Source organism: Protopterus annectens, chromosome 2.part1, assembly GCF_019279795.1.
Source record: "Protopterus annectens isolate FY-2018-M chromosome 2.part1, PAN1.0, whole genome shotgun sequence".
NCBI lineage: Eukaryota > Metazoa > Chordata > Ceratodontiformes > Protopteridae > Protopterus > Protopterus annectens.
The window spans coordinates 1,550,894,735-1,551,183,092 of NC_056729.1; the positions used below are offsets into that span (position 1 = coordinate 1,550,894,735).

The 288,358-nt window shown below is 39.7% G+C and overlaps 1 protein-coding gene across 1 annotated transcript; it reads left to right on the forward strand.

Moving 5' to 3' along the window:
* The first annotated feature begins 14,981 nt into the window (after positions 1-14,981).
* On the forward strand, positions 14,982-192,852 carry NT5C3A (5'-nucleotidase, cytosolic IIIA). The gene is made up of 8 exons (XM_044063001.1): positions 14,982-15,080; positions 44,887-44,956; positions 58,529-58,575; positions 73,729-73,814; positions 95,055-95,144; positions 132,465-132,627; positions 136,038-136,238; positions 192,512-192,852. The coding sequence occupies exons 1-8, from the start codon at positions 14,982-14,984 to the stop codon at positions 192,611-192,613; spliced, it is 858 nt and encodes a 285-aa protein (XP_043918936.1). The 3' UTR covers positions 192,614-192,852.
* The last annotated feature ends 95,506 nt before the right edge of the window (positions 192,853-288,358 follow it).

Here is a 288,358-nt window from a genome sequence, read left to right on the forward strand (position 1 = left end):
TTATTTTGTAATAAGGATTATCAATGTGTTTTATATGCTATGCATACCCATTATCTGCTATGGCACAGTATGGCTTAGGCATAATGCTTTGATTTTTTAGCCTTGCTGCTCGTGCATTTTTTGACTTGGCTAAAAGCGTTCATACAGTATTAAACATTGAACTAAGCCTCTATCTACACAGGTTCATTATCAAACTTCTCAAGTTCCAGCATGTGAAAACCTTTTTGAAAAGTAAGAAAGTGATTCTCATTCTAACCCCCAACTCTTAAATATGTCAACGCGAGGACATACTGATACAGAGAAATAAAAACACTTAATGACATTACAGTTTTGAGAAGTTGATATGTTGACCTTTCCTGACAAAAAATGCATACTGTAATATACTGCATACATAATGTAACAGAGAATACTACGTGCTGAGTACAGATTCACTTATTTTACAGGCAACAGCAGAAATGGCATTGTGGTCCAGTAAAATAAAATGATAAATATAAATGTATGCTTGTGTGTATTTATTCCATTGTGATAGTCAGGTAGGTAGGCTGCTTAACAGACCCTTTTCAGTGTGACTCAGACCCTTAACAAGCTAGAATACAAACAACCGAATAAAAGTGTGCATTAATGCAACATAATATAACAGAATGGCAACATAAATGTAGTAAATGTAAATTCCCTGTGGGAAGTGTAGAGAGAAATGAATTTAAGTGAAGGGAAGACAGTGCAGAGTTTGTCATTGTTGTGGAAGCATGTACAGGAGGAATCATTGTATAGACTCTCTTTTCATTTGTTATAGAAAAAGGGTAGTGTTTATTGGTTTCTGATGTCTAAAGGAAGATGGTTTCGTGTTGCAGTGTGTAATTTTGTAACTGGCGTTTCTCAAATAGATGTTGTGAAGTGGAGTCTGAACAGGGTTATTGTTTCAGGATTTTGTGTGTCAGTACTTTTGATCTCTGCAGTAGTTTACTTTTGAGATGTGTACAGTAGCCCACGGCAGATGGCTGAGCAAAAGTATTGCTCTGCAGTTTACTGGCAACCATTTGAATCCTTTTAGTAAGTTACAGGGGTGGGTTTGGGTATTAATACCCAAATTTGCAATTTTGTTTTCAGTTATTTATATTTTGTGAATGTTACAACATGAATGAAGTGTTAGGAGTGGAAGGTCATATCCAAGTTTGGGCATGAAAACTTTTCTTGAGATAGCATGATGAGCAGAAGTGAAAAGGAGTTGTGAGATGTACCATATTTTAACTGGTACATGGTTCTAGCTACTGCTGTGTGTGTGTGTTGATTAAAAAAAAAAAAACAGGCTAGTGGTCTAAAGTCCAGATGCCTCTCCTCAGTAACTTAAGGAATTACAGTTCCTGAATTCTTCAATCACCTGATCTTTCAGCACCAAAGGTAAGCATGCTACCAGCTGAGCTGCATAAGCACTGCCCTTTAATATTAACGGGGTGTGGAAGATTTTGGGTATGGACAAACACCATGACATTTGACTTTTTAGAGTTTATAAGGAGATTATTCTGTGTTCAGCTGCAAAGCTTAGGAAATGAGGTCTATAGTTTAGTTCAGCATTTGCTAGTAGTGGTATTTGAGTCTAATCGTCATCAGCATACGTAATGACATTGAGAACAGGCAGGTAATGTGGCAAGTCATTAATAAAAAGTGAAGAGAGTAGGGAGCCTAAAATGGATCCTTGTGAGATACCAGTGTTATGAATTCCATCATCTGAGAAGGAATTGTTGGAAATAACACAGCCTTCTGTTTTCAGGAACTGTTAAACCACTAAATGGTATTGTCACTACATTTCTCTTTCATATATCCTACAGCAACTGCTGACTTCAGATTGCTTTATTGCTCTCTCCTCCTCAAGTAAGACAAATATCCATGGATGTCACACTGCTAGCATATTTGCCCTTGATTTTTCTGAGTGTATTGTGAGCCTGAGCAAAAAGTGTACCTTGACCGTGGCCATGTATGTATACACACACACACACACACACACACACATAATCCGGAGCATTTGGCTGCTCAGATACAACATGTAAAAGACAGCAAAACTGGCTCTTTTGACACTTGCATGTTTTTTTTTTGTTTTTTTTTTTAATTTTTATTAATTCTGCAGTACTTTTCACAAATGTCATGGCAATACAGAAATTAATTTTCACATTAGAAACTTGTTGTGCTGGTGGAAGGGATTTGTAACAGAAGCAGAGTCAGTGTTGCAGGTAAAATAAAGGAAGTAGGCATTCCTTTCTTGTATAGCATAGTTCTCAATCAATGTAGTCACTAACTATGACATGCTTTCTTAAATAAATTGCCAGTAATAAAGGAGTTATAGCCATACATGGCTGTTGAGTAGACAGATGTAAAGAGGAGTGGTTTTATTTTGATGATCATCTCTGCTAGCACCTCGAGGTCTGTTACTTCAGCATTTAGGATTGCATTTTTCAACTTGACAGTATGACAAAAAATAACCGTTCTAGTTGTAGCTTTGCTGCTTTCATAAAGTCCAGTGTAACTGTGTTTTACTGCTTAGCTTACTGGATTCAGTTTTGTAATTCTTCCTTTAATGAATTTCTGGTTGATTAAACCCACTGTTCTGCTGTTCCGAATTGTGCAGCCATTGAAGTTGCCATTTTTTGGTTGTTAAGATGCAGTGTTCTAATTAAGCGGAGCAACGGTTGCAGAATTCGGAACAGTGGGTTTAATTGACAACGAATGTGGAGCATTTCGCACAATCTGGAGGACTTGGCTGCCCAGCTTACAGAAGCACCAGTCACAGGATGCGTCAGTCACAGGTAGAGAGTCAGAGTAACTTTGGGATTTGGATATGATAAATACTTAAACATATATGGTGAATTTGCTTCAACATGCTGAGTGCTGTGGTTCTTTTAAAAAGTGGCAACATAAAATTGGAACAAAGCCCCTTGGCAAGTAGGAGCATCCAGCATAAAATCTAGGTATCTAATGAACATAACATTTGAATACAAACTAGCACATAACGTTTCCTACTTCCAGTAGGAATGCAAGATATTTCTGAGAAATGCATTTAATAAACAGAGTGAAAAAATAAGTACATTATCAAAGGCGGTATAAGATCTTTGGATTTTAATGAACTGCATTGCAAAATTCAGCCACACAGTCATTTATGTTTGCTTCTGAAAAAGGGAGATCTAAGATGTGTCCTCTTGTTCTTTAAATTATTGGCGACACCAGTATGTTGGTGATACCATGGTGGTGGTGCTGCGGTAGCATTGTCGACTCTCAGTAAGACATGGTCCGGTTCGAGTCTCAGCTAGAGCATCTTCTGCGTGGAGACATTGTGAATGGGCGTACCTTCGTTGAAGGTTGTGCATCAGGGCTGGTAACTTGGCACATAAAAATTAACTACCAATCATTAGCGGACTGGAGTTCCGCTGTGGCGACCCCTAACCAGGAAAAGCTGAAAAGACACAACAACCAGTATGTTGGTGATGTAGTGTGATTTTCTGTGCATTGACATCTTCAAAAATGAAGTGTGATGTGCTTGGATTCAGAAAACTGTGCAAAGGGATAAATCAATCCTGAAAATCGGGACATACCCCCCAAAAGAGGAACATGTTCAGGCATAAATCGGACCTAAAAATAGAGGTGTTCCTCCAAAATAGGGACAGTTGAGAGGTCTGGGATAGTAATTTGACCTTAATGACCATACTGTGGGTTTCTTAGTTGAAATGATAAGGCCGTTAAGGCAAACTCAACACCTATTTGTCCAAGTGCGCTTTTTGGTTTGGTAGCAGTGACACTGGTGCAATATATACGTTCAAATCCCTAACGGGAGCTAATATTATCATTTAACTTCTATGATTCTGACAGTGCCTAAACAGGGGGATTATATGCGTGTGTTTGTATACGTGTGCGTGCGTGTGTAGTTTGACTGCGATCTTTCAGGGTTACTTTTAATGCTTTTATTAGTAATTCCCTCCTGCTTGTGTAGCCTGCCTCTGTACTGTATCATAAAGTTGCATTATCTCTGTGGACTCTGTTATAGCATGGACTCCACCTAAATTTAAAGAACAAGTTGCACATGGAAGGAATCCAGAACACTGTGGTACTTTATAATCATATTTACTCCATCATCACAGCCCTAACCATGAGAGTCAGCAGTATTTAATCTGTTTTATAATTTTTTTCCTTTTTCTGGTGCCAGAAAAGTTTTTATATATTTTTTTAACGCTGATGAACTTGAAAGAGTGTAGTCAGCAGTTGTAATTACTGCTTTCCTAATTTCATAGATCTACTCTCTGACACACCTGGCATTAAGTCAAACCAAACAGTTAAATGTGTTACATTTCTTGAGCAATTCAACTCCTTTCACTAGAACCAAATAAACTGAAGCTCATTTTGAGTGGTAGGGGAAAAATATGAAGTGGATCAGTTTTTATATGTACTGTTGTGTTTTGCAAGGTGTACATTGCAGTAATTAATTAGATCCATCAAACTGAAGAACAAGTTCTGTGTTTTGCTGCTAAGTCATGCTTAGACCTTCCAAGAGCCAGGATCTTTTTGTCAGAGAGCATTATTACACCTAGAGTAATTTTAAAAGTGTTGCACACTTCTACTTTAAGATGAATATGAAGTCTGACTGGATTGTCACAGTGCCCGTCTTAATGCACAGTTTCATATTTTACCTTGTGAGATAATGCTGTAAGTATTTGTGTGGATTCTCATGCTCTTTGTTCAGTGCTTCCAGTCACAGAATCCTTTCTGTGGCTGTGCCACACGTAAAGTGGTTGCAGACTTTTTCACAAGGACAAGCATGGCAAGCAATGTAGATTTCTTCCCTTTGTCCTGTACATGAGCCGGGTGCATTCCACTTATTCTGCATTAACAAGAGTTTTAGTAAACTGTTTCACAGAAAAATGTCTACCATCTGCAATTTTTTTGGACACATCATATTCCACCAAAATGACTAAAATTATCTTGTATAGGAAACCATGTCAGTGAATCATCGAAATCCATGTGTTGCATTTCTGAATGTGTCCTCCTTGACCAGCTGACTGTCTTCTGTAGTATCTGTGGACACCTATTGTCTCATTACCTCCTGCTGCAGACCCATTGCAGTGATTTCCTGTTCTGATTCCAAATGTTCTGTAGGAAGTAACTGTGAAGTTGCACTTGAAAAATACCAGCTGTTTCTTTGCCCTTTGCAAGTCAGTCCTGCTGGTGAATGTACACTTAACTAGTTACGTCTTGGTCTTATAAACCAAAAAAGAGCACTAGCATTGCGAGTCCTCAGTAGTTTGTTTATTACAGATAAACATTAAGCACTTTCGTCAATGCCAGTTGACGTCATCAGAATAAAAAAACGGTCATGAATACTGTGTTTAAATAGTACAACCTTAACATTGATTGGTTCATTCTTTCCCCAACAGTTTAACTAGAACGTATTAGATTCATTCATAAATATTGAACACATACAAGTTAAAAAAAATTATTAAAACATCACATTGATACTCATACATTGTTGTTCAACAACTGTCACAAAAAGATATATTAAATTTTACACATACACTTAAAAACAACCCCAGAAAAAGTTTTTATATAAGAACATGTAGTGAGACATTTAAACCTGTCCTGCTTTTTCTCTCAATATTGGCAGGATGGTTAAATAGTCATTTAAGTAGAATAACGTAGATAGCTGATAAAGTCCAAAGGAACACAACACACGTTGGATAAAAGACTTTATGTATGAATGCAAAGCTTTCAGGTAAAACCCTTTCTCAATACTGAATACATCAGATAAAAAAAGCATATGCTTATATACACGCCCAAAAGCACATGACCGCAGCCAAAGTCATGTGACAAAATTTTTAAAAAAACACAATTTTTAAAAAAACAAATTAAATAGTCATTTAACCCAGGAGGGGGAGTTAGCAGCTAATCTTAATTGCCATAATATATTTTTTTTTTGTTTAAAACATTTTGCTAGTCTCCACCCCTGGCTTCTATGTGCACAAGATCAAGAATACAACAAACGTCTACTAAAACATTGAGAAAAAGTAGTGTTTTCAATTCCCCCCACACCCCCTTATAACTATTTTTGAAAAGATTGTCAAGGAAGACCTCTATAAAAGTGGGGTAAACATAGAAAAATAGTTTCTAATCTTAATATAAAGGAGAGAAATGTATTAAAAAACTTGAGAAGATAGAAGTATACGTATCATGACACCTGACAAGGGTGGGGGCATTATACTATGTACTTCTGATAACTATACCAGTACCATGCAAACTATTTTGTTTAATGTTTAAAACTATTCTCCATGTTCCAGGAATGAAGTACATATTTCTTATCAAAGATTGGACAGTTTCTTATATGAATATGTTATGGACCACAGGGTTTCTAAAGAAGATTATGATTTTCTCCTGAATTTACATCCCAAGATTCCTGTGATTTTCGGTATACCGAAAGTACACAAACATGTTGAAACGCCACCTTTTAGGCCCATTGTGGCAGCTGCTGGTTCTAAAACACACAACCTTGCTGTGTATGTAGACAGAAAGGTAAAACATGTTGTACAATATTTTCCACATTTGGTAAAGGATTCTTGGGATTTTTTAGGACAATTAAAAAGTGACTTATGGTGTCCAGATTGTATCTTTTTGACTAGATGTACAAGATTTATTTTCCTGTATTCCCAAACAGGAAGGTTTAAATTTCTTTGAAGATATACTTTTCACCTGTTCCTTTTTGCCCCTTGATGAAATTAGTCTAATACGTGAACTGATGGGACTTATCTTGGAAAATAACTATATATATTTTGAGGGTGAATATTTTCAGTAGGTGAAAGGAGTGGCAATGGGAGCTGCCTGTGCCCCTACATATGCCAACCTGGTTTTGTTAGGTTGGGAAAGAGAACGTTTTCAAAAGTGAGTTTTTTTCTTCCAATGTTCTTTTTTATAGTAGGTTTTTGGATGATATTTTTATTTTATGGAAAGGAACTTCTGCATCCATTCCATTATTCATCCAGTACCTAAACGGAACTACAAATTTTCTAAAATTCACTTTTGATTTTCACGAACAAGAAATTAGCTATCTGGACACCAAAATAATTAAGGACCATGAAAAGTTTGTTTCTAAAATTCATCGTAAAAAAACTTTTTGTAACAGTTACTTGCATTTTGACAGTCATCACCCTATGTTCCAAAAGAAAAGTATTATCAAGGGCCAGGCAATCAGGGTTGCAAGAATGACATCCTTGAAACAGGGTGTAATTCAGGAATTTGTATATTTGAAGGAAATGTTCCTTGAAAGAGGCTACCCTGGTGAGCTTATTGACACAATTCTTAAAGGAATACTGGATGAGTGGGGTAAAACCCTATATTTTCAACTAAAATCGGACCTAACTTAAAGTCAGTTCTGGAAAGTAGAACAAAAAATCAAGGTGAACATGGGAATTTAAGTGGTAGTAGACCATGTGGCAGATGCCCCTATTGCTCATACATTTTTCAGGACAATTCTATTTCCAGTGACAACCAAAACAAGAATATAGTGTACTTGAGAAGGGGGAATTGTTATTCAAGCAAGTTGGTATACATTGCTAGATGCAACACCTGCTCATCTTTTTACATTGGAAAAACAGAAAGGCTATTTAAAACCAGAATATATGAGCATTTATATGACATAAAGAACAAAAAGTAAACCAATGCTTTGTATAAGCACAGTATACAATGTGCTGGTTTCTGTGGATTTAAATGTGCTATTCTTGATCTTGTGCACATAGTAGCCAGTGAGTGTGTGTGTGTGTGTGTGGGGGGGGGGGGGGGTGACTGGCAAAATGTTTTAAACAAAAAAAAAATATTATGCCAATTAAGATTAGCTGCTAACTCCCCTCCTGGGTTAAATGACTATTTAACCATCCTGCCAATATTGAGAGAAAAAGCAGGACAGGTTTAAATGTCTCACTACGTGTTCTTATATAAAAAAAGGTTTTAAGTGTATGTGTAAAATTGAATATATCTTTTTGTGACAGTTGTTGAACAACAATGTATGAGTATTAATGTGATGTTTTAATAATTTTTAACTAGTATGTGTTCAATATTTATGAATAAATCTAATATGTTCTAGTTAAACTATTGGGGAAAGAATGAACCAATCACTGTTAAGGTTGTACTATTTAAACACAGTATTCATGACTGTTTTTTTTATTCTGATGAAGTCAACTGGCATTGACGAAAGTGCTTAATGTTTATCTGTAATAAACGAACTTCTGAGGACTCACAACGCTAGTGCTCTTTTTTGGTTTATCTGTTCGTGTTTGAGCACTATTGCACCACCTTTTTGGTTTGATTACCTCTTGGTCTTACCTTGCCCTGTGCGTTTTTTTTCTGCACCTTGCTACCGGTGGCTTCTGTTCTACATTTGCTCTTTCCTGTTGCCAGTCAAAGATTCAAATGTATGACCTGTGGGTAAAAATAAATGCTAATATTGCTTTACATAATCTCTGCATCCTAGTATTACTATTGAAAGATGTACTGTTATGGACATCACATAACACTCATTGTATATAAAGAGAGATCATTCCTGTGGTAACCATTAAACTTATTTGAAGAAGAGTAGTGGATCCAAGCACTGTTGACAAGAAGCACTGAACAGGGGAATTGTGCTCTGATTGTTCCTGCAGCCAAATCTTTCAATTCTGAATCGGTGAGTACAGCTTCAACTGCAGAAAGCATCCTTCCCTCCACACTTGTACTTTGGGTTTATTTATGTATTGGTCCAAGACTAGAGTGACATTAGACTAGAGTATTTTGTGATTAGAGACTGTTTGCTAGCCTGGGAAAGTTGTGTGCTAAGCAGTGCTAACACTTCTGGCAACCATCATATCTGTTTCTGCAGATGGAGCTTTATTCACAGATCCAGATTTATACCCATGACTTTTGTGCAATTGTAAACTATTGTGCTATTGATGTAACAATTTACTATACCATGAGAATGGTGTCAGTAAGACAGAAATCTTGGAGTTACTGTATACGGAGTACCCTAGACAGTATTTCTTTGCTAAAATGTGTTCATTATTGCTAATTCAGGAATATAGTTCCTGTCTTTCCTGGCCCAAATCTGAAAGAACTGTACACTGCCTTCTGAGTACCCTGCTTACCTGTGCAGACCATGTGCTTGTCATTCCAGTGGCTGAACAGATATAACAGATTCAGTACAAGAGTCTGTGTCAGGGTGTGGCTATAGCTCACAAGAGTCCGTCAGAGTTTCTTGCACAACATAATTTCAGGAGAAGTAATTTGACTTACTTGATTTTGGAACAGTATTTCTGGGTATTGTGTTTGGTGCAGCCGAAACAGATTGAAAGCAGAGGCAAATGAACTTTTGTGTGGGACTTTTGCCAGAAGTTTGGAGCCAAATGTTATTGCCTTTATTTTACTTGACAGAAAGTTGTCTGAATTTTTTACTCAAAACTTTTCCAGTTGCTAATGGGTCATTCTTGAAGAATACACAGACTATAACTTCAGTTTACAAACACCATTCTTCAATCTTGAGGTGCATAAAATCGTGAATGCCAGAATATATATTTATAGTCTCAGTTGCCAGGCCATTTCTCTGCATTTTCTGGGGCAGAGTTTATTTTGGAAAGTTTTGGATATACACTGGTCTAGGATAAAACCAATATAGCTGTTCATAAGGTTGAGCCCAGTTCAATTAGTTCAAATGCAGGTATAAGAGAGAACCTCCCACTCTGTCTCCCTCTCCATGTTTAGGTAGTGGCAGTTTTTTCACTCCATTTTTCCTGTCTTCTAAAAGGACATGAGACAGTCAAAGAGGGCATGATTTATAGCCTAGCTTTTGACGACCTAAGGATAGCAAAGTACTTTGAAATGCTCTTGAGAATGCTGTCTATTGCTAAGCCTCAGTAGGTTGATGTCTTCTAAGATAATGTTAATGTCACTGGGTTGCACCGCATTCAGCACTTCAATAAAAGTCAAATGTTTACTACATGGAGGAAAGTTAAGGCACCATGTAACTGATTTTTTATCCTTACTTATATTTGCTTTGGTTGAAGCCGCGGTGGTGCAGCGTTAGCATTGTCGCCTCACAGCAAGAGGTTCTCCCGTTTGATTCTCGGCTGGAGCGCCTTCTGTGTGGAGTCTGCATGTCCTCCCTGTGGTCAAGTGGCGTTCAAAAGACATGCGTGAATGGGCATGCCTTCGTTGAAGGTTGGGCATCGAGCTGGCACCTTGGCACTGTAAAAATCTAATACCAATCATTAGCAGACCAGAGTTCCGCTGTGGCGACCCCTAACCAGGAAAAGCCGAAAGAAGAACAAAATATGTGCTTTGATTAGAAGCCATTTTGCCCCACATTCAGTTAAACCTATCTATTAGCAGGACAACACCTCCACCTCCATGTGCCTTGTGTGTTTTCTGTTTTTCAATTTATAGCTACATCAAGGGCTAACTGTTTGTTTTTTGCTCCCTTCTGACCTCGTATTTATCGACTCATCACCCAATACCATTGTCCAAACCGGCTGTACCAGTTGCTGTCCAGCTTCCTGGACTTGCTCTATTTTCAGTGGGGTCAGTCTTGGATCCTGAGGGTGTCCTGGTGGCTAGGCTCATCTGTGCTTCCATCTGGAGGTAAATTTTTCTTATGATCAACCCACTCCCTTTCCCCTGCCCTCCACACTCTTTAACCAAGGGCAACTCCCCTATCTGGAGCACGTCTCCCCTTAGCGAGTGTATCAGTGAGCACTCTCCCACCTTGGATGGACATGCCCATCCCTTTCCTGCCGCTTCATCAGTTGCTCAAGCCAGTAATAGAACATGGGTCAGCTTTATACCTGTATGCCACCAGAGAGGCCACACAGTCTGTTTTGTACATGTTTCTTACTTTCCAGTTAGGTATTCAGAGATCATTATTTAGGCGCCAATTACAAAAAGAATCATATTGCCTTGACTGGCACTTGAATGCATTATTGCTCCAAATCCAATTATTGCGGATTGCCTAGTGGTAGCCGGGAGGTAGTATGTATTCCTAGTAGCAGAAGGTAGTCATTTTCTTCAATTGCACCTTGTGTGTGTGTGTGTGTGTGTGTGTGTGTGTGTGTGTGTGTGTGTGTGTGTGTGTGTGTGTGTGTGTGTGTAAGTAAGCTAGCATACTAACACAATCAATGGACATCTTATGTGTAATGAGTGTACATGTATGCAGTACTTGGTACATTCTCATTCATTTTGGTCAGCAGCTACAACAGAGATGGAGGCCCATAACAGTGTCATCCCATTTTGCACATGCAAACATGTTTGTAGTGGGGGAGGGGAAATCATGATTTCATTTCTTGTGTATGGCCATAGCATAGAAAATTATACTATCAAGTATTTTAATGGGCAGCTTCAGGGACTCTTAGCTAGGAAGTTATGGGGTGTTTTGGGGTGATAAATGTTAAACTTTGCACGTGGATTAATTTTAGAGAGTGAGAAATAGCCTTTCCTGGAAAATATGCTAAGGTCTAATATCTTAATTATTTTACTGCCAAGTTTTATAGTATGACATTTTGTTTGGGTTTCATTTTTTTAAGAAACTTTTCCCATTTTGTGGTCCTTTTTGTTTCAGCCTGTATGATCATGTGTAGCACGATCATACATTTCTAAAAGGGGAAGCATTCAGTCTGTGACATGTAAACATGAAAAATGAGCTACAGAGCAGACTCTGAAAGTTGTGCCTGCTAATGTCAAAGTCCAGAGGAAATGCAAACAAAGTGGCTGATCTGATCAGGGTGCTCTGGTTACTAAATTCCATATCTAAAATGGCAGACATACACATGACAACCAGTCTGTAGTGATAATACTAATATACTACTCTGAAAGTGATGTGATTTTCTGCTTTTCCCGGTTAGGGGTCGCCACAGCGGAACTCCGGTCCGCTAATAATTGGCAGTTGATTTTCACGTACCGAGTTGCCAGCCCTGATGCACAACCTTCAGCGAAGGTATGCCCATTCACACATGTCTCCACGCAGGAGACGCTCTAATTGAGAGTCGAATCGGACAGCGTCTTACTGTGAGGCGACAACGCTACCGCAGCACCACCACCGCGGATGCTACTCATAGTAAGTTAAATTGCATTTTTCATTAGCATGAGAAAGCAAGAGTTGTATTTGAATTTGTTATTGTAGTATATGATTCCTATGAAATGATCCCTGTTTTTATTTTTTACCTTTTCATTACAAAAAAATGCAATATATTACCCTTTTTGAAAAGGAAGGCACCAGCAGATGAAATACAGTAATACTGTAACTTAAGACCCAGACAATTACTGTTTCACAAGACCTACTAAAATATTGTAAGTTGAAAATGTCAGTAATTGGATTGATACTTTATGTCCAGACTCAAAAAACAGACTAGGTAGATAAGCAGAAGATGGACAAGAAAGGCCCCACAGATGGGGAGAGTGCATTTGTTCAATACTCTGGACATCTCCAGATTAATTAAGACATATATGTCACCTTTCATTAATTGAGATATAGCTTTGGTGCATATGACTTTCCCATAAAATGAAGAGATGTTTGATCTTGATAAGAGAAATGCCTGCAAAGAGGAAGCTGATTTAGTTTCTGAGATTTAATAAGACAGCTGCTTTACTACCCTCAGTAAAAAATATTTTAAATAAAGAAGTAGATGTATGCGGTCATGGAAATGTACTTCAGACCTGATTATTAGTATGTGTTGTTGATGGAAATTAGTGTGCTGGTCATGCTTAAGGCACATTGTAGCACCTACTGGGTTAAGTGCCACAATGCATCTCTACCAATTCCCCTTCTCATTTGTTTGAACTGTTTTTCAACAAAAAACTTCATAAACCTTATGTCCATAGGCTTCACAGGACGTATTTCCATGCATGTGTGGCAATGTGCCCATTAAAGTCTGTGCACGGTTTCCCAACATTGATGTCACAAAAGTTAAAGTTTACCTTTTGTCCTGTTTGTCATGCTTGTAGGTGAAGAGGGATAAGCTTTCTTTCATGAAACCTGCAGCTGAAAATGTTTACAACATGGAGAAAATGTTTTTCAGGAATTCATTCACCATGTTGGAAAGGAAAGGTAAACAGCAAAACATAACCAATATGGTTTGAGTGAACAAACTATCCTTGTCCACGTCATCTGCAAGAGTGACGCAGACATGGATGTTAACAAAGATTTATATCTCTGTCACCTTTAATTAAAAGAGGGACTGGCAAATTGCTTTTTTATTACAGCACATGGTGTGCCTTGTGAGAATGCACTCTGAAAATGAAGTTCATCTTACTGCTTAGAAAACAGAAGCTGCAGTCGCAGAAGATGTTTTAACCACCACAGTTGTGTTAGATGCCATACTATTACCACATTGTGGTACTGCTGAAGTTATGCTAGGGTAGTTACCCTGGCCTGTTCTAAATGTCTCCTTTTTTCTGCTGTTACAATAACATGATTGGATTCCATCTTCCATTGTTCATGCCTCAGGTTAGCCTAGACCTAGGTCACTGAGTCAAATGGGAAAGGGAGGGTTAACTTGTCCTACTATCTGCTATCTGGTTGTGAATGGGTAATTAGGATAGCTGAACCATAATGACTTTAGTATACCTTCCATAAACAAGGCTAGTATAGCATTGTGTTCTCATCTTGCATCTCCCTTTCCAAATAAAGTGGAAAAACAACCTGTATTTGGGAAAAAGGGAAAAAAAGCCAGTGGTGCATTACAGTTGTGTGGCCCCATACACCAGGTCCAAGCTGTAATTTGCAATATGTGCTAATTTGCTTATAGTTAACCGAGAGACCACATTTAGTTAAAGGAGAAAACTCTTTCCTTGAAGCGAGTAGAATTTGTTGGGAAGATTGTGCTGAAATGGGACTGGTGGTAAATGGCAAGGGATAGTGGGTAGTATGGAGGGCCCGAAGCTTTGATTAAGGAAAGGGGGAATAATGAGGAGAAACGCATACTAAATAAAAAAGTATGTATTTTGACTTCCTCTTTCATAGCCTTAGAATGTTGTTAGACACAGACCAAATACATGTTAGACACAGACCAAAGACATGCATATTAAAAGTAAGGAATCCGCTGTGGTGGGAAGGAACAGTATAAGCTGCAAACATTGCAAAGGAAAATTCCAAAGTAGGTGCCATCTTTTGTTATTCCAGGCTAACTCAGTAAAGGTTTCTTTGACCAACCAAATGGAAAAAATTAATTGAGGATTTAAACTGGATTCTGCTGTTACTTTACTTGATTGTTTTGGGTGAAAGAGGTGACAGGATATTAAAGGGCATAGTATGCAAAAGAGGTGGCAAGAGAGATTAAGGTCATAGTATTCAAAAGAGGTGGCAAGATAGATTAAAGGGCAGAGGTAACTGATATAAGTTACACTATTTTGGAATGGCTTCCATTGTTTATTAAATTTATTCTGCATTAAGGATTTTAAAGCTTTTTAAATTTAGATTAAATGAGATTCCAAAGTTATTATAACCCATCACTGAAGCTTGGAATTATTTAGGTATCTGTTTGAAAATCGTTTATTACCTTTCACAAAAAATGTCATTGTACAGGTTTTGGTCATGGTTTCTATCATTTTCAAGTCAGGCAAAAGTTTTCAGAGGCGGGTAAAAGCTTAAGTTGCCTTCCTTCCCAAATAATGTCTTACCTAACAAGTGCACACACAAACATTTAAGTATAGAACTAAAATGATGACAGTGAACTCCATTTTTTATGTGCAGGTTACTTTCTGCTATATTCTATAAAGTTAAATTTTAAGGACACAATTAGGTTGGATTGCATGGATAGTCTTTTGTAGGCCCTGGTAGTCATTAGCCTACTATGTAACTATGAACCTCTTTACTATGTACTTACTGGTAAGTGGCATATAAATCTAAATATATGGTACCTTCTGAGTGCACATATTAAAATATGTTCTTGGGGTTGTGTTTTGCCTTTCATTGGCTAAAATGTGTGTTGCCTTGCTTACAGATGCCAGAAATGAAAAAGAAAACGGTCCATATAAAGGACCCAGAAAAAGTAGAGAAAATAATATGTGGACTTATCAGAGGTGGAGCGAGTAAACTTCAGGTAAAAGATGTTTTTATTTTCATGCACATTTTACTTTGCTTTAGTTCAGTTATACTGGGTTCTTTCATCTTCTGTATTTGGGGCTGAATGATTAACTTTCAAACATTTGTAGAAATATGACCAAGTTTTACCTGAGTGATTGTGTAATCTGTATTGTCTTTGTCTTACTTCACCTACAAAAGTGTATTCTTATGGGTTCTTGGTACAGTAGTTGCCAGTGCCCTACACACTGCCATAATGGACATACTTTTCTTCCAGTATCCCCAGAATGATATCCAGAAAAGCCATATTTCCTATTTGCAGAACAGCAACAGTTTTTGGTTTGGTGTTCACAGAGAACTAAGGGGGATTTAGAAGAGGGCTTTTGAAGGCTGAGTAGGTTAGATTTCCTACTTTTTGTTCTTTATATTCTCCAGTTTGCGTACAGCAAGAAAGCTGTTTCTTGAATAGTATAACCAGACAAAACCTGGCTAGCTTTTCAGAACTTACATTTATTTTTTTATTTGTACTCTGAGTTAGTCACACTAGGCCAATGGCCTCTATTTAGGGAAGACCAGAGGGGGTATTCATATGGACTAGTGGAAATTTGGCCAAGGCAATAAGGAACTTCCCTTCCCTTTTCAGCAAGTGCTGTGGGATATTTTTTATCCATCTGAGCTACCACCAACTCGGGCAGATGGGGCATCAGTTTAATGTCTGATCAGAAGGATGGGTTAGAACCTAAGTGAATCTGTCAAACTTGTTTTGTCAGAATACTTTCTGCATTTCTCTACAGCAGATAGTGGTTATACTTGTAGGTTCATAGGTAGGTACTAGGCTATTGGCCCTAGGGCCTGTACAAGCCTAGCCATAAAGATTCCCTGGCTTTTGCCACCCAGAAATTATTTTCCTGTGGCCCTGTCGAGCAGAGCCACAGAAGTGATCCCTGGGGTGGATTTCCTATTTCCCATCCCATCGTCAAGATTTTTCTTAGAGGGCTAATGAGGTGCTCTGCTTGACATGAATGGGCAGTGTGTTCCAAAGTATGGGGAGTCTCTGGGACAGGAACCTATCCCTCCAGCATGTTTTGTTTATTGTCTTGACCAGGTTTAGGACCCTGGAGCATGTGGCTCGGAGGGATCGGGATTTCTTTAAGTAAGTTTAGCATGTCCAACAGCTCTGGGTTTAACATGGCTTTGTATGTTAGGCAGAGATCGCCTCTGAGTAGGCAATATGTGATGGAGTAGAGCTGGAGTTTTCTGAGACGGTCTGCATAGGGCATCTGTTTGAGGCCGGTGATCCTCTTTGTAAGGTATCTCTGTGGCCTTTCCAGTTGTTGTAAATGTCTTGAGGTACATACCAAACTGGGCATTGTACTCTATAATAGGTATAACGAGGGATGAGTAGAGAGGAACAATGACCTCCTTTTTTCTGGATGAGATACCTTTTGTGATGTGTGCCACGTAGAAGAATTTCCTAACCACTGTGGCGATGTGGTTATCAAAGGAGAGACATGATGGATACATTCCATGGCTTTGTAGATCAGGCTCATTAGGCTAATGGGGCAGTAGTTCCCAGGGTCCGTGGTGGATCCCCCCTTGTGGAGTGGGATAACTGTAGCTGTGCGCCATTCAGTAGGCACAAAAGCCTGAAGTGAGGCTATGATTGAACATGGTACTTGGGTGGGGTGCCAATTCATTTTGTAGTTCATGCAGAACACAACCTGGGATGTTGTCTGGTCCCATGGATGCTGTAATTTTGGCTTTGGAGAGTGAGGTTTTACCTGTGTAGTCGTGATTACCAGGACTCGGTATTCTTCCGGTATTGAGATGGGCCCTTTAGGGGGTGAGAGGGGGGTGAAGTTAGCACTGAAACATATCTGCCAGGATGTTGGCAATATCAGTTGGTTCTGTATATTTAGTGCCATTGTGCTGCAACTCAGAACAGATCTGAGTGTTGTCATTGAGTTATTGACATAACTATAGAATGCCTTGTGGTTGTCTGTAGAATCTGTGGTGATTTTGTTTTCGTAACTAGCTTTGGAGGATCTTTTGAGGGATTTCAGCTTCTTACTGAGGCTGACAAGGGAGTTTTTCCAAACTTGGGATTTTACAGATTTTTGCAACAGTTTCTTCCTTTTGTTGTAGAGTTTGTTTATGGCAGGGGATCACTAGATTGACTTCCTTTTTTTTTTTTGGAGGAGAGCATCTTAGTTCTATTTGGAATGTCACGGTTCATGCACTCGTATGTGTTCATACAGTGCATTGGTGTAAGATTCAGCAGATGTACTTCTACTTTCCATTTGCATGGGTGTCTTAAAGTTTGCCACTTCTGTCTTGAGCAGCATGAAGTTGGCTTTGGAGAAGTTCTTTACAGTGGTTACCTTAATGGAGGGTGGGGGTGGGATGTGGATGTCTAGAGTGATTAGTTTATGGTCAGATCTGACCAAGGAGGAGCTAACTTCTGGTGTGGAGCATTGGTCGCCCATGTTGGTAATGACCAGGTCTAGGATATTGGTGCCCCTGTGGGGGTTATGGATAAATTGATCCAAAGCATTGGAATTTATAAATTCCAAAAATCGTTGAGCAAATATGTTGGTACACGAGTAGTTTCCCAGTTAATGGCGGGGTAGTTGAAGTTGCCCAGTATTAGGGTATTTGGTTGTACCTTAATACTTTCCAGTGTGTTAAAAGTGGAGTGAGAATCACGGGGCATGGTAGGGGATCTGTAGCAAGCTACTATTTGGATTGCAGTCTTGTCTAGTGTTAGTTGCACCTGGAAAATCTTGGATGCATTATGTTGGAGGTGTGGATATCCCTGGTGAATATGGACATGCCTCCGCCTTTAGTGTTTCAGTCCAGGTTAGGTGGCCGAAAGGTGTGGTATGAATTGTAGCCTGGTATTGCAGACGTGCTCTCTGGAGCCTTGAACCAGGTCTCTGTCACTGCACAGATGTTGATGTTCTCCATTTTGATGAGTGCCTTGAGTGAGTGCATTTTGAGGTTTAGACTTCTAGCATTGAGTAGCATTACCCTCAGATTTTGCTTGGTTGTACCTGTTACAGTGGTAATTTTGTCATTTGAACCTTGCCTAAAAAAGGCGCTATAGGGGTGGCAAGAGCCTTAGCCAGGATCCGGAATACCAGGGGTTACAGGTGCAGGCCATCTCTGACAAAGCATCGTGGTCTGTCAATCATGTCATCCTAGGCAACAGATACTGGATCCCCTTAAAATGACACCAGATACTGGATCCCCTTAGAATGACACCAGAAGCTTAGCCAATTGTTGAAGTCAATCATTTTGTCCTTCTGCTATGGTGTCATTCTGGGCGATGGCAGGATGCTGCTCATGGCTAGGGTCATACCTGCCTATGCTACAAGATCTGAGAGCTCCTCCATCTCTCTCTTCATGTAGCCCAGGGAGGTATGTCTCAGGTCATTCACTCCAGTATGGACAATGACAGAATCTTATTTGTACTTGTTGTGGAGTGACCTCAGTGTGTGCATTATGTGGTGGATCCTGGCACCTGACAGGCAGCTGACCATAATTTTCTTCTTGTTTAGCCTGGTGAGTGGGACATCAGTGTGCCTGACTGTAGTCACCTATGACTAGTGTGTTGGGTACATTGTTTTGCCTTAGGGGCTGAGGTTGATTGGCACACTAGTTTTGTGAGCTATGTGTCGCTTTGGTTGTGTTGGGGGATGGTGGTTGTTTCATTTCAGCTGTGGAGCTCTCTATTGCATGGGCAGATTTTTATTAAGAGCCTCTCCAAATGTAGGTGTGTGTTTTGTGTTACTATGTGGGTTTTGGTGGTGTAGGTTTTGAAAGACTATGTGTTGTGCAGGGTGTGGTGTGGGTGTTTACCTTCTCCTCTTGACTAACTAGTCCAGTCTTGGCTGGAGAGAGCCTGGCTTCCAGCTTGGCTGTATAAGTGCATCTCTCACAGGTTGTAGTGTTGGGTGGTAGGAGGAGAGGGTTGACTGTGTACATGAGGCAATTTCTACATTACCCTAAGATGCCCAGATTCACCAGATGGACAGGAGAAAACACAGGAGCTGACCCTTAGACATGCCTAGATAGGTGCTTGTTTATTTAAGTACTAGAACTGTTTTCCTCTTTACTTAGTAAGGAAAGTTGAGTGCTGTAGCAATTTATAGAATATGTAGTGCTTACAACGAGTTCTAAGCAAGTGCTGAGCTCAAAGAATCAGGTTTGAGTGCTAAAACTACAAAAATGGCTAGTTCTAAGGGAAAATGTGAATAGTAGACTTTCTGGCGCCAGTAATAGTTTAATCCTAGCTAAGCGGCGCTGTATGATGTGCAAACCTGCGCAAACAAGGGTTTTTAAGCCAGAAAGTTGAAAGGGATAGAAAGCAGCCCCAAACGGCCAGTGAGGTACAATTCCTGAGTTGGAAACCACTCCTTTAGAGACAGATGGGCAGTTCCATGCTTATCACTTCCCCTAATAAGCAGAAAGACTTCCCTCTAACATAGCAAGGTCTGGACAACTTAGAAACACAAAAATAAAGTCCTGAAACCAGCAAATCTGGGATGTGGACTACTGTAGTATAGAAAAAGTTGGGAAATGAGCAGATAGTATTTGTTTTTTGTTTTTTAAGGTTACATTAAGCAGAAAAATGCAATTAAACAGCAAATAAGCACAGAAAAGGCTATCACACTTGAGTGTGTTGCTTACAACAGTAAATGCAGTTTAAACTTTGAATTTAAGCAGAAATCAAATGCAAATACAGCAAAATGTATTAAAAATACAGTATAAATAGTAGCAAGACTACTTTAAAATGGCTTTTAAAAGTGCGGTTAGCAAAAAGTCAAAAAAGCCAAAAAGGTACTTTATTCAGCAAAAAGTCTCTCTTCCTCGTTTCTGGTGCTGTGTAGTCTGCAGGACACCCGAACAGGATCTGCTGAGCTAAACTTTTACATATAAAGTTAAATGACAAATTAACACTAAGGTTCAGACAGTAACAGGGTAGTATTGCTTTTGTTGTACAGTAGAGATGTTACCTGATGGATAGGTAAAGCATGCTTTAAGGTTAGATGGAAAAACTGAATAATAAAATCATTCATTTCTTTCCATGTGAACCATTCCTTAGCTAAGTCTGCAACCACAAAGGCAATACATAATTGTGTGCAGAGCTCATTGTTAATGGATCCACCTATACTATGCCAGAAGATATAGCAAACCTACTGGCTGACAAATTCAGCTCCAACTTTACCCCCCTTCCCCCTCAACCTTTCCTCATGAATTACTATCAAATACAACTCCCCTGTGGTTCCCACTAGGGAACAGGTTCTTAATGCTGTCTTTAAGGCCAAGCACACTGCATCAGTGGGCCCAGACAGTATCCCAGGATGCCTTTTAAATAGCATGAAACATGACTATCACACCCTCTGAAATTGCTATTTAACTGTAGCCTCCAAACAGGCCTCATGAATGGAGAACAGGAACAGTCCCTCTGGACGAAGGTGGGCCATCTACAGACCCTGGAAAATAGAGACCCAGAAGTCTTACTAGTCTCGTATGCAAAACCATGGAAAGAATTATCATGTAAATGATCAATAACGACATGGTAAATCTTCAGACACTGGACCCAACCCAGTTTGGTTTCATCAAGGGCAGGTCATACCTACTGATCCTGATGGACTTCTTTGAGAAGGTCACCAAAGCAGTGGATGAGGGCAAAATGGTTCACGCTGCCTACCTTAACCTGGCCAAGGCATTTGACACAATACCCCACTTGAGCATTGTTGACAAACTCAAGGGGTTGGGTACAAACCCTTATGTCACCTGATGGATATCCAACTGGCTCACATACAGGACCCAGGAAGATAGATTTGGTGAGTCCACCTCTGCAAAGAGGCTAGTCACAAGTGGAGTCCCTCAGAGATTGGTCCTGGGACCACTTCTTTTTTGCATTTAATTCACTGATATCAAGGCCAATGTCAATGGCCTCTGGCTGACTAAATTTGCAGATTGCAAATTAGGGGTTGTCTTTGAATCCCACATCGACACAAATGTACTACAGGAAGGGCTGACCCTGACAAACAAATTGCATCAGAGCCATAGACTAAAGCTGAATGTCAAGAAGTGCATAATAGTATCCTTCAAGGAAGTCACCCACCACTGGTAATTATCATATTGACAACACACCCCTAAGAGTTGACCTAGTAGTCAGGGACTTAGGGACACACATAGACAGTAATCTAGCCTTTGACCATCATGTATCCAAAGTAGTGAGGACATCATTCTATGTTACAGAATTTATAAACAAAGGTATGTCATCTAGGTCCAAGGAAGCCATCATTCAACTGTGTTCGGCATTCATCAGACCTGTCATTGAGTACAACACCCCCTTTGGTATGTACCTAACTGGGCATATCCAGCAGCTGGAACGTCCACAGAGGTTCCTGTCTGAAAGAATACAGGACATAAGTAACATGTCCTTTGCAGACTGCCTCATGGCCCTATCCCTGTATTCTATAGGCTGTTGAGGAGAGATCTATGCCTGGCATACAAGGCATTTCCAGACCCCTGTGGGATGGAACTCCTGCATATCCACAAAACACATGGCACCAGAGTGAACCATTTTAAAGACTTAAACCTTGCCTGTGATATAAATAAGACCTGCTGGAGAGACATGTATGTATCCCAGAGACTACCCTGTCTCTGGAACAGGCTCATCATCCATGTGAATCAGAGTTCCCCCTAAACCAATTCAAGTGCAACTTGGACAATTGGATGAGGAACACAAAATTCATCCCTGGTTTGGCACCTATGTCTCTAATGGACACAGGCAGCTTATAATTGTTTAATCTCCCAGGCCCCTGCTTGTAAATGTTTCATCTCCCAAGCTCCTGCTAACACTTTTCAAGGGTATCAAAACTTGTAAGACATTTGGGATGCATGGCTAGGCGTAAAATGGCCCTTGTGGTCATTAGCCTAGTAAACACCCGAGAACCTATGATAGCTCACAAAAGGTGCAGTACAGCAGAGGGTTGTGTTGGTAGGTACATTCTGTACTGATATACAAATTTTCCATGTTCTGTTATGTTTGCCTGATATTCTTTTTCAGGTTCCACTGCTTTTGTAATTACCTGGAGGATAAGCAGACAGTGCTAGATTAAAATAAGAAAGAAACAATATACTAATTAGGTTATTGGGCATTCTAGCACTGTACTAGCCTCACAGAGCAGTGAATTTGAAACTGACCCTTTCCTAAGAACTAATCTTGTGGGATGAATCAAGACTTTCTAAGGTCAGTAGTGCCCAAATTGTCATTGTGGCAAGCTTGATTTCAGATGCATTGAAATAGCACATTGCCATTTTGCTGTCATTTACTGTAGTGTATTAGGCTGTCCAATAGATCCTAGCAGAATAAAATGCTGAAGTCATGCTTGACCTTTCAGATGTAATGTTTCTAGTCCCTGCTTCAGGCTTATCCTTCGGACTGCAGGAAGTTTGCTTTGAACCAGTCCTGTACTTTTATTTATCCTACATTGTTGAATGCAATCAATGTATGTAATATAGTGTACATAAAATGTCAAGAATATAATTCATATTTTAGAGCCCTCAGGTCCTAGAGTGGAAATACATTACTTAGTTCTGCCACAGAATATCAGATGGATAGTCACTCTATTACTCAGAAGTTGGTCACTTTATGAACATCGAAAAAAGCCACCAGCAGTAAGAAAACCAAGAAACCAGAAATACTGCTGAAACGCCAATAACTAGTCCACAGGAAATAAGTAAAAAAGTTTTATTCAATCCACATAGATAAGCGCTTTCGTCATACAGACTTCAACAGATCTACAAATTTTATTTAAAATCCTTGCTTTTTATAGGAAATCCTAAAAACATGTGACAACACATCTCATAAATATTAATTAGATCAATCCATGTACCTTATATGTATTAAAATTCATGGGAAAAAGTGTATTATATACATATTCATTTAAATTATCCAAACTAGCCAGTATTCCTTGTTCCTTTATATAAAAAATATAAAAAATATAAAAATATAATCAAAGAACACTGGCCCTATGCTTGAGTTCCGGTTTGATGCTGATAGCCTCATTCAAACCTGGGAAAAATGTTGCATTTAATTTAAATTGCCATTTAGATTCTGCCTGAAGTAATTTATTTTTCCAGTCACCCCCTCTTGGATCCAACTTAACCATCTCCAGGATCCCAAAAATAAAGCTATGTGTGGGGTTAGCTATAATATGCTTACTTAAAGCATTTTTTTCCTCCTTTTTCAAAATACAGTAACAGTGCTCATAGATTCTACAGTTTAATTTCCTCTCTGTTTTTCCTACGTAGAAACATGTGCAACCTTTACACGTGGCCAAATATACTAATCCCTTAGATGTACAGGAACCATACATTAATTTAATGGGTATGTCATAGGGTGCCAATAAAAACTGTGCCTTTTCATTAATATATGAACATTGTTCACAGCATCCGCATTTGTGCGTCCCTAATTTAATGCCAGCCAAATGTGTTGTCTTATGATCTAACATAAATTTTAAATTATTATCTACTTTATAAGTGAACATAGGTTCAGAACCTATATATTTGTAAATATCCTGGTTACATTTGAACATGGACCAGTTTTTGGATATGATCTTCTTAACTTCCTTAGCCGTTTCCCCATAAGTAATGAACATGGATTGGGAAAAATCTTGAGTTCCCCTAGGTCTCATATTCTCTTCCTCGATCCCTGCACCTAATAATGCCATATATTTGACATTCCATAACGAAAAAACTTCATCCCGAATGTTATTTACAAAATCAAGAGGGTACCCCCTCTCCAAAAACATGTTAGTCACTTTTTTAATTTCTTTTTCCACTAAATCTATCCTTGAACACATTCTAACCACCCTCACCATCTGACCCTTAACAATATTTCTTTTCACATGTGGAGGGTGGTTACTAGAATATTCCAAATAATCATTGGAGAAGGTAGATTTTCTAAAAATACGAGAAGAAAAACTATTATTAACATAATCCTTTGCTATATTAACATCTAAATAGTTTATTCCATCCTGGTTACCATTCCCTGTAAACTTAAAATAAGAGCATATATTATTAATATGATTTAAAAAGGCGTCAAAAGATTTTTCATCTTTCCATAAAATAAATCATCTAAAAATCTAAAATATTTAACCCATTCACCATTGAATGGGGATGAAAAAATTAATTGTTTTTCCCATTCGTGCAGCATTAAATTGGCAAAAATAGGGGCGCAACTATTACCCATCGCCACCCCTTGTATCTGTTTATAATATTCACCTTCAAATGTAAAAAAAAATATTTTTTTAAATAATTTCTATTAAATCAGTAATAAAATTTATCATCTTACCCCCTAGATTACTACGTCTGATTAAAACATCACTAAAAAACTGCAGACCTATTGCATGGGGTATGGAAGTAAACAAATCTATTACATCAACAGTTGAAAAATAACAATCTTTCTCAAAGGAATAATTATTAAATTGTCTTAAAAAATCCCATGAATCTTTTAAAATATATTCAATAGGGGTTAGTGAGTTTTTTACTATTCGATCAATGAAAATCCCCAAAGAATTTGTTATACTATTCCTTCCAGAGATAATTAACCTATAAGGCGGATCCTTTATATTTTTGTGGGTTTTAGGTATCCCAAAACATACTGGTATTGTGGAATATTCCACATTTAAAAAATTAAACAGTTCCTCGTTGATAACACCTTGTAACAAAGCATCTTCTAAGAAATATTTAATCTTCCTATAACTAATATTAATCTCATTTTTAGAAATTGTATCATACTTGTCTGAATCCATGAGTATACCAGTAATTTTATTGTTATAATCCACTTTATTAACAATAGCCATACCTCCGCCTTTATCCGGTCTCATAAATCTCACTTCCTCATTGTTCCTAAGTTCTTGCAATAGTTCATTTTCATCCTTAGTTAAATTATGCTTTCTATAAGGGTAATCATGTAACTTTTTAAAAATCTCATGTTCAGTAACTTTCTCAAATGTATGTATTAAGGGTAGGAGAGGAGGGTTCCAACAGCTTTTTTTATAGATAATACAGTTAGAATTTTCAAACTCTTTCTGATTGTCCTTAAATATACATTTAAAATTAAATTTTCTATTAAATAGTCTAAAATCTGTTAAAATTCTACTAATATCCACTCTTCTTGATGGTACAAATTTAAGTCCTTTCATTAAAAGGTGAAACAAATTCTTAGTAATAGGAAATGCTGCATAATTAAATATTTTAAAACTTTTATACATAAAAATTATATCATCAGACACCTTTATATCATCCCTGTTCACATTCTGTGTATTTACCAGCAAGGGATAAAAACAGTATGGACTTTAGGTTAGTAGCACTTGAAAGTAAAATGAATAAAATAAGAGCATTACAGTGTGACAATTCGTATTTAAATGAATGTATAAATTGTAAAAGGGTCCCTAAGGGACTAAGAATGTTTAAATTCCCAAATGGTCTGAAAAAAACAGACCCTGAATGTAAAGATTTATTATTAATGTTTGACCGGCACGGATTTGAATTAATGGAGTTTATAATTAATATTAATAACAAAAAGATTGACATATTATTAAGTGAAGTGGATGTATTAAATAGTAATATTATGGATGATGCTTATTTTAACCAGCATGCATATAGATATAATATAATTTTTGATAAAGTGGAAAGTGAATTAAATAATAATATCAGAAAAAAGAAAAAGCTATCACGTGATGAATTTGAGTATAAAAATGATATAGCATATGTTTTTCCTAAAGCCTATTATGGGACCGATGGGAATGGGAATTCCAGCCCTATACAGGAAGATGGGGAAAATAGTAATTTTAGTAATAGGGGAAATAATTATGATTCTGAATTTCCACAATTAAGAAGATCGGAAAGACTAATGAATAGGAATGGAAGCAGACAAGAAAATGTTTTTTTAGGTCCAAGAGGGGATGGGGCGGTAAGGCCCAAATACACAAACACATCCTATCGGAGAAAGAACAGTTACCATTAACAAATGGGAATAGTGATGGTTATATGATGTATGATGAAATAATGAATGTGAACAGGGATGATATAAAGGTGTCTGATATAATTTTTATGTATAAAAGTTTTAAAATATTTAATTATGCAGCATTTCCTATTACTAAGAATTTGTTTCACCTTTTAATGAAAGGACTTAAATTTGTACCATCAAGAAGAGTGGATATTAGTAGAATTTTAACTGATTTTAGACTATTTAATAGAAAATTAAATTTTAAATGTATATTTAAGGACAATCAGAAAGAGTTTGAAAATTCTAACTCTATTATTTATAAAAAAAGCTGTTGGAACCCTCCTCTCCTACCCTTAATACATACATTTGAGAAAGTTACTGAACAAGAGATTTTTAAAAAGTTACATGATTACCCTTATAGAAAGCATAATTTAACTAAGGATGAAAATGAACTATTGCAAGAACTTAGGAACAATGAGGAAGTGAGATTTATGAGACCGGATAAAGGCGGAGGTATGGCTATTGTTAATAAAGTGGATTATAACAATAAAATTACTGGTATACTCATGGATTCAGACAAGTATGATACAATTTCTAAAAATGAGATTAATATTAGTTATAGGAAGATTAAATATTTCTTAGAAGATGCTTTGTTACAAGGTGTTATCAATGAGGAACTGTTTAATTTTTTAAATGTGGAATATCCCACAATACCAGTATGTTTTGGGATACCTAAAACCCACAAAAATATAAAGGATCCGCCTTATAGGTTAATTATATCTGGAAGGAATAGTATAACAAATTCTTTGGGGATTTTCATTGATCGAATAGTAAAAAACTCACTAACCCCTATTGAATATATTTTAAAAGATTCATGGGATTTTTTAAGACAATTTAATAATGATTCCTTTGAGAAAGATTGTTATTTTTCAACTGTTGATGTAATAGATTTGTTTACTTCCATACCCCATGCAATAGGTCTGCAGTTTTTTAGTGATGTTTTAATCAGACGTAGTAATCTAGGGGGTAAGATGATAAATTTTATTACTGATTTGATGGAAATTATTTTAAAAAATAATTTTTTTACATTTGAAGGTGAATATTATAAACAGATACAAGGGGTGGCGATGGGTAATAGTTGCGCCCCTATTTTTGCCAATTTAATGCTGCACGAATGGGAAAAACAATTCATTTTTTCGTCCCCATTCAATGGTGAATGGGTTAAATATTTTAGATTTTTAGATGATTTATTTATTTTATGGAAAGATGAAAAATCTTTTGACGCCTTTTTAAATCATATTAATAATATATGCTCTTATTTTAAGTTTACAGGGAATGGTAACCAGGATGGAATAAACTATTTAGATGTTAATATAGCAAAGGATTATGTTAATAATAGTTTTTCTTCTCGTATTTTTAGAAAATCTACCTTCTCCAATGATTATTTGGAATATTCTAGTAACCACCCTCCATATGTGAAAAGAAATATTGTTAAGGGTCAGATGGTGAGGGTGGTTAGAATGTGTTCAAGGATAGATTTAGTGGAAAAAGAAATTAAAAAAGTGACTAACATGTTTTTGGAGAGGGGGTACCCTCTTGATTTTGTAAATAAAATTTGGGATGAAGTTTTATCATTATGGAATGTCAAATATATGGCATTATTAGGTGCAGGGATCGAGGAAGAGAATATGAGACATAGGGGAACTCAAGATTTTTCCCAATCCATGTTCATTACTTATGGGGAAACGGCTAAGGAAGTTAAGAAGATTATATCCAAAAACTGGTCCATGTTTAAATGTAACCAGGATATTTACAAATATATAGGTTCTGAACCTATGTTTACTTACAAAGTAGATAATAATTTAAAATTTATGTTAGATCATAAGACAACACATTTGGCTGGCATTAAATTAGGGACGCATAAATGTGGATGCTGTGAACAGTGTTCATATATTAATGAAAAGGCACAGTTTTTATTGGCACCCTATGACATACCCATTAAATTAATGTATGGTTCCTGTACATCTAAGGGATTAGTATATTTGGCCACGTGTAAAGGTTGCACATGTTTCTACGTAGGAAAAACAGAGAGGAAATTCAACCGTAGAATCTATGAGCACTGTTACTGTATTTCAAAAAAGGAAGAAAAAAATGCTTTAAGTAAGCATATTATAGCTAACCCCACACATAGCTTTATTTTTGGGATCCTGGAGATGGTTAAGTTGGATCCAAGAGGGGGTGACTGGAAAAATAAATTACTTCAGGCAGAATCTAAATGGCAATTTAAATTAAATGCAACATTTTTCCCAGGTTTGAATGAGGCTATCAGCATCAAACCGGAACTCAAGCATAGGGCCAGTGTTCTTTGATTATATTTTTATATTTTTTATATTTTTTATAAAGGAACAAGGAATACTGTCTAGTTTGGATAATTTAAATGAATATGTATATAATAATACATTTTTTCCCATGAATTTTAATATATATAAGGTACATGGATTGATCTAATTAATATTTATGAGATGTGTTGTCACATGTTTTTAGGATTTCCTATAAAAAGCAAGGATTTTAAATAAAATTTGTAGATCTGTTGAGGTCTGTATGACGAATGCGCTTATCTATGTGGATTGAATAAAACTTTTTTACTTATTTCCTGTGGACTAGTTATTGGCGTTTCAGCAGTATATCTGGTTCTTGGTTCACTTTATGAACATCTCTTAGGTAATTACTGCCTGATTGAGACACTATAAAGTCTGTTCTGTATCTTAAAAGGCAGCTGCCAACATCCGTTTTTGTTTTGGTTCAAACTGAGCAACTGCAATGTAATTTCGCCAACTTCTGTGAGAGAAATAGTATAGTTTCTCTATAGTTATAGTATAGTAGACCAACACTGTCCAATTTCAAACAACTTTAAATCTAAAAATATCGGTGTGCTGCAACCACAGTGTCTTTAGATAAAAACTGTCTACAGACTAACGTATACATATATCCACAGTCCACGGAAAGGCAAGACAACACAGCAACAAAATAGCGTATACTCGTTTATTATCCGCTTTCGTAACAAACTTCCTCAGAATAAACACATGTAGCACAACCTCTTTCTTAAATACTAATACAAAGTCATGTGATTAATTAAACAATTAAATGTTCAAATATAAAATTCCTTTAAAATTTCTTTAAAAAACCTTCTTTTGTTTTAAAATACAAAAAACATCAATTAATTTTGTTATTTGTTTATTATCTCGGGGCAAAGTGTGAATAAATTAGCCCCCTGGCTTTGTTTACATTTAGTTTACATTGTTTTAAGAAACACTTAACATTAGTAGTCTCATTGAGGCCAGGGGCAGTGTCAGATTTTAATTTAATCTGCCAGTATGTTTCTCTTTGTAAAAGGTAATTTTTAAAGTCACCTTCCCTCATATCCTTCTGACCCACTTCTAATACAGAAAATAAAAATTTACTGAAGGATGAACAAACCAATGAGTGCTTAAAAAGGGCGTTCTTTTCATCTTTAGATTTTATGGAATATAAATGCTCCCTAATTCGGGTCTTTAGCTCCCTGGTGGTCATCCCTATGTAGAACGCCATGCAGGATGAACATAAAGCAATGTAAATAACCCCACTGGTAACAGTTCACATACCCCGGGACCTCCAGGGTCCTGTTGAAAGTACTAACAGAAATATAAGGACCCATGGAGATGAAACGACAAATGTTACATTGGTTACAGCTATACATACCTCTCTTATTCACATTTTCATTCACACTTTGCCCCGAGATAATAAACAAATAACAAAATTAATTGATGTTTTTTGTATTTTAAAACAAAAGAAGGTTTTTTAAAGAAATTTTAAAGGAATTTTATATTTGAACATTTAATTGTTTAATTAATCACATGACTTTGTATTAGTATTTAAGAAAGAGGTTGTGCTACATGTGTTTATTCTGAGGAAGTTTGTTACGAAAGCGGATAATAAACGAGTATACGCTATTTTGTTGCTGTGTTGTCTTGCCTTTCCGTGGACTGTGGATATTTTGGTCTTGGACTTAATTTTGGTTTAACGTATACATATACTGTAAATGGTATATTTGTTATAAATAATGCTGAAGGGATTAGTGAAGCTTGAAATGCCATGTGAATCGGAAAGTTGTTCCACATGAAAATGTATGTAATATGAATGTGATCTTTCATTAAATATTTGTCCATTCATGTTTAGGTGATGGGACAGAAGTGGCAAAAAATTACACCATTTAGCGTCTTGCCAAGCAAATGTGACTACTTTTAAAGCAAAGTAGAAGTGTAGATTCATATGAGAAGTAAGGGTGATGTTATTCGTGTTTCACTGTTGGAGTCATCACCTGCGGGTTATCCCTGCTGTGGTAGCCCTCGGTCGGCCCGAATACCAGAGTCAGTGTTTTTGTGTGCTGGCTGCCATCACCTGTAGTTTGACATCAGATTCTCAGTGCTATAAAGCAAGGCAGCTGATGTCATTACATCAGTCTTTCTTGCCGTGGAGCCCATAGCAGGACCAGTTCACACGAGTGCCGGTCGGTCAATACCAGAAGTTGAATTTCAGCAGAAAACATCTAAAGCTAAGTACCTCGTTGGGGACCCTTTTCTCTTGTTCTAACCAATGTCTGAAAAAGTTAAGAATTGTCTCGCCTGTGGAAAGCAGATTCCACACAGAGACTTTCATTCTTACTGCATCACTTGTTTAGCCCCGGGCCGGTTCTGTGCCCTCTTTGCAGCGAATGGTTTTCGCATGCTCTTTTTGTAGACAATTATTTTCGTATTCCATCTTCAAATTCTGATATGGCATCAGCCAACAATCTGTGGATATTCCAAAAAAACCTAGAGATAAAGATAAAGATAAAGACAGGCCACACAAGGCTAAGCCTTCCGACGACGCTACCACTAAGCAAGTCTTCAGTTCTCCCAAATTCAGTGAGGCGCTTTTGCATCCTCTGATGCCTGACTCGCTATCTATGCAGGCCTCTGCTGAGACCCTTTTCGAGTCTGGTATGCCACAGAAATCTACTTTGTCTTCCGAGCCTTTAGCTGCCTCTGCCTCAGTTGGATCCAGAGCTGCGACGCAGACACCAGCTTCTGAGGAGACCTTTCACACTACCGAATCTAGACAAAAACCAACATCTTCGCATCTGACTACCGCTTTTCAGAGACTGACAGATTCTCTCAGGCCTAGAAGCCAGGCCACTCCTAGGAAATCTGTTTCTAGCCACCATCTTACCCCAAGCTCAAATGCTTAAAATGGCAGAGAATCTCATCTCCCTTAGAGGTACTCAGGCCCCCACTCCTAAAAGGAAAAGGCATCCTTCTCCAGAGATTGACATACCAAAAGTCTGAGGAATCAGATTATTCTGCTTTTGAAGAGAAACAGCATTCCTTAACTAAGGATTCAGATGCAGAGGAGTCCATCCCTTCTGCCTCCCCTCCAGAGGACCTCTCATTTGGGGAAACCTTTCATTCCCTCAGGGAACATTTCCATTGGGAATCTCAAGACTTCCCACAGTCTAAGAAAAGACTTAGAGAGTTTCTGGACCTGCCCCAACACAGACCCCTGGCCATCCCACCTGTTTTAGAAGTGATAGATGATGTTTTCCATGAATTCAGCTTAGCACCTGATGCCCTGCCTCCTGCGCCAATTAAACCTGAAAGGTACTACAGAGTGCCAGATTCTCACAAATACCTGTGTATGAATCCTGCTGCAGACCCGAAGGTCATTACATAAGGATGCAAAGGAGCTAAGACTTCTGCTATGAATCCTCTTCCTTCTGACAAAGCCTCCAGAGCTCTGGACAGATGGGGTAAAAAAAGTATACACCTCTGCAACATTAGCTATCAGAGCACTCTTTTGTCAGTTCCATATGTTAAAATATCAACAACACACTTTGGAACAATTAAAACAGAAGATTGCTTCCTCCCCTGACTGTGCCAACTACAAGGAGCTGGCAGAATTACTACATTCCGCTTGTCAAGTGGCCAAGCACTCATTACAGTGTGGATATGATGCACTAGAAGCCTTAACAGGGCAGCAGTGACATAATCTGTTATTAGGAGACATGCATAGCTGAAGGTACAACCTCTCCCTGATTATGTCAAGTCTAAACTTATTGATTCACCCCTAGGCAAGGAGTGATTGTTTGGGGAAAAAGCAGAAGTGCTTAAAAAGATACAAGACAAAGCAAAATCTGTGCAAACAATAAAAGATTTCTTTCAAGTTCAACCTCCCAGATTCACCAGGAACTTTCCCTCTAAGCACTGGGCCTTCCCTGCACCCAGCAGACAGGGCCAAGGTAAGCCCCGCAGGGACAGGCCCCTATCCCAGGGCCAGCAAAGAAGCAAACAGTGGACCACGTCCATCTCTAAGGCAGGAAGTTCTAAGCCAAGCTTTTATGGCAAGCACTCACAATGACTCCCCCCACCCTCCTTTCACTCATCAAAGCCTAGGAGGAAGGCTCACCCTCTTCAAAGACAATTGGGTTTCTATAACCAAGGACCAATGGGTCTTAAAAATCATTTCTCAGGGATACAGATTATCTTTCAGTGAACTCCCATTTCCAAGAGGATACCCAGACCTCCCCCACAACCAGTGGGTAGAGGCATTTAAACAGGTCCAAACTCTAATATCCCAGGGGGCAGTAGAACCTGTCCCTCCAAATCAAACAGGAAAAGGTTTTTACTCCAGACTATTCCTTGTTCCCAGAAAAGAGGGCAGGTGGTGCCCCTTCCTGGATCTATCCAAACTGAACACCTCCTTGGTAGTCCCCAAATTCAAAATGCTAACTGCAGCACCTCCTGCCTATGCTAACAAAAAATGCCTGGCTTATCACACAAGACCTAAAGGATGCCTACCTCCACATACCCATCAGGGAGTCATGCAGAAAAATCCTGCGCTTCAGAGCAGGCTGTCAGCGCTTTCAGTTCTCTGCACTGCCATTCAGAAAAACAAACCAATTACTTGTAAGCTTTGCCCCAGGGGCAGAGGGGAAGCCCATCTCCAAACAAACCATTTCCAAATGGATTTCACACTGTATCCATGTCTGCTACAAACTACATGGGAAAACCATTCCTACATCCATCCGTACCCACTCCACTAGGGCAACCACCACTTCCACTGCCTTCCTCAGAGGAGTACCCACCAGGGACATCTTAGAAGCAGCTACCTGGACCTCTGTCCATACCTTTACAAAGCATTACCACCTACCCCTCTTTTCTAAGTCTAGGGCAGGCTCTGCAGTCCTGCAGTGCCTCTTGACCCATACCTAGGACACAACCTATCCTTCCACCCCTTTCCTTAGCTTTGGGAATCCTCCCACAGGTGATGACTGCAACAGTGAAACATGAAGAACATAGTACAGTTGTGTACACTTTCTAAAAATGTAGATGTTTGAGTGTATTCACTGTTGCAGTCTTGATTTTCCTCCCTCACTCCATCCCCCCATTTAACATCTTCCCTTAGGGGGGCATAAGCTTCCCTAGGTGGCTTTTAGCCACCAGGACCACTTCTCTCTTTTCCCTTGTGCTTCTGACTGATTAGGGCAAGAAAAACTGATGTAATGACGTCAGCTGCCTTGCTTTATAGCACTGACAACCTGATGTCAGACTGCAGGCAACTGCAGCCAGCGCACAAAAGCATTGATTCTGGTATTTGAGCTGACCGAGGACTACTACAGGAGGGATAACCCACAGGTGATAACTGCAACAGTGAGTACACTCTAACATCTACACTTATGGTAAGTGTACAAAACTGTACTTTCTTCATAACATTCTGAAAAATTAGTGGTATTTAATGTACACATGACCACTAGTAGTTTTGTAGATAAGCAAGATAGCTGTAGGTTGGTTCATGAAAATGAAATTCAGTAAATATAATTTCTGAGAACCCAACTTATCAAAACCATCTTTGAGTGCATTTCGTAAACTAATGGAAAATGTAGTTTGCTTTGATTGTGTGCGCATGTGTGCGCGTGTGCGTGTGTGTGTGCGTGTGTGTGGGCGTGTGTGTGTGTGGGCGTGTGTGTGTGTGGGCGTGTGTGTGTGGGCGTGTGTGTGTGTGGGCGTGTGTGTGTCTGTGTGCATGTGTCTGTGTGCATGTGTCTGTGTGCATGTGTGCTTGTGTGCATGTGTGCGTGTGTGCATGTGTGCTTGTGTGTGTGTGTGTGTGTGTGTGTAGGGGGGGGGTGCAGAACCAGAACCAGCACTAGATGACCTAGGAAGTTGCCTATGGGCCTGCTGTCTCTGTGTGGCCCACTGCCTGAGAATTTATTTTTTGATTAAACAATTTAAAAAATTAAAATGTGATGTCCATTTAATTTTATTAATCTGAGGGACTCTGTTCTGATGCTCAGAACTGACCAGCTGCTTTCTTACAGCTTGAGATTCCAAACTTGAGCTCCTCCTACCTACCCATAATGCCTCACTCCCCCCACATTACCTTAGATCTTGATTGCTGCACTTGGTGTTAGCAGCAAGTTCTGCTTGAGCTTCTCCATTTAGAATATTTTGGGTGAGTTTCCAGTTCTTTGATACCTCCTACCTATCTTCTTCTTTGCCTTCTATTTCTTTCTAGCTGTCGGGTTCTATCTGTTAGGCTTTAAAAAAAAGTTTTTTCTTCTTTCACACCCATTCTTATTTTCTTCTTATGGCTTGTGATGAAAGGAGATACTGCCAGCACAGCTAGCTGGAATTTTGTAAATAATTATATGCCATTTGTGAACATCAACATTTATATAAGGTGTTTGTGTTACAACTGTATTAGAACTGTATGTTGTGTATATCAAACTGATTTTTACAGATGTGTGTTGAAAAGGTATTTTGTAAAGTGCTTGTGCTTAAAATGATAGTGTGCCTTACTGGAAGAGAACAGAAATGTACATGTATTACTTTAACTGTTTAAATCTATATGTTAACAGAGTAAAACTGGACGGTTAACTTCAGTCTAACAAACTTTAGGAAAATATTGGAAATTAAACTACTTCGTAGGCTAGATCATAAAAATGGTATCTTTCAGTTTTCAGTGCAGCCAGTGGCAAAAATTGTCTTTAGGGTGATTTAATTACTAGTCTTGAAAGCACTGTTTTATGACTTCCAGCATCTGCCAAAGATCTGAACAAGCCCTTGTCTGTATATTTTTACAGGTAGATGCTACTTAATGTCAGCTCTAGCAGTGGGAGTTTCACCTGAGAACTAGGAGTCGGATTATAAGAAATTATGTAATTCTGCAAGCTATCCCAGCAGTAATGTTGTAGATATTAATTTGAGAAGTCTGTTAATAAGACAGAGCATTCTGCATTCTGTCCTGGATCTGACAACAACTAGAAGATCCATTCACCACATCTGCCTTACTCTCTTAATAAGTTCTTACATATAGTATAACTCTCTTAGATTCAGTCAGGAGTATTGTGAAGCTTAGTTTAGATATTTTTATTTATTTATTTGAGACTGTCCTGCACTGTTTTAAATATTTCATGTTTTGATCTCTGTCACTGTGAATATGTATTTAGTATTGTCTTGTTCTTTTATTTATTATTAAATATATTTAGACTTTCCATTGTGGCTGATCTGTGTAGAGATATTTAGGTTTTGAGAGTACTTGCATATTTAGCTTGTGACACAATAGCCTTGCTCTTGGTCAAACTACCATTTGTGTTAATATTAATATTACACAGTAAGACTGGACACCCTTTGTTAAGGGCCTTAAAGTAGCTGATAAGGGGTTTTGGTGGCAGTGATAACTACCTTATTGTCTAGGTAGACGGGGGCATAGCTAATAAACGTGTGACAGCATTGCCTAGGTGTGTGTGTGTGTACTTCTCGTCCTCCTAGTGTACGTCCCCCACTGGTGCCAGTGGTGAGGATCAAGGCTCCTTGATTATTGGTCGGGTGGAAGGTCATCACATGACTAATAAGATGCCTTTGGGTTTTAAAAAGTGCACTTCCTGTGGGTGCAAGATTCCCTTATATGACGCCCATAGGGAGTGCATCTGTTGTTTGGGGCCTCTCCATTTGGAAGCCCCTTGTGACATATGCAGGGCTTTTCACCTGGGCTCTGGCAAATAGGAGAAGTAAACTCATTTTAAAGGGCTTGCTTCCTCCACCTCAGGGGCTCCTCCCACATCAGGGGATCCTCCCACAACAGGTGCTCAACCCCTGCTAAGAAGCCCAAGGATTCCTGGGAGTCCAGAAGGCTGTCCTCCTCGGAACCTCCATGGAAGAACAAGTCTTTGGAACTGACACATTCAGCTGCAAGCTCTCTTACCTCAACCTCCCCTCCATCCCATTCCTCCTCTGTGGCTATGGGGCCACATGGCATTCCCTCGGCATCAGCTCCAGCTGTGTCAGTGACAGAGTCTTCTCTGCCGGTGCCTTCTGGAAGCTCTCTGACCTGTTCCCCACATAGATCTCCCCAACCTCCCTCTTCAGCTTTTTCTAAGCTTTCCCGAAACCTGTCCTTTAGGGATGTGGGTAAGCTCATGAGGCAGTTCCTTGAGACAGATCCAGGTGGGGCTTGTGTCTTTCCCGTCCACTTCTGGATCGTGAGGCTCTCCCCATTCCAGCCTGTAGCTCCTTCTCCAATTCGTCCCTCGGTTTTGGAGTTATTGGTTCCATTAGGTCCTGGTGCCAGGGTGTTTGAGCAGATTGAGATTTCTTCTTTGTCTCAGACATTCTCCCCAATTTGCTCAGCTCCAGCAGCTTTGGTTCCAAGTGTGTCTTGGAGCCAGAGTGTCGGTCAGTTCTGGGGGGGTTGACTTCGACTCTGAAGGTCTCGGAGCCTTCTCTTACCCTTGGGGCCTCGACCTTTGACAGCTGAGCTCTGACTTCCTCCTCAGAGTGGAAGGCCCATTCCCTCCAGGAGGTGTTTGTCCTGGTGGCTTCAGCTCGGGTGAGACAGCTCCAGGCAGTTCGGAGTCCTTCTGCATTTGAGGTTGTGGAGATGGTCCTCTCCTTTCTTAAAACACCCTTGACTCTTACTGCAATGGAATCCCTCCCCATCCCACTCTGGAACTGTGCCTGAGACCTCTGAGCTACCCCATGGACAGCCATTCCCAGGAAAACCTACACACCGTTCCCTCAGTGAATCCCCAAGCTTCTTCCGAAACCTGCCCAGAGTGTCCCGAGGAAGTCCCTTGGAAAAGACTTTGTAAAATTAGGCATGTGGATTCCCCTATGGACTCTCTTACCATGGATACCAATCTTGAAGAAGGTGAAGGGTCTCCAAATCCACCTGAAGAGTTCTCCTTCAGAGACATCCTTGAAATCCTTCACCAGAAGGGTGGATGGTCCTCCCAAACCTCTTCCCTGGAGAAGTCAGTTTTGTGGGAGGCTTTCGGGGCCGACCCATCTACCACTTGGGTGTCCCCCCCCTCCCTCCTGCCAACCCACTGTTCCAGTTGGTGTCGAGGGCTTGGAAGGAACTGGATACAGTAGAACCTATCCCCAAGAGTGCTAATAAAATTTTAAGATCCCCAGCCAACACAGTTTTGGACCAAATGAATCCCAGTAGATGCCTTTGTTGTGGTAGCAGCCACCAAGAAGGAGCTTGCTCAGGAAAGCTCCTCTATCCACCACCCAAATAGAGAATCCCAGGCTCTGGAGAGATTTGGTAAGAGGGTGTATGTCTCATCTACCTTTGCTGTTCGGGCATTGAACTATTTGTCTTATTTTACCCAGCTACAAAGAGACTTACTGAACTTTCTAGCTTGGTCCCAGGGTCTGTACCTACTGAGGAGTGGGAGTCTGTTTCCTCTAGGTTGACCATCCTACATTCCCTAGTTAATGCGTCCATGAGGCTCATCTCTCACACTGAGGAAGGGTACCTCAAGGGCAGCCAGTGCAGGCATTGCCATTAGGTGTCATTTCTGGATGAGGCTGTGCAGTTTTGTGAAGCTTTTCAAGCAGTCCTTCATTAATACTCCCATTGATGGCTCCACCTTTTTTGGACCCATGGTTCATGACAGTATGACCCAGAATGAGAAAGATGGTAATACCCTGCCTGCTCTCGGGATCTGTTTTTCTACTCCACAACAGACCTTCTCTAGGAACAAGCAGGGCAGTAAGAAAATGTGGTTTCAGAAGTCACAGGGCCCTTTCCAAGACACTCAGGGAGACTTCCCCTCTGAGGCAGACGGGGGGATATGGTCAGAATGGTAGACACCACCCACATGGCCAAGGGAGTCTACAGAATCAAAGATTGCAGAACCTGCCCCGGACAAGCCTTTTCAGCAGTCTTGAATGGTTGCCCGACTGCTCTCCTTACACCCAGAAGAATGGGAGGCCATCAGCCATGACAAATGGGTGCTAAGGATCGTATCCAGAGGATACTCCATTCCCTTTTCTGACATCCCCTAACAAATATTTTGCCTCCCCAATGTTCCACCCAGTCAGAGTGAGGATGCTGCCCAGGAAACAAAGTTGCTACAAAAAAGGGTCATCCAAGAGGTTGATCAGGCCAGATCAGGCGTTTACTCCAGATTCTTTTTAGCACCCAAAAGGACAGGGGACCTGTGGCCAATATTGGATCCCACCTACCTGAACAAGTCAGTGTAACAAAGTTCAGGATGGTCATGATTTAGTCCATCTTACCTCTCCTGATGATGGGCGAGTGGATGTGCTGTATAGACCTCAAGGATGAGTACTACCATATTAAGATGGACAGATGTCCCAGGTCCTTTCTATGTTTCAGGCTGGGAACCAGTTGCTACCAGTTTTGGGTGCTTCCATTTGGTATCACCACAGCCCCTAGGTGTTCACCAAATGTCTAGCAGTAGTTGCAGCTCATCTCCGACTGCAAGTGTATCAGATATTTCCATATCTGGATGACTGGCGCCTCGCATCCCCAACCAGGCATGTTCTCCTTCAGGCCTGGTATTACTTCCTCAACCTAGCTTCCACTCTGGGCATAACTATAAACTGGCAAAAGTCACACCTGGATCCAGTTCAACCATAGACATTATAGGGGCTTGGCTGGACATAGTGGTGGTTCAAGTTTATCTTACATTGGACAGGGTGTTAGATCTGAAATCCCATGTCAGCCAGGTCATGACTTTTCTAAAACCCATGGCTTTTGATTCTACAGGCTTTGGACTCCATGGCAGCAACCATAACTCTTCTCCCAATGGCACATTTTCACATGCTTATAATGCAGTGGACTCTACCAGTACAGAAGTCTCCTAGAAATTCCTTTACCTTTCTATCAAACTATCTCGTATGTGCAGGTATTCTCTCCTTTGATGGATCCAGTCCCCAGACATACACAAGGACAACCATTTGTTCTTCCCTCCCCAGCCTCCACTTTGACCACAGACACCTACCGGTTCGGGTGGGGGGTCATTGTCTGGGCTGGATGATCCAAGGCACGTAGATTCCCTGAGAGACCAAGTTGCATATCAGTGTTCTCAAGATGAGAGTGGTTCTTCTAGTGTTGCAAGAACTAGACAGCTTTCTTCCCCAGGGGACTATTACTATCCAAACAGAGAATGTCAGTGGTTTGGTACCTCAAGAAACAGGGAGGGACCAGGTTTTATCCCCTTTGTCGAGAAGTAATGAGGGTTTGGCAGTGGGCGATTTCTTCCAACTGCTTTCTAGTAGCACTGCACATTCTGGAGGAATCCAACATCCTAGCCAACAGACTCTGCAGAGTGCTGATGCCTCACAAGTGGTCCTTGGCATATGCAGTCTTTCAGCAACAAATGCAGCAAGTATTTTGCTTTGATCCCTCCTTAGGGACAGTCCCCCAGGGATGCTCTGGTTCATGTTTGGCCCTCCAGTCTACCGTACACCTTCCCCCCTCTTCCCTTGATTCCCAGGTTCTACAGAAAGCTCTCAAGTTGCGAAACAAATTGATCCTCATTGCTCCTTTTTGGCCTTGACAAACTTGCTTTATCTTTGTTTGGTTTCATCTGGTTTGCCACGGCCCCCACCGGTGAAGTTAGATCCAAGTCCAGATCTATTGTCTCATCCATCAGGGCATCCACATCCTAACATTCAGGCCCTGGAATTAACTGCATGGTTTCTTCAAGTCCATTGATGGCTAGAACTCCAAGGCTGTCTTCTCCAGTCTGAGACATTTTGATTTCCTCACATAGAGCGTCCACTTGCAAGAGTTACAAAAGTAAATGGAAAAGATTTTCTTTTTGGGCAGAGCAGAATCAGATAGAACCTATTACAGCACCAATTTCAGTAGTTCTAGACTTTCTGACTTTCCTTTTCAAGGAATGTGCTAGTTATTCTACAGTCAAGGTACAACTGGCTGCCGTTTTTAACTTCCATTTTGGTTTTGATTCAGCATCTTTGGCCTTCTAAGTTAGGTAAGATCTTTTCTTAGGGGCAATTTTAGGTATGACCTCCAGTCAAGGACCCTATGCCTCCCTGGGCTCTTACTATGATTTTACAAGCTGTGGTCCAGCCTCCTTTTGAACCTTCGACTCCTGTAGATCTCAAATTCCTTTCCTGGAAAACTTTTCCTATTGGCTATTACCTCAGCCAGGACAGTGTCTGAGCTGCAGGCTCTTTCCGCAATTTCCATTCATGGTATTTCATAAAGACAGAGTTACCCTACATATGAATCCTTTTTTACCCAATGTGGCTAAAGAAACAAACATTAACCAGTCAGTCTTCCAAGTTTTCTTTTTTCTTTCCTCGCTATCTGAACAAAGGAGAATACACCTTACACATGCTTTATGTGCATAGACAACTTCGTTTTTACACCCATAGGACTAAATCCTTCAGGATGTGTGATCAGTTGTTTGTTTCCTTTTGAAATGCCAAAAAAGGTAAGGCAGTCACCAAAGTTTCCTTTATCCAGAGGGTTGAAAGATTGTATTACATTTATCTGTTATTCTAATGATCTTCCCTTACCAAGTCCGATAAGGGCACATTCTCTAAGGTCCATGGCCATGTGTCAAGCTTTTTGGTCCAGAGTTTCTATTGAGAATATTTGTGTTGCTGCAACTTGGTCAAACCCCCATACCTTGGTCGATCATTACAAACTGGACTTTGTATCCAGGAGCAGAAGTGCTTTTGGTTCCTCTGTAGTACGGAATATCCTTCCTTAATGGCCATCATGAATTATGGTAGCTAGGGACTCAGGTTAATGGAATGAAGTGGACAACATAAGGTAAAGAAGTTATGTTCTTACCATAACATTCCATCAGTGTTGTCCAACTTCATTCCATTAAGCTTCCCCCTAGCCAAAGTTTATTTGGAATGCCTAGTAGAAGTTTCTAGGAATTCTATTCCTTGGTTGAGTTCCTGCTGTTCTGTTGGGAGATCTGTATATATCTTAATCTCCTTTATTTTTGTATTATAGTTAATGTTGGTTAGGAACACCATGTTCTTGTGGGAAAACATGATCTGAGGTAACGTGGGGGAGCAGAATATTATAGTTAGGTAGGAGGAGCTCAAGTTTGGAATCTGAAACTGTAAGAAGCCATCCGGTCAGTTTCAAGCATCAGAATAGAGTCCCTCAGGTTAATAGAATGAAGGTGGACAACACAGTATTATGGTAAGAACATAACTTCTTTTAAGGCATCTGTGTGTGTGTGATTTCTTCTTTAAGAAAATACTCAGCATCTGTGCATGTGCCTTTAGTACAACACACACACACAAACATCAATGCACATTTAAACATTCCTACTGCTCCTTCTTTTCACACTTGGAATTTTAAACTTGCTTGTTGTTGCCGTGAGAGAGACAGGCAGGCCATTTCATTCTGCAGTAAGTTGCAGAACTTGTCACAGGGAGTGTGTGTGTGTCTGTGTGTGTGTCTGTCTCTGTATGTCTGTGTGTGTGTCTGTATGTCTGTGTGTGTGTCTGTATGTCTGTATGTGTGTGTATGTGTGCGCGTGCATGTGCCCATGCATGTCTGTAATGCCCTGGTTAGGGATGGCAGGTTTCTTAATTTCCTCAGACTCAAACCCTGTACCTTGGTTACAGAGGACAAGAGCTTGACTCCTCTCCTTGAGCGGTCTGGCAGTTGGCGTAATGTGAGTTTCAGTACATTTTCAAGGACTTGAGTTGTAAGAGAGGAGAAGGTTACTAAGTCTTTTTTCAATGTGCAACTGTTTTGTTTAGCAAATGACCATCAGTGTTTGTGCTGTGAACTTGAAGGCAGGGTTAGTAGCACAACAGGTAGCATACTTGCCTTTGGTGCATGTAGTGTACCCCCAGTGTGCAGTCTCATAGGGATACTCCAATGTCATCTCATGTCATAGCTGGTTCCCTGATGCAAGTAACACTTAGGATCAGTCAACGTATATGCTGGAGTGTCATTAAGCACAGTCTGTTGCCGCCCAGTCCAAAATTAAGTTAGTTTCTTTGGTGCTCGGCATTCATTGTGCTTATGACAAGTACTGCCAACGACTCCGCGAGTACGTGAAGTTCAAGTTCACAGTCCTTATTGGTTTTATGGGGGATTCTAGTGCCACAGACACAGCATCCATCTCCACGTTTTTGGAAAGGATTTCCAGTGCCATCTTCATTGCCCACAATGGCAATGTCTGGGGTCAAGGTAGAGTAGATACCAAGGTTGGCCATGTAGGCAGACTATCTGAGAGGGCACACAGTTCACACCTATGCCTGGAAGTGTGTGATACTGAATCACCTCCACTTCATGGCCACCCATGACACTTGAGCTCCATTGGTTGTACATTTTATAAGCAGATTACATCCACACCATGGTTACAAAGGTGCACACAGTCCCTGCCAGGGTGGACCCTAAGTCCTAATACAACAAGCCAGCAGAGTGGCCACAGGCTACTGTCATGAAGTATACTGTCACTTAGGTGCTGGCCAGGACCTTTAGGTCTGGACTATATATCCTCATTCTGCTGTACTGCATCTGTTGCTCTCTGGGACTAGTTGTGTTTTTCTACCACTTTGTATCATTGACCGATGATGATGTTATGCCTTCCCTGGGGTGTGTGTGTGTGTGTGTGTGTGTGTGTGTGTGTGTGTGTGTGTGTGTGTGTGTGTGTGTGTGTGTGTGTGTAGTATGACTGTTCCAGTTTCCTGAGGCAGCTGAGTCTGTCGTTTTTCCATCATAGTGTGTAACTCCCCAAGCATGTTGAGACAGTAGAAGTGCGCACAACATGGGAATATGAATCATTGCTAGTGTATATACCAATCATTGGCTTTTTAGGTCACAGGCTGGGATTGGCCTGGGATACAAGAGGTATGCTGAGTTTGGATTTGTACATTAGCATGTTACCACCTTCTTACCCGAGACCAGGACTGGCATCAAATATGTGTTTGTTGCTAGGTAAGAAGTGCTTATTGGAGTGGTGATATTTGAACTAGGATTCTGTGTTGTCTACAATGTCTGGTGAATGGATGTTGAAGAAACCACTGATGTGGCCTAACTTGTTTCTTACACTTTTTGCAGTGAGTAAGATACATGAGGGTGTGCAGCACTTGGAGCACGAGTGGTGCTGCTAGGCATTGTATGATAGGATTAGAAGTAAGGAGATAGTAGGTGTGAGTTTGCTAGGCATTTTATTAGTTTTACTGGTATGAAGAAATTAGTGTTAACTGCATGATGTTAATTTACTTGGAAGATGGGTTGTTAATGTGTGGAGGGAGTCTCTGATTGTATGTGTTGCTTATATGGAGGAATGGGGCAGCTCGGGGAGAATTTGAGGTGATAAGTTTTAGTACCTGTTGTATGAACGTTTTAGGGTGAGAAAGTTTAGTTTGTTGAAAGATTTTGTGTAGCCGGTTCTTGTGCTTAGGCTTTTGATTGCTATATTGTTAATGTTAAATTTTTACGACAGAAGAATTCTCTTAGTAAATATGAGTATAAAATAAATGGTGTAAATTTGTTTTCCCATAGGGTGTATGGGGATTTGAGGGGGGAGTTGAGTGAAAAAAGTTACAAACCTCATCAGTCAGTCTGCATGTATAGTGAGAGGCAGAGGTTAGTCAGAGTAAAAGTGATCAACCAGCTGTTATTTTATTTATTTATTTATTTATTTACTTTTTAGTAAATTTAAGAGCAAAGCAGCTGTGATTTCTGGATATGTACATTTGTAAGAAGTATTCTTATAGGTAATGAGGATTGTACCCTAAGCACCTTTTTGTCAAAACATAAAAGTAATAGCGGTTAGACTGTATTTGTCCTGTAATATGTTCTTTTGCACTCAAGTTAGAAATGCAATAAATAACTCCCAAGTCACAATTTGCTATTTGGACTGTAAAGGATTTGAAAGTACATATAGCATAGCCCCAACATTTTAGTGGGAGTCGGACAGTCTGTACATGTGCAGCAAGACAGGCAAAGAGTTGGTCAGAAGACAAGTATAATGTTAACCGTTTCAGTAGCTTTGATTTATGAGTATGGGCAGTTGTAAGCATTGTCTCATTCCACATTCAAGTAAAGTTTCTGCCTAATACATTAGTGAGCATCACCAGTGTGGATCCCCACATTATTTCATGGAGGTGAGTCCAAGTCACCTTTTGGTACTGGCTGTAGGGCTTCACCAGACATGGGAATGGCATAATGCATTTGTTTGGCATGTTAATCCATGCCCGCATCCTTTGGAATCCAGTCCCAAGTAGATCACTGGTATAAATGGAATCCAGTCCCAAGTAGATCACTGGTATAAATGCAAGCATGCAAGTATCCAGTTACTTGCTACAAGGTTACACTGCTTTACCACTCGTTATGCTTGTCAGCTTCTGATGAAAATTTGTCACATTTCTGCTGATGCCACTAATGCTTACTGAAAGATTAAGTATGGGATCACTGGTGAAATAAATTCTTTCTTGCATTACAGATAATTACAGACTTTGATATGACACTGACTAAATTTTCTTACAACGGAAGAAGGTGTCCAACTTGCCACAGTAAGTACATGTCTGTAGAGTGGAGCAAATAAAGTGGTTGTGCAGTTTGTTTAAGTGATTGTACACATCCTGGGTGTTGCTTAGTCAAAAGTAAGATTTTGCTTACTCATTTATGTCTGATTTTGTTAATTTAGACATAAAATATATTATAGTTATGGCATTATTACTTTACAATACAAGTTGCAGATATAGTACATTTCAAATTACATAGGAACTAAGCTGAATATGGCTTTTTCATTCATAAGATTTCAGCAAATTACTTGTTTTGGGTTAAAGCAGCAGTTTAAAATTATCTGTTATAGATCCTCATAATTTAGAGTGGCTTTGGCATATTATTCCCGTAATCTGTCAACAGCTGTTACTGAGATTCTGAAGTTAGACTTACATTCTAAGTCCCCAATACTAATTAGCTTCAAGGCTTCATCTTGCTCCTGGAATTGCTTTTCAGGAAATTGGAGACATTTACATGGATTGTTTTTAATCTTCACAAAACTAACACAGATGGAAAGACAACATGGCTGTCTCAAGGAACTTGCAATACTTTGGATGCAAATACAGTTCATTGGAACAACCATTGCCAAAAGTACAAATGGATGAATTGGTTGTATAAACTTGCATCCGCCTCACCTTATCTAACACCACAGACTAATAATACATTATACAGGCTGTTTTGGAGAGCTTTGCCCCTCTGTGACCTCCTGTAATATATTTTCATTTCTAGATCTGGCATCTGATGTAAATTCAGGTGAGTGTAAGTCCATGATAATATTGACCTCTTTTATGCCTAAGAGGGATGGATATAAAACACAGCCCTGTAGGATGCAGCTGATGACCTAACATTTTGAGGAGCGTGTGCAGGCAACCCAGCTGCTGGCACAGAGGGATGAAGCCTAGACTGTGTTCTAGGTGATCTGAGTTCAGTTAATGGTTTGACAGCATTTTAGAAGATGAAGTACATTTATATTATTTCTAGATGTTGGGAGGGGAAGAATGTATTGCGTGGATCCTCTCATGGAGTCCTTTTGGAAGCTGGGGCTCAGTGAACATGTGCTGTGCTATGGTGTGTGGAGAAACTGTTGATGCATGCTCACTGCTGCCAGGCAGGTTATATCTAATGAACACCAACGGAGAAAGCAACAACGTAAACAATTCCTGATGTAGAGACCTGTCCAAAAGACCACAGCTCGAACAGTGGGATGGAGACAAATAATTTATTGAAAACAAGAATCAACAGAGCTCCGACGAGAAACACAAGTTAACTCAGGTTAAGCGCTTTCATCTGCAATTCAGAAGACTTCCTCAGAACCATGTATACATCTATAATTACCCTATTTAAAAACAATTTGGTGCCAAAATTCAGCTTTTCTCTTAAAGAGCTATGAACATAGCCTAAGTAAGCTTCATATATAATTATAATTAATTACAAAAAATGGTGAATGCGTAGATCACGTCGTGCACTGTATTGTAACATAATAAAAACATAATAAGTCAATAACAATGCAGTAGCCTAACATATATTGAAATACTTAATGATGAAATACATAAGGAACATGTGATACATGAATTACACACATAAAAATACATATATATATATATTTTTTCATAAGGCTCTATATTACATTCTTGTAGAGTAGGTTTTAAATTGTTCTACTTGCACTTTTTGCACTTTATGCACCTTATGCATTTTACGTATTTTTATGTGTGTAATTCATGTATCACATGTTCCTTATATATTTCATCATTAAGTATTTCAATATATGTTAGGCTACTGCATTGTTATTGACTTATATTTTTATTATGTTACAATACAGTGCACGACGTGATCTACGCATTCACCATTTTTTGTAATTATAATTATATATGAAGCTTACTTAGGCTATGTTCATAGCTCTTTAAGAGAAAAGCTGAATTTTGGCGCCCAATTGTTTTTAAATAGGGTAATTATAGATGTATACATGGTTCTGAGGAAGTCTGCTGAATTGCAGATGAAAGCGCTTAACCTGAGTTAACTTGTGTTTCTTGTCGGAGCTCTGTTGATTCTTGTTTTCAATAAATTGTCTCCATCCCACTGTTCGAGCTGTGGTCTTTTGGACAGGTCTCTACATCAGGAATTGTTTACGTTGTTGCTTTCTCCGTTGGTGTTCACTGTTGATCTATTCTGATGGCTGAGTCTACCGATACACCACTGGCTTCATGGGACAGGGAGGAGTTTGTTACACTTCGTGCGGAAGTTACCACTTTACAAGCAGATGTGAGCAAACTGCTTGATTTGGTCAGCAAGCTAGCAGATATTGTAAAACAAGGTACTGTCACGGAAAGCTCTCCAGTTGTAAACACTTTTCACCAGGTTCAAACTAACTCAAATAGTGTACCTGGTTCGAATATTTCAGAGGAAATACCGAATGGACAGCAACGACTAGTACCGGCGAGTACTGAGCAGATACAACGCACACAATTAGCTTCCAATGAGATTAATTTATCTCCGGAAGCTGAATTTACGTGTGATTTTAGTTTGTTCCATTCTGAAGACGAATCTAACAGAATGGGAACAAAACCTAAATACCGAGAAGGCATTAAGACTTATTCTTCCATCACTAAGAAGGCTGAATTAAATAAAGGTACTGTGTGTTTTGATAACATTATAAGCTCCAATGAGAATTCGAATATTCCTGGTAGTAAAGGATGTTCTTTACTGGACTCTAAGAAACACCATAAAGTAGATACCATTGATATGTTTCTTAAAGATGACATTGTTTTTAAAAAAGATGGTGTTAATTGTAATAATAATAGGACGCATGGTAGTATATCTGGTGACTCAATGAAAACGAGAATACTTGCATTAGGGAAGAAACTAGTGAACATAAAGAGTATTAAGATTGACAGTGCGTATTTAGAGCAATGCATAAGTTTACAGGTAGTGCCTAAGGGGTTGAGGTTTTTTAAACTTCCCCTAGGCTTAGAATGTAACAACACGACTATTTCAGATTTTAATAATATGTTTGATGAATTTGGTTTTACTTATATGAGAAAATTGATGAAATACAATGAGGAAAAAATTTCTATTTTAACTAAGGAAATTGAGAAATTAAATGAAGATATTATTTATGATGCGAGTTTTGAACATTGGAATGATTTGTATCACAAACAGTTCTCAACAGCAGAGAATAAGGTCACATTGATTCATAATAGGAAGCACAGAAAAACTGAAAGAGATATGGATTTATATAAGAATTACAGGGCGTATGTGTGGCCTAATGATAGGAAAAAATATGACCAAGATTATGAGGGCAATGACCGGGTGGGAAGGAATGAGATTGACACAAATTTTCAGGGGGGAAGATACTTTCCAGCCCCCAAACAATACAGAAGATACCACCATTAGAGGACAACAAACCTGTGGTCATGCCCCTTGTTATTAATACACCTGAGTTATTATTTTATGAGAACACTTGTAGCCCTCTGTCTGAGGAACCCCATCTACTTACACGATTAAATGACACGAATGCATCCAACAATATAATACATACTTATAAAGGATTCAATGTATTTAATTACACGGACATAGAGGTTAAACAGGAATTCTTCACCCTATTTAGTAAAGGTATAAAATTTATACCAACTGCCCGTTTTGACATAGAAGATATGGTCAAAGAAATCAAATTTTTCAGTCGTAGATTAAACCTGGCCATCCAGTTTAACGAGAATGAAAACACTAAAGGTAGGTTAGAACTAAACAATAAACTATCCAAGAAAAGTGTATATGTACCTGTATACCATCCCCAGGTAGCCCACTATGAGAAATTAGTTTGTAAGGATTTATATTACTTACATAAAAATATCAAAACTAACAAGGACTATGCGAGTCTATTTAAGGACAATTTAACTGTAGAAGAGAGGAAATGCTTGGATAACATTGTGATGAGTAAAAACGTCAGAATTATGAAACCAGACAAGGGAGGAGGTATTGTATTATTTAACACTTTGGACTATAATAGCGAAATACACAATATTTTACACTTGTCAGGTAACTATGAGGAAGTATCCATTAATCAAGTTAATATAGGCTATAAAAGGATTGACCTTGCTTTAGAGGAATATTTATTAGACAACCGTATTACAAACGAAATATATCAATTTTTAAGAGTTGAATTTCCCAGAATGGCAAACATTATAGGTATACCAAAAATACACAAATGTTTAGAAAAACCTCCTTTCAGACCTATAATATCTGGATCTAAGTCTAAGACCTTCAATATAGGGGTTACTATTGACCAATGGACTAAACACATATACCAAAACATAACACATTTAACTAAGGATTCATGGAATTTCCTGGGAAAATTAACCCCTGACTTATGGGATCGTGATCTCATTTTCCTTACAGTGGACGTGGTTGATCTCTCTTCGTGCATACCAAAAGTCGTAGGTTTAGAATACTTCCACAACAGTTTGTGTAAATTTTCTGCTTTAAGTTGGGACAAGATCAACTTAATAGTGGACATGATGGGATTGGTTCTAGACCATAACTACCTCCAATTCCAAGGGGAATTATTCAGGCAGACCAGAGGGGTAGCTATGGGTGCCTCTTGCACCCCTATCTATGCCAATCTCGTCATGTTAGAGTGGGAATCAGAATATATATTCAACAGTGAATTTTTTAAGAACATTGTGTTGTACACAAGATATCTAGATGATTTATTTATCTTATGGAAGGGAACAGCTGATGACATTAAAAAAATTCATCGATTATATAAACAACACAACTGAATTCCTAAAATTCACATTTAGAGTTGAGCATGAAGGGATATCTTATTTGGATACGTACATTAACAATAATGGTTCGAGTTTTGAATCAAAGATTTTTAGAAAGGAAACCTTTTCCAATGATTATTTGGATTTCGGAAGTAATCACCCCCCACACATTTTTAGGAATGTTTTCAAAGGTCAGTGTATACATGCTGCACGTATGTCTTCTAGTAGAGCCATTATGGAAACGGAATTTGATATTATTTATAAGATGTTCTTAAATAGAGGACACCCAAAATTTATGTTGGACAATGTTACAAAATATGTTAAACAAGAGTAGGGAATCAAATATCAACCTTTATTAGGCAAATCCTGTAATTTTTCCTAAAAAACCTGATACGCACATAGGAACACAAGTTTGTGTGATTAGATTCAACCCCTACACCAACATTGTTAAAGAAATTTTACATAGACATTGGGATATCCTCACTTTATCTGATAATGTAAGTAGTTTTGTAGGCAACTATCCTAAATGTGTATATAAGACATCTCCTAACTTAAAATATTTATTAGAACACGCAAAAGGAGACAAAAAATCAGGACAAACTATTAGAGGAACAACTAGATGTGGTTCATGCAATCAATGTAAGCACATAAACAGCAGCAAGGTTATTAGATTAAATAATGTAACCAAAACTTGTATACACAGTAAGTCCGGGAATTGCAGTACACAGAGAGTTGTCTATTTAGCTACTTGTTTATCCTGTTCGGCATACTACATAGGGAAGACCAAAAGGAAGTTTAAAACTAGGATATACGAACATTTTTATAAGATAAAAAGGAAAGACAACAGTAATGCCCTCAGCAAACACAATATTGAAAAAGGTCCCACACACACTTTTGTATTCACTATTATTGACCAAATTGATGTTTCTATCAGTGGAGGCAACTGGAAAGCACATTTAGCTATGTTAGAAAGTAGGTGGCAGATTCTATGTGACGCCACAACTAGCCCTGGACTTAATGATTATATAAGTATTAAACCTTTTTTGCTGTTGGAATGACTTATATCACACCTTATTCAATACTGACATCATGAAACACCCAAATATACTTATTCACACATAATTATTAATATTTTGAATTATTTATTCATATTTATATTTATATATATATATATATTCATCATTTTTAATAATCAATCATCAATATTTACTCTCCATCTTAATTATAATAAATATTATAAACACATTTAATCATTATTAATAAATAGAGTGACCTAAGGTAGTAGATTGAGATATATGACTACCCTTGCATTTAGTATGAATTTATTACATCTTTTATATATATATATATTCCTTACATTTATTATATATATATTTTTTATAAGACTCTATATTACATTCTTGTAGAGTAGGTTTTAAATTGTTCAACTTGCACTTTTTGCACTTTATGCACCTTATGTATTTTTATGTGTGTAATTCATGTATCACATGTTCCTTATGTATTTCATCATTAAGTATTTCAATATATGTTAGGCTACTGCATTGTTATTGACTTATTATGTTTTTATTATGTTACAATACAGTGCACGGTGTGATCTACGCATTCACCATTTTTTGTAATTAATTATAATTATATATGAAGCTTACTTAGGCTATGTTCATAGCTCTTTAAGAGAAAAGCTGAATTTTGGCGCCAAATTGTTTTTAAATAGGGTAATTTTAGATGTATACATGGTTCTGAGGAAGTCTGCTGAATTGCAGATGAAAGCACTTAACCTGAGTTAACTTGTGTTTCTTGTCGGAGCTCTGTTGATTCTTGTTTTCAATAAATTATTTGTCTCCATCCCACTGTTCGAGCTGTGGTCTTTTGGACAGGTCTCTACATCGGGTTATATCTAATGGGTTGGCCACAAGTGCAATCAATAGGGTTTAGCCCAGATAACATCCCTTACCAGCTGCAGTATGATGGCATCTCACTTGGCCTATCTTGCTTTGCAGGACTGGTAGGAGCAACCAGTGCTATAATATGCACAAGGCATTCAAAATGGCATACAAGCATGGTAATACCGGAAGTCATTTGTGGTTGGATGAAAAAAAATCAACTGATTGGGTCCAGTCTGAAAGCCATTTTGCTATCCAAGAAGTTATGTAAGGGTTAACATTTAATTAGTAGTTTCTTAGTAACGCTTGGTGTGGAATTGGGTTAAAGCCTTTATTAAATCCAAGTAGGCAGTGTACATTGACTTACCATCATGTGCTTCAGCGACTTTCGCAAAGAAAGTTGTTAGATTTAGTAGGCATGATGTACCTTCTACAAAGCTAAAATGGCTAAGATTGAGGGTTTTTAAGCTGCCAGTATTTGAGCTTCATAATGAGGCATTTCACTAGTTTACCAATGATGTCCTTAAAGCTAATTGGTCTGTAGTTGCCTGAGTCAAGGGTAGGGCTGTCTTTGTGGGTTGATATCGTAGAGACTAAGACTGATGGATTTAAAAGGGAATCCGTAAGGCAGTGTTTATTTCTTACAAGAAGAATGTATGATATGTTGTCTGGCTCCACGCTGATTATGGTTTTCATTTTGGAGATGACTGTTAATGACATGTTCTGGGGTAACTGCTGGCAGTGGTGTGGACTGCAAGGAATGAAGGGAAGAACAGAGAGGAGGCATGAAGGAGAAGTTTGAAATACATTCATCCTCTAACTAGTTAGAAATGTCTTCTGTGTCAGAGCAGGTTATACTGTTGGAATTCATCTTGGTGCATTGGTCAGTATTTTACTAATAGGAGTGTTAGAAATGTGTCTTTGGAGTTATCCTTAGGTGAGGTGGTACTTTTTAATTTCTACTTGTGGCTTTGCAGATGTTAGCTTTATGCCTGAGGTGTTTTGCTTGCATTTCTGGTATGGAGTGTTTTTCCTTTTATTGTAAAGTTTATTGGTACTGGCGTACCAACATAGAGGCTTGTTTCTAAATTTGGTGTTGTATATGTGGAAGATAAAAATGGATGCATTGATACTGGAGTTTAATTGGGAGTAGATATCCTTGGTATAAGGGCTGCATTTGTTGTGGGTTCCTAGAATATAGGCAAGCTTTTAAATCTCCTTGGTTTATTGAAGAGTGCTAGAAGATTGGCCCTGTAGAAATCCCTGAGGACTTTAGGATTGGAGGGCATCTTCGGACAGAACGTTACAGGAAAAAGTTAGCAAGTTGGTCTGATTTAGATCAGTGACAAGACAGAGGGTTGGAGCATATTTGTGCTATATTTGTAAAAACAAGGTTAAGCCAATTTGAGTCCTTGGTAAGGCAGGGTACTGTCTGGTCTAGAGAGTTAGCACCATGTGGAGAAAGCTCTGTCAATTTTTGTTTGCGGTGTATATTTGCAAATTTACAGATGGGTAGTAATTTAATAAAAAAAATAAAATACTAATTGTGAAGATAGAACTCCTGAGTGGACGTACAAAGACTATCATAAAAATTGTAGAACTTAAAGGAACTCTTAATGTAGGTCTTGGAATAACATGCTCATACTGAGGAAAGGTAACTGATTCCAAAGGACCAGAGAAACGGCAGCAAAGCAGAATCTGCAAATGTTTCAAAACAGGAGCTTGTAACATCATGTAACTCTTAAACTGAGGGAAATAGAGGTATCAGTACCACTTTTAAATAAGCAGTAGTCAAGTCATGTAGGACCCAGAAGGTAAGAATAAGAATTGTTAAAGTAGACCTCATAGTAACTGAAAGTCAGTACTAATCTCTCAGTAGAGGAGTTATAAAGCATTAACAACTTGCTCAAGCCAGGAGATTTGTTGTGGAGTCTTGCATCTGCTTCACCAAACTGACACATCATTAGCTTAAGGTAAAGGGCATTGCATAAGTAAGGTGACACAACTGCATGTATCAAGTCGGAAGGTAAAGAGATGGAGTAAGGTTCTGGATCTTGACAATATTCTTAATTAAAAAGTCAGTTGTCTTGATAATAGCTGATGCTTGGTGCTTAAGTGTGATTCTGGCATTGATTCACTCCAAGATCTTACACCCACATGACAAATTCCTGTCTATTCCCCCATATATAATAAAGAGGAAGTGGAGAAAAATATGTGACGGCTGGATGGTAAGATAGACTAGCACTGTTTCAGGTTTTATTGTGTTGATTTTAATTTACTTTTTGTTTTCCACTGAAAGGTAAAGGTCAGATACGCCAAGATTAGTAGTCTCTGGTTCATTCAGACTCTTGAATGAAAGAGATGAAACTATATTTCATTAGCATAATATTGATAACAAATACCAGTACCTTGTAGGACCTCCTAAAGTGATAGCATATGTACTATGGGCAGCAGAGGTGCCAACATGACATATTGTCAGCAGTGGTTACTTTAAGAATTAATCCCTGAAACCACCCACTGTGTGCAACCTGAAAAGTAAGAGGTAAACCACTCAAGATCAGTGCCAATAAAGTCAGTTTAATCTCAGGTGCTTGATAAGAACATTATGGTCCTTGGTGTCAGAAACCATTTAGAGGCCAAGGAAAATCAAAATGGGACATAGTCATTGATTGTAAGCCATATAGAGGTCACTTGCTTACTTTCTTAGTAGCGTGTACAATTAGTGTGCAGTTACAGTTGCCAAACATTTTAATATCAAAAACCTGTGAAGTATTGGAAGATGAAAAATGCTCACTTACAAACATATTTGCAGTTGCTACAATGTCCATAAGGTTGGTACCATTTATCAGATGCCCTCCTAGTGACAGTTGACCCATAATTGGACTTGTATCTATGTTCTGTATATAATGATTGAACCAACCCCTTAATGTTTTTCCCTGCCTAAATGTAAGCAAACAATTAGCTGGTAAAATGTTACATAAATCATCATCCAAAAATGGTATATGCCAGTATTCTCGCACTAAATTCATGAACAAGTTGGTGGTATTTCCAAAATTCGTAACAAATCTTGAAGGCTCTCTGCCACCTTTTTTGTTTTGTATCTTAATAACTACTTTCTATCTACATCCTGTGTGGAGCTAAATATTTTCCTGACGTCTGTATTATTGTATCTCTTTTCAACAAATCTCTGTACCAAATCCTCAGATTCCTGAACATATTCTAATTCACAAGAACAACTGCAGTGGTGGTGCTGCGGTAGCGTTGTCGCCTCATAGTAAGACTTTGTCCTGTTCGATTCTCAGCTAAAGCATCTTCAGTGTGGAGACATGCGTGAATGGGCATACCTTCGTTGAAGGTTGTGCGTTAGGGCTGGCAACTCGGCACGTAAAAATCTACTGCCAATCATTAGCGGACCGGAGTGCCGCTGTGGCGACCCCTAACCGGGAAAAGCCTAAAGATACAACATTTTAATTCACAAGAACAAATCCTTTTTAATCTAAGAAACTGAGCCCTCAGTATATTTTTAACTATGTGTGGGAGGTGACAGCTGTTGACCTGCAGTAAAGTATTTCCTTCCGGGAATTTCCTAAAGACACGACTCCTAATTGTCCCATCCAATTGAACCTATACCCATACATCTAAAAAAAGTCATTTTTCTAGGGTCATAATGCACCGTGAATTGTATTCCCCATTAGTTCTCATTCAAGTATTGTACAAATTCCAATAAATTGATGACATCTGACCTCCAGATCAACCAGCAGCAATCCATATAACTTTTCCAGATGTCCATTGATTCCAAGTAAGTTGTCATAATTTGCTTCTCCATGAGCCCCATAAAAAGGTCAGTGTAAATGGGTGCAAAAGATGCAGCCATAGCAGTACCATTAATCTGTAAATAGCATTCTTCCTTAAAATAAAATACATTTTTCATCAATACGTGTTCTGTTAAACGTAACAGAAAAGTATTGAAACCCAGACAGCATATAGAAGCCTTATTTAACCAATACTCTAGGGCCATTAATACTGCCCAATGTGGAATGCTGGTATACAATGTGTTCACATCCAAAGTGCAAAGAAGCCATCCTGACTCCAACTGCATGTCCCCAATAATAGACAGAAAGTCTGTTATATCCTGCATTCTAGATCTTATAAAACTCAACAATGGTTTCAGATAATATGACAATGGTTCCATAAGTGAACCATTCCTAGCTACAGTTGGTCTTCCTGGTTGGACTTGCATTTTTATGGATCTTGGGTAACATATAAAAGTACTGCCTAATGGGATCCGGCATTGTCAACCGATACAAAACATCCTTTGAAATAATACCTTCCTCATATGCACCTTTCAAACAGTTGTCAATCTCAACCTTAAACTTGGGGGATGGGTCCAAATGCATTCTTTGCTAAAAGCTCTGGTCAGACAATTGGGCATTAGCCTCCACAAAATACATAGCCTGAATACAACTGTTTATAATAGTCACCGTTGTCTCGTTCAGTGTTTTTGGATTCTAATGGAACATACCACTCACAATGGTAGCGACGGGTGAAGACCGGACCAGTTTATATTTCCAAAAACCAACACTCCTGATGAAAGTATTTTAACAAAATGATGTATAAACAGCCAGTTATGATTTATATCCACCGAACAGTCCAATATGAATTCCAGAAATTGTGGTTTTATTCTCGGGGCATCAAGTTCAACCAGCTCATATAACTTGAAGTGTTCCTGCTAGCACATACGGCACTCGTATTTGAAAATTAAGCAAAAACCACAAATTATATAATGCTTCAAAAAAAAACTCTGCACTCCAGTAAAAGTAGATATTGCTATATTCACTTACAAAACAGCAAACCACAATTGAAATTCAGTTGTTCAAATTTTTTAACAAAATAAGTGGACATCAATATTTACAGTCCTGTCACATTGTGAACTCTCTACCATCACGAGTTCACGTGTAACTAGCCGTATAGACAGCACAAAAAAAAAAAACAAATACAACCAGGTAACACCAAGGATCATGCAAATGTAGTCATTGGGTACTCAGTCCCATTGAAAAATCAACTAACAGCAAAACAAGACAGCACTCCTTCTTCCAGGGGATTCTTTTATTTAGTGTTCACATACTGGTTTCGGCTACATAAACTTTCATCAGTGTAAAGAACCACTGAAACATCCAACTATTAAATACTTCCTACTTGCATCCCATTGGTCAATTACAAACAATCATTCAACTGTGTCAGGAGAGCAGCATAGAATTAGCTGTATAACTAATAAGCTGAGGAGAGCTACATTATCTCCACACACTTCTGAGACAAGAGAATAGTGGACCTAACAGGGTCTTTTAGGGACTCTTGTCAGCAGGTGGAATGGTTTAGAGGGAAAGGCTCCTTTTGCCTATTTGAAAACATGTGAAGGTAGTCTTGAAGATATCCAAGATTGTCTGGTTCAAAACCTAAGCATGGTAACAATGAGAATAAGACAGGGGTGTTGATTGTGTTTAAAGCTGTAGTGATGTCTGGAAACATCACCGTCTCTTTATTAAGCTCATTCTTAATGTGTTCAGTGAGCTAGTTTAGGTCAGTCCCCATCACCTGTCCAACTCTGAAGACCTGCTGAATGAAGTAGTGTGGACAATAACATTCAAGAATGCTGGAGAGCTGCTTGTGCATGACTTTCACATAAGATTAAATTTATATAGACAGAAGATGATATTATAATTGTTGCCACTCTTAACAAGAGGAAGAATAGCAGCTGCTTTCTATAGCCTCAGAACAACCTTGCTCCCAAAGGCTTCTATTTTTTTAGTATCCAGAAAGTGTAGGCAAATGTATAATTTATTTATTTATTTTTATTTTACATTTGTTAACAATTCGACTGACCAGGTCCCATTTTCAGGAGGCCGTGGGAGAAAAAAAGACATCATCAATTATACAAATACAGTACATCCAGCATAATACACAAAACAGGTTACATCATGTATGCTGAGCATAGTAATATAACAAGACTTAATTAATAAAAAAAAACCAGGTAAAAAAGATATGAACATGGGTAAAAAGAACAATGTTCATCATACTTTGGAAAGAAAAATAAATAATAAGATTAAGTTCTTAAAAAAAAGTTTCAGACCAATGACAAAGGAGGGAGCAGATCAGAGCTGATCAGAGTGTGTGAGGGAGGAGGAGAGGTAGTGGTAAGGGTAGAAGAGAGTTCCAATTTCTGGCAACGGTGTGGGAGAGAGCGCTTTCCCCTGCATTATAGTAGCCTTGTGATGGAGTAGATAGTAAGTAGGTTGGATAATGAGGGTTTTTTCAGGATATTTGAGAATATTGTAGATGGGTTCTATAGGTTGAGTTAGTAGCAAACGGTCACATTGTCTGATTAGATTGGTGCCATGCTTATGAATTTGGAGGTATATTATCCTGTTCCAGTATAATGGAGAAGAATATTTCATCCATTTAAGCCTTTGTGGTTATTCTCAATCTGTTGGTAATACTTATTTAAATTATAATGTGTTGCCAGATTAAGTAGCTGGATGTAGTACCATGAAGGGATTTAAAGAAGGCATAATACAAATGAAAAACAATTGGGTGTGAATTAAGGAGGTCCACCTACAATGTTGCTAATTGTGACCATCAGTTCGATACGCAAGATGAGTCATCCACTAACAGTTGCACTGTATTTAGTATATATGTAAGTTCTATGTAAACATTGGTAGCATTCCTGCTTTATGTAAATATGTTGTAATTCTGTACGTTATTTTGCATTGCTGCTTTATGTAAAATTGCATAATTCTGAATGTTATTTTCTTCTGCCATGTGCATTTACTTTGTGCATCAAATGGAAAAGATTTAGAAGGCAGAAGTTTACCATCTCAATTTAGCATTTACTACAAATTGCAGTTTTGAACACTTTTAAATTACTTTAATTTTTTTCCAACAGATATTATTGACAACTGCAAGTTGATCACTGAAGAGTGCCGTGAAAAGGTACCGTAACATATACAGTGTCTCATCTATGTACCGTTTATGTGATATGATATGATAGTTACCTGCTGTGGCCAACAAAAGTGGTTATACTTTGTGACAAACATTTTGAGAAAACTGAACTACTTGGCAGTGCAGTTATTACTTTCTATCATATATAAAGAGGTGGTGTTTAGCTCCTTGTAATATAGAAATCTAGCAAGTAGACTGTGCATATGTTATGGCCATTTGCTCTCTGGGCGACACATGGTTAACTGGCTTAATGAGTCACACAGCAGGCAAACAGAGGCAGAGGAAATCGAACCCTGGACTACAGAAAGCAGCTCGTATCCTTAATGGTCTGCACTAACTCTCAGCCTTTATAGGTACTAATGAAAGCAGAAAGTTCAGAATATAAAAGAAAGAAGAGCCCTTCTCCATCCTCTGAGGGAGAGAAATATCTTCACTCTGCATGGGTAGTATCCCCCTTATTTCACTCAATCTGATCATTAGGATTCTCCCTCATATCACCTGGTTCCTTCCTTAGAGTATACGTTTTAATGAAACAATTAATGAAGTGCCTTACAGCAAAAATATATTCTCCTGAAATATATATGATATAATATGAGATTAAAGATGGTTACTTTTCCATTGTGTCTGTAAGCAAGATTCCACCTGTGCATATACCTTTGAAGATTCACAGCAGTGTAACAGAGAGCATCCACACATGCAAGCACAAACTCATACTTTTGCAATGGTCATATATGCACATGCTAAGGACAGCTTCATTTGAAATTATGACATGAAAACTGATCTTCACATTTTAGTATTACCTTCCCCTTCTACATCTTCTAACAATACATTACTATTATGACACTGATGCTTGAGAGGCAAGGAGGGTTGTTTGACAAATTTTATTAAAAAAAGTATATATCTCTAGTACCACAGGGAAGTAAATACTGTGGGAAGAAATAGCCAGGGAATTGTTATGGCTAGGCTTGTATAGCCTCTAGGGCTGATAACCTAGTACCAACCTATGAACCCTAGACAACAGGGTTACTGATTTCTAGTTGATATGATAAAGTATCAATATACAGTTCTGAAATTGAGAATATTTAATTGAAATGCCATTTACAAAATTAAAAGATGGGGACAACAGCTAACAAGAACTAGTTAAGAATAAGTCTTCAGGGATTTAAAGTTCCTGTGCTTTGTGCGATGCATTGTGCAGCACTTAATTAGATAACATGCCTGAGTTAGGACAGACAAACTACCACAAGTCAGATTTTGAATGAACCTGATAAAGGTAATTTTCTTTTAGGTAATCCAGCTACTGAAATACTTAAAAACATTTCCTTGAAAATGTTAGAAATTCATAATTCATACCTTGATTTGTGCTACCTACTGCTACTTTTCCAGAGCAAGTGTTCAGTTTGTAAAATTAATTTGTACAATGAACAAGTACTTTTATAGGAACTTCACTCCCCACAAAAAAACATAAACATGGTAAAATAGACCAAGCATTTGCTTGCTATTCATTCTGCAGGTAGCTAGTTAAATGCACTCATTTGAAGGATTGCAGTCTGTGTTCATTGTTATGATCACTGCTGAAGTAGCCGTAGAAATTTCTTCTGTGCAGACTAGCCATTGTACACTGATAGAGAGCTTTTCATCACAGTCTCACTCTACAGATATTTTATGTCAGACCAAAGTTATATGGCACACAAGCTGAACAGGACCAGGACAGACCCTTGTGAATGGAAATTGAATTAGGGAGTCTTTCAGGAACTGGTTTATCTGTGGGGAACACCTCAAATAGATCCTTTCAACTTCACTCACAACAATCAGTTTGCAAACTTCTGCCCCAGGACTCCATACAAGAAGACCAGTCTTTCTCTTTTCCTTGGACAGGAATATTCCTTTATGCTTTTCTACACTTTCCACTAATATTTAGGGTCATTCTGAAGATTCAGAAAGACTCTCTAAATATCAAGGTGGTGACTCCCTTCTAGCTCATGCAGCAGTGGTTCTCTCTTCTTTTGGAAATGGCCAGGGGCAATTCCCACAAGCTTCTTTACAGACTGGACCTACTCAAACAAGATAAATGCAATTAACTGTAGCCAGGTATTATGGACAAAGACTATACAGTGGAATAATGTGTGCATTATTTGTCCACAATACTTGACTACATTTTATTTATGTAACAGAAAGGAAGTATGCATTACAAAAGTCTATCAAAACCACCCAAGTATTCCATTTTCACAAAATCAGCTTGTGAAACCTATGGCACTCCTAACTATAATCCTGTATTCCAAAAGGATGTGTGTGTGTGTGTGTGTGTGTGTGTGTGTGTGTGTGTGTGTGTGTGTGTGTGTGTGTGTGTGTGTGTGTGTGTGTGTGTGTGTGTGTGTGTGTGTGTTTGTGTGTGTGTGTGTGTGTGTGTGTGTGTGTGTGTGTGTGTAGCAGTACTCTAAATTGAACATGTGCTTCGCAGTTTGTGTGTGTGTGTGTTTGTGTGTGTGTGTGTGTGTGTGTGTGTGTGTGTGTGTGTGTGTGTGTGTGTGTGTGTGTGTGTGTGTGTGTGTGTGTGTGTGTGTGTGTGTGTGTGTAGCAGTACTCTAAATTGAACATGTGCTTCGCAGTGTGTGTGTGTGTGTGTGTGTGTGTGTGTGTGTGTGTGTGTGTGTGTGTGTGTGTGTGTGTGTGTAGCAGTACTCTAAATTGAACATGTGCTTCGCACCTGAGATCTCTAGATAGGGCTCCACAAGTTCATATACAGAGTTTGTTAATGTGGGCTGGTGAAGTCCTGCATCTAATTACAAAAGTGGATTTGTACTTGACTCACTGAAATAATTCAGCATTGTACATTTACAAAGCTTACCAAAGTACAAAGTCAAATCACCTACTTTTTGTGAGGTGGGAAGCTCCACCTTTTTGTAGAACTAGGTACTTCAGGCAGTAGCTGTGGGAAGACAAATGTTACATTACCTGCTTCCGCATACAGGTGGAGCTGTATTGAAGAGTTCAATCTTTATGAGCAGCATGCCAGGGGATCATGTGCATGTGTGGATTTGCGTGGTGCAAGATGTCCTCCAAACATCTCAAGTGACTGTTCAGTTTAACATAGTGTTAAAAATGGATTGAATGCCCACATCCCTGATAATTTTTGTAGATGGAGTGAATGCAGGCATGATGGCAGTGGTGGCTGTCACATCTGTATTCACCAGACCATCCTATAGTTGAAGCTGTTGTGCTGGATGGCCTCATGGTCAAGAAGCTTCATCTGTATGTCAGACCTTATATTGCAGACAGTGTCCTTGTCTGTAATTCCATTTCCTACATACAGATGCAGCCATTGTACATGAGGCCTTGGCTGGACTTTGAGGCCCCACTGAGTCCTTATGCAATTTTTTTCACTATGCTTAGACCTAGGTAGTGAGGTTTATTAAAAGAATGTTAGTAAATTTCATTACTTTGCTTGGCCATGGCAGACCCCATTCACTTCAGTACCTTGACACTATAAGGCATTGAACTGGTAGAATCCTGCCTCCCAGAATAATGGGGCAGGCTGAGTTATATTGTTTGGTGTAGCAAAAGCAAGGATGGAAGAGACTGCTTGCTGCAACCATTAGCTCATCTTTTTTATTTTCTTACATTGTAGGAAAAAAAAAGAAAAAATAATTACTCATTTAGTTGTCAAAATATTAAAAAGTAAAACAAAAAAAAAATTTCTACTAGTATCACTGCTTTCTGGAGTTGGATGGGTACATAGTTTGGGAAAGAGACACCTAACAAAAGCTCAAAGCCATGAATGAAAAGAGCAAAAATGCCACATACAGGAAATGTAACAATGGACCGATACTGCTTCAAGTATTGCTACAGTATGTAATGCAGTTTTGATCACAAACTGTTCTTTAAGTAATTAAATAACTAATTGTGGAAAAGCTTCATGGGTCAAGTTAAGTGTCCCTAATCTCTATCTTACTCACAGGCCAGAAAACTGAGATCCTTGATCTAAACTAACTAAAAATAAACTAAAAAAAAAAACTAGGCCCCAATCCATATGTTACCAGATGGGTAGCAAACTGGGTCACTGATAAAACCCACCTAGTCAAAATAGAGGAAGCCGCCTCAAGTAGTAGACCCATAACAAGTGATGTACCCCAGGGGAATGGTCTTTGGGCCTCTGCTGTTTGGGATATACTTCTCAGAGGTGCAGGCCAAATCTAGTGGGCTATGGCTGACCATGTTTGCAGATGACTGCAAGCTAGGTGCTGTCATCAATTTCCCTAGTGATTTGGATATCCTCCAAGAGGATCTCACCCAAACAGATGACTGGTGCCAGAAACATGGCCTCAAAGTGAATACCAAAAAAATGAACCATCATCTCTTTTGGGTAGAATGATATCCACACAAATTATCACATTGATAATAAGGCACTAAGCATGCAATCAGTCATGAGGGACTTAGTAACCCAGGTTTATAGCAAACTGACGTTTGACCACCGTATTGCATCCATTGTACAGAAATCTTTCTACATCGCCCAGCTCATTAGTAAGGGTATCTCATCCAGGGGACAAGGTGGTCATAACATCCCTGTATTCTTCCCTTATAAGACTGATTATTGAATACAATGCCCCTTTTGTCATGTACCTCACAAAGCACATGCAGCAGCTGGAGAGACCACAGAGATTCCTCACCCAGAGAATCCAGGACTCAAACATCTACTCTACACAGATAGGCTAAAAGCCCTGTCCTGCTACCTAGTCTCCTACAGACTCCTCAGAGATGAACTCTGTCTGGTATACAAAGCAATCTCAGACCCCGCCCTGATGGGACTGCTGCATATCAGCAAGTCAAGCTCTACTCGAATAACCTGCACGTGAGACCTCAACCTGGTGTGTGACATCAATAAGACTTGTTGGCCGGACAGATTCATGTCCCAGAGACTCCCCTTTTGTGGAATAAACTCTCTCTGATGTAAAGCAGAGTACCTCATTAAACCTTTTTAAGCGCAACCTGGATAACTGGATGGGGAACAGAAAATACACCCTTGGAATTTCACCTATGTCCCTGCTGGACAGTGGCATAGGGTGCTGACTTGTTGAAACATGGCCTAAATTCTTGGCTAGGCTTGTAAGGGCCTGAGAGCCAATAGCCTAGTAACTTCCTATGATCCTGTAACTAAACTAAAAAAATTAACACATTTTAACAATTTTCATTAAACCATTGAAGTACATAAAGTGAATAAGCTGCTATTATTGTTGCTACAAAAAAGAAATTTGTCAGGGTTGGAACACATATCCACTTTTGAGTCCCTACATTTAAGAAGACCGATGCAAATTACCTAAAACACAAGTCGGTAAATCAGATAATTAACATTCCTCTTTAAAGTCAGTAGGAAACCCTACTCTTAATATAAAAAAGATGAAAACATGCTTAGTGGAATATGTGGTGGTCTGGTTTGTGTGAAACATGTAAGATGTTGCACTGTAGGATTAGGGAACTTGGTTTATGACTTCTGGCCTTGGCAATCATCATAAAACCTGTTCCCTAATTCATGAAATCTGTTATACAAGATATTCATTGCACACCAGCCTCCCGTGTATTTGTGTATATACTGACATGTGTGCATATATGTAATATACTCATGCCATACACAGTCAAAAGAATATATTCATAATATACAGCACATTTAATATGTATAGATCTGCAGAGTGATATCTATGCATATACCTAATTAAACATGTTATCAGCACACTGATGGTGAGTAGCATTGTTGCCTCACAGCAAGAGGTTCTATACTTTGGTTCTTGCCTGTGCAGAGTCTACATGTCCCTCCAGTGTTCATCTTTCTTTTCTCCAGGTAATCCAGGTTCTTCATACATCTCAAAGGCATGGAAGGCAGATTGGTGACTCTAAATTGTTGGTAGATGTGAGTTTGATATGGAAGGAAGGCCTGGCAATTTGAATTATTTCCCTACTTTTCTAGTAAATGGATGGTGGTAGCTCCTAGTTAACTTTGTAGTCTTATATGTGCATTTGTACATGTATAACACTGTGTGTGTCTGTGTGTGTCAGTGTCTGTCTGTCTGTGTCTGTCTGTGTGTGTGTCTGTGTGTGTCTGTATGTTTGTGTGTGTGTCTGTGTGTGCCTGTCCGTGTGTGTGCCTGTCTGTCCGTGTGTGTGCCTGTCTGTCCGTGTGTGTGCCTGTCTGTCTGTGTGTCTGTCTGTGTGTCTGTCTGTCTGTGTGTGGGTCTATATATATATATATATATATATATATATATATATATATATATATATATATATATATATATATATATATATATATATATATATATATATATATATATATATATATATATATATATATATATATATATATATATATATATATATATATATATATATATATATATATATATATATATATATATATATATATATATATATATATATATATATATATATATATATATATATATATATATATATATATATATATACACATATATATATATATATATATATATATATATATATATATATATATATATATATATATATATATATATATATATATATATATATATATATATATACATACATATATATATATATATATATATATATATACATACATATATATATATATAAATATATATATATATATATATATATATATATATATATAAATATATATATATATATATACACATATATATCTATATATATATATATATATATATATATATATATATATATATATATATAATACATGTGTGTGTGTGTATATATATATATATATATATATATATATATATATATATATATATATATATATATATATATATATATATGGTTTACTATCAAATTGTCGATCCCGTTTTGTGCGCGCGCATTGCCCGAACGCGAACTGCGAGCGCCACAACACCGGCGCCAGATGTGCGAACAGCTAAACCTCGCCCCCATCCGACCCATGGTAGCATGGGTGTGGAGGTGTTGCGCGGCCAGTAATGTCGATCGTCGGAGTTTCGCGGTTTCGGTTCGCTAGCGAAATGGTTTCAGTGTTTCGGTTCGCGCAAACGCGTCGATTGGGGTCGCCGTTCGCACGGAGTGCATTCGCACATTTTATAGTAAACCATATATATATATATATATATATATATATATATATATATATATATATATAGATATAGATATAGATATATATGTATATATATATGTGTGTGTATATATATATATATATATATATATATATATATATATATATATATAGATATATATATATATAGATATAGATATATATATAGATATATATAGATATAGATATATGTATATATGTATGTATATGTATATATATATATATATATATATATGCGCACATGCACATACATACATATATTGAATGCATGTGTGTGTGTGTGTATATACATTTTATATGTGTGTATGTATGTGTGTATACATATATATATATATATATATATATATATATATATATATATATATATATATATATATATATATATATATATATATATATATATATATATATATATATATATATATATATATATATATATATATATATATATATATATATATATATATATATATATATATATAAACACACACACACACACAGTGGATATAAAATTTGCATACACCCCTGTTTAAGTGCCAGGTTTTTGTGATATAAACAAATGAGACCACAACAAATCATTTCAAAACTTTTCCCATCTTTAATGTGACCTATAACCTGTACATTTCAATTAGAAACAAATCTGTTAGGGGAAAAAAATATAAAAAATAAAAAATGCACAATAAGCCGGTTGTGTAAGTGTGCACACCATTAAACTAATACTTTGTTCATAGGTAGGTACTAGGCTATCTGCCCGAGGGCATTTTTAAGCCTAGCTACAGTGTGTCGGCTTTCGCCGCCCCATTGATTAATTATCTGAGTCTTTGTCAAGCAGAGCCAATGAAGTGATACCAGGGGTGTATTTTCTTTTACCCATTCTCTCGTCAAGGCTTCTCTTGAAGAGTGATAGTGAGGGGCTGTGCCTAATGTAGTTAGGAATTTTCTTCCAAAGCATGGGGAGTCTCTGTGACAGGAATCTATCCCATCAGAATGTTCTATTTATTGTTGTGGCGAGGTTTAGCTCACTAGAGCACGTGGCTCACAGTGACTTGGATTTCTTTAGGTGGAGCATGTCCATCAATTCTAAGTTGGACATGGCTTTGTAAGTCGAGCAGAGATCACCTCTGAGTAAGCGATATGCCACTGAGTACAGCTGGAGTTTTTTCAGTCGGGCTGCATAGGACATATGTTTGAGGCCAGTAATCCTCTTGATGAGGTGCATTTGTGGTCTTTCCAGCAGTTGGAATTATCTTGTGAGGTGCATCCCAAATGGGGCATTGTACTCTTATGATGGGTCTAGTGACGAGTAGAGGGGCACTATAACCTCTTTATTTCTAGATGCAAACCTCTTAGTAATTAGATGAGCCACATAGAAGGATTTCCTAACTACTCTGGCGATATGATTGTCAAAGGAGAGATTACTATCTACCTGGGTCCCCGGATCTCTTATTACCTCTTCTGTATTAAGGGGGCTGCCACCTATGTGGTAATTCGTGGGTGTTTTGTTTTTCCCAAACGGGATGACTATGTATTTTTTGGCATTTAGCTTGAGGCCATCACTTTGACACCAGATGTCTCTCAGTAAGGCCTTTTTGAGCGATGTCCGTGTCAGCCAGAGAGTTAGTTATGGCTCCCAGTTTGCAGTCATCGTCGAACTTGGGTAGCCATAGTCCTCCTGTGTTTGCCTGTACTTATGAGAAATATATGCCAAACAGTAGGGGTCCCAGAACCAAGCCTTACGGGACACAACTTGTGACTGGTTTAGGGTCAGACCTGGAGCCTGCTATTCTTACCGTGTGAGTTCTATCTGTAAGCCAGTTGGCAACCCATTTTGTGACATAGAGGTTTATGTTCAGGCTGGTGAGTTTTTCTATAATACCCGAGTGAGGAATGGTGTCGAACACCTTGGCGAATTCAAAGTAGGCTGTGTGAACCACCTTTTCCTCGTCTGTGGCCTTGGTGACTGTCTCGTAGAAGTCAACCAGGTTTAGTAGGCATGATTTACCCTTAACAAAGCCGAACTGGGTCGGGTCAAGTGTTTGGAGGTTCCCAATGTCTTTGTTAATGAGTTCCATGATGATGCGCTCCATAGCCTTGCAGACCAGGCTAGTCAGGCTTATAGGACGATAGTTACCAGGGTCAGTTGTGGCCCCTCCTTTGTGTAGCGGAATGACCATTGCTGTGCACCATTCTGTGGGTACATAGCCTGTGGAGAGGCTGAGGTTGAACAGCATGTTTAGGTGGGGGTTTAGTTTGTTCTGTAGTTCGTGCAAGATGCAGCCTGGGACACCATCTGGCCCCATTGATGCTGTGTTTTTGGCTTTTGAAAGGGCTGTTTTCACCTGTGCTTCTGTGATTTCCAGGATGCTACACTTTTCTGGTATTGTTGTGGGCACTTTTGAAGGTGAGAGGGAGGTGAAGTTTGCACTGAATCTATCTGCCAGGATGTTGGCAATATCAGTAGGTTCAGTATATTTTTGTGCTATTTTGCACTAGCTCAGAGCCTATCTTGCAAGTTGCCACTTAGATTCTTGACATAGCTAATGAAGGTTTTGGGGTTATCTTTTGAATCCTTGGCTATTTTTCTTTCGAAATTAGCCTTGGATGATTTTATGAGGGATCTTAGTTTCTTACTGATACTGATCAGGGATGTCTGTCCTTGGGATTTGCTTTTTTTCTGAACTAGTTTCCTCCTTCTGTTGTATAACATGTTTATGGCAGGGGCCCACCAGACTGGTTTCCTTCTCTTAGGGAGTGAGTCTTGGGATGGCACGATCCATGCATCCTTGTGGGTACTCATAGAGTGCAATTGTAAAGGATTCTGCATCTTAGGCAGTGTTATCCTTTAGCGTGGGGGCTGTGAAACATACCACCTCTGCCTTAAGTAAGGTGAAGTTTGTTTTAGAAAAGTTTTTCACTGTGGTTTCCTTGGTTGGGTGTGGTTGTGGGGTGTGGACATCCAGGGTGATTAGTTTATGGTCTGATCTAACCAGTGACAGGTTGACCTCCAGTATGGAAAACCTGTCGTCCATGTTGGTGATGACCAGGTCCAATATGTTGTGGCCTCTGATAGGGGAGTTTACCAGATGATCCAGGGCATTTGAGTTAAATTCCAGGAAGCGCTGAGCCTGGGAGTTTGTACTCAAGTAGTTTTCCCAGTTAATGGTAGGGTAATTGAAATTGCCCAATATCAGGGCATTCGGTAGGACCTTCATGTTTTCCAGTGTCTCCAGAAAGGTGGAGTGGTGGTCCTGGGTCATGGAGGGTGATCTGTAGCAGGCCACAATTTGCATTGCAGATTTGCCCGATGTTAGTTGCACATGAATGATCTCAGAGGTATCATGCTGCGCCACTGACCTGGAGGTGTGAGTATCCTTTATGACTATGGATATACCCCTCCCCTTTTGTGTTTCGGTCCGTGTTCTGTGGCCAAAATGTGTGGTATGAGTTGTAGCCCAGTAGTGCTGGAGTGCTCTCTGGAGCCTTGAACCAGGCTTCAGTTACTGCACAGATGTCGACATCCTCCATACTTAGGAGTGCTTCGAGCGCATGCATTTTGAGATTTAAACTCCTGGCGTTGAGTAGCATAACCCTCATTTTTTTACTTGTGCTGTTTACGATGGTGGGTTTGAATTTTGAGTCTTGCCTAAAAAAGGCACTATGGGAGCAGCAAGAGCCTTGGCCAGTGTTCGAAAGCCAAGGGGTGACAGGTGCAAGCCATCTCTTGCGAAGCAACACGGCTTGTCGAGCATGTCATCCCAGGCTGACAGACAATGGATCCCTTTGAATGACACCAGAAGCTTAGCCAATTTTTAATTTGATCATTTTTTCTTTATACTGAGGTATCATTCTTGGTGAGGTCAGGATGCTACTCAGGGTCAGGGTCATACCCGCCTGGGCTACATGATCAGAGAGCTCTTCCATGTCTCTTTTCATGTAGTCCAGGGAGGTACATTTCAGGTCATTCACACCAACATGAACAATGACAGAGTCATATTTGTACTTGTTTTGGAGCGACCTGAGTGCTTGTGTTATGTGGCGGATTCTGGCTCCCAATAGGCAGCTAACAGTAACCTTCTCCAAGCACCTTTTGATTTAATTACAACATTTTGTCTTCTTGGGTACACACTTGCCATCAATTAGAGACTCTGATTAACCCCAAATAAAGTTCAGCTGTCCTAGTAGGATTTTCCTAATGTTTACCTTAGTTGCCTGCTACAGCAAAAGCCATGGTTTGGGGAGAGCTTACAAAGCATCAAAAGGATCTTGTTGTTGAAAAGTATCAGTCAGGAGAAGGGAGCAAACAAATTTCCACAGCATTGGATATACCATGGAACACAGTGAAAACAGTCATCAAAAAAGTGGAGAAAATATGAGACAACAGTGATGTTGCAAAGAACTGGACGTCCCTCCAAAATTGATTGAAAGACGAGACAAAAACTTGTTAGGGAGGCTGCCAAGAGCCTACAGCAACACTGAAGGAGCTGCATGAATTTCTGGCAAGTACATGCTGTGTACTACATGTGACAATAATCACCCATATTCTCCATATGTCTGTACTGTGGGATAGGGTTGCAAGACTGAAGCCTTTTCTTACACAGAAAAACATCCAGGCCTGGTTAATTTGCTAAACAATACACCAAGTCTCCCAGAAGCATGTGGAAAAATGTGTTATGGTGTAATGAGACCAAGGTTGAACTTTTTGGCCACAATTCCAAAAAGTACGTTTGGTGCAAAAACAACACTTTGTATCACCAAAAGAACACCATCCTCACAGTGAAGCATATTAATGGCAGTATCATGCTTTTGGGTTACTTTTCTTCAGCTGGAACAGGGGCTTTAGTCAAGGTGGAGGGAATTATGAGCAGTTCTAGATAACTTTTGGCCCAAAACCTTCAGGCATCTGCTAGAAAGATGAAGATGGTCACCTTTCAACATGACAATGACCCCAAGTATGCATCCAAATCTACAAAAGAATGGCTTCACCAGAAGAAAATTAAAGTTTTGGAATGGCCAGCCAGAGCTCAGACCTAAATCCAATAGAAAATCTGTGGGGTGACCTGAAGAGGGCTGTGCACAAGAGATGCCCTCACAATCTGACAGATTTGGAGCACTTTTGCAAGGAAGAGTTGGCAAATATTGCCAAGTCAAGATGTTCCGTGCTGATAGGCTGCAGTCCACTTGTATTCTTGGCCTCTTCTCATTCTATTACCTTTCCCTCTCTTAATTATTTGCTCCTTACCTTGATTCACTTGCCAGTTTTCTCCAATAAATTCCTGCCCCCTGCCTTTTATGAAGTGCTTATAGGTTCATAGGTCATTATTAAGCTAACCGCCCCGGAGACCTATTTAAACCTTATCCATACTCTTCAAATATAGCTGACAAATTTTGATACCTTAGGGTTATAGAAAGTGTAACCTGCAATACCCACATAAAAAAAGCTATCGAAAGACATAAAATCTTAGGTTTTGTGTTATGAAAATTAATGCAGTTAATTCATTTAAGAATTTGAAGAAAACATGTATGTGTTTGGGGTCTGAACATTGTAATGAAGTTAACTTTATCTCCCTGCCCAATCTAGCTCTGAATATGCAGATTGTGCATAGTTAAAATATCTTTCATAGAAAGTCTTTCTGGTTGCTGTTAATTCTGACAAGATTTTCACGGTTGCATGTCGTGTTGTATAAGCCACCTGTTTTGTATCCCTCAGTGATAGTGTCACTAAAAACAAATATAATTTCTGTAGTGTCTCAACGTTTTCAATTGCAAATATTCTTTGTAAACTATCAAAATGATGGAAAGCATCACCTGCATCTGTTAGATGTTTACAGACTACTTGGGTCCTAGTCAAGGATTAATGATTTCAGAAAATATGATCAGCTATTGCATCTTTAAAGAACAGGAAGTCAGGCCTATCATTCAGTAAACAGATTTTTTCGAAATGACCAGCAATACTGTATTGCCCTTTGATGTGACAAAATATAGTAAAACTATTTAAGGCATGAAAAATAATTTCACTAGGGTACTAGTCCCATCGGCAACATATTTTGTAAATGTTTCTGCATAAGATAACTGCCATACGGACTAATGCCTATACTTTCACAAAGTATTATAAACTAGATGTGAAGTCCAGAGATAGGGCAGGTTTTGGCACATCTGTGTGTCAGGAGATTTCTAACTGTCCTCTTTCCATGAATAAAGTGTTACTGCCATAGAATCTGTCCAGATGTTATGACTTGACTTCTGCATGACTCTCCCTGAATGAGATTGTACTGCTGTGTTTAAGAACAGGCGCTATACAATTAGATCTTTAAAGAGACTTCACTTTAGTAGTAAAACTACCCTGTCTCCATCCTCCTAATAAAAAGTATATATCATGCTTTTATTTCTTTTTTAGTACTTCCACACTGTTGTAACACTTTTTTTTTGTTATAATCACATTTTAGTAGTTTTAAAGGAATAGCCTACCGACTACAGTTAATTTCTTATGAGCATCTTGCATACCTCTCAACCTCTGAGACTGAGAAATCTGGACAAAGACATATATAATGGGGGGACAAAGGCCCAAGAATAGTAACAATTTTTAAATATTGCTCTTAAAAACCTAGAAAGTTGATAGAATAACTGATTTTGCATTAGCATGAATTTTCTGAAGAGTATGAAGTCTTTAACTCAAATGTCTGTCATTATTTTCTACTTCAATCGTCAATGATTTGCCAATAATTTACCAGAAATCCAAATTGTATGATTAGCAGACCAAAAATATGAGTCAAAAATCTGGACATTCTGCGAAAATCTGTAAAGTTCAGAGCTATAACTTATGGGGCTGAAAAACTTGTAACTTGCATGTGAATCTCTCACAAAAAGTAAGGTCCAAAGGAATGCTAGCATGAAATCAGAGATGGTGGTCTTAGGGACTGAGACACAACTGGAAAAAGTTATGGCCAGGAATTGAAGACTTATAAGTTGGGTAACAAATGGTAAGGTGTACTGGTGTGGGGACTTCATATAAGATCTACTCCTCTAGTTAGTATGTAAGTATTCATGCACACATCTGTGCTGTTTTTCCCAGTTTAGTAGCTTACATACGTGAGGTGTTAACTGGTCAGTTTAATCAGGATTTTGCATCAGATTTGAGCATGGTTCTCAGTTCCTTTAGTGATCACTCTGAGTTAGCAGAGGCCTTTTAACAACTTTCTGTGAGATATGTCTGTCATCCACTTCTTTACTTTAGGGCACACTGAACATTTATAAATGCAAAGTAAGAATTCTCTGCATCTGCCTGCTATTGAGTGTAACCACCTAACTACTGATTAGCCCTATAATTTGGGGGAATACCCTTGAATGTAAGGAATGTGGGGGTAGTTGTCAGAATACCTGGCAGTATCCTGAACAGCCACATTTTGCCCTTCATGGATCTTAGCTTTCTGTGAACTCCAGTGTAATGCTGTTCATGTTGACACAAGAAATCCATAGGAAGTACAATTCCCCAATGCCCTTTAAACTCTTATTGCAAAATACAGAAAAGCAGGAGAAAGACACCAGATTCTTTTTTTTTTTTGGGGGGGGGGCATACCTGTTTAGAGCAGCAGCCCAGCTGGTCACTGGAAAATGTCTGGCTGGCACTCCCGTAGCAGGAAAAACAAGTTACAGGATGCTTGAATTTCAGAGCATACAGTTCTAAAACTGTGGAACTTATGCTCAACATTATTGCAAGAGACAGCTACCATTTGAAAGTTGGAACAGTGTATGTTTGCATTGCTTTGACTATCAATTTCAAAGTTGCACTAGTGTTCTTTTTATTCATATTTGTCATATGTTAATGTTTCTTTATTATGTGATGTTGACTGTCTAAACCTAGAATTTTATAAAAGAACTACTGTCTATTTAAAGCCAGCATTCATACATTGTGCAATAAGCATGATACAGTATATTCAGTCAATGCATCCATCCAGAATAATTCTGAAACAGATGTTTTTGTTGATGACATATGGCATTAGAAAAATAACATGGTTATATTTGTTTATTTTCAGTTGCATAAGTTGAAAGAAAAATACTACGCCATTGAAATAGACCCTCATCTCACCATTGCAGAGAAATACCCGTATATGGTTGAATGGTAAGTTGAAGTAGACTTTACAATTATCAGACATGGAGTATGGACAGAGATCCACACTTGGAAAATGTCCCAACAGGTAACAGATGTGGCTGTTGTAACAAGAGATAGACTTCACAGGAACTTGATAGCTTGTTGTAGTAATATTTTACAATCTATATTTAGTCATATTCTCCCTTTTGCGTGGTTACCTTTTCCTCCAGTGTTTCAAATGCTTGCCTTTTGTGTACAAGTTCCTCAGTTCATATGGTAGCAAGAATTGATTGTCCACAGATGCAATCATATGCAACATACATATTTTTATATCTTTTTTTTTTTTCCCAGAAGAGGTGCAGACTTTGATAATGATAAGCCGAAGTTTGTCTCAGATCCTAATATGTCCTTTACTTGTTTGTGTTTTCTCTCTCCCTCCATGATCTTCCTTAGTTCCCTTTGCAGATGCTTGTACATTGTTGCTCTGCTTGTTTTTGTCTCTCTATGGTCTGTTTTCGCACACATTGCAGATATTCAAACATTGTTGCATGCTAGACCCATTACCCCTTGAGGGTTATTACCCATGTTCACTGCCTTTCTTTTGTAGTCTAACTCCACATAGATGTCGCCTATTGTTAAGTAGCAGAGTACTATGCGACTGTGTGGTAGGCTGCATGTGCCAATACGGGACCTCCGTTGCATGTTAGAACATGTACAGTTTCTCTAAATTATATTACTTTCACTCATAACAAATGTCTGTTTTTGACTTTTGACCACTACATTCCTAAAAATATTGCTTAGATTCATTCAGGAACAAGGAGACTGAAAGCATTGTGCTCACTTATACTGCAAAATAAATGTCAGTAACTAGGGAAATATGTGTTTTGTCAGGAGAGCAGTCCCCCTTCACTCTTAACTTCCCTGTGACTGTATACTAACTCTAGTGTTACTCATTGTTGAGGGTAGAAGAATGCTCTGTTTGTCAGTAAAGTATACAGCTGTTGCAAGAAAGACAAAATTAACACCTCATAGCCCCTGCATTAAAGAGTGGAATGGTCCCTGGACATGTATGCATAACCTCAGGTGCAGGGAATAAGTGAATCCCACTCCAGAGGACAAAGAGTAATCCATAAATATCGTTAAGTCAGAATGCTTTGTTGTTGGGGTCCTGACTGACCTGTAACATTCTGGTTAAAGTTGTCAGGATGTCCTAACTTTGCTGCCATACATCAATTCATGTACTGCATAACTACAAGCAACTCGCATGTTAAGCAGCAAATACAAGTACCATTTAAACATGCACACAGCAGTCGAAAGTGATGCAGGAAAGGATGTTCATGAAGAAAGCAATTAAGCTGTACTGCAGTATTTCAGAGAACCAAGCCACAGGTTTTGAATACAGCAGTGAGAATATTTAGTATTTGACCTGGCTGTACAAAAACTACAGCCAAAGACCACACAACTGTTTAACTTGCCATGCTTCACAGATATACTGCTGACAGTACTGTCCACTTTTGGTACAGTTAAATGTAACAGCGGGATCAGAATCAGTTCATTTTTTTGAGCAGTTTGTGGTGGAAGGAGGGAGTGTGTTCTGTTTTCTGAGTGCAGCTGAATGAGGCAAGAGGTTCAAGAAGCACTACAAGCCAAAGACCCCCATCTCTTTATAGAGAATTTTTCAGTGGTAAGTGGAAAGTTTGCACATTTCATGGTTTCACTCCTGATGGGACTGCATTTTGGGAATAGTTAGACAACACAAGAGTGCAGGATTCATCCAGAACCAGTGCCAAATAAACTCTTTGCTAAGAATTTTCCTGAACGAAGGGTGAAGGCTGTACATGTCATAGAGTCGGGTGTGTATTAGAAAACCGAATGTGTAAGTGATCGAACACCTAAACATTGATCTTCTAATATCGAACCGCATAATGTCGAATGTCCCAGGGAAACACATCTCTCTGCCACAACACAAAAAACATTACTTTACATCTAAATTAAGTGAGGGGCCTTACCCCCCCACACACCCCCGACATGGGGGGCTGTGCCCCCCACACCCCCCTAACTAAATATACCAAGTCTGAGATCTCTCAGCAGTAGGGAAATAGCAAACTCCAGCGAACGGCCAAGGGAAATCTTTCCCTGCATTAAATCGGCTGTTCACCATATATTGCTTTCGATATTAGATCGATGTTTAGGTGTTCGATCACCTAAACATTTGGTCTGCTAATATAGACCCATAGAGTCACCTAGTTTCTGCCATGACATTGTATTTGCCTTTTGGTACATTTAGATGAGGAAAGTGGGTGAAAGAAGCAATCCAAGTTTAGGACACCTCGCTTTTTGCTAAAATTTTGTAGAGCAACTTGAAGATTGAACACTACAGGGTCAGTCGAACATATTACTTCAGTCTTTGAGTACTGTTAAATAAAGAGAACATTAAATCTGGAGTTAATTCTTTTTATTTAGGACTTTCACATCTGCATCAGTTTTTGTGCTAGACATTGCAGAATAAAGTCTGACAGTTTTTTCTGCAATATGGCAGAAAATATGCACTTTTGCTGCAGTTTAGATTGTGAACTGTGTGTGTTTCTTTGTGCAAGTGTGTGTTTCTGTGTGTGCACATGTGTGTTTGCGTGTCTGTAGTGTTGCCTGTGTAGGTTGTATGTACATTAGAGTAAATTCTGCATCTTGTAAATTGATCTACTTTATTCAGGCTTTTCTCTGATAGTCAAAAATGGTTTCCAACTATAGAACCCCATGTTTGATGAAAATAAATCCAATGAAATGTTGAAAAAGGATGTTATGATTTGGGCTCAGCCTGTAGTTTACTGAACTAGAAAATGAAACTATGTCCTTGCAGTTGCACTGTGACTTACTGGAGAGGCAAAGGTTATTTCACTAGAGATTTCAGAAGATGATCTGAATACAGATGAAGGCATATCCACTTTAACTACTAAACCTGATGTTGTGTTCATAGGTGTGTACTAGGCAAGCCTAGCCCATAGAAGTGCCCTGGCATCATGCCACCCAACGTTTGTTCCCATTGCCTCTATCAAGTAGAGCCACTGGAGTGATCCCCAGGGTGAACTTTCTATTTCCCATCCACTCATCAAGATTTCTCTTGAAGAGGGCCAGAGAGGTGCTCTGCTTGACATGTATGGGAAGTCTGTTCCAGAGCATGGGCAGTCTCTGGGTTATGAACCTGTCCCTCCAGTATGTTCTGTTGATTTTGGTAATGAGGTTGAAGTCTCTGGAGCATGTGGTATGGAGGGACTGGGATTTCTTTAGCTGTAGCATTTCTAACAGAGCTGGATCAGACATGGCTTTGTAAGTCAAGCAGAGATCACCTCTTAGTAGACTATATGAGACAGAGAATAGCTGGAAATTTTTGAGTCTGTCCATGTATGTACAACATGTGTTTAAGGCCAAGGATCCTCTTTGTAAGGTACTTTTGTGGCCTTTCCAGCTGTTGCGTGTTTCTAGTGAGGTACATGCCAAATGGGGCATTATACTCTATGATTGGCCTAATGAGGGAAGAGTAGAGAGAGAGATGATGACCTCTTTCTTCCTGGATGCAAAACTCTTGGTAATGAGATGTGCCTCATAGAAGGGCTTTCTGACCACAGTGGCAATGTGGTGGTCAAAGGAGAGTTTGCTGTCAACCTGTGTCCCCAGATCTCTTATAAAGCCTTCATTATTCAGTAGGCTACCATCAATGTAGTAATTAGTGGGAACTGAGTTTTTCCCAAAGGGGGTGATGACGCATTTTTTGGCATTAAACTTAAGGGCCATGGTTTCGACACCAGTCATTGGTCTCAAAGAGGCCTTTCTGTAGGATGTCTGTATCACTTGGGGAGTTAATAATGACTCCCAGCTTGCAGTTGTTTGTGAACTTGGTCAGCCAGAGTCCCTCCCCTCCTGTTCTTATGAGAGTAAGAAAGTTGGACTTAAGAGGCATACTAATTTTGAACATATCGTGATTGCAGACAGTGCTGCTTTTATGGCAGAATACATAATTTGATTTTGAGCAAAGATTTACTCAGTTGAATGTGTAAATATAACATGGGCCTCCCTGATACAGTGCTTGCTTTTTCACCTGCAAGATGCTGCATGCTTAAATGTGAAATATGTACAGTTAACATTAACAGTATGTACTGGGTGAACTTTTGACTCAGTGATGTCAGACCTGTAGAGCATTTTCAGAAAAAAGGCATCAGGCACTCCAGACAACACTAACAAGTCAGGATGCAGCAGTGTTCGCAAAAGAGAAATTAAATAACAATTTGTGTGGGCAGAAGTGCTTGGTGAGACTGCCATTACCAGGTATGGATCCACTAGATCCATTGTCTTGTATGTTACGGAATCTATTGCTTGGCTAAAGACTATCCAAATAGAACAAAGTATTTCAAAATATAGAAGAATGTAGCATCTTTTTATATGCCAGATAGGCAGCTTCAGATGAAAAGATATTTGTAGTAGATTCTATTGTGTCAGTTTTGGTTCAAAATACAAGATTTGAGGCTAGAGAAGAAGGGCTGCATGCACACGCATTGTTCATGGAGGAAATTTGTTGGCACCGTCAGCGAACTGAATAAAGCCAAGAGGAAAAATCTTCTCCAAACATACTGAGAAAGGCTTGTTACCCAAAAGCTTTGTGTATGTTAAATTTATCCTGGCGTTTCAAGAGTGTTTTTTTTTTTCTTTCTGGATTTGTGCTTGTGTTACTGAAACTGTTCACTGTGGTGTTGCAATCGATTTTTGCTGGATTTTACTGAACTCAATAAGACAGAGGTGGGCAAAATATTGAAATATGATACACATCAATGGACTTTCAAGTTTGGATATGAAAAATTATCACTTTCAATCGAAACTGAAAATACCAGCAAAACCAGGATACGTTAAGTGTGATATTGAAACAGAAATGGTTCAATTGTAGATATGTTTGTCATTGAGTAAGACGTCCTTAAAAAGAGTAGGAGCAATCCTTGGCATGGAAAATGACTAAGCAGAGATGTTTAATTGGCCACTGAGACTTGAATTCATCAATGTGTAAACGGTTGTGTCATCATTACAGATGAAGACCTTATAGTGAAAATGAGACCTTCACAGTTTCCGAACATGTGCCCAGGAAGGAGAAGCAGACATTTCTGTAGTTCAAAAAACAAAGACCTTTGAATGCATTTCTGTCATGAAACAAACTATTGAAAATTCTGTGTTTAGCCCGAAGTGTAGTAGGTGCAATAAACCTGGAGCCCTTGTTGTCATTCCTCTGGCCTCTGAGTACTGTGAAGTAGTCGCAGTGAATTTACATGAAGTTAAACCTTGCACTTGGTACCTTCATATCATTGATAAGTGTACATATTACATTGCTGGGAGCATTACGAACACAGAAATTAATGTATTCATTGCTGGATAAGCAAGCACAGTCCACCTCAGAGGTTGTTTGGTGACAATGGTAGATAATTCAGTAATAATGTCAATAGAGATATAGCAGGGAATTTCAGTACTGAAACTGTGACCCATAGTAGCACATAGTTCTTCAAGCAATTGGCTCCTAGAAAGGTAATCCAATACTAACAGAAATAATTTTAAAAATAAAAGAAAGTAGGGGATATAAATGGGAACGTGAATTAGATTGGGGTCTGGCTGCAAAAAATGCTGTACAGAATGCTTGTGGCTACAGTCCATATCCACTTACATTTGGTCATAACTAAAATCTTCCAGCTGTTCTAATTGATAAGCTACCTGATAATTAGAAAGATGGTAATTGGAAAGCATATTTCAGCATTGCATGCATCAAGGAGAATGTTTGAAGAAAATTCAGAGATGTATGGAAACACTGGACCATAAATGAAAGGTCTGTAGTGGGAGAATAGGTGTGCTATAAAATGATTGACTCTGCAGTTGAAAGAATACAGAACCATTATTACCTAGGTCAAAACTGTGGTATTTCTGAGGCATCAAGGTGTTTGGGTAAGGATGCACAATTCTGGGATGCGTAAAGTCAGAAATGAAGCAGAGGAATATTAAATGATAAAAATGACAGTGATTATTTTGGGAATTGCTGGAAATGATACTAAAGGAGTCAGTAGGTAAAGATGGATAATTCCAAAGTGTGTAAGAAAAAAACATTTAATGATGGAGTGAAACAGGTACTAATACTGTGGTGAGGTTGCATCCTCCGGGTCAAAAAAGTTCAAAGCATAAGATTTATGGACAGATGCAAAAAGGGTTCAACTCACAGTTGAAATCATATGGTGAGCCAGTAAAGCTAAGAGAAGAAACAGAAATTGGCATGACTTTATATTTTTGCACCAAGTCGACATTGCAGGGACAGAAGGTTCTGTTTACATGACACTGACAATATTAACAATGAACCAGGAACTGATCAGGTACACCCTCTGAGACTGTTATTCATATACAGAACATAATGTACTCCTGACTGAGGACATATTTGAATTAGCAAACCAGGATTTGATAAAGAGCTAGAAAAAAATAATTATATCCTGGAAAAAGTTGATGTGTGCAAAAATGCATCTCCACTGGATTGACGTCTTCCCTCAAAGAAACTCCTAAAGGAGTTGCACAAAAACACATTTTGTGGCTAGAAGCTTTGAAAAACTTTGCAAAAAAGAACTCCCAAAAGGTTTACCAATATGTTTGTCTGAATCTTGTCAACTTCTTTTGGCAAAAATCAAAACATTGAAAAGTTCTTTCTGTGGGTTAAAACTGCATTTCAGCAAGCTATAGAACTGATCTGATGTATTTTCTGGCCATTCCTCATCTGATGGGTTTTGTATCTGACGTAGGTTCTTACATCAGATGCTTTTTCCAGACTTGGGAACCATAGAGCAGGCTACTCCCCTTACACACAATCCTTCCTGTTCTTAACATTACTTGCGATCTGGTTTGCTGCTCATAGAATATGGACATGAGTAGTTGGCTTAAGCTTCTTTTCAGTTAAGTGTTTTCCAACAGAAAAAAAATGAAGGTTTTAGGTGCTTCTTTACTGTCTTCAGATATATTGGTCTTTTTCTACTGAAGCTTTTTCCCTTCCCATGTAAAAAAAATTCTCTAGGCCTGCTTTGTGCCTTCTTGCACTTGCATCCCTTTTCTTTCTAGTTATACCAAGTAGTTTTTCTTGCCATTGCTGGTGTTCTTGCCTTTATACAAACTTTTACACCAATCTACTTTTCTTGATGTATTCTTTTTACCATTGCTGGTAGTATTTGTGTTTCTCCTCTTTTTTTCTCCTTTTTATTGAGGACATCTCATTCTTTTGGATATCCTCATGTTTCTCAGATAGAAAGGAGTTGGTCTTCTGAAGCTCCTTCCCAGGAGGAAACTGTGTTCCTTGAAGGTGGTTCTTCGGGCTCAGCTACTTCATGGGGCATTCCCCCAGCTGACGAGATGGTGATTTAATGTCCTCCGGGCATGGAAGTAACCAGACATCACAAAACCAATCCCCAGAAAACCTGACAAATATCTTGTTGCCCCTAAAGACCACTCTTACTGGAGTAACGAACCAGCAGTGGATGCCATCATAGTGGCGGCTGCCCCTAAGAAGGAACCAACAGAAAAAAAGCTCATCTGTCCATCCCTCTAACAGAGTCCAGGGCTTTGGACAGGTTTGGGAAGTGAGTTTGCTTCAGCTGCCATTGTGTTAATGTCACTGAATTACTTGGCAGAAATGACAAGGTTTTAGAGAGACTTGGCAAAAGAGCTTTCCAAGTTTGTTTTGGGGTCAATGTCTATGGAAGACAGGAAAACAGTGGATTCACAGTTGGCCACCTTTCAGTCCCTGTTGAACTCCTCCATGGGTCTCTTATCCAGTGCAACTGAAGGTGTTTTGAGAGATGCAGGAACAGGCATTACAGTAAGGAGGTATACTTGGGTGCATTTGTGTGATTTCACAAAACCCTTCAAGATGTCTTAAACAGCACCCCATTTGATGGCCCAACATTGTTTGGCCCTAAAGGCAAAGACACTTTCCAGTAGTGAACAGGATGGGAAAATTCTTTTTGCCATGGGTATAAAGTTTTCTACCCCCCAGCAGACTTTTCTAGAAGCCAAAATAGGAATAAGAAGCTGTGGTTTATAAAGTTTCAAGAGATTTCTAAGGATGCCTTTGGAGATAGATCCCCAAGGCAGAGGGGAGTGTTCTAATGGTAGACTTTGGCTCTTGGCAGAAAAGCCCCACAGAATTGATGCTTCAGTGGTCCTTTTTCTGAGATACCTTTTCAGTGCTTCTGATCAGTTGCTTGACTGCTGCACTCTGTAGGCTGTTGGGGGGTGCTTGTCCTTGCGCCTAGAAGACTGGACATCCATCGCCAGAGATATCTGGGTGCAGACATTAATTACCAGAGGTTATTTTATTTCCTTTCTCTATCTACCCCTTGTATGAAAGAAACTTCCCAATGTACCACCCTCAAAGAAAAGCAGCAACAGTAGAAATAAAAAAACATCTGCTAGACAAGTGAGTCATCCAAGAATTCTTTGCTGTAACCCCGCCAGAGAGGAGACCCTGAAAGATATTGTTATCCAGAATTGGCCCCAATCTGCTATATGCCTTTCAACCCACTCTTCTAATTCCAAAATTACTGCAGAAAGTAATTCAACTGAAGTTCACTGTCATCTTCATTGTCCCTTTTTGGCCTCAGCAGATATGGTTTCACTTCCTTTTTCCTCATCTAGTGCACCCCCTACCTTAGGTACTGGATCTGAATCCAGATCTCCTCCTGTCTCATCCATCTGAAATGCCTCATCCAGACATCTGAGCCCTAAGACTAATCACATGGTTTCCCCACTTTCAATGATGACTAGTCAGTCCAGGCTTTCACCCCAAGTGGACCATATTCTTTCTTCTCAGAAACCGTCCAGTAGAAAAGTTTACAAAAGTAAATGGAAACAATTTTCTACTTGGGTCTTAAGAAATTTAGATGCCTTCTGAGTCCCTATATCAGCAGATTTAGATTTCCTTGCCTCCATTTTCCATAACCGAGCTAGTTACTCAGTTGTCAAGGTTCAGCTGGTGATAATCTCAAACTTCCATACTGGAGAGAATCACACCTTCCTTAGCCTCACTTAAGTTGTATAAAGCTTTCCTGAGAGGTACTGTTTTCTTAGACCCCCACTCAAGGATCATGCTCCCCCTTGGGACATGACTATCTATCAACAACCTTTGTCCCATGCTCCTTTTGAAACTTGCTGCCAAGGTGGATTTAAATTTTCTGACTTGAAAGACTCTTTGCCTGATACTTCAGCTAGAAGGGTGTCAGAGCTCCAAGCCTTGTTTTGCCAACCTCCATATATTATCTTCCACAAGGACAGGGTTTTGTTGCACACTAACCCTTCCTTTTTGCCTAAAATAGCTTGACAGACTTCACAAAGAGTATTACTCTACTAGTCTTCTTTCCAAATTTTTTGAATAAATGAGAATCCATGCTTCCTTTATTGGATGTGCGCAGACAAGCATTTCTACCTTCATTGACTCAAACCTTTTAAGAAGTCAGATCAATTGCTTATTTCATGTTTGAAATGCAAGGTGGGTCACAGTGTGTTAATGGTTACCTGAGCTAGATGGTTGGCTGGCTGTATCTCCTACATATATAAGCAAAAAGGTTTGACCATACCTAGACCACCAATAGCACATTTTATCTGTTTCCACTTCTTCAGCCTTTTTTTCTAGGGCCTCGATTGATGACATTTATCCTGCTGTCACCTGGTGTAATGTTCATACCTTCATTTCCCATTACATATTGGATTTGCTTTATATAGATAGGGCAGCTTTTGGTTCTGCCATCCTCTGGAACATCCTTTCCTGAAACCACCCATGGAATTAGGGGACTCTATCCCATCAGTTAATCTGCACAGCCCCATCTCCAGCCATTCTGCAGCAACTCACCCAGGAAACCTTTAACTCTGTAGAAAAATGGATTTCTGATATCCAACTCATCCTAAACCCCAATAAGACTAAATTACTATTTACCCCTAACAAATCAAAAACTACTCCCCTCTCCTTCACCATCACCTCCTAAAAATGGCACTACCATTTCCCCTTCTGACCATACCAAACTGCTCAGCATTGCAATTAGTAATAATCTTCACTTCAATGTCCACATCTCACAAACCATCAAAAAGGTTCACAAAAAGGTTCAGAAAAAATGGGCACATTATATATGCTCAAAAACTTTCTTTCAGACCAAGCAAGAGTCACCCTAGCCCAGACTCACCTATTGTTCACACTAATGTATGCAGCACCAGTTTTCACCCACATCAGAAAAATAGATCTAGACAAACTAGAATCATGTTACAATAAGATCGCCAAGTTTGCTAAAAACACCAGCTTCAGAACACATCACTGTGTTGCTGTAAGGGACCTAAATTGGCTAGAACTACCTCAAATACTTAATTACCACCAACTAGTTACTGTCTACAATATTCTTAAATACCGTGATAAAACCCCATCACCAGCCCAATTACTTACCCACTAGACAGCAAATCGCCCTCTCTGATCTGGTGACAAATCTCTCCTCTGTATCACTAGAGCAAACAATACTGCAGGAAAAGCGCTATATTCCCACACCATTGGTAGAAACTGGAATTGCCTTCCACCTTCGCTGACCACTGCCTCAACCACCTCATACTTCAAAAACTCCCTCAAATCACATCTGATGAATACCTGGCCATGTCCTTGTATTACTTAAGCTTTCCTACCTTTTTCTCCTGATATCCCTTCACCAATACCAAGTTAGTCACTGTAATCCTCTGTGGGACTAAAACGCTTCACAGACATTAGCCAAGCCTGTAAGTAGCTCCTAATCCCTACTGTTTTGTAACTTCTCTGACTGATGAGAAGTGTCTTGTCTGCTTGCATTTTTAATGTGAATATCTGATTGTTTTGTTGAATAATGTACGTTTGTTGTACTACTCTGTATAAAAATATTTCTCTCGTTTAACTTGTACTATTCTGCATAAAAATATTTTTCTCTTGCTTAACAATGTGAAACTTTTTCCCCGGGCCTCCGCTGTAAATGGACCTAGTCCATTCGGAGTTTCCCAGTTAACAAATGTTAAATAAATAAAATCAGTTGAGTAATGGCTGGAAAAGACATCAGATATGAAAGTTATGTACTTGCCATAAGGATAGATCTGGTTGTACTTTTCCATCCTTCCTCAACTTCCATCACTCCTACTCCTTCCATCTCATGGAAAGATTTCTTTCTTTGGCTTGTGGTATGACTGTATGGGCTGCCATTGATACAGCAGCTCCAGTGCATATTTCCTTTTGCTGTGTCATGCAGTTTTATGCCTTGTTTGTGGTAATATGTTTATAATTAATGTATTGGTTTTGCTGAATTCAAGGATTAACGAGTTCTGATGTAATGTTGGCGACAGGGGATTGTGGGTAAGGGGAGGGGCCTGAGCTACAGATTCTAAGTCTGGAAAAAGCATTTGAAGTCTGATCTCCAACACATCAGTTGGAGAAGAACAGTAACAGACAATATGGGTCTACCTAAACCCATTCCACCGAACTTCTAAAAACCAGGACGACTTCGCCAAACACTTACTTTCACAAACACTCGGATCACCAAAATTTTATTCCAAGAAAGTAAGCACCAAGAGTTGTTACTAAAACATTAACTGCATTTTACCTGATCACTCCAGTACAAGATTACCCAAAAGGTAACCTTTCCTTTAAAGAGCATTTCTTCAAATTATAAGAATGGAAACACTGGCTAAATCACTAATTACCCTATATTAGATACAAGCATGAGTGGGAAGATGGGGACTGGAATTTCAGTTTCAGCAGTATTGCATTTTGCTGCTTGATGTACCCGAGTTAAGTTTGCTTGTTTGGAGAAATGTATGTTTCCATTTTCAGCATAGTGGTAGCTTAGTACAAGTGTACTCTTAGGCATTGTCTGTAATGGAGTATGGTGCTGCTGCTGTTCTATCAGTGTCAAATGCCTGTGTAAGCTTGAATTTGATGCTTGTATATAACAGGCCATATCTCAACCTCTCAACTTTTAGTGAAACATTTAGGGAAATGTACACCAATACAAATTACACAGGACAGAATGCATTGATTAATTTGTTAACTGGGGTAAAACACTGATCCTAATGGACCTTTTTCAGGTTAAGCCTGGGTGCACATTTACCTGCAAAATAAAAGCAGAATGAATAATGTACACAATTTACAGTTCAACAAATAGAGCGAGAAAGCAAATACCTTCAGAAAGAGAAGTACAAAACAAAACTTTGTTGAGAAGTGGTGTGCATTATAGTTGAATATGTGTAATAGCAGTGTATTCAGTAGTGAAAAGTCTGTCATTGCCTAAAATGTGCACATCTAGAGATGGAACTCCTAGCAAAAGATACGTATTTGGATTAAGAGTTGAAGTGCATAGAGAATATAGTTGGTATGTAACTTTCCTTTCTGGAAGTGTTTACATTTTTGCATGTTTAAAGAGGTATAATGTGGCCCTTTCCTGAAGGTTGGGAATATGTTTGCCTCTCTTGTTTGGGTATGGATTTCCAGGTTTAGGGGCAATGAATAGAGAAAGCATGTTTGCACTTTGGTATGAAAAGGTCTGAATGAAGGTTCTATATTCTTTGGTGGCTGCCTTTCTGTTAGTCTGTTAACAAAGAAAGGGAAGGGATTCCATATTTTTCAGTATGAATAGCACTGCTCTCACTGTCATTGACGACCATTAAGCTGGCTATTCTTTTACTTGATAATTTTACCGTTTGTCAAATCTGTGCATTATCATTGTCAAAATACAATGAACACTGCTTATTGTATGCATACTGTTCACAACACCTTCTCAATTTCATTGAATACTCTTGACTCCAAAAATGGAGTGAAATGGCTGCAACCATGTGTTTATTACCATTTATAGTGACTATTTTAGGCTGTGAAATAGTAATTCTTTTGAAGATGTACAAAAGACAGGATCTTCAAGGAGACCTTCTAAATCATTCATTTAGCACTGGGGTTATCTGGTCTTTAATATGCATTACATCATCAATCCCATTGTCATTCGGATTACCATAGATATTTTCAACATAACTACCTTACAGTCTGTAAAGGGAGAGCTTGTAGTTAATTCTGACTTTCTCCCTTGGGGGCCACCTGCTGTGTGGGTGAGTCAGCTGATGAGTCTGAAAATCCTTCCCCCACTTATGTAAGTCTCCATAACTGATCCTATTTTCTGTTTACATGATTGTGACAACCTAACCTAACTCTACACCTATTGGAAAAGGCAAAAACTTGAAAAAAATATATAAGGGAAAACCAGGAAATTCCATCTCAACCTCTTGTGCCATCCCCTGTGGGTTGTTCTGCCTGCTATCTCTGCTGTAATCTCTGGTGTGACATAAGTTAGTTACAGCCAAAAACGTCCCACCTTTTATGAGGGATGGGCCAGAGCAGGAAGCACTGAGGTTAATTAGTGTGGGGAGAAAGGCTGATGTCAGTGGATGCTGCCCTTTTCACTGGCCCTTATCTAACAACTCTTCCTGCCTCCGAGATTTTCATCTGTTATACCTAACTTTATCTGACCCTGACCACTTCCCCCACCTGTTTTTTTTTTTTTTTTTTCCCCACTGTGAGCTATCCCAGCTCAAACAAATTAAGCCTTCCTGTTATTTGCTAATCAGACTACAACTGATGAGTTGGGAAACATGGATCATAGTTGATAGGCTGATTCTTTGAGAATGGACTGTCATTTGGCCTCAGTATGGGTAGTACAGTCATGTTCTCTTCTTGGGCAGAGGAATATAAATCTCCAGATGTTATTGGAGATGGTAGATTTTTTTTTTATTTACAAGCTATTTAATGGTGGGTATATTCCAGTTGTGGGAGGAGAAAATCTTTGCTTATTGTTGCTTTGATTGGGGAGATACAAAGTGCAAGATTTTCTACACCAGAATATCAGTTTATTAATTTTACTTTGTTACTTCAAGATGATGATGGAAGTTTAGAGAAAGGTTTAAACAGACCATCAGATATTTGTACAATTCCATGTTCTTAACAGTATTATTGTTTGTGACATTCCAGGTAGGAGAGAGCATTATGAACAGCATGGCCTTAGTTTCCTTCAGGTTCAGAAATGAGAAGTGGAGGGTCCTAATCTGTATATTACAGTGTAATCTGCATAATGAAGTATTGATAAACTGTAAAAGTCTAAAGGTAGCTTAATGCATAATGAGGATAGTGCTGTGGATAGTACAGAGACTTAGTAAGACTCCTGTGTTGGGGGGGAGTTGCGATGGTGGAAATAGTCCCAAGCTGTACAAAAAAAAAAAGATCTAGTAGTGCACAATTACAGAGATTTCTGGACTTTGTCAATACAAACACTCAGAACAATTAGAGTACCCATTAGGAGGGATTCTGTCCTTACTAATACGGGGGCATCTTGCACTATCCCTTAGTTATTTTTATCACTCGTTAGGTATGCCCATAAAGCCGTCTCCTTTGAAATAAAATTGAAACCAGAGATTCGTGCCACCCAAGATACCTTTAGAAATTTCTCTAATACAAACTACCTACACCTAAGTGATACACTGGTAAGTTCAGATTCCCACCAGTCTCAAATAACTACACTGATTACTCTGAAACATATAACACCACACTGTACCAGCATGTAAACATCTATATAGATCCTGCTGTACACTGTAGGAACATGTGCAGGGCAGAGCCCAAAAATAAACTCATGTGTTAGAACCATAATATCAACAAGCTTTAGAATAAAAGAGAATTTTGATCACAAATAAGAAAAGTAATTCCTAGAATGATAGAGCCTTCATCACTAAAATAAATAAAACAGCACAGAGCTTAATAAAATACACCAAAGCCAACTTTGAGGCTAAATTAGCTACCCAAGCCAAAGATAATCACAGTGCTTTATTTTTGTTCTGTTCTTAATTTCAAAAGCATACTGCAGCAATGCACTGAGCTGGTTGTAAATGGTGTTACCTACACTGAGGCTGAAGGTGTAGTGAACCTACTGACAAGTAAATTTATCTTGAACTTCATCCCTCTCTCTCCTCCATCTGTCCCTCAAAATATACCTGAAGCTGTCTCTCCCCCAGCTATCACATAAATCCAAGTCCTAAAAGTGCTATCAAAAGATAAAACTACTGCATTTATGGATCCTAACAATATCCCTGGATGCATATTTAATAGCATGAGACATAATTTATCCACCCCCTTAACAGCACTGTTCAACCTCAGCTTCGATACAGGTTTTGTACCAACTGACTAGAGAACATCTACAGTCTTTCCCTACATATGGGATGACCTTCCACAGACCCAGAAAATTACGGACCCATAAGTCTGAGCCTCATATGCATAGCCACGTCAAGACATAATGAAAATAACCAATAAGGACATTGTGAACCATTCAACACACTACCCATCTCGGTTTGGATTTGACAAGGGCAGGTTATACTTTTTCAGCCTAATGGACTTTTTTTGAAAAGGTCACCAAAGCAATGGATGAAGGTAAAATGGTACACACCATATACTATGATCTGGCTAAATCCTTTGACAGTCTTCCACTCAGGTGTAGTAGAAAAGCTAAATAAGCTGGGGATAAACTCATGTCACCCACTGGATTTCCAGCTGTATCATAGACAGGGTGCAGGAAATCAAAATATGGAAGGTTGCTTCCACAAAGAGAAGTCCCCACTGGAGTCCTCTAGGTTTCTGTGGTGGTACCTCTTCTGTTTGTCATCTATTTCTCTCAAGTAAAAGACAACACCAAAGAGCTCTGGCTTGCTAAGTTTGCAGATGACTGCAAGCTAGCAGCAGGTATTGAATCTCCAGATGACTTGGCTATCGCTGCAGGAGGGTTTGTCCCAAATAAGTAACTGTTGCCAAAATCATGGACTGAAAAATTAAATGCCAAAAGATGTATTTTTATTTCCTTTGGGAAGCTATCTACCCCAGGGAACTACCACATTAATAGTACACCCCTAAGAGAGCTGACCTAGTTGTTTGAGATTTGAGAACTTGTGTAGAAAGTGATTTTAACTTTTGATCAGTGTGTCCATTGTCATAAGCAAGCCTTCTAGATTTCACACCTTGTAAACAAAGGGATTGTGTCTAGATCTAGGGATGTCATTGTTTCCCTTACTCAGCCCTCATTAGGCCAGCCATTGAGTATAATGCCCCCTTTGGCATGTATCTGTTTATAAACAGGCAAAAGCTGGAATACCTGTAAAGGATGCAAGGCCTAAACAATGTGTCCTACATGGATTGAATCAAAGTCCCGTCGCTATACTCTGTATCCTATGGACTAAGAAGTAACCTGTGTCTGGCATGCAATGTTTCCTCTGTCCCGTCCCTATACAGATGAATTTACAGCACATCAGCAAGTCAAATGGCCTCAGAAATGCTCTGTCTAGGGATTTAAACATCATCTGCCATATAAACACAACAGTTTGGAGGGGCAGGTATATCTCACAGAGAATACCACTGCTCTGGAACAGACCCCCCATCCACATTAACAAAAGCTCATCCCTGTCCATATTTTAATACAGCTTAGCTTTATTAATGGTAACCTGAAGGTTTACTTTTGGACTGCACCCTGTATTACTAATGTACTGAGGTAGTCCCCAAATGCTTTATCCCTTTCATGAGTCCCCTCAAATTATCTATGGTATGATGCCTGTTATTCTCATTAGGGGATCTGTATTATTGACCATTGGATTGGTAAGACCAATATAACACCAAATGTGATAGGTTACTTCAAGCAACAAAAGGGAAAATGGCTATTCTTAAACTGGCCCACAAGAACAGCTAGCCTAGTACTTACCTATGAACATGTGCTAGATAGGAAGCAGGAGAACTATTGACAAGCTTCTTGGCTAATTCCTACCCCTTAAAGTTAGTTTATTATTAGGGAATGGTTTACCAGATCAGGTAATTTGGTCAATTTGATGAAAATTACTCCCATGAGAGTAGCATTTTCCATTCTTAACAGGATGCTGTCTGAGTATAGGTGACTGTCATTGTGGTTCATCCTGACCAGATTCTATACTGATAGTGATAGCATTTCATAAACCATGCAAGTATTTAGTTGTTTATACAGGAGTTTCTTTACTATATTACCTAAATATGTGAAGATCAAGATGGGATGGAAATCATTGGCTGTGGAAAAGTTGGGAGATCTATGGATTGGTCTGTTTTTGGCTTGTTTCTTTTGAGGAAGCATTGTACCTTTAATGAGGCAGGTATTGAATTAGGTATTTGGAATATGGATGTACTCTTTGCATTGGGAGACAAACCTGGGGTGAAGTCCATCATTTCCAGGTCATTAATTTGTAGAGATTGTATTGATTATTGTGGAGATGGCTTTTTGGATATGGCTTTGAACTTGAATAGAGGTGAATCAATTTGGGAGTAAATGTTAGGTGGTTTTAAAATTGTTGATGTGTGAGCTGAGGTTTGGAAAGGTAGTGAACTCTTATAAGAAAGTCATTACAAGCAATGAGACCTTATGAAATTGGAATTTTATCACTATTGATAGGATTTTTGTTGATGGTCAGTGATGTTATTTACAAGATTCCATAATTTATTTTGGTTATAGAGAGTAGTGTATTGTGTGGAGGTGTGGAGATTGGCTTTGGGTAATCCAGTGGCTTTTTTTTGGCTAGATTACTTAAGTAATTGTAGTGTTTTCAGTTTTCATTAATGGAAAACTGGTTCTCAGTGGGACAGATTTTGTATTTGGTTTTGTACAGTCCTTAAATTCAGTGGTTAATAATAAGATCTGGGTCATCTTGTGCAGTGACATCATTTCATGAGTGTTATGAGAGCTTGATGTGAAGATTTTTGATATGGTCAGATGCTGATTAGCTGGGAGTTCTTTAGCTGAGAAGAGATTTCACAGTGAAGGTCATGTGTCAGTGGTTGTTAATGGATGGAGGTTGGGTGGAGATTCTTTGGATGGATGAGGGTGGTCACTGGTAGTGATGAGGTGAGTAGAGAGTAGTTGCTAGAGGAGAAATTTGGACAGGTGAAGCCTTTTAATGAGTTGAGATGCCAAGAAAGAAAGAATGTCTTCTGATTTGGGAAGTTTTTTGGGATTACGTAGGTTGAAGCAGAAGTTACCTAGGATTGTTATGTTTTTGTAAGATGAGCAGGACTTTAGGATGTTGGATACTAGATTAGAATTTGGTGTCATTGGACAGAAGTTAGTTGGCAGAGGGGAAGGGTGTAGTTCCAAGTCTGGATTCAGTGAAGCTTTGCAGCAGGAGGATTTAGATAAGAGGAGTAAGTTTGATACCGAATCTGATTTTTTTTTTGTAAGTGGATCCCTATGATTGTGAGGGCATTGGTGGGGTTGTGGACTGGCATTGATGGTATAAGTAGAGGTTGGGAGTATCTGTACATAAAAGTGGTCATGAAGTAATTGTTTGTGATGACCAAGGATGGGATGAGGAGGATATATAGTAATGTAAAAAGAGCATCTAAAATTCTGTGCCCTTAAATGCTACTTAATGCTGTAGGTGATGCCACCATACTATTGGGGGGAGGGTTGATTTGAGGAGCTTTCTAGTTGCAACAACTCCTATTCTGTGGAGTCATGCATGTGATTTTTTTCCTTCTGATGCAATGAAAGCTCATTACAGAGGTATTCTGGACAATAGTGTATTCCTCACCATGAAGAGATCATGTACCTACCTCCAATAGAAATCAAGCATAATTAAACTTGGCAGTAGAGCACATTCTAATGGCCATGAAGACCTGTTGGTGATGCCTGTCAGTTCAGAATTGTAACTCCAGACAGTTCGACATTTTGTTTTCATAAAATGTTTAGACAGCATATCTGGATATTCACTTACAAACTTTATTTGAACTTTCAAGTGCCAGTTCACAAATACCTGTAACATTTTTTGTCTTTTTGAATAGATATTTCAAATGCTTGGAATACATCATTTTCTGTGCAAATAACTGGTAATTTTAGTTCTTTTCTTATAAAGCAATGGGTTTGTGTCCCATATTTGCCTTCTGGAGCATGTGCATATGCGTTGTAAACTAAATCTGAATGTCTGCAGTAGGGAAGCCTTGACATTAAAGCCATGAAGCAACAATTTGAAAACAAACACATAGGTAATCTCTTCATTGTCTTCCTAAAATGCCAAAAACACTACATTTAATTTCATTCTTACAAAGAGTTCTCTGGTATAATATACCCTCGACAGGGTATACTTTCTTTGACTCTGAAAAATACAAAAGATACGATTGTTTTTCCACGCACAAATTATTCACAGATACACACATACATATACAGTAAACTCTCACTTAACCGACATCCATGGGGATTGGTAGATTCCAGATAACTGTAGTTTCTGGTTGCCTGAGAGTTACTATTAAAAATAGGCCTGACTAATACTATACCCTGTACTACTTGTTTGGTTTAACTTATCAGGTTGGGGAGAGAGGGAATTTATTCATATCTTACTACTTAAAACTCTAAAACTCTGAAAATGTTAGGTATGTTTTTGCCGGTTTCTTGCATGTGTCGGTTGCTTGAGTTCCGGTTAACTGAGAGTTTACTGTACCGAAGCTTGTATTTCCCCTTAAAAACCTGATCATAGTTTAGCCACGATGAAGTGACAGAAGTAGTCACTGTTATACACAAACTGCCTGAGCGCCCTCAAGAATAACCACTTTCTGCCTTTCTATACCTCTGAAGATTAGCACTGTCATCACGTGGAAAAAAAGTGACTACAGTGATGTTTCAGTCTTTCTGTTACATACATTGTACTGACTGTCCTTGACAAGTCCATATGATCAGTCATTTAACTGTGAGCAAATTAATCTAATGTGTCTTGCCTTCATTCGCAGTTTGCCTTGTACTCTCCAAAGATGTCAGCTTTCTGTCTACATCTATGATGATTGAATTGGATCATATCCCAATTTCTGTTCTATACCTGCAATGCTCAACTGTGATCAGGTGAAAAACTAATGGCAACAATAGTATATTGGAACTTTTTTTCTCACAGTAGTACACTGCTCTTCCCTGAAAAACCATATCAATGATCATTCAACTGTGATCAAGCAGATTTAAATATTTTGCCTTCATGTATAGACTGCTCCCCTAACTCCAAGAATAGTTCGTTTCTCACTATATTCTCTTCTAATATTTGACTCTGATCAGCTGAAATAAGGGTTGCATTACATTAAGTGTAATTGACACAAAAGTTATATTTCATTTAAAAGCATCAGAAAAAAAGAAAAATGAATGTTAGTATTTGTTTGCACAGCATCACAGCCTTTTCACTTAGTGATGCACCTTCTGGCATTTGATACACAGTGCAAAGGCATTACTGCAGTAATGACACATCCTCTTCTAATTGCTCCCAACTTGGTGTACATGTCCTAGATCATTAAGTAGGAACATGTAGGAAGATGTTAATGAAGTGGTCCTGTGTCTTTTTAATGAATTTAATGCAAGGCTGCAATCTTTGGGTGATGCAGTTATGGGACACAGTGCAGATTAATTTTTGTGTTTTATACTTTTGTTATGAAGTTATCATTGATTGATGCATTAATTTGTTTTAATTATAAGTATACACACACACACACACACACACACACACACACACACACACACACACACACACACACACACAGAGTACGTATTAAAGTAGTCTTTGTTCATTATGTATCCTTTGTATCAGTCTGTAATTGTGTGTGTGTGTGTGTGTGTGTGTGTGTGTGTGTGTGTGTGTGTGTGTGTCTTTGTACGTGCACGTGCGAATGTGTGTGCACATACCTGTATGAGCATGTGTGACTATACATGTAAGTAGTACATGGGGACCTGTTGTGTCTTAAATGTAAGCTGTTGTACTGTAGATTTAGTTAATAGGTTTTATGATGGCCATCAAAGCAAAACCTGAGGTACAGGCAGTAAACTACCTCCTGATGAGGTGGTAGTGTCAAAAACAAAAAAGGAATGCAAGCATTTAATAGTTGTGGTGGCAGGCATTATGGAGTACATATTTAGCTATCCAACGTTTAAAGAAGTGCGTAAGCTTTGTGTTCAGTTCACCTTCACTTTTCAAAGCTGGACTTCTGCTGTTTGAAGCAATGTGTCAAGTGTAGTAAAACTAATAATAGTGAAGAATGCACTGTATATTGCAGATGTGTATGTGAGGTGAAAACTATATTCATAGCACAGCACAGCATTATGGTTACCAATAAATACGTTTTAATTCTGATTCCAGTTTCCATTTCTCATTTCCTGTTTTTCTTAGGTACAACAAGTCTCATACTCTGCTGGTTTCACAAAGACTGCAAAAGGATAAACTCGCTGAAGCAGTGAGAGAGTCTGATGTGATGCTCAAGTAAGTAGTTAACAAGTACTGCTACAGATAACACATGTGCTCTGCTTCCTTACTTTAGAGATTAAAATATGATCTACATATGTTCATTTCCTATTTATTTATTTATTTACACATGTTTCCCAGGATAGTTCAAACTAGTCAGCAAAACTAAACCCCTTTTCAGCAGAGGCCAGGGAGAAAAGCTGCATACTTCAGCATTAAAAAGACAAAATACACAAAAGAGAAAGAAAGTTGCAATAATTTTCCTAGTAGGATAAAATAATACAGATTAAGTTTATTAACAAATGGAAGCAAAAGGAAGAGATAATCCTGCAAACTTTCAATTGTACTGATAATTTTTACAAGTGCATATAGAAAGCAGACTTGTTTGAGGAGGGTCAGACCGTTGATCAGAACTGATAAGCTGGTACTTTAAAGTCTTTGTAAGGCAATATGTAATTTTAAAAATGAGGAAATGGGAGACTGGTTTACCTTGTTGTACCCACAGACTTTCAGTTTAAGTATGTCAATGTATCTGGGCTTTCCTTATGAAAATTCTGATGAATAATTTGGCAAGGAACATCTGAAGCCACTGCATAACTATGAAAGCTTTCCTGTAATGAAAGAATGTTATTGTTCATGTTTTATGAACAAACAGTCATGCAGTCCAAGGTTGATGCCACAAAGATTGTACTTTGAATTATTTGTATTAGAATACTGCTTATGGTAGCGTGATCACCCACCCTAGTTCTCCAGTAACAAGCCTCATCTACAATCTCAGTGGTTTTCTTGATTGTAGAAGTAAACCGTCTTTGAAGTGCACCATTTAAGCACATTTAACACTGTATTTCCTCTCTCTCTCTCCACTTTGTCTCCAACTCATCCTTTTTCTACCTGTCCCTTGTCCTTTTCGATGTCCTCTCCACAACCCATTCTGCTGTATAACCTTCTGCATGAAGAAATGCTGTTTTATATTGTACATTAAGGGAATAACTGGTCCCTTTAATCTGCTGCCAGTGTCTTCTTCTGACTTCTTTACTTTATAGTTCATAGGTTCATAGTTTAGTACTAGGCTAACTGCCCATGCAAGCCATTTTAAGCCTAGCCAGTTATCCCTTGTGAGACTCAAACCCTGCACCTTGGGTTTGTAAGGCAAACACCTTATCCATTAAGCCACCTGTTCAGTATGACCCCTTCACATCTTCCTAACAGGATTATGTACACACATGTTATGACTCCCTTCCTCTTCTGGTCTCTAGTGAAAAGATCTATATTTATTTTAGTGTCTGGTTATACTTTCTTCCTTTCCTGGCTACTGGGTTTATGGCTACAGAAGACCAGAAGTCTTGACAGACTTCCAGAGGTGAGCACCCTTCCCCACCGGGTGTGGTGGACACCATCCCCTGCAAGGTGTCAGAGCATCTTCACAACAGGCTTCTGATCATTGCCACATCACTTCTTTCTTCCCGCAGTTTGCAGTGTATATATATATATATGTGTGTGTGATATATATATATATATATATATATATATATATATATATATATATATATCTATATATACACACATATATGTATGAAAATGTTGGTGTCCATAGTCCATTGTGGTTCAGCGTGTTCCAGAGCTTAGGACAGGTAAGTGTCCTGCTGCCGAATCTCTTTAAATTTTTCTATTATTTCGTTTATACTTCTGGTTAGAGTATAGTTCTTGTTCTAATTGTTTGTCAGACATATGTCAGGGCCTAGGATGGGTAGATGCTTTTACAGTAAATAGATTCACAATATAGATTTTATAATCAGTGTATTTTATTAGCACCAAAAACACAACACTAAGGACTGTTAAGGTCTCGACACCTTCAAAACTGCACTGCTGTGAGGAAAGGGCACGTTCCCCATTCCCTATTGTTCATGATCTCACACACAAAAAAAGCCAGCAATGTGTGAATGGATGATTTTTAAATCGGCTATATCAGCTTTTTCTGTGTGCACTGATCACATGATTTGACCTCAGATGAAACCTATATATATATATATATAATGTGTGTGTTTGTGTGTATATGGGTCTATTGTGTATGACTGAACTAATTTAATGTCGAATTAAAAACAATGACAAAAAAGTCCAAGCATACAAAATACTGAAAACAAAAATATTGAAGGAAGTAATAATGGGAAAAGAGAACTATTTCCTGCCCCAATATTAACACTACCCCCCCCCCCCCATAACACTAACTTCAAATTCGTCTGAATAGTGGCAGTGAAACACAAAGGTTTTTATGAAGATAAGGTGTAGGGTTAGGGTTGAGGGAAGGGGCATTGTTAGGATTAAGGTTAACACCCGTTACTAAAGAGGGTATGGGGGCTAGACCCCCCTGCACCATTTTAGTAATGCATGCTAACCCTAATGTTGCCCCTTCCCTCAACCTAACCTTACACCTTACCTTCATAAAAGCCTTCCCGTAACACTGCCAGTACACAAGACACACTAAGACACACAAACATTCAAACTCACACAAACACTATATCTGTTCTGTAACCTAACTCTGACCCTAAGCCTAAAGTACACAAATTTACACACAAATGTACATCTGTCCTTCACTAATCCCCAACCCTAACTCACATATACATGCACAAATATTCTCACTAATCAAACCTCACTTAACCGTCTTGACATAACACACCATTGACATTTCCACTGCTTGGCTATCCATACTGTTGACATTAAACCACACCAGTTACATTTGTCAAAAAATGGCATTTAACAAAACACAGGGGGACCCATATAGGAGTTTCTTGCACGTGGTCAAAGCCTGATTATCCTGAATGTTTGAGATATGAGTTGCCGACAATTCATCAAGCTTTGTTGATCAAGTGGAGAGTGTCAAACTTATTTCCCTGTAAAATGCATGGTAAAGCCCATCCCAGAGGTGAGACAGGTTGTGATTTGATATGCTTTTCAAACACCTGGAGTTTGTTCAGCAGTTTGACAGAATACATATAGTCATTTTGCTTTTGCTCTCCAACATCCTGACAAACTTTTTAAGGTTGCTTCCCCACTCATCTGGGCTGATTTCACCTTAAGTCAGATGCTTTGACTTACTTGGTATAAAGGAGACATCTGCCCACTCCATCTTCAGTTCTTTCTTGCCACATTTGCTGATATACAGTGTACCATTCAGCATACAGTCTGTCAGTCCAGGCTTCAACCAAAGAATAGAGAAGAGAAATTACCCCACTGCAGAACCTTCTTTTTTACTTTTTCTGTACATTTGTATCTGGTTTTGTCCAACAAAGAAGTTTTAGACATCTGTGTGGTGTGCTCTGCAGACAGAATGTGTATCCACCCCCATTACAAAGTTGCATCCTGAATAGTAGGATCAGATGATTTTAATGAAGAATCTTCATGACGTGACTGTGTAAAATGAAGAATAAAAGTATTCTTCATCCTCAGATGAAAGAATTAAAGATGAAGTGGACTTCTATGAGAAGGTCACTAAAGCTTGGACAATGGTAAATGAGTACACACTGTCTATCTATACTATCTTGACTTGGCCAAGGTGTGAGACAAAATACCTTACTGAGACATTGTACATAACTTTACAAAATGAGGCACAAAGCATGTGTCACCCAATGGATAGCCAGTTGGCTCATTCATAGGATGCAAGAATTTAGGATGGGGAATCCACCTCCGCACACAGGCCAGTCACTAGTGGAGTCCCACAGGGATCAGTGCTATGGCCTCTCCTTTTTGGCATCTACTTCACTTAAGTCAAGGCAGATGTCAAGTCCTTCTCTCTGACATAGTATGCAGATGACTGTAAACCTGGTATGGACATTGAGTCCCTAAAAACATAGGTCTCCTTCAAGAGAGCCTAACACAAACAACTGGTGCCAGAGCCATGGACTAAAACTCAGTGTGAAAAAAATGCATAATATTGCTGTTTGGGAAGCCGTATACCCCTAGAAATTACCACATTGATAATGCACCTGTAAAAGTAGAATCAGTGGTCAGTGATCTGGGAATGAATTTTGACAGTAACCTGACCTTTGATCATCACATGTCTACTGTAGTGAGAAAATCCTTCTACATTCCACAACTTATAAGTAAGGGCAATGCATCCAGGTCCAAAGAGGTCATTTTTCCATTGTACATGGCTCTCATCATACCAGTCATCAAGGCCAATGCACCCTTTAGCATGCAACTGTCCAGACACTTGCAACAGCTTATGAGACAACAGTGGTTACTCAAAAAGGAATGCAGGGAGTGAAAAAAAAAGTCCTTCTGTGGTCTATCTCAAAGCCCTACCACCGTACTTGGTCTCCTACAGACTGCTGCATGGCAATCTATGCCTAACCTATGAGGCAACTGGTGATCCCACACTAATGGCTTTTTTGCACATCCACAAAACAAATAGCATGAGAAATACCCATTCTAAGGACCTAAACCTCATCTGTGACATAATCGAGACATTTTGGAGGGACAGGTGTGCATGTCAAAGGTTACCTGTTCTCTGGATCAGGCTTCCCATTCATGTGAAACAAAGCTCATCCCTTTATTCAAATATAACTTGACTAGTGGACTGGAAATCACAAATATACTCTTAGTTTGACATCTGTCTCTAATAGAACCTGTGAACTCTTTGTGTACAAGCCTGTATCATAACCATAAAATTCCTTGGGGTATTGGCATATGTCAGCAGTATTTTGTTAGATTTGGGATAAGCTTAGCCAGGCTTAAAATTGCTCTTGGCCAATAGGCTAGTAACCATCTATGAAAGTGAAGGGTTCTTTTACTCTTTGTCTAGGAACATGAATGATATCAAAGAGGATTTACATTGAATTTTGTTTAAATTCAGACATATGCTGGTTCTCAGCAGTCTCTTTCACCAATTAATTGTAATCAGTAAAGGATATGTTAGACACAGGAGCTGGTCCTTTTTGGCACAAATATGAGCTTTCAAAATTGGACTAAAAATACTCTCTTCTACGCCGGAAGCATGCAGATCTCATACCTTTCTGACCAGCAAAGTGATTTAGGGTAGATCTAAAGTCATTGCTGGCACCTGTCTAGATGAAGATGCTGGTTCTACAGTATATCTCATAGACATTGATGTCATTGGAGGCCCCGTGTGTCCTTTAATTGTCAGTTGCATATCCTTGTTTTTATAGCGTTAATAATTAATGCTTGTTAAACTAACAACCTGAAATCCTTCAAGCTAATGTTGAAACAACACCTAAAGGTTTCTTGGCTTTTCTTATGCACCACACCGGGCTAATACTCTAAACTCTTCTTATCCACGGTATCCCATCCTGCTCTAAAGTGACTATTTGTCCCATACTGTTCTGTCTTATCCTAGTTGGCCACACATTCTACCACACTCCTCAACTTTACATAGTCACAAAAGTTCACTTTAGCACTGTCCTACTATAAAGTATTATTGATCTACACTTTGAATTACTTTTTCATATCATTGTGTTGCCTGTATCATGTTAATATGTTTGTATGCTGACTGTTCATATGTATCCTGTCAATGTTTTTGTTTTCCCACTGTTATATATTTAAAAAAATGTATACTCAAATGATTCATCACACTATCTATGTATCTATGTATGTATGTATGTTGCTTTCTCTCTGCATCTTGTGGAGCTTTTCTCCTCAACCTTCAGCTAAAGAGGTTTTCTACTCAGTTGGACTTTCCTGGTCAACAAAATCAGTATATAAATAAACTTGTGTTAACTGCAAGTTAATGAAGGTTGTCTGAAAACAGTGACTCTTTTTGCCCTTTTTTTTTTTCCATCTTACTGGATACTATTTGGAAGAGGTCAGAATAGTTCTTGAGTTTGTGAAGGTGATTAACCATGTCTTGTAAGGTCTTGCCATCTTAGAGGGAGGCTCTGTCATTTTGAAGTTGAAAAGAATCCAGATAATCCTGCTTCTTATAGATCCATATACATTTTAAAGCACAATTACAAATTATTAAGACCCCATTGGCTGTTATAGTTGCAGCCTTGATACCAGGACTTGTACATTTGGATCAGTGCAGGTCTGTAAAAGTGTGACTTGTGATAAGTTGGGCCAGACACTACTTTTGATGCAGCATGCCACACACACTGTAAGTGCCATGTTAATACTTAATGAACTGCTGTTAATCTTAATGAAGAAAATGCACTGAATAAGTGGAGTGGCCTTTCCTGAACAAAGGTAATGGCTTGTTTTGCGGTCCCTAAGAAAGTCATTGCTATGTTGCAGGCATTATGTGATGGTGCAGAAGTCACTTATAGTGGAGGCCACACTGTCATACCCTTCATACTGAAGAAGTGCACTCATGTTTGTCACCTGTTGATGCTGATATTTACTTTTTATCTAAAACCCCTAACATGGACATGCTGGTATTGAGGGTTTGCTTGCTTTCTTTTGAGTCGCATCCTGCTTCTAAAGTGACCACTGGGGACAACTGCTATATCCATGAAGTTTTCAAGGCAAAGGAGGAAAAATGGAGTTAAGTTGCCAGATATTCTGCATCACAAATGCATGCACACACAACTGTGGGCAATTTGAAGTCCCAGATCCATATTAGTACATGTCTTTGGAATGTGAGAGGAAACTGGATCACCCTGGAGAATCTCATGTGAAGACAGGGAGGATGTGCAATCTCCAAACAGAAGGCACCTGTGCTGAGAACCAAACCAGATAACCTCTTGCCATGAGGTGACAAAGCCACCCATTGCACCACGGTGCTGCCATACTGGGGTACAAACATAATGGAGCAGATGACACGCAATTATCTAGATTGCATACAAACTGTTGGTAAATTTGACTAATCCTGACAAAGCTTATCACGGTTATTTGACTATTATTCACTTTAAGGACCTCTTTGGGTGCAGTGTTAATTGGACAAAAGTAGCTCTTTGCATTTGCCATTGGCCATGTGGTCTAATGGATAAGGTGTTTGATGTTGCATTAGAATACTGTAGGTTATACTCCTGAAATTGTCATTCAAAGGCAAGGCAGTGGTGTTACTAGAATTGGGGTTGGCTCAATGTTTAAGGTATTTACCTAACAGACATTAGGTACAGCATTTGATTCTCATCTTTGAACATTTCTGTCTATTGGCTAGCCATGTAGTCTGCACACTGATTTTCCTAGTGTTTACCTGTGAACTGTTACCTGTACTGCATCTTCTTTCCTTGCAGAAATACGGTGACTACCTACCAATATGTATAACTTTAAAGACCTCATAACAGAACATGGGCTAGATTTAAAAACTTGATAAGAGGAAAGGCCTGATGTTCTTCATCTCACATTGCTGCAGTCCTTACATATGGGGTAGTCCGCTGTCCTCGGTCGGCCCGAATACCAAAGTATAAGGCTGACGTCGGTCAAGGCGCTTAAAACTGACATCAGGACGTCAGGGTACAAAAGCGCATGCCCGACGTCATATCCTCAGTCTTTTTTGCCGCATGGTCCGATGCAGAAGCAGCGTTGCAAGTGCCGTTCGGCATTCTGAAATTTTTCGAGTTCGGAGTTTCAGACCGAATCAAAGTTGGCTAAGTACCCCGTTGGGGAATATTTTGGTTTTTTCTTGCCTCAGTGTTTTACCGGATGTCAGAAAAAGTGAATAACTGTATTTCTTGTGGGAAACAGATACCGCATAGGGATTATCATTCTTTGTGTATTCCTTGTTTGGGGCCTGAGCACGACGTTGTTGGGTGTCGCTTTGTGCTAGGTTCAATAAGCGCACTATTAGCGAAGGTTAGATTGTGCTAGGCTGGTCTTCGGAAGCGGTGCAATTATAATATGCCGCCGGATTCTCCGGCCCGCTTCTTCAAGAAGCGCAAAGACAAAGCAGTTAAACCCAGGCAAGAAGAGTCGTCCGTTCCGGACGTCGGTTCTTTAGAGGCGTCAGTGGAACCGGTGGTTCCGACAGAGGCTTCTCTGGAGTCCCAGGGGGAGACTTTGATATTGCAGGATGTGGCCTCTCAGGAGGCAGGTCAGGCTGAAGGGGCTTCCCAAGTTACTGTACTCCCCTCCCTTCCTAGGCTGGTTAGGCCCTCTCCTTCTGTTTCCAAGGCTTCTCCCAGAGGCAGGCCAGGTTTAGCTTCTGTTGGTGTCACTCCTAGTGCAGCAGGGTCTGTGCCCAAGAAGCACATGCTTAAAATGGCAGAAGATTTGATTACTCTGATTAGAGGTTCTTTGCCCCCTCCTGATAAGAGGCCTAGGGTGGAGCCAGAGTTGGGGAGTTTTGAGCAGGCTTCGGATGTTTCTGAGTCTTCGGCTGAAGACTTGCAGGAGTACTCTCCTTATTCTGATTCTGATGCAGATGATTCGACTCCTGCTTCTCCTCCAGAGGATTTTTCTTTTTCAGAGACTCTTCATTCCATGAGGGAACATTTTAAGTGGGAAGGTCAGGACTTCTCTGATTCCAGGAAAAGGCTTAGGGAATTTTTGCTTTTGCCCCAGCATAGGCCCTTGGCTATACCTCCTGTTCTGGATGTTGTGGAAGATGTGTTTGCAGAGGCTTCACTTAATCCTGATTCTCTGCCTCCTGCTCCTGTTAAACCGGACAGGTATTACAGGGTGCCTGAGGCTCATAAATATCTTTATAAGAGTCCTAGGGCGGACCCAGAAACTGTTAGTCTGGGACCTAAGGGTGTCAAGGCCTCTGTTGTAAAAAATCCGGTTCCTCCAGATAAAGAGGCCAGAGCTTTGGATAGATGGGGAAAGAAAGTCTATACATCTTCTACCCTAGCTATGAGGGCTTTGAATTGCCAGTTTCATATGTTGAAATATCAAAACTATCTTCTTTCTCAATTGAAGTCTAAGGTGGATGCTCTGGCGGAAGGCATTGAGTGTAAAGAGTTACAAGATTTGGTGCATGTTTCAGAACAGGTGGGTAAGAATTCTTTACAATGTGGTTTTGATGCTGTACAGGCCTCGTCTAGGGTGGCTGCCACTGGTTCAGTTCTTCGCAGGCACGCATGGCTGAGGGATCAGAATTTATCTGACCATGTTAAGACAAGGATGTTGGATGCTCCTTTACAGTCTGATGTGTTTGGTTCACCTGTGGAGTCAGTCTTGAAGAAAATGGAAGACAAGGCTAAGTCCATGCAGGCTGTTAAAGATTTTTTGCAAGTACAGCCTCCAAAGTTTAGTAGGAATTGGCCTGCTAAGGGGTGGACGTATCCTTCTTATGATTCTCAGTCTAGGGGTAGATCTAGACGTGGTAGGGGCAGAGCTCAGAGTTCTTTCAGACCTAGAACAGGGAGTTCACCTGCACAATCTTCAGGTGAGGGCAGGGGCCAGTCCTTTCGTAAACAGGCCCAATGACCTACCTTTTCAGCTGCCAGATCCTTCTTGCCTGGCAGCTCCTTTGGGAGGAAGGTTGGCACTCTTCAAGGAAAATTGGAATTTGATTACCCAAGACAAATGGGTATTGGATATCATACACCGAGGTTACAAGTTTTATTTCCATACCTTGCCTCCTTTCAAAGGCATGCCGGACGTTCCTCCTCAGCAAAGACTAGAGGCTCACAAACAAATTTCTCTGCTACTTCAAATAAGGGCCATACAACCGGTCCCTCTGCCAGAAGTGGGCCTAGGATTTTATTCTCGCCTGTTCCTAGTACCAAAGAAAGGGAACACGTGGAGACCAATCTTGGATTTATCTATCCTCAACACATATCTGGACATTCCCAAGTTCAAAATGTTGACGTTACAACAGCTTTTACCTCTGCTGGGCAAAGATCACTGGATGGTGACTCTGGATCTCAAGGAGGCTTACCTTCATGTTCCTATCAGGCTCAGTTGCAGAAAGTATCTGCATTTTCGGGCTGGGACTTCTCATTATCAGTTCTCTGCATTGCCCTTTGGCTTATCTACTGCGCCCAGAGTGTTCACGAAGGTTCTGGCTCCAGTGATAGCTTTCTTCAGGCTAAGAGGAATACAGATCTATCCTTATTTGGACGATTGCCTGATTCTGGCCCAAGGAAAGGACAAACTTCTTCATCATTTACAGTATGTGATAGCAGTGCTAAGATGCCTGGGGTATTCTGTGAATGAAATAAAGTCCAGTCTAGTACCCTCTCAGGACATGTGCTTTCTGGGTGTGAGACTGAATACAGCATCCCAGATGGCCTTTTTGACCCCGGACAAACAAAAGAATCTTTCTCTTTACTTCCATCAATTGTCTCATCAGTCCAGGCTGACTGCAAGGACAGTTCTTCAAGCCTTGGGGTTCATGGCATCTTGTATTCTGGTGCTTCCCAATGCCAAACTGCATATGAGGAAGCTACAATGGTATCTCAAAAATGTATGGACACAGCACTGCCAGGATATGGACACTGTCATTCAGATAATACCTTGCATTCAAAAGGAATTTTTGTGGTGGGCTCAGGAATGTCACCTAAACAAGGGACTCTCTGTGACCCGGCCAGAGGCGAGTCAGATTCTAATGACAGATGCCTCAGACAAAGCTTGGGGAGCTCATCTAGATGGAAAGTGGGTACAAGACACGTGGCCTGCCAGACTTCAACATCTACATATCAACTTGAAGGAGATGTTAGCAGTCCAATTTGCATTAATAGCTTTCAAGGATTTACTTCTTCCAGGGCAGGTGTTGGTTCTAACAGACAACACAACTGTCATGTGGTACATCAACAAGCAAGGGGAACGATTCTTATCCTCTATGCAGACAAGCAATGATTTTGTGGGAGACTGCTCTCAGTTTACAGCTAAATCTTCAGGCAAGGTTTCTGCCGGAGCACAGAACTCCTTAGCAGATGTGTTGAGCAGACAAATTATGGATCCCCACGAGTGGAAATTGGATCCTCATGTATTTCAGAAATTGACAGTGTTATGGGGAACTCCAGACATAGATCTGTTCGCTTCTCCACTAAACTACCAGCTGCCAAAGTTTTGCACAAAAAGGTTTCATCCCACAGCTTGGAAAGTGGATGCTCTCTCATTCAATTGGAGCAATCTTCATGTGTATGCCTTTCCACCTCTGCCTCTCCTCCCAAAGGTACTCCTGAAGGTCAGACAGGACAAGCCAAAGATGATTTTAATAGCTCCAGATTGGCCTCGACAGCACTGGTACCCATTACTGAGAAGTCTGATACGGGAGCCTCCATGGCCTTTGCCTTCGATCCCACACCTGCTGTCTCAGGAGAACAGTCATTTACTCAATGTCAAACTTCACTCTCTACATCTAACAGCCTGGCATATTCTGTTTTAAACCCTGGAGGGTCTCAGCTTCCACAACAAGTTTTGAATGTTATTTTGGAGGCCAGAAGGCCTAGTACAAGGAAAGTGTACGCAGATAAATGGAGGAGATTTTTATTTTGGAGTACAGCAAAGGAATTTGATGTTTCTGAGCCTAATTTAAGTGTGGCTCTTCAATATCTTACTGAGTTACTGGACAAAGGTTTGTCCTTCTCCTCTATTAAGGTTCATGCTGCAGCAATTTCTGCTCACTATGACTGTGACCCACCATTGTTTTCTCATCCTTTGTTTAAGCAATTCCTTAGAGGGGCAAAGAATATAAGACCCCCACGTAGAGCTCCTACTCCTGCTTGGGATCTCAATTTTGTGTTGGAAAAGCTTACTCTACAACCTTTTGAGCCTGCAGCTACTGCCGAGTTGAAATATTTATCATGGAAGACTGCTTTTTTGTTGGCCATTACCTCTGCGAGAAGGGTTTCTGAATTACAGGCCCTTATGGCGGTTGAGCCTTTCTTAATTTTCCATAAGGATAGGGTATCTTTGCGTACTAATCCTTCCTTTATGCCTAAAGTGGTTTCTAGTGTGGCTTTAAACCAAACTATTCATTTGCCTACTTTTTATGCAAACTCCCAAAATAAAGGGGAAAAGATTTTGCACACTTTGGATATACACAGGCAGTTGCGATATTATTTGAGCAGAACTAAAGGGTTCAGGCAGTCTCAGCAGTTATTTGTTTCATTTGCTTTGGGTTCTCAGGGCAAGCCTGTTTCAAAACAAACTATTTCTAAGTGGATTGGGTTTTGTATTGCTTTCTGTTATTCCCATCATGGTAAGGAGATTCCAGCTGGGATTAGGCCTCATTCCACTAGGGCTACTGCCACTTCTACAGCTTTTAAGGGAGTGGCAACTAAAGATATTTTGGAGGCAGCTACTTGGAGTTCAGTGCATACTTTCTCTAAGCATTACCACCTTCCACTTTACTCTAAATCTAGGGCTGGTTTTGCCACTGCAATTTTACTGGGCATTTTGGCAGCTCCTAATGCTTTATAGTTTTGCCATCCTCCCTTACCTCTGCTTTGGGATTCTACCCATATGTAAGGACTGCAGCAATGTGAGATGAAGAACATAGTACAGTTTTGTACCTACCATAAATGTAGATGTTCGAAGATCCACATTGCTGCAGTCCAATTTACCCTCCCTCCTTCCCCTCTGTAGTTAGAGGCGGTTGTGTGGTTTGGGTTGTGAATATTGTAAATATTGTAAATAGGATTAGTGCAGGGGTGGTTGGTTGTTTTTTGCTGTCTTTTGGTTTTGGCCTTTCTTTTTAGGGCCTTCTGACATCTGGGGCAAGAAAAGACTGAGGATATGACGTTGGGCATGCGCTTTTGTACCCTGACGTCCTGATGTCAGTTTTAAGCGCCTTGACCGATGTCAGCCTTATACTTTGGTATTCGGGCCGACCGAGGACAGCGGACTACCCCATATGTAAGGACTGCAGCAATGTGGATCTTCGAACATCTACATTTATGGTAGGTACAAAACTGTACTTTTATACTTCTGTTGGTGTATTAGTTGATGCAGGTTATCCTTGTAGATTCCCACAAAGTTTTGTTTTAACAAAGTAGAGTGTGACCTTGTTATATCTGTGGCATGGTGATGCCAGTAGGCCTTGCAAGTATAGAAGTTCCTGATTTTGGAAAACATTTTTAGTCTGCAAGTTAAGATTCCCTTGCTTCTAGTTAGAGGATTATTCAGCTGGTTGAAAAAAACAATGGTTCAAACTTAGTGAGAAATTGATCTAGAGGTCTTTGACAAATTCCTTAAGGGTAGTGGTTAGAAATGCAGTGTAGGCTTTTGGATGATTTGCAGTAAAATCGATAAGCTTACTTCACTGTCTGAATTTTGAGATGATGACGAGCCAAGCTTAACTAGATAGTTGGCTGTGTCCTAACCTGAGATACCCAAAACAACTAATTTCTGGAGATATTTTATTGTCCCCTTAATTCCACACTTGGAGACATACCTTAAAGTATATGCCATTGCAAAGGTTTTTTTTTTTTTTTTTTTTTTGAGGTTTAGCTGAACCTTGCTTTAGATGATGACAAAACACATTGGAAAAAGTTATTGAGTAACATTAAAACTGAATCAGCGGGAAGAAACGTTGTTTGGGCCCTAAGTATTGAATCAAGTTCTGGGGAGATAGTTGGCTTCAGGGATCCAGACACTGATGAGGAACATGGAGAAGTTTGTCATCTGTTATATGGAGCAAAAATGTATTTAAAAAGGTAACAATTATAAACAAATTTTCATAGTTTGTGTAGATCTCTGCAGTGGCTTCTTGAAGCCTATGCGAGTCATGGAATTATGAAAAGAAACCACTATCAACAAGTGATGTTCTGTAAATATTTTTTCTAGGGGGCAAGACTCCTGCACCCCTTACCCTGGGGTGAGGGCTGCACCATCCACACTGGTTAGTTATATATAAGCACCAAGACTGCAATACCTCAGACAAAGGAAATGAGATGCAGCAATCTCAGACTCCATGTATGTAGTCCCCACTTTTACATATTCATTCTTCCTGTTGTGGGATACACAGTTTTGAGTCTCAGACTTCAAAACTGTTACTTCTCCTTAAAATGCTTTTTAATTTAGTTCTTGAGAAAGAGATCTTGGAGTTGTTAAGGAACAATGGAGAATAATCTGGTTCTTGTTCAGGTTTGAAAAAAATTTAAAATTTTTGCTTGATAGCGCCTGCAAAAATACTTCTTTACCCTGGCCTCAGCATTTTCGTGTAGGTCTCGTCACATTCTTGGAAGTATGAAAAAGGAATAACAGGTAGCTGAAGGTAAAACTGAAGCCGCTAGCAGCAATTTTTATTTCAAAATGTTACAAACCTCTGCTACACTGAAATTCTGTTGAAAGAGCATGATGTACTTTACTGGGTTAATTCTAATGTGTGCAACTCAGAAGGGGTGAGGATATTGTCAGGACTAGCCAATTCCTCATCATATGTTCATCAAATGAATCTGAAGTAAATGACATGGCTGTAAAAGCTAAATATTTTGACATGTTTCTGCTTGTGCAGTGTGTGTGCTGTTTGTTTGCAAATAAGCTAAAGTTGGTAGTTATTTTGCTAAAATAAATTACCATATGTCTTCTGCTTTACAAATATAACAAGAGGATCCAAAATCATTCAGAAGAGGAAATGCCTGCACAAATATTTTTATATCCCAGATAGGTTATGCAAGATGTTCCCTAAAGTGCTTAAAACTTTTGAGATGTAGATGGAAAATTAACAGGGATTGGGAACATATATATTTTAAATTGTGAGAGATTGGGGACATTTAAACAAGAACTGATTTAGTTTAATTGGGAATCAACTTTTTAATTGCATTCTAAATCATACTATCCAAGTTAGGTATAAAAGAGGAGATACCCTAAACAGATAAGGACATTAGTAATTTTGTGACTAATTGTAGCTAAAAAGTGATTTATGAAAAAATGGAAGTCCAAGTCCAGAAGTAGTACCAGAGATGCAGAAAGTCAGAATATTGATGTAGGAAATTAAAACTGAGGAACAATTGCTAAAATATGACAGTAACCTGTATCATGGGTAGAAATGGAGGGTTTGGGATAAAATTCAGGTGGAGAAGAATTAAGAATGATTTAAAATACTGGAAATTCATGATAAATTACTCTTAAAGATCTTCATATGGGAGAGGTCGAGGAGGTTAGAGGAGACCATGTATATGGGTGAGCTGTAAGATTTTATCTTTGAGAACTGTCCATGAATAGCAATTATTTCGAGACATCATACAACTTTGTCTGGTGAAATGTAGAGTAAAAAGCACACACTCCTGCCAAAGGTAGCTCACACACAATGTCCAAAGTGAAGAAACAAAATGTGAGCACACCAACAGAGCTGAGCAGAACAAATATAGCATTATTCTTCCAAAACTGTTTTGTAGTAGCTTTTATTGTAAAAGGATGTGCACTTTTGTGGGGTTACCGCTTTCTCAGATCCACATAAAATAGCAATTTAAAAACAAAGAATTTATACAAGTTAAAATCACATGTTACTATGAAATAGCAAATCAAATTCAGCTTCTTTTAATTTAATGCTGGCTTTAAGGGAATACTGGCATTTAGCCCTGGATTTCTATGGGCTCGCAGTGCTGTTATCCATTTCACCTCCAAATTCTCCAGATAATTATTCACATTTCCTCTTCTCATGCCAGGTTGAATGACTCTAAAATGGAACACATTGTGCCCTGTTTTACCTGTATGTGCTGCCAAAGCATTAGTATGAACATTATTCCTTATATTGCCAACATGTTCCAAGACCCTTTCTTTAAGCTTATGCATTGTTTTTCCTACATAAAAACCTTGACACTGTTTGCAGGTTGCTAAATATAGTAAACAATTACTATTACAAGTAGCAGACAGTCTTGGAATAAACTCCCTCCCAGTGTTGGGATGAATGAACACTTGTTCTTTTACAGTAAATGTACATGCTTTGCATTTCCCACAGGAAAAAGTTCCCATTCTTTGTACAAGTTCCACCCCTGAACCCTTCGGACCATAGCATAACATCCTTTTCAGACTCATGTTGTTTCTAAAAAATAAAGCTAGAGTTATGTCCGACCACCTTTTTTATTCCATCATCCGCTAATAACATATGCCAATTTTTTCTAATTATATCACAGAACTCAGATACTAAGTCTTTTTAAAAAGCCTGCTGGAAAAACAATATATTACAGGGTTCTAGTATGCGTCCTTCACACATTTTTCCAAACATTGTGAAAGGACAATCCTTGTGACTCTTGCTTCTTAATACCAACAATACATAGGTTCATAGGTTCATACTAGGCTATCTGCCCTAGGGCATTTATAAGCCTAGCCAGAATGTGTTTGGCTTTCGCCACCCATTTTAAATGTATTTTGTTATGCCCTTTTTCGAGGTTAGTATACTGTGCCTCTGTCTAACAGTGACACAGAAGTGATACCCAGGGTAAACCTACGATCTCCCATCCACTCATCAAGATTCCTCTTGAAGAGAGTCAATGAGGGACTCTGCCTAACCTGGACTGGGATTTTATTCCAGAGTGAAGGGAGCCTCTGGGTTATGAATCTGTCCCTCCAGCATGTCCTATTTATTTCAGTGCTGAGGTTCAAGTCTCTGGAGCGCTTAGCTCGATGGGATTTGGATTTTCTGAGGTGCAGCATGTCCATTAATTCTGGGTTGGACATGGCTTTATACATCAGGCACAGATCGCCTCTGAACAGGCGGTATGCCACTGAGTAGAGCTGGAGTTTCTTTAACCGGGCAGCATATGGCATCTGTTTGAGCCCTTTGATCCTCTTGGTGAGGTACTTTTGGGGTCTTTCCAGTTGCTGCAGGTGTCTGGTAAGGTACTCTTGGTGAGGTACTTTTGGGGTCTTTCCAGTTGCTGCAGGTGTCTGGTAAGGTACATCCCAAAAGGGGCATTGTACTCAATTATGGGCCTGATGAGGGATGAGTAAAGAGGCACGATGACCTCCCCTGATCTAGATGTGAATCCCTTCATGATTAGGTGGGCTATATAAAATGTTTTTCTAACCACTTTGGCCACGTGGTTGTCAAATGAGAGATTGCTATCAACTTGGGTCCCCAGGTCCCTAATTACTTCTTCTGTACTTAATGGATTACCACCTATGTGGTAATTTGTGGGCACTTTGTTTTTGCCAAAGGGATGACTATACACTTTTGGCATTTAGCTTGAGGCCATGGCTCTGGCACCAGTTGTCTGTTTCTATGAGGCCCTTTTGGAGGATGCTTGTGTCTGCTGGAGAGTCGATTATGGCCCAGTTTGCAGTCATTCGAACTTGGTCAGCCACAGTCCTTCCGTGTTGGCCTGTACCTCCGAGAAATATATACCGAACAAGAGAGGTCCCAGGACTGAGCCTTGTGGGACACCACTTGTAACTAGTTTGGAGTCTGACATGGCTCCAGCAATTCTAACCATGTGGGTTCTGTCCTTGAGCCAGTTTGCAATCCATCTAGTGACATAGGGGTTTATATTTAAGCTGGTGAGCTTATCTATAATGCCCGAGTGGGGTATTGTATCAAAAGCTTTAGCGAGGTCCAGGTTGGCTGTGTGGACCACCTTCTCCTCGTCAATCGCCTTGGTGACTGTTTCAAAGAAATCAACCAGGTTTAAAAGGCAGGATCTGCCCTTAAAGCCGAACTGGGTAGGATCCAGTGTCTGTAGGTCCCCAATATCTTTATTTATGAGGTCCATGATGATCCTTTCCATAGCTTTGCAGACTAAGCTAGTCAGGCTTATGGGGCGATAGTTTCCAGGATCCGTTGAGGCACCACCTTTATGGAGAGGGACCACTGTTGCTGTACGCCACTCTTTGGGCACATATCCTGTAGTAAGGCTGAGATTGAATAGTAGTTTTATGTTTGGGTTTAGCTCTTCTTGGAGTTCATGTAGGACACAGCCCGGGACACCGTCTGGTCCCATTGATGCTGTGTTTTTTGCTTTGGAGAGGGCGGCTCTTACTTGAGCATCTGAGATGTCAGGGGGGCAGCACTCTGCTGGGATAGATATTTGCCCTTTTGGCGGGGAGGGGGGGAGAAGTTTGTGCTGAACCTGTCAGCTAGGATGTTGGCAATGTCTGTGGGTTCAGTGTATTTTTTGTCATTTTGGACTAATTCTGAGCATATCTGGGAATTACCACCCAGGTTCCTAACATAACTAAAGAAAGCCTTGTGATTATCCTTAGTGTCCTGTGCAATTTTTCTCTCAAAGCTGGCCTTAGACAATTTTTTGAGTGCCCGTAGTTTTTTGCTAATACTGATCAGTGATGCCTTCCCTTTTTGGGATTTTGCTCTATCATTTAGTAGCTTCCTCCTTCTATTGTATAGTTTGTTTATGGCTGGGGTCCACCAGACAGGACGTCTGCCTTTGGAGGATTGGGTCTTGGTTTTATTCGGGATCGTATGATCCATGCATTCCTGAAGGTGTTCATAGAATTCGTTTATAAAGGATTCTGCGGTCTGGGCCGTATTTTCCACAGGCCCGGGGGCTTTGAAGGATTCCACCTCGGTTTTGAGGAGTGTGAAATTTGCTTTAGAGAAGTCTTTCACTGTGGTTTTCTGGGCAGGGGGTGGGGTCGGGATGTGAATATCCAGTGATCTTACCAGTGAGGGATACACTTCTGGTCTGGAGCATAGAGTCCCCATGTTGGTGATGATCAGATGCAGTATGTTTTCCCCTCTTGTGGGAGTGGTAACAAGTTGTTCCATAGCATTTGAGTTTATAAATTCTAAGAACCTTTGGGCTAGGGTGTTGGAGCTAGAGTAATGCTCCCAGTCTGTTTGGGTAGTTGAAGTCGCCTAATATAATGGTGTTTGGAGAGACCTTCATATTTTCCAGTGTTCTCAGGAAGGCCGAGTGGGGTTCCTGGGTTTGGGAGGGTGGTCTGTAGCAGGCTATAAACTGGAAGGCAGTTTTACCCACTGTTAGTTGCACATGGATAGTCTCTGATGCTTCGTGCTTTGCCACCAACCTGGAGGTGTGGGTATCTTTGATGAATATCGATACTCCCCCTCCTTTTGTGGTTTGGTCCAAGTTTTGGGGCCGAAAAGCATGGTATGAGGTATAACCTGGTAGTGCTGGGGTGCTCTCGGGAGCCCTGAACCAGGTTTCTGTTACTGCACAGATATCGATGTTCTCCATGCTAAGGAGAGTTTCGAGTGCATGCATCTTGAGGTTTAGAATTCTGGCATTGAGTAGCATTACTCTTAGTTTCTTATCCCTTGTGATACCTATGGAGGTGGGTTTGTCTTTTGAGCCTTGCCTAAAAAAGGCACTATAGGGGTAGCAAGAGCCTTTGCCAATATCCGAAAGCCCAGGCGTGACAGGTGCAAGCCGTCCCTAGCGAAGCATCATGGCTTGTCGAGCATATCATCCCAAGCTGACAGGCATTGAATCCCCTTTGAATGACACCAGTACTTAAGCCAATTGTTGAAATTGATCATCTTGTCTTCATATTGTGGCATCATTCTTGGTGAGGGTAAGATGCTACTCAAGGTCAGGGTCATACCGGCCTGGGCTACATGCTCAGAGAGCTCCTTTATGTCTCTTTTCATGTAGTCCAGGGAGGTACGTCTCAGGTCATTCACACCAGCTTGGACAATGACTGAGTCATATTTGTACTTGCCTTGGAGTGACCTGAGTGCTTGTGTTATGTGGCGGATCCTAGAGCCCGACAGGCTGCTCACCATGACCCTCTCCTTGTTCAGCCTGGTGAGCAGGACGTCAGTGTGCCTGACGATAGAGTCACCTATTACAAGTGTATCAGGTGTGTTGTTTAGTCTTAAGGGCTGTGACTGTTCGGCACACTGGCTTTGTGAGATATGTGTTGCACGTGTTTTGTTTTGGGGTAGCGGTTGCTTGGGTGTCTGCTTTGGAGGTCTCTGCTGCTTAGGCAGATCTTTATTTAGAGCCTCCGAGTATGTTTTTGTGTGATTATGTGTTTGGTTTGCTGTCGTGGTAAGTCTATGTGAGACTGGAATTGTAGTGAGTGTGGTTTCCTTCTCCTCCTGACTGATTATGCCAGTACTGAGTTGAGAGAGCTTAGCCTCCAGTTTGGCTATATGGTTGCATCTCTCACATGTGTTGGAATTTATTGGGAGGAGGAGAGGTTGTCTGTGTACATGAGGCAGTTGTAACATTGCCTCAAGATTCCCAGATTCACCAGCTGGACCGGAGAGGAGATTGACAACTGACCTTTGGACATGCTAGAATAATATTGGGAATTCCTTAATAATTGAAAACAAGGGCCAGTGGAGAGTGAGGGTGTAGTGCTTTTAATTTTTAGTACTGACTTATATGATTGCTTTAGTGAGCAAGTGCCAGGTAACTTAAGTGCAATGTGTTACAGGTAACTTAAATGCAAAAACGACAAACAGCAACTTTCTTTCAAGTGAAACAAGGAAATAAGTACCATAAGCAATGCAGATATCACTAGTGATCCACAGAAGCGCTGAGAGGCCGCGTATTAGGTGGAATTAGCGTTCCAGGGAAATGACAAGCAAACGAACAACAAGCATATAAACAAAGCTAGATTCAGTAGGCCTGGATCTAGTTTATGCTACAGCAAACAAGGTGTACCAATTTCAGTAAGATACAGTTCAAATATTCAGGCACTATAAACCTTTAACCAGAAATTCCCAGCTCAGAAGGGCAGAGTCCAGCCTCTTCTCCCACAAGAGTGCAGACCACGAACCTTCTTAATGTAAAATAACTGGCCTGAAGCCCAAGTGCTTAAACCAGAACTAATACACTTTAAGAATAACAGACACTGGGCTTTCAATCAGCAGTTCCCAACTTAGAAGGATGAAAGCTACCTGTCCTGCCACCACAGTGCATGCCACAAACCTTCCTAATGTAAAACAACTGGTCTGAAGCCCAAGTGCTTAATCCAAAAGATTAGCATCTTTTTCCCTATATACTCTTTAAATCAATTTAAATACTGTATTTTTTTTTAAAAAAAGTGCAGATAAAGGTACTTAAATTCTGTTATACGTCCAGTTGAATACAGCAAGTTCTTAGCTGGCCAAAGCTGAGGTTTTTAAGCAGAAAATATTTCACACTGTACCACTTAAATAGGCAAGGACAGGAAATCAAAGAATGTGGCTACCCCCACACCTGTAATTACTAGCAAATAACAAAATTCAGCAAACACTGACTAACTTCCAGTTCAGTTAATATAACTGAAGAGCAGAGTCAAAACTTCCAGTTCAGTTAATATTCCTGCCACAGTTAAAATCAATTTAAATACTGTATTTTTTTAAAAAAAGTGCAGATAAAGGTACTTAAATTCTCTTATATGTCCAGTTGAATACAGCAAGTTCTTAGCTGGCCAAAGCTGAGGTTTTTAAGCAGAAAATATTTCACACTGTACCACTTAAATAGCCAAGGACAGGAAATCAAAGAATGTGGCTACCCCCACACCTGTAATTACTAGCAAATAACAAAATTCAGCAAACACTGACTAACTTCCAGTACAGTTAATATAACTGAAGAGCAGAGTCAAAACTTCCAGTTCAGTTAATATTTCTGCCACAGTTAAAATCAATTTAAATACTGTATTTAAAAAAAAAATGCAGATAAAGGTACTTAAATTCTCTTATACGTCCAGTTGAATACAGCAAGTTTTTAGCTGGCCAAAGCTGAGGTTTTTAAGCAGAAAATATTTCACACTGTACCACTTAAATAGGCAAGGACAGGAAATCAAAGAATGTGGCTACCCCCACACCTGTAATTACTAGCAAATAACAAAATTCAGCAAACACTGACTAACTTCCAGTTCAGTTAATATAACTGAAGAGCAGAGTCAAAACTTCCAGTTCAGTTAATATTCCTGCCACAGTTAAAATCAATTTAAATACTGTATTTTTTTTTTTAAAAAGGTGCAGATAAAGGTACTTAAATTCTCTTATACGTCCAGTTGAATACAGCAAGTTCTTAGCTGGCCAAAGCTGACGTTTTTAAGCAGAAAATATTTCACACTGTACCACTTAAATAGGCAAGGACAGGAAATCAAAGAATGTGGCTACCCCCACACCTGTAATTACTAGCAAATAACAAAATTCAGCAAACACTGACTAACTTCCAGTTCAGTTAATATAACTGAAGAGCAGAGTCAAAACTTCCAGTTCAGTTAATATTCCTGCCACAGTTAAAATCAATTTAAATACTGTATTTTTTTTTTTAAAAGTGCAGATAAAGGTACTTAAATTCTCTTATACGTCCAGTTGAATACAGCAAGTTCTTAGCTGGCCAAAGCTATGACTGAGTCACATGATACCTTTTTACATGATCTTTCGAACAGGGCCTACCCAGATAAGTTGACAGCAAGCGTCCTTAAAGAGATAGAGATGTACAGAATCAATAAAGGGGCCCCTTATTTTTCAAACAAATATAGGAATTGTAATAGATCACATTGTGAATCCGCTGTGGTGGTGCTGCGGTAGCATTGTCGCCTCACAGTAAGACGCTGTCCGGTTCGATTCTCAGCTAGAGTGTCTTCTGCGTGAAGACATGCGTGAATGGGCGTACCTTCGTTGAAGGTTGTGCATCAGACCTGGCAAGCCGGTACGTAAAAATCAACTGCCAATCATTAGCGGACCGGAGTTCCGCTGTGGTGACCCCTAACCAGGAAAAGCCGAAAGACACAAACAAACAAATAATAGATCACATTGTAATACTAAGTTCACTGCCAGACATGCTAAGGTGCGTTTTACTTTAATAACGTATAAAAGAGCCATCCAGGAAGTCCCTGCAGACCAAATCAAATCCGGCACTTACTCAAGGTTCTTTATAGTTCCAAAAAAGACAGGGGACTGAGGCCCATTTTGGATCTCAGCAGGCTGAACAAATCAGTCATGAAAACAAAGTTCTGGATGGTAACACTGCAGTCCATTCTTCACTTTTTGGTTCAGGACAATTGGATGTGCTGTATTGATCTTCAGGATGCGTACTACCACATAAAAATGGACAAGCAATCCAGGAGGTATCTGATATCTGGCTGGGAGCCAGTTATTACCAGTTCAGAGCTCTGCCCTTTTGTCTCACCACAGCCCCCAGGGTGTTCACCAAATGCATGGCAGTAGTTACGGCTCACCTGAGGTGTCTAGGATTCTGGGTGTTTCCATATCTAGACAACTGGCTCCTCACTGCCACTTCCAAGCATCAATTAATCAAGGCACATAACTCCGCAATTCATACTTGTACACAACTAGGCATCACCATAAACTACGAAAAGTCTGCCTTGTTGCCTTGTCGGTATATTACATTTATAGGGGAAGACTTAGACACAAGGGCCATGATAGCAAAACTACCTCAGGAAAGGGTGTCAACCATTCATCATCAAAGTTCAGTCCTCATGGCAAACAAGAGAATTCAGGCAAGACTTGTCCTCAAAGCCTTGGGTTCGATGGCTGCAGCAATTACTCTGGTCCCTATGGAGTGTTTCCACATGAGAATTCTGCAGTGGCTCCTTTTTGCTCAATGGTCATTCCAGGATTTACCATTGTCACATCAGGTTTTGATCACGGAGTCCTGCAAGAAGAATTTAGAATGGTGGCTTCACTCCCCTCTGGTGTCAATGGGCAGACCGTGTATAACCCCCCCCAACCCGTAGCCACAGTGACCATGGACACTTCACAAATGGGGGGGCATTATCTGGGACAGACTGTTCGAGGGACTTGGCAGGAACACGAGTGCCACTTGCACATCAATGTCCTAGAGATGAGAGCGGTGCTTTTGGCGATGTTCTTCGTGTTTCACTGTTGCAGTCATAACTGTAGGGTGTTCCTGCCGTCAGGCAGCCCGAGGTCGGCCAGAATTCCAAAGTCTGGGTCCGGCGTCAGCTGTACCAGCAAGTACCCTGACGTCAGAACGCAGAGGTACATAGCTGACAGCCGACGCCATCTTCTCCAGTCTTTCTTGCCGTGCAGTGGAAAGCAGCTCGCAAGTCGTTGGTTGGCGTATTCAGAACAACGTGCTTTGATTGACTTCAGTCCGAAGTTTTCAACTTCTCTTCTCAAGCTAAGTACCCTGTTGGGGAAACTTTTTTCTTGCTCCACCGATGTCAGAAAAAGTTAATAATTGTATATCTTGTGGAAAACAAATACCTCATAAAGATTTCCACTCTTACTGTCTACCTTGCTTAGGCCCTGACCACGACGTTTCTTGTTGTCGGTTCTGTGCCAGGTTTAATTCTCGCACTATCAAGCATAGGTACGATTGGGCCTTGAACTATTTCGGTAGACGATTTAATTACAGGATGTCATCGGATACTTTACCAACAACCGGAATTCAAAAGAAACGCAAGGACAAGGATAGGCCTCCGAGGTCCAAACAGGATTCTTCGCAGCCGGAGCCAGCTTCAGGTTCGGCGGTCGTCCGTGAGGAGCTTTTGCAGCCTCTGTCGTCCGCCACTTCTGAACCGATGGCCGACATGGACTCCCATGGGGAGCCATCTAGGCCTAATATTTTATCTGCTGCAGGACCTTCGGACGTCGCTCCTTCGGATGGGTCCGGAACCGCTGTGCAGGTACCGGCTTCTGAGGGAGTTTTCAGGCCTTCACATATAACTATTTCAACAAAGTCAAAGGCAAAGACAAAAACTCCTGTAAAACCAAGGGTTTCTACTCAAGCTGCTTCGGATTCAGCTCCCAAGTCCCAGAAGCAATTACTACAGATGGCTGAGGATTTACTTACAGTGATTAGGGGTTCTCACCCTCCTCCTGAAAAAAAGGCCTAGACAGGATTTACCTTATGATTCCTCTGATCAGGCTTCTGTGTCTTCTGTCTCTTCCTCTGACCAGGATTACTCTTTTCCTCCTTATGAGGATTCAGATGCAGAGGACTCTATTCCCTCTGCTTCTCCCCCTGAAGATTTCTCTTTTGGGGAAACTTTACATGAGATGAGAGAGCATTTTCATTGGGAAGGTCAGGATTATTCTGCCTCCAAGAAGAGACTCAGAATTTCTCCTTCTCCCTCAACACAGACCTTTGGCTATTCCTCCTGTGCTTGACATTGTGGATGATGCTTTCTCTGAAGCTAACCTGAATCCTGATTCCTTGCCGCCTGCTCCTTCTAAGCCTGATAGATTTTACAGAGTCCCGGATTCCCATCAATTCTTATTTAAGAACCCTTCTGCAGATCCAGAAACTATTTCTCAGGGTTCTAAAGCTGCTAAGGCCGCTTCATCTAAAAATCCTATTCCCTCTGAAAAGGATTCTCGTGCCTTGGATAGGTGGGGCAAAAAGGTTTATACTTCTGCTACTCTTTCTATTAGAGCTTTAAATTGTCAGTTTCATATGTTCAAGTATCAGCAATTTCTTTTGTCTGTTTTAAAGCAAAGGCTTTCTACCTTTCCTGCATGTGCAGAGGACAAGGAATTACAGGATGTTTTGCATGCAACTGAACAAGTTAGCAAACATAGTTTACATTGTGGTTTTGATGCCTTGGAAGCTTCTTGAAGGGCCGCAGCCTCTGGTACTGTTATAAGGAGACATGCTTGGCTTCAAGAGCAGAATTTACCTGAGCAGGTTAAGGCGAAACTGTTAGATGCCCCTGTTCAACATGATGTGTTATTTGGATCTAAGGCTGAGGAGGTTATTAAAAAGATGGAGGAAAAGGCAAAATCTATGCAGACTGTCAAAGATTTTTTACAAGTTCAGCCTCTTAGATTTTCTAGAAATTGGCCCTCCAAAAATTGGTCTTTTCCCACCTCTGACAGGCCTCAAAGGGGAAGATATAGATGGTCTAGAGGCCGGGCACAGACACAGGCCTCTTATAGGTCCAGACAGTGGACTGCTTCTTCACCTAGAAGGGGAGAAGACAGACCTCAATCACAAAGGAAGCAGACCCAATGACTCCCTCTGTTGGGCTACAGGTCCTTCTTGCCTGGAAGCTCCTCTCGGAGGAAAACTATCTCTTTTTTACCAAAATTGGATGCATATAACCCAGGACAAATGGGTTTTAGATGTGATTTTAAAAGGCTACAAATTCCACTTTCATACTCTGCCAAGGTCTTACGGTTGGCCAGATCTGCCAAAACATCAATGGTCAGAGGCCTTAAATCAGGTGGACGCTTTATTGGCCATGAGAGCCATAGAACCTGTTCCACTCCCAGAGATGGGAAAGGGTTTTTATTCAAGACTTTTCCTGGTCCCAAGAAAACAAAATGCATGGAGACCTATTCTGGACCTCTCAGTATTAAATACGTTTCTGGAAATTCCAAAATTCAAGATGCTTACTCTGCAACAACTTCTTCCCATGCTCTCCCAGGATGCTTGGATGGTAACATTGGACCTGAAGGAGACCTACTTACACATTCCCATCAGACAGGAACGCAGAAAATACCTCAGATTCAAGGCAGGCTCGAGACACTTTCAATTCTCTGCACTGCCCTTTGGCTTATCTACTGCGCCCAGAGTCTTTACCAAGTGCCTGGCTCCAGTAGTGGCTTATTGCAGACTCCAAGGGATTCAAATTTACCCCTATCTGGATGACTGCCTTATCCAGGTGGACAGCAAGGATCTTTTACTTCAACATCTGCAGTTTGTTCAGCATCTCCTCCTACTACTGGGATTTTCAGTGAACACAAAAAAGTCACATTTGATCCCCTCTCAACAAATGATCTTTTTGGGAGCTCTTCTAAACACAAGCTTGCAAAAGGCCTTCCTGACTCCAGAAAAGCAAGCACATCTGACATCTGTTTTCAAAACCTTGGCTACTTTGACTCAGCTCACTGCAAGAAAATTCCTGCAGGCTTTGGGCTACATGGCTTCTTGCATCCTGTTGATTCCAAATGCAAGGCTTCATATGAGAAAAATTCAATGGTACCTAAAGAGTGTATGGTCTCAGCATTACCACAGCCTGGAAACAATGATACCTCTGATTCCCTGCCTCCAAAAAGAGTTCCTTTGGTGGTCCAGGATCTGTGCTTTAAACGAAGGAAACCCCTTTCGTCTGCCTCTGCCTTCTCAGATCATGACCACAGACGCTCCGGATTACGCTTGGGGAGCTCATTTTCTAGACAACTGCCAGCAGGGCTTTTGGCCAAAGAAACATCTTCACTGGCTCATCAACCTGAAGGAAATGTTGGCAGTCCAACATGCTCTTCTAGCCTTCCAGAAATTTTTGCAACCAGGACATCTTCTGATTCGTACAGACAATACCACAGTCATGTGGTACATAAACAAGCAGGGGGGCTCCCACTCTTACCCCCTTTGCAGACTAGCCATGAGTCTATGGGACACGGCTCTAAATCTGAACCTGCATCTTCAAGCTCAATTCATCCCAGGAAAGCAAAATTTCTTAGCAAACAGCCTAAGCAGAAATCTTTTGGATCCCCACGAATGGATGCTGGACCCCAACTTATTCAGCAGGATTACATCAGTTTGGGGTTGTCCTCAGATAGATCTGTTTGCATCCCATCTCAACCATCAGTTGCCTCTATTTTGCACCAGGTCCTTCCACAAAACAGCATGGAAAGTGGATGCCCTGTCTTTCAGCTGGAGGAATCTTTCGGGATATGCCTTCCCTCCTCTTCCTCTTCTGCCTCGGGTGCTACTGAAAATAAAACAGGACAGACCCAAGATTATCATTTTGATAGCTCCAAATTGGCCTCGGCAGTTCTGGTATCCAACCTTAAGACACCTGTTCTTGGAACCTCCTTGGATTCTGCCTCTGTCTCCTTCCCTTCTGTCCCAACATCAGGATCAGATGCTACACTCTCAAATCAAGACTCTTTGCCTGGCAGCCTGGCTCTACAAAGGCCTTTGATTCCTTCTGCTCTTCCCAAACAAGTTTTGGATGTTCTCTTGGAAGCTAGGCGTCCTAGCACTAGAAAATCTTATGCTTCTAAATGGAAAAGATTTTGTATTTGGATGCGGGATCGAGGTTCTGATCCTCTTCTACCTGATATTTCCTCCATTTTACTTTACCTCTCTGAACTCTTGCTTAAAGGCCTCTCTTTCTCTTCCATCAAAATTCATGCTTCTGCTATTTCGGCTCATTTCAACACTGATCCCCCCATTTTTTCTCATCAACTGGTGAGACAATTGTTGAGAGGGGCTAAGAATTTAAGACCTCCCAGAACTCCTCCTGTTCCTGCTTGGGATTTTAATTATGTTTTGGAGAAGCTTACTTTACCTCCCTTTGAGCCTGCTGCTGCTTCGGATATCAAGTTCTTATCCTGGAAAACAGCTATTTTATTAGCCTTGACTTCTGCCAGAAGGGTGTCAGAGTTGCAAGCTCTCATGGCTGTGGAACCTTACCTTATTTTCCATCAAGACAGGGTGGCATTGAGGACCAATCCTACATTTATGCCTAAGGTGATTTCTAAAGTGACTTTAAATCAGACTATTCACCTTCCTACTTTCTTTCCAAATCCTCAAAACAAAGGGGAAAGGATTTTACATTAATTGGACGTACACAGACAACTACGATTTTACCTGGACAGAACTAAAGATTTCAGGAAATCTGATCAGTTGCTTATCTCTTATGCCTCCAGTTCTCTAGGCAAGGCTATTTCTAAACAAACTATTTCCAAATGGATTGCTCATGGAATAAGGTTTTGTTACTCTCATTTTGGGAAACAGATTCCAGGCACTGTTAGGAGTCATTCTACTAGGGCAGCTGCCACTTCAGCAGCTTTTCTCAGAGGAGTTCCTACCAAGGACATTTTGGAAGCTGCCACTTGGAGTTCAGTGCATACCTTCTCTAAGCAGTATAATCTCCCTTTGTATTCTAAATCTAGGGCAGGTTTTGCCTCTGCTGTCTTGCAGGGTCTTCTGGCTGCCCCTTCTTCTGCATAACCTCCACCCTCCGTCACAGCTTTGGAATTCCACCCTACAGTTATGACTGCAACAGTGAAACACGAAGAACATAGTACAGTTGTGTACACCTACCATAAATGTAGATGTTAGAGTGTCTTCACTGTTGCAGTCGGGGTTTCCCTCCCACCATTCCCCTCTTGTTTTCTATTTGTTCTATCTCCTCTTCCTTTGTGGTGTATTTGTGTTTCCTTTGGGACACCTTTTGGATATTTTGGGGAGCTTCTGACATCTGGGGCAAGAAAGGCTGGAGAAGATGGCGTCGGCTGTCAGCTATATACCTCTGCGTTCTGACGTCAGGGTACTTGCTGGTACAGCCGACGCCAGACCCAGACTTTGGAATTCTGGCCGACCTTGGGCTGCCTGCCGGCAGGAACACCCTACAGTTATGACTGCAACAGTGAAGACACTCGAACATCTACATTTATGGTAGGTGTACACAACTGTACTTTGCAAGCACTTCAAGACTCTCTACCTACAGGGACTATAGCAATTCAGACAGAAAATATGTTGGTAGTATGGTACATCAACAAACAGGGCTGAACCAGGTCCTATCCCGTGTGGCGAGAATCTCTAAGAGTATGGAAATGGGCGATGTCTTCCCAATGCTTTCTGATTGCAATGCACATCCCAGGGAAATCCAACATGATAGCAGACAAGCTCGGCAGGGTGATGCCTCACAAGTGGTCTCTGAAACAGGAAGTTGCAGACTTGATTTTTCACAAATGGGGCCAGCCATGCAGTGATCTTTTTGCCACTCTTAACAGCAAATACAGCAGCTACTTTGCCCTAGTCCCATCACCGGGACAGTCACCCAGGGATACACTTGTTCATGATTGGCCCCGGGACTGCTTTTTGCCTTTCCACCATTCCCCCTGATCCCTAAGGTTCTTCAGAAAGCACAGTCATTGGGTTGCAAGTTAATCCTCATTGCCCCTTACTGGCCTCGTCACATATGGTTCCCATTCCTTTGGCCTCATCTGCAGGGGGAGCCTTGGAAATTGGACCCAGTTCCAGATCTCCTGATATATCAGTCAGGGGCTCTCCATCTTTCCATTCAAACTCTCAAGCTGACAGCTTGGTTTCTCCACTTCCGGTCATAGCCAGGCTTCCCAGTGTTTCCCCGGCAGTTCAACACATTTTGATTTCCTCCCATAAACCCACTACAAGGAAACTTTATACTAGTAAATGGAAGAGGTTTTCTTGTTGTGCAAACAAGAACGAGATTGATCCCTTTACTGCACCCATTTTAAAGATTGTCGAATTTCTTGCTGAAACCTTTGAGTGAGGAGCAGCGGCAGCTACTGTCCGGGTTCAGCTAGCTGTCATTTCTAATTTCCATGTGGGAGAAATGGGCTCTAACATTATGTCCCATAGGCTATGTAAAGCATTCCTAAGAGGTACTATCCTCTAAAGACCCCCCCCCCCCCGGGGCCTAAATTTAGTTTTAGAGGCTCTGATTCTTCCCACCTTTGAGCCAGCTGCTTCTTGTTTACTGACATTTTTGACATGGAAGACCCTTTTCTTAACTGCCATTACCTCAGCTAGGGGGTTTCAGAATCACAGGCCTTATATATTTGTCCCCTGTGCTTGATTTTCCACAAAGATAGAGTTTCTCTCAGAACCAACACCTCTTTCTTATCCATGGTGTGTTCAGAGTACAATTTGAATCAATCCATAGAGCTTCCTGTATTCTTCCCCAGTCATGGCAACAAGGCTGAGTATAAGCTCCATCAACTGGACGTTCGTAGACAGTTACATTTTTATTTACACAGGACCAAGGACTTCAGAAAATCTGACCAATTGTTTATATCCTTTGCAGAGAATAAGAAAGGTTATTCATTCTCAAAAGTGACCTTATCTAAGAGGCTTTCAGACACTATCATCTACGTCTGTGATTTGCGGAACAAAAAAACTTCCAGGAAAAATTAAAGGACACTCAGCTAGGGCCTTGGCTACCTCTATTGCTTTTCAAGCCACACTGCCTTTAGATTCGATCTGTGCGGAAGGTACATGGGCTAATCCTCATACTTTTATCACTCATTACAAAGTAGATGTGGTCTCCAAGCACAGGGCATTCTTTGGTTTCACGGTCCTGAAAAGTTTTTTTTTTTCCAGTGAACCACCCAAGAAACAGGTGCTGGGCACACAGTCCCAACCAGCAAGAATGAAGGCGAGATAGAGACAACAAAATATAAATGTTATGTACTCACCATAATGTTCCATGTTTGTTGTCCTTGATGTCACCTTCCTTCTTGCGTCATACCGTCCTTCCCCCTTCCTGGAGGATCGAAAGGAGTTTTTTTATTGGCTACACTGGCTTAGTTTCCCTTTACCATACCAGTTGGTTAGACCTAGTCTACCCTTCTTTCTTGCTGATTATTTACACCTTTATATGCAGGTGTTCTCTTGTATGTAAAATATAGTAATGTTTTTACCTGCATAGTCTAGTGTTGGGTTATCACAAACAAGATCTGGGTTACTACCACTGGGCATGTTGGGATAGGGGCTAGCCTTGAGCCAGTAAAAGCTCTCGAGCTATAGTATATGGCTGAGACAGAGCCGAGTATCATCTCCGAACCCAACCAGCAAGAAGGAAGGAGAGATCAAGAACAACAAACATGGAACGTGATGGTGAGTACATAATTTTTTTTTAAAGCTTTCCAGTGAATAATCTGGAAGTGCTAACTGATTTGATGTTCTTACAGTCCACAGAATTCTCAAAAGCTTTTGTCAGAACTAAGGTTCAAAAGCATCACTTTTCCAGTGCATAGCCTTACTTGTAGTCCATCTCTCACAACCATATGTTGCCACTGGGGAAAAGCATAGCTTTGACTATATATAGACCTTTATTGATGATGATGTTGATGGCTTTGCTCTTTAAATCTTATCCAGATTTGCCACACTGTTCCCTCCAAAAAGCAAGAGTCTTTTAATTTTATAACTGCCCTCACCTTCTGCAGAGATTTTTGAGCCCAGGAAAATGAAATTCATCACTGCCTCCACTTCTGTCCCATCTATTTTCAAAAAGTTGGTAGGACTAGACGATGAGATTTTAGTTTTTGATGTAAAGCAGCAATCCAGCATGTGCATTTTCTGCTTTTCACCTTCATCAACAGGCTCTTCAACTCTCCCTTGCTTTTAAACATCAGAGTGATTTCATCTGCATACTTAAGGTTGTTAATATTTCTCCTAGCAATTTTGATTCCAGCATCTGATTCATCTGTCCCAGAATTTGCATGATATACTCATTGTATAAATTGAATATATAGGGTGACAATATACAGCCTTGTCATACTACTTTTCCAATTCTAAAGCAGCCAGGAGATCAATATTCAATTCTCCCTGTTGCTAGATACTCAAAAGAAATGTTTATGTGTAGCTGTTTGCCTTTTGGATTATCATCTGCACTTGCTAAACTTTAAAGGATTATAGAAAGTTTACTACAAGATGAGCCACATTTTGCCATGTGCTTGAATGTTTCTCTTAGGTAGCGGAGGTATACCCGAGGAACATTTGCAGAACTTGCAAAAAATGTTAAACTTCATCATAAAAATAGTTTAATTTTGAAAAATATGCACAATTCCTAAATCACGCAGAAGATACAAATGTTTTCTTCCTCATAAAAAAACTCTCTTGGAGGTTCTAGCTCATGCAGGTATTCAGCTGAAAACATATTTGGTTTTACTGATGCTGTAACAGGTTCTTACTAAATCTTGCGACTTATTTCACAAGAATGTGGTAGGGAAATAAAGAAGAATTATTTTGATGAAAAACAATTATTCCTTTACATCAACTTAGTGCTGCCTCAGATTTAAATTTTTGAGATGTTCATAGGTTCATAGGTAGGTACTAGGCTATCTGCCCGAGGGCATTTATAAGCCTAGCCAGAGCGTGTTGGCTTTCGACGCCCCATTGATTAACTGAGCCTCTGTCAAGCAGAGCCAATGAAGTGATCCCAGGGGTGTATTTTCTGTTACCCATCCACTCGTCAAGGCTTCTCTTGAAGAGTTTTAGTGAGGGGCTCTGCCTAATGTAGTTAGGAATTTTGTTACAAAGCATGGGGAGTCTCTGTGACAGGAATCTACCCCTCCAGCATGTTCTGTTTATTGTTGTGGTGAGGTTTAGCTCACTAGAGTGCGTGGCTCGCAGTGACTTGGATTTCTTTAGGTGGAACATGTCCATCAATTCTGAGTTGGACATGGCTTTGTAAGTCAGGCAGAGATCACCTCTGGGTAAGCAATATGCCACTGAGTACAACCGGAGTTTTTTCAGTCAGGCTGCATAGGACATATGTTTGAGGCCAGTAATCCTCTTGGTGTGGTGCTTTTGTGGTCTATCCAGCTGTTGGAAGTGTGAGCAACGTGAAAGCGCTTACTTATTCGAATAAAGGACTTGTCTTTTCATTCATCTGGTCTGAGCAACGTGAAAGCGCTTACTTATTCGAATAAAGGACTTGTCTTTTCATTCATCTGGTTTGCTTCGTTTGTTGTGGAGTATCAACCTCTTCTGATTTTGGATTTGTGCTTTTTTTGGGAGGTGATACCTTACCCTGACCGTGTTCTTTTCTTGCTGAACTCTGCTATTTTGTTCACTGAAGGGACATGACAGAAGAAACCAGCAATGTGTTACTTGAATCCAGATCTTTGGGTCTTACAGAAATCTTAACAGAAGGTATTAATCCACTTTTAAAACTGTCTTATGCTGAATTAGCAAAAGCAGCCTCTACACACAGAGATACTGATTGGCATGTAGATGTTTTACAAACAATGAGAAAGCTCGAGGACAACCTTAGTAAAATTAAGAATGCCCAGTGGCAAAAAAGACATATGGAGGCATGCATTCATTTTAAAGTTGTTCCTAGAGGTCTTCGTTTGTTGAAAATGCCTACTTTTGGCTCTGCCTATCCTTAACTTTTGTCTAAGTGGCAGCAACTTAATTTAGATACGAGCTATGCCTACATGAGACTACTTATTGAGCAATATACTTTGATAGAGTTGGAACTTCAGCAAGAAGCTATAGCTTTAGAAGAAAAATTGACTGCAGCTCTCACTAACACACAGAAAGAAGATTCTTTCTGATATAGCGACTACAATGCAAGCGTTAGATAACCAGTAATAATTGGCAGCAGATTTTTACGTGCCAAGTTGCCAGCTCTGATGCACAACCTTCAACGAAGGTACACCCATTCACGCATGTCTCTACACAGAAGATGCTCAAGCTGAGAGTCTAACAGGACAACGTCTTACTGTGAGGCAACAATGCTACCACAGCACCAAGTAGTATTCAAACTGTCTACTTTTTTTAACAACAGAAAGTAGGCCAAGTTCCATAACCTTTTTGAGAGTTATAAATACATAATTACATAAAGGTTTTTTAAATAGTCAACATTTTTCACAGTAACATATTTGTTCATTTAGTAACTTTCTTTAGTAAATCACTGTTAGTAGCAGCAGAGTCACATAAATGTATGTTTTTTATTTATTGTTTTTTTCCCTGCCTGTGTGTCAGCCATTATCCCGCCCCCCCATCAGTCTTGAGTCCATTAGTGTCCCAATTGTGGGACAAGAGCTAACCAGAGTAAGCCGTTATCAAGGCAGCCGTTGATGACTTTGTGCTCCTGCCTGCTCCTCTTTCTTCTATGCATCACCAAGGCAGGCATGCTGTTGTACTAGTGGCTTTAGGGCATGGCTTCACCGTGAAGATTAGCTGTCAGTGATTCAAAACCAACCCCTACCTGTTCTTAGGCCAGGGAGGTACACTGTACCCCATCCTCACTGACAACATCATTGCAGTTGCAGGCAATGTGGACACTTTTTTAAGCCATAGCCACACCTGGGGGACTGACATCAGCACCTGCATTAAAGTAAGTGTCTGCTATGCACTGTCCAGCGTGTCCATGTTCTTGATCCCCCACCTCTGAATGAGAACTACTGTCACTAGCTTGGTACCACTAAGACAACATCACTAGTCTTTTGCTGCATGCCAGCACCTGCTAGCCTCTGCATCAACGAAACAGATCCATCCCTTCCTTCCCCTGGAATGGACAAGCCACTACTGGGTGCTCACTCTCCAGCAACAGAGCACTACTGAACGTGGGTTGTTTGGGTATAGTCAGGGTTGTATCCCTGTGTGCCACAGATCCAGGCTGAATGTGTGTTTTCAGTTCCATAATCTACTATTAAAGTTGTCTGAATTTTTTCACTGTGTACTCTATGGATATAACTTATCAAATACTGTTGTTAAATGCCATGGGCAGTGCACTGACACATACTGAAAAAAATCAGCAATGCAGAGTTATAATTCTGTCACACATCCATGAGTATACCCTAATATTGATGTTCATACTGTAATGGTCCAGCAGAGTATCTTCACATGTTGTACTGGAGTGTACCATGGGGACTGGTGTAATAATCCCTCCAGAAAGTCATTTTGTAATACTGAACGTCTGGCATCAAGCTCAACACAGAATATCCAAAATTAAAGGATTAGCTAGTGACCTGGCATGGCTCCTGAACTGGCACAAGAAGCAAACATATACTTCTTTCTTGACGATTTTAATATATTACTGAGTGCACCTTTTAAAGCCATGATAATGGCAAGCGAAGCAATGTTCCAGTCTGCATGTGGACTATGGTGGTGCATTTCGTGGGAAAATGTTTCTAGTCTTTAATTGATATGTATTCAAGTGGGTTGTAATTGTCATAGATGCTGATATTTTCCATGCAGCCATTGAAATTTACCAAAGTTTAGCATACGTGGTATTCCAGAAATATTAATGCCTGATAATGCAACTTGTTTTACCAGAATGGAATTTTAGATTTTTTGAAGAGAAGAGTAATTTGTTATGTAAACACTGCATCATGTAATGCTCTGCAGAAAAGGCTGTAAAGCCTTACAAGGACAACATAAATAAAATGAAAAAGTGAGACTGTAGGAAAAATTGCCATTGTTCAACTACTAAATTATCCTCAGATTACAATAGATTTCTTTCCAACAGAAATAATTATTGATGGCCTAGGTGACATGAATTTGATTAATGCCTGGGGGCTTGATGGCAGTGGCAGAGGAACATGATTGTACCCATCCTGTGGGAGAAGGGGATGTGTATGTCCAGGGCACATGTACATAGTTAAATTTCTGTGATGGATACTGGGGAAAACCACTTCATGATGCTTCCTGGGGGTGGGCGAGGCATCCTGCTGACATCAGTCCCTTGCGGAAGTCAGGGGTGGTGCCTGTTGTACCCCCACCCACAGTACATCACTGGGTAAGTACTGGAAGAGTAAGTTTTAATTAGAAAAAAAATGAATGGGCCAGTTGATTGGGCAGGGGTGATCATCAGTAGACACCAGGGCAAAAACCTGACAAAGAAAAAACAGAAAATTAATGCTTATGTCATTAAAGCTGAGATCCACATATGATTTTATTACTAGAATTGGAAGCAAAGTTCCAAAGAAAACTGAGTTCCAAAATAGTTTTTTTGATAAATGTACAAAGTCGAAGTTTTGCATAAGTAGACAAAGTGTATATGGGGAACTACACTTAAGTTCCTAAATGAATTCCTGTAGTCAATGAAAAGTTTCCGGAACCCATATCATAAGAAAATATCATTGGTCATAGTGCCTCTCTGAGAAAGTATGTTGTACAAACAAGTCACAGATACAGTACCATCCTGTGAATTTACAAAACAGCCAGAAAATTCTCTTCTACAATGGTTCCTACATCTTTACTGTCAAACCTGTAAAATCAGAGAAACCTGCACCTTTTGTGACTGAAGTTACACATTTTTCAAACTTGCCTCTTGTCACCACAACTAGATGTTTTATACAAGAAAGAAGTTCATTGGGTAGCTACTGGACATATGGAACATAAGTCATTATCCCAATTGCCCCATATACTGTCTGGTTATGTGACTTGCTTAGAGTCTGACGGAAGGCAAATGGAGGTTGAGGGAGTTAAACCCTGAACTACAAGTAGTTTTACTTGACTCTAATGCTATGTTAGATAATGGTAAAGCTTTGCTTTGGAAAGAGCTTCAGCTTCTGGGTTCACTGAATGTCTATAATATACCCAGGCCTTTCTAGTTAGAAAATGATACACTGAACTTCAAATGGAAAATAACTCTTTTGCTGGGTATAAATGGTGTACAGTAAAAATGTGCTTTTGAAACAAATATTTTCCTATACCGAAAATTCCATTTTATGCAGAATATCCTTAACATAAAAAAAGGGGATAGAGGTTGTCATATCTTGTGTATTCTGATGTTTATACATAGCTTGAAATTATGTTCAACGATCTGTAAGGGCTTCCATTTTGTGGTCAGATCCCTCTAATTCTGTGCTACTCCCTCATCTGCTGACTTGCACTGAACTTTCCGGAATATTGTAAGCTTTGGGAATATTCACATTTATATTGTTGAGCATTTACCTTGCCAAAAGTCTGGATTAGTTGTTATAGGTTTTGAACCATTTATGGTCATACTTTTATATCAAGGTTTAGTTTCACCTTCTCCTAATTGTAAAAAGTACAGATTTAATTAGGTATCCATTATCAGTCCTCCTGATTTTGTGTTCGGTAGAGCAAGATTTTAAAATAGCTTTTCAAATAAAAAGGTAGATTACTAAGTTATATACAACAGTTATAGTAGCATGCCTTGTATTATCTAACACTGTTTGCAGAAAAATTAATTCTGAGCATCTAAACGTATTTTCAGAGATGGGTATGAAGTATTCTTTGAAAAGCTTCATGAAAGCAATATTCCTGTCTTCATATTCTCTGCTGGAATTGGAGATATCCTAGAAGAAGTAATTCAGCAAGCTGGTGTCTATCATTCTAATGTTAAAGTGGTCTCCAATTTCATGGATTTTGATGAAAACGTAAGTTCTGAATCCTTTTTAAGTCATAGCTATGTTTCTTAAGGTATTTTTCTAATCTGTAAATTGACTAATAGTTGAAATGCTTCAGGAGAAATTTGTCAGCATTGCATGAGTACAGAATTTTTTTACCTTCATAATATATGTGGCATTAAAAAACATTAAGGGCACATTTGTTTTGCATTAGATTACTCTTCACAGGAGTGCTATTTTAAAAAAGGTGATGAATACATATTTTAGGTTAATTTATACCGACTTTAGTGCTACAAGGTACTGGTATTTGCATGTAATTCCTTACAACTTGAAGTAAGAAAGGTGCCAGTAGGAGGTGAATGTTAGCAAGAAGTGTTGCACAGTTCATTTCACAGTGTGGGCTGCCTGAAGCATTAATACCATACAGTGTAGACTTCTTAGACTAAAGGCGTGGTATGATCTAACACAACAACATAGTGCCTCTCTGCTGCTGAGCTGTCCATCTCCGTTCCATTTTTTAATTATGTATTTTCCCAGTCAGTGGACAATGGACTAATACAACCCTTTTTTTTCAGTCACATATTGGGCCACTGGCAGAATACAAGCTTAGGAAACTAAAACGGAATGGAAGACAAACAAACCAAAAACCCAGTAAAAGGAAACACAACCAAGGCAAAGCTCCTGACAAGAAATTAGCACTTTCATTCTTTTTATTCAAACAAGAACGTCTTCAGAAATGCAAACAGAATCTAACACTGAATTTAAAAAGGCCACATATAAGATCATGTGATCAAAATCAACCAGTAGTGACATGAAATGAAGTGAAATTCACTTATAAATATTCATTAAATAGCTTTAAAGCTATGTTGAGATAAAAAGTGAATTCACTTATAAAATGTAGTATAAAACCATGAAAAAAATGAACAGTATTTAAAAGTGTTATTAAATTCTGGAACACTGTAAAAATATTTAATATTAATGGTCTCATTGAGACCAGGGGCACGATCAGCCCTTAATCTGTTCTGCCAACTGCTTTCAACATTCCAACAGAATTTTAAAGTTCCCAGAAAAACTGTCAGCACAGACAGAGTTAATTAGAAGAAAAATAACATTTTTGAAGTCAGTATAATGTGCAGCATGTTTGGGCAAAGCTTTAGTGTGGTTATTGTTCTTAATGGCCAATACATGCTCATAAATTCTTCTGTTTGGACATCTAATAGTCTAACCCACTCCTTAACAAAAAAATAGCCTGAAAGTGCCCACATAAAGTTGTTTTAGGCTTAGAAATACCATCTACTGACTTCACTAGCCATAGGGAATTCCTACAATTGATTAATTCATTCCACTTAACTGGCATTGTGTATCCCACAGCACCCTATTGAAGGTGGAAAATCCTTTACAAGATGGGTTAGCCTTTCAACACCCGGTTTAGGCTGATCCTTGGGATGACAGTTTAATGACTGATGTGTGGCTGAGGTCTTCATTCAGTAGGGGCCGAATTTTTGAAGCAAGCCTTCTGTTCTGCTTCAGACTACATCTGCATTGTTCTTTTGGGTCCAGAGCATTCTTGCATTTGGTCAGGCCCCTCATTAAAGGGTCTGCTTAATGTCATGTAACTTTTATCATGTAAACTAGTACTCCATCCCTAGGCTCTGCTGTGGAGTCACCATACAGTGGACTGCCCTGCGCCACACTGTGGATGAGAAGCTGACCATACAGAGCCATTCCACCTTCATCTGGGTTGCCAGTCAAATCATAGTTACTATTGCTGCACACAGACTGCCTGTCTCACCTGTAGTAAGCCACCTTGGCCTTACAGGTACAGCTGTATGTGCTTTTATGTAATTTACAAATGTATTAATTTGACTTCCTGTGTGATTTTTTCCTAATTTTTTACTAAACAGTAAACTACTTAATTATGATTGTTTGTTTGGCTGTGTCTTCCAAGTACTGTTAATATATGGCATTCTTTGTCATGGAAAGGTTGCAATGTAATCCAGGAATTCAAAATTCTGCTTCGTTGCACTGGCAAAAAACAATACTCACAACACAGATAACGAAGGTTTGAGACCTACTAAAGGATAGGTATCTGCTGGACAAATCATTGTAAGAAAAGTATTTTAATTTTCCAGTCAGAAAATTGTAATGTAGATTTTAAATGATTTAATATTTCCACTTAGTAGACTGTGTTGGAGCATAGTTCAGTTCATTTATTCCTTTTGTTTACGCCTTTGTGTTTAAACTCAGGAGTAAAAACTTCAAAGAATGGTGTAAATATAACAAAAATAAAAATTCCAACAGGGCAACTTCACAAGCTTCACTATTTTATTATTACTAAAACAAGGTTAAGCACTTTTGTTTGACTAAATAATGAACTTCATCAGAACAATACTTCATTTGAAATTGCCAAGTAATGTGTAGCATTCAAATTAAATTCAAACAGTCATTTCACAGTAATCATTTCCCACATAAATATTTATCAAACAGCCTTCACATAAACTACATTTATATTCTTAAAATCTAGAAGAGTGTCAGAGGAAACACTGGTAAGTACTGTTGTGCTGGAAGATGGTAGCTCATGCAATATCTCTTGGATGAGGCTATGTGCCATAAATGTATCAAAAGTAATTAATTATCTACGTTTCTTAAACCGGGAACCAATAAATAAATCCTCAGCCACTATCGTTCAAAGTTGAAAAATAAAATTATTTACTTGAAATTAATAAGGTGAAGCATTGATTTTTCCAGTAATTATGCCAACAGTCAAGGTTTTGCACATGAACTTTAAATGGAACATACAAAAGGATTTATAATGGTTAGGACAAGACTGTCTTAACGTAAACTAGAAAATAGTGCTTTTGGCTAAACCATGGGTTTTTCAGTCCTTACAGTCAGTGATGTTGAGCTTGGTATTATCTTGCAGTAATTCCTGTACTTTCTGTACTTCTCTAACAATTATTTCTTGTATTCAGTTAGTCTGTGTGTTAGTTTCCTGTGGATTTAGTCTGAATTTTAGAAGATGATTTTTCTGATTCCACAATTAAGTTTCTAGTGGAGAATAGTAAGATTCAGCAAGCCAGAGTCCAGATAGAATTATCATGGGACCTAACTCAGCAATATTCAAACAGTTTTTTTCAACTGTAATGAATCTATCCAGTAGCAAATGTACGTTTTATATATATATATATTTATATATAGTATTTTTCAAGCGATTCCCATCACTGGTGCCTGTTAAAATACAAAGGCCAGTTGGCCTTAAAGGTGAAAAAAGCAATTAAACTACTACTTTGTTTTCACTTTTATGTTCGGTACAGCTTTAGTGCATTTTTCTTTGAAACTTTTTCCAAGATGAATACTTCTCTCACATGAATTACTTGGTTATGTGATATGATTGTAAAAAGTGGAGTAGATTTAATGATTGTTTTTCGCTTCCACTTTAGGGTATAATGATTGGCTTTAAAGGCGACTTGATCCATGTTTATAATAAAAATGACAGCGCTTTGAAGAACACATGTTATTTCAACCAGCTAAAGAACAACTCCAATATCATTCTATTGGGGGATTCTCTAGGTGACTTATCAATGGCAGATGGAGTTTCAAATGTAGAGCACATACTTAAAATTGGATTTCTAAATGACAAGGTACGAACTTTGCAAATCATAAATATGCTCGCCATACATTTGACTGTGATGCTGCTATTATCTTACATTGATCTTTGCATTTTGGAATTGTAGTATTGCTACTGTTTTACCATTGTTGGCATCTTCTGCAAAAAAATGTCTTTACTGGTAACCCCATTTTGTACTTGACTTCCACCAGCTATGAACCACAATTTATGATGAGAAATTGTAATATACAGTGGATATAAAAAGTTTACACACCCCTGTTAAAATGCCAGATTTGTGTGATATAAAAAAGAGACCACAAAAAATCATTTCAGAACTTTTCCCACCTTTAATATGACCTATAACCTGTACAATTCAATTGAAAAACAAATCTGTTGGGGGAAAAATATAAAAAATAAAAAACTTACAATAGGCTGGTTGTTTAAGTGTGCACACCCTTAAACTAATACTTTGTTGAAGCATTTTTTGATTTAATTACACCATTCGGTCTTCTTGGGTACACACCTGGCATCAATTAAAGAGAGACTGATTAACTCCAAATAAAGTTTAGCTGTTCTAGTAGGATTTTCCTGACATTTACTCAGTTGCCTGCTGCAGCAAAAAGCCATGGTTCAAAGAGAGCTTACAAAGCATCAAAGGGATCTCATTGAAAGGTATCAGGAGAAGGGTACAAAAAAGTTTCCACTGCATTGGCTATACCATGGAACACAGTGAAGACAGTCCTCAAAAAGTGGAGAAAATATGGGACAACAGTGATGTTGCAAAGAACTGGACGTCCCTCCGAAATTGATGAAATGACAAGACAAAAACTGGTCATGGAGACTGCCAAGAGACCTACAGCAACACTGAAGGAGCTGCAGGAATTTCTGGCAAGTACTGGTTGTGTACTACATGTGACAGCAATCTCCCGTATTCTCCGTATGTCTGGCCTATGAGGTAGGGTTGCAAGACTGAAACCTTTTCTTACACAGAAAAACATCCAGACTCAGCTAAAATTTGCAAAACAATACATCAGGTCTCCCAAAAGCATGTGGGAAAATGTGTTTTGGCCTGATGAAACCAAGGTTGAACTTTTTGGCCACAATTCCAAAAGGTACGTTTGACGCAAAAACAACACTTTGCATCACCAAAAGAACACCATCCCCACAGTGAAGCTAGTGGTGGCAGTATCATGCTTTGGGGTTGCTTTTCTTAAGCTGGAACTGGGGCTTTAGTCAAGGTGGAGGGAATTATGAACAGTTCCATATACAGTCACTTTTGACCCAAAACCTTCAGGTGTCTTCTAGAAAGTTGAAGATGAAGAGGAATTTCACCTTTCAACATGACAATGACCCCAAGCATACATCCAAATCAACAAAAGAATGGCTTAGCCACAAGAAAATTAAAGTTTTGGAATGGCCCAGCCAAAGCCCAGACCTAAATCCATTAGAAAATCTGTGGGGTGACCTGAAGAGGGCTGTGCACAAGAGATGCCCTCGCAATCTGACAGATTTAGAGCACTTTTGCAAGGAAGAGTGGGCAAATATTGCCAAGTCAGGATGTGCCATGCTGACAGACTCCTATCCAAGAAGACTAAATGCTGTAATTAAATCAAAAGGTGCTTCAACAAAGTGTTAGTTTAAGGGTGTGCACACTTATGCAACCAGCTTATTGTACGTTTCTTATTTTTTTATATTTTTTTCCCCTAACAAAATTGTTTTTCAATTGAATTGTACAGGTTATAGGTCACATTAAAGGTGGGAAAAGTTTTGAAATTATTTATTGTGGTCTCATTCTTTTATATCACAAAAAACTGGCATTTTAACAGGGGTGTGTACACTTTTTATATCCACTGTATGTAAAGGTACAGTAAAGTTGAGGTAAAAAGTATTGTCTTTAAGAATTGGTAGATAATGTGTTACTATAAATATGTACATATTCTGAGTCTTAAAATTAAGATGATAAACCGTATCCACTTACTTCAGTATTGTGTTAATAGCTGCTATGGTGCTCGTAGTACTAATGTACTGAGTGCTTTGCCAAAACGTCATTGAGGCCAGTTAGTAATTTTAGTTTTTACACTTGCCATACTACGGCCGTGCCGAAGTGTTTTGTTTTAGTAAGGAAAATGTGCTTGAAAGTATTCATCGAAAACAGTAAACAGGACAAGAATGCATTTAGCTTACCAGAGCACTGCCCTTTGGAAGCTGTGGTTAAAAAAAACATTTGTTCCTGTGTGGACCACCAATTCCAAGGTGCAGTCTTATGTTTTTTACATGTTCTAATATTATGTAAAATGATCATTATCCAGTCAAATTGAAATGACTCATCTTGTAAATAGTAATTGGCTTAGCTTACCTGAGTAAGAGTAGCATATATAGATGCTTACTGCTATCACAAAACTAGATGGGTTTGCCTTTTCTGTAATGTTCAGACTTCAGTAAAGTCATAGGCAGATACTCTGCATGCTTATGTGTTTGTATAGTTGTGTACCTGAGTAGTTTAGGCTAAAAAGCAAACCTTGCAGCAGTAATTGTTGTAACCTATTTGCTACAGCTAGGAAGAAACTTGTTACCATTTACCATGCTGAGCAACAACTGCCAAGAATGCAGTGTTAGCATTTAGTCAAAAAGCTGTCATCAGTCTTTTTAAAGGAATACTGGTACTGGCCTTGCACTCGTTAGGGAGCAGTAGCCAAACAGCTTGTGCCTGGGACAGCTGGCCCCATCTTTCTGCCCTGGTTGTGCCATTAGCTTAGGCATTTATCCCCCCCTCATTTGGGCAGAGTATACTGTTTTACCTCCTTGTGTGGTTCTCGTGTTTTAGGTTTATTGTGCACTTTGTATATTTGTAATATTTTAATGTATATTGATTTGTATCACTATTTGGCCAATAAGAAGGTTAATAAAATTGAACTTGGAACTCTACAAGTTTTGGAAGGGAAAGTGTTATGTAATGATTGCTATTTATTTCAGAGCCTTGTTTGGTCCATAGTGCCGTTTTTAAGCACACGCTTTGTGATAATATCTTCGCCCTTAAATGTAATTTCATGCCATATACCAATGCCAGGGTGTGAATTTCTCCATATGTAAGTATTTGGCTGTATTAGCTAGCTTTTATTTGCTGAATTATTTGGGGTGCCTTAGAGTCTAACAAAGTTCAGAACAGGCAAAAATTAAAAAAAAAATAAATGTTAAATGAAAACATGTTTATTATCCTTCAGTAAGCACTTTCATATTTTCCTTTTAAAGACTTCTTCAGACCTTTTGTTTGAACTAGGATGTGCTTATTACTTTTAAAATCTTAAATGGCTTACATTTGTTTTTCTACCTGGTACATTGGCCCGGGTATTGGTTAGATTTACTAGGAGGATCCTTTTATCTGCAATTATTTAATGGGTGGGCTATTTCTTAAGCCTAGCTTTTAGGAAGCTCTTTATTTCAGGAGTTTAACATTCAGATTTTACAGCATTAATTTTTTGTTTCTAGTTTTAGCTTTATCTTGCATTTTTTTGAAGTCATAGTGTTGTACTTTACGTATATTTTAGCTTATTTCTTCATTCCAATAATATATTTTCCAGCATGGATTTTAAGTATGATCCTACCCCTGGTAGAGAGCCCTGAAGAGCTATGATAGGGTGCAATATTTATGCAAAGGAGAAAGCGAAACTAATCAATATAAAAAGCAACTCCAAAGATATTTGAAGAGAAATACAGGCAAATGCACCCATATATGGAAAATTTCGCAATGCAGACAATGAGATCACAAAGGGGGGAATGCAGAACAGAGGATTAGTAAGGCAGAAATTAAAGAAAAGCTGAAGTTATGGAATACCTGTGAAGTGAATGATTTAATGTAGAAAGTCTAACGCAGGTTATGTCACAGCATGATGGAACAATGAATCCCAAAGTAATGAGAAACAAGAGGAGCGGGAGACATCTGAAGAAGAAATATGGACATTGGCAAGAAAAAAATATTTAATGTGGTGCAGTATTTATGCAAAGGAGAAAGCAAAACAAGTCCTTTCATAAAAGCAGCACCAAGGATATTTGAAGAGAAATATAGGCAAAAGCATCCAGATATGGAAAAATGTACAATACAAAAATAAGATAACAAAGGGGGAAGGTACAAAAGAGGATTAGTAATGGAGAAATTATAGAAATAGAAACTGAAGTTATGGATTACATGCAAAGTGAAGCATTAAGTGTAGAAAATCCAAATCTAATAACGTCACAGCTTTATGGAACAATGAGTCCCCAGGTTAAGGAGAAACCGATGGACCAGGAAACATCAGATCACTTGCTACATGAAGATACTCTACATCAGATCACTTGCTACATGAAGATACTCTGGAGTCTTCAGCATGAAATCAGTACCAAAGTTCAGTTATTAGAGTTGCGCAACAAGGGAAGGAGAAGGAATCAGTGGCAACTCTGGCACAGTCAATGTTGTGGAGTGATAGGCCAGTGAGTTCCCATGAAACAGCAATGGATGATTCAGGATTCAGCTGAAGAGAATATATCACAGGAAGATGTTCCGGAGCTGCAGTAGAATGCCCACAGAGAACTGAGAATGTGCACTTGGTTTAAAAGAAAATGATCTAAGGGAAGAATTGCTTAAGATTAATGAAAGAAATGGGTGAAGTCAATAAAACTCAAAATGTTAGAAGTCTGATAAAACAGATGAGCACAGTAATCATGACTTCACAGAAACCCATGTGATATAACAGAAGCAACTATAATATATTAGTGTGCGGCTAAATTTATAATAATGCGAAAACACTAAGGAATAAGAGAAAGGAAGGAAATAAATCAAATGTCATCATGGAACCAGCAAACATGGAAAATTATAAAGCAGTTAAGGCAAGACATTTCGCTGTTAGAGCAGCATAGAAGAGGGAATAGGTCAACAAAAAAAATTTAGAAAATAGGCATGATAAAATCAATATGCAATATCAGACGATACCAGGAGCTGTTGTATACCATTACAAATAACCTAAAGATATTGGCACAGGCAGAAAAACTTAAAGGATTTGCAAATAAATATAAAGGAAAAGTACAGGAAAAGTACAAAATAAGCAATTCATTGATGACCCAAAAAAAGTTTTATAGAGAATTGGGAAACAAAGCAGAAGGAATAGCGACCCCACCAAAAAAAAAGGAAAGACACATTTTAGAGAAATATATATGAAGAGTTTGTGGAACATAACAAAAGATGCTGAATGGATAGAAGAAGTAAAACAAACAGTATTAAAGTTCAAATGTACAAGAAATGAAATGGGATGAAGTGGGATGAAGCAACAGCCAGAGAAATTGAAACAAAATTAAGAAAAACTCCTAACCGGAAAAACCCAGGCCCAGATGTAGTTCCTAACTTCTGGCTAAAAGTATTATTTTTACACAAAGATTTAGCCTAAGAACTACTATGTGCATCCTGTACAGACATCAACCTGGTTAATAGGAAAAATTAAACCCCTCCTAAGAGTATAGACCAGCAACTTAGTATAGACCAATAACTTGCCTTCTGCCTATGTATAAACTATATACCAGAATTGTTGCTGACAGTTTATAGTTATTTAGAAGAAAACTCAGTCATGGCAGTGGAACAAAAGGATAAAAACAGAAAGTCATATGAAGCAAAGGATAATTTGTTAAAGTGCTAATTGGAGAACTGTAAAAAGGGGAAGAATTAAGTATGGCATGGACAGACTACAAAAAAAGCATTTGACAGCATCCCACATTCATGAGTAAAGGAGTGCTTACAGATGTATAAGACACACCAACATTGATCAGTTACATTACAGTGACTATAAAACTGTGGCAAACCATTTTGCAGCTAAGCAATGGTAAAGGGCAAGTTATTATTCCAGGGATAAAATTTCAAAGGAGGATATTCCAGGGTGACTTTTGTCACTGCTGCAGTTTTGTCTTGCACTTAACCCATTAAGCAGTCTATTTAGCAGATTAGGTCATGGCTACAATTTGGATCACAGAAAACAACCAAGTATAAAGAATCTTCCTTTTGTGGATGATTTAAAACTGTATAGTTTACAGTTTGTCACATAAGGAACTGAAAGCACAACTGCAAGTGGTAAATTTTCTCAGATGATATAAGAATGTAATTTGGTCTTAAATGTGCAAAAGCAATATTTAAAGCAGGAAAACTGTAGCACAAAGAAAATCAGTCTGTGACAGGAATGTGATATAAATGAACTTGAGGAGGAGGGAGTGTATACATATTTGGGAACTGATGAAGGTTTGACAGGAAAACCTGATCAAACACAACTGGGTAAGGAATATATTGGAAGACTAAAATTAATACTCGAAAATAGCACTGACATCTAGGAACAAAGTCCAAGTTATAAAGAAATTTGCTCTTCCAGTTGTAACAGTTTTGGGGTGATTGTCTTGTCCTAAAAAGGTATTGGATCAGTTGGACAGAAAAACAAAAAAAAATGCTTCCCTCTTATCAAATGATATATAAAAATCATTATATACCACGATTATGTATCCGTCATTCTAAAGAAGGTATGGGCCTTCTTGAAATTTATTGCATGTGTAGATCTGCAGTCCTAGGACTGCATGAATATCTGATGACTGCAGATCCATGGTAAACGTTATAAAACTTGGAGACCTAGTCTAAGATTACTTCCCAGCAGGAGCACATCAGTGTCAAGGGATTACAGAAATCAAACCAGAAGTAGACAAAAATCAGGCAGCAACTGAATGTGCCAAAAAACAAAAGAAAAAGTATAAGACGAAGGATTAGATTAGATGGCAAGTACAGAAAACTTCTGGAATGACCTGTTTGATCAGGACTTGGTTTGTATCAGGAATGGCTAAGGAGAGGTGAATTTAAATCAAAAGATGAAATAATATTGGCCCAGGATAGTGGGCTTACATACATATTGGTTTACAAAGGCTTTCAACATATGGGAGAAATGGGAGAAACAGACAAATGTAGATTTTGTAAAACAGTCGTACATCGTTTTGCTAGATGTGATATACTAATGGCATAGGGCCTGCATTCCGAAAGGCACAATAATGTGACAAGGACTGTTGCATTGGGGATTGTGTCAACATTACAATATTGAAGTAGCTGAGAAACATTGGAAGAAAAGCATTGTAGAGAATGATGATGTCTATATGACGTGGTATCACCCATTACCGACAGTTGAAATAATAGATGTGAAAAAAACAGGTATAATAGTCCATGAAAAGAAGACAAAAGTAGCATCTATCATTGAAATTGCTACACCCAGTGATTAGTGTGTTATGTACAGTGAAACATAAAGTCATAAAAATAGGTTTTGCAGGCAAAAATTAGGATACTGTAGAAGGATACTTGGACAGTTCCAATAGTACTAGGAGTAGTTGTTCTCATAAAAAATAATTTACACTCTTATTTAGATGTGCTGCCGATACATGTAATGCCATGTGAATTATAGAAGGAATAGATTCTGGGCATACTGCAATTGCTACAAAGAGCACTTTTTGCTAACATCAAAGACTGAAACATTACTAATTTCATGACTTTGATCGTACTTTGACTTAGGAATGGGGTCCATTACCATCATAGTACTAGAAATCCAAAAGACTTGGGAAATGAAGCCAAGTTGACTTTGTCCATTTGATGCTCCCAACCTGCCCATTTATGCTTCTTTATGGTGCAAAGTATGTATCTGATATTGTTAATCCTCGTTCATTCCTTACGTATGGGGTATCTGTTCCGAGCTCTGAACCGAGCCAGCCATTTTCCAAGCTCGCATTAGCTTAAAATTTTTGAGCAAAACTCTTACCCACGATTCCCCTCTCCCTGTTACCTCAGATTTCGTTTGCCGCATTGCCATCTGGTCGTGTCAAGCTACTTCTCTTGAGCTGAGTACAGTCAATTGTTTAATTGCTTTACAAATTACTTTTCTGTCAGAAAAGTTGATATTTTATTGTCTCTTGCCCTGTCGCATCTAGCATTTATAATTTCCTCTGTTTTTTTCTGTCCTTTACTTACCCCTTTTACCGCAAGGTAATTTCTCCTTACCATTGTTGGTAATCCCTTTCCCTTTCATTTTCATACCTTCTGGTACTCTCTTGTACCATTGTTTGGTACTTTTCTATTTGTTAATATGGCAGATAAAAAGGGTAGTCCGGGGTTTAAGCGGTGCTCTGATTGTGGACACAAACTGCCTACTTCTGATGCACAATCTGTGTTTATTGTTTGGGAGCTTCCCATTTATCTGTTGAACCACCTTGTACTATATGTAAAAACTTTTCTAATAGAACTTTGTTAGAAAGGAAAAATAAGCTAATACTGAAGGGACTTCTAAAATCTCCCTTTTCAGAGGCTATTTGTGGGTCAGAGGTCTCAATCCCTCTTAAAGCCCATAAGAAAATGGATGTAGCTACTAAGGCTAAATCCTTGCCTTCATCCCCAGCTGGGGACTCTCACCAACCAAAATCTAAAAAGGCTAAAATTTCGGCTCCGGAGCTCTGTCAGCCCCAGTGCTTTCGGTGCCTAGACCTTCGGCACAGAGGCCTTCGGCTCCATTAGTTATTTCGGCTCCATCCTCTCCTGCAGACTTCTTCATATCAGCACCAAGGGGCTCCTCAGTTCAGACCTTTACCACTATATCAGCACCGACCATTCAGTCAGCGCAGACCTTGACCGCGTTGGCTCCGAGATCTTCCTCGGAACCGAGGCCTTTATTACTGACTCCAGTTTTGTCGGTTCCAGTTTCGGCACTGATCCCTGTGTCGGTGCAGACAGTGACATTGGCACCGATGACTTCTTCTGTGCAGACTACAATAGTTCAGTCTTTTTCTGCACCGTTGCCCTCAGTGCGATCAGATGAGATGGGCACCGAGTCTGCCTCTTGTGGACAGGCCTGTTTCTCCCTCAGTCTCTGTGAGGTCCACTAGAAGTCTTTCTGAACATGTGTTGCGTCTTGTGGACCAGGTATTCTTGGCCAGAGGTATTCCACCCCCCAGGAACTATCCTTCCTTGGGAGGTGATCACCCATCTCCAAAGACACCACCTTATTCTCCTCCTTCATTGCCTTTGAAGTCCATGGATATAGTACAGTCTTCCCATTCTGCGGTTCCCTTTATGGATCTCACTAAGGAACCACAGTTGCCTTCATGGCAGGAAAGTTTTGCTACAACCCAGGATGTCAGGTGTGATACGCATAGCTTGCTGCTCCACAGCCATCCAGGAACTCTGAGTCGGCAGGCTGAGCCACTTAAGGGAGGAGTGCCCCTTGTCCTCTCCGGGTGGATCAGCCTTCCAACTGATGGAGAAGGCTTTCGCTGCTGCTGGTGATACCGAACTGTCTATACCTCTGCCCTGCTCTAGTACACTGGATTCATAAATCGCACCTAGCGGACACTGGGTGCAAGGGCCTCAGGACATATTCCCTCAGGAATCCCCTTTTCTGTCGTCTTTCCCAGCTTCTCCTGCTGAGGAGGTCCACCAGAAGAGTTCATGTAAGAGGAAGCACATGGACTCCACAGAGGAGTCTCTCTCACTGAAGACACAGATTTCAGTGAAGGGGAAGGATCCCCTCAGTCACCCTCTGAGGTATCCTTTGGTAATATCCTTGAAATCCTGAAACAGAGAGGTGACTGGCAGCCCTCTGATCTGACCCCTGAGGAATCTGTGTTCCTGCAGGCTTTTTGTGCCTACTCCCCTACCTCCTGGGTTACTCCCCCTGCCGATGAACTTGTCAAGTTCATTGTGCAGCATGCTTGGAAGGCCCCTGATACTGTTGAAGCTATTCCCTGGAGGCCAGATAAGATCTTGTCCCCTCCTGCTTCGGATCCCCATTGGTCCAAAGGTCTTCCTGTAGATGCTTTGATGGTGGCAGCCGCAACTAAAAAGGATCTGGCAGAAGACGAAAGCCAGACTGTCCATCCGCCTAACAAAGTCCCGGGCCCTGGACAGAATAGGTAAGCGCACTTTTGCTTCAGTGAACTTTGCTATCAGGACCCTGAATTATATGGCACATTTTACCATACTTCAAAGGGATCTGGTTTCTGCGCTCTCTGAAACCTTGGCTGGGGCAGTGTCTGAGGTCCGTGACAAAGTGGCCTCTCAGCTGGCCACCATTGAGTCCATATCTAACTCCTCTATGCGACTGATATCTCACGCATCAGAAGGAGCAGCTAGAGTGGCGGGTTCAGCTGCGGTCTTGAATTGACATGCCTGGATGCACTTGTGCAACTTCGTGGAATCCTTTAAGTCTTTCTTTCTTAATGCCCCCATTGAGCCCTCCTCGTTGTTTGGGCCCAAAGTTAAAAGCACACTGGCCAGATGTGAACAAGACGGTAAGACCCTTTCTGCCATATGTGTCCATTATTCTTCCCCTCAACATGCTTTCTCCCGAAACCAAAAGAGTGGGAAGATATGATTCAAGAAATCTCAGGGTCCTTTCTGTGATGCACAGGCCAAGTTCTCCCCCGAGGCAGAGGGGGAAACTCACAGAGAAGACGCCCCTTTCAGGGCAGAGGGAGACCACGTAACCAGGGTTCCAGGGATTCTTTCCCTGGTCAATCCTACCAATGCTCCTGAAGAGCGGCCCAACTCCTTTCCTCTGGAGGTGGTTGAGGGATGTTTCTCCTTGTACCCTTCTGCCTGGCTAACCATCACCACTGACTCTTGGGTACAAAGAATCATAACCAGAGGTTATCCTATCCCCTTCGATCTTTGTCCCATCCCTTCAAAAAATCTTCCCGACGTTCCACCCAGTCAAAGGGAAGAAGCACCACTAGAGATAGAAAAGCTGCTAAGAAAGAGAGTCATCCAAATAGTCCCTCCAGACCAGATAGGATCCAGATTCTACTCAAGACTGTTTTTGGTGCCAAAGAAAACCGGGGACTGGAGACCAATTTTGGATCTCAGTGTATTGAACAAGTTTGTGAGAGTACAAAAATTCCGGATGGTCACTATACAGTATATCCTCCCGCTTTTGGAAAAAGATGATTGGATGTGCTCTATAGATCTTCAAGATGCGTACTACCACATAAAGGTGGACAGGCCATCAAGAAGATTTCTGCGCTTCTGTGCAGGAGCCAGTCACTACCAGTTCAGAGTACTGCCCTTCGGCCTCTCTACAGCCCCCAGAGTGTTCACAAAGTGCATGGCAGTTGTCACACCTCAATTGCGACTTCAAGGATTCCAAGTGTTTCCATACCTAGACGACTGGCTCATTTCTACCCCCACAGTCATCTACTGGAAAAAGCCCTGGCATACTCTCTCCTCGCTGCCCAAAGGCTGGGCATAACCATAAATTGGCAGAAATCCAATCTCACCCCTTCTCAGTCGACAGAATTCATAGGGGTTATCTTGGACACAAAAATCTGCAAAGCTGCTATTCCAGAGCACAGAATTTTAAAGATAAAGCAACAACTAATTCCAGTCCTTTCAAAGGAAAAATCCACGGCTCACTCAGTTCTACAGCTGTTGGGTTCCATGGCAGCCTCCATCACCATTGTTCCTCTGGCCAGGTTTCACATGAGGCTTCTACAATGGCTACTGCTCACCTAATGGTATCCTTTTCGGCATCCTCTTTCAGCCATGATTCGAGTAACCCACAGATGCAAACAGGATTTAAATTGGTGGATGACACACAATCTCTCACAATGGTCTCGCCCCTTCTCCCCCCAGCAACCCAAGGCCACAGTGACCACAGATGCCTCCCTAATGAGGTGGGGTGGGGCTATGTCAGGGACAGACAGTCCAAGGCACTTGGTCCCAACCAGAGGCCCATCTGCATATAAATGTTCTAGAGCTGAGGGCAGTGCTTCTGGCATTGCAAGCATTCCATCCCCTGCTGCCTTCTGGGACAATTGCAATTCAATCAGACAACATGGCAGTGGTCTGGTACATCAACAAGCAAGGTGGAACCAAATCTTACCCCCTTTGTCGAGAGGCCATGAGGATGTGGCAATAGGCGATGGCTACCAACCGTTTTCTTCTAGCAACGCACATTTCCGGGAGTTACAACGTGATAGCAGACAGACTCAGCAGGTGCATTCTGCAACCTCACGAGTGATCCCTGAACCCCTTGATAGTGTTGAGATCTTCCACCGCTGGGACCATCCTTGCTGCGACCTCTTTGCATCCCTGGCCAACTACAAATGCAGCAACTACTTCGCCCTGATTCCCCCTCCAGGACAGTCACCCAGGGACACTGTAGTCCACGAATGGCCCTCGGGTCTTCTCTACGCTTTTCCGCCCTTTCCTGTCATTCCCCAGTTTCTGAAGAAAGCCCGACAGTTGAAGAGCAAGGTAATCCTCATAGCACTATATTGGCCACAACAGATTTGGTTCCCATTCCTTTCGCCTCACCTACTAGATCGACCATGGATCCTCTTTCCAATCCCGGAGTTGATCTCCCACCCACAGAACCTGATTGATCCCAACCTGAACAGCCTGAAGCTAACGGCGTGGCTACTCCAATTCCCTTGATTGCCAGGCAGAATTATCTTTCTTTGCCAGTATGTGATATTCTCATTGCTTCACGTAAGTCCTCCACTAGAATTGGTTATCTAAGCAAGTGGAAAAGATTTACTTGTTGGCTGAAAGATAATCAAGTAGACCACTTTTCAGCACCACTGTCAATAATACTAGACTATCTGGCCATCCTGTTCAATCAGGTCTGTCGGCCTCTACCATTAGAGTTCATTTTGCTGCAATTTCTAATTTTCATGAGGGTGTCCAAGATTCCTTTCTTTTGTCCCATAAATTGTGCAAGACCTTCATAAAAGGTGTGAATTATCTGAAGCCACCTTTTAGAGAACCTATTCAACCATGGGATTTATCATTAGTTCTACAAGCTCTGACAATGGCACCTTTTGAACCAGCCTCTTCTTGTGACCTCAAGTATTTGTCATGGAAAATCTTGTTTTTGGTCGCTATTACTTCTGCCAGACGTATTTCTGAACTTCAGGCTTTATGTATCAAGAGTCCATACTTGATTTTTCATAGAGATAGTGTCTCTGAGAATTAATCCGTCATTTCTGCCTAAAGTGATCTCTGAAATGTCCATTAATCAAGCCACTGAATTTCCAGTTTTCTTTCCCGGCCATTCAAACAGAGGAGAGTATTGCCTACATACCCTTGATATACATAGGCAAATTCGTTTTTACCTAAACAGGACTAAACCCTTTTGTAAATCTGACCAGTTATTTTTGGCCTTTTTTGGACCTAGATTAGGATCGACTGTTGCTAAGGTCACATTAGCTAGATGGTTGAAGGACTGTGTGACCTTTATTTACACACAACGTAATATCTCGTTGCCTACTACCATGAAAGCTCATTCAACAAGGTTAGTGGCAACTTCTGCTGCCTTCCATGCCAAAGCTTCTTTACATGACATCTGTACATCTGCAACTTGGGCTACGCCTCATACCTTCAGTCATTACAAATTGGATTTGACCTCCAGGGGAAAGAGCATCTTTCGGTTCTATGGTGCTCAGGAATGTCCTTCCATGAGACCCTCTCAGGAATAGAGGTAGCTGGGGACTCTGTCCCATACGTAAGGAATGAACGAGGATTAACAATATCAGATAAAGAAGTTATGTCTTACCATAACGTTCCATCTGTATTGTTGATCCTCGTTCAGTCATTACGATCCTCCCTCCTTCCCCCTCCTGTGGTTTCTAGTGGATCTCACCATCCAGTTCTCTTAGGTTATTTGACCAGAGGTAGCCTCTACCTTCTTTGACTTGCAAATTCAATCTGAGGTAACAGGAAGAGGGGGATTGTGGGTAACAGTTTAGCTCGAGAGTTTGAAGCTGACACGAGCTTGGAAAATGGCCGGCTCTGTTCCGAGCTCGGAACCATACCCCATACATAATGACTGAACAAGGATCAACAATACAGATGGAATGTTATGGTAAGACGTACTTTCTTTTTACTGAGAAGTTGGAAAATGGGAGAGAATGTAGTGGCCTCTGTTTTGCTCTCCTTGGATGGAGCCTGGCCACTTTTAACTAGATTGACTGATTACTGCTATAGGCCAAAAAAGCTGGCCTGTGATGGGGGTGTTCCCTATCTTTGCCTGGTATGTGAGAATCATGCCATGATTAGCAGACAGACTGCAGCTGCTCTTCACATTTTCTTCCTCAGGCACAGATGTTTAATTCAACACCCCCATCATTTTTTGGGACTTGTTGTGGAGTGTCATTCTGGAGTTTATGAAGATTATGAAGACCTGTCTGACGACAGTTTTGGACCACATCTTCAACTTCTACCCTGCAAGTCATTATGTTTTATAGTGCCCTCAGATTATAGTGCTACCGAAGATAGCAATACCTATAAGGCAAGAATTAATTGCAGATTTCTCATCATATGTCATCCATCCTTTTATTTGTGAACATTTCTGCAAGAGTTCATAGACTTCCTTATTGACTTAACAGTCTCACCAAAATGGTTACTCTTGAGTGATTAGAATATTTGGGTTGACAGTGAGTTCATTGAGGTCACAGTGGGCTTTCTCCAGTTTTTGAAGGGCTTTGGCTTCTTTTGGGAGGTTTTCTCTGTTGCTAATGTTAGAGGCTGTTCACAGTATGTAGATTAAAGCCAGTGTCTTCATCTGATCACATTTTAATGTAGATTGCCAAGCCAGGCATCCCCTGACTAAGTCACCTGATCCTGAACTAATTCAGTAGAGAAATTTGCATATCTGCTCTAGTGACCTGATGCCTTTCTCAGTCTGTTCCTCTTGCACAACAGTGGAAATTATCTTGATTGGCTCATTGTGACATATAATATGGCCATCAGAAGGTATCTTGATCTATCCCCAGTTAAGGTGCGACTTTTGCTTCTCAATACTCGTGTAGTATGTTGTGATTGAGATCTTCATGAGCAAAGGAAGTATAGACAAACACTGGAATGAAAGTACAGAAGGGCTCATCTGGAGAACAACTTTTAGTTTCACTATCATTTATTCTATTACTTGAAGATCTTGTAGAAAAAAATCAATTTTGTCTTAGACTGTTTGTGCATCGTCTGAAATCCAAGTCTTTTCTGGGCCATCAGAGGACTAAGTGATGTAGATGTAGTGATGGGCTGGGGACATTTTATTTCCTCAGAATATGAGGATGATGCTCTGGTTGTTTTAATTATGGTAAACTTTCTTCACAAACTTTCCATGATGCTGCTGTGGATCTGGCCTTGGATACCTCTCATTTCTGCTGGGTGCTATTGTATCAGCTAGAGGGAAACACATAAAATTGTTTTGATTTTTTGTCATACTAGTTGGAAACTGGCTTTTGAAACTATTTGGCTTGTGCTATCTCAACATTTCCAGGTGAAGTTTTTTTTTTCTGATTGTGTGTGCTTCTTTGAGTAAAGTGACATTAGTTACCCCTTTTTCAAGAAACAATTTTAGATTCACACCACCTGGAACACAATAAATCAGACCTTCCCTTTGTGGTTAAGAGAACAAGGTGGTTTAGGGTAACCTGATATGAAGGAATATTTCAAAGCTGCATAGTTAAGGTTTATTTACATAACTGAAACAGAAGATTATAAATCAAAATGAAAAGGGGTGATTATGAAAGGGGGTATGTTTGAGAGGCAAAGACATAGACTGTGATCTTGGCTGCAAGTCTAAGGAGAACAGTAACAGCAGTATACAATATTGTTTTCAGAAACTGTCAGAAAATACTGTTATGACTTACCCAGTGTTGGAATGGAGACAGGAGGTTTTGATAACAGTGATGCCTTCAAGAAGGGGAGAAGAAAACCAAGAAATACTGGAAGAAATTAGTAGAAAATCTAAGGTATTGGGAGGAAATTATTCTGGAGGGGAAGGTAACCGAGTAGGATGAGGATAAGCAGGAATTCAGATTGCAGGTTAGAGACTGTCATCTCTATCAGGGATTGATAAGAGTAGAGTCAAAGAGAAAGGAATTAGTGAAATAATAACAGGTCTGGTAGTTTTACTTGCGTGTAGAACAAAAGATTGTGTTAAAAAGGGATAATTAGTAAGGCATTTAAAATTCTACTTGATATTAGAATGAATCAGAGGAGGTTAGAAAAGGCTGGGTGAAGAAAACAGAAAGACGTATCAAAATGAACATTAAGAAGAGATCTTTAGGGCTCACAGATACGCAGCAAAGTCCAGAAGGTTTGGGACTGTTGCACATAATTATTTACATAGGCATTTCTATGCCCCAATTAGACTTGGAGGATTTTCCCCCAGGTAGATATTAAATGTTGAAGATGTGATAGGAAAGAGAAAGAGGAAACTGTAAACATTGTTTTTTGGGAATATAATGAGTTGGCAGATTTTAAAATATTACTTGGATAGAAATATTCTGGAACAAGTGGTAATAACTAAAGAAATGATTTTCTTGAACTGGAATATAAGATCTGAGTCTTAAAAGTGGTAATGCCTTACTAAGTTTAATACTGTTGGTGTCTTTAGAAAATGGAGGAGCAAATGTCACAGATTTCACAGCAGTAAAGGGAGTTTGTGACAAAACATGCAGAATGACAGAGTTGGAGTCAGGCTCGTCAAATTTCCGACTCGCCAGGTAGGGACAAAGTGAAGACTTAAAAAAAGTCTTTCACTGTAAGTGAACATTAAAAAAAAAAAAAGGTCTTCCACATCTTTAATGCTGAACACGGAAAATAAATAAACACAGAGCTACTTCTGTTTAATACGGAACATTGCAGTTCCGCATTAAACAGAAGTAGCTCTGTTTTGATTGGCCCATATACCGGTATACGGGCCAATCAAAAATCGCTAAACACGGAGCTACTTCTGTTTTGCGATGTTTTGATTGGCCCGTATACAGGCATATGGGCCAATCAAAAATTGCTAAACACAGAGCTACTTCTGTTTAATGTGGAACATCGCAGTTCCGCATTAAACAGAAGTAGCTCTGTTTTGCGATGTTTTGATTGGCCCATATACCGGTATACGGGCCAATCAAAAATCGCTAAACACGGAGCTTCTTGTGTTTGATGCAGAACTTCCGCATTAAACACAAGAAGCTCCGTGTTTAGCGATTTTTGATTGGCTCCTATGCCGGTATACGGGCCAATCAAAAAAAAAAAAAAAAAAAAAAACAATGCTGAGGCTGCCCGGGATTTAAACCAGCAGTGCGAGACTCGGGATCAGGCTGCTGATCTCAGGACAGTCCTGCCCAAATAGGGACGTCTGGCAACCCCGGTTGGAGTGAAGCTTAAGGGAAGGCACAAACTGAGCAATTTATATAATGTAGGAGTGAATGAAAATTGTTAAGAGTAAAACGAGTACACCCTCAAACCTCTTGTACAATTCCTGTATAATTCTTCATTTTTTGTTTTGTTTTACTTCCAGATCTTTACTTCTCCTAAGTCTCCCACCAGTTGATTTTGAACTGTCCTGTTCTTCTCCTGTCCCTATTTCTCCGTCTTCTTCCTCTTCACTTTCTAAAATTGAAAATCTGTTCTCTTTCTGTATATTAATAACATTGCTTTAAATTGCAATTCTTTCCTAACTACCTCTTCATTGTTTAAAATTTCTTCAGTATTCCCTTCACCATACACTTTCAACATCTTCTGTAGTAATATTTTCTTCTGTTTGTCTTTCTTTTGAACTTTCGTATTCGACTACTCTTTTTTATCTAATATTGGGCAGTCAAATGAGAATTGTCCAAATTCTTTATTTTTTTTCTACAAAAAAGCTTACATTTTTGCTGCATGTCCCCTCTGCCCACTTTAACCACACCTTTGTTTGTTAGTCTTGTACTAAATGATTTTCATCTCCACAGAAATAACATGATTGGTTAGCCGTAGTACCCAACAAATTCTCTTACTATGTACAGTTATTGTGTTTGAAGTATGTTGATTTTTTTCCATCTTTAACATCCATTGTTAACTACACTTCCTAAGCCCCAGGCCATACATTTCTTTCCTCACACATTCTTCTCAACTACATGTACGTTGCTACATAGTGAAAGTAAAAACATTTTTAATTCATTCTCATCCATATAGGATGTCCTAAATAGCAGATTTATCTTGTTTTAGTTGTCCCAAAATTTCAAAAAAGTATTTCCAGGGTGCTACAGTGTTTGTTTTCATTCAGATTCCATCATATTTTCCCAGCAGGTTAAAACTTTCAAATGTCACTTCAATGTTTTCAGCTGCCAATCAAAATAATGCTCTTATGTCTTCTATTCAAACCCCAGTGGCAAAATAACACTGTCCATAATGTCATACCTGTTCACACTGCCATTGTTTTTTTACTTTTATTTCCTACAACTGGTTGTCTTCTCTGTGGCTGTTGAGAAACTGCAGATGTTTTTCCCCTCTCAGTTCCTCTGTCTTGCTGCTTCTGCATATCTTCATTCTTGTAACAAAAATACCTATAAAAAAAGCCCTGTTGCAGAGGTAAACCCTTAAAACTGGCTACTCCATCAGCTAAGATTGGCTTCAATGTTTTGTCTTCACCAGATATTGCTTCTGTTTCCAACCTCTGTTTCTTCCTCCTGTAGTACTCTCCCCGCCATGTCACTCCATCGTGCTTCCTCTTCTTTCTTTGACTCTACTTGGTTCATAAAGTCTACCAGCACGTCTTCAGTTCTCCAGTTTCCAACCGTGTAAAAGTTATTTCAGCATCATCCTCCTTCAGTATGTTTTCTCCTGCTCCTCTGTCCATTTCTGCTGTACTCTCCTCCATCTTGGAGTCCCCAGAACTGCAGTAGCAGCCTACCTGTGCTACTTAGCAGCTCCAGGGAGTGCTTCTCCTTAAGAGTGTGGGAAGTCCCTTGTGTTCTGATTGAATTTCCCCTAGTCAGTATGAATACCACCTTCGGTCTCCCCTGAAAGAGTCCATTGGCCTAGTGGGACTAACCCAGTCAGTAAAATGTAAACAAATAAAGGTCAATCTGCAGATTACCCTCCTGAGCTGACCAGTTGTCCCGGACTATCTACTCTGCAGATTGACCCCTCACACCAGAGTAAAGGTATCTGTGGTCACTGTCATCCTGGAGTTTGGAGTCTGATATTTTTTTTTTCTAGAGGAAGGTTGGACTCAAGAATCCACCTCTGAGGATGGTCCCTGCATTGCTTTGAAATCTTTATGTGAGCACTTATTGGGTCCAGCAAGTAATTCTGTTTCATTTTTCTAGAGTCCTTTGCAGGACCCTCATAAAGTGTCTGGCGTGGAGCACCATGAAGATTGTGGAAGCCATCAGTTCCAGCACTTAAAGGCAAAGTGATGCTGGATCAAGTTGTTTTCAAGCTTTTTTACAACAGCCTTAATGAGACATATTTTATTTGATGGAAGATATGCACAAGTGAGGATATTCAGAGTGCAGATTTGTAAATGTTGTATTTTGGGTAAGCATCCTTGGAGGTTTTGTGGGGTTGACTTTTATGCCCAAGGTTTGAACAGACCTCTGAGGTGAATCCCTGGAAGCAACCAGATTCTGCATGGTTGGAGCTGCTAGGAGCAGCTTTCCAGGCAGAGAAATAGACTGGACCATTGGAGTCAGAGTTGCCAGGACTGCAGCTTTCATTTGGTCAACACCCAGGGAGCTATGTTGACCCCAAAAGGAAGTGCTCTGAAGATGGATGGCCCCTACATGAAGTGAAGAAATTTCCTGGACTCCTTGTGATTTTGATATGCTAATATGAATCCTGCAGGTGCGAAGGGCTCATCTAGACTCAGACAGGAAAGGATGAACTGAACAGTCAACACCCACGGAGCTATGTTGACCCCAAAAGGAAGTGCTCTGAAGATGGATGGCCCCTACAGGAAGTGAAGAAATCTCCTGGACTCCTTTGTGATTTTTATATGCTAGTATGAATCATGCAGGTGCGAAGAGCTCATCTAGTCTCAGACAGGAAAGGAAGAACTGAACAGTAAACATTCAAATTTATTTTGATAATGTCCTCCTCCAGGTCACTCAGAATGGGCCTGAGTTCCTGATTCTTTTTGGGTACAAAAATAACCTTGAGTAAAAAACACACCTTTCATGGTCTGGTGGGATTTCTTGGATGTTTAGTAACAAGTCTTGGACTATAAGGTTTGCTGCAGTTTTTTAATGGGGTAAATGTTTTGAAGAAGATGACAAGGCAGACTTGGCAGTAGACAAAAGGAACTTGAATATCCTTTGAATAATATAAATCTAATCCATCTGTCATGTGATGATGGCCTCTTGGTCTTGCAGATAGAAATACAAGTAACCCACCACCACCACTGCCTCAAGAGTGGTTAAGGTATGCAAGCCCTCAGAGATTGGAGAGCTGCCTTTGGTAGATAGCCTCTGGGATCTCTTATTGTGCAGAAAATCACATTCACTGTCAGCCGACCCATACTAAAATTGTTACACTTCTGCTGAGCTTTGCAGAGCCTCAACAGTTATGCTACTGGGAGCCCTGAAAAGAGAATTGGTGCAGACTATGATTCATCCTAAATAACAAATGCTTAGGAACCTGTAATATTACCCCAACTTTGGAGAGTGCAGTTACTTCATTCTCTTGCCTTTTTAACTCTGATTTTACTTACTCACTAAACATCAGATGGTGCTTTCATGCACTGGACCTTGAAATTCTCAACAAAATCCATGAGGTGTGGCCAGGTATAACACATGGTAAGGCCTGTGTTGACTACCTTACCAGAATTATACACAGAGCTATGCATGACACAAATGGTGTAATTAATAATACCACTGTAAGTTGACAGCTGGGGCTGAAGATGATTCTTTGTCCAAATCTAGCAACACCAAGATTTTTAGCAAATTCATCTGGTAAATCTGTCTGGATTCTCAGCAAGAAACAATCTAAGAGAAACAATGGAGGGCAAAACTCGACCTCTATTTCTGGAGTCTTTTCAATGAGCAGGGACTCCAAGAGAATGTACTCAGGTTCATAGGTTGGTACTAGGCTATCGGCCCTAGAGCCTATACAAGCCTAGCCATAACAATGTCCTGGCTATTTCTTCCCACACTATTTACTTCCCTGGACCCCTGTCTAGCAGGGTGACTGATGTGATCCCTGGGGTGAATTTCCTTTCTCCCATCCAATCATCAAGGTTCCTTTTGAAGAAGGCCAAAGAGGCTCTCTGCTTGACATGTATGGGCAGTCTATTCCAGAGTCTGGGGAGTCTCTGGGTCAGGAACCTATCCCTCCAGCATGTTTTGTTTATTGTGATGACAAGGTTTAGATCCCTGGAGCATGTGGCTCTGAGAGATTGAGATTTCCTTAAGAGTAGCATGTCCAACAGCTCTGGGTTTGACATGGCCTTGTATGTTAAGCAGAGACAGCCTCGGAGTAGACGATATGCAACAGAGTATAGCTGGAGTTTTTTAAGATGGTCAATACAGGACATCTGCTTTAGGCCTGTGATTCTTTTAGTGAGGTATTTCTGTGGCCTTTCCAGTTGCAGATGTCTTGAGAGGTACATACCAAGTGGGGCGTTGTATTCTATAATGGGTCTAATGAGGTATTTCTGTGGCCTTTCCAGTTGCAGATGTCTTGAGAGGTACATACCAAGTGGGGCGTTGTATTCTATAATGGGTCTAATGAGGGATGAGTACAGTGGGACAATGGGTCTAATGAGGGGTGAGTACAGTGGGACAATGACCTCCTTTTTTCTGGATGAAAAGCCCTTAGTGATGAGGTGTGCCACATAGAAGGATTTCCTGACTGTTGTGGCGATGTGGTTATTGAAGGTGAGACCACTGTCCACCTGTGTCCTTAAGTCTCTTATCATACTTTCAGTGCTTAGTGTACTGCCACCTATGTGGTAATTCATGGGTACATGTTTTTTTCCCAAAGGGGATAACTATACATTTCTTGGCATTGAGCTTGAGCCCATGGCTCTGGCACCAAGCATCTGTTTCTGTAAGGCCTTTTTGTAGAGTATCCACATCATTTAGGTATTCAGTAATGGCACCCAGTTTGCAGTCATCTGTGAACTTTGTTGGCCAGAGTCCCTTAGTGCTGGCCTGTACTTCAGAGAAGTAGATGCCAAACTAAAGGTCCCAGGACTGAACCCTGAGGTACTCCACTTGTCACTTGTCTGGAGCTGGATTTGGAGTCAGCTACTTTTACAGTGTGGGTTCCGTTAGTAAGCCAGTTGGCAACCCATCGACTGACGTAGGGATTAGTGCCCAGCTTAGTAAGTTTATATATGATTCCAGAGTGGGGGATGGTGTCAAAGGCCTTGACAAGGTCCAGATAGGCTGTGTGGACTGCCTTTCCCTCGTCCACGGCTCTGGAGACTGATTCAAAGAAGTCAGTCAGGTTCAGGAGACAAGATCGGCTCTTCACGAGCCCAAACTGGGTGGAGTCCAGTGTTTTAAGGTTGCCATTGTCTTTGTTTATAAGTTCCATGATAATACATTCCATGGCCTTGCAGATCAGGCTCATCAGACTGATGGGGCGGTAGTTCCCGGGATCCAAGGTGGATCCCCCCTTGTGGAGTGGGATAACTGTAGCTGTGTGACACTCGGTGGGCACGAAGCCTGAGGTGAGGGTATGATTAAACATGACACTTGGGTGAGGTGCCAGTTCATTTTGTAGTTCATGTAGTACATAGCCCAGGATGTCATCTGGTCCCATGGATGCTGTATTCTTAGCTTTAGAGAATGCGTTTTTTTACCTTTCTGGTCGTTATTACCGGAATTTGGCAATCTTCCGGTATTGAGATGGGGCATTTAGGGGGTGAGAGGGGGGTGAAGTTGGCACTGAATCGATCTACCAGGATATTGGCAATATCCTTGGGATCAGTATATTTAATGCCATTCTGTTGTAGCTCAGAGCAGATCTGAGCATTGCCATTTAGATTCTTGACATAGTTATAGAATGCCTTGTGGTTGTCTTTGGAATCTTTGGCAATTTTATTTTCGTAACTAGCTTTGTAGGATTTTGAGGAATCTCAGCTTCTTACTGAGGCTGGTAAGGGAGTTTTTTGCATCCTGGGATTTTCCTCTTCTGCAACAGTTTCTTCCTTTTGTTGTAAAGTTTGTTTATGGCAGGGGACTACCAGATTGGCTTCCTTTTTTTGGAGGAGAGCATCTTGGTTCTATTTGGGATGGGTAGATTCATGCATGAGTGGATGTGCTCATACAGTGCCTTAGTGTAATCCACATGGCTTTGATTCTGATGAGCTGCAAAAAGTTCTCCAGATTTGGGTCATTAGAGAGTAAGGCAGGGAAGTCTGCCTCTGGGTTGTCTTCCATATCTAGGATGGAGGATTCCATAAGGAAGTCTGTGTCTTAACTGTGGTCTTTGAATGCGTAGAATTCAAGGTGAAGGAAGACTGGGGTCCAGGCATGATGTTTGGGATCCTGTCTAGTGGCTGCAGGCTGTATGTTCTTTGTCAGAAAATGTACAACACAGAAGCAACAGATTGTGGTCACAACTGAGCTATGAAATGAATCATTTCAATTGAAGAAAATGCAGAGATGCCTCCATCATAAGCATGAAGACTTGCCACAGTGCTTACACAAAGGCCATTGCCATTACTATTGAGGAACCCAAGACCTTCCAAAGCTAACGTCAAGCTGAAAAATGTTAGCCCTAAAAATCAAAGCCACCCCGGCTTGCTCAACCCTCAGTGCTAGGAAGGCTGCAGATGTCTTGGCTGCTGTGCCCTCCCAACCTGGTTTTAATCGCCAGAAGGATATGTCAGTCAAACCTAATCCCCTTTTACAAATGGGTTACAGGTGAACATGACAAGAAGAATACCTGGAGACATGGTCGGCCTGAACATTAGGAATGCTTTTGACTCAGTAACATGCTGTACTTGAAGTTCAGTGAAAACAAAGGCCAAGTACTGCACTTGGGCCCTAACAACCCTTGTGCAAAGTAACAATGGCAAGAGTAGATTCAATTAAACAAATCAGAAGATGATCTGCAGTTGTCCCCACCTGGATAGGAGCAGAGTTATAGGACATGAGCTGAAACAAATAGAATGCTAGGGTGTATCCTCATGAGGTAGAGTGTCTCCTCATGAGGTAGATTGCAGAAGTAAAGAGAATTCCTCCACTCCACAGACCCATAGCCAGACCAAACTTGGAGTACTCATTGCAGTTCTGGAGGCTGTGCAAGGATGGAGATGTCAGGATGCCGGTAAAAATCCAGAGAAAAGCTGCCAGAAATATCTATGAGATGGAGGGGAAGGTATACAACACAAGAGTAGAGGATTGTCATAGACCTGTAAAGGGGTAATCCTGAATATTAATGCCCAGAGGAAATGAGGTGAGATAGGCAGTAGATTATAGGGATCAACTACTCTATCAATTTCCAAAAGTACTTCACAGAGAGTGGTGCAAACCCATGAAACTGATTGGTGGAAAGGAATGTGCAGAGGCAATTTAAGAAAGGATGGGACTGATGGAGAACTGATAACGGGGAAGGCATGGATGTAAAGGAGATACAATGTTAAATGCACTTAGAAGGCATCCTGGGGAGGCTTGTTGTAGTCTTTTCAAATCGGGTAAATGTCATGCAACGTAATGTAACTGTACACTAAAACTATACAGCAAGAAAAAGACTGCATGCAACTTGCAGATTTTACTCAGCTTCACAAATTAAAGCTAAGCTCATCCTAGCCAAGAAAAGTAGTAACCAAGGACACTCTACTCAGCCATTGCCTCCTATGAGCCTAAGCTTGCAAATAATGTGGAAGAAAATAGGAAAGTGTGCCATGCCTCTGTAAATTAAGAGAAAATATTTATGATTGGCATACCACAGGAGGTAACAGTTAACATATTTGAACTGCAAAGAAATCACCAATGTCCTTATGAAAAATTGTAGCACTGACTTCAGAACTCCAAAAAGGAATACCACTGCCATAGCAAAGTTAGATGAAAACCCTACTCCTGACCCACAGCTATATATCCTGATTACACTGAAGCAGCCTTGGACATAGAACATTTGATCAGTGGGCCCTAATAACATCCCATGATAAGGCAAATAAAACAACTTGTCAGATCTTTCGTGGGCTATTTTGAGAATAAATTGGCAAGTACAACCAAGGATAACCATAAGGCCTTTCACATGTACATACATAGCCTAAAGGACAGGTGCCAAGCATGTGCAGAACTAGTGGCCAATGTTGTCAAATGGGTCCTCAAAGCCTTGTTCAAGGCAAAAACACAGCCTCTATGGGACCAGACGACATCCTGGGGTTTCTTCTACACAGGCTAAAACATGATCTAGCATCACCACTAAGTACCCTTTTCAGTCATTGCCTACCCACAGGCTTTATTACTGTGGAATGGAGAATTTCCCCACCACAAAGGTGGCCTAGTAACAGACCTGGGGAATTACAGACCTATAAGCCTGATCAGCCTCATCTGTAAGGCCATGGAATGTATTATTATGGACCTCATAAATAAAGACATGGGTGACCTCCAAACCCTGGATCCTACCCAGTTAGGCTTTGTGAAGGGTAGATCCTGTCTGTTAAATCTGGTGGATTTCTTTGAAAGTGTGACTAAGGCCACTAATTAGGGCAAATCTGTGCACATAGCATACCTCAACTTGGCAAAGGCTTTCGACACATTCCCAAATTCAGGCATTACCAATAAGCGTAGCAAACTGAATCTAAACCCCTTTGTTGTAAGATTGGTTATCAACTGGCTTACAAACCGGACACACACACTATCAAAGTGGGTGACTCCACATCAACCAGCAGACTTGTTACAAGCAGGGTGCCACAGGAGTCAGTGCTGGGCCCCCTACTGTTTGGTATATACTTCTCAGAAGTTCAGGTGAAAAGTAAATCGTTGTGGCTGACCAAGTTTGCAGCCAACTGCAAACTGGGTGCAGTCATTGAATCCCCAAATTATATCAGTATACTCTAGGAGGGTCTCACACAGACCAGTGACTGGTGTTTTAGTTACAGTCTCAAACTGAATGCAAGGAAATGCATAATCATTCCTTTTGGCACAAACAATCTCCCTTCACACCATCAAATCAACAGCAATACCCTAAGTACCCATGAAGTGGTAAGGGACCAGGGATCACAAGCTGACTGTGACCTTAACTTTGACCACCATGTGTCTACTGTAGTAAGGAAAGCTTTCTACATAGCACACTTGATTAATAAAGGCATCACTTCAAGAGGAAAAGAAGTTATAACCCCCCCCCAATACTTGCCAATTATCTGGCCTATAATTGAGTATAATGCCCCATTTAGCACGCACTGTACTAATCACCTGCAGCAATTAGAAAGACCTCAGAGGTTTCTAACAAAGAAGATCAAGGGGCTCCAGCATATGTCTTACACAAACTGACTAAAATCCCTGTCAGTATACTCCGTATCATATAGACTTCTTAGGAGTGACCTATGCCTTGCCTACAGAGCAATCCAAGACCCAAAACTAATGAACTTGCTGCATATCCATAAAATCAAACAGGGCTATGGCTACCAATTCCAGGGAACCTAAATATGGCCTGTGACTTAAATAGGACATGCTGGAGGGGTAGATTTATTTCCAAGCCACTGCCATGTCTTTGGAACAGGCTACCAATTCATAAGAAACAGAGCACCTCTATGACACTGTTGAAGAGGAACCTGGATGAGTGGATGGGGCACCATAAATTCTTACCAGGAATAGTGCTCACAACCTTCTTGGACATTTGCAGTCATCACCAAATGCAATCTTGGGTATTGACTAGCATTTCTATGGTATTACATTGGGATGAAACAGCTTGGCTTAAAATGAGCTTCGGGTCGATAGCCTAGTAATCTCCTATGATCCTATGAAACTTCCACAGGTGTGTAAAATATAATCTACAGCTGCAAATATGGGTAACATAGCTTGTGGCCATCCAGAGTCAAGATATCACCACTGACATCATTTCATCCCATGGAGGTCCTCCACCTGCTGAGAATGATTGGCAACCCCCCCCCCAAAAAAAAAAAATTCAGTAGATTATATTCATAGTAAGTCGGTGGTGGTGCTGCGGTAGCGTTGTCACCAGACAGTTAGACGTTGCCCATTCGATTCTCAGTTAGAGCATCTTCTGTGTGGCGATATGCGTGAATGGGCGTTCCTTCATTGAAGGTTGTGCGTTAGGCCCGGCAAGCCAGTACATAAAAATCTACTGCCAATCATTAGACCGGAGTTCCACTTTGGCAACCCCTAGCCAGGAAAGGCCGAAAGACACAAACAAATATTCATAGTAAGTCGGTATTGATTGGCTGAAAGTGGTCATGTGATCGGCAACAGCAGTTATCTAGTCATATTCAAAAAAAGGGGAGGGGTATCATTTTTAATTTTGTTCTGATGAAGCCCCTTATTAAACAAGGGATGAAAACACTAAATAAAGGTGTTTGAATTTGTGTCTAGGTTGTGGTTCCAGTGTGTTAGCTACCAAAATCCATTGTTTTTCATTTCATTATGAGTATAATCTGCTTGAGTGTCATAATACTAGTAGTTGGTGGTAACATTTGTAATCTGCGGCACAAGAAGGTACATATAAATCAAGTGCTTAATCAACACCGTAAGTCAGTATTACTTCGCAATTATGAAAAATATGAAAGGAAATAGGTATCTGAGGTGTAGATGGTAATAACTGCATTACAATGCCTAATAATGAAACCAGGTTAAAATACACATACATTACGTAATTGCGTAACATTAGTTAACATGTGGTAACCATATATAGCGATAGTGGAGGACTGGCATCAGTGAACTCCAGTTCCAGTAAAGTTTGAAAGGTGTACCCTGTCAGCACATGTAGCACAGACTGCATTTATTAAACAGGTAAAGTGTGTTACTATAACTATTTTGTAACACTGCCTAACTCACCTCATAGCTACCAAATTATGGTAAGCTGATGCAATAAAACAAAATTTCTGTATTAAAAGAATAAGAGAGAGGTCCTGTATCACCACCACTTGCAGTGACCTGAAACAATAAACTTAATGTTTCCCAAGTAAGGTACTGATCAAAATAGACCAATAAATAAATTAATTAAAGCAGTTATTGAAGACCATATACTTTACAGATTGTTGACCATTCTGTATTTAGGGTGGGCAATGTCAAGTTGTGGTCTTTATTTACTTAGTTATTTTTCTGTTTAGTGAGGTAGGGTGCTGTCCATACATGACCAGTTCTGGTCAAGCCTGAATTTCAGGTCGACAGCAAGAAAACAAATAGTATTTGATAGTATAAACATATGTAATATTTATTTAGAAGGTAGTAGTGGTAGTAGCAGTAATTTTATAGAAAGTGCATACAGAGTTTGCTATTTAACCAAGTAAAAATGATTGGAGAAATGCTAGATACAGCCTGATCCAAAACGAAGCAAATGATAACCCTTAAGAAGAGCTGGTACACCATGGCTAGACAGAGAACTTGGATAAAATAACCTTTAGTAAAACAAATGAATAAAACAAATACTGATAAGATAGGTCTTTAGACCTTCTTCAGATCATGAATACTCAGATGAAACTGTCTCATTAAAACATATGAACAGCTAATTAGCCATCATTTACGGAGCCTACTCCTCTTCAGTATTGGCTTAAGAGGAAGCAGTACATTTAATCCTGTCTATCTGCTTGTAGATTGGCTATCCATCTAGCCTCTGCTGCTTCTTCTGTATTGGTGACATCGCCTCCCCTGACTGAAGCATGTACTACCTCTAAAACTAGGAATGAAAATGCATGTCCAGTATTCTTTCTAATATGCTGATACAATGCATTAGAATCAGTCCCATTATGTATATCACACTGATGATGAAGGATCCTTTCCTTGAAGCATATATTTATTTTGCTGATATAAAAACCTGTACATTTGTTGTAGACTACAACATAGACAACATTTTTAGTGTTGCAGTCTGCATAACCTTTTAACCTGTAAGTCCTTTGAGTAGTGTGATGTTGAAAATATATTTTTTTATTAAGGAACATGCTTTGCATCTTTTTCAGGAAAAAGTTCCTTCTTTCGATGGGATATTTCTTGAGCTGGTATTATGGCTGTGTCAAAAGTCTCTTCAAGTTCTTCCTGTTCTTAAAAGCAAAACTCGGTGTCTCACCCACAATACTCTCTTCAATTTATCATCTATAGTTAACAGCTTCCAGTTTCTTCTTATGTCACAAATCTGTGAGACATCATTACTAAAAGTCAGTTGATATCTTAAAAATTGAGATGCATCTCCTCTTCTGTTATTTATAACTTTATCACTCCTATGCCCAGAATAGTATGGTGCACCTCGAATCCGTCTTAACCTCCTGCTTGTTTGATACACTTCATTAATCTCACTCTCTCTATATCCACGATGTTCTTGTTTCACTGTTGCAGTCATTACATTTGGGTAATCTGCTGGCAGGTTGCCCTCAGTCAGCCTGAATTCCAAAGTCTTTAGTCCTGTGTCAGTTGCTGTCTTCTCTTCCATGACGTTGGGTCGTCAGGGGTATAAAACATGCAGCTGATGCCATTTTCTTTAGTATTTCTTGCCGCGCAGTGCCTGAAGCAGAAGCATTTCGCAAGTGCCGGTCGGCGACTACTGAAATATTCAAGTTTGAGTTTCAGATCCGAAGTCTTCACTAAAGCTAAGTACCCTGTTGGGGAAACTTTTTTTCTTGCTTTATACCAATGTCAGAAAAAGTTAATAATTGTATTACTTGTCGGAAGCAAATACCTCATAAGGATTTCCATTTATACTGTATTCCTTGCCTAGGCCCTGATCACAAAGTGCCTGGCTGTCGGTTTTGTGCTAGATTTAACCAACGCACTATTAAGCGTCAGTATATTTTTGCATCAAAGTATTTTGGAAACAGATTTAACTACCCAGAAATGTCGTCGGATAGCAATCCGACTACCGGAGTACATAAAAAATGCAAAGAAAAGGACAGAGAAAGGCAGTCGAGATCCAAAACCGAAAACAAAGCTTCTCCTAAGCCAGTCGCTGGTTCGCCTGTACTCAGTGAGGCACTTTCGCAGCCCCTGATACCCGCTACCTTCGAGTCACAGGCCGCTACCGACACCCATGTGGAGTCTGGCATGCCGCAAGATACTCATGGTATTGGACCGACAGATGTATCTCCCTTGGATGGGTCCAGAGCTGCTGAGCAAGCACCAGCTTCTGAGGGTGTATTCAGACCTCAACATTTATATATCAAACCAATGACAGCTGCAAAACCAAAGACAAAAGCAACTTCTAAAACTAAAAAAACGATGCATGAGCCACGTGCACAGGCCTCTATGCCTAAAAATCAGATGACCAAAATGGCTGAAGACCTTATTACCTTGATCAGGGGTACCCATCCCCCTCCAGATAAGAGGCCTAGGCAAGACACTGATTATGAATCTTCAGATCAGGTTTTTATGTCTTCTGATTTCTCTTCTGATCAGGAATTATGTATACCTCCCTATGAGGATTCTAATGCTGAGGAGTCTATTCCATCTCCATCTCCTCCTGAGGATTACTCATTTGGAGAAACCTTGCATACTTTGAGGGAGCATTTTCACTGGGAGAGTCAAGACTTCTCAGAATCAAAAAAGAGGCTCAGGGATTTCCTTCTCCCTCAGCACAAGCCTTTGGCCATTCCTCCTGTTTTAGACATTGTGGAGGATGTGTTTTCGGAGTTAAGCTTGACCCCTGACTCCTTACCTCTGGCTCCCAGTAAGCCTGACAGATATTACAGGGTCCCTGACTCACATACATTTTTATTTAAAAACCCTGCTGCTGATCCTGAAACTATTCCACAAGGTCCAAAGGGAGTTAAGGCCTCAACAGCAAAAACTCCTACCCTCTCTGACAGAGATTCAAGGGCACTAGACATATGGGGAAAAAAGGTTTATACATCTGCAACCTTGGCAATCAGGGCCTTAAACTGTCAATTTCATATGCTAAAGTACCAACAACATGCTATGGGATTGCTGAAACAGAAAATTATGTTGATTTCAGAATGTGCAGAAAATAAAGAATTGCAGGAATTATTGCATGCAGCTGAACAAGTTTGAAAGCATACTTTGCAATGTGGTTTTGATTCCTTAGAGGCCTCCTGCAGGGCCGCAGTTACTGGATCTGTGATTAGGAGGCATGCCTGGTTAAAGGAACAAAATTTGCCTGATTATGTTAAAGCTAAATTGCTAGATGCACCTTTACGGCATGATTCTCTGTTTGGTATTAAGGCAGAAGAGGTTTTAAAGAAAATGGAAGACAAAGCTAAGTCTATGCAAACTGTTAAAGACTTCTTACAAGTGCAGCCACTAAGATTCAGTAGACACTGGCCTACAAAAAATTGGTCCTTTCCTGTGTCAGACAGAGCTCAAAGGGGCAAATCCAGATGCCGTAAGGGTTCCAGATACCAGGCGCGAGATTCATACAGGTCAAAGCAATGGGGCGCTTTTACCTTCAAATCTGGAGGAGATAAAGCATATACCTACAGAAAACACTCCCAATGACTTCCCTCTGCCTACACCAAGCACTTACCTTTTGGCAGCACCCACAGGGGGAAAATTTGCACTTATTGCTCAAAATTGGCAGTTAATAACCCAGGACAAGTGGGTACTATACATAGTATCACAGGGATACAGATTCCATTTCCACACTCTGCCAATGGCAAATGGTTGGCCAGATCTGCCAAAAAATCAATGGGCAGAGGCACAGAAACAGGTTACGTCCCTCATGGATATGATATGGGGGCCATTCAGACAGTACCAGAACAGGAAAAAGGACAAGGATTTTACTCAAGACTGTTCTTGGTACCCAGAAAGGACAAGGCCTGGCGGCCAGTACTGATTCTGAACACATACCTGGACATTCCAAAATTCAAAATGCTGACTTTGCAGCAGCTTCTGCCCATGCTGGGCAAGAATGCTTGGCTGGTGACATTAGACCTAAAAGAGGCATACCTGCATGTCCCAATAAGACAATCGTGCAGAAGATACCTCAGATTCAAAGCTGGCTTAATGCATTACCAATTCTCTGCACTGCCCTTTGGCTTATCTACTGCGTCCAGGATCTTTACAAAGTGCCTGGCTCCAGTAATTGCATTTTGCAGACAAGTATACAAATATATCCTTACTTAGACGACTGTCTCATTCAAGCAGAGAACAAGGACATTCTTCTTCGACACCTGGCATTTGTGAAAAGGCTTCTAACATGCCTAGGGTACACAATAAATGAAAATAAATCACAACTGGTACCCCCTCAAAAGATAACATTCCTGGGTGCAAGCTTGAATACAACTGCCCAGATGGCTTACCTCATGCCAGACAAGCAAAGGCAACTGACTACTTACTTCAAACTGATGGCAACAAAATCCCAGTTATCTGCAAGACAAATTCTGCAGGCTCTGGGCTTCATGACATCCTGCCTCCTACTGATTCTATATGCAAGACTGCATATGAGGAAACTTCAATGGTACCTGAAATGTTTATGGAGTCAACATTCTCACAGTGTGGAAGCAATGATTCCTCTCATTCCCTGCCTACAACAGGAGTTTCTATGGTGGGCAAAGGCATATCACCAAAACATGGAACGGGCCTTCACTCTCCCCCCTGCAAGCCAAACCTTAACAGATGCCTCGAGGCAGGAAGATGCATTCAGGGCATATGGACCCCAAAACAAATGCATCTATATATATCAACTAGAAAGAGATGCTAGCTGTTCAAAATGCCCTAACAGCCTTCAAGGACTTACTTCATCCAGGACAACTACTGATAAAGAAGGACAACACCACAGTCATGTGGTGTGTAAGCAAGCAAGGGGGCACACACTCATACCCCCTTTGCAGATTAGACATGGCACTGTGAGACACAGCTTTGACCTACCAAATACATCTTCAAGCTCAATTCCTGCCAGGAAAACAAAATACACTGGCAGACGATTTAAGCAGAAACCTTCTGGAGCCTCACAAGTGGAAACTAAATCCACAAGTCTTCAGCATGATAACAGAGAAATGGAGGAGCCCAGACATAGATCTCTTTGCCTCTCCTCAAAATTATCAATTGAAAAGATTCTGCACAAGGACGTATCACAGACAAACATGGAAAGTGGACGCTCTATCCTTCAACTGGAAAAACCTATCAGTTTACGCCTTTCTTCCTCTGCCTCTTCTCCCCAAGGTCCTTCTAAAAGCTAGACAAGAGAAACCAAAGATGATACTAATTGCCCTGGACTGGCCCCGCCAATACCGGTACCCAATCCTAAGGAATTTGTTTCAATGCCTAGCTTAGACCTTACCTCAAAGACCTCAAGTACTGTCCCAGCAAAACAATCAGATCCTGCACAATCAACTACAGACACTGAACCTGGCAGCATGGCTGATTTATACAAACAACACCTCTCAGTAAAGCTGTGATGGATGTCATTTTGGAAGCCAGAAGGCCTAGTACTAGAAAATTGTATGCTGACAAATGGAAGAGATTCTGTGCTTGGAATCAAGCACAAGGAACTGATGCAGCAGAACCAAATATTCCTCAGATATTACAATACTTAATGGAGATGCTTGACAAAGGCCTGTCTTTCTCATCAATTAAAATCCATGCCTCTGCCATTTCGGCTCATTACAATACAGTGCCACCATTCTTTTCTCATCCTTTACTAAAGCAATATCTTAGAGGAGCCAAAAATTTAAGGCCTCCTAGAAGATCACCATTACCTGCATGGTACCTCAATTATGTGCTGGAAAAGCTCACCCTGCCTCCATTTGAACCAGCTGCTACTGCTGATATAAAGTTCTTATCATGGAAAACAGCTCAGCTACTAGCAATTACTTCAGCAAGAAGAGTTTCAGAGCTACAGGGCCCTCATGGCTGTAGAGCCTTTTATCATATTTTACCCAGACAGGGTGTCTCTGAAGACAAATCCTACTTTTATGCCTAAGGTGGTTTCCAGTGTGGCTCTTAACCAAGCAATTCATCTGCCAACCTTTTATCCAAATCCGCAGAACAAGGGGGAGAGAATTCTGCATTCCTTGGACGTACACAGACAGCTAAGATTCTACTTGAGCAGGACTAAAGTTCTAAGAAAAACTGAGCAATTACTAGTGTCATATGCTGCAGGATCAGAAGGAAAGGCTATTTCAAAGCAGACAATTTCAAAGTGGATAAGCCACTGCATCCGTTTCTGCTACCTACATCATGGTAAACCTGTGCCCAAGGGCATTAGGTCTCATTCCACCAGAGCTGCTGCTTCTTCAGCAGCCTTTCTCAGAGGAGTACCAACCAAAGACATTCTAGAGGCTGTTACTTAGAGTTCTGTTCACACATTTACAAAGCATTATCATTTACCTCTCTACTCTAAGTCCAGGGCAGGCTTTGCCACTGCAGTGCTGCAGGGCCTTATAGCTGCACCTAATGCTGTTTAGCTCCAGCCTCCCAACCATAGCTTTGGGATTTTACCCAAATGTAATGACTGCAACAGTGAAACACGAAGAACATAGTACAGTTGTGTACACTTACCATAAATGTAGATGTTCGAGTGTATTCACTGTTGTAGTCCAGGTTACCCTCCTGCCATCCCCCTGTCATTCTGGAGTTTATCTTTCCTTCTCTATCTTCTACAGTCTGTGGTGTATTTGCTTGTAGATGAAGATAAAGTTTATACTGATGCATCGGGGGCAAGAAAAGCTAAAGAAAATGGCGTTGACTGCAAGTTTTATAAACCTGACGACCTGACGTCATGTAAGAGAAGACAGCAACCGACGCAGGACCCAAGACTTTGGAATTCCGGCCGATTGAGGGCAACCTGCTAGCAGATTACCCAAATGTAATGACTGCTACAGTGAATACACTCAAACATCTACATTTATGGTAAGTGTACACAACTGTACTTTTCTCTTAAATGTCCCATCAACCAGCTAGATTCTTGTTCATTTACCTCGTCATCAGTACATAACCTGGAGGTTCTTAATAGTTGACCCCTAATAACAAGTGAATATACATGCTGAAGGTGCATACTAGTTCTATGTAAATAGCTGTTTCTCCAGCATTCCTTGCTAACAATTCTGGTATCTATATAACCATCTTCCTTAAGTAATAAAGTGACGTCCAAGAAGTCTATCTCTTCATTCGACCAACGTGCCTCAAATTGCAGAAATTAGGTGGTATTGTTTAAGTAAGCAACAAAATCAACTAATACATCCTCTTACCCCTTCCAGAAAAGAGAAATGTCATCCACGAATCTACCATAGTGAATGACATAGTCTTTCCAGCAATTTTGACTATTAAAAATATTGTCCATCTCCCATTTTGCCATAACAATATTCAAGTAATTGTTGGCACAGGGGGTACCCATGGCAACCCCCCCATTGCTGGCAGCAGAAGCGTTTATTAGACAAAGACATTGTTCTCCAATACTATCTCCAAAAATCTCTTTATCCTCATGATTTCCTTCTCCTCCATGAACACACAATGTCTCAGAAATCTATCAATGGCTTGTATCCCAAAATCATTGGGTATAACCGTAAATAGACTTTTAACATCTAGAATAACCATAAAAAGATCCATGGTACTTATAGATTCATGTCTCTTGATGTGAAGAGTCTCAAGAAAATGTGAGGTATCTCTTAACACTGTGGTTGCTCTTGAAAGTAGCTTCTTAAGCTGATGTTCAACATAAATTGATGCCGGTTTTGTGATCGATATTCCCCATCAGACAGTAGGGCCCAATGGAGGAGCATTCCTGTTTTTTTATGTACTTTTGGTAAACCACTGATCTCTGGTATAACATGATGTTCCACTGTAAGATATTCATAAAGCTCTTGAGTAATGGTCCTTGTCATAAGTAATTCATACAGAACGTTAACTCATTGAATAATCTGATGTACTTGTCCTCTTGACATCTGGGAATAAGTCTTGTCATCATCCAACATTTCCAACATCTTCCTGTGATAGATGAATTAAGGATGACAGTAGCACCACCTTTGTCAGCTGGTCTAATAGTAATGTCCTTTTCTTGAATTAAATTATTAAGTGCTTGTTTTTCATCTGCATTTAAATTATAAAAGGTTCCTTTATTATATCCATATCTAAGTTCTGCAACTTCCTTTCCACATACTCTCACAAAAAGTTCTACAGCTGGATGAAAAACAGGTGTGAGCGTGCCAGTATTCTTGAACAAATTTGCATGTTCCTCAATACAGTTATTTCTGAAGATATTTCTAAGAGTGATATTGCATCCAAAACATTTAATATCAAACACAAATTCATTCAAAGGTGAATTGGTTGCTGGAAAAAATGAAAGTCCTTTAGTAAGTAAATTTAGTTGCGAGTCAGTTAACATATAATTAGATAAATTCACTACAAGAGCAGATGCAGTCATGTGACCATCTTTCTCTTTTTCCTGCCTCGACTCAAGGAGCAACCTCATTGTATACATTCTGTTTGGTGTTCCTTCAACAGTAGGGGAAGTTTCATAAAAAAACGAACAATGTGAGGGATTATCTTTTGGTCTAGTGCCTGTTCTTGTGTAGCTGTCAATATCTATTTTATCATTAACATCTGTTATATTATCTTGTTCACTAGCACCCTTGTGAGTATCCAGGGATTTATTTAGAACAGCCGTGTCAGCAGGATGTATTACAGTGTGTTCTGTTCTCTCCATTCGCTTTAAAGAAGAGCCATCTTGTCTGCTAATGTCCATTAGACTTTCCCGGTAAACAAATGCAATCAATAAATAAATAAAAATTTCTCTTAGCATTATATCTAAATTAACAGAAGACTTCCATTTCTTTTTGTTTTTATTTAATCCATCAGACACGCCCCCTTCTCGGTCATCACTCTTATATTCAGTGTTTTCATGTCTCGGCTATTCATAAATATGGCCTTCTCTAAAGTCCTGATAGTCTCTGGTGACCTTCCTGCTTTTTATATTTTTAAGCTTAATATCATAGACATCAAGGTCACTCTAATTTCTCCACACTCTCCAAAAATGTTGTCGTCATTGACGCATCTTCCAATTCCTTTTGTTTAGCTTCTATTAGCTTGGCAGCCTGCTCCTCGAGTGGTTTGTAGTGTTATATCAGCAGCTGAATGTAATTAAAGCTGGTTTTGAGATTTAAGGCTTGCCATTTCACTAATAGATCAGGATAGGTATTGCCTGAACTAAGCATGCATTTTATTCTCAAGCCTCTGAATAATACGATGATTAAGGCAGGCTTCCAAGTGGAAGCGTTGCCACTGAAATCTTTTCTTTTAAGTTTATAGGCAGCAGCCTCTACTTTAAAAATGCAGTCAAAACTCTCCTGCACAGAAAAGTTATTTAATGTATTACTGGACAACTCCAAGTTAAGGAGCAGGTTAGTTAACTTAAAGACCATATCCAGAATTGTCTTGCTGGATGTAACGTTCCATCTTCCAGAAGCACTAGCATTAGTTTCCTTGCTCATTTCTCTATTAACTCTTTCAGCCATGTGTGAACACAAACCAAAATGTGAAAACCAAGTAAAAATGATTACAGAAACTCTAGAGGCAGCCTCTTCCAAAACAAAGCAAAGTGATAATCTTCAAGAAGAGCTGGTACACCATGGCTAGACAGAGAACTTGGATAAAATAACCTTTAGTAAAACAAATGAATAAAACAAATACTGATAAGCGCTTTTGGTCTTTAGACCTTTTTCAGATCAACATATGAACAATCAGCCATCATTTATGGAGCCTACTCCTCTTCAATATCTGCTTAAGAGGAAACAGTACATTTAATCCTGGCTGTTTATCCGCTTGTAGACTGGCTCTCCATCTAGCCTCTGCTGCTTCTATTATTAGTAACATCACCTCCCCTGACTGAAGCTTACCTTTTCTGGGGTGACAAGAATCACCACCTGAATGTTTTGCCTAAAGTTACACAGTAGGCTTACAGAGGTGAAGGATTCAAACCCTGTATTTTGATTACAGGAAGCAGTTTAACAGCTCAGAACCTTGAGTGCCAGACAAATCCAATTTCCTTGAAATAACAGAACAGGTACTACACTGACATTCAGTTTCTGAACAACATTAAATATGAAACAAATGACTGAAATTACTGACTAATCTTTAATGATTTGTCAAAAAAATGAATTTATGGAAGGTCTGATAGTTGATGCAGAGTATTAAGGTCTAAGTTCTTAATGAGCTTCTTCCTATAGTCAAGGTAAGGGTGTGCAGGGTTTGGTTATATCTATCTGCATTTCCCTAGTGTGTGACTGAGCAAATCACTTAACCAGAAAGAGCTCCTGGTACCTGGATAATGAACAGAAAGTGTGACTGTAAGCAAGGCACCTAACCAGACAATGTGACTTGGATTTGGCTAATAAATAAGTCTAAACAGGCTAATATTTAAGAGAATATGGAGTAAATAGAAAAAGAGGACTGGGCAAAAAAAGAGGATATCCATTTTCTGAATAGGAAAAAGTATGAAACTATGACTGCCATTATTGGCAGATTGCAAGCATGAAAAAGTGTATCAAGCAAGCACCACTTGTGATATTCCTGCAAAAGAATGGCTCTGGCATATTCCATGCAAACGAACACCATCAAAGCAGATACTCCTAAAAGTCCACACATTTCTCATGCTTTTTAACACTTGTACTTCTCTCAATATCTCATTAGTTAAACTCAACTCCTCTCATTAGTTCAGCTCAAATCAAACTCCACTTCAGGAGGTCTCAGAAGGTATGACTCACACACAGAACATAATCTATTGCATGCAGACAGAGCAATAATCTTTTTTTTTTAATGGCCAAGCCAGGCACCCCCCCCCCCCCGACCATCCCTGGGTCCTAGGCAACTGCCTAGGTCGCCTTGGGCTGGATCCAGGGCTGATATAATGCACTGCATAGTGTTAGTGAACCACTGCAGCTTAATTTCAGAGGCAAATAAAACATGAGTTGAGTTGAGCCGATAACATAAATAGCCCTAAGAGCTAGGGCTGTGTTCATCATCTTAGAGTTAAGTGAGTTAGAGTTAGTAATGGGAGGAGTCAGAGAACCCCATTTCTTCACACTGGCTTTGGTTTCCATTACGTTTAAGTTAACTGTAATGTCATCCTTTGAATACTGAATGCAATTAACAGAGTTGGAAACAACTGCACACAGATGTCGTTAACCTGATAACTTGCAGGAGACTAAATAGCAGTCTTGGTTTATTTGGTCCTACATGGTTTCTTCAGTGGTTAAAAACTCAAACAGCAGTAATGGTATGAGAGAATTGTAATCAGAGCAGAACTCGGTTTGTTCATCCAAAAATACATTTCCCTGGAGCACAGTGCAAACAATAACGGCCTGTAGGTATGTTGTATGACTTTATAGGTTTATAGGTAATTACTAGGCTAACAGCCTCTAGGAAACCTGTTTTAATCATAGCCTTTCTATATGTATCTAGCAGGTTGATACTACACTTACATTTAAATGTCTCACATTCATCACTTCAAAAATATGCCTTTGCATGCTTCAGGCTGTCTCCCCTTCCATCGCTTCTGTCGCACTGTATATTCTGGTATTACAAATATGTGATTTTGAAAGCCATCCAGTTTGTGTTAAGTTGTAATCATATTTTAATAATTCACAGCATTTAGTACCTCCGGCTCTGTCCCCAGCTGATGTGCCATTTTGTCTAGTCTGCACCTACCCACTGAGTCCATGTTCAGTACAAATCGCTTTGGTCCATGTGGGTTTTGACTGGAGTTTCTAGTTTTTCCAATATTTTGAATACTTGCTGTTTGGTGAACTGGTAAACTTAAATTCCCTGTGAGTATGACAGTGGGTGTGTATATGTGCGTGGGGGAGTGTTACATTTTCTGTGTTTGTGTGTCTGTGTGTGATGCATTTGTGTGTATTTGTATCCGGGGTTGATTCTCTCTCTTACAGCCATTTTCTGCTTATCTGCCAACTCATGACATTGAATAGGATAAACCTGGTACTGGAGAATGAATTAATGAGTTTAAGAAATATGGCATATATTTCATTTATCTTGATCTCTCACTGCTTTAATTGCTGGGCATATTGCTGAATAATAGCTTCTGTTTTTGTCTTTGCATACTTTATCCCTTCCTGCTTTGTGGTGCTCTTGTTACAATATGTAAATTTCAGTAACACCTGCAGTGACCCAATGCCCTTTATCTGCTCATAAAGCAGTCATTCCCTACCTGGAATATAAACCTTCCACTCAGCCATTGATACCATGCCTCACGCCCCCAACCCGTCATATTCCTTTGTCTTTCCATTTCTCTTTCCTTATAGACTTCCTTTATTAAATCTGTTCACATTTTACATGAGAAACATCGTCTTTTGTAGTCAGGATGTAATGAAAATAAGAACTGTTGCAATTGTAAAATGCTCTGTAGAAATGTCTGTGTTTAAGTTAGCAGTGGTCAAGTTAGATATCCACATTTGTTACATCAAATACAAATGTGCCCACTTGATCGTGCTTAGTATTTCTAAATTCAATTACATTTTTTCTTGACATAACATATATATTATACATATACAGTGGATATAAAAAGTTTACACACCCCTGTTAAAATGCCAGGTTTTTGTGATATAAAAAAAAAATGAGACCACAATGTCATTTCAAAACTTTTCCCACCTTTAATGTGACCTATAACCTTTACAATTCATTTGAAAAAACAAATAAATCTGTTGGGTGAAAAATATAAAAAATAAAAAATGTACAATACGCTGGTTGCATAAATGTGCACATCCTTAAACTAAGACTTTGTTGTGTGTGCACACACCCTTAAACTAATATTTTGTTGCAGCACCTTTTAATTTAATTACAGCAGTCAGTCTTCTTGGGTACACACCTGCTCTCAATTAAAGAGATTCTGACTAACCCCAATTAAAGTTCAGGTGTCCTAGTAGGATATTCGTGACATTTACTCAGTTGCCTGCTACAGCAAAAGCCATGGTTTGCAGAGAGCTTACAAAGCCTCAAAGGGATCTCATTGTTGAAAGATATCGGTCAGGAGAAGGGTACAAAAAATGTCCACAGTATTGGATATACCATGGAACACAGTGAAGACAGTTATCAAAAAGTGGAGAAAATATGGGACAACAGTGACGTTGCAAAGAACTGGACATCCCTCCAAAATTGATGAAAAAAACAACATAAAAACTGGTCAGGGAGGCTGCCAAGAGACCTACAATAACACTGAAGGAGCTGCAGGAATTACTTGCAGGTACTGGTTGTGTACTACATGTGACAACAATCTCCTGTATTCTCCTTATGTCTGGACTATGTGGCAGGGTTGCAAGACGGAAGCTTTTTCTTACAGAGAAGAACATCCAGACCCAGCTAAAATTTTCAAAATAATACATGACGTCTCCCAAAAGTATGTGAGAAAATGTGTTATGGTCTGATGAGACCAAGATTGAACTTTTTGGCGACAATTCCAAAAGGTACGTTTGGTGCAAAAACAACACTTCACATGACCAAAAGGACACCATCCCCACAGTGAAGCATGGAAGTAGCAATATCATGCTTTAGGGTTGCCTTTCTTCAGCTGGAACTGGGGCTTTAGTCAAGGTTGAGGTAATTATGAACAGTTCCAAATACCAGTCACTTTTGGCCTAAAACCTTCAGGTGTCTGTTAGAAAGATGAAGATGAAGAGGAATTTCACCTTTCAACATGATAATGACCCCAAGCATACATCCAAATCAACAAAAGAATGGCTTCACCAGAAGAAAATGTAAGTTTTGGAATGGTCCAGCCAGAGCCCAGACCTAAATCCAATAAAAAATGTTTGGGGTGACCCGAAGAGGGCTGTGCACAAGAGATGCCCTCGCAATCTGACAGATTTGGAGCGCTTTTGCAAGGATGAGTGGGCAAATTTCAAGTCAAGACATGCAATGTTGATAGATTCCTACCCTAGACAACTGAATGTTGCAATTAAATCAAAATGTGCATCAACAAAGTATTAGTTTAAGGGTGTGCACACTTGTGCAACTAGCGTATTTTACGTTTTTTATTTTTTCCCCTAACAGATTTGCTTGTTTTTTAATTGAATTGTACAGGTAAGTCACATTAAAGGTGGGAATGCTTTGAAATGATTTATTGTGGTCTCATTTTTTATATCACAAAATCTTTTTATATCCACTGTATGTAGTCTACATTGGGTGCCCCACTGATTTATAACCTAATTTAACAGTATCGCTTCACTTCTAATTATTTTTAGCCTTTCTCCAATGTTTTCTTCTCAGAAATATATACCCTCCTTAATAATTGTAATACTTGTGCTCCATTATTTCTTGGCCCTGGTTTCCATTCCTCCTTTCATCTCTTCCTTTTTACCTCCCCCACACTTCCCTCTTCTCGTCTTCTTTCTTCCTTCATCTCCAGTATTTACTCCTTTTGCCTTCCTTCTCCTGTCATGGTCATCTTAGACTTACCTCCATACCTCATCTTCTCTGTCAGCTTATACAGCCTCACATATTTAGCTTCTTCCTCCACCTACAGATTTCGATTACCCACACTACTTTATTTCTTTGTCCCACTGTTCCTTCATCCTACAAAATCTTCTTTGTTTTGCAAATCTTTCCCATCACATTCTAAATATTCTGCTGGTGCTGTGGCATAGATGGATGAAGACTGATTGTGGCCCAAGTGACCTAAGTTTGATTAGCAGCTTGGTCATGTGATGGTGCTGGCAGGGGAAGATGGATGTGCCCATCCCAGGTGAGAAGGTGCGCACTTGGCCACACCTTTTGGTTGATCCCTGGTAGACGCCAAGGACATTGCAAGGGGGCTGTTAGAAGGGAGGCATGGTAGTTGCTGAGGTTCTGTGGAAGTGAAATGTTATGCCAGCACACTTGTTATCCATCTGTTCCTCAGGTATGAACTGATTCACAAAATGAGGTAGAAATGTAGGTTTCTGTTTCATGGCAGCAGTATGATTCCCCATGACACCCATGTCTCCTCACCAGCTTCAAATATTAACTAGAGTTAATTTCTGGAAGGACGGTTAGGTTTGGCAGACCAGGTGCATGAGGTGAGGTCCCTGGGGGAAGTTGATGCCCAAAAAATACATTCTCAATATTCTGATTTTCCACAACTACAACAGCACTTTTCTCCTCCTTTCCATTTCCCATCTATATGCCTTTCATCTTATCCTGTTATTAGCAATAACAATACTCTGTATATAGCCATTCTCCCATTTCTTTTTGCCCAAAAAGCAGAGTCTTATACCCTCTATGTCCTCTCTGCTACAGACATAATATTCTTTTATCACTGTATACATTCATACCTAACTGAATTCTCCAAACATTTGATATTCCTCTGCCTCCCTTTCCAGATGTCAAATAGCTATCTTCTTAAAAGCAACTTAACTTGCATTTTTGGAGTTTATCATGTAAGCAAAATTCTCATCTTGCAGTGTCATTGTTTATTTCATAGTAGTTCTACTACTAATTATGGCTTCTCCTTTCCCCATCATATTTCTTTTTTCATCTCGTGTGTAATTAACACTTATATTACCTCTAATCTGGCATCTTTCTGTTTGTCCCTCACCTCCCTTCCTTCTGCATCCCACTCATCTGATTTCCATCTTTTCTTTTCTACATCTCCTAGTTGTCTTTCCTTCCATCCTATTACCGCTCCTTTGATCTGCTGACAAAGGAAATAGTCTAGTATTTGCACCACAACCATAGTTAGGTTATCTGGTGTAATGTTCAGCACCCCTTTGAACTTCAAAGTTAGAAAGCCAAAAAAATAAGTCTTCCCAAAAAGGGTCTTTTGTGGCTTGCTGCTATTATATCACCACACAAAACGCACTTCAGCACTTCACAAATGCAGTGCCAGCATTCATTTTCGTAAAGGTGATACTGCACTCCCACACCTTAAGCAACTGCTCATCATAACGTCTAACATCTTGCACCCAGGGCAGCCTAACCTTTCACCCTACCCTAGCTATACCACTGGTTTGTATTCTAAATCTCTCTCTCCCCTTCTCCATCAGCCATTATTTCCCTGCCCCTTTCCACCTTGGAATTTCCTCACTTTTTCTATCCTCTAAATCCCTAACTACCATCTGCAGTCCTTTATCATTCCACCCCGCTTTTATTACAGTCATGAAACGGTGTATTTATCTGACAATTATCCCACAGAATCATCTCCAGTCCTGTACTATTCTAAAGCCCTCATCTTTTTGTCCATTTCTGAACTCCTTTTTTCTGTCCCCAGTATTCCCTCTCCCATTTATTCTTTCCCTACTCAGCATCCTGACTTTCCATTCTAGATCTCCCTTTTTTCAGCTCGTCATCCATTACACATAAAACTTGTATTACAGAACCCTGGACACCACTTGCAGTCTTTTTTTGATACATGTTGCCCTTGCTGCAATACCTAAGGCAAACCTGTCATGTCACTAACACTTAATGTTGTTGCCATGTTGATGCATGTCTTCCTACCTGTAATATCTAAGGCAAAACCATTATCAGTAACACGTAGTATCACTGTCATGTCCCTGCCTAAGTTCCATCCCCTCTCCACCTTCTTCCCCCCTTTATCCTGTAGTCCCCTGTAACTCCACATCTGTATTTTCCTAACCATTTCACATGCCCTTCCCTACAATGTCTATATTTTAAATGTGAGGTCAAAGTATTGTAAAATTGTTAACTTTTAAAATGTATTTCTTTGGCTAATCTCAGATCTGCAACTCTCAGTTAAAAAAAAATCTGTTGTCAATCTTCAGTTATCCTTGACATATGGGACTCTGTTCTGAGTCTCGGAACCAGCTCAGCCATTACAACAGCTCACACGAACCAAAAACTGCTGAGCCAAGTACCTACATAGAATGTCTCTCTCTAAATTACCTCAGATCTCGTTTGCCACTCTTATAGTAAAGATGCCAAACTCCTTGAGCAAAGTAAAAATTTATTCTTCTGTTATTTCAGATTTTTCTAAAGTCCTTTTTTATCCTACCCAGTTAACTTTACTTGTACCTCTTCTAGTAGTCTCTCTCACTTAACATTTTTTGAGTGAGTGTTCTATCAGTGTCTCTTTCTTACCATGTGATATCTGTCCTACCATTGCTGGTAGTTTTGTCCCTTTCTTCTACTTCTGGTAGTTTTTGGCTTACCATCATTGGTGGTCCTCTCTCTGTCTCTGTCTCTCTCTCTGTCTCTCTCTCTCTGTCTCTGTCTCTGTCTCTCTCTCTCTCTCTCTCTCTCTCTCTCTCTCTCTCCTTTCCCTCTTCACTTGCATGTGTGTGGGGCTTTAGCGTGAGTGTTTTCTGCCCTTGATCTTTTTACTCAACATGACAGATAGGGGCAAAGGAACTACTGGTTTTTGAACAGTGTTTTGGTTGTGGCAGGAAAATGCCAAATTCAGATGGTCATGCTTCTTGTGTGGGAGGGAAGTTGGCTTAATGTTTAAGGTGTTTACCTTACAGACACAAGGTGCAGGGTTTGATTCTCACTTGGGGTAGTTGGCTAGACTTAAAAATAGCCCACAAGTGCAGTTAGTCTAGTATGAACCTATGAGAAAACTACATATTGCTTGGGCCCAGCACACCTTCACCAACAGTGCGATATTTGTCAAGCCTTTAGTATTCTGGATTATAGAGAGTAAAAATAAACTCATTCTGAAAGGCTTAATAAAAGCATCTTTTGAAGAGGCTTTGTCTGGTCAGCCTATAGGTGCTAAATCCTAGGTGTCTTCTCCGTCATCATCTTCCACCTCCTCGTGCACTAAAACTGAGCACACAAAAAAAAGAAGTCTTTTGCTGCAGGCATCCCCTTTGGCTCCGGCGTATAAGAAATTAAAACCTTTGGTTCCCACTATTTCTGCAGAAATGAGGATGGATACCACAAAAGTTACTGAACTGACTCCTTTGGTTCCAGAAGTAACTACCTTGGCACCTCAAGTTTCGGGATATTATATTGTCGAAAGCTGACAATATTGAATCTGATGGTCGACACGACAATAGTGAATGCTTAGAATATCAAACGTGTAAACAGAAATCTCCATAAGGGGAGATTTACATTTACTTCAATGTAGTGCGGTCTCGGAGTTGGTAAATTTAAGTAGGGGGGTGTGACGCAGCCTCCCCCCATGTGGGGGGGGGGTGCAGGGGGGCTGGCTCCCCCTGCCTACACCCTTTAGTTTTATTTTTTGTGTTTAAAAAAAAAGTTAAGGATGATTCGATGTTTTACTACTTCGATCAGTAGTGATCGATGTTTACTGATTCTAAGTAGTAAAATTTATATCATCTGATATAGACCCAAGTTTCGGTACCATCCACCTTGGTGCCAATCCTTCATATCACCTCTCCTTCCTCGGTGCCAGTTGCTATGGTGCCAACAATTTTTTCAGCACCAGTTCCTTCACCGGGTCCTATACCCCAAGAACCATGATTTCGTTCAGTTCCTAGGACCACATTTTCCTTCTCTAGACCCCTTTGTGGGCCAACTACCAAGTCCTTTTTTTATTGAGGCCAGGCTCTCCTTCAGCCTTGTCAGTACATTTCTCTAGGAGTCTGATGGAAGTCTGTCATGAGGTTGGTGGATCAGCTCCTTATGGCAAGAGGTCTTTCCACTTTTTCCCAGGCTTCACTCCCTTTTGGAGATGGGCATTTTTCTCCAAGGACTCCACCGGACATTCCACCTCTAACCACTGTGGCTTTAGAGATCTTGGCTCTGACTTCCCCAATTCTAGCTGTCCTGGTGTCAACAGCTCTCATGTCTTCAGCCCCAGTCTCTGCCCTGAGCTCCTCTGTTTCTTTGGAACTGATGGACACTTGGGGTCATAGCTCCATAAGTCCATTTGTGGACTCTTTCTCAGCTTCAGCCCTGATGATGGTTTCCTGTGAGCAGGGTGGTATGACTGTTCCAAGGTTGTCTTTCCTGGTTCTGGGCTCCCATCCCTCTTCAGGAGGACCTGCTTTTCAAGTTATGGAGAAGGCCTTGTTCTCCGAAGGCTCCCAGCTAATTTCTCCCCCCATCACAGCATTTTCCTGGGACTCCCTCTGGTCCAGAGCTTCCACCAAACTCCACGCTAGGACAGCAAGCACTGAAGCTGCATGACACCCCCTTACAGGGTCCCACCTCTTCCCATTCCTCCACAGAAACTCTCATTGAGGAGGTCCCTTGGAAGAGGTCATGTAAGAGGAAACACCTTGATTCCCTGGAGGAATCCGTCACAGAAGACAAGACTTTTGATTACTGGGAAAGTTCCCCCAGGTCATCCCCTGAAGACGTGTCCTTCAGAGAAGTTCTTGAGATATTAAAACAGAGGGGTGTCTGGAAGTCCCAAGACCCATCCTCAGAGGTGTCTGTGTACTTGCAAGCCTTTGGTGCTCGCCCAGCTACCTCTTAGGTGACCGCACCAGCTGACAATCTTATTAGGCTGATCACTTGCTCTCATTAAGCTGATCACTCAGCGGCCATGGAAGGCCCCTGACTCTGTAGAACCAATCCCCAGGAGACCAGATAAAATTCTCTTGGCTCCAGAGGACGATCAACACTAGGCCAAAGGTTTAGTAGTAGATGCCATGGTGGTGTTGGCAGCCACCAAGAAGGAAATAACAGAAGAAAGTTCCACTGCTCATCCCCCCTAACTGTGGGTCTAGGGTGTTGGACAGATTTGGAAAGTGGGTCTATGCTTCTTCGACCTTTCCCTTGCAGTTATTGAACTTCTTGGCACATTTCACTAGACTTCAGAGGGATCTGATCAAAGAGCTCTCAGATACCCTCACAGGAGCTGTGTCTGATGAGGTACAATATAAGCTAGCCTCCCAGCTTGCCACCCTGGAGTTTATTTCTAACTCATCCATGAGGCTTATTGCACATGCAGCCAAATGGATGACTAGGGCAGTGGGTTCAGGTGTAGGCATAAGGAGCTATGCCTGGATGTGCATGTGTGAGTTTGTGGAGCCATTCAGGTCTTCTTTCATCAATGCTCCGTTTGACAGATCTTCCCTTTTTGGCCCCAAAATGAAAAGTAAATTAGCCAGATGTGAAAAAGATGGAAAAACCTTGTCTGCCATGAGTGTACATTTTTCTACTTCCCAATGCTTCTATTCCAGGAACCAGAGAAGCAGGAAAATGTGGCTCAAGAAGACCCAAGGGCCTTTCTATGACACATGGTAATGACCCCCCCCCCCGGGGCAGAGGGGGGATCTATAATGGAAGACGCCGACCACTTGGCAGAGATGGCTCGCAAAATCAGGGTTCCAGAGATTCCTTCTCAGGGAAACCCTAACAGCGCTCCTGAAAGGAGGCCCATTTGCTTGCATTTGAAGACAGTCGGGGGAAGACTATCCTTGCAGCCACTAGCCTGGCAAAAGACAACCACAGATGCTTGGGTGCTAAGGATCATAACTAGAGGTTACTATATTCCATTTGACCTTACCCCAAAACTAGAAAGAAAGATCCCTGATGTTCCACCCATTCAGAGGGATCAGTCAGCTCTAGAAATTCAAAAACTGCTAGAAAGTCATCCAAGACGTCCTGCCAGACCAGATAGGATCCAGATTCTACTCGAGGTTCTTTTTGGTGCCAAAAAAAGACCTGGGACTGTAGACCAATTTTGGATCTCCATATTCTGAACAAGTTTATTCAACAGACAAAATTCCAGATGATCACGGTTCAGTTTATTCTTCCCTGCTTATGGAAAGACAATTGGATGTGCTCTGTAGATCTCCAGAATGCATATTACCACATAAAAATGGACAAAACACTCTAGGAGGTTCCTCCGCTTCTGGCTGCGAGTGAGCCATTATCAGTCCCGAGCTCTGCCCTTCAGTCTCAAATATATGGCAGTAGTAGCAGCTCACCTGAGACTGCATGGACTCGAGTGTTTCCATATCTAAACGACTGGCTCCTTAATGCCCCCACCAGGCATCTACTGGAACTGACAAGAGATTTCACCCTATGCACTTGTTCTTGTCTAGGTATAACAATGAATCTTGACAAGTCTCAATTAAGTCCGACCCAGCAATTGGAATTCATAGGAGCCTGCCTCAATACAACCTCTTACATAGCTTCCCTTCTTACTCACAGATTACAGAAAATAAGATCACAGGTTCACCTTATTATCTCCAGTGACAATGTTCCCACATCACTAGTTTTACAGGTACTAGAATCCATTGTGGCAGCCATCACATTAGTACCCCTGGCAAAACTCCACATGAGAATCCTACTGTGGCTTCTATCCTCCCAGTGGTCTATCCTCACTTATCCTCTTTTTCATCGCATCCGAATTACCAGTCATTGCAACAAGGATTTATTTTGGTGGATGGAATCCGAGGAAATTCTTTTGGGACAGCCATTTGTTTCACCACATCCCCAGCCTCTCGGTAGAGTCCAATCTGCATATCAATGTCCTGGAACTGAGGGCATTGCTTTTATCTTTGAAAGCCTTTCAAACTGTCCTCCCTGTAGGAACAGTTGCAAAACAGACAAACATATCAGTAGTCTGGTGCATCAACAAGCAAGGCAGAACCATCTTACTCCCTCTGTCAAGAAGCTCTCAGAGTGTGCCAATGTGCGATATCTTTCAATCACTTTCATGTACCAGGGAGCTCCGGTGTGATAGCAGACAAACTGAGCAGATGCATCCTCCTGCCTCACGAGTGGTCTGTCAATACCAGAATAGCAAAGGAGAGTTTCATTCGCTGGGGCCAGCCTTGCTGGGATCTATTTGCATCCCCCTAGTGCAACAAGTGTAGCAGCTACTTCACCCTAATCCCCCCTCAGGATGATTCCCCAAGAGACGCTCTCCTTCACAATTGACCTCTGGGACAACTCTATGCCTTTCCCCTGTTCCTCTGATACCCCTTTTCTTGAAGAAAGCCATAAGATTGAAGAGCAGTGTGATCCTCGTAGCCCCATTTTAGTCTCGACAAGTTTGGTTCCCCTTTCTTTGGCCTTACTTATTTCAATGTCCATGGAGTCTGGACCCAGTTCCAGATCTCCATTCCATCCTCAGGGACTACTTCACCCTGGTCTGTAAAACTTCAAGCTTACAGCATTGTTACTCCAGTTTCTTTGATTGCCAGGTGAAATAAGTTATCTTCCCCAGTTTGAAAAATGTTACTAGCTTTCCGTAAACCCTGCATAAGGAGACTTTGCCTCAGCAAATGGAAAAGATTTTCTTATGGCCATACAATAATTAACTTGATCCTTTCATGGCATCAGTGGAAGAGGTTTTGCAAATTTTATCTACACCCTTCTAACAAGGAGCTTCTTCATCTACCATCAGAGTTCAGGTTGCTGATATTTTTAATTTCCATAACGGGTTTGAAGGACAAACTTTAATTTCACATAGACTGTGTGAGGTTTTTCTAAATGGGACTATAAGGCCAAAGCCTCTTTATAGGGAAGCCCTCATTCCCTGGGATCTTACTATGCTCATTCCCTGGGATCTTACTATGGTTCTACAATCCTTGGTCCAATTCCCCTTTGAGCCAGCGGCTGCCTGTGATTTGAAATTTCTTCCATGGAAGACCATTTTCTTAATAGCCATTATATCCACTAGGAAGATTTCAGAGATTCAGGCATTACCCTCAAAACCTCCATATTTGATTTTTCTTAAAGACAGGGTATCTCAAAGAACTAATCCATCCTTTCTTCCAAAGGTTGCATCTGTAAATAACATTAATCAATCCATTAAATTGCCTGCAATTTTCCCTAATATTTCCAATAAGGGAGAATACCGCTTACATTTATTGGATGTTCACAGACAATTACCTTTTTATTGTGACAGAAAAAAAGATTTCAGAAAGTCTGACCAGTTATTGGTTTCCTTTTCGGGTCCTTCCATGGGTAAATCAAGTTTCAAAGGTCACGCCCTCTAGGTGGTTAAGGGAATGCATTACCATTATTTACAACAGGAAAAAACTCAAATTGGCAGCCCCAGTTAGAGCATACTCAACAAGAGTTATAGCCGTGTCAGCTGTTTTTCCTTCCAAAGCTTCTATGGATGATATTTGTGCAGCCGTGATGTGGCCCTCCCCACATAACTTTATACTCGTTACAAAGGGGATCTGGTCTCCATGGAAAGAGCTTCATTTGGTTCTATGGTGCGCAGGAATAATCTAAGGCCTCCCAAGATACAACGTAGCTTGGGACTCTGTCTCATAGTTCAAGGATAAATGAAGACTGACAACATCAGATAAAGAAGTTTTGTACGCCCCATAACATTCCATCTGTGTTGTCGATGATCATGTATCAGAATACAAGTAACTGACAGAGAAGCAAGAACGCTAAGTCCACAAGTCCCAAATGTGATGAAATACACCTAAACGAACCACCAACAAATGCAACCAGCAATTGCATTGGCTAAAAAATCTCGGTTTATTACTTTTAGTTAAGGCTTTCACCCACATAAAAGTGAGCTTCATCAGAACATCTTAATACAACTTTTACACAGTTTAAATACCACTTTTGGTGCCAAAACTTGATGGTGAATGTTTTGGATTAATTTAAAGTGATATATCCACCAATATTATAAAAAAATACCAAAATTCCATAGAATTCCTAATACATACATACCTAAAATATTATTGAGTTTATACATGTAAAATTGTTTAAAAATGTTTAAAAATATATGCAGTTCACTATGTTGAACCCTGATCTTTGTACAAATCATTAACATCACAATTGTTTAATTTATCACAAATACAAATGTTATACTATAAAGCTTGCTGAATGGTTTTGAAATGAAAATGTATATAAAAACAATATAAATACCACACACAAACCTATGTTGATACACTTCTATACTGTATTTAACATTGTTAATGTATGGTAATAAATTCCAAACGCTGATGACCCATTACCTACTTCTTGCCAGTAAAGGTTTAATGGGTATATGGTCATTAAGTCCCGGTGGTGTAGAGGCATCAGTATATAATTGCCACCATATTTCTTTGTAGCCCAAAGTGGCCTTGTGATTGCCACCTGTAGGGTCTATTGCAATATTTTCCAGAATTCCAAACCTAAAACTGTGCATTTCCCCATGTTTCTCTGTGTCTATAGAGGGCATTGTTTACATCTTTCCTCCTGATACTATATAGGTGGTCGTAAATACGTTTCTTGAAACTTCTTTCAGTTTTCCCTATATAGTATCCTGAACACATCGTACAATTTGCCAAATATATAACAAATTTGGAATTACAATTACCTTGTTTGTACCTGATCCTTTTCTTATTAATGTTTAAAATAATCCCGCTTTATAGTATAACATTTGTAGTTGTGATAAATTAAACAATTGTGATGTTAATGATTTGTACAAAGATCAGGGTTCAACATAGTGAACTGCATATTTAAACATTTTTTAACAATTTTACATGTATAAACTCAATAATATTTTAGGTATATATGTATTAGGAATTCTATGGAATTTTGGTATTTTTTTATAATATTGGTGGATATATCACTTTAAATTAATCCAAAACATTCACCATCAAGTTTTGGCGCCAAAAGTGGTATTTAAACTGTGTAAAAACTGTATTAAGATGTTCTGATGAAGCTCACTTTTATGTGGGTGAAAGCGCTTAACTAAAAGTAATAAACCGGGATTTTTTAGCCAACGCAATTGCTGGTTGCATTTGTTGGTGGTTCGTTTAGGTGTATTTCATCACATTTGGGATTTGTGGACTTAGCGTTCTTGCTTCTCTGTCAGATACTTGTATTCTGTGTATGGAACGCTTTTCCGGTTCTGTAGATCTTCATGTATCCTTAACAACCCCACCCTCCTTCCCCCTCCTTCAGACTCTTTGAGGAATGGACCTGAGTCCTAGCAATCTGTCTCCTCATGTATGACCTTAGACATAGCCTGTTCAATGGTTATATTACTTCCTTTTCCTAGTCTTGTATTATAGCTGCAAACTTGATCAGAGGTCATTTAGAGGCATTCTGGGTAGGTAATCAGCTCAGGAGTTTTTGGTTTGCATGAACTATTTTAACGGCCGAGCCAGTTCCAAGTCTTGGAAAGAGTCCCATGGGTCAAGGATAAATGAAGATCAATAACACAGATGGAATGTTATGGTGAGTACGTAACTTTTTATCCCTATTTTTCAACATGCAAATGTTTGATCATATAATTTGAATTAGAACAGCATACAATGCAGCTCCACTTAGAATGTGTTACTTCTCGACTGCATATTTCAAAACGAACTGAACAGTGGCAGTAAATTAGTCCATGAGGTACTGTACCCCTGCTGGCATACTGAATTGATTATTCTAGAGTACTGAGAAGTGGGCAGCCTATTATTCTGTGGTACAACTCCCACTTAATGTAGTATGATACCCACCTCACATCACGGTTTGGCCACAGAAAGCTAGAAGCTGATTGTTTTGCATTAATAGGTGAATCAGATGCCAGGGTGATGGAAGAAATTAAGGACTGAGATTTTTGGTCAAAAAAGGAAACAGTAAATTATTAGTTGAGGTGAATGCCACTTTAGGAATTTAGCAATACTGAATGTTAGTGATTTAATTGTTTAGGCACAAGGAATTAGTTTTAACAAAAATAGGCAAGAGATTGTTCGGCCTCATCAGAGGACATACAGAAATAAGGTTGAGCAAGCACAATGCCACAGACAGATTAAATAATGCCACCTTGGTAGTAGATAATAAAAAAGTATGAAAACATTGCTAGACAGCAAATCCGTGTCATCTAATGAATGCCTGTATGCATATGTTACTGGTGTACCCATACTTGCAGAAAATTTGATATTTTTTTTGTATTACAAAAACTGAGCAGCCATTTGGAATGTGATGTATATACCCTCTGATTAATAATGTGGTTCACTGGTGGTGTAGAGTGATAAAGCCCCAAGGCCTAGGCAACCTGGGTTTGATTAGCATCTTAGACATCTGAATTGCTGGCAAGTAGGGATGGACGGACCCATCCCAGGAGAGAGGGCATTCTTTGATGATGCTCCCTGAGGGGAGGCATAGTCTAAAGTGGGAGGAGCCTTCGGATCGTAATTAGAAAATGCAAAAGAGATAGTGGGGAAGAAATAGGGTATGTAATGGAAAAAAAAACTCTGAGGATGTGAGTTGGCCAGACCTCCAGGAAGCCATTAATTTCCAGTCCAGCCTCATCCCTAAAAGTCTGAAGGTTATATATATATATATATATATATATATATATATATATATATATATATATATGTGTGTGTGTGTATGTATATATAGTTCTTAAGACCCTCAGCCATGGCTTTTACAGGTATTTGGCATGCAGTTACAGTGCACTCTGAATTCTGATTAAGAAAGTAATGCTGTGTCATGCGCTGCAGGTAGACACTGCCATTTGTGCCATTATTAAGCTGAAATGTGACAGACGGACACATCAGTAAAAGAGTGCTGGCAAGTGAATGAGTCCAGATGAAGGTATGACTATCAGTTTCACAGTTAAACCTGTAAAATACAGTCTTTCTGGTAACAGCCTTAAAATGTTCACAGGGAGAATCATTTGAGTAGCAATTCCAAGAATTGAAAGGCACATATGTAAGCAATAATGTCTGTACCTTTTTCTAAAGTTGGTTTGTCTAATGTTATGTTTGTTGCCTTTATTTAATTGGGTTACTGTAGTAATTTTTAGGAATTTATTTTACGTTTTTACATTTTGGTAATTGGGGTAGAGCTCTGATCCTAGCAGGACCAATTGCTATTTTAATATGACTTTTTATTCATGAAATGTTTTACTTTTCTGTACTTTATTTTTAAGTTTACAACTTAGGTTAGTATGACTGATTTTCTGTTTTGGATCTTGTTGGACTTTTCTGCATGTTTACTGATTCACTTCTTGTCCATGCTTGCATTGGTTCATTTCCTGCTTGTGGGGCATAGGCTGTCTCTTCCATCAGAAAGTTGTTTAACTTTTACCGTTCTGGATGCATTTTGCTGTTCTTGATTAAGCAATGCATTTACACTTGAGTTTTAAGTTCTTTTCCTATTATAAAGTATATTTCATTTGAATCCTATTTTGATTTTTGTTTTAATTTAGTTCATTATTGTATGTTTATGTAGATTTAGTTAATGTATTTGAGTTATAGTTAAGTGTTTTTGATATTTGGTGTTACTTTTTATTAATGTACTATTTTGTCTTGGGAGCATTTCTTTAGGTACTTTATCTCTTCTAAATGATTTATGGCTTTTCAAGATGCTGCTCAGTTCTGTGTTGGCTGTTTATGGATATCTGTCCTTTTTCACATGGAACATTAATTAGTTTGATATAATTTTATAAAATGTATTTAAGTTTATGATTTTGTTATGGTTAGACGTATCTTTTTTATTATATGTCCAGCCAGGTTTGGAGTTCTAGTTTGGCCATTTTGTAAAGTAAAGATATAAGCACTTAAGAGTTATGGCTCTTTACATGCCAAGCAGTTCCATGTAGAACATTGAAGTTCATCTCATGACTTAATTTACACAAGTCATTCTTTGGTTTTACTGCTGTCATTTGGTTTCTGCTTTCTTATCTTCTGGACTAAAATCATTTAACACTTGTTAAATTGTTTTGGTTCTTCTGTAGATTGATTTAGTATGCTTTGAAGGAAGGTATGTTTAAAATATTAACTGTAAATGTTTTCAGGTGTGTTTGGCTATAACAACTCTTAACTACTGTAAGACATCGACATGTGCATGCCAAGATGTACTTTAACTGGAGAGAAATGGGCTTTAGGGGTTCTTGGTAACCCCAGCTCAGGAAGTCTTAGCAAGATAATATTAATTTTACTCTAAGATATTGACTTGATGTAGTCATATTCAGAACCCTGTACTGAATTTCCACGTACAAAACAATTTTATTTAGACAGTGATTAGATAACAATGTGATGCTTCACGATAAGGTTATGAATCACAGCATGCGACCTCCCCCCACCTTCCCACATTTACTAATAATGGATTACTTAACCAGGTTTCAACACAGAATCCATGATGTGAAAACAAGCACCTATACCAAGAATGTGGGTCTAGGACTAGAGTGCAGAAGACTGCTGTGTGAATGTGATTTCCATGAATCACAAAGTATGAAACCTCATTTGCACAAAGCTGTCCAAATGTTTGTCTTGGTTGAATAGCGCACTCTACCATCCCTACCATAGTCTAGTGGATTACTGCCTTGTCCTTTCACAGCTTTATGTAAAATCAGATCCAGGGTTACTCCACTTTAAGGAAACAGGATTCCCCCTCCTCATGCAATCCAAACTTCGTTCTTATGTTAGCATTTTAGTTATCTGACAGGTGTTTGTCCTGACCCAGCTGTCCATCAGTCTGGTGTTATGCTCCTACTGTCAATAAAGGCCTTCCATTTTGTGCTTCCAGGCATGTGACATATTATCATGTGCTTTACAGAAAATTTCTTGGTGGATTTAAAATTTTAACTTACGGGTATTTCTTTTACAGAGCTCACCATTTTAGAATCCTAAACATCCAAAGAATTTCTTTGCTGATGTGATTCTTTTTTTGCTTAACTAGGTGGAAGAAAGTCTAGAAAAATACATGAAGTCATATGACATTGTTTTGGTGAGGGATGAAACCTTGGATGTAGCAAACGCTCTCCTTAAGAAGATCCTTTAAAACACGAAGTAGAAGCAGTCCTCACTCAGCAGCAGATGAACAGCAGCATGTGAAGAATACTGTCTCTATGCCTTCTTAAAGGAATATTTATACAATTTACTGCTTGAACACTTTCTGTTGCTGTGTATATAAAGCACCTGAAAAATGACAGCAGTTTGGATGTAAAAAGAAAATATATCTATCCGCAAACTTTGCACTGAGTTAAATTACTATCTTAATTAAATGTATGGTATATATTACATATATTATAATATATATGTTTTATTTTCATGAGTTTATTTAAATACTGAAAATGTATGTAATTTTAGTTATTGTAAATAGTACTTTTACTACATTTTAATTGAAATATGGTCTGCCTTGTGCTTGAACAAATGGACCTTGTTTATATTAGTTTTTTTTTTTCATCACTGCAATTATTTTGCACATTTTAGTGTCAGCAGAAGTAAACTTTTTTTTTTTTGAAGGCTATGTCATTGACTTAGCAGCACCAAATATAGGACAATTTACTGCCCAGCAGGTAATTTTCACAGACTATTTAAAAAACACAAAACGTTTACATATTATTCTGTTTTTTCTTGTGATATGGACCATGTGGGTACAGAGCTAAGAAATGGGCTAGCAGTAGACATGCCTTGTGGGCTAGGCAAGTCCATGCATCTGTACTCGAGGAATCCACAAGACATTTGTGTTTCACAATTGCACAGCTTTAAAGCAGCCGTAGTTGTAATAATGTTTTTTTCTGTTTCAGGTGGTACCGTCTGCTGGCCTACTGAGCATATGTCATGTGGGTCAGTTTGGGTCTTTCGGCTTTTCCCGGTTAAGGAGTCGCCACAGCGGAATTCCAGTCCGCTAATGATTGGTAGTGGATTTTTACGTACCGGGTTACCAGCCCTGACGCACAACCTTCAACGAAGGCACGCCCCATTCACGTATTCCTCCACATCGAAGATGCTCTAGCTGAGAATCGAACGGGACACTGTTTTGCTATGAGGCAACAACGCTGGTGCAGTGATTAGCATTGTCGCCTCATAGCAAGAGGTTCTCCGGTTCGATCCTCGGCTAGGGTGCCTTCTGTGCGGAGTCTGCATGTCCTCCCTGTGGTCGCGTGGGTTTCCTCCGGGTGCTCTGGTTTCCTCCCACATCCCAAAGATATGCTGCAGGTGGACTGGACATTCTAAATTGGCCCTAGGTGTGTGTGTGTGTGTGTGTGTGTGTGTGTGTGTGTGTGTGTGTGTGTGTGTGTGTGTGTGTGTGTGTGTGTGTGTGTGTGTGTGTGTGTGTGTGTGCCTTCTGTGGAAGGTTGGGCGCCGGGCTGGTGACTCGACACTGTAAAACTCCACTGCAAATCATGAGCAGACAGGTGATCCGCTGTGGCGACTCCTAACCGGGAAAAGCCGGAAGAAGAAAAAATGACTTTTCAGTGGATTATTAGAGTGCGTGTAAGGCATATGTAAGAAGGCATTAATAGGTATATTTCATCATTCATATCCGGCTAAATGTTACTAATGTGGAATAGAGAAATAGTGCTGGCAGCAAGACTGCCCCAGGGTTATGTGGCTATAACCACGCAAGTGCATAATGGTAAATTACAGTATGTACAGTGGTATTCAGTGGCATATGTTTCAAAATTTGGTGCAGAGATATTGGCAAAATGGCTGTAGTGTTCTGCCCTGTGCCAGTCATTTTCTACACAGAACTTATCACAGACTGCATAATGGAGCCTTTAGGAGGCTGTAATTCCAGTAAGTTGTGAAGCACTGTAGAGGAAGTCAAAATTAAGTACTAGGGATATAAGGAGATATGATGATTATTCATGTCTCTACATCTGTTTAATTCTAAATTGTGTAAATTTACCCTTTCTTTGTAGTTTATGCTGCTTTGTTTGTCCTTAACTCTAAATCATGGTCAAGTCCCACTTGTATGTTACTGCAGAGTGGTAGCTGGGTAGTATTTTAGTATATGTTATGCACATTTTAATATTCTGGATATCATGCAGTTCTGAGTAGGAAGCCTGGGGACTTCAGTGAGGCACCCAGCTTGAAGTGGAGGAGGACAAAGTTGCAACCAGGCCGGCTTTTCTACATAGTTCAACAAAATCATCTGTTTTATTTATTTATTTAAATTTGTTTACAGAGAGAATGGGCTGGACAGAAGACCCTTTTCAGCTACATCCCAGGCCATAGGCAAGAACAATATATATTGGATAAATGTATACAGCATAAAGAAGATAAAATAAATGGGTATAATATGAGTATGATATGATGTAGGTCAGAACTACATGTTAAACATTGCATATAAGAAAAACTAAGACAGTACAACCATTGAAAGAATATTGCATGCAGAAAAAAACAAGGCAGCATAACAACTGAAGGTGTAAGGAAAGTAGCAGTACAATTAATTCTTAGAACAAAATATGCATGCATAATGTACTGATAAGAATATATGGACTGTTCCAACTTCTCAGAAGATGGTAGCAAAGTAACAAAGGCAAGTGCTTTAATTGTTTTTTAATGACCCACTTCCAAGCCCATGAGTAGCCTCTGGCAGTTCATGTGGTTTCCATGCATGCCTAAGCACAAGTCCTTAAATGATTCCCATTCAGCTAACCCCAGACTTTAACTTTTATGAGGTAAGCTTCCAGTTTCGTGAGGACTAGGGAAGTTTCCTTCAATGGTATCTTGCGTGCAACCCCCATAGAGTGAAGGATTTGGCAAGACATGGTGGCCGTAGAGGCAGACATTATCATTCTTACTGTGGCTAGTCAAGTTCCATAGCTGTATGATCAGATGGTACAATGATGAAAGACTTTGTTGCTGCTTCCTGTAACTTGAAGAGATGACCCATGAGGGTTTGGTTTCCATCTAATGATCACAAAGCCACTAGATTTCCTCAAACCCTTCAGAGGATAGTAGAATTTGGCCACTGGCTGCTTCATCCTATCCTCCCCCACCCTGACAATTTTACAAATGGCTTTAGCACTTTTTCCAAAATACAGGTCAACACTAGCACAGCTTATGCACAAAGGTCAGTGTTTCAGGGCAAGGGCAAGTATGTAGGGCATCACAGTGCCTTGACATGTACTGATTTTAATATTGAGATTACACAGATTCAGAGAAAGGAACACCTTAACTGACAATGGGCATGCCATCTTTTAAGAAGTTCGAGTTAAAATGGCTGCTGTTGGTCACGTGTATACTTATATCTGACTGTTCAAAAACAAGTCTTTATGTAGACAGGATATATATAAACAATATCGCTGTGCAGAAACCACTCCATTTTAGTGTGGATAATAGTCACTGGTAATTTTCTCACTACAGCTTGCATACAAAACATTTTCTAGGGATGAATATATCACTATGGGTTCCAGTGTTCTGCTGTTGGCTTAGCATTCATTTGTGTAGATATTTTCGTTTTGGTTGGTGGAAGGGAGGTATTAATATTTCAGAGAGGATGCAAGTGTATGGGGAAACTGAGACGGCCATTTCTGCGTCTTGGCTAACAAATGTATGGTATGATAAGAGATGTTTCTGTCTAATTATACAACTTAGGGAAGTTACAGTGCTTGCATTTCATATGTGAGCAAAAGCACAAAAGACAACAGGTTTTTTTTCAGTTATCCTGCCTGCAGTTTTCCACAAAGTAAATTAAAAGCCAAGTGCTATGAAGACATCATCTTGAACTTGGATTTGATAGTATTCAGAGTAAAAATCCAGTGATTCCTGGTTCATCATGAATGTTGACTTTCCTAAAAAATAAATTAAAAGATTAGTGGGGAAGTTGTGTAATGCTTTCCTGTCTGATAGTAATAAAAATCCTCATGCCTCCCTAGTGAGGTATGTGAAATATGTAGCCTATACCACAGTTGACTTAATACAGCAAATGTTTGGATTCTTAAATTTTTTAATTGTACTGCTATCATTACAACTAATTTTTTCTGCATTTAGTCAGAGGGCTTCTCTGCAAAAAAGTTTGTCATTGACTCATGCCTCAGTATGTTCATTAATGTGTAGACTGTCAAACTGTGTGTCACTGAATACAAAAAGAAATCTGTTATCCTGTCAAAGACGTGTATATGTTGAATTGTTTAATTCTTGTGTCATTTTACAAAACGTGTTGGAGACCGAGATTACAAATGATTTGATTTGGTTTTATTAGATTAGAAGTCACTCTTCTGGGAACTGATCCTACCATGATAACCCCCCCCCCCAAAAAAAAGTAAGCAAATTTGTAAGAATATTTAAAATAGATGTCTCAGAATTGTACTTTGAATAGTAAATATTTTAAAAGTGCAAATAGAGGCACTAATATATTAATAAGATATGCCATATTGCACTGTTATATTTGAATTATATGATTTCCTTTGGGTCTATATCACGTGGTCGAAAGCTAATAATAGCGAACAACCACAACTTCGAAACACCAAACCTCGAAATTTGGTATTGTGCGGTCGCACTACAGTGTAGATAGGGGTATTTGCCCTTTTTTCACTGTACTGCGATCTCGGAGTTGGTATATATATTTAGCGGGGGGTGTGGGGGGCACAGCCCCCACAATTGCAACTTCGAGTTCCAGTGTTTTAAAAGTTGTGGTCATTCGCTATTATTAGCTTGGTCATGTGATATAGACCCATTTCCTTTCAGCTTTCTGTATATATTCTCAGCTAGACATGACTTAGTATGGTAAATTATTGTTCTAAAAATGCTTTGATACCAAAATATAACCATAGACATTTGTGGAGTGCATAAGAAAAATGAGTATTCAAAATATTTTTTGTTTTTCCATATGGAAACATAAAAAGATGTGTGACCTGTGAACTATGAAGTAAGGATATGAAAGAAATCTGTCCCACTATTAGATTGTGGATAATGTTTTTGGAAAATATAGTTCAATTGAAAGTCGGTTTCATACATTTTTTTGTGTATTTTATACAATAATTTTAGTTGATAGGTCTTAGTAGTTTCAGCTCTTTCAAGATGTTATGAAATAGCTAAGTGAAAAAAATGGTCAAAGAGCTGCTTTGCATCTTGGTAAAAAAGGTCACATTTTACCACTTTTAACCAGAGAAGTCGCATGTTTTGAGCATTGCACTTTTTGTATGTACAAGTTTGGTTTTTTGGTTTTGAAGATTGTTTTATTTTTAAAAATAAAAAGTAAATGCTGGCTAAAACCCCTCTTCTTGTTATCATTGGCTTTTTAAAGTGAATATATGTCATATCTCTTAGTTGTATGTTAATTCATAACTATAATCCAAAAATGCCACAAACTGCAAAGGAAGTAACAGAGTAGCTAGCAGCATTTAGTTTTGCTATCTCACATTTGGCTGTTCACTTTGGGTCTGTGTGGGGTGCCTTCTATGTCAAATTTGCATGTTGTGTTTCACTGTGAATTTTTGCCATGAGATCCAGGTTCCACTCATATCCCAAATACCAAAGAAATGTGATACGTGAGCTGGTGATCTTAGTTTGTGTGCTTGTGTGTGTGTGTGAGAGAGCACATGTGTGTGTGCGCGCGTGTGTGTGTGTGTGTGTGTGTGTGTGTGTGTGTGTGTGTGTGTGTGTGTGTGTGTGTGTGTGTGTGTGTGTGTGTGTGTCTGTGCATTAGCGTGTGGGTGCATGCACTTGCACTGGGATGGAGGGCGGTGTCCCATCCAAGAGTGGCTCCTGTTTTACTTGTTGGTTTAGGTTTCACTTCTTCCTGACTCTAAAGTTTATAAGCATGTATTGAAAGTGAATAAAAGATGCAGTTTGCAGAAGTTTTGTTTTATTTATTTATAAATAACTTTGTTGAAGGGTTAGTCCCTCTAGGCCGGTGACCTGTTCCATATTCATAAATATGTAAATAGTAAGTAGTAGAATTTGGAGGCCAAAAGGGTAGGGAAATATAGCAAGTAGAAGGATGTGGAGGTCAAAAGGGTGGGGAAATACATAGGCTTCTGAAGAACAGAGAGGCCACAAACTCCAGCACAGTACCAAGAAGATAGTGAGAGACCTATAAACAGTTATGCAGTGAAATGGTGGTAATCTTGTCCACACGTGTTTAAAGAACTGCAGGTCTGCCTTATTTATGGATACCTGTGTATTCTGAAGGTAGAAATGATCAGACTTAGTAGTGGTTGTGTGTATATAAATAATCAGATAAATAGTAATAGTTCACCCCTTGAGTGGGAGATTCATAAACATTGTCTGTAGTCACACAGGGTTGATGCGTGATTCCCTTGCAAGATTCAAAAACAGACCTGTACCCAACTGAGTAGCAACATTCCCTACTCCATGTCTAGGGAAGTCAAGGTATTTGGTGATTATTGCAAATAAGAGGGATAATTGTGTTCTGTAATTCATAAGTGTTGTAACTGCAGAGCAAAGCCAGCAGTTGTAGTCCTTATAGTCCAGTTATTGACAAACAAAGGGAAAATGAAGGCATAGTCCCTAGTCTCCTAGGAAATGCCGACTTGCTCAGCATTACATGCATCGAGTACAGAAAAAAACACACTAGTATATCAGAATTGTTAAAGTAATAATGTTTGACATTACCAGTACATCGCTATGTGTCCAGGCTTTAAAAGTCTGAGTGCACAGACAAACTTAGGAATTCCTTCTAAAAGTTACACTGCTGAAGTACTGCAAATCAGAACTTTAATTATGTCATTATATAAAATAGTCTTTTACTATAGTCCTGGCTGAAGAGACCATTACTTTTGTGAATCTGTTCCCCACCTTCTTTGTGCCTGAGCCACAGACACAGTAGCAGTATAGTGCCATTCTTTGTATTTATGTCCAGTCTGTTAGTCATAAATGATGGAAGTGAACTGAAACGTAATGTACACATAAACTGAAAGGCATTTAGCAAGTTGTTCCACCTCACCAAAGCTGCCAAAAATAGCAAAGAGGCATTTCTTAGCAAAGTTGGAAAGGTGGACCCTTGTTCAAACTGAGGTCCCATAGATTAATCCATGTGAAGGCTGCACTTCACTTTAAGGTATGATTATTGTGTGCATCCTATAGTCATTGCACACATTGTTGAAGTGGCAGAGAGTCATTCTGGAAGGGTGGTACAGAGATAATGTCAACAATAACACAGCTTAAAGGATGCAAACAACATTCCAGTTCCTGAACCCATATAACTGCTGTGACTGCATACGCTGGAGCCATTCACTGCAGACAGGAGGACATCAGGGGACAGAGCATTACCAACTATGAAACAGCACAGGAATGAAGATATACACATGGAAAATAACCATTTGTATAAGATTCTATACACCTAAGCTATTACTTATATTATCTTCCGATCTGTCCATTTTCATTCATCTCTCAGCTGTTTGGCTTGGATCCAACCCTCGGATTCAACTTGGCTGCTTCTTCCAGATCAAAGAAATCTTGAACTCTCAAGCTCCTCCTTTTACCCATAATGCCCCAACAACCTAACATACTTCAGATCTCATATGCCACCATTGCGAACAGACGTAGATTGCAAGCTCTTGAGCACTGGGTATTGTCTAATAGATAAAACCGACAAGTAGAAACTCCCAAGGAGTGAATTCTGTATACACCCCATACAGTCCAGCAATAAAAATCAATAAAAAACACGGGTATTGGAGTGAAACACAGCTGCTACAGTCCAAGTACATCCAAGAATGGTGACTCAGTCCAACATCAATCTTTTATTAAACCAACAGGACACGTTCAGTAAGCGCTTTCACCCAGTAGGGCTTCATCAGACCATAAATTATTCCTTGTAAATGCTTATTATATACAGAAAAAGGCACCAAAATTGGAACTTAAAAATATTTTTAAAGTGACAGCCTCCTGTTTATATACAAATACACTTATCTAAACATACATTAATATAAATTCTTATAGTCCACTCACTTAAAACATATAAAAAATATAAATATAAAATTCATAGAGAATACATATTTTCTATATAAAATTCTAAAGAGTTATGCAATACGTATATATATTTTATAAAAAAGTATTCACCAGAAGGTGTTCAAAACTATTGAAAGTATTAAATAGATATATACATAACTACTACTGCCTGAGACCTCTAGACTTTAAGAATGGTTTCAGGAGTGCCTTGTCATTAAGACCTGGATAGGAATCTGCCCTAAACCTAATTATCCATTTGGCCTCTTGTGATTCCTAATGTCTCCACCTCTGAAGCTAGTAGATAACACCTCAGTGACTCTAAAGGTAAATGTGCATATCACCTCTCTCTAGCACATGTTTAGAGAGTGCATTAACTGTGGATTTAATCTTAATCTGATACATGTGCTCACGTATCCTGTCTCTAAGTTTCCTGTCTGTCTTACCAACATAGTATGCATCACATTATACGCAAGTAGCAAGATAAACCATGTTTGGACAGACAGCAGAGACATGAAAATTATAACCAACACCATTCAAAGGGTGTAATAAAACTACCCCCAGAATCTATTGGATAACAAAAATGGCATTGATTGCAGGGAAAAGTGCCAAGCACATTATGATCATTCCCCTTCCCCTCATTCTTAGGATCACACAACAACGTCAAGTTGGATCTATTTTTATACACAAAACATGGTATATCCCCTACTACCTCCCTAATACTAGAGTCCACTGTCAACACCTCCCAATGTGACCTAATGGCAAATGTCCAGAAAAAAACGTAAACTCCTAATACTGCTAAAATCACACTGAAGGAGCAAAAAAAAACCACTGTAAAATCCAGTATAAATCCAGTGCTCTTTATAGTAGGTAAGCGCTTTCACAATCAGCCCTGGTTGCTTTCTCAGACCAAAGATTACAAAAAAATGTCATCCCAAACTTTAAAAGCCTTGACTCCTGTGTCACATGATTATGACCAATTAATTAAATGAGTTAAAAGAACAAGTACATTCAAGATGCAAATACACTCAAAAAGCACAAAATTTAATTCAAGGAAATATATAAAAAACAGCATATAATATAATGTAAAAGAAGCATACAAAGAACATACATAAAAATACTATATATATAAAAATATATAAAAATAAAAATAAATAACCTGCTATACTATCTAACGTACTAATGCTACCCTATCTGTAAATCACTAATGAAACTGCTTTCTTCCTAATATTCAAAAATACTGTATGTATAAATAAAGAAAAAGCATCGAGTGTATACTATATTATATTATATGTTGTCTAAACATAGTCTAACTATAAAAATGCTGGTGTAACCCTATCTATAAATTACAAAATTAAATAGCTTTCTTCCTAATCTTCCTACCTTTCAACATGGGTTTCAGAGATACATAATCATTCAGCCCAGGTAGCTTATGGGCTGCTAACATAAAAATCCATCTCAACTCCCTTTGTTCAGTTCTATTATTTAAATCTCCCATCCTAATGGTTTCAGTGACAGTGTCAATAACAGAAAAGTAAAAATAGTGATTATCCCCTTGTAACATGTGTTTAGCCAGTGCACTATGTTCCTGTTGTCACCTAAAACAGTAAAGGTGGTCACAAAGTCTCTCCCTTAACCATCAGTTGGTCTTGCCAACATAAAACGAACTGCAGCAGGCAAAGTGGGCAAGAAATCAGGACTTTGAAAATAGTTGGATGACCCTGAGGGATGAGTTCCTAGTCAGGGGTTACCATGAAAGAGAGGTAAATGAGGCATGCACTGAAGCCAGAACTAAAAGGAACACCACAGGGAAACCGTATTTTTCTAGTCCCAATATGGGTGGAGTGGAAATGACCCCTAAGAGAATGAAGAGCAGAGAACAATTAGTGAAGTTTAATATTATCAGTTGATACTCGTTTGATTAAGGATATAATATATCATAATTGGCATATATTGGGGACTGATGATAGTGCAATAGTATGAGAGAAACCTTGTTTTATTTATAAAAATTGAAAAACATTGAAGCAGATGCTCTGCTATAGAGATGGATTAGAACATAGATCCATTATGAACTATGGGACTAGGAGATGTAATACATGCTCATTTTGTCAGTATATAGAAACTAACATCATGTTTGTCCATCCATCAAGTGGGAAATCCTTCAAGTTTAAGGCCTCAGGTGACTGTGAGAGTAGGAATGTGATATATTTAGCCCACTGTGCCTGCTGCAGTGCGTTTTATGTTGGTAAGACCAACAGATGGTTAAGGGAGAGAATTCATGACCACCTTTACTGTTTTAGCAGACAACAGGAACATAGTGCACTGGCTAAACACATGTTACAGCAAGGGGAGAATCACTATTTTTACTTTTCTGTTATTGACTGTCACTGAAACCATTAGGATGAGAGATTTAAATAATACAACTGAACAAAGGGAGTTGAGATGGACTTTTATGTTAGCAGCCCATAAGCTACCTGGGCTGAATGATTATGTATCTCTGAAACCCGTGTTGAAAGGTAGGAAGATTAGGAAGAAAGCTATTTAATTTTGTGATTTATAGATAGGGTTATACCAGCATTTTTATAGTTAGACTATGTTTAGACAACATATAATATAATATAGTATATGTTAGATGTTTTTTCTTTATTTATACATACAGTATTTTTGAATATTAGGAATAAAGCTGTTTCATTAGTGATTTACAGATAGGGTAGTATTAGTATGTTAGATAGTATAGCAGGTTATTTATTTTTATTTTTATATATTTTTATATATATATAGTATTTTTATGTATGTTCTTTGTATGCTTCTTTTGCATTATATTATATGCTGTTTTTTTATATATTGCCTTGAATTAAATTTTGTGCTTTTTGAGTGTATTTGCATTTTGAATGTACTTGTTCTTTTAACTCATTTAATTAATGAATTGGTCATAGTCATATGACACAGGATTCAAGGCTTTTAAAGTTTGGGATGAAGCTTTTTTGTAATCTTTGGTCTAAGGAAGCAACCAGGGCTGGTTGCGAAAGTGCTTACCTACAATAAAGAGCATTGGATTTATACTGGATTTTACAGTGGTTTTTTGCTCCTTCAGTGTGATTTTAGCAGTATTAGGAGTTTGTTTTTTCTGGACGTTTAAGTGAATTTAAGTTATTTCTCTTTTCTCCCTTTTTCCATGATAAAACTTTGTATATTAGGTCTATTTTCTTGTACTCCCTGAGTACCTCTTAATACCATTGTTGATAGTCTTCCCTGTCCTTTGCTGGACTAATCGTAGTACTTTTTATTACTATTGTTGGTAATTCTTTCCTTCTGTTCTTCTCTTTATTTCCCTGAAAAAAACAAACAAATGTCTGTTTTATCCTTACTTTTTTTTCTAACCGTCCGGTTTCAAAAAATGTGTGGCATGTGGGCACAAGATTCTGAATTCAGATGCCCACACAGAATGTATGCACTGTCTAGGTCTCAAACACCTAGACATAAGTTGTGAAATCTGTAAAGACTTCAAATCCTGAGCCTTGATAGAAAGAATAAATGTATACGTAGGGATCTAATCCCTTCTAAACACTCTACTGTGGTTGCTGGGGCTCAAACCCCCAAGAAACAGGACAAGAAGGGCAAATATGTTACGGATTCCCACAAAAGATCCCCTGAATGTCCTCCTACTTCAGTGTCAACTTCAGCTCCTTCATTGGACCCACCAGCTAAACTTTTGAAAAAGTTGGATCCAACTGTTTTGGATCTGAAACCAAGAGTCGAAAGTTCCCCTCTGATCCATACTCCACCTTTACTTTAGGAGCCTATCCCATCCAGATTACCTTTTCTGTTCCTTGAACAGTCAAACCTATACAATATTCTAGGCCTCCTTAAACAGCTTCCTCTCTTTGATCCTCCAGCAACCTATCCAAGGTAGATGTGGATAGGATGATGAGAAAGTTTCTTGGGACGCAAATTCAAATGGGAGTTCTCCTGGCTCCAATCCCATCAGGTCCTGAGATCCTTCATAGATCCACATCACGTTTAATATCTTCTTCTCTGATCCATCCTTCAATTTCAAAGCTTTTGGATCTGAAATGGGGACATCTTTCTTGGAATCGAAGATCCTTTGTTTTTTCAAATCTGATAGTTTCTGCGAGTCATCCAGCACTGAGTACCTTGGAGATGGAGCACTCTCGGAGCTGAAATGTCAACTCCGGCTCCAGGATGTTGGGAGTCAACTCCAAAACTGTCTAAGCTCTCTCTTCTCCTTGGAGCATTAGCTTTATATAGCTCTGTTCTAACTCCTTCCTTGGGTAAGTTGCCAACAGGGCATTGGGCGATGACAATCCAAGAGGGTCCTTTGTCAGATCCATTGCTTTCTACTTCTCGTAAGTGCTCCACTTTTGAGATAGTGGTGACTTTTCTTTATGCCCAGAGATCAGATGACCTTATCTTCCTCGGATCGATCAGACCTGCTTATCTCATTCATTTTTGTATCCTGAGCCTTGTTCATCCCTTACACAGGGCCATCCAGCCTCAAGCCTACCCATCAGGGTATCATTATCTCTTTCGGTACTTCCCCAGAGCATCCCACTGTGGAGGTTCCTCAGAAGAAAATGTGCAAGAAGAGGCACTTAGACTCTCCACAAGAGTCTATCACTGAAGACACTGATTTGATGAGGTGGAAGGGTCCCTGTATCACTACCCGATGATGTCCCCTTTGGAGACATCTTGGAACTCCTTAAACAGAAAGGTGGTTGGTATCCCAATAACCCATCCCAAAAGTAATTACTGTTTCTGGAGGCTTTCAAGTCTGGCTCATCTACCTCCTGGGTAACTGCACCCACCGGTGAGCTTATAGATCTGGTCTGTTGGTAGGTGTTGCAGAAACTGGACACTGCCAAGCCTAGTTCCAAGAGACCAGACAAAATCCTTGCACTCCCAAAAGACCACCTTCACTGGAGTAAAGGTGGGGTCAATATTTAATGAACGAATGTTCATAACTTTTAATAGTCTAAAGAGTGAAAATGCAGGACCTCAAAGTGCTTCTTGTGGGATGCAGTACAGTGAAAGTCAGAATATTTGCCCTTTCCTCACTGTAGTGCGATCTCAGAGTTGGTATATATATTTAGTGTGGGGGGGCAAGGCCCCCCAAAATAAAGAGTTTGAGGGCCAGCATTTTCACTCTTTAGAGCATTCAGTATTATGAACATTTGTTCATTTACTATAGACCTGTAAAGGAGTGCCCGTTGATGCCATGGTTGTCATGACAGCCATGAGAAAGGAACTAGTAGAACAGAGGTCCCCTGTCCACCTCCCTAACAGGGAGTCTAGGGCATTGGACAAGTTTGAAAAGCATGTCTATGCATCAGTGACCTTTGATTTAAGGTCACTGAATTTTTTGGCACATTTTGTCAGACTTCAAAGGGATTTGATAAAGGAGCTTACCAAATCTTTCAGGGTCCATATTCTCAGAGGAAAGGAATACTATGTCCTTGTAGTTGACTGCCTTCAAAACTATTTCTAATTTGTCCATGAATGGTTAATGTCTCATGTGGCTGAAGGTACCTCACAGGCAAGTGAGTTCAGGCATTTCCATTTGGAGGCATCCCTGGATGTATTTGCATGATTTTGTGGAACCATTTAAATCATTTGTCAATATACCCTGTAATGGAACCTCTTTATTTGGCCCCAAGATAAGACACACACACTCTAGCTGTGAGCAGAAAAGGAAGACCCTGTCTGCTGTGGGTGTATGTTTTTCTGCCCCTTAAAGTTTTTTTCCTAGGAATCAATGAGGTGGCAGAAAGATGTGGTTCAAAATGTCCCAGGGTCTCTTTCAAGATCCACTGGATACCTATGGAAGGTGCCATTCCTGTGCAGTGGTGGTCCACATAACCAGGGATCTAGCGATTGTTTTTCAGACAGATCTTACTGGTGTTCATGTTCATCTCTTGAGGCAATTGGGGGGTCATCTATCCCTGCATCAGAGAGCTTGGCTAAACATCACAAAAGACTTATAGGTGTGGAGGATAATATCCAGAGGTTATGTTGTACCCTTTTCCAATACCCCCTAACATTTCAGAGAAAATCCCTGATGTTCTACTCAGCCAGAGGGGAGCAGCTTTTCTAGAAATAAAAAAATGCTGAAAAGAGTAATCCAAGAGGTCCCCACAGACCAGAGAGGGTCCAGAACTTATTCAAGATTCTTTTTGGTGATAAAAAAGAAAGGGGACTTGAGACCAATATTGGATATCAGCAAACTAAATCTATCTTTTCAATATACAAAGTTATGGATGGTCATGTTTCAGTCCATTCTGCCATTTCTGCACAAGAATGACTGGATGTGCTCAATAGATCTTCAAGATGCATACTACCACATAAAAATGGGAGGTGCTCCAGAAGATACCTATGCTTCCGGTTGGGAGCTACTCATTATTAGTCCAGAGCACTGCCCTTTGGTCTCACCACAGCCCCCAGGGTGCTCACCAAATGCATAGCAATAGTAGCAGCTCACCTGAGACTGCTGGAATTCCAAGCATTTCCATATCTAGATGACTGGCTCCTGACTGCTCCAACCAGGCATCAACTGATTCAAGCAAGGGACTATTTACACCAGATATGCTCCCAGCTGGGAATATCAGTGAATTACAACAATCCTCGACTCATTCCATCTCAGAGTTTGGAATTCATCGGTGCTCACGTGGATACAACTATCCAGATAGCTTCTCTTCCTCTACCTCAAATAGAAACCATCCAATTTCAAGTCAAGAAAATAATACAACATTCTTCCCTTCTGTCATGACTAATACTTCAAGCCTTGGGATTTATGACAGCTGCAGTCATCATTGTACCACTTGCCAAGTTTCATACGAGATACTTCAATGGACACGCCACTCAGTGGTCTATTCCCCAACACCAGTTATCCATTCCAGTCAAAATTACTCAAACATGCAAGAATTGCCTTCTTTGGTGGACACATTTAAAACAACTCCACAAGGGCCGTTCCTTTGTTATCCCTTAGCCCAAGGCCACAGTGACCATGGATGCCTCTAGATGGGTGGCAGGAGCAATTTCTGGGAAGTGCAGTCCAAGGCATCCTTTCTCTCAAAGAGGACAAAATGCATATCCATGTCCTGGAGATGAGAGCTGCCCTCCTGGCATTGCAAGTCTTTCAAGACACTCTCCAAATCAGGACTACTGTCATCCAGGCAGACAATATATCAGTAGTCTGGTACATCAACACATGAGAGAACCAGATCTTATCCTCTTGGTCAATAAGCTATGAGAGTATGGCATTGGGTGATCTCTTGCAATCATTTTCTGATAGCAATGCACATTCTAGGGAAATCCATCATCATTGCAGACAAATTAAGCAGGCCCATTCTGATGCATCACAAGTGGTCTCTCAATATCAATGTGGCAGAGACCATCTTCCATCACTGGGGCCAGGCATACTGCTGTCTGTTTGCCTCTTCCCTCAACAGTAAATGCAGCAAGTTCTCTGCCCCTCACCCGGGGAGTCACCAAGGATGCTCTTCACACTTGGCCCCCAGTCTCCTTTATGCCTTTTCCTGTTACCCCTGATCCCAAATTTCCACAGGAAGCATCTCAATTGAAGATCATGGTTATCCTTGTTGCATCTTACTGGCCTCATCAGATTTGGTTTACCTTCCTTTAGCCTCACCTTCTACATAGATTATGGGCCCAATTCCAGATGACTGTCTCATCCAACAGACATGACTCACACAGACTTAGACCTCAAGCTGACTGCATGGTTTCTTTAGTTCCATTGATTACTAGGCAGACCAGGCTCTCCTCCCGTGTCATCACATTTTGTTGTGCTCCCCTAAAGCTTCCACCAGAAAGATTTACAAGAGTAAATGGAAAAGACTTGATCTGATGTTGTCAGTCTCCACTTAATCCTTGAATGTGACTTCAGTTCCATATCTCGGAACTGACTCAGCCGTTATTCCAACTTGCACCTTCCAAAAACTCTTGAGCTTAGCTTTGCACATAATGCTCCTTTCAGGATTACCCAAGATCTCGTTTGCAGCCTTTAGTACTAGGCACATTTTTCCTTTCGGCTCTCGAGTGAACTTATTTCATCTGAACTGTAAGTTTTTTTGTTCCCTTTGAAAATATTTGTTAGTTTCTCTCTATTCTAATTTTGCTTAACCAGCTCCTCTCTAGGCTCTTTCCTTAACATTTTTTGCCGTTTTTTTTTCTGTCAGTATCATTGTTGGTAGTAGGTATTTCTCTCTTTCTATTTACCTTTCCAGTAAATCTTCAGTACCATTGTTGGTACTTTTGTTTTCAGTTTAACCTTTCCCTTTTACCATAAATGTAAACTCTTCCATATCACTGTTTGTACATTTTTCTTTCTGCTTAACTTAAGAAAACTTAGAAAAAACTTAAACTTAATTTCTCTTTCCTCTTTCTGTGTGTGTGTGTGTGTGTGTGTGTGTGTGTGTGTGTGTGTGTGTTGATTGCTGATATAGCAGAGAAGACTAAGGGCTTCAAAAGATGCCAGAAGTGTGACAGAAAATTACCAAATTCTGATTGCCACTCTTAGTGTCTACTGCTTGGGTCCAGTGCATTTTCAAGAAGACTGCACTATATGTCATAGCTTCAGCCAGCAGACCCTTGCAGAATGGAAAAACAAACTGATTTTAAGGGCTTATCAAATCGGATTTCGATGAGGCCATATCTGGTTCTAAGTCCAAAACTGAAATTAGCTGCTCTTCTTCCAAACAGGAGGGATCTAAGAAGAGCCGATTGGTTCTGATAGTCTCGTCGGCAGTGCCATCTAAAATGGCTATAACTTCTCTGGTTCCCACAGTTTCTGTGGAACCAACCAGGAAGTCACTTCATACCTCAGTGCCAGTCTCTGCACCATTTTGGCACCTACAACTAACTTGGACACCCCTCAGCAATGCACTCTCTGGGTCCATCTGTTTCAGAACCGGAGTTCTCTTTTAAACACTTGCACCAGGCAAGATATTCCCCACCCATGGATCCCTTTCATGACTGACCTCCAAGCCCACTCTTTGAGAAACCCCATTCTCCAGTGGGCTGTTTCAGCCATTCCACCCAAAGCCTCAGAGTCTGATGTTTTGAGGCTGGTGGACCAACTCCTGGAGGTGAGGGGTTTAGTTACTTCATCGGCTCCTAGTTTCCCTGGCTCTGGAACCATACCCATCTTTCCAACTGTTGTTGCTCCTCCTCTGATCTCCACCTGAGCCTTCCGATTTCCCAGCACAGACCGTCCCAATTTCATCTGTGTCTGTGGCAGTCAGATTTGCTTCTCTGGCACTGGTAACTGCCCTGAGCTCTTTGGTTCGTCAAAACCAGATACTTCACAGGGATGTGGTTTCATTGTTGATTCCAGGGAGCATGGTTCTACTCTGGTGTTGTCTGAGCCATAGATTCGGGAAGCTTGTATAAGCTTCATCGACCTTTGAGCTCAGGTCATTGAACTTCATGACACATTTTACAAGACTCCAATGTGACTTGATAAAGGAGCTGTTACATACTCTGACAGGAGCTGTAGCTGAGTGGGTGCAGGATAAAGCAGTTTCCCAGCTGGCAAGCCTGGAATCAATATGTAATTTATCCATGAGGCTCATTGCACACGCAGTTGAAGGGATGACTAGGGCAACGGGTTCCAGCATAGCCATGAGGAGACATGTCTGAATGTGCTTATGTGAGTTTGTGGAGCCATTTGAGTCTTCTTTCATTAATGCTCCTTTTGATGGAACATCCCTTTTTGGCCCCAAAGTTAGAGACTCTTGCCAAATGTGACAAGGATGGAAAGATCCTTTCTGCTGCGGGTGTATGCTTTTCCACTCCTTAATGAGCTTGGGCTTACTCCAGGAACCAGAGGAGTGGGAAGCTATGGTTCAAAAAGTCCTAAGGACCTTTCCAGGACTCACATGGCAACAGTTCCCCCCAGGGCAGAGGGAGGAGTTACAATGGGAGACATCATCCATGATGCAGGGGTGGCCCACAGAATCAAGGTTTCAGCAATTCGTCTTGGTAACTCCTATCAGCAGTCCTGAATGGAGGCCCAATTGTCATCCTCTGGAGGCAGTCAGGGGATGATTATCCCTGCAGCTATCCACCTGGATAGATATAATGGACAATTGGCTACAGAGGATTTTAACCAGAGGTTACAATATCCCATTTTTAGAAATTCCCAGACAGCCAAAAAAAATCCCAGATATTCCACCCCATCTCAGGGATGCAGCAGTCTTAGAAAACAAGGGACTGGAGGCTGATTTTGGATCTCAGTTTGTTGAACAAGTTGGTTCAACAAACCAAATTCTGGATGGTTACAGTTCAGTCTATAATTCTGTTCTTAGGAAAGGATGATTGGATGTGCTCAATAGATCATCAGGATGCATATTATCACATAAAAATGAGCAAGCACTCCAGAAGATTCCTGTGCTTCCAGCTGGGAGCCGGTCATTATCAATTGAGAGCCCTGCCCTTTAGTCTCACCCCAGCTCCAGGGTGTTCACCAAATGCATGGCAGTGGTACCATCTAACTTCAGACTGCAATGATTCCACATGTTTCCATACCTAGATGACTGGCTCATTACTGCATTCACCAGGCATCTACTGTTATGGGCAAGAAGATATATTCTTCAAACTTGCTCCTCACTGAGGACCACTGTAAACTATGAAAAATCCCATCTAGAGCCAACACATCATTTAGAGTTAATTGGAGTGGTGTTAGACACAAATACCTGTATCACATCTCTTCACCAAGAAAGACTTCAAAGAATAAAATCGCAAGTCAGCCAGATTATTTGCAACAGAACAGTGACTGGAAGACTGTTGTTACAGACTCTAGGATCAATGACAGCCACCAACACTTTAGTTCCCCTGGTGAGATTTCACATGCAAATTCTTCAATGACTGTTGGTGTAACAATGGCCATTGCTGAGTCAATCAGTGTCTCATCAGGTATTGATCACCAATCTATGCAAGAAAGACCTGAGTCGGTGGCTGCACTCCAACAAAAGTTTGTCAGGCCGTTCATTTGTCCATCCTCAATCCTAAGTCATAGTGACCATGAATGCATCCCAGATTGGGGGGGCATTATCAGGGAAGGACATTCCAAGGCACTTTGTCCAAGTTGGAGGCCAATCTGTGTATCAATGTTCTAGAGATGAGGGCAGTGCTTTTGGCATTGCAAGCATTCCAAGAAACCCTCCCCATGGGAATGATTGCTATCAAAACAGACAACATGTCAGTGGTTTGGTACATTAACAAACAAGGAGGAACTAGGTCTTACCCTCTTTGTTGAGAAGCACTCAGGGTATGATAATGGGCAATTTCAACTGACTGCTTTCTAATTGCAATAAACATTCTGGGGAGTTTCAATGAGATTATGAACAAATTGAGCAGGAGCATTCTGATGCCTCATGAGTGGTCTCTCAATCTGTCGGTGACAGATAGGATAGTCCACTAATGGAGCCAGCCCTGATGCAATTTTTTGCATCCCCATGAACAAAAAGTGCAGCAGCTATTTTGCCCTATTCCCCCCATTGGGGGTGTCCATGAGATATGCTCTTATTGGCTCCCTGGTCTTCTGTATGCTTTTCCCCCAATACCTCTCATTTCCCAGCTTCTAAAGAAAACCAGCAGGTTGAAGAAGAAGGTAATTCTTATTTCTCCATTCTGGCCTCAATAGATTTGGTTCCCCTTTATTTGGCCCTCACCTCATTCAGAGACCTTGGATCCTGGACCTAGCTCCAGACCTCTTGTCTCATCCAGAGAGACTCTTTCATCTGAATCTTCAGAATTTGAAGCTCACTGCATGGCTCCTCCAGTTCCAATGATTGCCAAGCATACTAATCTTACTGCCCCACTGCAATGTATTATTCTAGCCTCCCATAAACCTTTGACTAGAAAATTGCACAACAGTAAGTGGCAGAAATTCTCAAAATGGGCTACAGAGAATAATCTTGACCCGTATTCTGCACCAGTTGATAAGATCTTAGAATTCTTAACATCACTTTTCGATTCAGGAGCATCCTCTTCTACAATACGAGTCCATCTTGCTGCTATTTCCAAATAATGGCCTAAATGACGCAGCTCTGATGTCCCATAAATTATGTAAATCCTTTCTGAAAGGAACCTTAATGCTAAGATCTCCATACAAGGATCCTTCTACACTTTGGGACCTGAATCTGGTGATACAATTCATTATACATTCCCCATTCAAGCCAGCTGCAAATTACAATTTGAAGTATTTATCTTGAAAGACTTTATTCTTGATTGCAATTACTTCTGACAGAAGGATTTCAGAATTAAAAACCTTATCTTGCAAGTCTCCTTACCTAACTTTCCAAAAAGACAGGGTGTCCTTATGAACTAATCCATCGTTCCTTCCAAAAATAGTTTCAAAGACAAATAGCCAGTCAATACAACTTCCCATATTCTTTCCCAAAAATGTACTAGATGTTCATAGAAAATTACATTTATAGAACAAAAGAATTCAGAAAATCTGACCAGTTGGTCATCTCCTTTTCCTCAGCTGCTTTGGGCAAACCAGTCTTGAAAGTTACTCTGGCTAAATGGCTTAAGGATTGTATAACCTTCATTTATACAAAAAGGAAGGTAGAACTACCAGGCCCTGTGAAGGCACATTCTACAAGAGCAATAGCCGCTTCTGCAGTTTTTCATTCCAGAGCTTATACAGAGATATCTGTGCAGCAACTACTTGGGCGTCCCCACACACTTTTATTAATCATTAAAGCTGTATCTGGTTTCTAGGGGACGAGCATCATTTGGTTCCTTGGTGCTCAGGAATATGCTTTTGTGAGACCTCCCAAGATTTAAGTAGCTGGGGACTGTGTCCCAGAGTCAAGGATTAAGTGAAGATTGGCAACATCAGATAAAGTTGTCTTACCATGATGTTCCATCTGTGTTGAGCTTCACTTATCCCTGAAATTCCCACCCTCCATCCCCCCTGCCTTTTCCAGCTTCTTGGTGGAATGGATATATCCCTGCAGAGCAGATTATCCTTTTATGGATATGGATATGGTCTCTGATCTGTTATTTCCTGTCTGTCATTGTCTTGTGCACACTCAATCTGAAGTAATCCTGAAAGAAGCATTATAGGTAAAGCTAAGCTCCAGACTGTTTGGAAGGTGTGAGCTGGAATACTGGCCAAGTTGTTCCAATTTATGGAACCAAACCTACAGTCAAGGATAAGTGAAGATCGACAACACAGATGGAACGTTATGGTAAGACATAACTTATTTATATATGGGCCCTATGCAAACACTTAGATCACTTTTTAGCACCAACTGAAATGTCCTTGACTTTTTGTCAACAATTTTCAATGAAGGTGCTAGTTCAGCCATTTCCAACTTTCATCTGGGAGTAAAGAATTCTACTGTAGCTTCTTATAAGCATTGAAAAGTTTTTCCATGGGGATTATTTTTACTTAGACCTGCTTTAAAGAATTATAGCCTTCCTTGGGATTTAAACATCATACTTCAGGCTTTGACTCATCCCACCTTTGACCTCTCATCTATATCGGATGTGAAATGTTTGACTTGGAAAACTGTTTTTTTTAGTTCCTATTATATCTAACTCTCCTCAAAAGACAGCAGCAAAACGGATGGAAACACTCGCCACTCCAGAGACCAGACTTGCGCCACCAAAATGTATTACAGTCTTTTATTGAACACCAAATACTCCAAAACCATGAACGCTTTAGTAAAATCACACACTGCGTTTTCGTCACACATAGACTTCATCAGATACCCCAATGCATCCATTCCAATATCATTTTATAGTCTCACTAATTAGATAATTAGTGTTCTAATTATATCTAATTAACATTTAAAGCAGAAGTTTCAAAATGTTGCTTACCCACAATAATACTTTATCATGGAATAATGATATTGGAATGGATGCATTGGGGTATCTGATGAAGTCTATGTGTGACGAAAACGCAGTGTGTGATTTTACTAAAGCGTTCATGGTTTTGGAGTATTTGGTGTTCAATAAAAGACTGTAATACATTTTGGTGGCGCAAGTCTGGTCTCTGGAGTGGCGAGTGTTTCCATCCGTTTTGCTGCTGTCTTTTGAGGAGAGTTCGTAGTATTTTGGCAGTTCCTGTTGTTTTGGTTATTAGTTCCTATTATATCTGCCAGAAGAGTGTCGTAACTTCAAGCATTGTCCTCTAAGCCCCCTTATCTAATTTTTCACAAGGATAGAGTTTCTCTACGGATTGATCCTTCCTTTTTACCAAAAGTGGTTTCTGAGTCCAGTATTAATGAGGTCATTAATTTTTCAGTATTCTTTCCAAATTTTTCAAACAAAAGCGAGGATTAGTTGCATTGTATTTGATATATATGAACCATATAAACCAAACATATTTATTAATACTCGTAAGATTTATGTTTTATTATGGAATTTATATTTATCATTATTATTACACACTGAATATATTCACGTATGAGCTTAAATTATGTAGCCCTCAAATGTGATTAATTGTGATTTTTAGTAATTTTAAGGAAGATTATTTAGTCTATATATGAAGTTTTTATATGACAATTTAAATATTACAATATTTAGATGCATGCATGTGATGTTTATAGTATATTTATGTATATATGTTTGGTTTATATGGTTCATAGTTTTAGTTTAGTAATCTACACTATAGTTGTATTACACCCAGAATTAGGTAAATATCTTTTTAAGAGTTTGAATAATGGTTGGCGCCAAAATTCAATATAAAAAGGAAGTTGTATTTATTATTTATTATGGCAGTTCTGTGGAGGTCTGCATAGCCAGATGAAAGCGCTTAACTGTCGACCATGTATTGGATTATTGCACTTATTATATTCTTCATTATATTGTTGTGGATCATCAGCGTTGTTCTTAATAAACTGTTACCTGTTCCAGCTGAGGACTCGTTGTGCCATCCTGTACATTCATTTTCATTACGTTGTTGCTTTGCTGTGAGTTTTTCTTGGCTTTGGTATGGAGGGTATTAGTGAGATTCCACAGGCTGCATCGGACAGGGAAGAGCTGAATAAGCTTCAACAGGACATTGTCGAACTCAAAGGAGAGATGATTCATTTGGCAACGTTGGTTGAACGTACCTTAGTTGCCTTTAGTACCATTGAAGCAACTAAATCATCTGATGTACAGTCAGCAAACCTAAAAGCATCTGAAGTGGGCTCAAGTAATAGTGTGGAGGCTCACACTAGGATTAATACGAGTTCAGCGTGCGATATTCCGAATGGTCAGGGACAACATACATTGGATGAAAACTGTTTGTTTAATCAATCTACAGGTGGATGTTTACTGAATCGACGACGAGATGTTAGTAAAAATTCTATCAATGACTTTACCTTTGATTTCAGTATATTCCATACACATAGCGAGATGGAAAGGCAGGGAGCGAAACCTAAGCGCCCAATGACTCTGAAAACTTACACAGGTGTGTCAAAAACACAGGCAAACATATCTAAAGGTACTGATAGTAATACTAATAATTCTATTATATACAATGGAAAAGAAAGAAAGACTTATAGGACTAAATTGACTGACTATTACAAAAGTAACACTAAAACAACGAATGTTACAGGTGGTGACTATCTGGAAGGTTTTCGTAAGGATGATTTTGATTTCACTAAATATGACAAGAAAGATAGAAGGGATAGTGGGGTTGATCATCGTACCAGTGATTTTAATGTCAGTATAAAAGAAAAGATTTTTATACTAGGAAAAAAGTTATTGTCTATCAAAAATTTGAAAATAGAGAATGCATATTTTACAAAATGTATGTCCCTCAAAATTGTTCCGAAGGGTATTCGATTTTTTAAAATACCCATGGGAGTTGAGTTAAATTCTAGAACAAAGAATGATTTTAATGTATTATTCGACAGTTTTGGATACAACTATATGAATTTGCTAGTTAAAAAGAATGATGAAAAAATAATACAATTAATTCACGATGTTGATATGTTAAATCAGGAAATTGTGAAGCATGAATTTTTTGCACAATAGAGTGAGTTATATGAAAAACAATTCACTCAGGCAGATCTCAAAGCAAGGGACATATACAATAGAAAAGCAAGAAAAATTGCTCGTGATATAGATCAATACACAAATCACAGAGCATATATTTGGCCAAAGGATAGACATGACAATGAGAAGGGTAGACAGGATAGATTCGGAGATTGTATTATGGAAGGTGAGGTGAATAGTTACAAGGGTAGAGGTGGCTATTCACCAAAAAACTCATTTACACCATGGAACAGAAGAAACAGATGATGATACAGAATACATGTGACAAAAAAATCACAGTACAAGGTAATGATGATTATGAAAATAAGTTTTTAGTGAGTAATGACATTCATCCCCTTGATATATTAAGCAAGAGCCAGGACAGTGTGAATATGGAACCAATTGAACAAAAACATAATATTATTACTACTTATAATGGTTTCAAAGTGTTTGATTATACCAACTATGGTATTACGGAAGATTTTTACAAATTATTTTCTAAAGGAATGAAGTTTATTCCCACTGTTGATATAAATTTAGTGGACACAATTATGGAAATAAAATTATTTTGTCGTATGTTAAATTTAGCAATTCAGTTTGACAAAGATGAATCAGAAAACAGTTATAACTGTAACAGGAACCATAATATTCTGAAGAAAAAAAGCACTTTTGTGCCCATTAGTAATCCTGTTGTAGGTAGTTTTGAAAGAATTGTTAGTCAGGATATTTATAGTTTTTATAAAACCTACAGAACGAATTTGAGACAAAAGAATGAATGGAAAGACAATTTATCTGTAGGAGAACGAACATGTTTGAAAACTCTGATTAATAACCACCAAGTGAGGGTCGTGAAACCCGACAAAGGGGGTGGCATTGTTATTTACAACAAATTAGATTATTTTAATGAGATCTATAAAATTTTACATTCATCTGGTAAATATGAAGCCATTTCATTAAAAGAAGTTAACATCTGGTATAGACGTATTGATCTGGCCCTAGAAGAATATTATATTGACCACAGGATTACGTATGAGTTATACCAATTTTTAAAGGTTGAATATTCCACCTTAGCTTCCATTATAGGAATTCCCAAAATACATAAAAACATGGAAAGTCCACCATTTAGACCTATTATTTCAGGAAGCAAGTCTAAAACCTATCCTATAGGAGTAGTTATAGACAGATGGGCAAAATTAGTATATAATAACATTCCCCATCTGATTAAAGACTCTTGGATGTTTCTTAGTAAACCTACACCCCAGATTTGGAATGAGAATATAATATTTTTAACGATAGATGTCGTAGACTTGTTTTCTTGTATTCCAAAGGATATTGGTCTCGAGTATTTTAGTAACAGTTTAAGGAAATTTGCAAACTTTGAATGGGACAAAATTAATCTCATGACTGATATGATGGGTTTAATATTGGATCACAACTACATCTTTTTTGAGAATGAATTCTTTAAACAAACAGGTGTTGCAATGGGAGCATCATGTGCTCCCATATTTGCAAATTTAGTTATGCTAGAATGGGAGACGGAACAACTATTTAATAGTAAATATTATAAACACGTCAAGTATTACTCGAGATTTTTAGATGATTTGTTTATATTATGGGATGGCCCAGATGATAATATTGGTTCCTTTATTACATATCTCAATCAAACTACAGATTTCTAAAATTTACATACAACTATAATCTCAAAGGTATTGCTTATTTGGACACTTACATTCGTTATGGAAATGATGGTTTTGTATCTAAAATATACAGAAAAGATACCTTCTCAAATGATTATTTGGAATGTAGCAGCAACCATCCTACACATGTTCAAAAATATATTCAAAGGACAATGTATACAGACGGCCCGAATGTCTTCTACCAAGGATTTAGTGAATCAAGAATTGCAAAATATTAAGGAAATGTTTGCTATAAGAGGGTATCCTGAACCTTTATTAAATGATGTAGTCAGATATATTAGTTTGGAATGGGATAGGAAGTATAAACCATTATTAGGAAATACCATTGTACAAAACAGTAAAGGAACAAGAGAACAAATGGGAAGGGTATGTGTGTTAATGTATTCACCTGTGGTGAAGTATATAGAAAATATCATTAAACAACATTGGAGGTTAATGACTATGGATGAGAATATAATACAGAAGGTTGGTAGGTTTCCTCAATTTGTATATAAAATGGGTCCAAACTTGAAAAGGATGGTTGAAAGCAGTATTGAATATGTTGAAACTAATAGAAAAGGCACAGTGAAATGTGGTGCATGTAAACAGTGCAGGCACATCAATGAGAAAGAAGGATTCAAATTAAATAACTTCAATGGAACATTTATCAGAGGTAGAGTAGGAAACTGCAACACAAAATTTGTGGTATACATCGCCACCTGTGATGCGTGTTCCGCGTTCTACATAGGAAAAATGGAAAGACAATTAAAACATCATATATATGATCATTTGTATTGTATCAAGAGGAAAGATAAGAAGAATGCACTATGTAGACATATTGTTAAAAACGGGGACACGCATAATTTTAAATTCACCATTATTGATCAGGTAAATCCGAGTATTAGGAGTGGCGATGTAAAGGGTATATTAGCCACCAAAGAGAGCAAATGGCAAATTCTGACAGATGCTCTTAGGTTCCCAGGAATCGATTATATTAGCATCAAACCCTTTCTAAGTTTGGCATAAAATATACATTTATTTAATCATTAAATATTTATATATTTAAATATTACATTATTAATTAATTCATCAATAATTTTACATTCATTTGCATTTATATTCAAATGCTAGTATTTATTAATACTCGGAAGATTTATGTTTTATTATGGAATTTATATTTATCATTATTATTACACACTGAATATATTCACGTATGCGCTTAAATTATGTAGCCCTCAAATGTGATTAATTGTGATTTTTAGTAATTTTAAGGAAGATTATTTAGTCTATATATGAAGTTTTTATATGACAATTTAAATATTACAATATTTAGATGTATGCATGTGATGTTTATAGTATATTTATGTATATATGTTTGGTTTATGTGGTTCATAGTTTTAGTTTAGTATTCTACACTGTAGTTGTATTACACCCAGAATTAGGTAGATATCTTTTTAAGAGTTTGAATAATGGTTGGCGCCAAAATTCAATATAAAAAGGAAGTTGTATTTATTATGGCAGTTCTGAGGATGTCTGCATAGCCAGATGAAAGCACTTAACTGTCGACCATGTATTGGATTATTGCACTTATTATATTCTTCATTATATTGTTGTGGATCATCAGCGTTGTTCTTAATAAACTGTTACCTGTTCCAGCTAAGGACTCGTTGTGCCGTCCTGTACCTTCATTATCATTACATTGTTGCTTTGCTGTGAGTTTTTCTTCGCAGCTGCAACTTGGGCTAATCCTCAAACTTTTATTGCTCTTTACAAACTGGATTTGGTCTCTAGTGGAAGAGCTGCCTTTGGCTTGGCAGTGCTCTGCAATATCCTTCCTTAAAGTCCTTCCAGGATTTGGGTAGCTTGGGACTCTGTCCTAACAATGAAGGAGTGAATGAAAATGAACAACCTCAGATTAAAAAGTTATGTACTCACCATAACATTCCATCTGTGTTGTCCATTTTCATTCTTCCTCAACTTCCAATCCACCTACCCCCTCCTTTTTTCTACACCTGGAGAGATTAAAGAGTTTTGGAGGAACGTCTGTATATTGTCTGAGCATCAGCTTCCATTCTTTTATTATTTTACACTGCTCTGTTAGTTATATGGGCAGCAAACAAAATCTGAGGTTTTGTTAGTTCCAAAATCTAAGATATGTTAGGTAGGTTGGAAATTATGGGTAAAGGGAGGAGCTTGAGTGTTCAAGATTCCATAGTGTGGAAGAAGTGGCTGAGATGGATCCAAGGGTCAGATCTGAACCTACCAGTTGAGGAAGAATGAAAATGGACAACACAGATGGAACGTTATGGTGAGTACATAACTTTTTATTTTGAAGCACTTTTGTCTTCACTTCAAACTCGTTGTTGATACAGGTATGCAAGAAACTTTTCTGTCCTAGAAATAATTGTGTCTCTTATGTGGTCAAGGTTGTAGTACCTATCCATTGTCTTAGTATTATGTTTCATATGATTCCAGAATGAAGTTTCATAAACTTTTAGTGAAAAAAACATGTAGACAACATTCTTCAGACAGAAATACTAGATGAATAATTTCAGAAGGGTTTATGGCCTATTTCTGTATTAAATACAAAAAAATATTATAAATAAATGTGACACATATCCCAGTGAACTGACCCATTTAAATGCAGCATCTAGGATCAGGCACTCGGAAAAGGGGTCTAGTTCAGATCAATTTTTAAAAATGTTGAAATTCTTATGGTTGAGGCCATATGATTGACATTTTAAAAAGTCAAACTGTTTATACTGAGATCGCTGTACAGTAGGGACTGGGGAATGTGTATTTTTTTCCACTGTTGTGTGATCTCAGAATTGGTGTATATAATTATGAGGGGTTGGGAGGTACGGGGGGGGGGGAGCTTGACCCCTGCAATAAAACACTATCTTGTTTCCTTGTTTATTGACTTTTTAAATTTCAATCATCGGCCATATGAATCTTAAGATTTTAAAAAATCGATCATCTGAACTAGATCCTGTAAAAGACATATGATATGCAGCATGGTCTTATGGTTTGTATGCTTTGGCAATACATTGTATATGTGTTCTGTTAGTTGCTTTGTTTTTATGAACTTGCAGTATTGTCTCAGTCTCGAACAATCCACACTGCACAGAGCTCTGTTACTGTAATGTGTACTATACTTATGAATATGGTGGTCTGTTTATTTATTTGTTTCTTGCATTTTTTTAAATATTTAACCATGCTCCTTAAAAACCAGCATATTATACAGTATTGTTAAATAAACGTACAGTGTGAAAAATCCATAAATAGTCTTGTCAGAATATATGGCCACCCACGATTTGTAACTTATTGTACATGCTTTAATATAAAACTAAGTTAAAAAATTTCATGTTGTTGAATCTGCTCTGTATGAGATTATTCATTGACAGGTGTTATTAGTATTTGGCATCTTTGTGAGGGAAACAGTAATTTGTACATTCTTTTAATCAGATGAAGAATTTATGTATCTAATGCATGCAATTAATTATCTATGTTAGTGGCTCTTTGGCATAAAGGGATGAAACCCTGACTTGTGACCGTAATGTATTAGTAGCTCAGGCCTTGGAGGAACCAGCCGATGGGAGTGAGACTAAGTCACCAGCATCAGCTTACCCATTCTGAAGAGAGGGAGACCTGCTCAGTCTTCTTTTTTACTGATGCTGCGGATAACAGCCACCATAGCAGACTTCAAAGACAGCAATAGAGCTTAATATGTGCATGGCTCCCATGCCTGCCAAGCAACATACACACTGAAGCTGGAGATGTGTGTGCAGAAATGAGCATGCTCTAGAGGCTGGAACTGCAGACTCTGCTTGGAAGGGGAGGTGTTCAGGCTTGCATAGAAATACTATCTCTTACAATTGGGAGCATCCTGTACTTCCCATGCCTGTGGACAATTTAAGCCTACCCTTAAGCATGGTTGTCCTGGTATAGTGATAGCAGATCTAGACTATCATTCCACTGGGAGGAATGTGACCCTGGGATCTCTGCATCAGAAAGGACTGTGTGCATTGCAATGAGTTAGAGACAAAAGCACCCTTCATGGCTGCCTGGATGATGGCGTCTCTGAAAGACTGGACTGGAAAATGATGGTCAGCAGGCATGGAGGGGCATTATAGAAACTAATCACATACATTAGGTGACTATGCATGGTTTAATTTAAGTGCTGCGCCATTAGTGGTACAGAGCTTAAGTTGCATATCACATACTTGATAGCAGAAGGAGATAAGTCATTCTTGTCTGTCTTGTAAGTGCATTTAAGTAGCAATCTATATTCCTTCCCTATTATTATATATACCTTCCATACTATCTTCTTCTTCTTCTTTTGGCTTTTCCCGATTAGGTGTTGCCACAGCAGATCACCTGTCCACTCATGATTGGCAGTGGAGTTTTACAGTGTTGAGTTGCCAGCCTGGCGCCCTACCTTCCACAGAAGGCACACACACACACACACACACACACACACACACACACACACACATGCACTCACACCTAGGGCCAATTTAGAGTGTCCAATCCACCTGCAGCATGTCTTTGGGATGTGGGAGGAAACCAGAGCACCCGGAGGAAACCCACGCAACCACAGGGAGGACATGCAGACTCCGCATAGAAGGCACCCCAGTCGAGGATCAAACCGGAGAACCTCTTGCTGTGAGACGACAATGCTAACCACTGCACCACTGTGGCCGCCCTTCCCTACTATATTCTTTTTTATTTTCCCTGTCACCTTTCCTCCTCTTCTGTCCATGGCATGATCTTGTGCACCCATAAAATTTCTCTCATCCTTTCTAATCTCTAAGAAGAACTCTTGCTCATTTAATCTGTCCATATCCCTTCCTCTCTATCTCATTCACCCTTCTGATGGCTCTCCTTTATTCTCCATCTAGTAGCTTGATGCCTGTGCCCTTGTACAACCTTTTAAACAGTATATAGTGCTTGAGATGGGACCTGAGCAGACCCTGGTATAGCAGGAGCTTTACCTCTTTCCTACTAGACTCTGGTCCTCTGAAGATGGATCCCAGCATTCTGCTTGCTAATGCTACTACTCTGTCACTTCTCAGGCAAGTACACTGATGAATACTGGACCAGGAATTATCCTGTAATAATCCACTGGTCACTTTGTTTATCTTCTGACAATTATCTGTCTTGCTGTAGACCTTTGTGTTCTCATCTAGCTGCAAAGTCTTGGTGCATTCCCAATCACTCCAGCTTTCCATGTAGCCAACGGACCAAATCCAAAAAGTCTGTGAAATCTAGACAGATCACATTTACTCATACTCAACAGTGAATGTCTTCTGTAAATGAGTCATAAAAACTGGATCAGATTTGACTGAGAGTTCATTTGCCATGAAACTGTGTTGATTGGTCCCAAGTTGTAATTTGTTTTCCAGTCTTTCCCTCAGGGTTCTGCCCATGGTTTTCTCTATCTATTACTAAGCTCCCTAGTGTTTTCATAACTCCTTCCCCCCATTATATACAGGTATCACACTTGCTGTTTCCCAGTCCTCAGGCAGATTTGTACTAGTCAGTGATCTATTGCGAATCTCCATCATGGAATCTTCTAGCACATTGGTCAAAATCCTGAAGAACACAGCTATGTAATTTTTTGCCGAAACTGGTCTGTTTATTGTCACATTAAATATATTTTTTTCCACACCACTTTGGGCTGGCAGGACTTTTTTGGACCAAACTCCTGAAGACCCTCAAATGCCACTCATTTTCTCTATACCTTATGTATCCTAAACATAGGAATTTCCCTGTCCATCTCATCCATCCTTGTCCTGTTCTGTTTTTTCAACTGCGTTCCTCACTGTGTGATACCCAGCTCCCAGAATAGCTCCATTTCCTTTGTCTTCTCTTACAAAGACTAAAGCAAAACATTTGTGCAGTACAACAGCTTTTTCCCCACTTTTATTGATCTCCCACCTATCCTTGCTCAGCCTGGTCAGGTCTGCCCTAGTTTCTGTCATATACATAGAAAAGCTGTTATCCCCCTCTCCTTGACCCACTTTTTGACTACTGCCAAATTGCAACAGCTTGCCCCTTTGCCGCCCTTCACCTTCTCCATTGCCATGCTAGGTCTAAGCCATTAGCCAATTTTCATTGTATCATATGTTCTTGTTTCCCCTACCAAGACTGTTAATCCCATTTCTGAATTTTGTGATAGACTCCCCTCTCCAACATCTTCACTTTTCCCATTCTGTCTCTCTTACCTCTGTCATTTCCTGTCTGTAACATTTTCCATTTAAGCTCCACCTATCTACACCTGTAGCCTCTCTCCTCCACCACCAACCTACGTCCTGGCTGTTTATCGTGGTTGCTGTCACGGATCCATTTCCTACCCATACCATATTCTTCGTAGAAGAAATCCACTGTTCTTTCTTTGCACTATCCTCCCCACATCTGAATGACTTACTGCCCTCCCTCCCTTCCTGGTTCCCTCTCCTTTTCCTCATACTGTTGACTCCTGCATGTCTTCCTTTTTTTTAATCTTTCTCCCCCCTTTCCACCACCCATCAATCCTCCCTAATAATGCACTGACCATTTGTTTCCTGGTACTGAGGATCCACCTGAGTGGGAACCTGCAGAGGGGCCATCATACAGGAAGACACCGGGGAAGGTTTCACTCCCATTGGCATCCTAGCAATGATACCTTTTCATATTAAGAATTTAATTTCTTCACTGGTGCTGACATACACTTGTACCACTGAGGAGCTGCTCCCCCATGTCATCTGTACTCCTTCACAAGCAAAACAGAAGCTACCATCACAAGCATTGCAGCTACTTCTTTCACTTGGCACTGGAGTGGCAGGCATAGCCGTCTGGAAGCTACCTCTCTCACCTGAGAATATGCACCACCCATCCTCCTTAGCAGCACTGTCAGTCTACTGGACTGCTAACCGAACTCGGCACACCACGCAGTAATCAGGGCTTTATCCCTCTATGCCACAGGACTTCTGTGTCTCATTCACTTGTGACTGTTGTTTGTCCTTCTACCTTGGCTTCATTCTTCTTGTCCTCTGTTTCTTGGCTGCATCAAAACATTTTTCCCTTCACACTTATGTTTGTCAATACACTTGCTTATAATCATCCAAAATTTAAGCCCAACCTTCCTGTCTTGTGTCTTTCTTCCCCTTCTTTTTCCCAAACTATCCTGTGTACTAGCCTCCTGCATACCTCTCAACTGTTCAGATTTTTCCCCTCATATTTTCAGTATTCCTAAAATTGTGGTTTTCTGACAAATCACTGAGGATTGGAGTCACTAAATAATGACACACATTTTAGTATCAAACGTTATATCCTTCAGAAAATGCATGCCAACAAAAAAACTGCTGTTCTAACAAATTACTAGAGCATTATTTGGGGTCTTTGTCTACCCATGATTTCATACTTGGTCAAAATTTCACGTAAAAGGTTGAAAGGTATGGCTTCCTGTTGTTTCCTTTTCAGACCCATTCTACCCTTCCACACATAACTATACAATTCACTCCCACCTCTGTTTGCCATATTCTCCCTCATACTTCTCAGCCTCATAGATCAAGAATCTGTACAAAGCCTAAAATAAGGGGGTAACAAAGGATGCAAAACAGGGACAGATTTTAGATATTGCGGTTACAAATTTATAAACTTAAAACGTTGCTAGAATAATAAGACGTGTTTGCATGTACTCTCTGAAGGATATGAAGTCTGAAACTCAAATGTATGTCATTATTTAGTGACATCAATAGCCAGTGATTTGCCAGAAAATCACAAATTTTGTGAGGGGCATGCCAAAAATATGAGAGAAAGATCTGGACAGTTGAAAGGTATTTCTCCCCTAAAGCCCCACCAATCTCCTACAAATCTTACATCCTCTGCCAAATCAAAGTACCGTGAGACAACTGGCCAACATACTGACCATTTCAGAAATCTTTCTTTCACATTTTTCACTCAGCTTGTACTGCTTCTTTCATGTAGACCCATTCTTGGAAATTCCTCTTTTTCTTTTATTAATATTTCTTTCTTTTTTTTTTGCTGATAAAGATGTATCTTTTTAACACCAGCTATGTATCTTTTTCACACCAGCTAAGCCTTTCCTCTTGAAGTGTTAAGACCTGCGTTGGTATGCCAGACAGTAATTAAAAGTAGGAGACGAACCATTATCACTTAATGTACTTTATACATTTTCTAGCTATGGATTATGATTAATTTTACAATGATAGTTTATTAGTATTCAAAAATGTACATGCTAATTTGTCAGCACAACCATCATGCTGGTTATAAACTGAGCATATACCAATAAAAAATAATGAAGTGTGACTAGACTTTCTTCTATTACTATATTCTGTACGTCTCAACTGACCAGATTTTCACAGGATGTTCAGAATTTTGCCTCATAGTTTTGGTCTGTCCCTCATAAAATCTGTGGTTTTCTGAAAAGTCACTGAGGAGTGAAGTCACTAAATAATGACATACATGTTAATTTCAGAATTTGTATCCTTCAGGCACTGCATGATAGTATAAGTCCTGATATTCTAGCAGCTTTCTAAGAGCAATGTTTACAATTGGTCCCTATTTCGAGGTCTTTGTCCCCCATTATTTAAGGCTTTGTGACATTTCTTGGGGTAAGAGGTCAACAGGTACATACGGAGGGCAGAAGAAATACAAGGAAAATCAGGTACTTTCTGCAAAACTAAAGAAACATATCTGATTTTCCTTGTATTTTTGCCCTGTCTCTCTTGTACCTCTAAACTGTCCAGATTTTACAGTTAAAAAAAAAACAAAAGAAAAGAAAAGCAAAGGATATCTTCCTTTCTCCATTGCTTGTTTTCAACAGCACTGATGTACTTGTGCAAGCATGGGAACGTAAGTGCAATACGCATGCGCAGTACATCAACAAACATAGAAGAATGATGAAGCAATTAGGAGGAGCACTATGGTGCCTTATGCAAAGACATTAAGAAAAGTAAGGATTTTTTAAACAATGTCATTGTATAATAGCAATAACGACTCATGGGTGTGGGTATAATGAAGATTTACCCATGGTTGGCTTTATTTAATCACTCTGGCTTTGCGCTTGTGACCAAACCATCCCAGCCATGGATAAGTCTTCAATATACCTACACCCAATCATTGGTTATTGCATAAATATTTAGTAGTAGATTTTAAATGAGGCAAATGTACATCTTTAAGACGCAATCATTTATCACACAATTCTTTTTAAATATCACACACGATATGTTTTATTTTACCTTAAACCAAACATCAGAAGATAAAACAAGAAAATGCGAGACTGAAATAAGTAAATGTTTATCATACATATCATTTTAGGTGAAGTACAGGAGTTGAGGGTGTCGTAAAAGAAAGGCGATTATGTAAAGAGGTGATAATTATGAGATACATTACTGCTTGATAAATAGCTGCAGTAACAGGCTTTTGCATCCTGGAAGAAAAAAAAATCCCACACCTTTAATGTTTGAAGCACTTTATATTTAAACAGTTTTAAACAGACTTCAGAAAATAACAGCATTATTACCTATACAGTTAATGTTCACACTCTTTAAAACATACTGTTGTAGTGTCTTTCCCAGTACTGGAAGAAAATAATGTAATGCTAGTAAACATGCATAATAGTACCCCATTCTAATGTTAGGAACTCCCTTTAAATGGGCAAGTAAGGTATGCCTTTCAGCACATAGGCTATTGGGGTGGGTCGTACCAAGTAAAGCTGAAGATTTCAAAGAACATTTATCTTCCCTTATTAACAGACATTCATCATTCATCATATGAGAAGCTGAAAGCACAGCTGCAAGTGGTTAAAACTTTCTCAGATTATATAAGAATGACATTTGTTCTTGATAAATATGCAAAAGCAATGTTTAAATCAGGAAAGTTGTAGTACCAAGAAAATATCAGTTTGGGTCAGGAATGTGATATAAAGGAACTTGAGGAGAAAGGACTGTATAAATATTTGGGAACTGATGAATCTGCAATAAAATGTGACCAAATTTGAAAAAACTCAGTAAGGAATGCTTAAGAAGAACAAAACTAATATTGAAAATGCCTTGACACATAGTAATAAATCCAAATGATAAACCAGTTTGCTCTTCCTGTTCTAACCTACAGTTTTGGTGAAACTGACTGGCCCCAAAAGCTATTGGATCAATTGGACAAAAAAAGAAGAAAAGTACTTCATGCTTATATAAAAATCACTGTATATGAAGATTATATATTCCTTGTTCTAAAGGATGATGATGACGTCCCTGCTTAGTTTCTCAAGGGAAAATAAAAATCAAACCAGAAGTAGACAAAAATAATACAACTGAATGTCCCAGCAATCAAAAGAAAGAATATAAGGAAAGGATCAGATGAGAAGGAAAGAAATGTGGAAAAGCCATAAATATAAGTGGGAAGTATAGAGATCTCCAGGAAGAACCTCCTGATGATCAGGATTTGACTCAGAAATGGCTAAGGAGGGTCAATATCAAAGCATGAAGGGTTAATAATGGCAGCCCAGGATAGTTGACTATGTACACATTGATTTACAAAGCTCATTGAATATGTGGGAGAAACAGGAAAATGCAGGTTCTGTAGCTTGACTTCATTCTCGTCATGGTATTAGAGACCCAAAAGATTTGGAGAAATGTAACAGACAGTTGTGTAGGTTCCTTCAGATCTGTGATAATGAAGTTTGAAGCCCAGGGGAAAACACCTGTTGGGTACCCTCTTCTTCCAGTCAGTTAATTGTTTAAAGGGATGTTGTAACCTAGTAATTTGTTGCCACATTTAAAAGAAAGGAACAGTTAGGCAGTTTACAAGCAGCTTGTAAACTGTCATCCTGTTCAGTGCTCCTACAAGTTGGCCTTCCTATAGATCGGCATCTGTGGCTTCCCCAAGCAAGTCAGATATTTTTAGAAGCAAAGACATTGAGATCTATGAGCTGCTCAAGAAAATCTCTCTAGTTCTGGCTCATTGAATGGTACAGCCTCTGTGAATATTGCTCTTATCTGATTTGCATGCCTTCTCTCAGACATTTATCTATCTATCTATCTATCTGTCTATCTATCTATTGGCATTTGTTAACCGGGAAAGTCCACTGGGCAAAAAAAACATTTTCAGTGATGGCCCGGGGAAAAAAGCTCCATAGTTAAACAGCAAAAGCAAAATATTATACAGTTAAAAATATAGATCTGGGAGCAAAAAAAACATAATTGCAAAACATATGTTATACAAATGAATATACAGACATCATATCACAGGTAAGCTATGTTGTAGAGAATAGGCAGGAAGTAGTGGATAATAATAAAGTATTTCCAGTCAGTGGAGTAGATTGTGCATCAGAGGTGTTAGAAAGGCAGGATTCTTGTTGAAATAAGTTATGGCATTAAGGAGGCTTACATTGTGTTTCACATGTACAGCTTGGATTTTGAAAAAAGTAGGTTTTTAGTGCTTTAAAGGACTGCAGGGAGTCTAGTTGGGTAATGGAAGAGGGGAGGATAGTCCATAGTTTGGCTATGTTGTATGAATACAGACATTGTCCTGCTCTCTTGTTGGGTTTAGCTACGCTTAGAAAGGTCTTCTCTGAAGAGCGGAGGGATTAAGTAGGGGTGTATGTGTTTAAAATGGATTGGAGAGCTGGGCAGCTATCGGGTTGGAAAAGTAATTTATGAGCAGTAGTTAGTTGAGTAAACTGGAGATAGCAGTGAAATTCTAGCCAGGATAGTTACACAATCACTTTTTAAGGCATGTCCTGAGCAACTCTCAGTTACTCTTGGGCTCCTTTTAAGATTATGATTGCAGCTCCACACAAAGATTCATCAAGATGTGCATAACTTCAAAACTTGTCATTTTGTGGTCAATAAAAAAACATTTATTTCTATCTGGATATCCTGACATCTTGTTATCCATTACCGTCCTGGAGAGATTGCAGGCTGTACTATTTTGCTTAGCATTTTTATCAAATGTCTTCTGAGTGTCAGGAGTGTTTTGGAGGTGAAAAGAGTGTTGGATAGAGTGATGTTTATGAAGCTGGAATTTGATGGTGTGATAATGAATGTTGCTCATGTAAGCTGGGTGTGCGATGGATGAGAAAGAAAATCTTGGAGCGAGTTGGATAAAGTGGTGGAGAGTTTACCCAAGTGTGAGACAGTGGTTATTGGAGCGGATTTCAATGGATATGTTGGTGAAGGGAACAAAGGGGAATGAGGAGGTGATGGGTAGGTATGGTGTTAAGACGAGGAATGCAGAAAGTCAGATGTTAGTGGATTTTGCAAAAAGGATGGACATGGCTGTGATGAATATGTATTTTAAGAAGAGGGAGGAGCATAGGGTGACATAGAAGAGTGGAGGAAGATGCACACAGGTGGATTATATTCTATACAGGCAGGCCAGTCTGAAGGAGATTGGAGACTGCAAAGTGGTGACATGGGAAAGTTTAGTTAGGCAGCATAGGGTGGTGGTCTGTAGGATGATGTTGGCAACCAAGAAGAGGAGGAGAATAGTGAGGGCAGCACCAAGGATCAAATGGTGGAAGCTGGAAAAAGGACAACTGTAAGATGGAGTTCAGGGAAAAGTTAAGACAGGCACTGGAAGGCAGTGAAGAGTTACCAGATAGCTGGGCAGCCACAGCAGAGGTGGTAATGGAGACAGCCAGAAAGGTGCTTGGAGTAACATCTGGACAGAGGAAGGAGGACAAGGAGACCTGGTGGTGGAATGAGGAAGTACAGGAGAGTATACAGAGGAAGATGTTGGCAAAGAAGAACTAGGATTATTAAAGACATGAAGAAAGTAGACAAGCGTACAAGGAGATGAGGTGTATGGTAAAGAGAGAGGTGGGGAAGGCTAAGGATAAGGTGTATGGAGAGCTGTATGAAAGGCTGGACACTAAGAAGGGAGGAAACGACCTGTACCAATCAGCTAGACAGAGGGATCAAGCTGGGCAAGATGTGTTTCAAGTTAGTGTGATAAAACATAATGTGGGAAATGTACTCACAAGTGAGGAGAGTGTGTTGAGCAGATGGAAAGAGTATTTTGAGGGGCTGATGAATGAAGAGAATGACAGAGAGAAAGAGAGAAGGATGGATGATGTGGGGATAGTGAATCAGGAAGTGCAACGGATTAGCAAGGAGGAAGTAAGGACAGCTATGAAGAGAATGAAGAATGGAAAGGCTGTTGGTGCAGACGATATACCTGTGGAAGCATGGAGGTGTTTAGGAGAGATGGCAGTGGGGTTTTTAACAAGATTGTTTAACAAAATCTTGGAAAGTGAGAGGATGTCTGAGGAGTGGAGAAGAACTGTATTGCTACCAATTTTTAAAAATAAGGGTGACATGCAGAGTTGTAGTTACTACAGACAGATAAAATTGATCATCCACAACATGAAGTTTTGGGAAAGAATTGTGGAAGCTAGGTTAAGAAGGGAGGTGATGATTAGTGAGCAGCAATATGGTTTCATGCCAGAAAAGAGCACTACAAATGCAAGGTTTGCTCTGAGGGTGTTGATGGAGAAGTATAGAGAAGGTCAGAAGGAGTTGCATTGTGTCTTTGTGGACTTAGAGAAAGCATATGACAGGGTGCCTAGAGAGGAGTTTTGGTATTGTATGAGGAGATCAGGAGTGGCACAGAAGTATGTAAGAGTGGTACAGGATATGTACGAGGGCAGTGTGACAGTGGTGAGGTCTGCAGTATGAGTGACAGATGCATTCAAGGTGGAGGTGGGATTACATCAAGGATCAGCTCAGAGCCCTTTCTTATTTCTAATGGTGATGGACAGGTTGACAGAAGATATCAGACAGGAGTCCCTGTGGCCTACGATATTTGCGGATGACATAGTGATTTGTAGTGAGAGTAGGAACAGGTTGAGGAGACCCTAGAGTGGTGTAGATAGGTTCTAGAGAGGAGAGGAATGAAGGTCAGCAGGATTAAGATGGAATATATGTGTGTGGATGAGAGGGATTACAGAGCAATGGTGAGGATGCAGGGAGTAGAGTTGGTGAAGGTGGATGAGTTTAAATACTTGGGATCAACAGTTCAGAGTAATGGTGACTGTGAAAGAGAGGTGAAGAAGAGAATGCAGGAGAATGCAGGCAGGGTGGAGTGCATGGAGAAGAGTGTCAGGAGTGATTTGTGACAGACGAGTACCAGTAAGAGTGAAAGGGAGGGTCTACAAAATGGTAGTGAGACCAGCTATGTTATATGCATTGGAAATGGTGGAACTGATGAAAAGACAGGAGTCAAAGCTGGAGGTAGCAGAGTTAAAGATGTCAAGATTTGCACTGGATGTGACGAGGTTAGATAGGATTAGAAATTAGTATATTAGAGGGTCAGCTCAGGTTGGACGGTTTGGAGACAAAGCCAGAGAGGTTAGATTGTGTTGGTTTGGACATGTGCTGAGGAGGGATGCTGGGTATATTGGGAGAAGGATGCTAAGGATGGAACTGCCAGGTAAGAGGAAAAGAGGAAGGCCTACGATAAGGTTTATGGATGTGGTAAGAAAAGACACAGGTGGTTGGTGTGACAGAGCAAAATGCAGAGTACAGGATGAAATGGAAACAGATAATCTGCTGTGGTGACCCCTAACAGGAGCAGTCAAAAGAAAAAGAAGAAATCTTCTGAGCCTCACAGACTTCATGAAATAAATGAGCAATCCCTGACTATTGAGCAGGTAGGACAGATTTGTGTATTAGCCAGGATGTTGGAGAAACTGGACAAAGAGGGCAGAACATGAGAAGCTGATGCTGTTTTCCCCATCCAGTAGTAGAGGGGTCAGTATGTGTTCTGCTGCAGTCCCAGCAGCTGTGAGTCGGAGCAAATGGATACACTATATGCTAGAAAAATGGGTACGTTGGCATGAGTCTACCAAGGACAATATCACTCTAGGTAAGCATGGTGAATGTGCAGAAGTCTATATGGGAGCCTAGCTTAGATGACATTGCAATGCAGCTGACAGTCAACAGGGACTGAGTTAAGGGTAGAAGAAAAAAATCTCATGACTTCACACAAAATGATGACACACAAAATTGTGACATTTATATCCTGGGACTGGAGTCCTTAAACACTGGAAAGCAGGAGACATTAATGAGTCAGTGGGGATGGGAGTCCAGTGTTTATGAGGCCTATGCCTCTTTCATGTGCTAGGACTTTGTTAGCTAGACTGGCCAAATTAGAGATGAAAGGGCTTCTTTCTTCCTCTGCTGTATCATCTTCTTCTTCTTCTGCTGTTGCTGCTTTGTGAGCTAAAAGATCTAAGGACAAAGACAGGAAGAAAGAAGATAAGGATAAACCTAAAGAGAAGGAAAAAGAGAAAGTGAAAGAGAGTGAGTCCATGAAAATATTTGCTGAAGTGTCAGTTTTGCATGAGCTCATAAGACCCCATGGCCATCTGTTTCATTGTTTCTTTGGATCTGGCATCAGCACTGCATCGGTCCCAATCCCCAGAGTCTTTTTATCCAATGTTAGAGCTGCATTGGTTCCAGATTTCACTGACTGGGCTAATTAGAAAATCAGTAGCTCTTGTGTACCTCCGAACAAAGAAGAGCAAAATCTGAGGGTAATGCTACTCAATGCAAGAAGTCTAAACCTCAAAATCGAGGCACTCCTTAAAATGGAGAACATCGACATCTGTACAGTGACAGAGACCTGGTTCAAGGCTCCAGAGATCACCCTTGCATTAACAGGCTATAATACAAACCACACCTTTCGGCTACCTAACCTGGACCGAAATACTAAAGGCGGAGGCGTGTCCATATTCATTAAGGATATCCACACCTCCAGGCTAGTTGCTCAGCATAATGTATCCGAGATTATCTAAGTTCAACTTACTCTGGGCAAGACTGCAATCCAAATTGTAACTTGCTACAGATCCCCCACCATGCCTAAGGATTCCCACTCCTCATTTCTTGATACACTGGAAAATATTAGGGTACAACCCAACAGCCTAATAATGGGCGATTTCAACTACCCCACCATTAACTGGGAAAACTACTCATGTACCAACTCTTTTGCTCAACGTTTTCTGGAATTCATAAATTCCAATGCCTTGGATCAACTTATCCACACCCATACCAGGGGTAGCAGTATCCTAGACCTGGTCATTATCAACATGGGCGACCGGTGTTCCACACCAGAGGTCAATTCCTCGTTGGTCAGATCCGACCACAATCTAATCACCCTAGACAGCCATATCCTGCCCCAACCCACCAGTTGGGAAACCATCATCATCTTTCGGCTGTTTCCGTTAGGAGTCACCACAGCGGATCATCTGTTTCCATTTCTTCCTGTACTCTGCATCTTGCTCTGTCACACCAACCACCTGCATGTCCTCTCTCACCACATCCATAAACCTTATCTTAGGTCTTCCTCTTTTCCTGTTACCTGGTAGCTTCATCCTTAGCATCTTTTTCCCAATATACTCAGCATCCTTCCTCAGCACATGTCTAAACCAATGTAAGCTTGCCTCTCTGGCTTTGTCTCCAAACCTTCCAACCTGGGCTGACCCTCTAATATACTTATTCCTAATCCTGTCCACCCTCATCACACCCAGTGCAAATCTTAACATCTTTAACTCTGCCACGTCCAGCTCTAACTCCTGCCTTTTTGTCAATGCCACTGTTTCCAACCCATATAACATAGCTGGTCTCACTACCCTCTTGTAGATCTTCCCTTTCACTCTTACTGGTACTCGTCTGTCACAATTAACTCCTGACACTCTTCTCCACCCACTCCATCCTGCCTGTACTCTCTTCTTCACCTCTCTTCCACACTCACCATTACTCTGAACTATTGATCCCAAGTATTTAAACTCATCCACCTTCGCCACCTCTACTCCTTGCATCCTCACCATTCCTCTATCCTCCCTCTCATTCACACACATATATTCTGTCTTAGTCCTGCTGACCTTCATTCCTCTTCTCTCTAGAGCATATCTCCATCTCTCCAGGGTCTCCTCCACCTGTTCTCTACTCTCACTACAGATCACAATGTCATCTGGAAACATCATAGTCCACGGGGACTCCTGTCTGATCTCATCTGTCAACCTGTCCATCCCCATTGCAAATAAGAAAGTGCTCAGAGCTGATCCTTGATGTAATCCCACCTCCACCTTAAACGCATTCATCACTCCCACCGCAGACCTCACCGCTGTCACACAACCCTCGTACATATCTTGTACCACTCTTACATACTTCTCTGACACTCCCAACTTCCTCATACAATACCACAACTCCTCTCTAGGCACCCTGTCATATGCTTTCTCAAGTCTACAAAAACACAATCCAACTCCTTCTGACCTTCTCTGTATTTCTCCATCAACACTCTCAGAGCAAACATCGCATCTGTAGTGCTCTTTCCTGGAATGAAACCATACTGCTGATCACTAATCATCACATCCCTTCTTAACCTAGCTTCCAGTAGTCTTTCTCATAACTTCATGCTGTGACTGATCAATTTAATCCCTGTGTATTTACTACAGCTCTGCACATCACCCTTATTCTTAAAAATCGGTACCAAAACACGTTTTCTCCATTCCTCAGGCATCCTCTCACTTTCCAAAATTTCATTAAACAATCTGGTTAAAAACTCCACTGCCATTTCACCTAAACACCTCCATGCTTCCACAGGTATGTCATCTGGACCAACAGCCTTTCCATTCTTCATCCTCTTCATAGCTATCCTTACTTCCTCCTTGATAATCCACTGCACTTCATGATTCACTATCCCATCATCCAACCTTCTCTCCCTCTCATTCTCTTCATTCATCAATCCCTCAAAGTACTCTTTCCATCTGCTCAACACACTCTCCTCACTTGTATGTTTCCCTCATTATCCTTTATCACCTTTACCTGCTGCACATCTTTCCTAGCTCGGTCTCTCTGTCTAGCCAATTGGTACAGGTCCTTTTCTCCCTACTTAGTGTCCAACCTTTCATACAACTCTTCATATGCCTTATCCTTAGCCTTCACCACCTCTCTCTTTGCCATGCACCTCATCTCCTTATACTCCTGTCTACTTTCTTCATCTCTCTGACAATCCCACTTCTTCTTTGCCATCCTCTTTCTCTGTATACTCTCCTGTACTTCCTCATTCCTCCACCATGTCTCCTTGTCATCCTTCCTCTGTCCACATGTCATACCAAGCACCTTTCTAGCCGTCTCCCTTACTAGCTCTGCTGTAGTTACCCAGCTGTTTGGTAACTCTTCCCTGCCACCCAGTGCCTGTCTTAACTCTTCCCTGAACTCCACCTCACAATTACTCTTTTTCAATTTCCACCATTTGAACCTTGGTGCTGCCCTCACACCTCTCCTCCTCTTCTTGATCACCAATGTCATCTTACAAACCACAATCCCAGCCACCGGGGATGCACAAGCCAGTGCATTTCTTTGTGCTGGTCCCAAGCCCGGATAAATGGGGTAGTTGCATCAGGAAGGGCATCCGGCATAAAACTTGGCCAAATTATTAATGCAGACACCAGTAAATATTTACCCACCATTAGAGAAACCACCATAAAAAAGTTTCTCCAAAGCCAACTTCACGCTTCTTAAGACAGAAGTGGCAAACTTCACGACACCCATGCAGATGGACAATAGAGGTACAACTGCTGAATCCTACACAAATGCACTTTATAAGCACTTACACGAGAGCATGGATCATGCTTTCCCTAACAGAACCAAGAGGTATCCTCCAAAAAAAGGAAGGCACTCTGGAGGTCCCCTGCCATAAACAAACTCTACAACAGAACAAAAAAACTGTTACAAAAAAAGTAAGATCCCATGATTGGAGGAACACCCTGGTCAGCCTCAGTAAGAAGCTGAGATCTCTCTGACAATGTAGCCCAGGTCAGTATGACTCTGACACTGAGTAGCATCCTGCCCACACCAAGAATGACACCATGGTATAAAGAAAAAATGATCAATTTCAACAATTGGCTAAGCTTCTGGTGTCATTCAAAGGGGATCCAATGTCTGTCAACCTGGGATGACATGCTCGACAAGCCACGCTGCTTCGCTAGAGACGGCTTGCACCTGTCACCGTTAGGCTTTTGAATACTGGCCAAGGCTCTTGCCACCCACATAGTGCCTTTTTAAGGCAAGGCTCAAAAGACAAACCCACCACCGTAAATAGCACAAGTAACAAAAAACTGAGGGTAATGCTACTCAATGCCAGAAGTCTAAACCTCAAAATGCATGCACTCGAGGCACTCCTCAGTAAGGAGAAAATCGATATATGTGCTGTAACAGAAACCTGGTTTAAGGCTCCAGAGAGCACCCCAGCACTACCAGGCTACAACTCATACCATACATTTCAGCCACAAAACCCAGACCAAAATACAAAAGGCGGAGACGTATCCATATTTATCAAGGATACCCACACCTCCAGGTTAGTGGCACAGCACGACGCTTCAGAGATCATCCACATACAACTAACAATGAGCAGAACTGCAATTCAAATTGTAGCTTGCCATTCCGCATTTCTGGAAACACTGGCAAACATAAAGGTCCTACCAAACATCCTGATATTGGGTGATTTCAATTACCCAAACATTAACTGGGAGAACTACTCAAGTACTAACTCCCTTGCCCAACATTTCCTAGAATTTATAAACTCAAACACCCTGGATCAACTGGTCAACACCCCCACCAGAGGTGACAACATATTGGACCTAGTCATCACCAACATGGGCGACTGGTGTTCCACATCAGAGGTCAACCTCTCGCTGGTTAGATCTAACCATAAAGTAATCACTCTGGATATCCACATTCCGCCCCCACCCTCGGCTAAAGAAACCACTGTTAAAAACTTTTCAAAAGCAAACTTCACATTACTTAAGACCGAGGTGGAACGTTTCAAATCTCCAGTGCTAAAGGATAACGCTGCCCAAGCTGCAAAATCCTTCACTAATGCACTCTATGGGCACCTACAAGAATGCATGGATTGTGCTATCACAAGCGAAACCAAGACTCACTCCTCCAAGAAAAGGAAACCAGTCTGGTGGACCCCTGCCATAAACAAGCTATACAATAGAAGGAGGAAACTAGTACAGAAAAGAGTAAAATCCCAAGAGGGGAAGACATCCCTGATCAATATCAGCAAGAAACTACGATCCCTCATAAAATCATCCAAGGCGAGCTTTGAAAGAAAATTGCCAAGGACTCCAAAGATAACCACAAGGCATTCTTTAGCTATGTCAAGAATCTAAGTGGCAATTCCCAGATCTGCTCGGAGTTAGTGCAGAATGACACAAAATACACTGAACCGACCGATATTGCCAACATCCTGGCAGACAGGTTCAGTGCAAAATTCACCCCCCTCTCACCCCCAAAATGGCCCATAACCATACCAAAAGAATGTAGTGACCCTGAAATCACACTCAGGTTAAAACAGCCCTCTCCAAAGCCAAAAACACAGTATCAATGGGACCGGCCGGTGTCCCAAGCTGTGTCCTACATGAGCTCAAAGATGAACTAACCCCTCACCTAAACACACTGTTCAAACTCAGCCTCTCCACAGGCTACATGCCCATAGAGTGGCACACAGCAACGGTTATTGCGCACCACAAAGGTGGAGCCACAACAAACCCTGGGAACTATCACCCTATAAGCCTGACTAGCTTGGTCTGCAAGGCTATGGAGCGCATCAACATGGATCTCATTAACAGAGACATTGTGAACCTCCAAACACTGGACCCTACCCAGTTCGACTTTGTTAAGGGCAGATATGCCTTCTAAACCTGGTGGACTTATTTAAGACAGTTACCAAGGCTATAGATGATAATTATAATATATTTATTTATTATATTCCTTAATTATAATTAAATACATTTCGATTTCAAGTGAGTTGAAAAAACGTTCACTTACACTTTAAAGTATATAAAGCTTCTATTACATTTGGTATTGTGGCTGCAACATTTAGTCACTGTTGCTTTATTTCTGTTTGGTATGCTTAATTGCTTGACAGGTTTTATTGGAGGTTTTTATACGGGTGTGTCTTTGCATTGTATTTAAATTAGTTTTTTTACTATTTGTCTTGGTTCTGAGGATGCCTTAATGTAGATGAAAGTGCTTAACCAAGTAGATTTGTTACTTTTAAGATTTCAAGATTAAAACTGTGTTTTAGCCTTTTGACTGGCTTCATCATCATTATTATTGGAATTGTTTCACAGCCTGGATACTTGTGGATTTATTAAGGCTATAGATGAAGGAAAGGTGGTCCACAAAGCCTACCAAGACCTCACAAAGGCCTTCAACACCATTCCCCATTCTGGTATTATAGACAAGCTCACAAGCCTGAACATAGACCCCTACGTCATGAGATGGATTGCCAACTGGCTCACGGACAGAACCCACATGGTAAGAGTTGTGGGAGCTAGGTCTGACTCTAAACCGGTTACAAGTGGCTTTCCCCAGGGCTCAGTCCTAGAACCCCTCCTGTTCGGCATATACTTCTCACAGGTACAGGCAAGCACAGGAGGACTATGGCTGACCAAGTTCACAGATGACTGCAAACTAGGGGCTATAATTGACTCTCTGGCTGACGCAGACATCCTCCAAAAGGGGCTCACTGAGATAGATACCTCGTGTCAAAACCATAGCCTCAAGCTAAATGCCAAAAAGTGCATAGTCATCCCCTTTGGAAAAAACAAAGTATCCACAAACTACCACATAGGTGGAAGCCCCCTAAATACGGAAGACGAAATAAGGGATCTGGGGACTCAATTTGATAGTAATCTCTTCTTTGATAATCACATTGCCAAAGCGGTTAGAAAATCCTTCTATGTGGCCCACCTAATCACAAAAAAGATTTGCATCCAGATCAAAAGAGGTCATTGTGTCCCTCTATGCATCACTCATCAGACCCATCATAGAGTACAACGCCTCAGGCTTTGTGCCCACTGAATGGTGCACAGCGACAGTTATCCCACTCCATAAAGGGGGAGCCACCACGGACCCTGGGAACTACTGCCCTATTAGCCTAATGAGCTTGGTCTGCAAGGCTATGGAACTTATAAACAAAGACATTGGTAATCTCCAAACTCTGGACCCTACCCAGGTTGGGTTTGTAAAAGGCAAATCATGTCTCCTAAACCTGAGAGACTTCTTTGAAGCAGTCACCAAAGCCGTAGACGAGGGTAAGGTGGTTCACACAGCCTATCTACACATCTTGCCAAGGCGTTTGACACCATCCCCCACTATGGAATTATAGATAAACTCACTAAACTAGGTATAAATCCCTATGTCACAAGATAAGTTGCCAACTGGCTCACTGACAGAACCCACACTGTGAAAGTAGTAGACTCCAAATCTGACTTCATACCAGTGACAAGTGGAGTACCACAGGGTTCAGTTCTGGGTCCTCTCCTGTTTGTTATCTACTTTTCTGAAGTACAGGCTAACACAGAAGGTCTTTGGCTAATGAAGTGTGCAGATGACTGCAAACTAGGAGCCATAATCCAAACTCCTAACGATGTGGACATCCTACAAAAGGGCCTCACTGAGACAGATGCCTGGTTCAAAGCTATGGCCTCAAGCTCAATGCCAAAAGTGCATTGTCATCCCCTTTGGCAAAAACTCTGTACCCATGAGCTACCACATAGGCGGTAGTTTACTTAACACCAAAAGTGTGATAAGAGACCTTGGGACACAGGTGGACAGTAGTCTCTCCTTTGATAATCACATCGCCACAGTAGTCAGGAAATCCTTCTACATGACACACCTCATCACAAAAGGTTTCTCATCCAGGAAAAAAAGAGGTCATTGTTCCCCTCTATTCGTCACTCATTAGACCCATTATAGAGTACAACACCCCTTTTGGTATGTACCTCACAAGACAGCTACAAAAACTGGAAAGGCCACAGAAATACCTCACAAAGAGGATTATCGGCCTCAAACAGATGCCCTACACAGACCATATCAAAAAACTTCAGCTTTACTCCGTCACATATCGCCTGCTCAGAGACAATCTCTGCCTAACATACAAAGCTATGTCAAACCCAGAGCTGTTGTACATGCTCCACTTAAAGAAATCCCAATCCCTCCGAGCTACATGCTCTAGGGACCTAAACCTTGTCACCACAATAAACAGAACATGCTGGAGGGATAGATTCCTGTCCCAGAGACTTCCCATACTCTGGAACAAACTGCCTATCCATATCAAACAAAGCTCCTCATTAGCACTCTTTAAGAAAAACTTGATAATTGGATGGAAAATAGGAAATTTACCCCGGTGATCACCTCTGTGGCTCTGCTCAACAGGGGCACAGGAAAATAATTTTTTTGGGTGGTGAAAGCCAGGGTATCTTTTTGGCTAGGCTTATATAGGCCCTAGGGCCAATAGCCTAGTACCTACCTATGAAACTATAAAAATAGCATGTGAGGTAAAACCTGATATTTCAACAACATAAAAAAATGTTTGTTTGGGCCAGAGAATGTTCTGGAAAGTTGTGTTTTGAATGAAAGTGACAAAAGTGAACATGTATGAAACCTTTCAGAAAGATCAAGTGGGTCTTAGACCATTAGACGGATGATGATCTTGTCTTCCAAAATGAGGACTAGTGTTTTTCTTAAAAAGTAATGTCATTCTTGTGATGCTCGTGCCCTGGCCCAGCAATCAAGGAGCCTCAATCTTCACCTCTAACACCAGAGAGGGCATCTCATATATGAGGAAAGGATAACAAATACACACAATAAAGGGCCTCACTGAGACAGATGCCTGGTTCAAAGCTATGGCCTCAAGCTCAATGCCAAAAGTGCATTGTCATCCCCTTTGGCAAAAACTCTGTACCCATGAGCTACCACATAGGCGGTAGTTTACTTAACACCAAAAGTGTGATAAGAGACCTTGGGACACAGGTGGACAGTAGTCTCTCCTTTGATAATCACATCGCCACAGTAGTCAGGAAATCCTTCTACATGACACACCTCATCACAAAAGGTTTCTCATCCAGGAAAAAAAGAGGTCATTGTTCCCCTCTATTCGTCACTCATTAGACCCATTATAGAGTACAACACCCCTTTTGGTATGTACCTCACAAGACAGCTACAAAAACTGGAAAGGCCACAGAAATACCTCACAAAGAGGATTATCGGCCTCAAACAGATGCCCTACACAGACCATATCAAAAAACTTCAGCTTTACTCCGTCACATATCGCCTGCTCAGAGACAATCTCTGCCTAACATACAAAGCTATGTCAAACCCAGAGCTGTTGTACATGCTCCACTTAAAGAAATCCCAATCCCTCCGAGCTACATGCTCTAGGGACCTAAACCTTGTCACCACAATAAACAGAACATGCTGGAGGGATAGATTCCTGTCCCAGAGACTTCCCATACTCTGGAACAAACTGCCTATCCATATCAAACAAAGCTCCTCATTAGCACTCTTTAAGAAAAAACTTGATAATTGGATGGAAAATAGGAAATTTACCCCGGTGATCACCTCTGTGGCTCTGCTCAACAGGGGCACAGGAAAATAATTTTTTTGGGTGGTGAAAGCCAGGGTATCTTTTTGGCTAGGCTTATATAGGCCCTAGGGCCAATAGCCTAGTACCTACCTATGAAACTATAAAAATAGCATGTGAGGTAAAACCTGATATTTCAACAACATAAAAAAATGTTTGTTTGGGCCAGAGAATGTTCTGGAAAGTTGTGTTTTGAATGAAAGTGACAAAAGTGAACATGTATGAAACCTTTCAGAAAGATCAAGTGGGTCTTAGACCATTAGACGGATGATGATCTTGTCTTCCAAAATGAGGACTAGTGTTTTTCTTAAAAAGTAATGTCATTCTTGTGATGCTCGTGCCCTGGCCCAGCAATCAAGGAGCCTCAATCTTCATCTCTAACACCAGAGAGGGCATCTCATATATGAGGAAAGGATAACAAATACACACAATAAAGTGCAATTCCCTTAAGAGCACACAGAGATCACAGTCAGTCTGGGGCTGGTTTCTCCCTTGCTCTCCAGGTCCCCAATATGACTCCCAACTGGCACAGCTATAGGGTCCAAATCTCAGCCTAGCTGGCAAGCTAACCTCCAGTACCCTCTCTGTCCAACCAATGCTTCGTGTCCCTGCCCAAGTAGCTGACACACACATACACACACTTTGAGATAAGTATTTATACAACTTCAAAGACACTCCTGGGAAAGGCTGACACAGATTCTCCAGCTGTGCCCCTGTACCCAGACTATATGGTTGTAATTACTGCCACCACCAGCTAATATTTATCAGCTACCCAAAGGCCCTTAAAAGGGTGTCCAGCTGTTACTGTGCAATATTATTATCCAGTAGTAAGTGTGACTAAACAGTCTTATGACTTATTAGAGTGGCTATGTACAATAAACTGTATAAATATGTGATATACTCTAGAGCTTAACATATCTCTACACAAACCAGCCACAGTTAAAAGGTTTTAAAAATATTTTATAATAAATACTAAAAACACAAGACAATACTACTACACCACAGTGCTATTCAATAGTTCAGAGATCACACAGAAACTTAAAATAATTCGGTAGTACAGATCTGACATAACAGAAAAACACTTAGTCTAATCTTTACAGTCCTAGCTATTTCTACAAGAAAACACACTTCTAAGATAACTTACTTAAGAGAGCATAAGCAGTGCTGATGAGTTGAATGTCCAAGATCAAAATGCTTACAGTGTCTCTCTGAGCAATACTTTTTAAAATCACTAACAAACATTTCTGCTGGGCCCTCCCAGATTACATCATTCTCATTTAGTTCCCATTACATAATTTCTTTGACACTTAGCCTGGAGTTCCCAATGGCTACATTATTTAACAATCTAACACCTGCTCAGGAAGCTACAATAAAAGACATTTCACATGTACACTCCAGTAATTATTCCTTAAGTTAAAAACAATAGAATGTGCTTAGCTAGCCTCTTCGGCACCACTATCTAGATCAAAGGACAGATTTGAAATAATTTTAACTTCAAAAGAAAGATTTGAAATGCTTGACTTAGTTTTCCTTACAGCAGATGGCAATGTTGCTACAGCCTTGAAGTTCAACCTTTTTACAGTATTTTCGTTCTTTTAAGAAACAAGCGTGTATTTTACATTTTATTTACAAATGCCAGAATTATGTATCAAATTCAATTTGACTAGGCTGGCAACCTTCACCCTTCTCTACCAGTCTTCACAATTCTAAATAATGTTTTATATTTGAAATGAAAATGCAAGGCTGAATGTGTCATTTTCTGAGTTATATATTTTATGATGTCTGTGAAATATTATTTAGTTGCCTAAAACATATGTGTGTGCCAAATGGTAATGCCTTGGTTTCCATCTTTGCTACTAAATATTTACAATTAAGTGGCAACACCATTGTAGACCACATTACATACATTAGTGCAGGTTTAAAAGTATAACTCAGAAAAAAATGAATATTCTGACTGCTCATGATGAAATTAAAAAATACTCATAGAGAAATGCCAAGTCATGCTAGCGAAAGGAACTTTAGTTTTGGCTATTTATTTAATAAAATTAGTGATAGTGGTAAAAATCTAAATCAAAATACTGCAAAGAGTCATTGGCACTTGTGGTATACAGTATGTGGATACTGTAGATACCTTGTCAGTGGTCTATGGTTCCACAGTTTTAAAAAACCCACAACCCTATTATGTTGGGGGGTACTACACTTGTAACACCACAAAAGCGGTTTATCCTGCTGAATGCACCACCTGCAATATTACATAGTGTGCACTGTATATAAACTGGGCAGTAGGGTATTTGAACATAATTATGCAGTTAAGAAGAAAAATGTCAAAATGCATTAGCCAAACACTCTAAGGATTGTGTGGATTTTAAGCCTTTTGTGTTTATGAACAAGTAGAAACAGGTCTTAGGCATGATGATTTATAATGTATGCTGGACTGTAGAGAATACCATTAGCAAATGATTTTAGAATCTAACAAAATCCCAGGTTTGAGAGGTTTGTTAAATTTTAAATGCCAGTAAAAAAGAAAGATTTAAAACATTAATACGTTGAATGCAATGTAAGTTTTTTTCAATTTATTCTATATATATCCATTTCAAGTTTATTTAAAAGTTTAATTTAAAACACCATTCCTTGCATTTGATTTAATGTTTCTGACTGAATGCTATACTTAATCATATGTTTTGTATCTTGCCTATTTGATATATATTGTTACAGTGCCAGGCTGATGAAAAGTTCATCTGCAGTAGGAACAAAAGTGCTTACTATCAGTGAATATTGGTTTTAATAAATTACATTTTTATAATATGGCAGTGGTGGTCTTCTGTTTTTTTTAACACTTAAAAATAGATACACTTTTCCTCTAACTCTGAATTACTTTAACATTATTGACAATGAATACTGCTATATTTTATAAAACAAACCTTTCGACTCTAGAAACTTCTTCACATCAGAAACAAAATATAATTATTGAACTATGAATCAGTGAAAAGCAATATATTAATTAAGAAACAGGGAACAAAAATAAGGCACAAAATACATCCACACACCTCACAAAACAATTTTCCTTAGCAATAACATTAATCCTACTTACCACATCATCCAACATTTCATGTAACTCAAAACTAATTGCAGATTAAAATATAGTCTATTCAAAGCGAAACTGTACAATCAACAAGAAATACATATATTTATATAATACATATAATCAGTTGGTGGACAACATAGCTATAGTACTGCTGTCTCCCTAACAAAAAAGACTATGAACAATACACATGCTTCCTGCTAAACCCCTCCCCCAATATATCACCATCAACAACCCACTCCTTATTTTACATAGGCTCACTGTGTTCTACTAACTGTATCACCTCTCTCGATTTACTGCAACTAATGTCCAACTGTTGCAAGTCTTCTCTCATACAATTCATACATCTCTTGGTGGGATGTCTTGGTCACCCCTTACAATCTTCCTTTCTCTCAATTCTGCTTTATAACATCATCTTCTTTTCTGCACATGACTGACTGAAAGCTAATACTCTGCTCTGACCTTCACTGCAATAAGGGCTACTTGTGTTTCCACTCTGATTTCCTCGTTTTTTTCATCTCTTCCACAGTGTGCATCTTACTACCCATCCTCTATAATTCACATCTATCACCTCAAGTCTCCACAGCTGCTTTGCCTTCAGTACTTAGGTTTCTGTGTCATACAGAAGTGCTGGTTGTACCACTGTTTTGTACACCTTTTCAGCTTATTTAACATTCTTCTCTCATGGCTTTGTGCCAGTTAGCTTCAGCCCCCCCCCCCGATTCTAGCTTTGACTTATTGTCTCATATTTCCACTTCTCCTCAACCACACTTCAGCTACTTGAAGTTGTTAACCTGTTTCAGTATTTTCCCTTCTATCTTAGTCTGTGATCAATGCCTTGTCTGTTCTGTTTCATTTTGTGTTCCTTCAAATTTTACATTCCAGTCTCCTATAATTTGTTGGAAGTTCTTGTTTGGTCTGCTTGTAATGCCACATTATCTGCATACAGCAGCTTTACTGATGTGTCCATCACCACTATGAACAGCAGTGGGCTCAGAGCTGAACCCTGATACACATCCAGTCCTACTGGGAACCCCTCTATAAGTCTGAACACTGTTCATGCTTGGGTCATTGGGTTCTTATACACAGCCTGTGCTAATTTTACTAATGCTGTTAAGACTTTAAATGCATCATAAGACTGCCCAAATCAGGTTTCTTGGGACCTTTCATATGCTTTCTTCATGTCTAGAAATACTTAGGTGGACTCTTTCCGCATCTCCAGCTTCTTTTCGCTTATCCGTCACACTGAAAACATTTGGTCAGTTGTAATGTATCCTGATCTGAATATGAATTGTTTATATCCCATCTTACTTTCTGTAATTCTATGTGTTTATATATCAGTCATCCTGAATAACACTTTCATGCAGTCTGACAGGAGTTTTATACTGATGTATTGCCCAGGAATGTCTACACTGGCACTGCAATGTTACTCTCCAGTCATCTGGGCTATACCTATCTCTATCCCTCTCGCTATTTCTCTTCATACTGTGATGGGAACCCTCAGGTACCACTTCTCCCCTAACATACCCTACATTTTTTTGGCATACCCTACATCTTGAACATATCTGCTGTGACTTCTACTTTCCCTGACTTCACATCACTTAGTGCATTTTGTAATCCATTGTGGGCTGTGTGTGCAGTGGTGAACTTTCTGTGTTTTTTTTTTTTTTCTTTTTCAGAATCTTCTTGAAAGCACTCCTCCTTCTGCTCTTGATGGCCTTTAGGCCGGTGTGCAGTTCTTTTTTGCTGGCATCCCATATGAATTGAATCTAACTCTATCTTTGTCTTTCTGTCATTTTATTGTCTTACAATTTGATAGAGCTTCTTTGTAAAATCTTCTGATAGAAGTTCTCTTTTGATTTATTTATTTATTTTTTTATGTCATTGTGGCTACTCTCTTTCCCTTTTTATTAGTCAACCAGTATTCTTTTTTAACCTGCTCCACGTCTTCTATCACCGACTTCTTCCAGCAACGCTCCTTTCTTTTGATAACTTCCTGTACTTCAACATCCCACCACCAACTTTCTTTATGTGCCTTATTTCCATACCAGGCTTGAATGCAGATTTATTCTGTCATCTTCATGAATGCTGTTTTGTGATGTTCCTATTCTTCTTCTTCTGCTTTATCTATTTCTGATTTTTTCTAAGGTGCTACATCCATGATTATTTCCTTGAACACTTATCTAATCACTCCAGTAAACACCCAAGTCTTTAACCTAGTCCATGCTGATTTTATAGTTTTCTATGACCACTGCTTGCAGCTGACTATGGACATTGGACATTTATGCTGTTTATGCTATTGGCCAATTGTTTCACATCACAACAGATATAATTGTAGTCTCTGATTTGACCCCAGTGTTCCTTCCTTGGTATGAGGAAGTTTACCAGAGTTGCATGTTGGCCATCCTTCTGTGTGATTTTATGATTGTTTGTCTTAGTGAAGCATGTGTTATCCACCATTTCCCTTGTCTTGGTGAAGCATGTGTTGTCGACCATTTCCCTTGTCTTGGTGAAGCATGTGTTGTCCACCATTTCCCTTGTCTTGGTGAAGCATGTGTTATCCACCATTTCCCTTGTCTTGGTGAAGCATGTGTTGTCCACCATTTCCCTTGTCTTGGTGAAGCATGTGTTGTTGACCATTTCCCTTGTCTTGGTGAAGCATGTGTTGTTCACCATTTCCCTTGTCTTGGTGAAGCATGTGTTGTCCACCATTTCCCTTGTCTTTGTGAAGCATGTGTTGTTCACCATTTCCCTTGTCTTGGTAAAGCATGTGTTGTTCACCATTTCCCTTGTCTTGGTGAAGCATGTGTTGTCCACCATTTCCCTTGTCTTGGTGAAGCATGTGTTATCCACCATTTCCCTTGTCTTGGTGAAGCATGTGTTGTCCACCATTTCCCTTGTCTTGGTGAAGCATGTGTTGTTCACCATTTCCCTTGTCTTGGTGAAGCATGTGTTGTCCACCATTTTCCTTGTCTTGGTGAAGCATGTGTTGTCCACCATTTCCCTTGTCTTGGTGAAGCATGTGTTGTTCACCATTTCCCTTGTCTTGGTGAAGCATGTGTTGTTCACCATTTCCCTTGTCTTGGTGAAGCATGTGTTGTTCACCATTTCCCTTGTCTTGGTGAAGCATGTGTTGTCCACCATTTCCCTTGTCTTGGTGAAGCATGTGTTGTTCACCATTTCCCTTGTCTTGGTGAAGCATGTGTTGTCCACCATTCCCCTTGTCTTGGTGAAGCATGTGTTGTCCACCATTTCCCTTGTCTTGGTGAAGCATGTGTTGTTCTCCATTTCCCTTGTCTTGGTGAAGCATGTGTTGTTCACCATTTCCCTTGTTTTGGTGAAGCATGTGTTGTCCACCATTTCCCTTGTCTTGGTGAAGCATGTGTTGTCCACCATTTCCCTTGTCTTGGTGAAGCATGTGTTGTCCACCATTTCCCTTGTCTTGGTGAAGCATGTGTTGTCCACCATTTCCCTTGCCTTCATTATTCCTATTACCTCAAGCATGAAGACCTAAGCAATCCTCAGATTTTGTTCTGACTGTTCTGATATGAGCATTTAGATAACCCATTATCAAGTCAAACTCATTTGTCCTGTTTCATTCAGGAGGTCAAACAATTGCTGCCTGACTGCCCTCTTTTCCTCTCCATCACAGCTCTGCTATAGAACATAGGCTGAGACCATGAAAACTACTACATCTCTATATTAGACCCTGACTGTCATTGTGAGCCTATCATTAATTCTGCTGACATTTCTTACTGATTACAGAATACAGTCTTTCACCACAATTCCCATACTATTTCTAGTCTGCTCTCTCCCTGACTCTGAATCCGAGGTCAGTGCAAATCAGCTCAAATTCATATGCATCTAAAAATATTAAAATAATGTCAGTAGTTATAACTGTCATCCTTCTATTACATAACAAAGAGTGGCAATAGGTCAACAGCTAGTATACTTACCTTGGGTATGAGAAAATCAGAAGACTGTAGGTTCTATTCCCACATCAGGTCCTTGCATTTATTTTTCATTTCTGAACGTTCCATTCTTTGAGACATTAAACTGACAGCCCACCTGTTTGATTTAGTGTTAACTCAGGTGGAAGATCTGATGCAGAGTTCTTATTACTCTGGTCAGTTTCCAATAGTCAATATGAATACCATCTCAGGTCTCTGATAAAGGGCTACAGGACTAGTTGGACTTCCAGACACTGGATCCATCCCAATTTGGCTTCATCAAAGTAAGGGCATACCTAGTGAACTTTGTAAACTTCTTTGAAAAAGTCACTAAGGTTATGGATGAGGGTAAAACAGTGCATACTGCCTGCCTTGATCTAGTTAAGGCATTTGATACAATACCCCTCTCGGACATTGTTAACAAACTTACAGAATTAGGCATAGACCCACTATATAGCATGCTGGATAGCCAGCTGGCTCACTGATAGGACACAGGTTAGGATCAGTAAGACCACTTCCTCAAAGAGGCCAGTTACCAGTGGAGTTCCTAAGGGCTTCATGCTAAACCCACTCCTTTTTGGCATCTATTTCTCAGATGTCAAAACCAATGTCAAAGGCCTCTGGCTGACCAAGTTCACAGATGATTGCAAAATGGGAGCAGTTAGAGAATTCCCCCCAAGACTCAAACACCCTACAGAAAGGTCTATTACAGATGTCAAAGTCAAAGTAAACTTTACTGTCATTCAGAAATCACACAAGTGCAAAAACTGAATGAAATTCCATGTCTCCGGACTCAATGTGCAGACAACATATAGACTAATTTCAGACATTTACACATATAACTAACCTAGCTATTACATCACGGACATCCAGGTAAACAGACTAACATTGCACATAATTAGAAACACATTTTAACACTTTTCGAACTGAGCAGCATTTACTTGCATGAGACTTTAGTATTGCACAGGTACTTGGTTAAGACATTGCATTGATCCTTGCACAGCATAGGCTTGCTGGAAGCTGTTGAAGACTTGGCGGGGGGGCAGAGGGTAAGAGGGGCACTTAGTGATCAGAAAAGGGCAATTTTTTTATAACTATTTACTACCACAACATAGGTTCACTTGGAGGATGTTTTAAGCTTAGCCAATTCCCTTTTGGTGCTTGAATTAACATTTTGTGATTGGTCTTACCTATCTCATGGTGATAATCGCATATTAGCCCTAGTGAGAGTAAGTGTGATCATAACATAGATAATTTGAGGGGACCCATGTAAAGGATGCAGCATTTAGGAACTGCCTCTATCCATTAGTGGCATGAGGGGCAATTCTGGAGTACATTTTTTATTACCCTTCCTTAGATCCAAGTTACATTTGAATATGGACAGGGATGAGCTTTTTTTATTTGTATGGATAGTCTCTTCTGGAACAGTGGTAGCTTCTGTGATATATATCCATCTCTCCACAACATTCAGTTTAGATACCTGGACTGAGTATTTCTGATGCCATTTGACTTGCTGATGTTCGGTAGGTCCATCTGTATTAGGTCGGAGGATGCATTGTATGCCTGACATGTCACCTCTAAGCACTCTGTAGGATACTGAGTATAATAATAAATCTTTGAGGTGGTCCATGCAATGCCTATTGTTTAGGACTTGTATCCTTTTAGTACAGTATCCCTGAAGGTATTCCAATTGTTGCATGGGGCTAGACAGATACATGCCAAAGTGGGCATTATACAAAATGATTGACCTAATGAGAGCTTTGTAAATGGGGAAACAACATCTCTAGATCTAGTCACAATCAATTTGTTTATGAGCTGTGCAATATAGCAAGGCTTTCTTATGACTCTGGGCACACGTTAGTCAAAAGTTAGGTCACTGTACACACAAGTTCCCAAATGCCAAACTATTGGGTCAGTTCTCTGAGGGCATTGTCACAATTTTGACACCAGTTATTATTTGGGACAAACCTTCCTGCACGATGGTTAAGTCATTTGGGGATTCAATAACTGCTCCTAGCTTGCAGTCATCTCAGACTTAGCCAGCCAAAGCCCTTTAGTATTTCCTTTTACTTTTGAGATGTATATGCCAAACAGAAAATCCCTGGGGGACTCCATTGGTGACTGGTCTCTTCCCCTATTTTGATCTCCTGCATCCTGTGAGCAAGTTGACAATCCAGCTAGTGATGCAAGTGTTTGCTCCTACATTATTCATCTTTTGTACTCCACCTGAGTAGGGGATTGTGTCAAAAGGCTTGGCCAGGTCAAGGTAATGTGGTGTGAACCATTTCACCTTCATCCATTGCTTTGGTAACAAGAGTAAAACTTAAAATTTGCCCATGATTTTGAGCCTTTCACACTTTCCTGTATATTCATGTATGTATGCATTATTTGAGTCACCTTCCTAATTGTATTAAATTATATTTCTTGTATAATACTGCACCAGTTGCTAGAATGGGTTTTAAATTTGTAGTTTTGAACAGTCTTCTAGTAAGCAATGAAACAAAATGTATGAATCAATAATGACAAAACTACCCATTTCAGAAAATTTCAACCATAAAAGGCCACTCAAACTTCTGTCATTACAATCCACCAATATCAGTAAATATGCAAAATTTCTACAGAAGTAATTCATCTAAATAATTCCACATTAAAGAGATCTCTAACTAATGAAGAGGTTGCTGCTAGGAAACAGCTTTATATTTCATTGTTTCATCTACAGATAAAGTGGCAGTATGTTACATTAAAAAATGATAAGATAGTAATATTGCAATAGAGAATGGATGGCAAACTGATAACAGGTTCATAGTTACTAAGTAACTCCTCCAAAGGAGGACATTCACAGGACTGCAGCATCCACTCCCTTTAAAGTACAACCCAGTATGGTATCAGCGATCCATAGAAATCACAGACTTCTGCATCAAAATTAAGGCTACTACTTGTTGTGATACTAACAATGCAAACAGACTTGGAATAAACAGCACTAAACTTCTCTTCTCCTGAAATTCCTTGCAAAATTCTTTTATTTATTTAACATTTTCTTACCAGGAAGGTCCAACTTGGAACAAAGCCAATTTTCAGCAGATGCCCAGGGAGAAATGCTCCAGACACATGTCTTTGTAACATGGGAAGAAACGAAAGCACCCAGAGGAAACTCACACAAATGCAGGGAGGACATACAGACTCCATGCAGAAGGCACCCCAGCTGAGAATTGAACCAGAAAACGTCTATGCTGTGATGCAACAACACTACCACTGCACCATCCACATGACACAGCTAAATCTCTCAATTTCACAGCTGAAGAAATCTGGAAAAAGCCAAAATGTATTGGAGAGGAGCAAAGGCCCAAAACCAGGGACACATTTTAAATTTTGCTTGTATAATCTTAGAAAGTTGCTAAACTAGTGTTTGTGTTGCCATGTGTTTCCAAAAAAGATAGGAAGACTGAAACTTAAAGGGCTATCATTATTTAGTGTATTCTATTCTCACTGATTTGCCAGAAAACCACAAAAGTTTAAGAGGAACAGACCAAAAATAAGAGCCAAATATTCTGTGAAAATCTAGATAGTAGAGAGCTATGGCCTCAACAAGTGGTGGTGTGGGTAAAGAATGCAGGCTGTTGTATGTAAGTTACAGGGTTTGATCCTGGGTAATTCTAACCACCAGTTATAAGTAAATGGGGCATTTCACACACACACACCCTTCCTAATATGGAGCACAGCCTTCCTAATACAAAGTATGGCGCGCACAGCCTTCAGGTGTGTTGGTATAATGTGTCAAATATTCAAATCCATTTACATGTAAAGCTTAAAGCATTGTTTTGAGATGGATCTTCTATAAAGTTCGAACGATTCCTGGGTATATTAGTGCATCAAAATAAGCTTTAATCCAGTACATACATTTTTAATTCACTTCTAAATTGCAGATATTCCATTATTCTGTTTTGCTGTATTACCTCACCACGAGATAAAAGCTGTCGCCAAATCGATATTTTTCTTTAACACAAAGTGTGTTGTTAACATGTAATAAATAACGAATGCTACTACTACTTTTTGACTAAATATTGATACTGATTTATTCATACATGCCATTTAGCACAGCGGGAACATGTTTCATTTACAAACAGAAATTCGTGGTTAGTGTAACATCTATTGCAGTTGTTTACTGTTATTCCTGAGGAAAACAAAAGCCTTCTTGAGAAGCGGGAGAATGAAAAAATTACATTTCTCACCTGCTACCTTTAACACATCACCATGGACGCACCAGTACTAACAACAAACCCAACGAATCAGCCAGCAGAATTCGTCGAGCAGCCAATCGCCCTTGAGGGGGTGGAGCTTCAGACACAATCCGTGAAGCACAGGTCTGCGAGTCTCCAGCAGAGGCTCTGCATCTGCATCAAAGTAGCAGGCTGAGAATAGGGCAAGCTCTCTGCATCAGCAATGACAACATCGAGCAGCTTGGTTGTATCACCTTCAGATGCCTTGGTCTCTTTAATTCGAGGTACTAAGTCCTGGACGCATTTTTTTTTGCATCTGTTAATGATCTTTAATTTACATTTGGCTTTCACTTCCCAAACTGAAAAATTGTGTGAACAGGTGTAAATAAAGTGGTAGAGGGAAGATGCATCCAAAGTTTAGTTGCGATTATGAGCTGAAGACTTTGCTCGTAGGTTAAAAGTAAAATGTCCTGATTTGAATACAAACTACCACGTTTACCCTCTTCCACTTTTCAGGTGTTCTACTGTAGTAAACTGCTGATAATTGCTCGACTTTAAATTTGTGTTTGTATGCCAGAAAAATTCCTTGTTTCAGAACAGCAAACAGCAGTTTAATAAAAGTTGGGTTTTTTGGTGTGTTAGGGTTGAAGCAAAACAAACTTTAAAGTTCAGAAATAGTACTCTTAGCTGTATGGAGAGAGCAGACAAACCTGCCTTCCTGTTACAAAGCATGGAGCACAGCATTCCTAATACAAAGTATGGAGCACAGCCTTCCTAATATAAAGCACACACACACACACACACACACACACACACACACACACACACACACACACACACACACACACACACACACACACACACACACACACACACACACACACACACACACACACACACACACACACACACACACACACACACACACACACACACCCTTCCTAATACAAAGTATGAAGCACAGCCTTCTTAATACAAAGTATGGAGCACAGCCTTGGGGGCAAACCAAAACCAAAAGCCTTGCACATAAGAAACTTCTCCTTACTGTGGGTGACTGGCAGAAACTTCTCCTTATCGTGGCTGACCGGCAGTAGGCTTGCTAACAGGAATGCACACTTTTGTGTTTGAATTTACATTAGCGTGTAATACAAACATTAGTCCTCCTTAAAGAAAAACTCTTTTTTCTTTCTTGTTACTGGTCTTACAGCTGTAAAAGTGGGGGGAGAGGCACTTCCTACCCCTCGCTCTATGGTTCCAGTACCTATGTTGCACAGAAAGAGATATTTGAGTATTGCACTGTGAACATCTGAGTATTGCACTATGGACCTTAGAGTATTGCACTATGGTTGATTTACGAATTCACAACAGGTATTGCACTGAAAGAGATATTTTACTGCATTGCTACTACCCTAGATGGCCTATAAGTTACAGTCATGGTGAATATTACACTAAGTATTAGATGAGACTGGTAACCAGATTAATGCACAATTTGAGACAGTTTCTACTGATAGAGTTGGACATCATGGAGTTTAGTGGTTACTAGAGTTCAGCAGCCTAATGACATTTGGAAGAAGCTGTTCCTGAATCTCATAGTTCTGCAATGTATACTTCGGAAGCGTTGTAAGCAGGGTGAGTGCAGTCTTTATTCCTTTGGCCCTGCTGAGACATCTGGATAAGTACAAGTTGTGGATAGGTGGTATGGTGGTCTAAGAGTTGATTCACTAGTCAGCGATCTGGGAAATACATAGACAGTAATCTAGCTTTCATCCATTGTATCCAAAGCAGTAAGAAAATCCTTCTATGTTGCTCAAGTTATAAGTAAGAACATACCATCTAGGTCCAAGGAAGTCATCATACCACTGTATTCAGCCCTCATCAGACCCATCATAGAGTGTAGTGCCTCTTTTGGTATGTACCTGACCAAACACATGCAGAAACTGGAATATGCACAAAAATTCCTTACGAAAAGAATACAAGGTATAAACACAATGTTCTATGTAGATTATCACAAAAGCCTTATCTGTATACTCATTCTACAAACTACTGGGAGACGATCTATGCCTGGCTTACAATGTACCTACGAACCCCACTCTGATGAACTTTTTGCACATCCACAAAACAAACAGTATCAGAACTACTAAATCCAAAGACCTAACTTTTCCTTGCAGTATAAATAGGACATGTTTTAGAAACAAATATGTATCTCAGAAAGTTCCCACTTCCTGGAATAGGCTTCCCATCCTGTGAAACAAAGTCCCTCCCAAACCCAATTTAAGCATAACTTGGACCTTTGGACATGGGAAATCAGAAATTCACCCCTTGTCTGGTGCCTATGACTGTAATGGACAGAGGCAGTCTAAATAATTTCATAACCAAAATTCACTCCTGTATAAATGTTTGAAAATTAAACCTGTAGGTCACATTTGGGGTGTGTAGCTAGGATTATAAAGGCCCTAGTGGTTGTCAGCCTAGTATACACATATGAACCTATGTTAGGGTTTTCTGCTGGCAATTACAGTTTCTGAATTTCATGGCATATGTTAGGTCATATCTAATTTTCAGAACTTCTGGCCCTATGACAATGCCATAGTGCAAAAAAAGGTCTTCCATTTGAGATTTGGGGCATTCTTTCAAATTGACAATAAATAATCTCCGCACCTCCTAAAACGTCTAAGTTTTACTTGTAATGTGGGGACAGCTGATTGTGTACATTTGACATGAGTTTAGTTACACTTTTACTTTAGCATATACTGCATAAAATGCTGATCTGGTGCTGATAGATGTAAGTTTGGTAACTTTAGCCTGAAATACATCTGATGCCTTTTAACAAACTAATTTTTCAAGATATCAGTATGTTTAGTAATCCCTTGTTCCTATAAGATGAGTTTCAGATCTCCATATCTAACTGATTGTCAAGTTTGTTTTGTACCAACAAACGTAGTCCAGTATTGTCTGTTACTACCAAAGATAAGGTTTTCTTTTGTTCCTTAAATGCGGTGTGAATTAGCACCTCCCAACATTTTAATGTTCGTCTGTAATCATTTTCATGGCAGTAGTAGTCAATTGCAAATCTTTGTTACTTTTTCTGAATTTCAGTTCACTCATGAATCACATTGCTCCTTGTATCAACTTCAAGGATCAGTATCTTCAGTTCTAGTTTCATTTTCAATATGTCGGACTTTACGTTCTACACAGCATATTGCATAAAGACCATGTGTACTTCATATTCTCACTGACATTGTGTGAGCACCTGTATCTGTTCCGCATGACATTAGTGGCATCCATTAAATTTGCTGTCTTCCTTACCTTCAGGTGGACACTCTTTAAATTTCTGTTCAGATAAAAGCAGCTGCAGTCTACCTCACTTGTGAATCTTGTACACGTGTGTTTGCTGAGTCCACTGCTACAAATATTACCCTAGAATTCAAATATTTTTATTACACCTTTGTATTTCAAGATATTTTAATGTATCACAATTCTTATAGTATTTTATGTATTGTTTGCAAAATTGCCTTCATGGGGCCCGCCAAATTAACACAGTCTTGTTTTATTGCTTTGTGATCTTGTTCCTGGAATCCATTTCAAGTCCACTTTTTATGAGTCACTGCAGACATAAGGAAGTGATGTTTTATTCTTTTCCACCAACAAAGAGTGGCATTAGTGAGTCACATGCATCTTACACACTTTACTGAATATGACTGTTAGAGTACTTTCTGGAATGACCCTCATATGTGCTCCTTTATTTCTTTTGAGTTGTTCACAGCAGTGATACAGCTTCGTCAAAAGAAAATAGCTGAATGAGGAGCCTTGACTGATCCTGTGCAACTGTCAGCTGTTACTTGTCTGCAGTGGGCAGACCTGTGTTTATTTAAACCTGAATGTTGCAGAAACAGAAATATGCTACATTTACTTTTATTATATTTTTCTTCTCTTGCAATACAGCACCTTCCAGTAATTATGCCTATTTTTTATTGCACTTATTTTACTGCCTGAACTTTAACAAAGTCATTTTTGCATTTAAATTACCTGTTTAACTGTTGTAGGCTACACACTCAAGTGTGATAGCCATTTCTGTGCATTTAAAGTGTTTTTTTTTTACTGTATCTGCTTTATTTTCTGAAAAAAAAAAAAAAAAAAATATATATATATATATATATATATATATATATATATATATATATATATATATATACTTATTTTCCCGCCTTTCAAAGCTAGTATAGTCCAGTTTTCAGGATAGTGCTGAATTCAGGGCTGTCTTACAAGTTTCTGTGTTTGCCCATACCTTACTTGGATAGAAGGAATTTTATCTGTTCACCTGTGAGAGAGGGGAGCTTTGAGCAACCTATCTGTCACTGGAGGAGTGGTTTCAGCCCAGAAATTAGTAGTTTATTGGTCATTTTGGGCTAATTTCTATCTCTTTCATTTCCCTGCTATAAAACCCACATTTGCAAGGTTTTTGTGCTTGTATACAGCTCAGCAAGCTCCTGCCTGGTGCCCTGCAGAGTTCTACAGCAGCAGAGAGACAAAAGAGAGACTTTGGAGTGATTAAGTATCATTTTTCTGCATTTTCTTGCTGCCTTTAACTAATTCCGCCTAAAACGTCAATTTTTTAGAGTTTCTGTGATTTAAAAAGCTTGTTTCAGCTACATAGTGCACTTATTTTACTGCCTGCACTTTAACAAATTCATATTTGTGTTCAAATTACTTATTTAATTGTTGTAGGCTACACACTCAAGTGTGACAGCCATTTCTGTGCATTTAAAGTGTTTTTTTGATTGTATCTGCTTTATTTTCAGAAAAAAAAACAAAAAAATATATATACTTGTTTTCCCACCTTTCTAAGCTAGTATAGTCCAGATTTCAGGTTAGTGCTGAATTCAGGGCTGTGTTACAAGTTTCTGTGTTTGCCCATACCTTACATGGATAGAAGGAAGTTTCTCTGTTCACCTGGGAGAGAGGGGAGCTTTGAGCAGCCTATCTGTCCCTGGAGGAGTGGTATAAGCCCAGAAATTAGTAGTTTATTGGCAATTCTGTGCTAATTTCTATCTCTTTCATTTCTCTACTATAAAACCCACATTAGAGCGGTTTTGTGTTCCGGGCAGTGCCTGTTAGCTAGGGTATAAGTATTCCCGGCTCCACAAAGTCTACTCTTCAATTTTTCCCTTGGAACTAGACAAACTTTCAACTTAAGCACTCAAACCATTCACTTCTCAACCCACCACTTGCTCAACACTCATAGCAAGCACTAATAAACCTTATCACTAGACCCCCCCCATACTGTAGATAAGGACAAGGCTCTCTATTTGACCCTATCAGCCAATCAGTAAAACAGCTCACTGTACCTATCCAGGCATGTCCAAAGGGCAGTTTCAGGTGTACTCTCTGGTCTAACTGGTGAATCTGGGCATTTTGAGGCAATGTTATAACTGCCTCATGTACACAGACAGCCCTCTCCTCCTACCACCAAACACTAATACATGCGAGAGATGCAATTATACAGCCAAACTGGAGGCTAAGCTCTATCAACCCAAGACTGGACCAGACAATCAAGAGGAGAATGGAATTACTTGCATCACACCACCAGTCTCACATAGACCTATGAAACCAGCACCGGCAAAAAACACACATAAATACACAAAAACATACTCAAAGGCTCTAAATAAAAATCTGCAAAAGCAACAGAGACCTCCAAAGCAGACATCCAAGCAACCTCCACCCCCCCCAACACAAACCATGAAACACATACTTCACAAAACCAGTGTGCCACGCAATCACAGCCCTTAACGCAAAATAACATACCCAACACACTAGTAATAGGTGACTCTATAGTCAGGCACACCGATGTCCCATTCACTAGGCTGAACAAGGAGAAGGTTACTGTTAGCTGCCTGTCGAGTGCCAGGATCCGCCACATAACACAAGCACTCAGGTCACTCCAGAACAAGTACAAATATGACTCTGTCATTGTCCATGTTGGTGTGAATGACCTGAGCCGTACCTCCCTGGACTACATAAAAAGAGACATGGAGGAGCACTCTGATCACGTAGCCCAGGCCAGTATGACCCTGACCCTGAGTAGCATCCTGCCCTCACCAAGAATGATACCACGGTATAAAGAAAAAAATATCAATTTAAACAATTGGCTAATCTTCTGGTGTCATTCAAAGGGGATCCAGTGTCTGTCAGCCTGGGATGACATGCTTGACAAGCCATGCTGCTTCGCTAGAGATTGCTTGCACCTGTCACCGTTAGGCTTTCAAATACTGGCCAAGACTCTTGCCACCCCCATAGTGCCTTTTTTAGGCAAGGCTCAAAAGACAAACCTACTACAAGTAACAAAAAAATGAGGGTAATACTACTCAATGCCAGAAGTCTAAACCTCAAAATGCATGCACTTGAGGCACTCCTCAGTATGGAGAAAATCGATATATGTGCAGTAACAGAAACCTGGTTTAAGGCTCCAGAGAGCACCCCAGCACTACCAGGCTACAACTCATACCATACATTTTGGCCACAAAACCCGGACTGAAATACAAAAGACAGGGGAGTATCCATATTCATTAAGTATACCCACACCTCCAGGTTAGTGGCACAGCACGATGCTTCAGAGATCATCCATGTGCAACTAACAATGGGCAGAACTGCAGTTCAAATTGTAGCTTGCTACAGATCACCCACCATGTCCCAGGACCCCCATTCCGCATTTCTGGAAACACTGGGAAACATAAAGGTCCTACCAAACACACTGATATTGGGTGATTTCAATTACCCAAACATTAACTGGGAGAACTACTCTAGGACTAACTCCCTTGCTCAACATTTCCTAGAATTTATAAACTCAAACACCCTGGATCAACTGGTCAACACCCCCACCAGAGGTGACAACATATTGGACCTGGTCATCACCAACATGGGCGACCGGTGTTCCACACTGGAGGTCAACCCCTCACTGGTTAGACTTGACCATAAACTAATCACTCTGGATACCCACATTCTGCCCCCACCCCCAGTCAAAGTAACCACCGTGAAACACTTTTCAAAAGCAAACTTCACATTACCTAAGACCGAGGTGGAAAGTTTCAAATCCCCATACTAAAGGATAATGCTGCCCAAGTTGCAAAATCCTTCACTAATGCACTCTACAGGCACCTACAATAATGCATGGATCATTCTATCCCAGGCAAAACCAAGACTCACTCCTCCAAGAAAAGGAAACCAGTCTGGTGGACCCCTGCCATAAACAAGCTATACAATAGAAGGAGGAAACTAGTACAGAAAAGAGTAAAATCCCAAGAAGGGAAGACATCCCTGATCAGTATCAGCAAGAAACTATGATCCCTCATAAAATCATCCAAGGCTAGCTTCAAAAGAAAAATTGCCAAGGACTCCAAAGATAACCACAAGGCATTCTTTAGCTATGTCAAGAATCTAAGTGGCAAATCCCAGATCTGCTCGGAGTTAGTGCAGAATGGCACAAAATACATTGAACCGACCAATATCGCCAACATCCTGGCAGACAGGTTCAGTGCAAACTCACCCCCAAAAGGGCCCATAACCATACCAGAAGAATGTAGTGCCCCTGAAATCACAAACACTCAGGTTAAAACATCCCTCTCCAAAACCAAAAACACAGCATCAATGGGACTGGATGGTGTCCCAGGCTGCATCCTACATGAGCTCAAAGATGAACTAACCCCTCACCTAAACACACTGTTCAAACTCAGCATCTCCACAGGCTATGTGCCCATAGAGTGGCACACAGCAATGGTTATTCCACTCCACAAAGGTGGAGCCACAACAGACCCCGGGAACTATCGCCCTATAAGCCTGAATAGCTTGGTCTGCAGGGCTATGGAGCGCATCATCATGGATCTCATTAACAGAGACATTGCGAACCTCCAAACACTGGACCCTACCCAGTTCATCTTTGTTAAGGGCAGATCATGCCTTCTAAACCTGGTAACCAAAGTAGCGTAAACGAGTAAAGGAACACCTCACAGGCCCAAAAGATATAATCACGATTCGTACTTTAATGAAATAACGTTTATTAAAGCGCGCTTAGCAAAAAAGTTATTTCATTATTATTTCGTTCTGGTCTCTCTTTTTGCTCTTTTAACCTCTTTTACTTACTATTTTTACCACTTTTTTATTTATGCCTTCTAAACCTGGTGGACTTCTTTGAGATAGTTACCAAGGCAATAGATGAGGGAAAGGTGGTCCACAGCCTCCATAGACCTCGCAAAGGCCTTCAACACCATTCCCCATTTTGGTATTATAGACAAGCTCACCATCCTGAACATAAATCCCTACATCAAGAGATGGGTTGCCAACTGGTTCACGGACAGAACTCACATGGTAAGAGTTGTGGGAGCTAGGTCTGACTCTAAACTGGTTACAAGTGGCGTTACCCAGGGCTCAGTCCTAGGACCCGTCCTGTTCAGCATATACTTCTCAGAGGTACATGCAAGCACAGGAGGACTATGGCTGACCAAGTTCACAGACGACTGCAAACCAGAGGCTATAATTGACTCTCCAGCTGACACAGGCATCCTCCAAAAGGGTCTCATTGAGAGAGATACCTGGTGTCAAAACCATGGCCTCAAGCTAAATGCCAAAAAGTGTATATTCATCCCCTTTGGATAAAACAAAGTACCCACAAATTACCACATAGGTGGTATCCCCCTAAATACGGAAGATGAAATAAGGGCTCTGGGGACCCAAGTAGATAGTAATCATGCCTTTGATAATCACATTGCCAAAGTTGTTAGAAAATCCTTCTATGTGTCCCACCTAATCACAAAAGGGTTTGCATCCAGATCAAAAGAGGTCATTGTGTCCCACTACGCAACACTCATCAGACCCATCATGGAGTACAACGCCCCATCTGGGATGTACCTTACAAGACACCTGCAACAGCTGGAAAGACCACAGAAGTACCTCACCAAGAGGATCACTGGCCTCAAAGAGATGCCCTATGCAGCTTGACTAAAGAAACTCCAGCTGTACTCGGTTGCATGCCGTCTACTCAGAGAGGATCTATGCCTGACATACAAGCCCATGTCCAACCCAGAACTGATGGACATGCCCCACCTAAAAAAAAACATATCCCCTCGAGCCACACGCTCTAGGGATCTAAACCTCACAACAACAATAAATAGGACATGCTGGAGGGATAGATTTCTGTCCCAGAGACTTCCCATGCTCTGGAACAAGATTCCAGTCTACATTAGGCAGAGCTCCTCACTAACACTTTTCAAGAGAAACCTTGATGAGTGGATGGGAAACAGGACGTTTACCCTGGGGATCACTTCAGTTGCTCTGCTGGACTGAGTCATAGGGAACTAATCTAAAGGGGTGGCAAAAGCCAAAACATTCTGGCTAGGCTTGTAAATGCCTTAGGCAGATAGCCTAGTATCGTCCTATGAACCTATGAACCTATGAACAATAGGGCAACCTTCTGTTCTTCAGGTTGTGCTGCTGTAAGATTCTTCTTCATCATCTTCATCTTCATCTTCTTATTAGCAGTAATGGTAGTAGTAGTAGTAGTAGCAGTGGCAGTATATTGTTTCTTTTTATTGAGGCAAAAATGTCTTCTGCTTTACATTTTCTCATTTCTTCTTTTGTAGTGCTATCATATTGATTTCTTGCATGGTAGCATACCAATTCATTACACCATGATCCTTGAGTTACTTGCTCTCAGCGCTGTGAATAAAATTAAAATACTAATGTCTACTAACTAAACTACCTCCTATTAAATGATGGCATAGCTAGTTTCTAAGCTCCCCCAAACCCAGAAAAAACAAAAGCCTATGCGGAGGCATACACAAAAGTCCTGTACGACCATATAAACAGCTGCACAGAAACAGTAGTAACAGACTGAAATAAGCCGAGGACAAACTGCAAAAAAGCCACCCTGGTATAAATAGATCGTACAACAAAAAGAAAGAAAATCCTATCTAGAAGTAAGACAGAATGTGCACAACAGAGCAAACACCCTCATTAGTCTAAACAACAAATCAGGGAACTAGTCAAGTCTTCAAATGCAAATTCTGAAGCAAAAATAGCCTCTTAAACTAAGGATAACTATGAGACATTTTTCAGTTATGTCTGCAGTATGCACTCTTAAGGGTAACACCCAACAATGTGCCGAATATGCTAGCTGATAAATTCAGCTCAAATTTCTCTTTCCATCATCTCCAGTTACCCCCAAGAAATAACCTCCACCATTCCTCTACCAGTTATCACCAGAGGACATGTCGCTACTGCACTCTTTAAAGCTAAAAATCATGTCTTTGATGGGTTCTGAAAATATTCCTGGATGCCTCTTAAATAGCTTGAAACAGGACTTATCAGGTCACTAGGATCTCTGTTTAATCACAGCCTCCAGACTGGCTTTGTCGCTGTGTAGTGGAAAACAGCGACAATCATCCCTCTACAGAAAGGGAGACAATCAGCAGTCCCAGGAAATTACAGGCCCACAAGTTTGACTAGTCTTGTATGCAAGGCAATGGAAAGAGCAATCATGGACCTGATAAATAATGACACAGGAAACCTCCAAACATGGGACCTACCCTACCCCAGTTAGGCTTTAAGGGCAGGCATTACCTGCTCAGTCTGGTGGACTTTGAGAAAGTCACTAGGGCCATGGATAAAGGTGAAATGGTGCATACTGCCTACCTTGACCTAGCTAAGGCATTTAGCACAATTCCCCACATGGGTATTATAGATAAACTACATCAACAGATAGATAGCCAAATGGAACACAGACAGGAGACATGCCCTTAGAGTGGGTGAACCCAGATCCCGCAAGAGGCCATTTACTAGTGTGCCACTGGGCTCAGTGCTGGGACCTCTCCTGTTCAGAATATACTCCTCTGAATTCAAGGCTAATGTAGAAGGCCTTTGGCTGACTAAGTTTGCTGATGACTGCAAGTCGGGGAGCACTCACTGAATACCCCAGTGATGTAGATATCCTTCAGAAGGGTCTGACTCAGACAAATGATTGTTGCCAGAGCCATGGCCCAAAACAATGCATAAACATACCCTTGAGGAAGTTAAATATCCCTGCAAATTGCAACATTAGTAGCACATCCCAAAGACAGGACTGAGAGCGGAGAGCTCTAAGTACACAGATAGATAGTAGCCTGAACTTTGACTGCCATGTGTCCACATATGTGGCACACATGATAAGTAAAGGCATGGCATCCAGATCAAAGGATGTTATAGTCTCACTGTACTCGGTTCTCATCAGAACCAATAATCAAGTGCGGTGTACCTTCTGGCATGGACTTGACCAGGCACTTACAACAGCTGAAACAGCCTCAGACATTCCTTGCAAATAATACAGGATGTAAACAACATGTCCTATGTGGTAAGTTAAAGTCATATCCCTTTACTCTGTCTCCTACTAACTATTAAGGAATGATCTATGCCAAACCTACAAAGCACTCACAAATTCAGGTCTGATGGAACTGTTACACATTCGCAAGACAAACTGCATGAGTGTCACCTAATCTAGGGAACTAAACCTGGTCTGTGACATGAGCAAAATATGCTAGAGAGACAGCTATGTGTCTCAGAGACTACCCCTTCTCTGGAACAGGCTTCTTATTCATGTAAATCAGAGCCCTTCCCTGACCCTCTTCAAATGCAGTTTGGATCAATGGATTGTAAAATCACTCCTGGGGTGGCACCCATATCCTTTATGGACTGGGGCAGTCTGTAAAATACTCAAGAAGCATAAGCACAAACCTTAGCCATCCTCTAGCCCTCAAAGATCAGAAATCTGGTAAAATTCAGGTAATAATGGCTAGAATGGTAAGGGCTCATAAGCCGTTAGCCTAGTAATCTCCTATAAACCTATGAACAAGTTGTAAGGGCACGTGAAGTGGTATGGATTCCAGTAAGGGCCAATCATGCTGCAGCCTGCAGAGATTTTCCAATAACCCTAAGTCCCTAACCCTAGGATGTTAGCATCATCAGTTTGACTGGTTGGCAATGGGAAGTGGCTTTAGTATGTATTCACACCCTGGGCTGTCAAGGCATTCATGTCTTCTTTGTACTCCCACCTACCAGTTCAGTGCCATCCTCTGAAGAACTCCGACCTCTACCAGAACCCACCAGAAAAATGCCCAGCATGCTTCTGTCCCACAGGATGGGCATGCCCATCTCTGTCTTGCTTCATTGTCAACCACCCAAGCTGTTATTTAAACATGGGTCACCTGGGCCTCAATCAGGATTTTATCCCTCTTCACCACCATTGAAGCTTCCATAAGTCTTTCAACATTTGATGTACTGAATCATCAAAATTATTATACTGGGTCAATTTTCTGTATCCAATCACATACTGAATTACAGATGCAGAAAACTGTTGTCGTTATTGAAGTAAAAATACAGTGAAAGCACCTTGTACTATTCTTAGAGAGGCATATGCAATGAACAGAAAGGCCAGCAGTGTACTTGTAGTCCTAGTACTGAAGCTTAATAAAGTACGCAACAGAAGGAGGAGAAATAATTTACATATTGCTATCATCCCAGAGGTGACAGAAAAAGAGAGAGAGAGAGAGACAGAATCCTAACACTTGCTCTCTGATTTAGTCATTGTACTTGGCCCATGGCTAGAATGCCAAATGCTTATAGAGGGAGCTACAAACATTGTCCAGATGATACAGAGTGGACCACAAAGACCGGAAATTGATAAATTTCCTGATTTTTTTTTGTCTAATTCTGTTTGCACTCTGCAGGTATTACTAGCTGGCTGGTCATGTATGGCTACAGAATCTGGTGTGTACCTAACCATTTCGTTTGAGCCTACTCTATTGTAAGGGAAGTCCTGAAAAGTGATCGGTTAAGTGATTTCCAGAGCCAGACTGATGCCATGGTTTGTGTGTTGTGTTATTTAGTAACTGCAGCAGTTTCAAATGACTCACCAGAATATGCAAAGGTTTGTAGCAGGTCAAGGACTTGATGAAAGGTAATTCAGTAGGCAATGGAAGCTGGTCCCTCATTAATGAAAACAGATAGAAGTCCTTTAAATGAAGGGTATTCCTTGATGTCAATGCAGGGCAACACAGTACAGACAAGAGAACCATCTGAACAGGGTGAGAGCTACATTGCACAGAATGACCATCTGACTGGACTATAAATAAACATACCAATATAGGTAAAGCAGTGCAGAATGACCGTCAGATTTGATATGACATAAGTATACCCATATCGTCAAAGCAGATATCATTCCAGAACAGGCTGTATGTGGATGACTGGGAGCAGCAGCTTTGACAAGCACTGACAATCTCTGAGGAAGTGAAAACAGAAGTATTTGCTGAGTTAATAAGTTGAGGCTGTGTTATTTGAAAAAAAGTAAGGGTGTTTTTTTTTTTTTTATAAATGGACATAATTATTCAATGAAATGATGAACTTATACAGCTGTATTTTACATATTTAGATAAATGATAGTATGAACTTACATTTTACGGGTAAGTAAAGTAATATGTAATCTTGCTGCCATCTTGTGGTACAGTTTGCATATAACATTTTTGGCAGATTATGATTCCAAACCTGAGAGAGGTCATAACAAAAAGCATATTAATTGTTAACTCAAAATTAGTATAAATATTATTGACAAAAGCATGCTTATTGTTGGAGGAGGGGTGGCATTGCAGATTTATATATGGCAACCCAGTTAGATTGTTGTGTAAAACTTGCTTAAATAGGTGGAAGGTAACTAAAGGGCAAAAGCTGATAAATTTATGTCAAAACTGGAGATGTGGTTAGTGGTGCTATATGCAAGAAAATTGCTCAACTTGTACAGGTCAAAGTTCTAAACAGACCCAGCAAGCAGACAACTAAAGGGCAAAAGCTAATAAATTGATGTCAAAACTAGAGATGTGGTCAGTGGTGCTATACGTAAAAAAATTGCTCAATTTGTACAGGTCAAAGTCGTAAGCAGACCCAGCAAACAGGCATTGTTCAAATAATAGGGAATACTTGCTTAAGGCAGCCTTAAAAGGGAGCATTCATACAGTCTCTACCAGGGCCCTTGCGAAATGTGCATGGTATCTTTTGTTATGCAATCTAGTTAGCTATTTTGTGGATTACAAAAATATAATATAATGTTCTATAGTGTGGTCAATTTTGTTCTTCGTGTTTGGAACAGTTTACATCAAGACATACTAAGATGTTTATTAAAATGTAGTTAATAAATGATTGTGTTAATCAGTACAGTGAGTCAGGCAGTTTTGCATCCTTTTGGTGTTTATTTTAGCAGACCATCACATAAAGTGGATCAGAGAAAGCAGGGCCCGAAGATGAAAGGATATAAGTGAGAAGGGGTATTTACAGAAGTTAGAGGTAGTGATTTTATGTCACAAGGCTAGAGTACCTGTAATTTTGTAATGGAAGGACTGAGAAATTAATTTTCCAGCCTATGGAGTTAGCACGTTTGGCCAGCAAAAATATATAAGAAATAATGTAGATTAGCAGTGCTTTAAGGGAACAGAGGAAGGGGACTGAATATCAAAATAAACAAATGGCAGATATTCACTAGTGATTACTGAATTTTCATGGTCTAAATCATCTGGGAAATAAGAAGAAATGAGTCATGAGATTATTGAACAGACAGATCCAAGTGGCAACCAGTTCGGAGACTCAGATATGAGAAGGGCGAGCTAAATGACTGGAAGAAAATGAAAAAGCTGGATAGTAGCGAGTCTGTCCAGGCTGGTAAGGAACAAAGTTTTAATGTTATTTTGTTACTGTGGTCTGGGGAAATAACTAGGAAAGATGAAAGGAAATCCGGGGGACTGACCAGGATAAGATATGAGAGGGTAAGTCTTTCTGGCATCATTTTACGGACAGAAGGGAGATAGCGAAGGGTGCCTGAGAACATTAGAAAATGCACTAAAAAGTGAATTAGAAAGGGTAGAATAGATAAAGATATACTGGTAGTTCTGGGAAAAGAATGTAATGTTGTAATGGATGAGAACCTTGCTAGATTACATCATAGAGGTTGTAAGAACTCTAACTCAAGACAGCATCTTTATGTAATGATAGACGATGAAGGGTTACTGAACATCTGGTGAATGCTAAACCAAAGTTTAAGGAGTTGCTTGTACTTCTGTCATGTGCACAAATCTTTATTAAAGTTGAAGATGTAATTTTGGGAAATGTGGGGAAGGACAGAAGACAGCGGTCTCAGGATCAGAGCATCTTCTTCTTTCGGCTTTTTTCCAGTTAGGGGTCGCCACAGTGGATCACCTTGTCCACACATTGAATGGCAGTGGAGTTTTACGGTGTCGAGTTGCCAGCCCGGCACCCAACCTTCCACAGAAGGCACACTCACACGCACACCTAGGGCCAATTTAGAGTGTCCAATCCACCTGCAGCATGTCTTTGGGATGTGGGAGGAAACCGGAGCACCCGGAGGAAACCCACGTGACCACAGGGAGGACATGCAGACTCCGCACAGAAGGCACCCCAGCCGAGGATTGAACCGGAGAACCTCTTGCTGTGAGGCAGCAATGCTAACCACTGCACCACCGTGGCCACCCTAGGTCTCAGGATCAGAGCATATCCCTGTAAAATGCCTTCTGCACTTCATTCATGGGAAAAGGAGAACCCAAAGTGTAGTGGAAACATAACCATTTTGGCTAAATTGGATGTGAAAGATGACTTGAGGGGAATGGTTATCAGACCTATTCAGTGCCTGAAGTCCAAAGAGACAGACAGAGAGAGTATCAGACTGGTTGTACAGTAAGGTGAAGGAGTACATCAGGGCAGCCAGAAAGCAAATGCTAGAGATGTGAGGAATGAAGGGGAAATGGTATAAAGTTTAAGAGAATGACAAAGAAGACAGCTTCAACAGATTGCTTCAGCATCTCACCAAGATGAAGCTTGAATGGGACAAAAAACCTGGCCAAAGCTTGAAATGGGCAAACAAAAAATAGTTTTGCAAGAGGACCACACCCATGTGTGGAGTTGGCTCACTCCTCACACCCCCTTTAAGTATCTATACTACCTCTACAGCTGTGTTAGTATAGGAAAAAGGAAAAAAGCCCCAAATACTCTGAATGTCAGAAAGTGCACATATAGCACAACCATAGCAGTTGTTATTCCTTATGCAAAACTGTGACAAAAAAGTTTCATATTGGGGAAATGTATTCATCTAGTTAAAACCCCATCCACTTTACACTCAACCAAGTATATGGAAGGCATTCCATGTCATAAGGATTTTGTCATTGACTGTGTAATAGAAAACCCAGGTTGGACTAGTGTGACATGGGCATTGGAGAAGCTCAGCATCCAGGGGTGGGAGAGAGTGACTGATGCCAGCTCTTCCATCACAGGGTGATGCAGTTGTCAGATTACGACTGTGTGGCTCTCATTTAGGGGAAGCTAAGCAGAGTAACTGTTGCACAACCAATGAGCTATGATCCCACCAAGGGCCACTTAGTATACTTAAAGATTTCAGGTGTGCCAAAATGTAAACCTGCAATGACCCAGAATGGTGAACAATGTGCCATAGATGTCAAATGACATATCTGTCTCTTGCCATCCACTTTTGATATCATAGCATGCCAGTAGTCAGGAATGACAAATGGGTTAATGAAGAACAAATAGGTCAGCGAAGTATGGGAGTGTCTGACAGCTGTGTGGTGGGCCAGCAGACAAAACTATTTTACAAAGGAGAGACAGAGGGAGAGATGAGAAGGTGACACAGTGCATGGATATGACAAGATGTGATAAGAACAGGTTACTGGCATTTAAATTATAGAAAGTGTCTAGGATATGGGAAATGGAGCACATTCCATTCGCGAGCCGTTGTTGAGATATCACTGCAGATATCATCTGTCTTCCTTTCAGCAACACATATAATCTATGTCTTACCCAAAACCTCATGTCACAAATTTGGAAAAAATCCTCTAATTAAATCTCTCCCAAAGCCAACTAACCCAAGAGATTCATCACAAGTCCATCCAATACCCATTGTCCCAATTCTAGACATATTTTTTATTAAAGCTAGTCTACACCCAAGTTCTCTGTCTGTATTCAGCAGTAACATCTGCTCTACTCCAATCAGCAAGGATTCTAGCCTGGACAAAGTGTTAAGACAGCACTTTGTTCCCTATCTGATGACATCCTGGAATACACATACAGGCCTCCTTACAGGGGCCCTATTTATAGACTTGAAAAAGGCATTTGACCTCCTTGAGCACTGCCTTCTCAAAAACAAACTAAATTAAATTAGTATCAGTCCAGATGCCCTCCCTGATTTAAAAACATCCTCAGTGACAGACACTTCAGAGTTAAAATAGGATCCTTTCCACCATAATCTGCAAGGATTCACTCTTGCCCCCTCTTCTCCATTCAATAACAAACCTCTTTGTTATCTCACCTATTTCCAACTCATTCTCTGTGCTGATGATATGGCCATTTACTGATCAGTTCCCTCTCACATCAACATTTAGTGCCACCTCCCAGTCAAACTTACACAAGCACTACAAATGGCTCATAAACCATAAACTACTTTTCCATCCCCCCACAAGACAATAACTGTGCTTTTCAAAACTTCACAGAAAATCAACCAAGTACCTGACTCATTAACTATCTTTAAATTTAACAACTATTCCACAAAAACAATCTGCATCTCCAAATACCTAGGATTATGGTTTGATGAGTCACTAAATGTCCACTTCCTTATAGACAGAGTGGGAACCAAAAGAAACTCCCTAATTTTCTGGGTCCAAAAACAGCTCCCTTTTCTATCCAACCAGCCAGAGCAGCTATTAGTAAAGAGTTTTCCTTTCTCAACTTGGACATGGGCTTCCAATCTTTGCTTCTGCCTCTAAGAAAAATATTGCCATCCTCTGGACTATCTCTAACAGCATCTGCCTATTCATTACAAACTCACTTCTCTGTAAGCATCACTATATCACCCTAGAAAAAGCCAAATGGCTACCTATAAAACTAATATCAAACCTACTGTAAGGGTCTTAACTCTACAAACTACTTCAGCTCTATACTTTTAATCCCCTTGTAGATAGACTTTATGAAAACAAAAACTCTTCAAACAACCCGAGAAACTACTCAAAAGCCACACCTCTCATTAACCCTAGAAACAAACTCCATTGCACTGCACCAGCCTTCTCCCTTCAAGCAACTACTCTTTATTAAGCTTTCCCCATTGACCTAAAGGAAATCAAAATCTACTCCAAATTCAGAATGCAACTCAAAAAGCACTTCTTCAGCCAAGCCAAATGCCTCTACTTTAACACAGGACATATCACCTAACACACTATCCTCATCTTTCGAAGGCCCTTCTCCTGTCTCAGATTTACTGAAGGCCGACCCACTTTAGAAACTAATGTACATATTGTGCATTGCATTCTGGTTTATTGTACATTGTACTCTGCTTGTTAAATAGGTACTGCGGTGGTGGTGCTGCAGTAGCGTTGTTGCCTCACAGTAAGACGTTGTCCTGTTTGATTCTCAGCTAGAGCATCTTCTGTGTGGAGACACGCGTGAATGGGCACACCTTGCGTTGAAGGTTGTGCATCAGGGCCGGCAACTCGGCATGGAAAAATCTACTGCCAATCATTAGCAGACCGAAGTTCTACTGTGGTGACCCCTAACCGGGAAAAAAGCCGAAAGACACAACAACAACAACAACAACTCTGCTTGTTAAATAGAATGGATATATACAGTTCTTTTTTTTCTGTGTAACTAGTCTGAACTACTCCATTATTGTTTACATTTTTTGTATTTTTTTGTTTGTGAAATGTTTTATATTTCTTCGGGGCTAAGCCTGAAATTGACCCCTTGGCTACAATCCTTCCAGGGAATATTTAAACCAACAGAAAGTCATATTATATATAAAAAAGGAACCACATGACATCATCATTCATTAACAATTTAAGTTTCAAAATAACTTTCCAATTACAAGCATGGTTAAGTCCAAAAGGAAGAAAACTTTTAAATTTAAAAATACAAATACTTTCTTTATATAATAAGACTTTTTACACTGCTCTCACATTTAATATTCCAATGTACCTAATCTAAGACCGTAATTTTAAATCATCCATTTTACCAGCATGGCATTCTATAAAATGAAAGGTCAAAAGACTATTCCTGTCTCAATTTTGAATATTTCTACGATGCTCTTTAATCCTAACAGAAAGTACTGTTTTGGTTTTCTCCCACATAATATAAATTACAAGGACAATAAATAACATAACTCACAAATGAACTGTCCTTGAATATCAATCCTGCCTTAATTAATTATGTCCAATTTTTCACGTACAAGTAGACAAACTATACAATTACCATAGGGGATGAAGCTGCTTATATTTAAACCATGTGTGTTACTCGTATTAGAAATCATGAGTAAAAATAACTATGACAGAACACAGTTCCGATATTTTTACCCACAGAAAATTAAATTAAAGGTACCTTCAGTAAAAACTTTTTTTAAGTTAACATCCATCAATAAAATACTCCAATTTTTCATTACCCCTCCAACTATTTGATATGAGAGAGCATTATATTCAGTAACAAAAAAATCTATTGTTTTGTTTCAAAAATAATATTTGATTGCCTAGGTTTAACCTTATTTATGCAAGAATCATACCTGTTAAAGAGTTCTAATCTAAACGTTTTCACTAGTGCCCAATAACCCAAAAAACATCTTATATGGGATACCCTCTTCTAAAAAACATATCAATCATTATGTTAGATTTGTTAGTAAAATCTTTTTTCTCTAATACTCACATTTTGGAAAGGATGAGATCAAATGAATGGGATGAAAACTAGTCCAAATAAATTATCATTACTAGATGTCTATCTACAAAATAATTTCATATAAATATGAAATAAAGACAAATCTGCAGCAGTACATCCACTAGCTGAAAAATATTTATAAACACCTAATGATGTCATACAACAAAATTCCATTGAATTATATTCACAAACAATTATGGATTTTGTCATAATGCTTATATGGTTATATACTGTGTGTGTGTGTGTGTGTGTGTGTGTGTGTGTGTGTGTGTGTGTGTGTGTGTGTGTGTGTGTATATATATATATATATATATATATATATATATATATTATATATATATATATATATATATATATATATATATATACATATGGGTCTACTTCATAACACTGAAATTTCATACCATTGAATTTCAAAACATTGAGACCAAAACATCTAAATCCCAAAACACTGAAAACCCAAAACACTGAAAACTCGGAACATTGAAAGTGTGCTTCATAAAATTGAAAACTACAATGCATGTGTAAATAACATCCTCTCCCCCTATAACAACACCTAACTAACAAACACACTTTTTACTATGTTTCTGCAGGGGGGAAAGCCCCCATGCACCCCCCATGTGGGGGTTTTGCCCCCCAAACCTTCGTAAATTAAATATACCAACTCCAAGATTGCACTACAGTGGAAAAAGTTAATTTTCTAACCTCACTATACACTGAGGTTAGGAAATTAACTTTTTTTCACTGCAGTGCGATCTTGGAGTTGGTATATTTAATTTACGGGGGGGTTGATGGAAAAAAATGAGACCAGTCGACCAGGAAATAAAAAAACACCACAAGCTGTCCCAGGAACACTCCAATAAGCACCAGCACGACACCAATCCAATGTATTAAACACAACGAGTTTATTCACAATATCTGTTGAGCGCTTTCATCTTACAAAAGACTTCATCAGAACAACTAATACATAACTTCTGTTCCCTTATAAATACTAAAAATAGTCACCTGACTCACACCATTTAAAATTTTAAAGTGCTAGTGCTAGATTCACATTCCTTCCTACAAATTATATACAATCTCTCAAACTCATCAACCTATTAAAATATTTTACGATTTAAAAACTGTACATTTTGAAAAAACACATATTAAAACACCAAAAAATTTTTTAAAATGTATGTGTTTTAAAAATATATGTGTTTTGAAAATAAACCAAAACAACCTTCATATGTCATTGTAAGGGTGCAGTGAAAAAAACATGGCATTAATTCCACATATGTAGTAGACCCCTGAATACCCTGAACTTAGACCTTATAGAAACATCTACCTTAAAATGTCTAATATGGGTTTAATAGAAATGTGCTCATTAATTCCGGGGTACACTGATGCATTAAGTCTAATTTGCTACCTGACTTCTTTGTCACTGACCATCTTTTTAATACCCCCCCCTCACATTACACTTGACCAATTCTAAAATACCAAATTTAAAATTTGAACAATCCTTGTTCTCATTTAAATGTTTCCATAAGGCATTATTATCGTCATGTTTCTTGATACTATACTGGTGGTCATAAATCCTATTACATAAACATCTGACGGTCTTCCCTACATAAAAACAGGGGCAATGTGAACATGTGGCCAAATATACTAAATTCTTGGACCTACAGTTCCCCTTCTGAAACGTAATTCTCGTTTGATTATAATTATGCAAAATAATATCCTGAGTGTCCGTGATATATTGACACTGTTGACAGGTGCCACACTTGGTGGTGCCACCACCACCACACCTATCTATTTTCTTATTATGTTTCCTCTCCAATAAAAACTTCATATTGAACCCATTTTTTATAGACAAAAAGTGGCTCTTTCCCCACGATATTTAATACCCTACTGTCAGCTTTTAATACATTCCAATTCCGCTGAATAATACGCTTAATATCTCCACTATATGATGCGTGTTGGAGTACAAATGCCTTGCCATACTTTTCGATGGCTTTCTCATCCCTGGTTGTTCTCTTGTCCTGGTTTGTTCCTGTTTCTGTTCCCACTCCCAAAAGGGGTTTGTATTTGATTCCCCATTGTTTCCTGACGTACTTACTAACGTCCAATATCATATCAATGGGGTACCCTCTTTCAGCAAAGTAGGAACCTATTTTACTAAGCTCACTATCCAAGTCATTCTCATCTGAAGTCATCCGTGCCGCTCGGATACATTGTCCTTTGACAATGTTCCTTTTCTGGGCCCAAGGATGATTACTGGAGAAGTGCAAATAGGAATTACTGAACGTATTCTTCCTGAAAATATTGGACTTGAATTTCCCATCTTGCAAAGTTATTAATACGTCTAAATAAGAAATGGTTTCCTTATCCATATTGATGGTGAATTTGAAATGCTCACTACAGGAGTTTAAATATCCAAAAAACTTATCCAATTCCTGTTTCTTCCCCTTCCAAATGAGAAAAATATCATCTAAAAAACGAAAATAGCAGGAAATATACCTTGGCCAGTGGGTTTGAAAAATATACTCCTTTTCCCAGTTGAAGACTACCAGGTTTGCATATATGGGGGCACAAGCGGCCCCCATGGCAACACCCTTGGACTGTTTGTAGTATTCACCTTCGTAGAAAATATAATTATGAGCCAACACCATCTCCATGAATTCCATAACTAATAAGGTCTTGTCCCATGACAATAGTCCAAGTCCAGAAATACTCTCTTGAAACCTATTCATACCCTCCTCTTGCGGTATATTTGAAAATAGGTCTATTACATCAATGGTAACCAGCCATTCTGCCCCTTCAACTAATCTGGGCTGCAGCCTTTCTAGAAAGTCCCAAGAATCCAGCACCAGGTGGGGAATTTTTCTAAGAAAAGGTTTTAGCCATTTGTCAATAACCTTCCCAAAAGGAAAAGTTTTAGAGTTGCTACCCGAAATAATAGGTCTGAAACGGGGGTCCCTACCTGAAATAATAGGTCTGAAATAATAGTATTTATAAGGGAACAGAAGTTATGTATTAGTTGTTCTGATGAAGTCTTTTGTAAGATGAAAGCGCTCAACAGATATTGTGAATAAACTCATTGTATTTAATACATTGAATTTACGGGGGGTGTAGGGGGCAGAGCCCCCCCCCACACATGGGGGTGCAGGGAGGCAAGTAGAGATGTAGTAGAAACTGTATTTGCTAGTTAGGTGTTGTTGTAGGTGGAGGGGATCTTATTTACTTGTGCATTGTAGTTTTCAATGTTATGAAGCATACTTTCAATGTTCTGAGTTTACAGTGTTTTGGGTGTTTCACTATTTTGAATTTTCGATGTTATGGTCTCAATCTTATGAAATTCAACATTGTGAAATTTCAATGTTATGAAGTAGATATATATATATATATATATATATATATATATATATATATATATATATATATATAAAATTAATCCACAAGAAAACTAGGATGAAGGTCACCAAGGTGAGGTACCCAAAATTATATAACAATACAAATCCAAAACAAAGTACCAATACTGCCACAGATCCGAAGAAGGGTTTCAACCCAAAAGTGCTTATCTGTTCATTCCTAATAAAAGTTTTACTCCGGCTGTGGTGATGTTGGTACTTTGTTTTGGATTCGTATTGTTTTTCATATATATATATATATATATATATATATATATATAAACATATATATATCGATGTTCTTGTTTCAAGATATATATATATATATATATATATATATATATATATATATATATATATATATATATATATATATATATATATATATATATATATATATATATATATATATATATATATATATATACTTGCTCCATTACTGCATTAATACTATAAACTAACAGTTTCCCTAATCATTTCATACTACATACCACCATAATCCTATGCCAGATGTTACGTATCACACACTCGGTACTTTCAGTGCTCTCTATACAACCAAGTCTTAAATAGGAAAGTTATGCTGGTTCGTAGTATGAAATGACTGCTTATTTATAATATTAATGCAATCCAAAAAAAAATATATATATATATATAGGATCACTACTAAATCCCGAATACTTACATTACTGAAGACCGGAATCCCAAGACCAGATAACCGAAAGACAAGAAGACCTGAAGACCAGAAGCACGAAATCTGAAATACCGAACACTACACTAAACATACACCACACACATGCACATACATGGGTCTATATCACATTATCGAAATTCCAAAATATCAAACACTATAAGCTCGACCTTGGAATCTCGAAATGTGATATACTCGAACGCTCAGAACAGCAAATTTTTTCCAAGGGAAAAAATTTGCTGTTCTGAGAAAACACACACACAGCACAAGCACACCAAAATACATAATCCACACATACACACTTCACAAAACCCTACACTAAACCATACATACACTACTAGCTATCCACTTACCTTAACTCAACCCTAACCCTAAGGTCCCTAACTAACACACACTCACCTTACCTGCTCCCTAACCCTAAGGTCCCTAACTAATGCACACTCACCTTACCCGCTCCCTAACCCTAAGGTCCCGAACTAACGCACACTCACCTTACCCGCTCCCTAACCCTAAGGTCCCTAACTATCGCACACTCACCTTACCCGCTCCCTATTCCTAAGATCCCTAACTATCACACACTCACCTTACCTCGGTCCGTTTGCACACTTACCTTAACCTGGACTGTCACCTTCACACCATAGTTGAGGAAATAGCGAAGCCGCAGAAACGGCCCACCGGATACTTTCCCTAGGAAAATATTCGGTGTTCTGCAGCTTCGCTATTTCAAGCGTTTGCTGAATAGGAGTTGATATCAGAACATTCGATGTTTTAACACTTCGATGTTCTAATATAGACCCCACATACACACACCTTCACCCAAAACACAAACACACAAACCTACACTAAAGAAAAGCAGGGGACAAGCCCCCCTGTGCCCCCCACACACCCCCTACTTAAATATTCTAAATCTAAGGTCGCACTATACAGACAAATACACAAAAACACCACCACACACCTACATTCCCCGCACACACACACCCATCACAGTCACAACACACACTTACACACACACTAAAGACCCTAACCAACACAACCAAACATAGATACTTACCTAACTTCCTGGCATCTCCGTACTTCGCAATTTTGAAATTCGTGCTTCTGGTCTACTGGTTTTCTCATCTTTCGGTTATCTGGTCTCGGGATTCCGGTCTTTGGTAAAGTAAGTATTCAGGATTTAGTAGTGATCCCATATATATATATATATATATATATATATATATATATATATATATATATATATACATACATACATATACATGCACACAAAATCCATGTGCATCTACATTTAGGACTATATAACATAAACTAATATGACCTATTAGTGGAAATGGTTCATTATGTCACATCACAGTAATGCATGATCATATGTAACTGTAACAACATATATGAAGCTAGTCATTTTAATACATAACAACATAAAAATGTTGTCAATTGTACATTCATGTGCAATAGATCTCTGTCATAAAAGATTAGGCAATGTCCACCCAAACACTGTGAAAGACATATTTTATGCTAACATGACAAAAAAAATTACAACAGCCGTGACTTGTTTGCTGAAGGTATATCACAATACAATATAGCTGTAATTGAAACATATTTATCAGATAATGTGGTCCATGATGTGTCTATATACTTGGTATTATATAAATAATTGAGGGTAGCAAGTGTGTGGACAAGATTATGCAACATTCCCAATGTACTCTTATCAATGAGTATGGATGATGTCAATAGGAGGCCCTGTGTGGGACATTATGCCCATCGCTCTTATAGTAATCAAGTGCATTACACCATGCAATGCACACTTTATCTGAGAAAATGCTGTTGTTACTTATTCAAGTAAGAAATAACCATCAGTATTCCTGAAAAAACAGACACTTACAAAAACAAAACACATTTAAACATCATAACACATCAAGATAAATATAGCACGATAGTATAACACACCACAATAATATATTTGAATAAGACCTTGCAAAACGATCATGTAAACATATGTTCCATGGTCCATTATTTCTATGCATACCTGACACAGTTCAGTTGAGGTGTCCAAAGCAGAGCTGAACTCAAGTGTAACTGCAGTTTATGTGCAACTAAGGTGTCATTTGGATATCCTATAAATAACATATGTTTGGGTGGCCATGGTGGTGCAGCGGTTAGCATTGCCACCTCACAGCAAGAGGTTTTCCGGTTCTATCCTCGGCTTGTGTGCCTTCTGTGCGAAGTCTGCATGTCCCCTCTGTGGTCATGTTGGTTTCCTCTGGGTGCTCCGGTTTCCTCTCACATCCCAATTACATGCTGTAGGTGGATTGGACACTCTAAATTGACCCTAGGTGTGAATGTGTGCATGTGTGTGCCTTCTGTGGAAGGTTGGGAGCTGAGTTGGCAACTCAACACCGTAAAACTCCACTGCCAATCATGACCAGACAGGTGATCCGCTGTGGCAACCTCTAACCAGGAAAAAGCTGAAAGAGAAGAAGAAGAAGATAAATAACAGATGTTTCTTAACAATATATAGTAAGAAGAACAAGTAGTAGGAATAGCAGTACATATATGCAAATGAGAAGAGCAATGCTACATGGGTAATAACTGACATCATAACATCAGAGAACTAGAATGCAGTACAACACTTCACAAAAACTTGACACAGTGACAGCATGTGGTATCTACTAATGTAGTTTTTTCCAGTGTCCATCATCAAAAAATATATTCCTGTCACTGCCTGCATTTGTAGTTATCCTTATCATCTGATATACAGTAAAACAATGTAATGCTGATCAGTGGATATTTAACAAGCAGATAGAAAGTATTAAGAAAACTCGGTTTGTGCAATGTTAGTTGAAAAGGTTGCCAGGATTACATGTTGAACTGAAGCACATGCCAGAAATTATCCAGATCAGGCAGGTTATGAATAACCTAGTATTCATCGAGCACCACCCCACATGGGTTTGCTATCATCTACTTTAAAATAAATATATAAATAAAATAACAACTTATATGTGAAACAGCCCACATTTTAAGCACTCTGACAGTTAACACAGATATGTTCACCATTTAGGTTGTGCTTAAAAAACTAATTATTTTCACACGCATACCCTGCTTATAATTCAAAAAGGGAATTTTGCATTTCATCTATATCATTATTCAAATGAAATCAATGATTACTGCACTTACCTTGCAGGTGCATTATGGGTAGTGTGTATTAATATTAGTCTGTCTGATTCTGCAAGGAAAAAACTGTCTGTTTAACAATGTTATAATTGCTTCTGGGGAAATTAATGTGTACAGTTAGAAGACATACCTCACTCCATGTCCCTCTGCTGTTTGTCCAGCCTATGCAACTGCTCAATGCATGGTATCAGATTGCTGGCTCTGTCCTCATCACCTGCAAAAAGAGAAAAATGTTTTACTGCCATGGAAGAATTCAGTCATTGATTATATATTGTTTGGTATGTAAAAATAAATAGTGAAGAATACCGAGCATCCCATGTTCTACAGCCTTGATATGACATACGAGTTCACATACAATCATTGCTGTGTCTGTATAAATAATTAATCATGAGGAATAATGTACACAGACTAGAGGAACACAGATTCGAACCTACAATGCTCATCTAAGTTTGCACTCCACGCCTACAATTACCTGCCTAGCTAATTCATCACAGCTATGATTTTGTGGATTTGTGTAGCTTAAATAACTGAAATGTATGACTATGCAAGGAAGATTCAAAAACATGGATCAGGACCATTGCAATAAAAGGCCAACCTTAAGCATGTGCTGTGTATTGGAAATAGAAAACCATGCAATCCTGACTGAATGTCATCATACTGGTAGCAGCACTAACCAAAAGCTCTAACAATGCAGAGTTCACCATCTCTGGCAGTACAATAGAACCTGTGTATGCACTTGACAGATATATAGACAGAAAAAACATGTGCATTACTGTTGGAACATATATCACTATTTCATTTATGTAGGGTGTCAGTCAAAGTTAAAATACAGCTGAATATATTGTGCCAAAAGGGATGCATAGCTAAGATGTATATGTACTGGCAGTGAAATACACATGCAGCCATAGTGACAGAGCTGGAATGTTTCCAGAATCTTTGTGGATAATGGAGATGTTTGTAGTCATCCATGAATTTAGCACTATAGGTGTTAATGCATCTCCTGCATACCTGTTATTTAAAAAAGCTATACTGCACAACTGAAAATCTAGCATCTACAATATCTGCTCTTAATTAGTCATTACTGAAATATAAAAATAAGATCAAGGATTCAAACCCACATTTCTCCCTGAGACATTTCTATTCGGCTATTGCTTAACAGGTTAAGATAGGTGACAGAAAAATCACCCCATAATGCAGAATTGTTAAGGAATGGTTCCAGAATCTAGCAGATAATGAAGAAATGCATAGTCATCTGAGGCATAAGCGCTATAGGTATTAATGCCCCACACAATTACTAGATGTGTAAAAAGCTATACTGCATATCTGAACAAGCAATTATCTTACACATCTGCACCAAAACATAACTATCAAAATGAAATATAAATACTCCATAGCAGGAATCAAAGTTAAATATATCTCTCAGACATTCATACTGACCTTGGCTCAACAGTTTGAGCTAACAGACAGCATAATGCCTTATATCATGCATTATTTCTAAGGTATTATGACATAGACAGTCATTAAACAGTAAGTATGTCTCAGTGAAAAGATATCCGTAGTTTATTGTCATTAACCTGTACTGTCTGCATTATGCTTACAGAGAATGATGAATTCTGAGGTATTCTGTACATTGTAAGTTTGATGCATAGTTATGGATACACTTTGATGCTTAATACAACAGTGGTAGTTGCTAGTACATTCAATCGGAAATATAGACAACAGGAGGATGGCTTTAACTGTTCACTGTTTACTGTGGTGATATGTAAAGTAATGAGCGTGTGGCACAAGAGTTGTGTGGTTGTCCTGTAATTGTGTAATGCTCTCTTCAATGGGTTCAAATTAAACATATGACCAATACAGGTAATATAATGGATTATTACATGTGATGATGTCGTACATATTTAGATGTTGTTTTCGTATCCATTATGTTCTTAAATATAGAACAGTAATAAATAATAAAGGATTATTTTGTATAATTTACATCAGTAGGGAGAATGGAGCAAGTGACTTGACAAATGCATATAACATCATGTCAGTTGTCAGCCTCCATAAAGTTAATAACATGTCGAATCAAACTAGAGCTGACAATTTTTTCAACATGAGAATTACATAAAGAAAGATTCCATGCCAGCATGGCTGAAGCCTCCTTTGATAGAGGGAAATATTGTGTGGAGCGAGATATGGACTTAACTGACTAACATGATTAATGGAGTCAGTAGTCACAGTCGATCTCGTGAGACCTGTCATTGACATTGCATTGACATAATCCTCCATGCTGCTAAGCAAGTACATCAATACGAGAGGCCCAGCAATGCCCACCATTAACTCCCCCAGACAATATCATGATTTTCCTGACATCATATCATACCACCAGTCATGATCATCATATACTCAATAGAGATATTGTAGCCAGTGTTCCAGGATGTACACGTATATCATAAACTTAAAACCATTGTGGCATATACAGTACCTCAGTCTTTAATAGAATGTGAAAGTTATTAACATAGTGCCATATTATTTTGCTCAGCAGCACAATATCATAGGCAATATGGTCACAAACAGGATGTGGATTCCCAATGTAAGTGTCATTGCATATTGCATTTACAAAACAATACATACTTAAAACGTCAAGCAACATGTGTGATGTTTTTTCTTAATTGCATAGCTCCATCAACATCTGCACAACATCAACCCATGTCATGTAAGTGTTTCCATACACTATTATCGTGATCCATAACTTTCTGTGTCTCTGCCACCTGTCATGACAGTGGATTATGCTCACATGTTGATTTCTCTATGCGATTGTATATTAAAAATACGTCATCACAGGACATGACCCTTCAAGATGCACATACAGGCAGACCAGGTATAGTTGGCTACCTTGTTTATAGGCACAGCAAATCTAAGCACAGCTGTGATGTATATTATTCATTATGCTTTTTTCCTTACTAAGGAACACCTGGGCAACATGTTCACTGTTTGCCATATAAGTGTCTCCATATCCTGTTGACTGTACTGCAGTTGTCATGTGCCTTTTCCTGCAGTCTTGACTGTAGAGCCTTACTAAATATTGATGTTAGTGTGCCTTGTTGTACTAGGGTCTACAATATGAGAGATGATGCTCTCCCCAAACAGAGATAATGTAAATGGTAAGACATTCCATATGTTCAATAAAAGTCAGTAGATGATCACTGTTGTGCACTTCCTGACTACTGTGTTAGTCATTACTTGCCAAGGAGAAAATCAATAATCACATCAGCCTTGGCCAAATGGTATGCGTCTGTAGTCCCTTGTGTGTTGTACCTCTGTTGGAAAGCAGCATAATGGATATTTGTTTACTTGTGATGTATTGCTGTATATGTTTCCCCATGACAGTTTTAGTTCAAACCTCACCTTCAACAGTGGTGTCCCACCAGGACACATCATTCATGTTTACTATTTTGTTTTATTCCCAATTATCAGCTGTGTGTAATATGTAGCATACATGAAATCTCTGTTATATAGGGTCCATGAGCCTCACCCAGGCATGACTTCCTTGTACGTCAGTATTTCCATTGACATTGTAGTCATTTAGTTGACCTGTATATCATTACTAAGCTGCATCATATATTGTTTGTGCATGTATTCAGTCTGTGTCATCTGCCTCTTCTTGTAGTCTTTTCACTGCCCTCCTTCTGCAATAGTCTGTCCACTGATCCCCAGTTGGGATATGATGTGGATAACTGTGATAGCATAGTCTATGGAAAACAGACCAAAAGTTTGGGTTTCTTGTCTGTCACAGTAGGGGGCTGCCATGTGGGTCATGCTGTAGCCTCAGATATTGAGGACAATGTGGCAGACAGTCTGATGACGTGGTGATGGCAGCTGCCAGACATGATGATGCCCATGAGCAAATGTCCAATGCAGTCAGGCGATGAAGGTGACTCTTTCCCATTACCAAGAGTTACTTCCCATTGCAGGACATGTAAGAGTGCTACTGCTCTGCATGGACATGCGATTATTACAGGTGAATGAATGTTTCCAAATATATCATGGAACTGACCTTCATGCTTTTGCCTGTGCAACTGATCATGTCATAATAACAGTTGTGTGTGTTACACAAATGTCAGGAGCTCAGACATGGTGACATCATGGTTGCACTGGCTGCACAGCATGACAGTGTGTTTTCTGTTACACACTCCATTAAAAGTCTTGTTATGGTGATATTAGAGCAGTGCCATAGTACTAACTGGGCATTATGTGCCCTAAATGCACTAAGCAGAGTACCTGCAGTGGGCAGAGGCCAACCCTCTCTCATTAGATCCACGCATGGACATTGGTCATCGATGTCTCTACTGTAGTGGGTGCACACATCTGCTGATAGCCACTCCACTGTGAGCTCAGTAGGCATGTCCAAACAGTCACATCACAGTCATGTTACTTCCCACATTACACCTGCAAGTGTCACACCATCCAGTTCCTCCATTGAGCAACATGGGCTTAGTGCTTCTGGATGTGGCAAGGGCAACCAGGAAAGCAGTGTGAGCTGTTGTCATGGATGCCCTAGACTGTGATAGTATAACAGTGACAGCTGATCCAATGTGTGACCTGCTGTATCATTCTGACAATGTGGCAATGATGAACACTGTGCTGGCCACTGACACAATAATATGTCTGTGGTTGTTGACATATCTGATGACACTGGAATTTCTTATATTTTTTATGACATATCTGAATAGATTCATTTTGGATATGTATTAGATGACTGACACTAACGTATGTTAGTGATGATTTTCTGACAACAACAATGCAGTATGTGATGTCATGCTTTAATGTTTGCATCTTTTGTTAGTGAACAGATATGACTGCTGTTTTCCTTACAGTCTGCTTGTTGTCTGCTATTCACACATGTACAGCTGTGCCTCTGTATACATACCTGTGTCACATATGGCATTTTAATATGTTCCTGCACATGCCTAACACCAGAACTAGCTGCCTTTATGCGTAGTTCTTTCCATTCTCAATCTCCATGCTTACTTGCATCTCCCATGCATTCCTTCCCACATCTGACTGAATCTGCACATAAATGTATATGTATATATGTTGCTGTATCAGCAGCATGGATGTATGTTGCAGGTATGTCCTGTGGTCAGTGTAATTGCTGCTCTGCATGTCTGCACATATATTACGTGGAAATGACCCACGTTGCAGAGATACCATGTGTAGGTGAGGCAGCACTGTTATTGTACAGCCAGTGTTTTTCCCGGTTTAATTTCTACAAGTCTTTTCAGTTTCTAATATCATTACAGGAATGGATCCTAGGTCAGGGTATGATTAAACTTCATGAAATTAATATTGCTTCAGTCTTTGATGTTAGTCAAATGTGGTCTCGTAGCACCCACAATGTGCCTGTAACTGTCTCCTTCTGTAATTCATGAGTTGCATCTCTTTTTCTAAATATGAATGTCAATTCTTTTTTATTAGACCCATTGCCCCTACAACTATTGGAACTGTCTGGGTATCTTTCTTCCACATTGCTCTTGTTTTTTTTTCCCTGCAAATCCTGATATTTTATGACTTGATGTCTCTCTGTACTTAAGACACCGTAATTACTTGGGGTAGCAATTTCAGTGATCCATGCTACTTTTGCCTTCTTTTCATGGACTACTATATCTGGTTATCTTGCATCTTTTCTGAACTGTTGGTAATGGGTGATCCCATGTGATATAAACTTCATCATTCTCTGTAATGTTTTGTGGCACCTATATTTTAATGTTGTGATAAGTTTTAGTCTGCTCATATAGCTACTTTCATATCTACATGTATTATTATACTCAGAGCTTTGTTTACTCTTAATTATTATTTGTATCTGTAATAATTTCTCCTGGGGCCTCAACTGAAAAAAGGCTCATCCTCAGTCGGACATACCCGGTCAACAAATGTCAAAATAAAATAAATAAATAAATACATACATACATACATACATACATATTTCCAATGCTTCTCAGCTACTTCAATATTGTAATGTTTGCACAATCCCCAGTGCAACAGTCTTGACACATTATTATGCCTTTCAGTATACAGGCCCTATGCCATTAGTGTATCACACCCAGCAACAAAATGTGTGACTGTTTACAGTTCTGTTTTATAGAGCTAGCATTTGTATGTTTCTCCACATGTTCAATGGACTATTAGTTCACTATACTAGGCTGCCAATATTAACCTTTCATCTTTTGGTTTAAATTCACCTCTCCTTAACATTTCCTATATCAAATCCTGATCAATGTGAGGTTGTTCCGAGAGTTTTCTGTACTTACTGCAATATTTATGTCTTTTCCACATTTCTTGCCTTCTCATCTGATTCTTCTTCCTCCTTATATTCTTTCTTTTTTTTTTTTTTGCACATTTAGTTGCTGCCTGGTGCAGCGGTTAGTGTTGCCACCTCACAGCAAGAGGTTCTCTGGTTCGATTTTCTGCTGGGGTGCCTTCTGTGTGGAGTCTGCATGTCCTCCCTGTGGTCACATGGGTTTCCTCCGGGTGCTCCGGTTTCCTTCCACATCCCAAAGACATGCTGTAGGTGGATTGGGCGCTTTAGATTGGCCCTAGGTGTGAATTGTGCATGTGTGTGCCTTCTGTGGAAGGCTGGGTGCTGGGCTGGCAACTCAACACCGTAAAACTCCACTGTCAATCATGAGCGGACAGGTGATCTGCTGTGGCGACCCCTAACCGGGAAAAGCCGAAAGAAGAAGAAGAAGAAGTTGCTGCCTGATTTTTGTCTACTTCTGGTTTCATCTCCATTCTTGCTTGATACCGATATGTTTTAGGTAAACTAAGCAGGGAAATCACATTAGATTTCTTCTACTGATGTTTCCTTAGATTTCTTCTCCTGATGTTTTAAAACTTTCACTATGTTTGGATCTAGTTAGGTCAGCAGATAATATGTATGCAGTCCCACAATTGCAGATCTATCCATGTATTCAGTTTTGAGGAGATACATATCTCCTTCAGAATGAGGAATATATAATATTGGTATACAATGATTTTTATTTATCATTTGATAAGTGTGAAGCATTTTTCTTGTTTTCCTATTCAGCTGTTCAATACCTTTTGGAGCCAGTCAATCACACCAAAACTGTAAGTTTGAACAGAAAGAGCAAATTGGTTTATATCTTGGAGTTTGTTCCTAGATGTCAGGGCTGTTTTCGGTATTAGTTAGTCTTCTGCATTATTCCTCACTGAGTTCTTATTTGTTCATGTTTTATGTTGATCCTTCTTTAGTTCCCAAATATTTAAACACTCCTTCCTGCTCAAGTACTTTTATATCATATTCCTGTCCCAGATTGATATTTTCTTGGTGCTGCAGCTTTCCTGCTTTAAATGTTACTTTTGCACATTTATCAAGGCCAGATGACATTCTTATTTTATCTAACAAAGTTTTAACGACTTGCAGTTGTGCTTTCAACTCGTCATCTGATGAGCTATACAGTTTTACGTCAT

Coding starts and splice junctions, on each gene's coding strand:
- NT5C3A (XM_044063001.1), top strand. CDS start 14,982: ATGCCAGAAATGAAAAAGAAAACGGTCCATATAAAGGACCCAGAAAAA. Junction 15,081..44,886: donor GTGGAGCGAGTAAACTTCAG/GTAAAAGATGTT, acceptor CTTGCATTACAG/ATAATTACAGACTTTGATAT. Junction 58,576..73,728: donor CTGAAGAGTGCCGTGAAAAG/GTACCGTAACAT, acceptor GTTTATTTTCAG/TTGCATAAGTTGAAAGAAAA.